The following is a 238,642-nucleotide window of genomic DNA, read 5'->3' on the forward strand; positions in this document are numbered from 1 at the left end:
ATGACCAATGGTTGTATGCCATGACCAATGGTTGTATGTCATGACCAATGGTTGTATGTCATGACCAATGGTTGTATGCCATGACCAATGGTTGTATGCCATGACCAATGGTTGTATGCCATGACCAATGGTTGTATGTCATGACCAATGGTTGTATGTCATGACCAATGGTTGTATGCCATGACCAATGGTTGTATGCCATGACCAATGGTTGTATGCCATGACCAATGGTTGTATGCCATGAACAAACCATAACTACGTGGATTTCGTCCCAAGTACAAGTAACTGATGAACCAGAAGCATTAATATGAAGGGAGAAAACCCCACATATAACAGTAACCAATATAGACTGTTTTATAACATACTTTCACTTATGATATATTGGTACAGTTTTGTTTACATTCGATGTCAGTGTAACATGTAACTATTATAAAGCATTTTTAATCCCTTAAATTCGTTTCTGTGATACATTGTGCCATAGACGTTAGCCTGCTTTTGATTTATCGAACCTTTCTTTTAACTGGAGATATGTTTCATTTAAAATATGTACATTGTATTTTTTTTTTTTTTTTTTTTTTAGTAGCACACATATTTTTTCATTTCAGTAATTATATTTTTACATGGTAATATTCCTTTTTCATCTTTTGAATACGTTTTCAAATTTTTAACTTATATTTGATAATTTGTAATAGCAATCTTATTTTAGACTTTTTTGGCTATTTATTTTACCAACTTTATTCAGTATAATTTTTTACTCGTTTTTTTATTTTGATTCATTGATATATATATTCCACTTTTTTGAAAAAAAATCCACATTATTAATCCTTTTATCTAGAAAAGTTTTAACACTTAAATATTTATTTTGTGGGTTCATGTTTTATATTTTTATCACTGTCTGTGTGTATATTTCGTTTAACATGTGATGTAAAGCGCTTTGAGTAATATTGTTTTTAGATTTAGCGCTATAGAAAAAATGTAATAATAATAATAAAAAATACAAATAAAAATGTATTTTGAATAGAAACAACATGAAAATAATAACTAAAGTATGATGCTCAGCAATATGCCGGTGTCCTATAGCCATTCTTCCCCCATGCCAATTTCCCCCCTAATAGCACGAGAAGCTAATGTTTCCCGCTTGAATTATAACGTCGCCGACGTCAGTTCCAAATTTTTATCCAAAAAGAAAATAGCAACATTTTTTTTAAATTATTTTAGCGGTACGAAACCTTCATTGTCAATGATTTATACTTTATACAATAAAGTATACAGTATCAATATACGTGTCTTATATATACATGTTTATATTTTATTGTTGTCTGTTTGGTATTAAATTAATAATTAACCAATATCAACCAACAACATAATTGTACTACATGATCTTGGCTTCGGAATGGCGCATAAAGAAGGTGGTAGCTTTAAACATCCCCCCCCCCGTAATAATCCAGCCTTGGACAGCACTCCATAAGAAAAACATGTAAAATATCAGTTGGCTTAACTAAAAATGTTGATATGGTGCACAATAATCACTTAGCACCGGAATAAGAGTACTCTCAGTTACTGAAAGCTATTTCAAAACCAATTACAACTAATAACAATCATGTTCTCCACGACTGGTTGTTGTTTAATAACGAAAATGACTACTTGTGCGACATTGCTACATTTCATATAAAAAAAAGCATGCAGAGACATACATTAACTGCGAAACCATGTATAAATAGTATGGTTGCGAAATGACAGTTTTTCAACCCGAGATAGATAATATAAAAAAGAAGATGTGGTATGATTGCCAATGAGACAACTATCCACAAAAGACCAAAATGACACAGACATTAACAACTATAGGTCACCGTACGGCCTTCAACAATGAGCAAAGCCCATACCGCATAGTCAGCTATAATAGGCCCCGATAAGACAATGTAAAACAATTCAAACGAGAAAACTAACGGCCTTAATTATGTAAAAAAATGAAGACTATTTTATTTTTAAACTTTACTTGTTATACTAGCCTGTTGTCAGAAAAACTAAACCTGCAAAGTCAATTGTTGTGGCAATAAAATTGAGAAAGGAAATGGTGAATATGTCAAAGCGACAACCACCCGACCATAGAGCAAACAACAGCCGAAGGCAACCAATGGGTCTTCAATGTAGCGAGAATTCCCGCACCCGTAGGTGTCCTTCAGCTGGCCCCTAAAATATGCATAATAGTACAGTGATAATGGACGTCATACTAAACTCCGAATTATACACAAGAAACTAAAATTTAAAATCATACAAGACTAACAAAGGCCAGAGGCTCCTGACTTGGGACAGGCGCAAAATTGCGGCGGGGTTAAACATGTTTATGAGATCTCAACCCTCCCCCTATACCTCTAGCCAATGTAGAAAAGTAAAACAATAACAATACGCACATTAAAATTCAGTTCAAGAGAAGTCCGAGTCTGATGTCAAAAGATGTAACAAAAGAAAATAAATAAAATGACAATAATACATAAATAACAACAGACTACTAGCAGTTAACTGACATGCCAGCTCCAGACCTCAATTAAACTGATTGAAAGATTATGTCTTCATCATATGAATATCAGGTACAATCCCTCCCGTTAGGGGTTTAGTATCATACTATCATAAAATATATGAGAAGAACATAACCCGTGTCATGCCAACAACTGTTTTTTTTAGAAATAAATGGGTTTAGTTCCGATGCAAAGACCCTATCAGTGAATCAATGTTAAAGCCAAAATATGCAATCTTTAATGACCTGACAACAGTATCGTAACTATATCCCCTTTTAATAAGTCTATTTAAAGGTTTTGTTAGTTTCTGAGGAGAATACTGACATTTTTGTGCTTTATAAAGAATATTTCCATAAAATTTTGGATGTGAAATACCTGAACGTATAAGATGTCTGCATGTTGAGTTATATTTACGAATTAATTCCTTATACCGGTGATAAAATTTAGTAAATGTTTTGACCAGTTTGTGATATCGAAAACCCTGGTGTAATAATTTTTCAGTAATACATAAATTTCTCTCGCTAAAATCTAATACATTGTTACATACACGAGCGAATCGTACAAGTTGAGATATATAAACACCATAAGATGGTGACAAGGGAACGTCACCATCTAAAAATGGATAATTAACAATAGGAAATGAAAAATCATCTCTTTTATCATAAATTTTTGTATTAAGCTTCCCGTTTATGATATAGATATCAAGATCGAGGAAAGGGCAGTGGTCATTGTTATCATTAGCTTTATTTAAAGTAAGTTCTACAGGATAAATTTCTTTAGTATACATACTGAAGTCGTCATTATTTAGAGCCAATATATCATCCAAATATCTAAAAGTATTGTTAAATTTTTGTATCAAATGTTGTTTTGATGGGTCTTTGCTAATTTTAGTCATAAATTGTAACTCATAACAATACAAAAACAGGTCCGCAATAAGTGGTGCACAGTTAGTCCCCATTGGAATTCCAATAACTTGACGATATACGGAATCTCCAAAGCGAACAAAAATGTTATCAAGTAAAAATTCAAGTGCATAAATAGTATCAAAGCATGTCCAATTGACATAGTTCTTTTGTTTATTGCTACTAAAAAATGATCTAAAAGAGTTTGAACATATGTACTCGCATTCCGACTTTTTAAATGCCCAGTTAATTAGGGATGTGAATTTTTTCTTAATAAGAATATGAGGCAAAGTGGTATATAGGGTAGAAAAATCAAAACTTTGAACAGATTCAAAATCACCAATATATGCATGCAATTTATCAAGTACTTGATATACATTTTAAAAATGTTTCTTGGCTTATGATAAATCCCAACGAAAACTTTTTGGCATTTTAAAGCATTAGGGTATTAGTATGGAGTAATTAAAACACCTATAGTAAGTTTTCAGGTCAAAAGAATGCATGTTAATGTCAGCATAATGAAGATGTTGAATATCAGACAAAATAACACAACAAAATGCATTTACAGACGGACTGATGAACATGTAGACAGACGATGGACAGACACGTTGACACATTATAATATGGTAGACATATAGACCGACTGGTACGTAAAGACCGACAGGTGGGCACATCCACAGACTGGTATAGTTGGCAGATTGGTGAATACATAAACTGACTGGTAAACATGTAGATAGACTATTGAACACTAAGACAGACTAGTAGACATGTAGACAGAATAGTAAGCACAAAGACGGACTGGTGAATATGAAGTCAGACTATTGAAAATGCATACAGACTAGTCTAGTGGACAAAGACAGACTTGTGGAAACATATCCAGACTGTTGAGAATGTAGACAGACTATTATAAAATACTGGTGGAAATTAAAACAAACTAGTTGTCACATAGACAGAATGATGAACATGTATAGACAGACTTGTGTTAATGTAAATTGACAAAATATTTGTCAGCGTAAAAATATAATTCTATCTCTGAAGAATGACTATATAACACCGGTACTTGTGCTATTTAGGAACCTTAAATGATTACAATCACCTAGGTCTATGCACTTATTCAACAAGGGACACACTAACATTGTGGATGGTAATATAATACATTTCTTTCTTTTTTCGTGTAAAGCTAACCATTTTGTCTGCTTACTTTCTCTCCGTCTTTTTTAGTTTTTGCTCAAATCTCAAAAGAGGGTAGAAAAATATTCATTTAAGGACAATTACTTCTGTAAAGAGTGCCAGTCTATATTGCGTTAAATTATATCTGCAAACTTTGACTTGTTTGTAGATGTTGCCTTGCTGGTCATTTTTGTTATTTAAAGTTTCTATTTATCTGTTTTAATTTTTATCATTATTTTTGTCCATCTGATGAGTTAAGCCTTTTTCAACTGATTTTTAGCTCACCTGGCCTAAAAGGCCAACTGAGCTTTTCTCATCACTTGGCGTCCGTCGTCGTCCGTCGTCCGTCGTCGTCCGTCGTCGTCGTTAACTTTTACAAAAATCTTCTCCTCTGAAACTACTGGGCCAAATTAAACCAAACTTGGCCACAATCATCATTGGGGTATCATTGGTGACCCGGCCAACCATCCAAGATGGCCGCCATGGCTAAAAATAGAACATAGGGGTAAAATGCAGTTTTTGGCTTATAACTCAAAAAACCAAAGCATTTAGAGCAAATCTGACATGGAGCAGAATTGTTCAACAGGTGAAGATCTATCTGCCCTGAAATTTTCAGATGAATCGGATAACCCGTTGTTGGGTTGCTGCCCCTGAATTAGTAATTTTAAGGAAATTTTGCTGTTTTTGGTTATTATCTTGAATATTATTATAGATAGAGATAAACAGTAAACAGCAATAATGTTCAGCAAAGTAAGATTTACAAATAAGTCAACATGATTGAAATGGTCAGTTGACCCCTTTAGGAGTTATTGCCCTTTATAGTCAATTTTTAACCATTTTTCGTAAATCTTAGTAATCTTTTACAAAAATCTTCTCCTCTGAAACTACTGGGCCAAATTAATCCAAACTTGGCCACAATCATCTTTTGGGTTAGTAGTTTGAAAAATGTGTCCGGTGACCCGGCCATCCAACCAAGATGGCCGCCATGGCTAAAAATAGAACATGGGGTAAAATGCAGTTTTTGGCTTATAACTCAAAACCCAAAGCAGTTAGAGCAAATCTGACAGGGGTAAAATTGTTTATCAGGTCAACATTTATCTGCCCTGAAAATTTTAGATGAATCAGACAACCCGTTGTTGGGTTGCTGACCCTGAATTGTTAGTTTTAAGGAAATTTTGCTGTTTTTGGTCATTATCTTGAATATTATTATTGATAGAGATAAACTGTAAACAACAATAATGTTCAGCAAAGTAAGATTTACAAATAAGTCAGCATGACCGAAATGGTCAATTGACCCCCTTAGGAGTTATTGTTCTTTATAGTCAATTTTTAACAATTTTCATAAAATTTGTAAATTTTTACTAACATTTTCCACTGAAACTAATGGGCCAAGTTCAATCATTATAGATAGAGCTAATTTTAAGCAGCAAGAATGTTCAGTAAAGTAAGATGTACAAACACATCACCATCACCAAAACACAATTTTGTCATGAATCCATCTGCTTCCTTTAATATTCACATAGACCAAGGTGAGCGACACAGGCTCTTTAGAGCCTCTAGTTGTAGTTCGTTCTTATGTTGTACTGTTATACCACTGTCCCAGGATAGAGGGGGGGGGGGGGGGGTTGGGATCCCGCTAACATGTTAAACCCCGCCACATTATTTATGTATGTGCCTGTCCCAAGTCAGGAGCCTGTTATTCAGTGGTTGTCGTTTGTTTATGTGTTACATATTTGTTTTTCATTCATTTTTTTTTACATGAATAAGGCCGTTAGTTTTCTCGTTTAAATTGTTTTACATTGTCTTATCGGGGCCTATTATAGCTGACTATGCGGTATGGGCTTTGCTCATTGTTGAAGGCCGTACGATAACCTATAGTTGTTAATGTCTGTGTCATTTTGGTCTTTTGTGGATAGTTGTCTCATTGGCAATCATACCACATCTTCTTTTTTATATATAAATCAGAACGCAAAAAATTTAGTACAAACCGTCATTAATGGGCCATTACTCCAATAAGGAGTCGTCGGACGATTTCCTCCATATGGTCTTAAATGTAGGTCTTGTCTTCCTGATCAGTTTCGTTTAATTAAGTTCCTCTCTAGCTATCATAATGATTAAAACTTATAAGGGAAAATTCTCCCCCAAAAATGTTAAAATCGAAGGGCAATAACTCTAAGTATGCCCGCGTCACACTGTCCCGATTTTTATATACGATGGACATGCACCCGAATGCGAAAATTGTAAGTTCGTACGAAGTTGGTCCCGATCTCGTTAAAATACCAAAAAGTGACCGAAGCAAGTACGATGAATAACGAAGTCTATACGATGGTGCCGAAATTATATACGATAGCAAAGGATGGACATACGAAGGTTAACGGAAGACGGGTATTTAAGCTTCATATCTCAGCCGAAGCCTACACGATGGGTCACGAAGGCTACACGATGGATTACGAAGGCTACACGATGGATGACGATGACGTCGTGTACAGCTTACGATGCATTTAAATTATATGCCGAAGGCATCACATCACGCGTTTTAAATTGTTTGATCAATATTGAATATATATTATATTGTACATTTAATTTCTGGTTTGCATTGCCTTGTTTGAACTGTAAAATGTGTGCACTAGTCTGAATAATCACCCATAATTATGCTCATGTTTACATATCTATCTTAAAGGTAAGGTAATGGGTTCGTTGATCCCTTTTATTCAAAAAGAGCTGTTTCCAGGAGAATATCATAATCATATAGACAAAAGGAAGGATGTGGGGAAAGCAACAAATGCAGCAAAATATGACATATAGAAAACAAAATGGTTATGGAGTAAACATTCGTGTGACAACAACTCAGACGATACTTAAAAAATCAGAATAATGAAGAAAAAGCTGGTTTCCCTATATAGTACTGCAACCAGAGTTCATTTTTTAAAACTTTAATGGTCCTAAAGAACACACACCTAAATTATATATCGATGGAAAGAGGAAAACGTGTATAATAAGAAAAGTTGGGTCGTAAAAATCCGGAGTGGTCACAATTTTGTGAAATTGAGGTCAAAGGTCAGACCTAAAAATATCAACATTTCAACCACAAGGACAAAAAGGAGAAATATTCTGATATTTATTCAATAGAATGCTACAAAAACGATTCAATCATAAGCATATGGTATAAACGATATTAAAACGACAAATTTGACTACTTATATGAAAAGCTGCGATTAAAAAATGGCGTTGATTTGGAACCTTCGGATTTTTTCCATTTAAGACATAGCAAAAGAAGAAGTGGCCTTGGCCTTTTCACATCCATAAACTTTCATATTGTGTATAGTATTTCACTATAGTATATTACAGAATTATTTTCTAAAGTATAAAACACCAGTTTATCAAGTTAAATTATTTCAATATTTTTTCTATCTTTGAAAAAAACAAAATTCAAGCGCTGAAACAGTGTATTTGCAAAGTCTAGACAGGGCAGTTATAACACAACATATACTATAGTCACACGAGGCGAATGCGAGGTTTAAAAAAAATGAGTGTAAAACAAAGTCAGTTTGGTGCATGAACATTTTTTTAGTGGGATAATCCTGGTAAAAAAGTTAACTATTTTTAAGGGAAGGATGAAAAATTATACAATGCAATGCCAATTTTCTAATGTTGTAATTCAAAATCAGTCAAGGTCCTTATATAACTTTTAAAAGTGACACACAATATCTCAAGTATTCATAAAATAGGGACATGAATCAATCTCTTAGTCATCATATGCGGATTCAGTACGCGTATTAGCATTAAAAGACACTTCCTTTTTTTATAAGAACAAGTTCGGCGTAGGACAGAGTTTGTTCAAAGCAAACACAGTTTATGAGTACAAATGCTATCTGGAGCGTAAATACCGTCATGATTCGGTCAAACTCGTCAGATATAGTCTTACCTTTGCATAGGAAACACAAAAGAAATGTGAGTACAAAGTTTCGATCAATGTTAGTGACCCATATTCCCATATGCATATGCATGATGTATCTGCTCTGCCAATCCAAAATGTAATGGGGCGAATGTTGCTACAGAAACGATTGATTTTGTAATAGCCATCCATTTACGAATTTTTGTTATCTTTAGGGACAATATACGGTTCAGAAGCGCCTTTGTGTTATTTTTATCAATTAACTAACAAATTAACTTTTGAGCCTAGGCTCCGTGTTGAAGACCGGACCGTGACCTATAATGGTTTACTTTTATAAATTGTGACTTGGATGGTGTGTTGTATCATTGGCACTCATACCACATCTTCCGATATCTATTAACAAGCTATGCATTTCCATAGAAATACCAAAACGAGGACATAGCTCAAAGAGCACTGGTGGCAGGGTGAAGTAATTGTTCTTCTTTTAATGTATCCTTAATATTTTCAGACACACCTTGGTGTAATTCTGAAAGTCTTAACATAGACTTCAATTTCCCTGCAGCAGATATGGCATCCCCTAAATTGAGTTCAGAGCTAAACTCATTATTTCATATCCCTTGGCCCCACTGTGTTTGAATTGTAAGGTGTCACAATATCTAGTTACATTGTAGTTCTGGAGTTTGGCAGTTTGGTAAGCATCAGAGACAATCTTGGGTAAAATTGATCGGTATATATAGAGGATGTGCTACATGAGAAAGGCTTTTTTTTTATGGAAGACCAAATCACATCACTAACAATCGTTATTAATGAACTGACAGCAAGTTCAATTTCTAATTTTTCAGTAACTTAATTGCACATGGGTTGTCTTCAATAAGTACTTGGTTATGCATGGATAAATGATTACTCACATTAATAAGCACAACTTAAAAGACTGTCAACACGTTTAGAGGACTCAGTTTTGCGTAGTTTTCTGGTTTTGTTTTAAAGGTTTGTCTTTTACACAAAAAACCCTGTTTCATATCCAAACTACAAGAAAGAAACTGAGCGCGAGATCGTATAAAAGTGTCAGGTTGTGAGATGTATGGATTTCTGTTGTTTCTAATTCAAAGTTCCCCAAGGGTGACTGGGGAAACGAAATGTGGTCACTTGGGGTTCTCCCGACCGGCAGTAAAACGAAGTGGGGCGTTCGTTTGGCTGTGCGGGATGTATCAAGTTCGCAGTCACGTCCGGTCAGAATTGGGACGTTAAGTCTGATGCCTCGTGTAAAGGGAGTGTCACGTTCTTTGCATGTTAAAACCCTTCCATCAACTCTTTGAGGAGTCCGAAAGTGGCCTGTTGCAATGGAAAATTTCTGTCCCAATCCAATATACCATCATTTTCCAGTGGCAGTCTAAATTTTCCCGATCATCATCTCGAATGGCCTCTATTATGACAAAACCTACCTATTGTTTTTATTGTTAACTTGTTCTCGTCCTGAACATGCATGAAATATTTGTCACTGGACCTTAAGCAACCATCAATCAATCAATCAATCTAATTTAAAGACGCACCAATTTTGCCTTCTGGTGCAAGTCTCATAACATCACTGATGATTCTCCCACGGAAAGCAGAATATTAAGAGAAGTTGGTTTTAGCATCACCTTGTCACACACCAAATCTCTGCGAATCTTCAATAGTACTTTTCCCCCGACCAGTTGCATGAATATAAATTGCTCTGAGGTTAAACATTGACATACAATGTATTTTCACACAATGTCAACTATAGTCATTATCCGGAAAAACCTCTTATCCGAAGGATTTGGTTAACTTTTATATAAAGTCAAAATTTTATTAACAAAAATATAACTTATTTACAGAAAATACACGAAAGAACTACTATATATATTCAAATCACTCAAAAATAAATTAACTTCTCCTACAAAATCTACATAATCACATCGAAACTATCAAATTGATGGTGAAGGAAAAAATAAATGGTGGAGCTGATAGACGGATAGGAAATTTCCGTAATTAAAAAAGGTACAAATGATGTTTTTATTTTTGAGTTTTTGACAAAATTGTTTGGAATTTGCCCAACAAAATTTGCATGCAGTATCGCAATAATATGTTTTGTCCTCTCAAATGTCAAATACTATTTTTGAATCATATGTTTTCTCGTTTTCAAAGAAAAACGCGTTAAATTTCTACCTAAAAAACAGCTAACTTTAAGTTTGAAACTTTTACTTGGAGATGGTATTATATTTATGTCTTCATAATTCCGATGATCCTTGATGATATGTGCATAGAAAATATTTACGAAAATAGCGGGAAATTTAACCAAAAAATATATTTTTGGATTTTAAGGTAACTACCCAAAACCGTAAATTGTGGGGTACCCCCATTAAAGGGATAAAATACAAAAATGTGACCATAGAAACTTTTTACGACCCGACGGAAATTAAAATATAGCTATTATTCTATCATTTAAAACAATTTGCAGCCGTGTGTTATTCCGGACCATTAAACTCGTTAACTAAGCGTCTTTTTCGATGTCAGTTGCAGTACTATTAGCAAGAGGAAGATACAGAAAAGAAGAAGAAGAAGTTAATGAAATATATTAAATGCATATACCAATTTGATAAATTTCATTATTCTGCAGTAGTCGATATACGCATGTGCAAACAAATTTTATTGGATATAGAGCATGGGTTTATTCACAAAGCAGAAGAAGCACGTCATATTAGAATAGTTTACATTTGATACGTCATGTATTTTATTAGTTTACATTTGATACGTCATATATTTTATTAGTTTCGAGTGAAGCAGACAATTATAAACTTTCAAGAATGTCTTATGAAAACAGTTTCTAAGATTCAGTCACAGTAAAATCAAATTAAGGGAACTGACCGTCAATAATATACGCTTGGTAGGGGTAACAAACTTAAGAGGACAGTGTAGAGTTTCAGGCATTGGCAACATAAGGGAAGTGACACTAACACGAAACTTGATTAAAACAATTTCTGAGAAAAAAATATCGCTTGAAAGATTTCTCATATGCAAACTCATTACTAAAAAGTTTAACCTGCAAAGCAGGCCATCTACGAACCCATCAAAGAGTTGATGCAAGGGGATCTTAAAATGCAGGAAACTCTCTTCATACTTTTGGACCAGACGTGACTGCGTGTTTTTATATCTTTTAACCAACTTGAATGTCACCTTTAATTGCTAGGGTACAAGTACTAGTACCAGGAAAGGACTGACTTTCAAGAAAATATCTCTACTATGTATTTTGTTTAAATGTCACGAATGTTGCTTCAAGGACAGATGCACTTTATTTCATTCAAGACTTGTTTACATATTTAGCTGTCAAAATGTAAATTCGAACAAATGTTAAGAACCGGAGGAAGACAAGTTATTTTGTAAAGAATATTTTCGGAACATAGTATTTTCATTCGGATACTTGATACTGACCAGGATTGTTTCAAATCTTATAATTAACAGGGCCACGTGAACTTTTCTAATCACTTGGCGTCCGTCGTCTGTCGTCGTCTCTTAGCTTTAAAAAAAGTCTTCTCTGCAACTTCTGGACTTAAGTTTACCTAACTTTGCCATAATCAGCATGGGTATCTAGTTAAAAATATGTGTCAAATGATCCAGCATGACAACCAAGATGATCGACGTGGATACAAATAGAACATAGGGGTAAAAAGCAAGTGTTGTTTATAAGGTATTTTGAAAATCGTTATGAATAGGAAAAGTGTTACCGTTAGGGAGGGGCAGAAATGATTAGAATTATAAGCTAAACCGATTGTTCATTTACGTCAAAACTGTCGGGATACTTCTTACAGGAGTGTTTAATTTCCGTCGGGTCGTAAAAAGTTTCTATGGTCACATTTTTGTATTTTATCCCTTTAATGGGGGTACCCCACAATTTACGGTTTTGGGTAGTTACCTTAAAATCCAAAAATATATTTTTTGGTTAAATTTCCCGCTATTTTCGTAAATATTTTCTATGCACATATCATCAAGGATCATCGGAATTATGAAGACATAAATATAATACCATCTCCAAGTAAAAGTTTCAAACTTAAAGTTAGCTGTTTTTTAGGTAGAAATTTAACGCGTTTTTCTTTGAAAACGAGAAAACATATGATTCAAAAATAGTATTTGACATTTGAGAGGACAAAACATATTATTGCGATACTGCATGCAAATTTTGTTGGGCAAATTCCAAACAATTTTGTCAAAAACTCAAAAATAAAAACATCATTTGTACCTTTTTTAATTACGGAAATTTCCTATCCGTCTATCAGCTCCACCATTTATTTTTTCCTTCACCATCAATTTGATAGTTTCGATGTGATTATGTAGATTTTGTAGGAGAAGTTAATTTATTTTTGAGTGATTTGAATATATATAGTAGTTCTTTCGTGTATTTTCTGTAAATAAGTTATATTTTTGTTAATAAAATTTTGACTTTATATAAAAGTTAACCAAATCCTTCGGATAAGAGGTTTTTCCGGATAATGACTATAGTTGACATTGTGTGAAAATACATTGTATGTCAATGTTTAACCTCAGAGCAATTTATATTCATGCAACTGGTCGGGGGAAAAGTACTATTGAAGATTCGCAGAGATTTGGTGTGTGACAAGGTGATGCTAAAACCAACTTCTCTTAATATTCTGCTTTCCGTGGGAGAATCATCAGTGATGTTATGAGACTTGCACCAGAAGGCAAAATTGGTGCGTCTTTAAATTAGATTGATTGATTGATTGATGGTTGCTTAAGGTCCAGTGACAAATATTTCATGCATGTTCAGGACGAGAACAAGTTAACAATAAAAACAATAGGTAGGTTTTGTCATAATAGAGGCCATTCGAGATGATGATCGGGAAAATTTAGACTGCCACTGGAAAATGATGGTATATTGGATTGGGACAGAAATTTTCCATTGCAACAGGCCACTTTCGGACTCCTCAAAGAGTTGATGGAAGGGTTTTAACATGCAAAGAACGTGACACTCCCTTTACACGAGGCATCAGACTTAACGTCCCAATTCTGACCGGACGTGACTGCGAACTTGATACATCCCGCACAGCCAAACGAACGCCCCACTTCGTTTTACTGCCGGTCGGGAGAACCCCAAGTGACCACATTTCGTTTCCCCAGTCACCCTTGGGGAACTTTGAATTAGAAACAACAGAAATCCATACATCTCACAACCTGACACTTTTATACGATCTCGCGCTCAGTTTCTTTCTTGTAGTTTGGATATGAAACAGGGTTTTTTGTGTAAAAGACAAACCTTTAAAACAAAACCAGAAAACTACGCAAAACTGAGTCCTCTAAACGTGTTGACAGTCTTTTAAGTTGTGCTTATTAATGTGAGTAATCATTTATCCATGCATAACCAAGTACTTATTGAAGACAACCCATGTGCAATTAAGTTACTGAAAAATTAGAAATTGAACTTGCTGTCAGTTCATTAATAACGATTGTTAGTGATGTGATTTGGTCTTCCATAAAAAAAAAGCCTTTCTCATGTAGCACATCCTCTATATATACCGATCAATTTTACCCAAGATTGTCTCTGATGCTTACCAAACTGCCAAACTCCAGAACTACAATGTAACTAGATATTGTGACACCTTACAATTCAAACACAGTGGGGCCAAGGGATATGAAATAATGAGTTTAGCTCTGAACTCAATTTAGGGGATGCCATATCTGCTGCAGGGAAATTGAAGTCTATGTTAAGACTTTCAGAATTACACCAAGGTGTGTCTGAAAATATTAAGGATACATTAAAAGAAGAACAATTACTTCACCCTGCCACCAGTGCTCTTTGAGCTATGTCCTCGTTTTGGTATTTCTATGGAAATGCATAGCTTGTTAATAGATATCGGAAGATGTGGTATGAGTGCCAATGATACAACACACCATCCAAGTCACAATTTATAAAAGTAAACCATTATAGGTCACGGTCCGGTCTTCAACACGGAGCCTAGGCTCAAAAGTTAATTTGTTAGTTAATTGATAAAAATAACACAAAGGCGCTTCTGAACCGTATATTGTCCCTAAAGATAACAAAAATTCGTAAATGGATGGCTATTACAAAATCAATCGTTTCTGTAGCAACATTCGCCCCATTACATTTTGGATTGGCAGAGCAGATACATCATGCATATGCATATGGGAATATGGGTCACTAACATTGATCGAAACTTTGTACTCACATTTCTTTTGTGTTTCCTATGCAAAGGTAAGACTATATCTGACGAGTTTGACCGAATCATGACGGTATTTACGCTCCAGATAGCATTTGTACTCATAAACTGTGTTTGCTTTGAACAAACTCTGTCCTACGCCGAACTTGTTCTTATAAAAAAAGGAAGTGTCTTTTAATGCTAATACGCGTACTGAATCCGCATATGATGACTAAGAGATTGATTCATGTCCCTATTTTATGAATACTTGAGATATTGTGTGTCACTTTTAAAAGTTATATAAGGACCTTGACTGATTTTGAATTACAACATTAGAAAATTGGCATTGCATTGTATAATTTTTCATCCTTCCCTTAAAAATAGTTAACTTTTTTACCAGGATTATCCCACTAAAAAAATGTTCATGCACCAAACTGACTTTGTTTTACACTCATTTTTTTTAAACCTCGCATTCGCCTCGTGTGACTATAGTATATGTTGTGTTATAACTGCCCTGTCTAGACTTTGCAAATACACTGTTTCAGCGCTTGAATTTTGTTTTTTTCAAAGATAGAAAAAATATTGAAATAATTTAACTTGATAAACTGGTGTTTTATACTTTAGAAAATAATTCTGTAATATACTATAGTGAAATACTATACACAATATGAAAGTTTATGGATGTGAAAAGGCCAAGGCCACTTCTTCTTTTGCTATGTCTTAAATGGAAAAAATCCGAAGGTTCCAAATCAACGCCATTTTTTAATCGCAGCTTTTCATATAAGTAGTCAAATTTGTCGTTTTAATATCGTTTATACCATATGCTTATGATTGAATCGTTTTTGTAGCATTCTATTGAATAAATATCAGAATATTTCTCCTTTTTGTCCTTGTGGTTGAAATGTTGATATTTTTAGGTCTGACCTTTGACCTCAATTTCACAAAATTGTGACCACTCCGGATTTTTACGACCCAACTTTTCTTATTATACACGTTTTCCTCTTTCCATCGATATATAATTTAGGTGTGTGTTCTTTAGGACCATTAAAGTTTTAAAAAATGAACTCTGGTTGCAGTACTATAATGAGGAGCACATCCAAACGGATTTTAAGAAATAGTTGGCTTATATTACACGGGCACAAATATCAATATAGAATTTGAGGCTTATGTTACACGGCATAATATAATCCATTTTAAAAGTATTCCACATAGAATGTTATTTAAAACTTTTATCATAAAACTATGGACTGTTTTAAATGTTAATATATACAGACTAAAAATTTCAGACTGAAATTTTGAAGAGCTAAAAAGTTTTCATATAAACGGTTTTGTAATCAGCACAACATAGCAAGACAAGGCCACTAATATTTGCTACTGTTATTCTAGTAGGTAAGCCAAGCCACACAGATTAATCATTAAGCCATTCAATAATGCTATAGTTAAGCATGCTAAAGTCCAAGCACACAGATGATATATAAACGATAGCTATTGATTAGTCACTATGGTTAATACTGAGTACATATATGTACATATTCATTTTTGTTTTAATCTATGTTCATTGCGTTCAGACGCTTAACATGCATATCATAGCACATTTTACGAGATGTTGACTCTATATTGTTCATAAGCTCTGCATCATAAGGCAGATATTCTCCAGTGAGTTTCCTACAGTCTGTTATCAATTGGCATATAATGTCTCTATCACGGAACTTGCTATTAATTCCACTGAATGCTTCCAATTTTGTTCACTATCTCTTGCTTGATGGTTCCATAGTGTTTTCTGCGGATACCTTCGAGGTCAGGACATCTTGTAATGATGTGAATAAGGTTTTCTTCTTCAATCCTGCAAATGGGACAGGTTGAGTCAGCATTTTCTATTTTGAATTTTGCCTTATTTGCTTGAAGCATGTAAGTTCCAGTAAGAATTCTTGCTTTAAGTATTGCCCTTTTTGTTTGTCCTGGTAGATTCAGAGCTGTGTTCCACACTGCATGAGTTTCTCCAATGTTTATTGAGTTAATATCCAGACGATGTAGAGTTGATTTTTGAGAAATTTCTGTTTTTATCCATTCTTGCCAAAATTTTATGATTGCAGATCTTGTTGTATGTTTCCAATTAATTTTAGTTGGTGTGTTTTCCCAAAGTTCCTCTATAGTAGGCAGATTATATTTATTTAAAATAGATTCAGTTCTTTCTAGAAAAGTTCCTTGATTGACTTGCAGACGATATTGTCGTATTAAAATTTCTTTTAGGTTTTGATTTTCTGATGTAAGAATGGAATGAAGAAGACTCAGTTGACGTTTGTGAAGCTCAGCTTCGAGTGGAAGGGCACCAAGTAAAGCATAAATTGCCACTGACGCTGTTCTGACAGGCAGAGATTGGATGTTTCTTAGGAATGTTAAATGGAAGTCGCTGAGTGCTTTTAGTTGCCTTGCATTTAGCGGAAAGACCTCTAAACTGTAAAGGAGACGAGGCAATATATATATTCTGTATATATTGTAGGACACACGTGGGTTCAGATCATTTGTTCCATGAACGCCTGTTTTCATCAGCGAGTAAGATGTTCTTCGCGCCAGACTTATTCTTTCATCAACATTTATCAAATTTTCATTTTTGGAAGATCTTGTAAATCCAAGATGAGTAGCTTGATCTGATGTTGTTATTTCCCTGTTCCCAAATTCCCATGCTGGCAATGTCACTTTTCCGCTATAAGAAGAGGTTTGATTTTGTTTTAACAAAACACTCTTTGTCGGATGGATTGTATATTGATGGTCCTTAGAGTAGGTGTTAACGGTGTTCAACATAACCTGCATGTCCTCATCCGAGTTTGATAGTAAAAGTATATCATCAGCACAAGTTGGACAGCCGGAATAATTAGTTCCAAAATGTAGCCCTACATTTGACTCCTCCAATTGTATTAATAAATCTTCAATATATGCCTTATAAAAATTAGTTGATAGGATACCTCCTTGACGGACACCTTGCCTTATGGGGAAACTGGTACTGTATTTTCCTTTCCAGTTTATTCTTGATGTTAAATCATGATACATCTCATAAATTGTTTCCCAGATGTCGAGTGGTATGTCCCTTTGAAATAATTTGTCTAGGAGAATATCGTGGTTTACTACATCAAATGCCTTTTTAGTATCAAGAGTTGCCAAATATAGAATTTCTTTCATCTGTTTAGAGTTCATTTGTGCTTCCGAAATTAGTAGAGCTGCCATAGACGGAGATAGTCCTTGTGAAAAGCCAAATTGTTGAGATGAACGATTATCAAGTTTGTTAATAATTTTATTCAGTAATGCATGTTCAAATGTTTTTCCTAAAATTGAGGAGACGGTTATTCCTCTATAGCTGTCCAATAGGCTGCTGTCTTTTCCTTTTTTGCATACTGGAGTGATAATTCCTGTTTTGAATTGTTCGGGTGTTCTCCTTTCTTTAATTATTTTGTTGAAGAAAAATTTTAATACCGGAGTAATTTCTGAGCCTGCTAATTTAAGGTGTTCTGAGAATAAGCCATATTCATCTCCTGCTTTACCGCTATTAAGATTTTTGATGGCAGCTAGGATTTCGTCTTCGCTAAGGTCAATACTACAGACCTTGTTGTTTTGGGCAAGTTCTTTGATGATGTTACAGCGAAGTTGACATGTTTTGAGATATTCTTTGTCATATTCATTAGAGATTTGAGGTGTAGCTAATTGTTCATAATATTTTGCCAAAACTTCTTTCTGTTCAACTGGACAGCTTATTTCCTTATTTTCATGCTGAATCACTGGAGTATTTAGATTTTCCCTGCCCATATTTCTATTTATAAGTTTAAAGAATGTTTTATTTGAAGGTTGTTGTTCTAGTTGATAATAATTCTCTTTTTCAATAGCTCTTTCTTTGCGGAGAATTTTCCTTGCATTATATTTTGCTTCCTTACGTTCAATGTATGATTTGTCAGTTCCTGTTGGACGACCCTTTACAACCCAGATTCTGTGTTTTTGTTTGCTTAAATTTAGCAGCCTTTTGGCTTCTGGCGACACCTTAATTTTTGGCCCGTTTAACTTTATGATCCTAGACGGAATTGATTGCTTCTCTCCTTTTTTCAAACAGTCAATAGTAATGGCAACTATATCTGTTGTTGTCTGGTTGTTATGAATAGATATCTGTTGTGCTAGTAATTTCTTTAACTTTGTTTTATACAGATTAGTGTTTCCACGGTCCCATTCTATTTTATATTTCACGGTAGATTGTATCTTGAATTGATTTTGTTTCTGTTTTTGTTCTGGCAGCAAGGGCACAGATAACTGGTACATGTGTTGATAGGTTTATGCCAGTCATGCCCATAATTGTGATTTTATCAATTATGTCTTCGTTATTGGTGAGAATATAATCAATTTGCGATGTTGATCTACCGTTGTGTTGGAAAAAAGTGTCATCTTGGGAGTGGCATTTATTCATCCAATTTTGGGTACTAGTATATCTTTGTAAGATTTTATCATGTTGGTTTGATCGAGAGGTTTTTAACGTCCCATTTAGATCGCCACACAAAATTGTTGTCAAGTTAGTATATTTTTCACTTATATGGGTGATGATATCCAGGAATTCTTTATATATGACCTCGGAATTTGCAGATGTTGTAGGCATATAGGTGTTTATAAGGCATATATTTTGATTTCTAAGTTCGATCTTGAAAGCTATTATACGATCGTTTCCATCTGGGAGTTTTTGTATACAGTTATCTAATGATTGTGGCCACATAATTGCTGTTCCTGCATGACCTCTGGGGGCCTTAAAATTGAGAATTGGATCATTTTCATCTTTTGAGCGAATGAAAAAGGAATCACGGTAATGGAAAATGTTTCTGTAAAAAGTCCTTTTCAAAACCCCACAGCAAATGTTCTTGAAGACAGATAATAAGTGTAGGATCTTTTGCGAAATCTTTTAAGTAGTTAATATTAGTTTTTGCCCCCTCAATATTAAAAGTCATGATTTTTAATCCCCGATGTAAGTCAAATGGTCTTGAGCAATGTTTGGTGCCTTTTCCCGAGGCGGGAGGTATAAAAAATGGTGTCCAAGGTTTGGTTTTCCATTCAGGTGATCTCTGTTTGTGTTATTGTTATCAGGATCAGTTGCCAGTTTAGCTTGGAACATCCATACTGACTGGTCTGATCCCTGGTTTGATCTTTCATTCCTTTGGTTTTGCTTATTTTGTTCTATATCGGCGGTTTCAACGGTACAGTTGTTGTTTCCAGACCTATTAGCCAGTTTAGCTTGGAACATCCATGCTGACTAGTCTAACAGATCTGGTTGTTGATCTTTTCTACTTTGCTGACTTGTATTTGTAGCATGTCTATTTTTCCTAATAGAACTTACTTTCTGATTGTTTTGATACATTTCCTTTGGGGATATGTCAGTTGTATCGTGAAGATGTTGACTCGGGATTTGAACATTTTGAACATTTGCATTACTCATAAATGGCTGAGCAGTTGAAGATTGTGGAGGCAAAGAAAATTCCCTGTTCGAATGAATTTGCTGATTTGTACTCATATTCGTTTGCGAGTGTGCTGCCATGTTATAGTTGGAGGATGATTTATGAACATATTTGGTGGAGTCATATGTCTAGGATGAGACATGGATATGGATGGTCCTGACAACGGCATTTGTGGTGGTTGTATATTTTGATGATAGTATGGCGGTGTTGTATAGCTATAGTGTTGTGGTTGAGTATATGATGGAGGCGCAATATAAGTTGGTAAGTTTGCAGGCTATTGTAAATTAGCTATTGTCTGTTGTTGGATTTGTAGAGCTAATTGAGTTGTCATAGCTGTTTGGATTGAAAGGTTTTGCATCGTTGTGTTTCTAAAGCTTTTAATCTCATTTCCATTGCTTGAATTAGATTTAACATTTTTATGCAAAGAAACAGTTTATTTTTAGAGGGATTGATAAGATATTGACTCCTGAATGGTCCAAAACAACCAAAATGGCATGTCCCTAGACCGCCTGTTCAACATTCATACTCTAAAATATCGTAAAAAAATGAAGAAATAATTGTTATTTTTACTTTACATAAGTTCTTTAATAATTCAAAAGTATGTTCAGAGCCAACATATTTTAATAAACAGCTATCATTATAGGATTTTTAATTTCAGAAGGTGTGTCCCTCACAAAATGTCCACTACGAAACGAAGTCATTAAAATTTGCCAATAAACAGTTTTATAAAATCAATGTAATTTTTGTTTGTAAGAGATATAAACATTAGGGTCTTACAAAAGAGGTGATGCTTTTATAGCGGCAATTAAATTGTTGGTACGAAAAATTGAGCACATCAAATGGACAAGAGTGATACCGTATTTTTGTTAATGTCCACTACGAAACGGGTCAAATCTCCTTCAGTATCTGGTTTTAAAATTATGAAAAAATCTTAATAAATGCTTTGATGAATACAATCAGTCTTGTTACTATTGCAATATAGGGATTGTGGGGAAAAAAATAAAACATGCGAATATGTCCCCTACGAAACGGTCCCCTACGAAACAAGTATGGGAGAAAAACGTTTCGTAGTGGACACTACCACTACCATGCAGTCTTTTTTTAATCTTTTTTTCAATTATATTCGTGCAAAACAAATAACAAGGGTTAGTTTCATGTGATTTTTATTATGTTTTTATTAACATATAATAGGGTTGATGTCAACTACGAAACTTTTTGTCCACTACGAAACGGTTTTGTCCACTACGTAACGCATCAAAATGTCCACTACGTAACATGAGTTGTACCTTCATATGTGAAGTACTGTCTAATCTTTAACGATAAAAATGGTTTTCCAATTCAGAAAAAAATGAGATTGTTCTAGTATTTAAATTAAACAAACTGGAATGTCTATAAGAAACATTTAAAATTGCAAAAAATATGTGTGTTTAGGAGAAGTTTCCTACGAAACAGTACACAAATTATGAAAATAATATCATTTTAAAGAATATTTAAGATTGCACTTTTTGTTTACAAATAGGTCTATAATAGAGGTATTCAAAATAACTCTTGAAATTAAATTTTAGACAAGTTGATTTTCCATTTTTTTTAGGTCTGAAAGTTACGCTTTTATTGAAAAACGCCCAGATACGACAGCCGTTCATGCTGACTGTTCAAACTCCTTCCTCTGAAAAATCACATTGCCAGTAGTTTGATTTTTTACAAACAAAAAAGGGAGGTTCATGGAAGAGCTTACACAAACGCTGTACACTTATATACATCGGACATAGATATTTCCTTAATTGTCCTAATCAGGATCGGCGAAATAATTGATGCAAACACTACTTTATTGAAGTTTTAACATGGATAGACATTATATTCGTGTTATTTTAGCCCTTACTATCGCTCGGGCAAAAATAATCACAAATATAATGCCTACCCATGTTAAAAACTACAATAAAGTATCGCTTGCATCAATTATTTCTTAAATAAAATATATGACGTATCAAATGTAAACAAATAAAAGATACGACGTATCAAATGAAAACTAATAGAATATATGAAAAAAAGATTGTTTCTATTTACTTGCTCAATATTTAAGTACGATTCTTCTCACATGTCAAAAAGGGTCTCGAGGAAAGAAAATATCAAGAAGGCAAAGGTTACATGGCAATTAGAAATAAAGGATGAGTGGATGGATACGAAATGATTCCTCTGACTTTTCAGAAAATATATCCACAAATTGCAGATATGCGATTTATTTATTGTAATTCCACACATGAATTACTGGGTGTCTTACTTATTTCACAAAACTAAGAACTATATTTATTTTCCAGTAAACGTCCATTTAAATTTACTCTAGTACGAAGTTGTGGATAGATAAACGTTTATGAGAGACCCAACAACTATTCAATAAAACTGAGACTTCTACAAAGTGTTATAGTAGTCTCAGAATAAAATAACAACTACAAAATACTTATACAAAGGTTTCTTCGTCAAAATTACAGGAAGATGACTATGCACATTAGGAAAAGGATAAAATACATATCTAACAAAGTATAAAAATAAAATTTCAAAATCATTTATTACTGTCATTGACTATAATATGGTACAGGAAAAAGATATTTATTTGGAAATATTTTGGAAAGAACCGTGATTAGGATGCATAGTTAATTCAAAATCAAATTACCGTCGCACAAGAACCCATATTTTAACAAAATGCATTTAACGTTGTGCACGATGTTCCTACAACACGACGTTACACTAAAGGCCTTCCAAGTAAGTCGTCTAGCTCACAGCCAAAAATGGCAATGTCAAAATGCGAGTTGGGAAACTAATATCAAGGATTGTATAAGATTGGACCCAATAACTTATTTTGACTCTTATGAATTTTTACCTACTGAAATATGCAATAACATGTAACTATATAGTTAAATTATAGAGCAAACGCGAGTTGTTTGACCTCTACAAATCTGAGTTTCATGCCAATATCATGGAAATTTTAACATATCATGTTGAAAGAAATTTTGCCTATGACTCAAAAGCCATGATGGAACTCGGGTAGGAAATGGTTACCTCACACAGTAACGAATGAAGGTAAAAAAAAATGATAAAATAACGTTTTTCTCCATTAGACGCAAACGGTAGCTACGAAATTGGATTTGACGATTGACGATAAAAAATAAAAGATCATTTGACGCAAACGGTAAAAAAAACTAACTGACCATGCAGTTTGACGCTTGGGTCAATCCTTCCTACCCTCATGCCATGAAGCGGAGATATTTGTGAATGAAATAACACGAAAAAGGTATAAAAAAAATCCATCGTCTTTTACATTCGCTTCTATCGGTTAGGTCTTCAAATGTAAAATAGATCAAGTAGAAGTATAGAATGAAATTCAAAACAGTGTGGCTGTGGCCATTGATTGACACATTAAATTCATCCATTGACTGGGACAGTTTAGGTGAACGTTTGTATGTAATGACCACTGCTCACTATGTACTTTTTAAAGACACTTAAACTATGGGGTCACCAAAGGTTCTCAACATCTTAATAAAGTAATTCGAAAAATATTCAGAAATAACACGATGTTTTGATTTATATCGATTATATAAATCAACACATAAAGGTTATTCCTGATTAATTTGTCGAATTATTTGATAATTAAAGGCGTTAAGAAACCTTTGGTGACCCCACAGTTTAAATGTCTATCGTATAGGTACGTTGTGAACAGTGGTATGTTCAAAGGGTATCCACACGTCTCAATCTTCAAAATCGGTTATCTAAAAATACTACCATCGCTAACATTTTTAACAATAAAAAACGTGGTTACCCTTCTATCGATAAGTGTCATGCCAAAAAATGACTTACATGTCCCCGTCTTTCAACCAACAATACGGTAAGGTCCACGTTTAATGGTCGCACATTTTCTTTAAATTTTGAAACTGATATAACTTGAAAAACAAACAGTATTATTTATTTACTCACATGAAACAAACCGGGGTGTGGTATTCAGTACGTAGGAGAAACTGGACGATATTTATCTAAACGCACTCAAGAACATCTGTATCGTTTTAAAAGACCCAATAAATTCAAAAGTATCATTTACCAACACCTTAAGAAGCACAACCATCCTTTTAAATATTTAGCAGTTCAACCTTTAGAAGTAGTAAATAAGCAGCCTGGTGAATCGCATTCAAAGTTTGTACGATCACGGAAAATAATTGAATTAAATTGGATTAAAAAATTACAGACAGTTTACCCTCTCGGTCTAAATGATAATATCACGGGAATTGGTAATATATCTAGAACCAATTCCGTTAACATTTTGGATATAGTTTCTAAAACTGTTCGTAAAAAACGTTCTCACGGTCGTAGAACAAATCGCAATCAAAGAAGATTTCGGGCCAATCATACCAATATTTCGGACCTAATTTCTATTTCAAAAAACAACGGCAGACATTATCTGTTAACAAAACTCTGTTCGTTACCGGTTAATAAGTTAAATAAAATTTTGGAGGATTGCAACACAATTTCATATAGCAGTCCTAAGTATGAAATTGTTCAAATTATTATGGCATATTGTTATTCTAAATTATTTCCCAAAATTGATCGCCCTGAAGATCATAAAAAACATTTTATTAAAATTAAGTATGTCAATAAAGGCTTTGATTTTGTAAATATTGCCGGTATATTTAACGACCATTCTGTTAAAGAACAAATTCCTGGATATTTTTGACAATTCTGAGCTACCTCTTATTTGTTATATTTACAAGAAATCTACCCGGAAATTTGTGTTTAATTATAGTCAATTGTGTAAAGATGTTAATATCAGTGAAAATACACCTACTTCATGTAATTGCAGTAATTCCGAATATATTTATGGCCCCATTTCCCATGTTATAACAGGAGATCTTAACATCGTTCAAGACCGAGAGTTAAAATCATTCCTCAGTAAAGGACCTAAATATCGTCCCCCGTCAATTATTAATTGGTATGAGTGTCGTAATATCACCCACGACTCACTCCATACTTACTGTATGAAATGGATAAAACGGGAAAAAGCTGACAAAAAATCTTTGGACTCTTTTTTTAATTCAGTAATGAAGATAGTTGATATACGTATTCAACATTTTAAAGAACATTTTACTATAAACCCTTACAACAATAAACCTATTTCTCGTATCAAACATAAACTAAAAGAACTAGCCAAGGAATTTGTTTTTGTCCCGGCAGATAAAGCTGCTAATAATATTATTATTGTTTGACGTAAATTTTACATTGAGGTTCTGAAAAAGGAAATCACCAATTCACCAACATTCCAACTGACTCCATTTTCAGAAAACGAAATCTGTAACAAACATAAACTTTTAGGCACCGCTTTACAAGCAGAGCCAAATACAATGAAAGTCCCAACTATGTATTGGCTTCCGAAGCTACACAAAACCCCTTACAAATATAGATTTATTTCGTCTTCAAGCCATTGTTCAACTACTAAATTGTCTATTCTTCTTACCAGCACACTTGGTACAATTAAAAACCTGATAATAAATTGTTCAAATAAGGCCTTCGAAAATAGTGGAATAAATTACTTTTGGAGTGTCAAGAACTCGTTGGAAGTACTTGATAAATTGCATGCTTATATTGGTGATTTTGAATCTGTTCAAAGTTTTGATTTTTCTACCCTGTATACCACATTGCCTCACATTCTCATTAAGAAAAAATTCACACACCTAATTAAATGGGCATTCAAAAAATCAGAATGTGAATATATATGTTCAAACTCTTTTAGGTCATTTTTTAGTAGCAATAAACAAAAAAACTATGTTAATTGGACATGCTTTGATACTATATATGCCCTTGAATTTTTACTAGATAACATTTTTGTTCGCTTTGGGGATTCCGTATATCGTCAGATTATCGGAATTCCAATGGGGACTAACTGTGCACCACTTATTGCGGACCTGTTTTTGTATTGTTATGAGTTACAATTTATGACAAAAATAAGCAAAGACCCATCGAAACAACATCTGATAAACAAATTTAATAATACTTTTAGATATTTGGATGATATTTTGGCTCTCAATAATGACGACTTCAGTATGTATATTAATGAAATTTATCCTGTTGAACTTACTTTAAATAAAGCTAATACTAACAATGACCACTGCCCTTTTCTCGATCTTGATATCTATATCACTAATGGAAAGCTGAATACAAAAATTTATGATAAAAGGGATGATTTTTCATTTCCTATCGTTAATTATCCGTTTTTAGATGGTGACGTTCCCTTGTCACCATCTTACGGTGTTTATATATCTCAACTTGTACGATTCGCTCGTGTATGTAACAATGTTTTAGATTTTAACGAGAGAAATTTATGTATTACTGAAAAATTATTACACCAGGGTTTTCGATATCACAAACTAGTCAAAACATTTACTAAATTTTATCATCGGTATAAAGACATTATTCGTAAATATAGCTCAACATGCAGACTTTTAATACGTTCAGGTATTTCACATCCAATTTTTTATGGTAATATTCTTTATAAAGCAGTCAGTATTCACCTCAGAAACTTACAAAACCTTTGAATAGACTTATTAAGAAGGGATATAATTACGATACTGTTGTCAAGTCATTAAAGATTGCATATTTTGGCGTTAATATTGAGTCATTGATAAGGTCTTTGCATCGGAACTAAACACATTTATTCTAAAAACAGTTGTTGGCATGACACGGGTTATGTTCTTCTCATATATGTTATGATGGTATGATACTAAACCCCTAACGGGAAGGATTGTGCCTGATGTTCATATGATGAAATCATAATCTTTCAGTCAGTTTAGTTGAAGTCTGGAGCTGGCATGTCAGTTAACTGCTAGTAGTCTGTTGTTATTTATGTATTATTGTCATTTTGTTTATTTTCTTTGGTTACATCTTCTGACATCAGACTCGGATTTCTCTTGAACTGAATTTTAATGTGCGTATTGTTATGCGTTTACTTTACTACATTGGTTAGAGGTATAGGGGGAGGGTTGAGATCTCACAAACATGTTTAACCCCGCCGCATTTTTGCGCCTGTCCCAAGTCAGGAGCCTCTGGCCTTTGTTAGTCTTGTATTATTTTAATTTTAGTTTCTTGTGTACAATTTGGAAATTAGTATGGCGTTCATTATCACTGGACTAGTATATATTTGTTTAGGGGCCAGTTGAAGGACGCCTCCGGGTGCGGGAATTTCTCGCTACATTGAACGGACCTGTTGGTGACCCTCTGCTGTTGTTTTTTATTTGGGCGGGTTGTTGTCTCTTTGACACATTCCCCATTTCCATTCTCAATTTTACAGACAAACGTTCACGTAAATTGTCGCAGTCAATGGATGAATTTAATGTGTCAATCAATGGCCACAGCCACACTGTTTTGAATTTTATTCTATTGTGAAAACATTCATGCGCTCAGCTCTATTTCCGGAAAATAATTTACGTAACCGATCTGTATATTAATCACGCCTTCGCCATTTTCTACGATTGTCAAAAGGAATCAAATATTTATTGATTGAATATGAGTCGTTTTGCATCGTTATATCCATCATCACAACGTTCAAAGTCACAATATAGACCACCGCTACCTGGACCACGTCCCTTTAGACCACCGTTTGTAGGACAGCACCAACCTCCCGGTGTATACCAACCAAGAACACCACTTCGTGGTCGTCCCCCGGCACCCCATTTACCACTATCATACGATACCAACTACCCACATCCAAGAGATTCCCTTGGGGAGAAAGGATCCACTTATTTACAAAATCAACAACAGGGGTATAACACTGATGTAGCGTATTCTGATCCATACACTCATGGAGAGTATTTTCAGGCAAACCCGGATCATCAAACTGATCCATTCAACCAAGAAAGTTGGGGAACAGAGCAGACAGTATACTCAGAATTTGAAGAGCAAGAGTCTGCAAACACTGAAACAGAACAAAGTGATCTCGCTTACAATAATAGTGCGGCAGTTTCCTCTGGTTTTGATGGCCATGTGACTCCCATTGCTTTCCGCAGGGGCAGAGGGTTCGCCCGTGGCCAGTTACAGGCAAACAGAGGGAGAGATTTCCAGAATAGACAAACAAGTGTCTATGAAAAACAAAAGCAAACAGAATACTTAGATGATGGGACAACAAACCCATATACTTGGAGCAGTCAAGGGCGGGGACAACACCAGAAAACAAGCAGAGGTTTACCAGAGAGGGGTAGGGGATATTACAATCCTGCTAATAGAGGAAGGATAGAGAAAGATTTACCTTCAAGTAGTAGCATTGATGAAAACAAACAGGACAAAGGTATTTATAATACAATCTTTGTGTTTTGTACACCATAACTTATAGTCGGGGTTCATGTTGCTTGTTCTTTAGTTTTGACTTTTCTATGTTGTGTCATGTGTAGTATTGTTTGTCTGATGGTCTTTTTTCATTTTTAGCCATGGCATTGTCAGTTTATTTTCGATTATGAGTTTGACTGTCCCTCTTGTATCTTTCGTCCCTCTTTTATAAAGTGATCATGATCAACTGTAAGTTTTGGTGTGATATATTTTTGTACATAACAACTGAGACTACTATAACACGTGTTATAGTAGTCTCAGATAACAATGACCATTGTGAGTGTTCTAAAAATGAATATTGTAGGTCCATGTACATTGTAACAAAAATATAACTCAACTTAGTCAGGTCTGCCATTTTAAAGTTTTGTGGAAGTCTGTCAAATTACCATAAAAAGACATTGGGGTACATATATATTTGTTCCTGCAATGCGAGGTACATTGTACATGTAGTTGTTCAAATTAAAGCAAACATGTTTCAAAGGACACTGCTCTCTGGTAATATTTTGTTTTATATAATTAGTTTTCCACACTATTTTTTGTCATGCTTGAAGATATTGACTTGATCAGTCAGGGGACTTACTTAAATGAGTGATTATTAAATCACTGAATCAAGTAACATTATGTTCATAAAGGTTGTACAAATTTATCACTAGACTAAGTGATTTAATTTTATTGTAGTTTTAAATATAGAATACTAATGATCCAGGGACTAATTATGTTTCTAAACTTATCAGAACCAACATCTGTGTTGTCTAGGATGACCAGGTCATGTCAGGTGATGACCTTGCACTGAATCTAGGATAATGACATAAAAATTACTTGTTTAAGTATCATACCTCAATTTCCTTAAAAAAAATCACTTCTTTAAGTATCATTATTCTAATAACCCCCACTAATTTCAACACCCCCGAACAGTGAAATTTTTATCGCGAACAGTAGAATTTTATTACATAATCTGAAAGATGAAACCCTGAACTCAGTTCATTAAGTTAGGCCATTATTATAGCACTTTATCAACTAAAATAGAATTTGCAGCTAAATTATTGCACCAAAGGCATAAACCTTTCTACTTAAAAGAAGCAAAAAGTTATTTTTTTTCAATTTTACTAAATGAAAAGATATTATCTAAACCTATGTGTTTAAAATTTTATTATAACTACAAAATCACAATTTATGACAAAATTTCTAATTTGCTACTTAAATAAGTGATTTAAAAATCACTCATTTAAGTAAGATATTTTCTTTTTGTTTACACCATGTCCACCATGACAAGTTATAGAACAAGTTACAAAATGTAGCATTTTGTTCCAGTATAACGAATTTTTACCCGGTAGACAACATGTATTGCTATGCAATATTAATACTCTGGGAATGTTTGTAATCAAGTTTTTCTTATACAATTTTCATTTAGGCATTTTCTTGCCATTTAATGCAAGACCTTCAGGAATAAAACTTCTTTAATATTCATAGCCCATTGCTTTCTATAAAAAAATGCACTTTTCTTTTTGATCTGGCAGAATAAGTGGTTATATACCAACATGACCAAAAATTAATCAATAGTACTTATGATGCCTAGTCCTTGATCTAAAGCTGATCAAATTTAAGGTGCAGGTAAAGAAATAGTTTAGATAAGACTCATTATTATATATACATTTATTTCCAATTAATTTTATTTCTTCCAGAGTGATGATTGTTAGCAAAAGTAATGGTTTATTGTCTGTTTTCTGTTTGATCTACAGAAAAACTGTGTGACTCGTTTATCATATTTATTATACGACCGCAAAAATTTTAATTTTTTGGTCGTATATTGCTATCACCTTGGCATCGTCGTCGTCGTCCGAATACTTTTAGTTTTCTCACTCTAACTTTAGTAAAAGTGAATAGAAATCAATGAAATTTTAACACAAGGTTTATGACCACAAAAGGAAGGTTGGGATTGATTTTGGGAGTTTTGGTCCCAACATTTTAGGAATTAGGGGCCAAAAAGGGCCCAAATAAGCATTTTCTTGGTTTTCACACTATAACTTTAGTTTAAGTGAATAGAAATCTATGAAATTTTGACACAAGGTTTATGACCACAAAAGGACGGTTGGGATTGTCTTTGGGAGTTTTGGTTCCAACAGTTTAGAAATTAAGGGCCAAAAAAGGGCCCAAATAAGCATTATTCTTGGTTTTCGCACAATAACTTTAGTATAAGTAAATAGAAATCAATGAAATTTAAACACAAGGTTTATGACCACAAAAGGAAGGTTGGGATTGATTTTTGGAGTTGAGGTCACAACAGTTAAGGAATTAGGGGCCCAAAGGGTCCAAAATTAAACTTTGTTTGATTTCATCAAAATTTGAATAATTGGGGTTCTTTGATATGCTGAATCTAAACATGTACATGTACTTATATTTTTGATTATGGGCCCAGTTTTCAAGTTGGTCCAAATCGGGGTCCAAAATTAAACTTTGTTTGATTTCATCAAAATTTGAATAATTGGGATTCTTTGATATGCTGAATCTAAACATGTACTTAGATTTTTGATTATAGGCGCCCAGTTGACCAAATCGTGGTCCAAATTAAACTTTGTTTGATTTCAACAAAAATTGAATCCTTGGGGTTCTTTGATATGCTGAATCTAAACATGTATTAAGATTTTTGCTTATGGGGCCAGTTTTCAAGTTGGTCCAAATCGTGGTCCAAAATTAAACTTTGTTTGATATCAACAAAAATTGAATCCTTGGGGTTCTTTGATATGCTGAATCTAAACATCTATTTAGATTTTTGATTATAGGCCCAGTTTTCAAGTTGGTCCAAATCGGGGTCCAAAATTAAAATTTGTTTCATTTCAACAAAAATTGAATATATGGGGTTCTTTGATATATGCTGAATCTAACCAAGATTTTTGATATTTGGGCCCGGTTATCAAATTGGTCCATATTGAGGTCTAAAGGGTCCAAATTGAACTTTATTTGATTTCATCAAAAATTGAATTCTTGGGGTTCTTTGATATACTGAATCTAACCATGTATTTAGATTTTGCATATTGGACCATAATAGATAAATGTCCAATTTAAAAATTTTATGTTTTTAAGTTTAAGTTCTTAGACCACATTCATTCTGTGTCAGAAACCTATGTTGTGTCAACTATTTAATCACAATCCAAATTTAGAGCTGTATCAAGCTTGAATGTTGTGTCCATATTTGCCCCAACTGTTCAGGGTTCGAACTCTGCGGTCATATAAAGCTGTGCCCTGAGGAGCATCTGGTTTACCTATATATACATGTACCAGAAGAAAAGTGAGAATGAAAGAATCTGTTGTGTACATGCAATGTAAATATTCATATTTATTTACAAACAAAATCTGTTCTTTATTTCAGAGCCAATGACTAAGCAGACTTCATTATTATCAAAAGATGGAACTGACAGTTCATCAGCCACACAAGAGTCGAATAAACAAGCAGTTAAAACAAAGACAACAGTGCAACATGCCACAGAACCTAAAAACAGTGTGCAAACTTCAGTCTCGGAGACATCAGGACTTCCAGGTCTTTGTACACAGACTAATGTGTCCAACATAACTAAACCAGCAACTTCAGAACAATCAACTCAAAAACTAGAAAATCTATCATTAAAAACAGATCAATCAAAGACACCAGTGTCTCAGCCAACTGTCTTGTCAAGTCCATCTTTTATGAAAAGCAGTCAATCATCAAGTATAACATCAGTTGTAAAGAGTCCTGCAGTTGTTAGTAGTACCAGTCAGCACAGCTCTGTAAAGAGTCCTGCAGTTGTTAGTAGTACCAGTCAAAACAGCTCTGTATCAAAACTATCTGTTTCATCAAGTCTTGGTTCTTCTCATGCTCCTCCGACCAGTAGTGTACACAGCACCAAGCCTGTCTCATCAAGTCTTGATTTTATTTCCTCTCAAACTCCTGTGACCAGTAGTGTACACAACACCAAGCAGTTATCAACCACAGCTACCACTGCTACAAGTACAGCCAACAAAGTCATAACTACAGAGGATTCAGCTATGGTGACAGGAAGTGATAAATTAATAGCATCATTTGCACAGAGTTTATTGTCTAGTGTCAAATCAGAAGAATCCATCATAAGGACACCAAAGTATACTTTACCACCATTTCACCCAAATTCTGCTCTCCTAAGTAGTAGTTTAAGTGCACTTTCATGTAATCAGCAAATTCCAACTAGTTCACCACAGTATAATAACCCAAATGGATCACAGAGTCCATTACTACAGAGGAGTCCTCGTCAAACACCACCGTCTGTATCACAAAATGTTCAGTCTTCACCTGGACCCCAAAATACACAGTCTCCAGTCATGCAATCATTTAAGTCATCGCCTGGACCAAAGAATGTGCAGTCTCCTATAAAACATGGTTTTCAGTCACCCTCTGTATCAGAAAACAATCAAAGTACTGTCAGTCGAGGAGAGTTGGATAACAGTGTTTCTCAGTATGAAATAAAGGAAGAAACCCATGAAGAGGCAGAGGAAGAAGATTCAGATGAGGAAGTTGACACTGGTTTCTGTCAGTACTGTAACATTAACTTTAATAACCCAGATGTAAGTTATACTTAACATAAAGAGGGCCAACTATAATGCCATTGTAAATAAAGAATCTGATGATATTGTAAATAAACATTTATTTGTTGGTAACAAGCCAAAACAGAGATTTGCTTTTTAAGATAAACCTGCATCGTAGAAAAAAATCTTTTAAATGCAGCCCTTTTGAGTCTAGAACAAAAAAATATGCGAAAAATTATGGCTTTTGTTCTGAGCATCTTAAAAGGTCAGAGTGCATGTTTGATTTGAATTATAATGTATGTTGGTGCTGATCAGTTGTAACAAAATGATCAAATATCAATGAATATAAGGATGATGAATTAAACTAAATTTGGGCTAGTAAAGATATATATATGTTAGATCTGCAAATTTGCAATTGGAATTTTTTCATGCAAAAATGTAAGCTACATGTAGATGTAAATACATGTACACCTATAGATAGGTGTATTATAAGAATATTTTATTTTGCAGTCATACTGGAAACACACAAGAGGTTTATTACACACACAGAAGCTGATGGATTTTGAGAGAAAAAAGAAAGATGAAGGAGAAGACTTCTTCAAGACAGAGACAGTAGATGCTGGTAATAGGTTTAAATTCTTATTCATCAAAATAATATTGGCTAGTGAAAAGTAAGATCACTAAACTCTGAGGAAAATTCAAAACGGAAAGTCTCTAAATTAATCAAATGTCAAAATCAAAAGTTCAAACACATCAAACAAATGGACAACTGTCATATTCCTGACTTGGTATATATAGGCAATGCCTTATGTAGAAAATGGTGGATCAAACCTGGTTTTACAGCTAGCTAAATCTGTCAGTTATGAGTGGAAAATTTAGTATTACAAAGATGTTATTGGTAATTTTATTATTCAGGGATGATTCTTGATCATGGTCACATTGAATAAACCAAAATTTGATTAGAAGCTTTTGATTGGTGATCATTCAATGAAATTCATTTTGTCAATCATCTGTTAAGGGGTCAATAATGTAATAATTGTCACATAGCCTATTAGGACTTAGTATAGTATGCATGCTTTGGTTCAATAAATTCCATAATACTGTAATCATCAGTAACTCCTTTTATATGACGTTAATGTATTTGCTAACATAGACAGAAATACTTTATAAATACAGGTCCAAAATATGAAAGGAGAGATCAGCAAGGAAAAAGAATTCTATCAACAGGAGAAAGACAACAACTCGCAGAAGAAAACAAAAAGTCTTTACATGAGAGACTGCAGATGGTTATGAATTCTACTGGTGAGGCTGGAGATGGGGCAGATTATGATTTTAATAATGCCAACTGGATGGATGCAGAAGTAGAACTAAAGCCAAAGATACCTGCTTGGGAAAAAGATCTTAATCCTAATGATGTTGGCAAGGAACAGTTCCCTGATGAATTCTATTGTGAGGTATAATACAGTATACAGGTTTCATTAACTGTAGTAAAAAGAGTATTTAAGAAAGTCAAATGCAGTTTATGATATATTATTTTCTCTCTAGAGGAAACTATTTATTATGGAGAGTTGAATTGCCCATATTGACTGCGTGAGATTTAAAATCCACCAGCTATTTTTTTTTTTTATAGTAATAAAAATGAGGAAATGTGTTGTGTTGAAGGCCGTACATTGACCTGTAATGGTTTACTTTTTTTAAAATTGTTAGTTGGATGGAGAGTTGTCTCATTGGCACTCACACCACATCTTCCTATATCTATAATTGCCTATTAGACAACTCTAGCTCTACACCAGAGATCAAATGACATAGAAGTTCACAATTATAGGTCACTGTACTGCCTTCAACAATGAGCAAACTCGAACCACACACATTACAACAATGAGCAAACCCAAACCACACACATGACAAATGTAAAACCATTCAAATGATAAAACTATCAGCCTGATTTATGTTCAAAACAAATCAACGAAAAACAGTCTAATAGTTGTTTGTGCTGATTGAAACTGCAAAATTCCAAGTATGATGTTAATGTATTTACAAATGTTTGTTTGCCATTTCAATTTCTTCTTTCACCAACTATTACAGGGATTTCAAACAAAATCTGTTGCAAAAACTATGAAATTATTGTCGTTAAGTATTATGACATTTTTGGTAAAGTAGTGTCCAAAGCCACAATGTATATATATATATATATATATATATTATAGGTTTGTGATGTTAGATGTACTGGATCTGTAACCTTCAAGATGCATGTTGAGGGGAACAAGCACAAAACGGTATGCATAAGTTTAAAAAATATTTATGGACTGTATGTGATAAAAGTTGTTTGTTCATAATAGTTCAAAGGTTTTTTTTTTTAAATGTACTTTTAAATGTACTATACATCTTCTTAAGTATTGATGACATTTTGTTATAATTCTAATATGATTTGCATATCTATAAATATTTTAATCTGATTGTTTACTATGTTAATACTTTGATAGACTATTTTTGCTGAAACTGCTTTCAAAACCTATGTTTGAATTTCACTGTGATACAGTTCAAAAGAATTTGTGGGTTACAAAAAAGTTTACATTAAAAGTAAAAATGAGAAATGTTTTCATGAAAAATAAAAAATAAAACATTTTAAAAATGTGATGTTTAAACTAGGTACTGTGGATTCATTTATTTTCGTGGGTATCCAATTTCGTGGATAGTGAAAAAAAGACGTTTCGTGATATACGTAAATTCATGGATCGCTGATAACAAAAAAAAAATTCAGATACATAATTCGTTGATTTGTTTGATCATATAACCTCCTTGGTTTAATCAATAATAAAACAAACAAAAAAGAAGGAATTCATTGAAAAAGTTTTGAATTGTCAAAATCCTCGCTTGGTCATTTTAGGTTAAAGTGTTCATTGAAAATTTCTATTACAATAATGGACAAAGACAACTTATTATTTGTTTGTTTTACAATTTATAAATGCTTGTCGGAATTCTATAAGGCAATCAAAACTTAATGATTGAAAGCTCATTTCCCTAATCACGATATAATAAACAGTCATATAAGTAAAAGGTGTGAAAATAAATGTTCCTGTCATAAACAATATTACCTACGGGCAATATCCCCGTACTTAATCCTATTGATTTTCAATCACTAGTAAACCAAACTATGACACGGTAATTAACAACTTGCAGTTATTTTCCATGAACAGTTTTAATCAATTTTAAAAAGTAAATTATCACTGATATCAAGGCTTCCAAAAAATATTTGAGCCAGCCGGACATTTCATATCTGATCCCGATTTTAATCCCTCAAGACTTAGTCACAAAAGGCAATTATGGTAATCAGATGGCCATTCCAATGATTGACATTACATTTTTCAAACTTTACTTTGATATGATATGAATTTGATGTTAGGATGTTACTGTTAAATTGGCAGTGCATCATTCAAAGTGTGCCCATCACCGTGCTCATATCTGCCAAAGACTTTTTATTTGTGCAAAATGACATTGTCAAAAACTTTACTTTCGTTTTCAACCGGATGTTGACTTGACAATGGTAAAACATGGACCATAAACGGATACGTAAAATCCGTGTATTTTTACAAAGCACGACTGAGAGAAGAAGCTCTTTCCACGTTATTTCTTCAACAAAATACTTGAATTGAACGTTAGATACAGGTATCATTGATAATTTTAGCATTTTTGAAGAAATGTAGGATGCATTATTAAATTTCCCACCTGTGCACATGCGCACACGTGTTCTAGTTCATACGACATAATTCTGACAATTTTTTATTTAAAACCTTAAAATTTTTCATCAAACCATGTTGATAAACTAATTTCTACTAATTTTAATCTTTTGAACGAAATCAATTAGATACAAACCGCTGAAATGTAAGAAAATAATTGTGATTAAACCGATCAATTTATACGATGTCGGTACTGAACATAGTTCACCTGTCACCTGCACAGGTAGATTTCAGCAGTTCAACTACTAATTAGCCTTGATTAAAATTAGAAAGTATTGAAGTAGGTGTTGTTTTGATAGTAATTAATCATCATGTCACATTTATGACCGGAAATGTGTTGATGTTAAAGGCAAAAGATTGGGTCAAAAAGATCGTGAATTATGTAAAAATGACCGAAAAAGCCTTGAAAAATAAAAAGTATATGACCGTTTCATGCTTTGCCCAGCCGGACTTTTACCGGACATTATACAAATGACCGGAATATATGACCGTTTTGGAAGCCCTGACTGATATTCGATATATTTATTATTGATTTAATTAAACTACTTGTATCTTCTTTCAATAAAAAACATGTGTTATGTTACAATGTTTATCGCTAGTCAACACTTTACTAGAACTGCATAACATAACCGGAAATATAAACATCGGACTCCATACACATTTATCAGGATTATTCCTTGTTGAATTCTTAAATTCGTGGTTCGCTGTGACCCACGAAACCCACGAAAATTGGTATACCACGAATAAAAATAAATCCACAGTAACTATTTCAGATAGTCAGTTTTTGTAAGATCTGATAGTCTCACCAATTACATGTACATGTGTCAACAATTAAGATTAAAAAGATGACTTCATAAATTCAAATTTCTAATTAGGGACCAAAAAAGGGGCTCAAAAAAATCTCTCTGAAACTAAACCACAAGTTTCCATACCATGAAGGGATGGTTAGTATTGACTTTGGGGGATTATGGCTCAAAATGTTTCGGAATTAGGGGCATAAAAGGGGAAAAACTGGGTATTTCTGGTCAATGGACAATTAAGACCATTTAAAAGCAGTGTAGGGGAGGTAATTCTAAAATATTTAATATACAATGTTGGGTATGTTCGGATCTACCTCCCTTGCACTACTTGTATATTATGCATAAAGAAATGTCAGGTTTTGGACATATTGCAAAAACAAGAGGGGGGTGAAAGTTGTTTTCAATTTACTTTTTTTCAAATTTCTCAAATTCTGTATTTTTGAAAAGTTAAAAGAAGAATTTTTTAATTGCACAATATGGGGAATAGATTTGTAAGATCTTGACATTTGTTTTGTGTCAGAAACTCATATTATGTCAAAAATTTGATCGCAATCCAAATTCAGAGCTGTATCAAGCTTGAATGTTGTGTCCATACTTGTCCCAACTTTTTAGGGTTCGACTTCTGCAGTTGTATGAAGCTGTGCCCTGCGGAGCACTTGGTTTTACTAGTCCTAAAAATATTTTATGTTACGAAAATCCCTGAATCATTGGTTCAATAAGGTTTAAAGTCCCATAATTAACAAGATAAGTATCAAGACTTGCCGATTGTTAAAGAATGTATAATTAGCAATCTCTTACTGATATTACTGTGGATTCATTAATTTTCGTTGGATACCAATTTTCGTGGGTTTCGTGGTTACAGGTAAACCACGAAATTAAATGTTCCACGAATGACAAATTTGCTATGGGCTTATAGGAAGACTGCATCAAAACCACGAAATTAAATATCCACGAACATCCAAGTTTTCCCTTATCCACGAAAATTGGTACCCACGAAAATAAATGAATCCACAGTAACCAATGCACCTTAGGACAGGAGGCCTTTAAGTTGATACTGGAAATGTTGCAAATGACAATGATGAAATTGGTTATTCTATAATAAAACTTATATAATAAACAATATTTATCAGTCTAATTACTACAGTTGTATTTCTTTCAACAAATTTGAGGTAGAAATTATTGTGATCACTTCAAACCTTCGGAATTTTATTCTGGTGAAAGTTCTTCCATGTTTGAATTTTCATCAATATATATCCATTCTGTTGTATATTATGGAGTTTGTCCATATCAACCAGATTAATTTTCTCACTTGATTCGGTACAGTGAAAGTGAGAAAAGCAGTTTGAGTTGAGATGACCTTTGATAAAATGTATCTGTTTATTGCTATTTTACCTATGACGACATTGTAGCATTTAATGACAACGGCACTTGCACCCTTAGTTTCTAGCAATAATTTTTTATATCACTCTACTGTGTTGAAAAGGAAATTATCAGTCAGTAAAAGCAAATGAATTTTTTTGTAAAATAGCGATAATATATGAAATACAAATTTTAAGGTATAGATTATCCTTTACAGTGCAATTAATACAATGTCAGATTATTGTAATTGCATTATATTTCGCAATTCTTTTGATTAATTTTATCGTATAAACAGTTTGAGTTTTCTGCTGCAAACTAATTGATGTTTGTTCAGTTTTATTTTTATGCCCCACCTACGATAGTAGAGGGGCATTATGTTTTCTGGTCTGTGCGTCCGTCCGTTCGTTCGTTCGTCCGTTCGTCCGTCTGTCCCGCTTCAGGTTAAAGTTTTTGGTCGAGGTAGTTTTTGATGAAGTTGAAGTCCAATCGACTTCAAACTTGGTACACATGTTCCCTATGATATGATCTTTCTAATTTTAATGCCAAATTAGAGATTTTACCCCAATTTCACGGTCCACTGAACATAGAAAATGATAGTGCGAGTGGGGCATTCGTGTACTGAGGACACATTCTTGTTAAAATTTATTATCAATTTTGAACAAGTACAAAAAATTAATATAAGAAATTCAATGAAAATTTTTATGTGAAAGTAATCAAAAAAGATGAGTATGAATTTGATAATGAAAAAAAAATAAAATTTTGTCATTGGAAGTCTGCTCTAAATATCGCACTGCATTGATTACTCTCACCAATGGTTGGTCGTAAACTAATGAGATCAACCATTTGTAACAGAGTACATCAGTTACTCTTTTTGGAGATTAGTGGTTTTAACTGAGATCTACCAATATGTAAGAGTACCGACGGTCCATACTCTTCAGATTTGAAGATTGATGTTTTTCTCTAAGATCTTCCAATCTGTTAGAGTATATAAGGTACTGGTGCTCTAACTGTAGGTTGGGTTTTCAAAGAAATCAGCCATTCTGTGATTGAGTAATTCAGTTACTCTAACTGATTGGCTGGTGGTTTTCACTCAGGTCCACCATTCTGCAAAAGAGTCAATCAGTTACTCTTATTAAAGACTGGTGTTTTTTCACTGAGGTCTGCCAGTCTATGTAAAAGTAAATCAGTTATTCTTACTAAAGATTGATGGACCTTGATGAGATCTGCCAGTTTGTCAAAGTGTAAACTATATACTCTTATTGAAGATAAGTAGCTTTCACTGAGACCTACTGGTCTGTGAAAGAGTAAATTAAATGCCAGTTCTCTTATTGAGGAATAGTGGTTCTACTCAGACCTGCCGGTCTGTGAAAGAGTAAATTATATACCAATGCTCTTATTGAAGATTTGTTATTTTCACTGAGATCTACCAGTCTATGGAAGATTTGATCGGTTATTCTTAATGATGATTTCCACTGAACTTAACAAGTCTGTGATATATAGTACTGTAATTTAGAAATAATGGCGTAATTTTTCATTGCAATTTAAAAAAAATGGACTATGAGATTAATTACTGCGATTATTAAAAACTATTAATTTTAGATTTTTGATGATGTTAACTAACTTACGTCATTTCAAAGACACTTCCTTTATACTTAAACAGAACAGAAATGTATTTGCTGACAATTGATAAAGGTTTAAAAAAAATATGAAAGAAAGAAACTTCATGGTTACATTAATGTAGCCAGAAATTAACATTTGTGACAATTAATAAATACTTTCCAATGTTGGTACAAATACTGACAGAAAACTGAAAATTACTGGTGATTATATTGTACATAGCTGTTGACTTTAATTGTATTAACTTTATTGCTAAGTTAGTAAATGTCGTAGGAGAAATAAACCTGAAATTTAGAAAAAGAGAATTATTTGAAAAAATAATGTCATTACAAGTTTTTATGAATAGATAGATTATGTCCACCATACCTAAAAATGGATAGATTATGGTTAAAGTGAGAAATTATCAGCCACTACAAGAATTGAATTAATTCATCTTGCATGATTTTCACATAGATTTGAAACAAAAAAATGCATACTTAAAGTATAAAGTTCTGAAAATTAAAATACACCGTATATAATTATATAAAATCTGAAAATCTGAAAAGTTGTGCTAATTTATACATTTTGTGACTATATATTCCAAAATGAGATTGGCACAATTTAAAATTGAACGGTTCGCGTCATTAAGCAGAGAAACAATGTGAAAGGTGAGAAATGTATGTTAATTGTGATTGGTCAGTTATGATAACCAGTTAAAATGGGACATTAATAGAAATTTTGTCTTTTGAAGTTAAATTTGTGTATTGACAAAAGTATCTGACAATAGCTATATAATTTCCCTCACCAATTTTTAATTTTGCTGCATTTCATTGACAATAGAAACTTTCTGTCAATATTCGTTGTGTGATATTTCTTAAGATAAATTTATTTTGTATGGCAGTAACTGTTATTTGAATTTTTTTCACTCATACAACTGTAAAAGAGGCCTTAACATTATAAGTTTGATCTTGTATAAATTAATAGTTTGTTTAGATTAAAATTAAGATGCATAGTAATTGGTACTCATAGAAGGACATGCAAATTGGAAATGGAAATTGAAAGTGCTTGCAACTTTAACTGACTGTTTCACTAAACTAGAATAGAAAGTGTAGAGTATTTTTTCTGATGATTAGAAATTTAATGAAGAAACATTTAAACAAAACAGGAAATTTACCTTTTGTTCAATTTTGTATCTTTTCAGAAAGTTGACAAAGGTAATATACAGACTATGGTAACAGATATTATAAACAGGACAGATATGGAACTGTGTTGAAATAAGAAATTATGAAGAAGTCTTCATTTCAATTGATATTTTCTAGCAGGAACTATTAAATGTTGTGTATTGTGTAACTGTTTGAAACTTGGAACAAAAAAGAAATCGCTTAGGAATGAATCTCTACATTTATAAAATGAGTTGGATATTAATTTTTCTTGTTGACAGACAATATTCCATGTCAAAGATCATTGACATACAAATTATTTTAAATCATATTAAAAAAGAAAAAAAAGAATATGCTGAATTTTACTTATGCTTTAGTTATTTTTGGTATGAATTACTTGTTTATAAATTTAAAGGAAGAAAATTTTCATTATTTGTCCTTCAGAAGAATACCAGTGTTTTTCTCTAGAAACTCTAATTGGTTTATCATATATAGAGACTCTAGAAAGAATACTGTTTCTGGAGAAAACAATGAAAATTTTCATATTCATTGATATCATGTGCCAATTGCAATACCAAAAGAAACAAGATGTGAACATAATATTGAACACATAATACCCTAATGTTAAACATTGAAGATTGTATGATATATCTTTCTGTTATATTTTTAGCTGTTAGCGGGAAGACAACTTCTCTTACTGCAGTCAACATTAAACTTGTACCATGTGACAGACCAGCTAAAATTACAAAAACCTTTGAGAATATGCCTGAGCCATTGATAGGTAAAGTTAATTAGTCTCTTATTACTCATCACAGTCATCAAATGAACATATAAGCTATTCAATATGCAATTGTACAATATCTGGCTGTGTATAGTACGCAGTAATGTATAGTCCACACTCCCTTTTCATCCCCCAACATATTGAAAAAAATAATGAACGAAATAAAATAAAATAAGGGTCTGGAATAAACATTATTGAAAAAAAAATATTTAGAGAAAAAAACACCAAAAACAGTCTATAGTTGTGTATAATCCACACCCCTTGTACCAACTACATATTTTGGGTGAAAAAGTACTGACTATACATGACCAAATAGGGTATTTATATACACAACTATATGCAGATTGTTTTCTGTTGAAAATTTCTGTATGTTTAGATTAGTCTGAAGACTCGTCACATCTGAGATAGGATATAAGTGTGTGGATCACAACATCCTAAGTATACACGTGATCAAACAAGAAACCTTCTAGTCTTTTTATTATAGTAAAAAAACATTTCTAAAAATTTTCTCAGTTTGCTTTTTTGTCAGAATTTTTCCTACCAGACGTTAGAATCTCTAGATCCAATACAAGGTCATTTGGTTACCATCAAAGATCCAATACCAGGTCATTTGGTTACCATCAAAGATCCAATACAAGGTCATTTGGTTACCATCAAAGATCCAATACAAGGTCATTTGGTTACCTTCCAAGATCCAATGCAAGGTCATTTGGTTTCCATCTAAGACTAATCCTAAGAAAATGATGTAAATTTGTGAGTCAAGACATATTTTTAAGAGATTTTAATTATATAAGCTAATAATGTCATTATTTTTTATTTTCCAGGTTTACAGTATGTAACAGAGTTTCAGAAACAAGATGAGAAACAGGCATCTAAATATGTGTGCAACATGTGTGAATCTAAGTGTGATGGTAACTCTATCTTATCACATATCTCAGGAATCAAACACAGAATACGTTATTTTGTAAGTGTACATGTACTACATATGTATATTTGAATTAAAACTTCACTATCTGCTATTACCTTTAAAAAAAAAAAATACATTCAGTTGTAGCCATTATGTTTAATTTCCTGTTATATTTTCTATCAATCAGATGGAAATCTCTCTAAGATTTTGAAGTATTATTTTTACATTTTTTTTTAACTATCTGTTCTTAAACTGCAGTGAAGAAAAACTGAGGAAATTAAATTTTTTAAATAAAAATTATCTTAAATTCTGTATTTTACTAAAAAAAATGGACTCACTTCATTGTAAATATATGTAGGACTCTAAAGTGCATTGGGACGCTAAAGTACAATGGTGACTTCATTGTAAATATATGTAGGACTCTAAAGTGCATGGGGACGCTAAAGTACAATAGATAATTTTTATTTAAAAAAATTAATTTCCTCAGTTTTTCTTCACTGCAGTTTAAGAACAGATAGTTAAAAAAAAATGTAAAATAATACTTCAAAATCTTAGAGAGAGATTTCCATCTGATTGATAGAAAATATAGCAGCAAAGCGATGGTATACGCTAAAGTGTGATTCCTCCATAAGCTAAAGTCTGATAGTCTGCGAAAGAATAAAAGTCAGAAACGTAGTTTGATTATCACATTAACAATCGTTTTTAAAAACTTTATACAAACTAAAATTAAAATGAACACGCAGTAAGACAAATTACAAATATTTGATTAAGAACTTTTTAACTAAATATTAATGATGTCTCGGCGTTGAAAGGGTTAAAAATAACTGTGCCAAAGCTAACGTGTTTTATTTTGGTAGCTGAAAGAAGATCTTGTATCCTGCAAATGACCGTTTTACTATAGGCCCTATAGATACAAGTAGTATATGCCTAGATATCCTTCATCCTGCTTTTATTGAAAGTAAACTGATACATTTGAATCATTGTTTATGTTGCCGTTTACTTTGAGGTCCCTGTTAAAATTTTGTCATTTTTATTCAAAAGTAACGTCAAAATAAAGGTACATATTTTCGTAGGTAAATTATAAACTATCTGCTAAAACATTAGTTTTTACATTGTAGGAAAATATAACATGGATGTGTAGTTGCTACTGAAATGGAGAAATTAATTTCGTCGAACATCCCTATCTCTCTCCTTTGAATTAAAGCATAAACAAATAAATGTTACATATTCCGACAATAATGGAATTTTGTCTTCGTAATACCAAATTTGTACAATTTAAAGATATAAATTTATATTCTACAACCTAGGCTGATTCTCAAAACTTGCAGATGTCAAGTAGTCATGTTATGTCCATTTCAACTCTTTTTTTTTGTGAGCACTCACTTATAACATGTAAAAATATATTCACAAATCAGAACAAATAATAAACCAAAATATTTGCATGCTTAGATAATATTCCTGCACATTAAGATTGTTTATAAAACTTTACATTGAGTGGTTCCATGTACATATTACAGAGAGAACATTATCCAGACACCTATCAGAAGATGATGGCTTATACATCACGTAAAAAATCAGAACAGAATGGATTTGCTGAAGAGTTTGCCAGAGACATTGAAGCACGTGAAGGTCGTCAGGATGTCAAGGTTAAGCTGGAAATTGATGTATCAACAGAGTTGGCTGCAGCAGATTTGATTAAAAGTGGAGTTTTGAACCATTTATTGGAAGGTATTTGTTATTGACATAAATAAGCCTTTTTATACAACCATAAACATTTGCAGCCTGTTGTCGTTTCGTAAAAGAAGACATTTGGTATCCAGACAATAACTTGAGTATAAGTGTAGTGATCTCAATGAATGACAATCCAATAAACTACAATAACCAATTGATGCCGAATTTCATGCCACAATTGTTTCCTATACTTTGATCCATTTTGCAACAACAATAAACCTCTAATGAGGTTGCTGATAGGCTCTCAATTTACTTTCCAATAATAATGCACTAGAACTCTTACAAAATATATTTTAACAGTTATCACATTTGTCTTTCTTGAGTAATTTCCCTTGACAAATGTCCTCTTTAGGCCACACCAATTTAATTCCTTGTTCGACGGACCCGCCCGCACCTATTTTTTTCAAAACAGATTTTTTTAATTTTTTTTATATTTCCGCTTCCCGCATCCGGAAATGTAATCGTGTCCATTTCCTGCACCATTTTTTTTTGTTTTGTTTGTAAATATTATAAAAAGATATCAACATTTGTTTTTTAAAATCTCATTCTAAACTGTTTATAACGATTTAAAACCTATAAGCACCCCAAAACACTGTGTAAATATCTGTGAGAATATTTGTTTCAGCATGAAACATGGGAGTGCTCCGATATAAAATAAAACAGCGGAAATACCTGTACAGAACAAAACATTGGTTTCTTTCCCCCTTACTTATATTCCCTATCAAAAAATGTTCGTTGTTAGAATAAAGTACAAAGAACTTCTGAAGGATTTGCCTTCAACTACAATTATATTGATGCTGGCGAAACAAAACTATACATAGCAGCTGCATGTTTATGTACCTGTCCTGATTGATTCAGGGGCCTGTTGTTCAGCAGTTATCGTTTGTAGATGTGGTTCATTAGTATTTTCCCGTTTGGATATATAAATTAGATAGTTGGTTTTCCTGTTCGAATTGTGTACACCAATAATTGTGGGGTCCCTTAAAGCTTGCTGTTTGGTCTGGATCAAAGCCCTGTGTAAAAGGCCGTACTTTGACCTGTGTTTGTTATTATCAGGTTGTGAACAACCCTACCTCAGACAAGGGGTATTAATGTTACTGTTGTACAAAAGAAAATAGAAATACCAAGGATTTGTATAGTGCTACTATACAAAACCTTTGAAAATTTAGATTTTTTTACTCAAAAAGAGGAGAAATACATAATATTTTAAACATTTTTTCTAAAAGAGGGGTTCACTTATTTTGAATAATATTAAATAAAGTATTAAATAATGATATTATAAAATAAATGTGTTAACATGGTTTAAGTCCAGGAATATTACAAAATTCTTGGACATGTTTTGACCATTTAATACAAGATAGATATATAGTTCTTTGGGAACATATGAGCCCTTTTGTACTAAAAGATGTTTTTTACAACGAAATATATTATGACTTTAATATATTGACCCCTCATAAAAGGGATATTTACATTATAACATTTAGGGGTTGTTCCCAACCTGATTATGACTTAATGTAGATGGAGAATTAGCCCATTGTCAGTCACACATACATAGACCAGATTTCATTATACAATTATTTCTTGGTGAACATGGTGAACAGGGAAAAAATACTTCATAAATTAAAGAAATGTCGAAGTATAAGTCATAAATTGAGTTTTAATATAGTCAAAACCTACTATTTTATGTTTACAAAAAAAAATTATAATCGCTCGCCTTTACTTTTCAAGCTTCGCCTCAAAATTTTTCAAATTTAATATTTTTTTATTAAAATTTTCAAATCGCTCGCTCGCCCCAAATTTTGGAGTCCAAAAATCCGTAGAACAAGAAATTAAATTAGTGTGGCCTTATGCCCACTTAACTTAAACATGTAGGTTTGTAACAGTCAATATGTGCAACAGCTTTGCTTTGTTTTTTCAGGAACTGGTCTTACAAAAGAAAATCTGAAAAATCTTAATTTGGATAGTTTAAAACCAGCCGCTCAAGAAACAATAGAAGCAGTTAAAATTGAGCCAGTAATTAAAAATGTGGACCAGAGATCAATGATAGAGAGAACATTACCTACATCTCAACACCAAACAGTAAATAGAGAATTTGAAAGTAAAACATTTTATCAGAAAAACTATGATCAGATGCCTTCATCGAGACAAGATGGTAGAATGTTACCTCAAAAATTTTCAGAAGAGAGGATGTTACCTAAATTTTCAGGTGACAGAATGTTACCTCAAAAATTAACCGAAGAGAGAATGTTACCTAAAAACTTAACTGATGAGAGAATGTTACCTAAAAACTTATCAGAAGAAAGAATGTTACCTAAGAAATTATCAGAAGAGAGAACATTACCTCAAAGGTTATCAGAAGAGAGAACATTACCTAGGCACCAAGGAGACAAAATGTTACCAGGAAAACCAGAAGAAAGACTGTTACCTAGGCATCCACAAGAAAGAATGTTAGCAAGGAGATCAGAAGATAGACCCTTTTCTAGTCATTCAGGAGAAAGAATATATCCAGGAAGGCCAGATGATAGATTAGCACCAGGGAGGTTGCCATTAGATCGATATGGAAGACCAGATGAGGATGAGTATTATAGACGAAGAATGTATGGTAAGATTTGGTTCCTATCTAAAATATTGAATGAGTATTTATGTGACCTAAATATGCTAATGCCATCACTCCGAGTTCGTAGACTTTCATCCTCTAGTAACTTTTCTTCTGCTGTAAATAGGCCAGTTGGAATTGAAATTTGACCACTATTCCTTAGAATATCAAGTTAAAAAATGGAGTCCAATTATTCCCCCTTCCAACCAATATAGCTGATAAAGGTAAAAAGTAGCACCAAAATGCATGTATCTTTTATCTTGAAAACCATTTTGATAGAAAAATGTCTTGGTAAACATGAAACATAGGACACATGTCCATTATAACAAAAACTTTGGAAATTGTATTTGATTAGGATAAGTCACTTTGTACATTGAACCTATCTGAAGGTTTGATTTAAGAAACTATTAATGTACTAAAACACCATTAATTCTCATTTGGCACCCTTATTTACATACTTTGAATTTTTAGTCCTATACTTGGGTAATGTAAACTAAAATTTTCGTCATTTTATATTTTTGTAGAAAGAAGATTACCAATGGATGATCCCTACTATGGAAGAAGAGGTTTGTCAGAAAATATGAAATTACTTTCTTAAGAGCATACCAGGGGTCACCACTTATAAGACCCCAACCTTCCAAAATATTTACAGGTCTTTATGATTGCAAAAAAGTGAGAGATAAAAAACACACATGTTGGTAAAAAAAAATTATTTGAAATATATCATTAATTGAATTTTATTCAATTCAAAGCTTAAAGGGGCACTAGCTGCCAAATTCATGTTCACTGATTTGACTTAAATTCTCATATTTCATTCATAGCAATGAAAACTATCAAAAAATTCAAATAAACAATTTACAGGACATGGTCTCAATAAGATGTTGCTTCGCTTCGTGTGAAATTTGGCCAAGATGCCATCTAATTAACTATTGAGTTGACCTATGACCATATAAGTGATGTAAACATAAACACAGATATAGATAGATTAAGCAACTCGTGCAATTGGATTTTGATAGGTCTTATAAAATTTGTATTATAGAATAAAAATTTATCGCCGTTTTTACCTATATAAGAATTATTTTATGTGGATCGAATCAGTTAATAAAATTATTTACCTTTGTTTCACTTTCAATGCTTTTCCTTTGAATACCTGTACACTGACAATGCAATCATTATCACTTTCTACGGGGTTAAAAGTGGAATTCACATGAAAATGGATTTAATGAGGTCGAATTATTCACTTGCAAGTGAATAATTCATTATCAATGTTTATTAGCTTAATTTGACAAAATTGAACCATTTTAGCTGATAAAAGCAAATTACTATTTCACTTTTCACTTTCATAAATGATTGAGCAAAACAAATCATACTTTTGATATTTTTATATATCTCGTAGCTAGTACCCCTTTAAAATGCAGGTGAATTTTTTTTTAGATATTTCAGCAATCAAATAATGGTAGATTGATTGTTTGATTGGTGTTTTAAGCAGTTTTCAGCGCTATGGCCTATTTTTAAGACCAATTTTTATTGGAGGCAACTGAATATGCTAAATTAGTTGAGGAATCTTAGAGAAAATAACTGTCCAAACATTGACAACTTATTTTGATACCAGAAAGCTGAGACAGCTTATGCAGTAAACCCATTTATTTTCACATTTTGTCTTTTTATGTCAATTTCACTTGTCTTGTTTTTGAATTTTGTAACAGTTTTGGTTTATTTATGTTCAGAACAGAATTTCATATTTACAATATTTTTCTATGCCTGAAAGTCAACAGGAATATAAATCTGACTAATGAAATTAGATGGTTTACATGAAATAAAATCTTGGGGGAAAATAACATACTGATGACAAAAATTTGACACATTACTTAAATCATAGACAAGATGAAAATTATTAGATTATATAAATTAATAATGGAATCAGGTCTTTTTCATGTCTCAATTTTGTTCTGGACTGTGTAAAGCAAGACTTTTAATTGGTATACTAGTAGTCTGAATGTTTCTTAACTTCTTTGAAGTTTTGACAAAAACATGAAGATCTTGATTGGAATTGTTTTAGGTTTAAGGCCACTTGAAGACCCATACTACCAACCTCCAAGATATACTCCAAGAGAAGTATCTATCAAACCAGTAGTTGTAGTGGACTATGGCCACAGTAGAACTAAAAGTCCAGTGGAAGAGGTCAGAACTGGTCTGACGGAGGAAGAGAGGTCTTTTATGAAGAGAAAAACAGATGGAGAATTGACTGATGAAGAACTGTTTCAGGAATTCTTAAAATGGAAGAAATCTAAATCTACTCCAAAACCTCCTTATCAAGGTAGGATAGCTTTGTAATCTATAAAAATCAGTTATTGGTAATAGTCACAGATCTATGGTAAACTCAGAAATTATTGCAGGCATTTATTATTGCGATTATTGAAGTATGGATTTTTTTACTGGGAATATCCGCTCTAAAATGATAGCGATTAAGTAAAATTCATGGATGGTGTTGTAAATGTGTATATTGGTTATTTCCAAGGAAAGGAATATTGTTATTATTGTATTTAGAGAGTTTATATAAGTTGTCAGAAGTTATTACTAGTATTTAGTATATTGAATGAGTAATTAACGTACGTTTTACCTTATTTTATTAGCTGTATCGATAACGTCATTTATGGCGCAACTTTGTCATGTTTTGTTCAGAACGTTACCGTTGGGTCAATATTTTAAGCATGAACCCAAAAGTGTTCATTTGGAGCTCTTAACTGGAAGAATTAATATGTCTATATTTGTTAATTCATAAGATTGTATTATTATAAGCATTTGAGTCGAGGACTCCTATATTTTATTTAAGCGTTTTACGTTATGTTTTTCTTCCTGCTTAGAATATTTACTTCCAGTAATTTGAAATAAATATGAGTGCAACGTCATGTTCGTCAGTCTTTGCTGTGTTTACATTTGGCTTGCAGCAAGGCTCCGCCTGGGGTTTCCTAGAGGTAAGAAGCAGCGCATTTAGCTGTATGCCTCACAGTTTGTATTATGAGTAAGGGTTGTAGTTTAGAGGTAAGAAGCAGAGCAGATAGCTGTATGCCTTGCATTTATTTGTATCCGTATTTGTCATTGTAAAATTTAAGATAATACCTTTGGTCAGTACAAAAGTACAAGAAAAAGAATATAATTTTAGTAGTTCCGCCCCGTATGTTAATATTGTATTGAGTATTGTACGTGTATTGAAATATATCGAAGTTTAATAAACGTATCATTTTTGTGGAGCCTGCGACTTTAGTTGCAGAAAGCTCGACATAGGGATAGTGATCCGGCGGTGGCGGCGTGTTAGCTAACTTCTTAAAAGCTTTATATTTTAGAAGGTAGAAGACCTGGATGCTTCATACTTTGTATATGGGTCAACATTTACAATTAATTCTCCATAGGCGGTAATGGTAACGTTTTCCTCCGTTACTCAGTCCATATTGTTTACTTGAACATGTATGATGGCTCATATCGAAGCTGGTACATTTATATATGTCTGGTTAAATTTTCGGGGTGGCAAGTGAGATTACTTTTTTCGCAAATTGCTGGACCCCGGAAGATGGTGAAAAATGTCATTCTCCTCATGAATAATCCCAAAATTCTGATCATAAAATTCAATAAAAAAATGTCCTTTCTAATAATTTATTTCAGGTCAAATCTACATATTTCTTTTCTCATCACATCAGCTCTATAAAACAGTTCTTATTGTTCATTTATGTCCATTTTTAAAATCACAGCATCCACAATTGTATGGCGGACTAATATTTTTTTTAATTACGTCATCTGAGTTCCTCATCTCAAGGTCTATTAGGGATCCTGACCCATTTGGAGGCCTCATGATACGAAGTTTCCGTCAGTCACATGTCCGATGTCCTTGACCTCATTTTCATGGGTGAGTGACTACTTGAAAAAAAAGTTGAAACTTTTTGTAATGTTAAGTTCTCTCTTATTATAAGTAGTAGGATAACTATATTTGGTATGTGCATACCTTGTTTTGTGAGATTATTCGTATTTGCTGGCTTTAAAACTATACGAAAACATAGCAAGAAGCAGAAATTACGACAGATGGCATGAATCAGGATGCCAGCGTTCAGAATTATGAAAAATCCACACAGTAGCGCACATTGTAAAAAGTCTTTTCTTGCGTTAGAAAAAAACGAAACTGAACAAAGATTCTGCGAACTTGGAACTGTGAATTGAATAAGATCTACATAGTACCTTGTTGAACTCATAAACTTTTGGAAACTTTGTATTGAAAATAACTTGATAATATATTTACAGTCATTCAATGGCAATTAAATTTATAGTCATAAGTATTGAAATCTAGTCCCTGCTGAGTTTATTATTTTGAGGTTTTGTATTTTTAATGTGTTGTACAAGATTAAATAAATAATGAAATTTCAAATGTACAAATCTTATTTCTTTATAAATACACAGTGAATACCAGATTTGCATTATATTGACTTACTCCAAACTTTAGCTCAAATTTTTGTCAAATCACGAAAATTTTAGGTGATAATCTTTGTTGCAAAAATATCTGAATAAGACTGCAGATACTGTCAGAATGCAGGAAATTGCATCTAATTTTCAAAATTTTCTGGGGGGGGGGCATTCCCCCAAACCCCCTAGACGGTTTGTGCCTCTTCAAGGCACTCATCGAGAGTATTACTGACAATATTGCAAAACTACTGACAATTCTACTGATAGACATCATGGTGGGTAAACAGGGGTGTAGATCATATATTTCAAGTTTCTGAATTGTCCCTTGTTGACTTGTCTTCATTGCCAGGCATCAGAGAGAATCTTTAAGACAGACTATGTTCCATCACTTTAACATATCCTAATTTATTTCAGCTACTGTTACACCAGAAAATTACCAGATTCAACCACCTACAGCTTCAACTCCTGAGGTGACAATGGACCAACAGTCAATGGATTTACCTAGTTATACCACTTCTGACCACTCCACTCCAAAAACATCATCTGAAACTTCCCATAGTAAAGGTGTCAAGGTGAGTCAGACACACTACTCCAAAACATCATCTGAAACTTCCCATAGTAAAGGTGTCAAGGTGAGTCAGACACTCTACTCCAAAACATCATCTGAAACTTCCCATAGTAAAGGTGTCAAGGTGAGTCAGACACTCTACTCCAAAACATCATCTGAAACTTCCCATAGTAAAGGTGTCAAGGTGAGTCAGACACACTACTCCAAAACATCCTCTGAAACTTCCCATAGTAAAGGTGTCAAGGTGAGTCAGACACTCTACTCCAAAACATCATCTGAAACTTCCCATAGTAAAGGTGTCAAGGTGAGTCAGACACTCTACTCCAAAACATCATCTGAAACTTCCATAGTAAAGGTGTCAAGGTGAGTCAGACACTCTACTCCAAAACATCATCTGAAACTTCCCATAGTAAAGGTGTCAAGGTGAGTCACTACTCCAAAACTTTATCTGAAATTTCCCATAGTAAAGGTGTCATGGTGAATCACTACTCCAAAACTTTATCTGAAATTTCCCATGGTAAAGGTGTCAAGGTGAGCCAGAGAGTTATTGATTGCATAACCTACAAAATTGACAATTCTTACATAATTTTAAATCTCAATGTAAAACAATGAAAAACAGATGCTTGGATTATCATGCCAAAATACAAGAAGTTTGGACTATCATTAAAGTCCATGTTTAAGAAATTTCTAGATATAAGAGCTGATAGACTTTTAATGTGTTTTTTTAGACTAATTGCTTTGTTTTAACCAGTTGAACCTTGACATTATGAGTTAAGGTACATCTTTTCTATGAAGGATTTTTACTGTAAAGAATTTTTAAAGTAGGGACAGTAGTTAAACATAGTGAAACCAATTTATCACATGTGTCAATTTCTTTACCCTTAAGGCACATTATCTTACTATGATAATTTGTATACTTTCTCGAGTAATATTTACCCTAACTTGAGTGATGTATAAAATTAAATATGACCTGCTACATTTGGTAATAAAATCTCAATTAGATAGTTATAATGCAGGTTTTTATATAAAAAAAAACCCAAAAAAAACAAACTGCCAAGCAATGTTAGATTTTCAAAACATTTTTCTTCACAAAATGGGATTTGACCCCATGCTTCTGAGATATATTGGCAACTGGGTCTTCACCATTGTTAAACATCTAGACCATGCTGTCACCTAGGCTTATAGAAATACAGCTAGTAGAGTTATGTTATTCCTTGTCAGTTTAACCTATGTTTTTAACACGATGCATGATGTATAAATGCATACAGACAGAATATCTTGTAGATCAGCTATTTTTTGTCAGTCATTAAAGATAATTAGGAAGTACACTTCTAATTCATGGCCTCATTGCTTTCTATGTTGAATTCCTCAATTTAAAACAGACACAGCACTTTCATTTTAAGTTCAAATAAAGTGACATTCATTGCATGTCAAAGCTACACTTTGTGGTGTCTTGTACTAAAAAAAATCAACATACCTTTAATGGCATACAAGAAAGAACTGGTTCCTGGAACTTCGGATATACCAAAACAGGTACTTCAGATCTGACAAACAGGCAAAATATATATATCCTCTTTTTAAAATTGGGTGCAGTTTTTTTAAATATCTAAAACTATAAGTCATAAAGTGTTCTACAATGATCACCAGTCATTCAGCTCTCATTTGATACCAAAAAAAACATAAATATTCTACATGTTTAGAAGTTAAACTCATGCGTAGGAACTATTTTGTGTTGAATATGTACTACTTTCTGGTATGTGCTTTCTGGCCAGGCCCTAATTAGTGGTGTAACACCATTAATAAATGTACCTCCATACCTTTTCCCTTGCGTTATAATGTTGTCGTGGAGAGCAATTCATAGATTTGTTAAGAAAAATGACAAGTTAAGAAACTCTCCTTATGGAATTAATGATGAACTTTGATTTCTTTCAGCCGAAAGGAACAGATGAGCTGAACCTGCCACCACAAGTACAAGAACTAATGTCTACTTTGGTAAGTACAAAAAGAGGGACGAAAGATACCAGAGGGACAGTCAAACTCATTAATCGAAAATAAACTGACAAAGCCATGGCTAAAAATGAAAAGGACAAACAGACAAACAATAGTACACGTGACACAACATAGAAAACTAAAGAATAAACAACACGAACAACTTATGATGTTAAAAAAAGTCTGTGAGTGAAAAATATCTGTTTATTATTTACAAATTCATAATGTAAAACACAAGTTGACTTATGTAATGAACTTTGGTTGATGTTTATGATTTCTTAGAATGGTTTGCATGTTGTAGTAGGGAAAAGTGGTTATAAATATAGAAAGTTTTCCCTACAGTTCTGTCTGTGATACAAATCAATACATAAAAGAGGGACAAAAGATACCAGAGGGACAGTCAAACTCATAAATCTAAAATAAACTGACAACGCCATGGTTAAAAATGAAAAAGACAAACAGACAAACAATAGTACACATGACACAACATAGAAAACTAAAGCAACAGGAACCCCACCAAAAACTAGAGGTGATCTCAGCTTGTAAGGGTAAACAGATCCTGCTCCACATGTGGCACCCGTCATGTTGCTTATGTGATGACAAATACGGTAAGTAGTCTAATTTCTTATTCATAATAGGTGTCATAGTCTTGCCTATCTGATTGAACAATGACTTTTTTTAATTGTCAGTTCCTTGTCAAAGTATTCTTCAACAACAAATAAAATAACCAATGCTTTGAAATTTTTTAAAGAAATGAATAATCAAATAACACTGTCAAGTATACAAACTTTAAATAATGATTTCTGTTGCAGTCCAAATCTATGATCAGTTCAGAGGATGAGGCTGCAATGGCATTACAGGTGTCTAATGCCCTGACTCAAGCCCTCCTGGAATATCAACTCAAAAACATATCTAAAGAGGTGAGTTGTAGTTCTAATGCCATGACTCAAGCCCTCCTGTAATATCAACTCAAAAACATGTCCTAAGAGGTGAGTTGTAGTTCTAATGCCCTGACCCAGGCCCTTCTGGAATATCAACTCAAAAACATGTCTTAAGAGGTGAGTTGTAGTTCTAATGCCTGACCCAGGCCCTACTGGAATGTCAATTTGAAAACACATTTTCAAAGAGGTTAGAAAGGATTTTGCCCTGAAATATCAATTGAAACATATTCATATACAGATTCAGCTTGTCCATAGATATGAGATTTTATAAATATCAAACAAAAGAAGTACTGGTTCAAACCTTTGATTCAGCTTGTCATAAAATGCAAGCTTTAAACATCAAAAGAACTGAGCACTGGTTCTAACCTCTATTCCACCTGTAATGTTATATCAACTGAAAAACATCCAAATAGTTGAGCACTGGTTCTCAACTTCTCACATTTGATTAAGCTTGTCCTGGAATCTCCGTATTTAAAATATACCCCAGGACCATCTAGATCTGCCAATGCAATTTCAGAAGAAAAATATTAAAAGAGGTAAGTATTGGTTGTATTATTTGAATCAGTTTTTCCTGTATTCTTTTACTCTAGTTGTACCTTAAGGTGGTACCTAACACTACAGGGAGATAACTCTGTAAAATCAACAGAACGTTTTAATGACGTGTTTTAAAGGGAATATTAAGCTTCTCAATGATCAAAATGAGTGTTTGTCAAACTGCTATATAACCAGTGTATTTTTTCTGATTAAACGGTTGGTTCAATTTTTTGGATTTTTTTTATATTTTTGTCAAAGGGTCAAAGTAAATACTTTGTCAAAATTTTAAGAAAATTAAACGAGCCAAATTAATTTTAGTTCAGGTGTTAGGTACCACCTTAAGGGGGGAAAATGAAAAAGCATTCATAGAGGTCAGTATTATTTCTTACAGTTGATTTGACCTGTCCCTGAATATCAATTTACAAATTTATTCACAGAAGTGACAATGTGCGTTTCATAGAAAAGAACAGGTTTTATGTATTATTTCCTGACACAAAGACCCTTCTTGCATTTGAAAATAAACTATTTAAGAAGAAAATTATAATGGCTGTTACCACTTTTGGGTGTTTAACAACCTTGGCTACCCATGAGGGTTTTTCACTGTTGGCCCTTTTGGGGAATTTAAATGGCTGTTCATCATCTCGAATTCACAATTAGATGGTCCCTAGCATCTTCTTCAGTATAAACCTATGCTAGATGTGCATGCTGATAATGCACCATAAATGTATTTAAGCATGTAGATTTCATATAATATCAACATATATCAGGCAGAAATCCACACTTGTGTTTACTTGCTATACAATTTTATAGTAAAATCAAGAAACAATACAAAATATTAAAGATTTTAAATGAGTTGAGTCAGTATTTATTCCAGAAACAGCTAGGGAATATAAGTTGTGTTTTTTCCCCCAATTTGAAACCTCCAAAAATAATTCAATTTTCACAAAAGTTGTTTTCTATTGACAGTTACAGGATACAGTAGAGCAGCAACAACAAAAACTACAGGAGCAGACAGGAAATAAATCCTCAGGTAAACATCAACCTAAAAAACAGAGTACCAAAAAACAGAGATATGATGCATACGGTATGATCAATGGAAAGACACAGGCAACAACATCTTCAGACTTGAGTGCAACGTCTGTTAAATCGTCAGGGTCAAATACCACTGCTAAGTCAAAAAGTCAGAAATGTGCTGTACAAAATGTAAAAACAACATCAGCACAGAGCACTGACAAGCAGGTGCTAACTCCACAAAATGATATTTATCAGACTACACAAGGAATGATGACATCACAGGTATCTGAATCTTATTATGCATCATCACAAGGAATGATGACATCACAGGTATCTGAACCTTATTATGCATCACAAGGAATGATGACATCACAGGTATCTGAACCTTTTTATACATCACAAGGAATGATGACATCACAGGTATCTGAACCTTATTATGCATCATCACAAGGAATGATGACATCACAGGTATCTGAACCTTATTATGCATCATCACAAGGAATGATGACATCAGAAATGTCACAAGCTTATGATGCACAGGGAATGACATCATTGCCAATGTCTTATTATCAACCTCAACCTGGTGGTGATTATACTTTTGCAGGAAATGCTGGATACACAATGGCATCGTACCAGCAATTCCAACAAACTCCACCAGGTCAGATGTACGATGGAAATGCATATCAATCACCCATGGATTGGAATCATATGTATATGGCTCAATCCATGGTGCCACCTCCACCAATGGTGCCTCCTCCTCCTCCAATGGTGCAGCCACCACTGCCAGATATAGCACCACCCCCTCTGCCACCAGGCCCTCCACCACCCACAGAATGAATCAATGTTATAATGTTTGATTTTAATCTATTCCTAAACATGTTAACTTTTTAAATTTTTTTGTCAAGTTTAAAAATTGTCTAACTGTTTTTTATTGCATAATAATTTGAATTGTATAGTTTTACAGATTAGGAATTGAAATAACACTTAAAAACGCAATCATAAAATAGATCTCAGCTATTATTTGTATTCATTATGAAAATGATTTATTTTATTTTTAACGGTTTAATCTGCAATCATGTACCGTAATGGACATTAATTTTTTTAACTAGAAATTGACTGAATCATTAAGGGTTAACCTCTTCTGGTCCTAATGTGAGATATTGCCCACACCTCTTCATCCATAAGGTAGCTAATTAATAATCATCTTGTTTGAAACTACTGGGAAATTAGAATTGTAGTTGTCATGAATCATCTAATGCTTAATTGTTATATTTAGAAAATTATGAACATAGGGTCCTTAAAGTCTATTTTTTAGTTCATTGTTTTTAAAAAAAAAAGTGTAAAGAAGTAAATTAAGGGTCTGTAGTTCAGGCCATAGCTTTTAAATCTATCAAATTGACAACAGATTATTTTACTTTAATGGTTAAATAAAAAGTAGTCATAGGGAAGTCAAAATTAAATTTTGCTACCAATTTATATGTGTCAATCATTTAATACATCTTTTTAACATAAACATGAGACTTTGTTGTAAATATACATTTTGTTGTAATCTGGTTTAAAGCATCTGATTGATTAATATTTTTTCATCATGTTTAATTCCCAAAGACAATAAGTCTGACCATCTTTTCTCCAACTACTGTGAGCATTCAAAGACAATGCTTTCAACTTCATGTTTGATCTTATATTTTCACTGTAAACAGTTTACTCTACTGTTTGTATATATAGAGCCTCCAGAAGCTCAAAAAGTATGAGTCAGAGACCAATGAAATATTGCACCGTTGTGCTTCATATATAGATAGGCATATTATTCAGCTCACTGATTTTTTAAAATATAACTCAGTTTTGTTGTTAAAAAAAAATCACAAATTTTGAGAAATCCCATCTTATGATAGGATCTTAACAAAACTGATATATAGGTGTATTAAGTAATTTTAACTGATTGACAAATTAAAAAAAACTCTCTCTGTTCAACAAAAGACTTGCTTCACAATATAAAATAGTGTCCTATATTAAGGGAAAACACATCCAGAATTGTTTGCTGTTGTGAAAATTTATGAAAATTGGTAACCAATGTACATTTGCTTTGTAAGCATTAGTCCCTTTGCCTCAGTCCATTACTGAAATGTCAGTTTGTTAGATTGAATATATTTTGAAAATTGAATCAATAGATAAGAATAAGAGGTTTTTTTAAGATTTGTTAAAATATAACAATATCAATGTTAGAATTAAAATGCAGCTACGTATCAATTTTACCAAAAAAAGTTAAAATCACGGGTGAAATTTTTGTTAACCTAATTCATATTAGTTGTCATTGCAACAAATACAATATTATTGAACTAATTGATATGGTGGAAAAAAGAGTACCTAAATAACCTAGTTACCAAAACTTACTTGGATCAGTTCATGAAAATATACTTGTAACTGTTTTTAAAAAGTTATTTGTAAAATATAATTGTGTACTATTATCAGCATTGTTGTACAAAAATAAATACTGAAAATATGTTATGTTTGTCATGTTTCTTGCAGGAGCACTACATTTTCGTAAGCAAACAACTGTGCTCCACAAAAATGTAATGCTTGTGTATTATGACTAGTATATTAGATCAGTTTGTTTAAAGTTTTGATATGTAGACGAATAATTTATATATATTTCATAAATGGTTATAAATGGTGAAAAGTATCAAATGAATCACTAACATTATCTATTTCATAATTTCATAATTCTATAGTATAAATTGAGGAAGATACACAGTGTTTTGCCTAAGGACATATATGATAAAATGTTTGATGGCCGATTCTAAAGTAGACAAAAGTTGTGAAAGTTCTCTACTGTTCAAAAGGGCCTGTTCATTTAATAATTTGAAGTAAGGACAACTTAACATTTTGTAAGCATTGATTGCAGAAATATTTCATTGATATCAATCAAGATGGTCACCAAGACTTAAATCTTCTTTAAACTTTTATTCATGGGAATAGATTCATTTTTGTCGAGCCTGCAACTTTTGTTGCAGAAAGCTCGACATAGGGATAGTGATCCGGCGGCGGCTACGGCGGCGGCGTTAGCTAACTTCTTAAAAGCTTTATATTTTAGAAGGTGGAAGACCTGGATGCTTCATACTTTGTATATAGATGCCTCATGTTACGAAGTTTCCGTCAGTCACATGTCCAATGTCCTTGACCTCATTTTCATGGTTCAGTGACCACTTGAAAAAAAAGTTCAAATTTTTTGTAATGTTGAATTCTCTCTTATTATAAGTAATAGGATAACTATATTTGATATGTGCGTACCTTGCAAGGTCCTCATGTCTGTCAGACAGTTTTCACTTGACCTCGACCTCATTTCATGGATCAGTGAACAAGGTTAAGTTTTGGTGGTCAAGTCCATATCTCAGATACTATAAGCAATAGGGCTAGTATATTCGGTGTATGGAAGGACTGTAAGGTGTACATGTCCAACTGGCAGGTGTCATCTGACCTTGACCTCATTTTCATGGTTCAGTGGTTATAGTTAAATTTTTGTGTTTTGGTCTGTTGTTCTCATACTATATGCAATAGGTCTACTATATTTGTTGTATGGAATGATTGTAAGGTGTACATGTCTAGCGGGCAGATGTCATGTGACCTTGACCTCATTTTCATGGTTCAGTGGTCAAAGTTAAGTTTTTGAGTTTTGGTCTTTTTATCTAATACTATATGCCATAGGTCATGTAGGTCAACTATATTTGGTGTATGGAAATATTTTATGATCTTTATGTCAGTCGCGCAGGTTTTATTTGACGGTAACCTCATTTTCACGGTTCATTGCACAGTGTTAAGTTTTTGTGTTTTGGTCTATTTTTCTTAAACTATAAGTAATAGGTCAACTATATATGTTGTATAGAAGCATTGTTAGCTGTACATGTCTGCCTGGCATGGTTCATCTGACCTTGACCTCATTTTCAAGGTTCATTGGTCTTTGTTTAGTTATCTTGGTTAATGTTAAGTTTATGGTACAGTTGTTATAAAGCTTAGCTTTTTACTTAGGACTATCAACATAATATCAATGATTAGTATAGAAGGCGAGACATTTCAGCGTGTGCACTCTTGTTCTTATACTGTGAAATAAAATGACATCTGGAAAGCTTTATGATATCTTAATGATAGTGTTTGAATAAAAGGAGATGTTTAAGAGGCATCAGTGAGACATCAACCAAACAGCTGAAATAATAGAAAAAATATGTAGAAGGCAATATACAGTCTTCAAAAATAGACAGGTGTCTACACAATATGCCAATCTTTAAACCATCTAATATTTATAAAAGCTGGGTAAAAATTAAATAGAAACAATCAAAGATCTGCCATTAAAATCATATTCTCAAATAACTAAACATTAAGATATGACATATGACATCAACTGATTAGGTTCTTGACTTGTGACAGGCACATGAAACTGTTGCAGAGTTCATACAGTCTCAACCCTCCTCCTATTAAACTTTTTGAAACATAAGTCACAATGGAAATTAAAACTTCATCAAGTTCATTTTTTTAGATTTTTTTATCACACAATAATGCAACTTTTACAATATTTGGTTATGAGCCTTCCTCATGAGGATAACCAACAATGTGCATGGACACTTTGAATCTCAATATGAGGAGAGTTTCAGATAAGTCAAAAAAGTAGACATTAACTGTCAAATATGCAGTGTAGCTTATGCATAGTTTGCTGCACCAAATGATAAGTAATAAAATATACATTCACAAGCATAGTGACAATACTTTCTTTACTTATAATTTAGTATTTAATTTCAATTTAATTAATGAGTGAGATTTATGTTTTTTTACAAAACAAATTTGAAATGTGCTGTTTCTAACTTTTTATAAGTTACCTTTTCACCTTTTTACACCTTTTCATATTGGACTGTGACTACTGACTATAAAATGCATTCAGTGACTGATTAAATAAGATAACCTGTAAAAGATTTTTTTGTAAAAATTATCTGACATTGCAAACCTGATGCAGTTATATTCTCACAACAGTACTTTTGGACGCAGTGTACAAATATAGACCTCTAAGTAAATGACCAACTTCAATTAAATTTTACTAGATAAAAAAAAAGTAAAAGTAGCAGCTGCTTGAACTTAATTTTAGATTGTTCAGTTCTTCAAGTTGTTTTTGTGTAAAAATAATATCAGGGAACAGAAAATGAATATTAATTATTTTCCATATGATAGTTTTTCAATTGATTGAAAAAGAGGAAAATAATTTAAAAGATTTTCTGTTTAGAAGGGATTATATTTTACACAAAAATTGACTTGAAGAAAGACGGGACACAATGCTTCAAGTGTACTGGAATCTAATAGATTTAAAAGTGATAACATTCTTATATTTGTTTGTTCCTCATTGAGTGAAAGAAACAAGAGTAATGATATTTTTTGTGTATAATTCTGTAGATAAATAATGCTGTAAAGCATTGAAAAATATTGAGCCTCTGCTTCAATGTCCTCATTTTTAACCCACTTTACAAAAAGAGTAGGATAATATTGTCTCTAAATTAACATGACTGGGCGATTAGTTAATATCTACTTCAAGATAATAAGTTTCAAGGAAATAAAACATTCAATACCCTTTCTAAAAATTGTTTTAGTAAAGCCTCAATTGAATTATTTTCATCATTCAGTTTCTGACTTCATGTTGGATTTAATTTCAATTCTCTGTCAGACAAAACAATATGTATTTGGCTTACTAAATTATAATCCTGGTACCTTTGATTCTAACTATTCTATGAAGCAGCTAAAGTAAAGGGATAAAAGAATGTCCCAATGGTCCACATTTGTGTTCCATATTGTTATCTAATTTGTTTTAAAAGAATATGCACTTCTTTGATGCTATTTCTTTAAAAGTACAATATTACATATAGCTTATAAGAAAAGATTTACACAATTTACCAATTAAATTTATTTAAAAAAAAAAAGAAGAATGTGTCTAGATATGAATACCCCTGATCAAGCTTTGCAATTTTCGAAGTCAAATAGAGTCATAACTCTGAAAAGGTAAATGACTCACAACTAAAGTTTAAACACTGTCTGTGTGTTGTTTTTGGCATTGTGTATAAGTTCCATAAAAGTTTAATGAGACAAATTTAAGTTCAGATTGCAGAGATGAAATTGGGATGGATGGATGGAAGAAAAAAGGTAGACAGAAGGGTGATCAAAAGTAACATGCTTGTTGTATATGTCGGGGGCATAAATAATTACCAATTTCTCTAGGATAAAGTAGATTGAAGCTTAAGAAGGGGGTTTATTATGGAAAAGTCAAGATGAAATAATGATTTTTGATTATCTAAGATTGTCATATGCTGATAACAAAATTACTGGCTAAATTTTTCACAGAAAAGATCTTGTTTAACCTATATACATTGTGGTGTATCTCTTTAAGAGAATTATGAACATTTTATTTACTAATACATATAAGTTTGTGCATTCATTACTTTTTGTTGTCAACTTTGACACAGTTTTGAAAAGCATTTACTTTGAATGTTTACAATATTGTAAGTTAAAAAATCAATAATGTGAATGTTATATTCATTAATTACACACAAATATGAATGAAATTTTAATGCAAGGGCATTGTTAAGAGTTTGTTATTTTTGTTTTTTGTTTGTTTCCTCTATTTGTAAAACAATATAAATCCAATCTGAAGGTTGTACTTTGTACAACTGTTTCTTAAACCATGCCTCTTTTCGGGAGATATTTAAATGTCATAGATATTTGTTTTGATGACGTACTAGCTCCAGACATGATCTCCATATTTCATCTCATAGAAACACACCTTGGGAATTACACCAGTATAAATGCACATTCATAGCGGTTGAATTGAATTGGGAGGAAGACTTAAAGTTAAAGGAGATGTAGTACAGAATTTTAGTATAAGTTTAAACTCTTACAAGTTTGAGGAATAGACATGTTTTAAATATGTGGCACAGCCCTATGTTTTGACCTTGAGAAAAAAATAATAGTAGTGCATATGTCATGATATGGACTATCCATATGAGGAGATTATTCATTACAAAATTTCATAGTAAAAGTGCCATGTTTAGGTTGTATAAGAAGATACTATAGGAAATTGCATTATCTATATTTACAGAATTGCAACCTATAATTGGTGACAAAAGAGGACATGTCATATTTTACCAAAATCTTTTTAATCTTCACAGATTATAATGAAATATTCTGAAATGTAAAGTTTTATAAATACTTGTCAATTGCACATGCTATCAAATGCATCAGAAATCAAGGTTAATAGCCCATTGAATTTTAGAAAAAAGTTTCTTTTAAATTGGGTGATATGATTAAGAAAACATTCAGGTTAATAGTGTCAAAATAAAACTGTGCTTTCAATAAAATGCTTTATGTTATGAATTTCTATAAGAATAGAAATAGAAATTGCAGCATACATTCAATAAACAATATTCAAGCTCTGTCATCTTAAATATATTTTAATGATTAGTTACTTTAGTAATGTGACTTATTCTGAAGGTACATTGACTAAATCAGGAAGGTGTTAGCAGTAGGAACACATAAGACCTGCATGATTTGGAAACTTGGCCAAGTTGCAGTGATGAATTAAATATTCTCCATTGTAACCAGGAAAGTTTACAAAATTTCTTTAAAAATAAAAAAAAAGTCATTTTATTAATTTTACCTATTAAAGATAACAGAAATCAATAAAAACGAATTGAGAATGGGAATGGGGAATGCATTAAAGGGGGGATGTGTTAAAGAGACAACCAGCCTTAAGGAGAGAAAACAGCAGAAGGCCACCAGCTGATCTTTAACAAAGCGAGGAAATCTTGCATCGGGGAGGGGCTAAACAAAATTGTGTACTATTTCATTAAAAATAGCCTTTTCAAACAGTTTACTTACAAAAATGTAGCTTAAAAGATATTGTATCAAAATAATAATTAAACTGCCAGCCTAATCAAAGTAATGCAGTGTGATATACTGATATTTGCTGAAACTAAATGTTATAATGTATCTTCCTTTGTTAGAATAATCATCTCTGTTTTGTAAGTAAGAATTTCAGGAAGGTATTTTTTGGTTTATATATTTTGGGAACCAGAAATTTAAATTGTAATGTATATACTAGTAGCTTCTATTTGTATTTTGGAAAGTGTGATATGTCAAATGTCAGTTCATAGCATATAAATCATTCACTCATTTAACCATTTTACAGCAAAGAAAATGAGGGTCTTTGCTAGTCAATTATTCGGATACTTGTTACTTTTGCTCAAGTTACCTGCATCTGGCACTCTATTCACAAACAGCTGTATAGATATTTTATTCATTAATCACATCTTCAAAGATCCGTAACAAGACTTCATTTCTCTGGAATGTATTATATCTTTAGAAACAAGGTGTATGTCACTTTCCAAGCTTTCTTAGTTTTCTTGTGAAAGTATTCACACCACTTATAAGCAGAATCAGAAATGAGCAGCTCACTAAGGAGTATCATTTGTAGAACAAAGAGTCCGAATATATGTTTGCTATCTTTAAATTGTCAACTTCTATAAAGGAAGACTTCACTGTTATATAATTTTTAACATTTATTACATGATTGATATTAGGGATTGCCTTCTGGTCCAAGAGACTATGTACTCCAAGAAGGGTAAACAAAGTCTGATAAGTCCCTCTTCTCATAAAATCGTATATAAACATTTGTTTTCACCCCTTTTTGACTTATAATCGTTTTACACAAATATTTCTAATTTTAAGACCTTGTTTCATAAAAAAAAAATACTGACTATGGAAGATACAAATGCCTTTCTACAGGAATGGATGAGTTATATTTTGTATAAAATTACTTTGATTCAAACAGAAAGATGCCTGATTGTTTTAATTGATAGCATACTTGTTACTTTTAATGAACAGTTCAACGTACAGTGGCATTCACATTGGAAAAGACTGTGCCTCACTTCATCTGCTGGATCGTTGTATGGAGAAGTCATAGAGGGACTTCTCCGAGAAGTATAATGAGACACTAGCAATATTCTCCGACATAATGTACTACAAAAGAGATAATGTCCTCTGATGAATAATTGATTTGATGATGTTGGCCGCGATTATCCTATTGCACTCGAAATGAAAGAATAATATCAAAGACGTAGGTTTACGGCACCATGAACGGGATGATTTTAATGGAATTTTTTATCATACGTGACCATGGGTATTATCCATAAATCTTAAGAACAATCTCATCCTCCGACATTATGTCAACAGATTTTTGCTTATCATGATTGAAAAATCAATGAATGCTTCTAGTTAAGCATGAACTACTTATACTTTGCAGAGCACTGAAGTTCACCGTTTTTCTTTGGGTTTGTATTGCTCGATATTTAGTTTTCTGTGTCCTGTTTGCTAGATCAGGATTTGTCTTTATTGGACATCTTTTTTCATTTTTTTTTTAAACTTCTTTTTATATCCAGATACAAACGAGTGGTATGACATTTAACCTCGTCTGTCCGTGGGTCACATGATATTTCAGTTCTCATTATCTACTAATTAGAGTTTACATGGAAATTGATATTTAATACAATTGACCATGCTAAACCTTCTGATGCCTTTTCACATTCATCACTAATATGTTTCCTGAATATTCAAATATTTGTACACAAAAAAGTTTACGTGAAATTTTCTTCACATGCCTCTTAGTACGAATCAGAGCAAGCGATATCATTGTACCCAGCCTCAAAATAGCTTCCTATATGATGCGTTTTCACCTCCATATATATAGCACATTCTGTGTACCGAATACCTATATTTAGATGGTTCGGACTGACATGTGCAACTTCTGTATGTCACTCCCCAAAATGGATTTCATGCATACCCAGGGCGATTTTTCATTTAAGACAACACTTACATATAATCCGAATAAAAAAAGATGGTTTTATTCCTTTTACTTTTTGAGTTTGGTTAACAATGTCCTTTAAAACGATTGTTGTAAAGGTTACCTCAATTCTATAATCTACCAAACGCTGTAGTTTGTAGTAATCCTTACTCTTAAACAATACGTTATAAGATCAAATATACGAGTACACATTAAGCTTCATACGAAATTCCGTAAAGATTTAAAGAGTTTTAAGAGAAAGGCTTGTATGTGAAATGAATTTAAGATTTACGTCTTTTTATGTCACAATATTGTAATTTTACGATAACTAAGGTTGCAACTTCTACAGGCAAATTTGACCTTGACGTTTTTTGAGGATTTATCTAATATAAAATACGAGAAACAGTTGTGGCAGACACCATCAAACGACAACCACCGGCTTTGTTTGGAAATACACAACAATAACTTTGGTGAAACATGTTTTTTGAAAAACCACAACATGAGTACATTTTAAAAGAGAGTGTTTACAGTTTTAAAGAATCAAAATCTTTCGTTGTTCTTGTTTTCAAATTTGAACATAAAAAAAACGAAATGTGGATAGTTACCTTTATCCAGACAAGGTCGAACTGTTTCTGATAAATGGAGATTCGAAATGTCAATCCTTGTACAACTTGAGTAAAGATTAATTCAAGTATTTCACATGTTTTGCTGCAATCTCACATTATTTTTAGTATTAGATTTGCATCGATCATACTAGCAAATCAAAACGTGTTTTAGGTATGAAGGAGCTTTTCAAAACTCATTCTACAACATATTGCATTAACAGAAATGTCCTGTTCACACTAGACCGAACCTGTATGGGAGCACTTTTCTGAATAAAAATCATTAAAAAAAACTCTAGAGGCGGGGGTGGGCAGGGATCGCCCTCTTTTTTGTGCATCCACTGAGGCAGTCAATTGCCTCACTTCTAATGGAATTTCTGTATCTGGCACCGAAACTTGTAAGCGACAACGAATAAATAAATCCAATTAATGTCATGTGTTAATTAATGGATACATATTGTTTACTTAATTCCGCATTGACCTACACGGCTGGTACTGTTCCTGGTTATTAAAGAAGTACGATACCTAGGTTTTTGTCTTATTTGTCGCAGAATACAAACCATAGTCTGGATTTTTAGATGACGGCGTTAGTTCCTTATATAAAAAACCCGTTATATTTCAGATGTTAGAGACCTGTATACTTCATATCTTATAAACAGATGCTTCATAATACGAAGTTCAAGTTTAGACTGGAATATGTCTATTGTCCATGGCCAAATTTTAAATGTTCAGCGACTGTTAAGAAAAAATATTTTTGTAAAAGTGATTGTTTTCTTCAGTTATGAGTATTAGGACAACTTTATTTTGTATAGAGAATCATTGCAATTAAGGTAAACATGTCCGTCAGACATGGTCACCTGGCCATTAGAACATTTCATGAATCTGTGAAAAAGATTTAAGTACCTTTTCTCAAATGTTTCAAGTCTGTTCTCAACTATATTTTATGTATCGTATGACTGGAACTTATATGTCATCTGGCAGGACCCATCTGACCTTCACCTCATCGTCATTATTTGTTGGTCAATCTCAAGATTGCGTTATCGGTTTGTTTCTTAGACACTAGTACAAACAGTAGGTCAACTTTATTTGGTTTATGTTAAATTTAAATGTAGAAGTCTGTCTGGCAGAGTTCAACTGACCTTAACCTTAATATCATGGTTCACGGTGTATGGAATGATTGCTATTTGTGCATGTCAGTATGAGATTAACCTTATATTCCTGGCTTATTGGTCAATGTTAAATTTTCGTGATTAGGTCTGTTTCTAAGATGCTTTGAATATATTGTAGGTCAACTGCATTTGAAGTACATTTGTATTAAAAGATTGTAAAGTGTGCATGTTTGACTGTCAGGGTTTATCTGACCTTTCCTCATCATAATAGTTAATCGATCGGCGATAACTTTATGTGATAAGGTCGATTTCTCAGATACTGTAAGCAGTAGATCAATATATTTTGATTACGGAATAATTTTATGTAAGTTATTTTGTCTGACAGGAATCATTTCATATTTACCTCAATTTCATGGTAATTTTTATGTTTCACAGGTAAATACATAGTTTTCATGTGTTTTTATCATACAATAAGCATCTAGCTTGGTTTATGGAATGCTGTGTTTTAATGACATTGACCTTATATTCATTAATTATGATGTTAAGTTTATAAGAAAATCCGTGATCTTTAAGACTTTCCACATCTAATTCAGCAATTATTACACGTCGAGACATCTTAGCGTATGTTGTCTTCCTTGCTGATAGATAAGTTCATGTTCCTGAAGGAAAGATGGTGTTCCAAAGATGAATTAGAAGAAAAATTCAAAACTAAACCAAATCGTAGAACATATATTAACTGGCGTTAACCATCGATAACCATTTCCCAACGCACTGTCAAAGAGTAGCCGCAAAATAATTGCTTATATTATATTCAAGTCGAGGGGACACTTTTTTTAGAGACGATATTAAGAATTGAACGATGGACAGTCAGTGCGTGAATGCTTCTTACTACCTGATTGGAAGATATTACGAGACTTGAATAATCAAAGTTCATTGATTGGTTAGGACAATCCAAACCTAGTAAATTTCCTTCAATCCCGTAGAGTATCGGATTTGTCCTCTCTATTTTAGCAATTAGATTTTCCCTGGTCATTAATCATGCATATTCATGATACTGGTACACAGGTAACTTTTATCTATAAATAGCCGAATCTTCTGGAGTTTCGTAAACAACAACGTTAAACGATATACTACTTCATAACGTGTAACCTCGTGTGTGGTAAAAATTGTTGATTGATGCACGTGGCTATTCTAGCAAATGGATTAATCTACAAAGCGAGAGCACTTTCCATTGTCATCCGCTAAGAGACGACTAGCCCTTTTTGAAAGACTAATACTTGTGTAAATGAGAAATTAAAAGATGGTGTCAAGTATGCAACATTATTCTTAGCATTTGCTATCACGAGTAGATATAGATATATGAAGATGTGGTATGAGTGCCAATGAGACAACTCTCCATCCAAGTCACAATTTATAAACTAAACTATTATAGGTCAAGGTACGGTCTTCAACAGTGTTAAACCATTCAAACGGGAAAACCAACGGTCTTGTCTATATAAAAACCGAGAAACGAGAAACACGTATGAACCACATAAACAGACGACAACCACTGAACATCAGATTCATGACTTGTCTACAAGTGCTGCAAAATACAATCTATTAATGTTAACCTTATTAAGGTGGCATATTAAAACTATTTTTTTTATTGAACTGCCTGGCAAATATCAAGTTAGGATAACATGATAACCTCTTGTATGTTCCCCTGAATCCGAATATTTGCAAACTAGTAAGTCCTATAGCAATGTCGAAAGAAATAATCTGGATTAGGAAGAGATTTGGTGACTGTTGCTAACAGCTGAAAGCTGGGAAGAATGACAGCTTACGGATACATCCATCATACTTAATATAATCTTTTGTAAGCTTACTGCAACGAGATAAAATGGAATATTTCCAAAGGTTGTGTCATTTTGGAAGATTTACTGTAATGGTCAAAAACCGTTTATTTATTTATTTTTTCAAGTACCTCACTGGACGCCATTATATTAACCATAATCATGACCCACGAAAATTGTTGATTGACATAAGTGATTCAGTTTTAGATATTAACTTCAACACATGCAGGTCGGCAACAATATAAAAGGACAGGACATTACGTACAACAGCTTTAAGCTTACTGTCGATTAAACTAGTGTTTGTCTCGCCTTTCGCGAAAGTTGTAGAATGCAAGACTTCGGTATCACAATCCAGCAACGACGGCGGTGTAAACTGTTTGTGCAAAGCTACCATAAATTACTTAAAACCTTTACTAAATGTTTCCATAGATATAAAGATTTGGTTTAAAAGTTTGGTTGTACTTGTAGAAAACTTATTTCAAACGGGATAGCACATCCTCTTTATAACGGACATGTTGTTAACCGTGCTCGGAAATTTCGAAATGATCCATGTCAACGTAACGCTTCTTTAAATAAACTTATTCTAAAAGGTTACCAATTCAACACTGTAATAAGATCATTGAATATTATTTTATTGGTATAAATATTGATTTTGTTATCAGTAAATTAAAAGCAAACTAAATGTTACTAGTATGTTATATACATAAACACATTCATGGATCTACAATCTGTCGATACCTGTAACTTGGCATTGCACAATGTCATGTTTATCTCTGGCTGTTTATGACGTCTTTACAATAAATCCATTGGATGTTGGATGTGTACGGATTGATAGTTTAGTCTTAGATGCATGATTTGTTCTATTAGTTGTTAGTGGCTTTGAACTAGCTGTCAGATAACTGCGAGTACTCTCAGATCTGTTCCTAGTGTCTTTTTATTTGTCGGGATGTACTGTAACAAGTACCCGGCCACGTCCACTTGTATTTTTGTCCATCTGATGAGTTAAGCCTTTTTCAACTGATTTTTATAGTTCGTTCTTATGTTGTACTGTATACCACTGTCCCAGGTTAGGGGGAGGGTTTGGATCCCGCTAACGTGTTTAACCCCGCCACATTATTTAAGTATGTGCCTGTCCCAAGTCAGGAGCCTGTAATTCAGTGGTTGTCGTTTGTTTATGTGTTACATATTTGTTTTTCGTTCATTTTTTTTATATAAATAAGGCCGTTTGTTTTCTCGTTTGAATTGTTTTACATTGTCTTATCGGGGCCTTTTATAGCTGACTATGCGGTATGGGCTTTGCTCTTTGTTGAAGGCCGTACGGTGACCGATAGTTGTTAATGTCTGTGTCATTTTGGTCTCTTGTGGACAGTTGTCTCATTGTCAATCATACCACATCTTCTTTTTTATATTTTAAATGTAAAGGACCTGGACACTTCCAGGCGTTGTCAGTTTATTTTCGATTTATGAGTTTGACTGTCCCTCTGGTATCTTTTGTCACTCTCTTTTCAAACCTTGTTCGCAGATACCTGGCCTTGCAGGCATAACACTTTGCTCAGTGCTCTGAGCACAAAAATTATGCTCGAAACATGAAATCCAGCAATTTGATTGGTTGATTTTCGAGTCTGAGTACAAAAATCATGCTTGAAAGTTTTATGACCGTGAAACCTTATGTTTTCGTCTGTCATATGTTCATTGTTTTTTACCTCATTTCCATGGTTTAGTGACTGCTTGATCAAAATTAGTTTTTTTTGGAAAAGTGAAATCCTCTTATTATGAATCATGCTACTACTAGTAAGTGAATTAGTTCTTTGTAAGGTTTGCATATATGTCCGGTAGGATTCATCTGACCTTGATCTCATTTCATGGATACGTGATTAAGGATAAATTTACGATGTCAATTCCATATATGAGATACTATAAGCAGTCGGTCAACTGTATTTGCTGTGTGGAATAATTGTAAGCTGTACATGTCCGACTGGCAGGTATCATCTGACCTTGACCTCAATTTCATGGTTCATTGGACATTGCTTAGTTTTTGTCTCGCTTGACTGAGTCAAAAAGCGAGACATATATGTTGTTTCCGGCGGCGGCGGCATAAACAATGTATTAGATTGTGATAAGGTCTAGTTTATGATGAACCACTTGTGGTAAGTCAATGATATTTGGTATGCAGTTGTATTAGTTTTGGCACATCTCATTACCATGGAGATTATTTGCCCCTGTCTCCTCAGTTATGGTCTATTGTCTTTGAAACTTTTGCTTAGTTTCAATGTATTAAGTTTGTGATGAGGTCTAGTTTCCATGTATGAGTTTGTGATAAGGTCTAGTTTATGGTGAACCAGGTAATTTAATGATCATAAATGGTATGCAGTTGTAAAAGCATTGGCACTTCATTTCCATGGAGACTATTTGGCCGCGCCCCTTCAGTCATGGTTTATTGACTGATTTTTTTTGGCTTAGTTTTCATGGATAATGGTTTTGGGGAACCCCTTGTGGTAGGTCAGTGATATTGTGAATGCAGTTGTATTGGCATTTGCACATCTTATTACCATGGAGATTATTTGACCCCTCCCCCTCAATAATTGAATTTGAATTTTTTATGCACTATTTATGGGCATTATGTTTTCAGGTCTGTGCGTCCGTCTGTCCCGCTTCAGGTTAAAGTTTTTGGTTGAGGTAGTTTTTGATGAAGTTGAAGTCCAATCAACTTGAAACTTAGTACACATGTGCCCTATGATATCATCTTTCTAATTTTAATGCCAAATTAGAGATTTTCTCCCATTTTCACGGTCCACTGAACATAGAAAATGATAGTGCGGATGGGTCATCCGTGTACTGTTGACACATTCTTGTTCTTAGTTTTCATGTATTAATTTGTGTTTATGTTTGTTTAAATGGAACTTCTTATGATAAGTCAATGGTATTTGGAATACAATTGTATTTGCATTGGCACATCTCATTTTCATGGAGATTGTTTAGTCATGTACCTTCAGTCATGGATCATCGATAATGTTACGTTTATGTGATATTTGTTGTAAAATATTCATTTTTACAGACCTTCAAAATGATTTCAATCATAAGTAAAAAGTAAAGTGAACGTGACATATTATTTTATTTATCTCAGATATGCATACAAAAAACATAGTCCTTATCATTTTAATCAGATCTATTATATTTGTGAAATATTATTAGGATCTTACAAACCATATAGAGCAATTGTAATAAGCAACGTATAAGATCAGTGTCGGCTATCACCATTAGTCCGTTGATTTCATCTCGCATGCTATACGATTGTCACTGAAGGCGACATGAAATAGGCTGATACCGTGCGTTAACCAGACGGGGAAACATGAAGATGTAGACCAATCAATGCTGTATACTGTCTCTGTTATATTACATATGCTTCTAACGTTTACTATTTAATAGATCCATGAAATCTTCTTGAAATGTTCTTACTTATTATATTATCTTATTAGAATGCCAATACCCTTAGATTTAGCTGTAGATGGTTCGCTATAAATCAGGTTTAATCTTAAACACGACACAAAGCATAGACGACATAGACATAGACATCATTTCACAAGGTTGATTGAATCCAAAATATTTAGGTGTAGTCTTTATAGTTCAATGACCGGAAAGTAAATATATTATACACACATCTACTTCTCACAGTAAGGGCAAAATCCAACAAACGTTTAGTGAGGTATTTAATAAAAGGTTTGATATATTTAATGCTAAAAATAAAAAGGCAAACCAACAGCAGCTGCATAATTTAAGTCATTAATAAAAAACGTGAAAAAAGCACAAATATTAGGCTACAGACTTGGTAGCTTGGTTCAAACACATACATTTTTAAAAGCTGAATTTTCACACCAATGGTACAACCATTTAAATATGTGCTGAAATGGTCATTATTTAGATAAATATAACAACTATTCATAAGTTAATTTGATACCAATACGAGCCCTGCTTTCAACAATTCCGATACGATGAGCTGGGTCTTTAGTGTGGTATTTCACATGGTAGGAGTACCCCCTGGCCAGAAGATCAGAGCCCATTGTTTAAGTCCGAGAAGACTAATTTGGCGTATTACTCCTAAATGTTTTGTATTGACCGGGCGGGGTTCGAAACTACTGACCCATGCACTCATCCGTCATTCCAGGCGAGACTATGAGACCTGACAGGCTTTCAATTAGAAAACATTATCCCTATCGACCTTAGTAGAAGCAGATATAAATCCAAGTTCAAATTTAAACAAGTTCGCATATTCTTAGACGTTGATATTAATCGGCATACTTAAAACGGATTTTGTGTATAAAAGCGCACCACAATAAACAAAGAAAAATAGAATATTTTCGGAAGACATTATTTAGGAATGAGTGCTTTTCCTGTACTTATGGGTGTATGCCCCCGCCTTAGCGGAGGGGGGAGTGTTAAGTTTTGTTCTTACAAATGCGTCCGTACGTCCAAAAATTGGTTTCTGTTCTCTAACTTTAGTTTACCTCAAGCAGATAATAGAAAACTTATACACAATGCATATTACAACTGAATACAGACCGACTTTTAATTTAAGTGGCGTCACTTTTACCTTTTAGAGTTATGCCCTTTCCAAATAGAAATATTGCTGAATTAGTCCTTATAAAAAAACACTCTGACGTAAAGCTCTTTTGACTTCGGTTTAGTTTTATATAGTTGTTCATTTCTAAGTTGCCTACAGTCATATCTTGGTGTTAAGATGCATCTTGTGTATTATAAGAGTACCGTTCTATATTGAACACTTCATTGACTTTGATTAGGTTTTATGTCCGAGTATTTATCTCAAGATGCAAAGTACATGACCTACAATTATATAACTTGATGTAAGAGTAAAGCAAGCCATCATAAAATGTAGGCCACTATGACGTGATACTTAATTAATGTGACTTCCATGCCAGTTCAAAAAGTAACTGTCGCACACAGTATTCTGATCTCGAGCCAACTTGTCTTTGATCTAAGATCGCTTGCTTAGCGGAGAAGCATTTAAATCTTGCAACTTTTAAGGCTTTTGCTTGCCGTCAATGTTCTATACACCGGGCAAGCACGCGAATACGAAACCACCAATATGGTAGACCTATTTGTAGATTATGTAGAGATGTACCGGCACATTTATTTTTGAAAAGAGTAGTATTGTGTGGGTCTTATTAAAAAAAACATGGACAATTCTACAAGTGGGAGTTTGTCGACGCAAATCAGGAATTGGTTAGCAACAGAATGAAACAAAACTAATATGTTTTATCACACGATGTATATCTTCACTTTTAGCTCACCTTGCCTAAAGGACCAAGTGAGCTTTTCTCATCACTTGGCGTCCGACGTCGTCTGTTTTAAACTATTACAAAAATGTTCTCCTCTGAAGCTATACTGGATCATACTGGCCCAAATTTAACCAAACTTGGCCACAATCATTATTGGGGTGTCTAGGCTAAAAATGTGTCCGATGACCAAGCCCGCCAATCAAGATGACCACAATGACTAAAAAAGTGAAAATAGATTTTAGTGGTAAAACGTAGATTTTGGCTTATTATCTCTTGAACTGAAGCATTTAGAGCAAATATGACTAGGGTAAAATTGTTCACCAGGTCAAGATCTATCTGCCATGAATTTTTCCGACGTACCCGTTGGTGTGTTGCTGACCCTGAATTTGTAATTTTAAAGACATTTTAAAGTTTTTAGTTATTATCTCGAATATTATTATAGATAGAGATTAACTGTAAACTGCAATAATTTACAGCAAAGTAAGATCTACAAATAAGTCAACATGATCAAAATGGTAAATAAAAGGGCCAGAAAGCTCGACATATAGATAGTGACCCTACGGCGGCGGCGGCGTTAGCTAACTCCTTAAAAGCATTATATTTTAGAAGGTGGAATACCTGGATGTTTCATACTTTGTATATAAATGCCTCATGTTACGAAGTTTCCGTCAGTCGCATGTCCAAAGTCCTTGACCTTATTTTCATGGTTTAGTGACTACTTAGAAAAAAGTTAAGATTTTTGGTAATGTTAAAGTCTATCTGATTATAAGTTATAGGATATCTATATTTGGTATGTGCGTACCTTGCAAAGTTCTCATGCCGGTCAGACAGTTTTCACTTGACCTTGACCTCATTTCATGGTTAAGTTTTGGTGGTCAAGTCCATATCTCAGATACTATAAGCAATAGGTCAAGTATATTCGGTGTATGGATGGACTGTAAGGTGTACATGTCCAACTGGCAGGTGTCACCTGACCTTGACCTCATCTTTATGGTTAAGTGGTGATTGTTTACGTTTTTGTGTTTTGGTCTGTTTTTCTTATACAGTATGCAATAGGTCAACTATATTTGGTGTTTGGAAATATTTTATGATCTATATGTGAGTCGCGCAGATTTTATTTGACCTTGACCTCATTTTCACGATGCATTGCTCAGTGTTAAAGTTTTGGTGTTTTGGTCTGTTATTCTTAAAACTACGCATTAGGTCAACAATTTTTGTTTTATGGGGAAAGTGTTAGCTGTACATGCATGGCTGGCATGTTTCATGTGACCTTGGCCTCATTTTCATGGTTCATTGATCAATGTGTAGTTTTCTTGGTTAATGTTAAGTTTATGTGACAGCTGTAATAGAGCCTTATATCTAGGACAATCAACATAATATCAATGGTTAGTAAAGACAATTCAGTGTGTGCACTCTTGTATAAATCTTAGATTTTAAATTTCCGAATTATGGGGATTTATTCATAGAAAAGGGGGATTTTCCCGTTTTCGGACAATAACTCAGAAATGATTTCAGCAGTTCTCATGAAACTTTGATGAATTGTTTATATCTATTGATGTAAGCTTCCTTTATAATTTTATAGATTCTTGATTTTACGTTTCCGAATTATGGGGTTTTATTTATTAAAAAGGTGTGATTTTCCAGTTTTCGGACATAAAATCAAAAATACTTTCAGCAATTCTCATGAAACTTTGGTGAATTATTTATATCTATTGATGAAAGCTCCCTTTTGATTTTCATAAATTTCTAATATGATATTGAGAGGTAATTGAACTTCATTCTTTGAAAATATGACGGGCGTATCATGCGCTCATGTCCCAGCTGTTTATTGTAGTTTCTAGACAATAACTTGTGTTAAGTATATGGATTTCTCTGAAGTTGTACTACAAGGTGTCTTACTACATAGGGAAGGCTGGAATGGAGTTTGGGGGTAAAACAACATTTTTTTAGGCGTTCATATTTTTTGTTTTCTTCCGAATTGTTTTCAAATTTCAAATTTTTGAGTGTCCGATGTCCCTGCTTGCAAACCAACATGGTCGACATGGCTTAATATAGAACATAGGGATAAATTGCATTTTTTTGTCTAACATGTTTCCCTCTTATGCCTTACATGCCTTTAAATTATAATAGATTAATAAACCCTTTAAATCTCAAAAATGGTCAGCAAGGCAAGCCCTATTACAAAGTTCAATGTTGCCGATATACTAGTAGTTATTCTAATATGACGTGCTTCTTTCGCTTTGTAAACAACACCGTGATAAAATTCTCGATATATCTATACTTAGCGCAGACTCCAAGATGTACACAAATGGCTGTTTAAATATGCCTCCCACGTAAATCCACATGTATCGTTACCTATGTGTAAACGGTTGTGGATTTCGTTGTATTAACAGTTACAATTGAATAAAACCCTACAGAACATTTATTCTGATTCTGACGCATAACAAAAAGAATTTACACATTAGAGAACGGAAAAATGGACAAAAACAAAATAAATTAAAATTCCGCGAAATTCCAGTAATGATTTTGGCGCATTAACGTCATTTCAAAACATGACGTCATGCGTATGAAAACGTCAAAGCTGTAGGTTTTTCTATTGCGTTTACCTTCTAAACTCGGATACAATTGCATTAAAATAAATTATTGAGGTAGGTGTTGCTTGTTTTCTGTTCTATTGCATTATTCGCACATTTACTGATTTCAGCAAGTCAACATGGCGGCTCATTGGTTACAACATGTCAACAGTGAATTTGACGGTAGCTTACGATAAAAAATGTAAATTTAAAATTGCAAATGTTGGGTTTACTGAGAAGTAACAAAAGGAATCGCATTTTTTTTCTAGCGGTTAGTTAAGAAATCATTCATGCAGGTTTATTAAATTTGTTTTACATTTATCGAACAGTGGGTAAAATAGAACAGCCACACACACGGTGTATACCCATCATCGCTTCAGTTTTTTAATGATCGTATTTGTCCTATTAGAATCGAAATAATTCATGGAAGCCATAGATTTGTTGTAAATTTACACATGGTCTGGGCCGTGATATTCGTTAATTTTATCCCTCGCTAACGCTCAGGATAAAATTCGAATATCACGGCCCAGGCCATGTGTAAATTTCCAACAAATCTATGGCTTCCATGAATTATTTCTTAAGTAAACGTTCACCCTTAATAGGAATGAATGCCCTTAAAGGAGGAGGGTTGTTTTACCCTCTTTTGTGTTTTGAGCAAACACTGAAGATAGAGAGAAACTAAACTGACTAAACTTTTAGTAATACAAGAACAACAAAATAGAGATTGTTGTCATAAAGTCTATTTTTGTCTAAAATGTTTGAGAGTGTTTTTTTTTTTGTTTTTTTTTATATATAGATATGCACATAGATCAAGGTGCGCGATACAAGGTCTTTAGTTATTTTGATTGTATTGATTTTTATATTGGCGCAAACTCATTTCTAAATATTACATGTGAAACTTTGTCAAAGTAGAACTTCTATATTGATACGTTCGAATGAATACGCTTTCATTCTCAATTTTCAAATTATTTGTAGTTCTTCACCTTTTTTTTTCATATTTTAGGGGATTTCCAAATGAAAAACCATGGTATGGGCTATTTTCGATTTTGGTGAAGTTTTCAATTCAAGTTAAACTAAACATCCCTTGCTGTATAATAAGATTTGGGCTGAATATCATGGACGCGTTCAAAACTTATTTATTCACAACCTATTCCGCAATATTTTAATGCCCAGTTTTCATTATAAAGTCCCGGCTTAGAAAATTTACAAGTTTCAAAAAGGTGTTTAATAGACATGCTGTATGTGTCAATATAAAATAACCTAAGAATTTCTAGACAGAATTATGATGTGTTTGCTAGTTTGGCACATTTTCTGTTGATCTTTTTTCTACACAGTAGCAATAGATGACATTAAAACTGGAATTCAGTGTTAATTTTTACACGAAGGTTACCGATTGAATATCACGTGTAAATTGGAAGAAAGTGAAATATCAAGAGTGCATCTGCTCCTCTGACGTTAATGAGACAGCAACGCGATGATAAGACCAAAAGACCTTTAGAGGTCAACAGACGGTTTTCAACATTTATCACTACAGTATGTCAACTTCTAAATCGCCACTCCTACAATTCAAAAGAAACTATCTAAGATTTGCCATGTATATATACAAATTCCTTTAAATAATAACTGAGACAACCTCAGAATCAGTTTAAGACTATTTGAAATTTCATTTTACCTTTTCTTTTACATTTTTGCCTATTATCTTGAAAACTATAAAGGATATGGGGAAACTTTAAACTGGAAAAAACGATCAGTAAGGCAAGATCTGCAATTTTGCTAAACCACATGGTCGAAATCGTCGGTTCTCTCTTTATAACTGTTATTAGCCTTGATGACGAATTTTAGCATTTTTTGCGTTTTGACTTTTATGTTTAAAAAAAATATAATAGATAAATAGACATTTTAAATCACAACAATGATCAGCAAGTTTTGCCGATAATAGTGCAAGTGTGTATACTGGTATGTATCCATTGGTGGCTAATAAAAGGATGATATACAGTCATGCATCCTTTTGATAGCTGGATGTCTTACAGTCATTCATCCTTTAGGTAGCCGATAAAGGGATGTACATATGTAACAGCCACTATGTTCCGTCAGATACTTTGTTCCTAGTTCAACTAGTTATTTCGTTCCGATGGAACTTTCCAACTAGTTGTTTTATTCCGATTTGCAGTCGAAAAGTTCCGGAAAAAAGTAGCTTGTTGAAAAGTCCCGGAACAATGTAGCTAGTTGAATAGTTCTGGCGGAACAGAACAACTAGTTAATTCGGTCAGAATGTTGCCTTAATAACGGAATAAATTCTAATTTATTGTTACACATTAATCTGAAATTGATATTTTTAAAAAGTACCCACATGAGAAGGAATTTTTGGGCTAGTTTAATTTGTTAGTTCCGGTTTTGACTAATTTGCCAAAGAGGAACTTTGTGACTAGTTGATAGTTCCTTTTGACTTTTGTAATCAGTATTTTAGTTCCCCTTCGAAAGGTTCAAATATAATGTTGCGCTTTTACTTTGCATCAATTCTCCAAATGGAACTTTGTGATTGGTTGATAAGTTCCGTTGGAACTTTTGTGCTAGTTTGTTAGTTCCGGTTTTGACTAATATGGCAAAAGGGAACTTTCTAACTAGTTGATATGTTCTGTTGGAACTTTTCAACTAGTCACTTTGTTCCGGTGGAACTTTTAAACCAGAGGAAGAACAAAGTAACTAGTTCATAAGTTCTTCTGGAACTTCCCAACGCCGGAACAAAAGAGCATTTTATTCTTTATGTAGCTGATTATAGGGTTTCATACAGTCATGTATCCTTTAAACAACCGATAATTTGCATGCAAACACTTTTTTCAAGACATTTTGAATACAATCGTGCGAGTCAAACTATTGGTATACAGCTGTATATTTAAGAAGATAGATGCTTCATACCTTATGTTGCGAAACTTCTGTATGTCATATGTCATATGTCCATTGTCCATGCCCTCATTTTCATGGTACTGGGACTGCTTGGGGAAATAAGTTTTATTGTCATGTTAAATGCTCACTTATATTGAATAATTAGATAACTATATTTGGTATATGGCTTCCTTGCAATGTCTGTCAGACAGGGTTCACTTGACCTCGATGCCATGTTATGGGTCTGGTGATAAAATTTTGCATATTTGACATTAGTTTGTGATTATGTCTGTTCAAGGGGAAGCATTAGTAGTAGGCGAATGTTAATTGGTATTCGGTTGTATTATAGCATTAGCACATCTCATTTGCATGGTGAATATTTGGCCCAGGCCCCTCAGTCATGGTCTATTGACTGAAACTTTTGCTAAGTTTACATGTAAAAGTTTGTGATTAAATCAGTTTAAGAAGAAATGCTAATATTAAGTCAATGATTTTTGGTGTGCAAATTTATTGGCATTTGAAAGTATCGTTTCCATGGAGATTATATAGCTCCACCCCCTCTTCATGGGTCATTGACCTTGAAACTTTTACATAGTTTACCAGTTAATGTTTGTGTTTAGGTTTGTTTAACGAAAACGACTTATAATAAGTCAATGACATTTGGTATGCAGTTGTTTTAGCATTGGTGCATCTCATTTACATGGAAATTGTTAAGCCATGTACCTCAGTCATGGTTCATTGACTTTGAATATTTGCCCAACTTATGTTATACGTTAAGTATTCCTATTTTAATTTCTACATAAATGCATGATAATCAAAATTACAAAAAGCGAGACACATCTCTGATAACAGTTTATGTTATAAAGTCAAGCAATAGGTAAAATATATTTAGTGTATGGATTGAGTGTATGGTGTCCGACTTGCATGTTCCATTTGACATTTACTTCATTTTAATGGTTTATTGGACAAGGTTTAGTGTTTGAGGTTTGCTATAATTTTTAGATAATATAACACTATTGGCCAATATATTTTGTGTATAATGTTGTACATATCTGTCTTGCCGGTTTCATAAGTCATTGACCTGTTTCATGGTTCATTGATCAATTTGGGGGGGGGGGGGGGGGTCGTACAATGCTATAAAGGCGTCATCTGCGTAGTTGTCTAAAGACACATTTTGCTCCGAACAATAACTTTAGTTTAAACAGTGGCGGATCCAGAACTTTTCCCGCTCCAGTCATGCTTCAATGATTCCCTATATAATCAACCAAATTTTTCCCACGAAAGGGGGGGCCCGGCCCCCCCCTGGATCCGCCTATGTTAAATGATGGTATCTTTATGAAATTTACTATAAGGTTCAATACCACTAAAGGAAGGTTGGTATATATTGATTTTGGGGGTTATGGTACAAACAGTTTAGGACTAAGGGACAAACAACAAGCATTTTTAGGTAAAGATTGCCCCCCCCCCCCCCCCCCCCCCCCCCCCCCCTATTTTCTCATTTTCCAAATTTTGTTTTAGAAAGCTACTTATCACGTTAAAATATGCCCTTAAGTTTGTAATTTGTTTGGATGAACTTCAAAACCATTAATTTCAGAAAATGGGTGAGGTTTGGGGGTAAAGTGCTTCAAAAACATCAAAAGAAGGAAAAATAACAATTTTTGGCCATTGTTTCTTAAAATTTAATAGCGTGCGCCTGCGTGACCTGGACCAAAAATGAAGAATCTACATACACAGTTAGATTCTGCATATCAAAGAACCCCAATTATTCAACTTTTGATGAAATCAAACAAAGTTTAATTTTGGACCCTTTGGGCCCCTAATTCCTAAACTGTTGGGACCAAAACTCCCAAAATCAATCCCAACCTTCCTTTTGTGGTCATAAACCTTGTGTTTAAATTTCATAGATTTCTATTTACTTATACTAAAGTTATTGTGCGAAAACCAAGAAAAATGCTTATTTGGCCCTTATTCCTAAACTGTTCGGACCATAACTCCCAAAATCAATCCAACCTTCCTTTTGTGGTCATAAACCTTGTGTTTAAATTTCATAGATTTCTATCTTCTTAAACTAAAGTTATAGTGCGAAAACCAATGTGTCTTCGGAAGACGACGCCGCCAACGTCATACATGTCATACCAATATACGATTTTGCGGCCGTATAAAAACAATATGACTGAAATTCAAAATCAGCACCTTATAAGAGTAAATACTCTTACATATAGATTTTAATGACTTTGCCTCATATAAATCTAACAGATAGGCAAAAACTGAAAACATCAAAGAGAATCAGCATTACAAGATCTAAAGGATTGCAAGAATGCATGACTGAGATCTTTATCAAAGCCTTTCAGTCAATTCTGGTAATATATAAACTCCTAATTAAAACTCACGATTTAAAACTGTAAGCCAGAAGCCTATTTGTCTACAAAATACTCATCATTATGAGTGACACTAGTACTTGAAAAAGATTAAAGGTTGCAATTCTGTAAATATAGACGATGCAATTTCCCATAGGAACTCCCTTTGTGGCTAAAACTGTGACACTTTACTATATAGTTTCATGAAAAATAACATCCCAGAACGGAAATTTTATATGCACTACTATTTTATTCAAAGGTCAAAATATAGGGCTGTGTGGCATATTTTCAAGATTTATATGCCCTGCACTTCTAAGAGTTTAAACTTATACTAAAATTCTATACTACCCTTACCTCCATTTTTGAACTTCTTAAGAATTAAAATTCCCAAGTGATATCTCTATGAGATGAAACACAGAGATCATATATGGGAACCAGCATGTTAACAAATTAATATATCTATGAATATTATAAATCTCCCCAAAAGAGGTGTGGTTTGAGAAAACAGCTGTATTTACAAAGTGCAACCTTTAAGGCCAAATAAAGTTTGAAAGAATTGAGGACCTAAAATTCCTGAAGGTTTTCCCAAATACATCTAAAGTTATCCATTCCTTGGACAGAAAGTCCTTATTTTTACGAAATTTCATAGTAAATTTATTGTAAAGCAAGCATGATTAGCTAGTATAATTGCAAATTCAATTAATCTGACAAAAAACTACGAACATTTATCCATCTTTGCTATATAAGTATATATACAATACAAGTATAATTGCATGATTGAATATTATCCCTTTACTGCTTTATACTATTTATTTTACTTGCTAGCCCATTGATATTATTCACAATTTAATTTCCATGCAACCATCCCACTATTATGTCATTAAAAAAAGAAGAAAATCGAAATTGTATCTCTGACACAAATTTTATTACCATCATTCAATTTAATTATTCTTAAGAAACATTAAACATATATTAATGCATCAACCAGTGACTTTCATACATAATCCTTTAATATAAAGAGTATGTTTTGACAATTTTTTGATTGAAGTAGTAGTCATCTCCAATACAGTTTCAGCTGAACAAAAAAATATCTTTTTTCAGTCGTATTTTTCTCCCAGCTCCTTAATTGATACTTTTTGGATGATCAAAATTTCATTTCAAACACACACTCTCAGCAGAATCTAGAAAACTATTTCTAAATTTCATTCACTGTAACACTAAACATGTAAAAAAAAAAGTGCATACAATAAAATACATTCATATATACCATACAATTGACACTAATTAAATATTCATACATTGTAATTTCATTGGATTTAATATCTTTTAAAGTCTTTCACATTTCAGTCTGAATTTCCAGGAAAAGGTGATGGGTCACGGGGTTCCTGTTTGATAGTCATTGGACGACACGTTCTCATTAAGTTCAAAGCATCAGCATCGGTAACTGTATTTTGTGGAACATTTGTTTGTGCTGATGTAAAAATACTCGGAGGAAATCCCAAGAAAGGTGAATAAGTTTGTCCTGTTGTCATTGCTAATGATAATGCCGACTGTTCAGATTTGACTGGCTGTTGTGCCATACTTAAAAGTTGAAGCGGAAACGGAAATGGTGGCATCTGGGCAGTGCTCATTTGAGAACTCGACGTAGTAGGCAAGTTCTGACCAATTGATGATCCTAAAACAGAACTTATACATGATTGTATATGTGCCTCATGTTCCTGGGATAGAGGAACTGATTGTTTGTTTGATTCCACTTGCTGAGGTGTTAACTGTGAATTTGAATTGCTACTTGACGGTCCATTAGATAAGGGTGTGTTTGACTTTCTCATTCCATGGTCTTTTTTGGGAGATAACCCTGAAAATGACTGAATATCAACAGGATCTTTACCCATATTAGACTCCTTTAGAAATTTTTTAGCTGGAAAACCTCTTGCACGTTGGTTTTGGAACCAGATTGTTATGCGCTCTAATGGAGCTTCTAGTTTATCTGCAAGGAGAGCTCGTGTTGATAGACTAGGATTATTATCTTCCTCAAACACTCTACATAGCACTAATAATTGAAACACAGAAAACTTCTCTCTCTTGGTCAATACAGTATCACCACTAATTCTAGTTCCTTTCTTGTAATCTGAAAAAGTAAAAATAAAATGCAATACCCGTATTTTTCTGTGAGTATGATCTTTCCATTTTGAAATCAAAACTTGTTTGCAAAATATAACCATGCAGTCAGGAGCCTGTAATTCGGTGTATGTCGTTTGTTGGTGTCTTACATATTTGTTTTTCCTTTCTTTTTTGTACATAAATTAGGCCGTTAGTTTTTCTTGTTTGAATTGTTTTACATTTGTCATTTCAGTGCCTTTTATACATGTAGCTGACTATGCGGTATAGGCTTTGCTTATTGTTTAAGGCCATACAGTGACCTTTAGTCGCTAATTTCTGTGTTGTTTGGTCGCATGTGGATAGTTGTCTGATTGGCAATCATACCACATCTTCTTTCTTATATTTACACACAATTATAAACTGTAGATTAAATGCTGTTTTTATGAAATATGGTATACTATTTGTATGGAATTTACTGATGTTTGGTCACTTCCACTATATACATTGTATATATTGCTATTCCTATAAAAGAATGAAGTTATATGCATATTTTCACTACTATGAAATTATGTTAGGAAAAGTATTTTGTAGTGTCACAGGTACCCATGCTCCAGGATTAAACAAATTTCAAAGTAACTTGATGGAAATACCTTTTGACTTGTGTAATAAATCCATTGTGGCTTTTTGTTCCTCTGGGCTATCCAACCAACGCCTCATTCTAATGTAAGGTATTCTTCCCCTTGGGCTGATCTCTGACCAAAGTTTATTCTTTCCTTTATCCAATAAGAAACTGAGATTGCCTTGACTTGTGTTTTCCATGATATGTGTACAGGCAAACCTTTGTGAAATACCAAACTTTTCCAAAGCTTCTTTAAAGTCTTTAACAGTCTGTTTGACATCAATGTGAGACTGAAAAAAAGAAATTGTTAATGACATTATTAAATTCATCATATGAACTGACCACTGAATATTATGACAGCTGGTCCAACGACATTGAATCCTGTAACACCACTGTCCGAGGTTAGGGGAGGGTTTAGCGCTCACAAACATAGACATTTGTTGCTAATCGGAATATCATATTCCATCTACGTTGATATTTTTTACATGTACAGCTACATTAGTACATTTGTAGTTTCAGAGGTTTTTAAAAAGACCTTTTCACTTTATATATGTCATGTGTGTATATATGCCAGAAATAAAAATAATAAAATTACAGTACTGATATCATGGATGTTATTAAACTGAATACAAGTAGCACTTCTTTTGAAGAACAAATAGGAAAGTTACATTGGAAAAAAAATCTTACGAAACAGGAAAAATTAAGCCCTTGAATAAGCTTACATAATTAATGGCTTTTCCATTCTTGCCCTTTGGTATATAAGGAGGAAAAGTTTGTGCCATCTTGAGAGCTTCATCATGATGGTCAGTCAAACTATTATCATCTTTTTCACATGGTTCCATTTTAACATCCTCCTCATCAACAATGTTCATTTCCTCCACTGTACTCTCCTGAAAGTACAATGTATTGAAAAGATTAGGTGTGAGTTTTCATACATACATGTATTTATATTTATGTCATAAAAAGTATATTTGACTGTATAGCTGTAGTAATATATTTATGTGTGTCTATAGTGACTGTGATTTCAGTTTACATGTAGTTGCAATCTGATAAAATTAGATCCTTTATATTAATTGATCCAGCTCTCACTTGGGCAATGTATCAACATATCATAACCAGAGCTTTTTAAGGATCTAATTTAAATTAGATTTATTAAGTTGGGATTTCATCAATCACATGTGTTACTGTATAAACGTAATGAATAGGGTACATACATGTATGTATTGTTTTTAATACTCATTTGCCTTATACATGTTAAAAATGTACATAATTGACTATGAGCAAAGATATGTGAAAAAATTTAAACAAAAGTTATACATATCTAAAGGCTTCAAGTTTAGGTAAACAATTAAAAATGTAATATGGAACTCAATAAACATTTTTAAATACATGTACTCTCTTCCTGTGTATCTGATAGGAATGGAATTAATTACACATGTACTGTACATTGTACATGTACATGCATTTGACATGTACATATGTCTTTTGAGGAATGTATATAACAAGTTAATTGTTTACTAAAGAGTTTAAGACATAAATTTTATGCTCTTTTCTTATATATATGATCTACAGGTGTACACACACATGTACAGAGGTATTATAAATATATTTAATTTACTTGATTAAATTAACATACATGTATGATGACTTTTTATTACATGTACATGTACTAAGATCTGTGGCTCTTGTTTCACAAAAAAAAAGGTTTGATCTTGATCACAAGTAACATATTGAAATGTTTAACAAATATAATTTGCATTTTGTGAAATATTTTTTTAACCTGTATCTTTAACCAAAATATTAGAAATTGCAGGGACAGAAAATTATAAACCATTCCAATTTATTAAAGTAAGGAATAGATATTATTGATTGAAGAACATTAGTGAAGTATTTGAAACTTTGAACCTCCTCTCAATGAGTGTGGTTTCTGGTCATTTACTGTCACATACTTTTTTATGGACATTTTTATGTTGTTCAATATTCTTATCTTGCCATGGCACAATTGTATTGCTAGGAGAATATAAAGTGTTTGTGTGTGTGTGTGAAGTTGTAAATAATCAATAATAGTTTTGTGCACAATCAATATCTGCAGCCATTCTACATCTATTGTTACTGTTACATGTACAAGCACTAATGATGTGGATATTTCTATGAAGTACTACATTATTCATCACTGAAGATTTTCTTCAGAATGAGGGACAATAATTGTTCTGTATCACATTAATACACATGTATACACAGAATAATATCAAGTAGAAATCTGTTGCATTTTTTTAAACACAACATTTCAATGTTCTATTTCTGAACAAAACAGTCAGCTTTGATACTTGTAAATATACATTTACATGTATTTTGGCAGTAATAATGACTCTGTGGATGGGATACCGATATAGTTTAAGCCAAAAACTAAATGCATATTGTAAAATATAAAATTTGGTCTGACATGAAGTTATGAATGAACCTTTGCCAATTTGTTGTATAAAAAAGTACTCAAGACAGTCTGCACGGTTAGCCACTAGTCTGATGCCCCAGACTAGTAAATTTTCATTCGGACTAGTAAGTTTTTGCAAACTTTTGTTTGGACCAATAAGAAAAATGTCAGGATATATATATATTGGTTTTCGGACTAGTAGTTGAAAAAGTTTTTGGTGCAGACTGTCAAGATTTGGATGCAATTTTAATTTGGTATCCTACATTTATAAGTATACATGTATGATACATGTAAATTATGACTTTATATTTTCTAGTAATTATAACTCAATAAGTTTTTTGTGAAAACTGAGTGTTCCCCCTCCGTCCTTGCATTTATCATTATTCGTGTTATTGATATGAAGTCCATAAATCTGAATGTAAGTCTTTACACCAATAATAGTACAAAACAATTATTATGTATTTCTGTAAGTTGTTAGGATTACTTTCTTGTTCCTTAGTACATGCATAAATAATGTGTGATATTGTAACTAGTTTGGTGGATGATTTATTGTTCATGTAATAAATAGCTGTTGGTATGAAAATGTCTACAATATAGATATATTATACTGGATGGAAATGTCTACAATATAGATATATTATACTGGATGGAAATTATATCAACATAAACCTCAATCTTTCTTGTTTTGATTATAAAGAACAGACTCACACATTTTGTACATTTATACATTGTATGTACAAAATGTATTAATGCATGTTTGAATTTTGCATCATGAATTAATAACAAGACAAGAAGTTGAATAATATCTTTTCGTCTTTTATTTAATCTATTCCTCATACATATATGTATGTATACATGTAACTTAAATAGGAATAAATAAAAAAAATATGAAAAGAAGGATATAATCCAACCTCTTGTGATGTCGTATTATTAATTCATCTCGGATGCAAAATTCAAACATGCACAGTAAAAACCAAATAAATGCTGACACCTGAATATTCTAACAACTGACAGCTAAATATTCTTACTACGTTGTATTGTCAAAGACCTTGGAGGTGTTATCTATCTATACTTGTCCAAATTATTATGCCTTATAAAGGCAATTTTTTCTGTTAAGGAAGGGGTCCAAATTTTTCTTAAAAGAAGTTTATTTGGACTTGTTGTATACATATCGTCACTTACAAATTTATTTATTCTTCAATAATTTTATTATGGATGTAATGCGTCTTCTGATTGGCTGACGTTATTTTGTTATGAGTCCATAGACATAATTTAGTCATGTGACTGTGACGTCATCAACGTTTTTTCATGGTTTTCTATGGTTTAAAATGGAATATAGAATTAAATTATAAGAAATGACTGTAATATTTGTACAAATAAATGTGGTGCACACTGTTAAATAACCTGCTACGCACGTTATTCAGTGTGCACCAAATTTTTAATGTTATTTCTTCATCTAGACAGAAAAAATATTACAGTCATTCCTTAATGAAAAGGATCCTGTGGTTGAATTATTTATAACTAAAATAATGTAGGCTGTAGGGGCCAAAATTAACCCACAGAATTGATGGGCCATAGGGGGCAAGTTTGGTTCTCTCTTAATCTGATCGTCTTCAAGTGTTAGTGACATGATAGATAATTTAAAACAGAGAGACCTCGCACACTGAAGAACAGATGCACGCCTGGTCATGTTCTATAAAATCACATATCATCTCATTGCAATAACAAAAAACAGACAGACTATTCAACCGCTCAGACAGTCCAGGAACATGCATACACTGTCATACCAAATTCCATCCTGCAGAACACAAATAAGACAACAATTATTTTTCCCACGCACAATTAAAATCTGGAACAGCCTTCCCCTGAGTATTGTGATGAGCGTCGAGCGACTCTATAGCCGTTTCAAACTACACCTACAGTCAGTAAATTCATCATGTGTAAATAGTTTTATCTTAATAATTAAAAATATTTTTGTTTTGTTTATTATCACAAATTTGTTATATTTCACTGTATATACTGTATGTCTTCACAAAGCAATGCGCAGTATAGTACAAGTGATGTAAACTTCAACGTGTTGAAGGCGGTCATTATATAGTAAAAGTCTTCATTGTATTTATACTGTCAATACTGCATTGTGTGTGCCTCATTTTAGAATTTAGGTTAGTTTCAAAAGTACTTGCTCGAAAACAATGGAATCCCCCCTTTTTTGTGCACTTCTACAGTATTTACACTGTAGATTGATTAGTTGGACTACCCCATGAATGCCTGGATCAATAAAGATTTTATTTTTTCAACTATTGAATAAAACTAAGGAACAGGACTGCTTCAATAATATGATTACATTGCGGAAATCGTGTAGACACATACGTCATTCACAAATACAAACAAAAACCTTACCAGGGCAGAGCTGCTCGGTGAATTTTTCATTTCCTCGACTCTACTCTGAACTTGCTGTACCCAAGCTGCTGTTCTTTCTAAAGCTTCTAATGTGGTCGATGTGTGAGCATCCATTATATTTCTTCTTTAAACTTTGCCAGGTGTACAACCCGTTCGACGACTTCATATTTTACATTTAAATTCCATTTCACAATGTATGGCCGTTATTCAGACAAGAAAATAATTATCTCGAAAAAGAAAATGTCTTTGTTGTGTAATTCCTCCAGGGTGATTCTCTTCAACCAATCAGAATTGTCTAATCAATCAAAATCAATCGCTAATCAACAGTGTTGTGCTGTGTATGTGTGAGCCGTGTCATGGCGTGTTGATTGATTTTAGTCACGTGACAACGTACAAAGAAAGGTTAACGTACCTTAGAGGGTGTGTACGGTGTTTTACTGATTCACGAGAAACGATTTACGTATGGACAGAGACTTATCACACTCAAATGTATACCAGAAAAATAATTGTTATTAAACAGATGTCCTTATAGTTAATAATATTAACGGAAAAGAGATGTCTCAGTGACCGATTCATTTAAAAAAAGCTACTAAATAATTAATTGAAAACACGCACCTTGCAAAGTGAACGAGTTGAAAACATTTTCAGCATAGGAGGATGAGATGTTTTAGTAATGTGGGATAAAAGTCATAAAAGGATGAACAAAGAGGGTGGTTGGGATAAATATGATTTAAAGAAGAAGAAAAAAGAAACGGGAAAACATTTAAAAAAAAAGACATTTGGCAACCACGGGGGGTAACTTCCTATTATTGGGTATACGGGGATGTGCCAAAAATATGGGTCATAATTTTGCGAGATTTTATATTAATGACATCCTATATTAAAATACATTTACGTTTGATAACTGTATATTGATTTGGGGTATGATCTACATATCATATATAGATATGCTATTGAGAATCTTACATTATATGTGCACCAAACGATGTCAATTCATATATAAAAACTTAAGGGTAGCTGGTATATTTATGAATTATGAATGATGATGAGTTAGTGCTTACATAAGCATGGGCCATATTTTAAATATTGTATATAAGTATAGGTCATTCTTTCTTAAATATTTATATAACTATAGGTACTGAATTTCAGTGAATGTTATATTAAAATGGGTACGTTTTTGAGGCAAAAATGGCACACCCCTACCAAAAAAATATCGAAGTTACCCCCCGTGTTGGCAACTATATGAATTGATGAGCACAAAATATAACGTTAGTATATATATATATATATAAATAGGTCTCAAATATTATATTTTTTACAAACTGAGTGAAGTATGATATAGAAGATGGATACATGAAAGGTTGTGTGTGATGGGGGTATAAATTATTTCATTCTATATTTTGTTCAACAAATGAATTTGTCATGAATTTGTTCATGATAGGAATTTGTTCATGATAGAACGGGAAATCGAAATATAGTTTGCTTCCATTGACAATAAGGATTAATCATCAACATTTTAGTTTCAAAAAATCAATCTTGTTTCTGCATGTAGTTTAAAGATAGTTCGTTTTTAATAAGTTACAAGCTGTTCTGAGAATAAAAACACTCTGTTTCGCAACGCGTACGGACGGGCGAACAGACGTACAAAGGTAAAACTTAAATGCCCCCTCCACTACGGGGGGGGGGGGGGGCATAACAATAAACGGAAAACAAATATGATATACAGCAACAAACGATAACCACTAAATGACAGGCATATACAGAATGTGGCGGCGGGGTTAAACATGTGACCGGGCGTCAAACCCCCCATAAACGCTTGGACAGTAGTGCAAAAACAAACTGGGAACATAGCACAAAACAACTTAAAAATACACGCAGTTACTAAAAACTAGTTCCACACTAATAACAACTAATAAAAATAATTCAGTACACATTCAACATCTGATAAATTTAGCGTGAATTAACAGTCGGAGAAAAACATGACCTTGTGCAAGCCGAAATATAGGTCTCGACAGAATATAGAATTATGAATGTGCATATATGTATAGGAATAATCGTTGGGTTTTAAATTATTGACAAAAAAAGTCAATATTTATACCGATAAAAACAATATTCATAGATCTAATTACAGTGTTTTGGTATGTATATGTATTGTATGGTCGTATGTGTTTTGCAGTTTAGTCGTGAGAGTTGTGTCCCTTTGTATGATAATGATGCATATTTGTCATGTGATGTTATCTGTCTCTTTAAAATAAACGTGCTATGGAAATAGACGTGTTTTTGTTGCTCTTAAGCAAATATAACTTTAGCGACATGGGGAGGCATGTATATGTCCCCCCATGTACGTAATATGGTGGAGGACTTCAAAACGACCCCTTTTTAAGTGTTTATTATGTGAGCTGTCCCCAAGATGAAGATAATAGTCATAAACAAAAACCTAGGTTGATATTGACATTTCTGGAGCTATTCATTTGTTTCATCTTTATTTTATTTTGTGAGTGTGATGTATGAGAGATTGCCGAACACGTTAGAGAGGGAGAATTAGTCGTATTTTCTTTTGACTGCATATGTAACTTATGAAGTGTTTCTTTGATGTAATATTTACCATTTTTAAGAGTTAAAGGTCTCTGATGATTATCTATCAATTTGATGTATATAGCTACATTTATGACAATATTCTAGTACTTTCCATTTAGTAGATTGAGTAAATGTATCAAATGCATATTTTTTTTGTGTTGTTGAATGAACGTAATGCGTGCATAAGGTCCTAAGGGGGAGAGATCGAGATGCCAGACGTTCGGATTTTTCTGCATTGTTGATACTGGTGTGTATGCCAATGGATGCTAGTTGTGAGAACTGGTCAGCCACGAGTATTTCAGTTATTATAAATGTATTTACATGATTATTTGGAAAAAGATTTTAGTCTTATACGGAAGTGATTACATAGTTTGAATGTAAAAGTGCATTTTTCTTCTTCTTGGATTTGTATATGGATAAAACACATAAACCATTTTGATAAAATTTGGGAAATTTTCTTTTTGGTTGCGGGATGTTATGTATATGTATTGTATGGTCGTATGTGTTTTGCAGTTTAGTCGTGAGAGTTGTGTCCCTTTGTATGACAATGAAGCATATTTGTCATGTGATGTTTTCTGTCTCTTTGAAATAAACGTGCTATGGAAATAGACGTGTTTTTGTTGCTCTTAAGAAAATATAACTTTAGCGGCATGGGGAGGCAAGTGTATGTCCCCCCATGTACGTAATAGTTTGACTTATAATAAATTAACCCGGATTGTCTCTAAATTTACGGATTAAAGATTAACTGCATAACCGCATACATAAGTATATGTATGTGTTTTCCTGCTTAAAATAATTTTTCTACAGATAGTTTAGTTTCATATGCAACAACTCCAACTAGACATCATCAAAGATGGGAGGCATCTTTGTGGGTCCCGCTATATATAACTTTTGGAAGGGCAGTGGGTTGGTAACGCGGATGTCCGATGGACTACATAATCTATACATTGCCGATGTAGATAACAATTTGTTTGTCAGCAGTAGATTTTTTTTAAAGGAAAGCACAAAGGGTATAACCCTGTTTAATTTAAAACAGTTATGGTAAATATTCCATAACATGCATTTCAAGTCGTAACTTTAACGCTGTAGTGTACTTATTATTAATAGCATACACACGTTTAGAAATCTACCACTATAGAAGCTACATACGAAGGTTATTTTCCTTTACAACCAGTATACTAATTCCAATAACTGAAAACCGAGTCATATATACAGCTGCTGTGAATGGGAACAAGAAATGAAATAGAACACCACGTAGATCATGTGTTTTTTACTGCAACATGAGCAAATATTGAATGTTCGGTATTTATGTATATATAAAAATAAAAAAATGTAAACTCTCTTGACAATTGCCATACATCTATATTTTTTAAACTAATAATCACGCGTCTATTAGACCATCACACATCTCAACGAAGGGATCATCGCACTGCATCGCCCCATCGCACATCCGAGTCCTACATATGTGTTTACTCAATCTGATGAAAAGACAGATCCCGTGTCGACTCGTCGCTTGTTCCATATTGGCAAATTGGTTGCACATAATCTGTATTTTAATCAGATTGAATAAATACTTGTAGTGATACTCGGAACAAACGAATTCTTCCATTTAATCATTTAAACAAGATATATCAGTTCGAAAGATTAACAGGAAGGAACCGGCTTTATATTTAGACTGAGACAGTAAAATGCTTTTCCATCGTACACCTATTATAACATTTTACCATGAATAGTACATTTTTGGTCAAGATTGCATGAATAGCAATAAACCCTATGGCACTAACTTGATATCAAAATCTTCCAAGCTTTACCACTATTTTTGATGGTTCAAACAAAATAGTGCAGTGAAGTAATAATACTTTGGGTCATATGCAATCGGTGTCTTGCAATTTATAAATGATATGTTATACTTAGATATTCATTTACAACATGATCACGGTGTATTTGAATTACCTTACATGTCAAGAAAACGTTTCTTTATTAAAAATCACATAAGTAATTCTTGGTGTATGAATCTGTTATAGAAATAGACTACAAATGTACAATCACAAACAAAGGAAGATAACCCTAAATCAAATTTTTTTTTGCCTATCTAACTACAATTCAATGAGTTATTTTGAATTCACAGAATTGCAAAATAAAAGCAGTCTTAACCCTTTAGGTGCTCACAAGCATTTTGATTTTATCTTGTCACACTGTTTTAAGATAAATAGAATCTAAAAGTGTGCAATCTCGCTTTCCCAAAATACATACCTAATAATTTTTGACGAGGAAAAGTTTTACGGATCAACGAAGTCTTAAAAAAATGATGTAAACTCAACATTTTCTTTTCTCTTTTCAGAGTTTGAACCAGTTGAATCTATTCCTGGTTTGGACATGTTAAAAGAAAGCTACGATGATAAAGCTGACCCCGACACAACTGCAAGTTTTTCTTATGGTGATCTCGAGCGGGTATACATGCAACACTTCACTGCAAATGCCGAGAAATATCAAACATTCAATTATCTATCCTCACAGAATTCAGAACAGCACGCGAAAGAAACTAATGACGACGAGTCTGAGATAAATCGCGATTATGAAACGGAAGAAAGATTATTATACGATGAAAATCCAAGCAAATTACCAGAACGGAATAGTGCAACCATCAATGACAGATCTGATTGTTCATTACAAACACACCTGCCGTTAGAATCATTTGACCTTATTCCAAATCGTGATTTAGATCGAAACCCGGCTGACTACTATACACACCCGTTTGATCAAAATCGGGAAGCATACCAAGCATACGAATATCCTCGAAGATACTCACCGACCGATTATCGTAATCGAGATGGACATTTATCAAGGCGAAACCAATATGATAGTTATTCAATTGAACACAGTAAACAAATACAAGAACGCGACCAACATCAGTCTCATTATGACCGTGATCGATACGATGTGCGTGATTGTCAAGATGACCGTGACCGATACGATGTTCGTGATCGTCAAGATGACCGTGACCGATACGATGTTCGTGGTCGTCAAGATGACCGTGACCGATACGATGTTCGTGATCGTCAAGATGACCGTGACCGATACGACGTTCGTGATCGTCAAGATGACCGGATTCAATTAAATGAGGAGAAGATATTTGTTGACGAGCACTTAGAAACAAAAGATAGGAAGCATGAAACACGACTCGATGACAGGAAAAATATAAAGCAGGATACCAGCAGTAGGGACACAAATATACAGACGCATTCGTTATCTCGGTCTCGTAAAAGGTCAAGAAGTAGCTCTGGTTCATTATCATCGTCGTCGTCATCGTCATCATCCTCGTCGTCATCATCTAGCTCCCGATCTAAAAAATCAATATTATCATCAAGCTCTTCTCCATCTGTAAAATCATCCAGATCAAAGTCAAAATCTATCGATGTTTCTTCGCAGAAAAGTGGTATAACAAGTTACAGAAAAGATGACAAAGCTCGTGATCGATCACCTGACCGACATCATTCTCGATCATCCTATAGCAGAGATGAACGGTCCCGATATCGAGATCGAAGTAGGGAACGGAGAAGAAGCAGAGATGATTTTGACCGATACGGACATACTGACAGTCGAAGGAAACGTAGTAGGAGTAGTGATCGAGATCGAGTGCGTGATAAATACCGAGACCGGAAGGAAAGCCGTGATGGAGATCGATTGCGTGATAAATACCGAGACCGGAAAGAAAGCCGAGATAGATATCGTAGTCATGAAAAATACATTAATTTAGAAAAGAAAGCAGATGACGAGAAAAGTTTATTGTCTTCACGGAAAAATGACGCTTTTGATTTAATCGCTTTAGTGAAAAAGGTGAAAAATGATAATGCATCCTCGACGGATAAAACAGTTGAATCCGCTCTTAAAACAGAGACATGCAATGAAACAACTGCACATGAAACAAAAATTAAACTAAATGTTAAGAAAATTTCGATGACACTAAAGAAACCTGACAATAAACCTATCAACCCAGGAGAAAAGGTCAGTGACATGTTTGCTGATGAAAATAGCGATGAAGAAGACAAAACACAGAGAATAGACTCTGTGCCACATGTAAAATATAACATGCCAATGCCGAAAGATCTAGACAAAGCCATTTTTAAATATTAAAGTAAAATTGATGACATGAATTTTTCGATGAAATTACTAAACATTTATTTTACATGACATCAAATTAAATCTGTTTTAATAAATATTTTGATGTAAAATTTTATCATACAAAGAAAATGCAATTATTACTTGTATCTTTAATCTTGGTGCTTCTGTTTAATCTACGCATACCTCACATCTCCTTTCATCTACTTATCCATGGCGTGAGACTCTTGGAGATGCATCTTGTTAAGAAGTTGTCTGTTGTAATTATCTTTTTATTGTCTCACAGGAAAGTCAAAAATTGAGAAACACCGTGAAACTAATACTACAACGACAATTTTAAAACAAACTTAATCTTTTTGAAAGTAATAGAACTGTGTGTTTCAAACCTTGCATGGAACTGCCTTATGTTAGGAAGTTTTTAATTTTGTTATCCTTCTTTTCATGGTTCATTGACTGCTTACAAATTGTATAATACTTTGTCATGTAAATTTCTCTCTTGGTCAAGGCCAAAAAATAATTTATTAGGTTCATTTCACAGAAACTAGAGCAGCAGTTCCTCCATATTTGTTGTATGGATTGATTGTAAGATGCATGGTTCGTTGGTCAATGTTAAGTTGTTGTCGAGCCTGCAACTTTTGTCGCAGAAAGCTCGACATAGGGATAGTGATCCGGCGGCGGCGACGGCGACACCTACGGCGGCGTTAGCTCACTTCTTAAAAGCTTTATATTTTAGAAGGTGGAATACCTGGATGCTTCATACTTTGTATATGGATGTCTCATGTAACGAAGTTTCAGTCTGTCACATGACCTGTGTGTCCTTCATGGTTCAGAGACTACTTGAAAAAAAATTAAGATTTTTTGAAATGTTAATTTCTTTTTTATTATGAGTAATATGATAACTATATTTGGTATGTGTGTACCGTGCAAGGTCTTAATGCCCGTCAGGCAGTTTTCGCTTGACCTCGACCTCATTTCATGGATCAGTGAACAATGTTAAGTTTTGGTGGTCAAGTCCATATCTCAGATACTATAAGCAATAGGTCTAGTATATTTGGTGTATGGAAGGATTGTAAGGTACATGTCCAACTGGCAAGTGTCATCTGACCTTGACCTCATTTTCATGGTTCAGTGGTTATTGTTAAGTTTTTGTGTTTTGGTCTGATTTTCTTATACTTTATGCAATATGTCGACTTCATTTGGTGTCTGGAATGATTGTTAGATATACATATCCAACTGACAGGTGTGATCTGACTGACCTTGACCTTATTTACATGGTCCAGTGGTCAAAGTTTAAGTTTTTGAGTTTTGGTCCTTTTTAGCTCACCTGGCCTAAAAGGCCAAGTGAGCTTTTCTCATCACTTGGCGTCCGTCGTCCGTCGTCGTCGTCCGTCGTCGTCGTTAACTTTTACAAAAATCTTCTCCTCTGAAACTACTGGGCCAAATTAAACCAAACTTGGCCACAATCATCATTGGGGTATCTGGTTTAAAAAATGTGTCCGGTGACCCGGCCAACCATCCAAGATGGCCGCCATGGCTAAAAATAGAACATAGGGGTAAAATGCAGTTTTTGGCTTATAACTCAAAAACCAAAGTCTTTAGAGCAAATCTGACATGGGGTAGAATTGTTAAACAGGTGAAGATCTATCTGCTCTGAAATTTTCAGATGAATCGGATAACCCGTTGTTGGGTTGCTGCCCCTTAATTAGTAATTTTAAGGAAAATTTGCTGTTTTTATACGACCGCAAAATTTGAAAAAATTTTCGTCGTATATTGCTATCACGTTGGCGTCGTCGTCTGCGTCGTCGTCGTCGTCGTCGTCGTCGTCGTCCGAATACTTTTAGTTTTCACACTCTAACTTTAGTAAAAGTGAATAGAAATCTATGAAATTTTAACACAAGGTTTATGACCACATAAGGAAGGTTGGTATTGATTTTGGGAGTTTTGGTCCCAACATTTTAGGAATTAGGGGCCAAAAAGGGCCCAAATAAGCATTTTCTTGGTTTTCGCACTATAACTTTAGTTTAAGTTAATAGAAATCTATAAAATTTTGACACAAGGTTTATGACCACAAAAGAAAGGTTGGGATTGATTTTGGGAGTTTTGGTTCCAACAGTTTAGGAATTAGGGGCCAAAAAGGGCCCAAATAAGCATTATTCTTGGTTTTCGCACCATAACTTAAGTTTAAGTAAATAGAAATCAATGAAATTTAAACACAATGTTTATGACCACAAAAGGAAGGTTGGTATTGATTTTGGGAGTTTAGATCCCAACAGTTTAGGAATAAAGGGCCCAAAGGGTCCAAAATTGAACTTTGTTTGATTTCATCAAAAATTGAATAATTGGGGTTCTTTGATATGCCGAATCTAACTGTGTATGTAGATTCTTAATTTTTGGTCCCGTTTTCAAATTGGTCTACATTAAGGTCCAAAGGGTCCAAAATTAAACTTAGTTTGATTTTAACAAAAATTGAATCCTTGGGGTTCTTTGATATGCTGAATCTAAAAATGTACTTAGATTTTTTATTATTGGCCCAGTTTTCAAGTTGGTCCAAATCGGGGTCCAAAATTGAAACTTTGTTTGATTTCATCAAAAATTGAATAATTGGGGTTCTTTGATATGCCAAATCTAACTGTGTATGTAGATTCTTAATTTTTGGTCCCGTTTTAAAATTGGTCTACATTAAAGTCCAAAGGGTCCAAAATTAAACTAAGTTTGATTTTAACAAAAATTGAATTCTTGGGCCTCTTTGATATGCTGAATCTAAACATGTACTTAGATTTTTGATTATGGGCCCAGTTTTCAAGTTGGTCCAAATCAGATCCAAAATTATTATATTAAGTATTGTGCAATAGCAAGAAATTTTCAATTGCACAGTATTCAGCAATAGCAAGAAATCTTCAATTGCACAGTATTGTGCAATAGCAAATATTTTCAATTGCACAGTATTGCACAATAGCAAGAAATATCTAATTGCACAATATTGTGTAATAGCAAGAAATTCCAATTGGATTTCAATTGGAGTTATCTTTCTTTGTCCAGAATAGTAGTTGAATCAACGTAAATCATTGTTTTATACAATATACAATGCATATTCACTTTTACTACCAACTGATAGATTAAAACAATCTTTACCATTCAGTGATAACAAGCACTTTTTTACATTTTAATATTTTATGATGTATTTAAATGAGTAGTTATTGTTGCAAACTTCATTAGAAATTTAAATTGAGATCAGTTTTGAAATAAGGGAAAGGGGGATGTGAAAAAAAAATTGGGGGGTCAATTTTTTTCATTTCAGATTTCATAAATAAAAAGAAAATTTCTTCAAACATTTTTTTGAGAGGATTAATATTCAACAGCATAGTGAATTGCTCAAAGTCAAAAAAAAATTTTTAAGTTCATTAGACCACATTCATTCTGTGTCAGAAACCTATGCTGTGTCAACTATTTAATCATAATCCAAATTTAGAGCTGAATCCAGCTTGAATGTTGTGTCCATACTTGCCCCAACCGTTCAGGGTTCAACCTCTGCGGTCGTATTAAGCTGCGCCCTGCGGAGCATCTGGTTGGTTATTATCTTGAATATTATTATAGATAGAGATAAACAGTAAACAGCAATAATGTTCAGCAAAGTAAGATTTACAAATAAGTCAACATGACCGAAATGGTCAGTTGACCCCTTTAGGAGTTATTGCCCTTTATAGTCAATTTTTAACCATTTTTAGCTCACCTGGCCCGAAGGGCCAAGTGAGCTTTTCTCATCACTTGGCGTCCGTCGTCCGTCGTCGTCCGTCGTCGTCCGTCGTCGTCGTCCGTCGTCGTTAACTTTTACAAAAATCTTCTCCTCTGAAACTACTGGGCCAAATCAAACCAAACTTGGCCACAATCATCATTGGGGTATCTAGTTTAAAAAATGTGTGGCGTGACCCGGTCAACCAACCAAGATGGCCGCCACGGCTAAAAATAGAACATAGGGGTAAAATGCAGTTTTTGGCTTATAACTCAAAAACCAAAGCATTTAGAGCAAATCTGACATGGGTATTATAGTAAGAGATAAACTGTAAACAGCAATAATGTTCAGCAAAGTAAGATCTACAAATAAGTCAACATGACCAAAATGGTCAGTTGACCCGTTTAGGAGTTATTGCCCTTTAAAGTCAATTTTTAACCATTTTTCGTTAATTAAAGTAATCTTTTACAAAAATCTTCTCCTCTGAAACTACTTGGCCAAATTAATCCAAACTTGGCCACAATCATCTTTGGGGTATCTAGTTTAAAAAATGTGTGGCGTGACCTGGTCAACCAACCAAGATGGCCGCCACGGCTAAAAATAGAACAAAGGGGTAAAATGCAGTTTTTGGCTTATAACTCAAAAACCAAAGCATTTTGAGGAAATCTGACATGGGATAAAAATGTTTATCAGGTCAAGATCTATCTGCCCTAAAATTTTCAGATGAATCGGTCAATCGGTTGTTGGGTTGCTGCCCCTGAATTTGTAATTTTGAGGAAATTTTTCTGTTTTTGGTTATTATCTTGAATATTATTATAGATAGAGATAAACTGTAAACAGCAATAATGTTCAGCAAAGTAAGATCTACAAATAAGTCCACATGACCAAAATGGTCAGTTGACCCGTTTAGGAGTTATTGCCCTTTATAGTCAATTTTTAACCATTTTTCGTAAATTAAAGTAATCTTTTACAAAAATCTTCTCCTCTGAAACTACTTGGCCAAATTAATCCAAACTTGGCCACAATCATCTTTGGGGTATCTAGTTTAAAAAATGTGTGGCGTGACCTGGTCAACCAACCAAGATGGCCGCCACCGCTAAAAATAGAACATAGGGGTAAAATGCAGTTTTTGGCTTATAACTCAAAAACCAAAGCATTTTGAGGAAATCTGACAGGGGATAAAAATGTTTATCAGGTCAAGAACTATCTGCCCTGAAATTTTCAGATGAATCGGTCAATCGGTTGTTGGGTTGCTGCCCCTGAATTGGTAATTTTGAAGAAATTTTGCTGTTTTTGGTTATTATCTTGAATATTATTATAGTTAGAGATAAACTGTAAACAGCAATAATGTTCAGCAAAGTAAGATCTACAAATAAGTCAACATGACCTAAATGGTCAATTGACCCCTTAAGGAGTTATTGCCCTTTATAGTCAATTTTTAACAATTTTCATTAATTTGGTAAATTTATGTAAATTTTTACCAAATATAGTTCTCTGTTACTAATGGGCAAAGTTCATGATAGATATAATTGTAAGAAGCAAAATCGTTCAGTAAAGTAAGAACTTCAAACACATCACCATCACCAAAATACAATTTTGTCATGAATCCATTTGTGTCCTTTGTTTAATATGCACATAGACCAAGGTGAGCGACACAGGCTCTTTAGAGCCTCTAGTTCGTAAATCTTAGTAATATTTTACAAAAATCTTCTCCTCTGAAACTACTGGGCCAAATTAATCCAAACTTGGACACAACCATCTTTTGGGTTAGTAGTTTAAAAAATATGTCCAGTGACCCGGCCATCAAACCAAGATGGCCGCCATGGCTAAAAATAGAACATGGGGTAAAATGCAGTTTTTGGCTTATAACTCAAAACCCAAAGCATTTAGAGCAAATCTGACGTGGGTAAAATTGTTTATCAGTTCAAGATCTATCTGCCCTGAAATTTTCAGATGAATCGGACAACACGTTGTTGGGTTGCTGGCCCTGAATTAGTAATTTTAAGGAAATTTTGCTCTTTTTGGTTATTATCTTGAATATTATTATAGATAGAGATAAACTATAAACAGCAATAATGTTCACCAAAGTAAGATTTACAAATAAGTCAAATGACTGAAATGGTCAGTTGACCCCTTTAGGAGTTATTGCCCTTAATAGTCAATTTTTAACCATTTTTCGTAAATCTTAGTAATCTTTTATAAAAATCATCTCCTCTGAAACTACTGGGCCAAATTAATCCAAACTTATCCACAATCATCTTTGGGGTATCTTGTTTGAAAAATGTGTCTGATGACCCGGCCATCCAACCAAGATGGCCGCCATGGCTAAAAATGGAACATGGGGGTAAAATGCAGTTTTTGGCTTATAACTCAAAAACCAAAGCGTTTAGAGCAAATCTGACATGGGGTTAAATTGTTTATCAGGTCAAGATCTATCTGCCCTGAAATTTTCAGATAAATCAGACAACCCGTTGTTGGGTTGCTGCTCCTGAATTGGTAATTTTAAGGAAATTTTACTGTTTTTGGTTATTATCTTGAAAATTATTATAGATAGAAATAAACTGTAAACAGCAATAATGTTCAGCCAAGTAAGATTTACAAATAAGTCAACATGACCGAAATGATCAGTTGACCCATAGAGGAGTTATTGCCCTTTATAGTCAATTTTTAACCATTTTTCTTAAATCTTAGTAATCTTTTACAAAAATCTTCTCCTCTGAAACTACTGAGCCAAATTAATCCAAACTTATCCACAATCATCTTTGGGGTATGTAGTTTAAAAAATGTGTCCGATGGCCGCCATGGCTAAAAATAGAACATAGGGGTAAAATGCAGTTTTTGGCTTATAACTCAAAAACCAAAGCGTTTAGAGCAAATCTGACAGGGTTTAAATTGTTTATCAGGTCAAGATCTATCTGCCCCGAAATTTTCAGATGAATCGGACAACCCGTTGTTGGGTTGCTGCCCCTGAATTGGTAATTTTAAGGAATTTTTGCTGTTTTTGGTTATTGTCTTGAATATTATTATAGATAGAGATAAACTGTAAACAGCAATAATGTTCAGCAAAGTAAGATTTACAAATAAGTCAACATGACCGAAATGGTCAATTGACCCCCTAAGGAGTTATTGTCCTTTATAGTCAATTTTCAACAATTTTTATAAAATTTGTAAATTTTTACTAACATTTTCCACTGAAACTACTGGGCCAAGTTCATAAGTAAGATGTACAAACACATCACCATCACCAAAATACAATTTTGTCATGAATCCATCTGCTTCCTTTGTTAAATAGTCACATAGACCAAGGTGAGCGACACAGGCTCTTTAGAGCCTCTAGTTAGCTTTTCTCATCACTTGGCGTCCGTCGTCCGTAAACTTTTACAAAAATCTTCTCCTCTGAAACTACTGTGCCAAATTTAACCAAACTTGGCCACAATCATCATTGGGGTATCTAGTTTAAAAAATGTGTGGCGTGACCCCTTTAGGAGTTATTGCCCTTTATAGTCAATTTTTAACCATTTTTCGTAAATCTTAGTAATCTTTTACAAAAATCTTCTCCTCTGAAACTACTGGGCCAAATACTTCCAAACTTTAACTGAATGTTCCTTAGGGTATCTAGTTTGTAAATTGTATCCGATGTTATGATCTATCAACAAACATGGTCGCCATTGCTAAAAATAGAACATAGGGGTAAAATGTAGATTTTGGCTTATAACTCTGAAACCAAAGCATTAAGAGCAAATCTGACGCTGGGTAAAATTGTCTATTAGGTCAAGATCTATCTGCCCTGAAATTTTCAGACAAATCGGACAACCAGTTGTTGGGTTGCTGCCCCCGAATTAGTAATTTCAAGGAAATTTGCAGATTTTGGTTAGTATCTTGAATGTTGTTATAGATAGAGTTAAACTGTAAACAGCAATGATGTTCAGCAAAATAAGATCTACAAATAAGTCTGCATGACCAAAATTGTCAACTGACCCCTATAGGAGTTATTGCCCTGTATAGTCAATTTTTAACAATTTTCATAAATTTTGGTAAAGGAGTAGGGGCAATAAATAAGGCCCTTATTTGGCCCAAAAATTACTGCAAATTTAAAAGTTATCATACATATTCTTAAATAACTGAAAACTTGACTAAGGTATAAGGTACTAAGAAAAACAAAACTAATTTGACATCGAACAAGTTACCATGGCAACAAATCATGACTTAATTTGCATATATGTTAAATTCCTTGATTTTCCTTGTTTTTTAATCAAATTGTAAGTATATTTTAGATTGAAAAAGTATGTGCGCACCCAAGAAACAACTTTATATTTGGTGAGATTATACCAATATTTATAATAAAGCTTCTGTTAAATTATTTTGTTGTTTCTTGGCTGCACAGGATGTTTCCACAACGGAAATAAAGATTGAAAAATGCATAAATTCTGTATTTTTTCATCGTTTTTGTGAAAACAGTACACACTATGACGTAATTGTGACGTCATCAGATAAAAATCTTTATGTTTTTCATTTATATTTCTTGATCCGATGCATTTCTAAACATTATGTGCCAATTTGAAATGGTTATCAAACATTTTATTTTCTTTGGCCAAAACTGGGCCTTAATGCCCCTACTCCTTTTGGTAAATTTTGGTAAAATTTTAGAAAATATTTTCAACTGTAATTACTGGGCCAAGTTCATTATAGATAGAGATAATTGTAGCAATGTTCAGTAAAGAAAGATCTTCAAACACATCACCATCACCAAAACACAATTTTGTCATGAATTTATCTTTGTCCATTGTTTAATATGCACGTATACCAAGGTGAGCGACACAGGCTCTTGAGAGCCTCTAGTTCTGATACTATTCGCAATAGGTCTACTATATTTGGTGTATTGAAATATTTTATGATGCAGATGTCTATGTGGCTAATTTTATTTGACATAGACCTCATTTTCACGGTTCATTTCCAAGTGTTAAGTTTTTGTGGTTTTTTTTCTTTCTTAAACTATAAGCAAAAGGTCAACTATATTTGTTGAATGGTAGGATTGTAAGCTGTACATGTCTGCCTGGCTTGGTTCATCTGACCGTGTTAACCTATTTTTCATGGTTCATTGGTCATTGTATAGTTTTTATACGACCGCAAAAAATTTTTTGAGATCGTATAATGGTATGATGTTGTCGTCGCCGTCTGTGTCGTCCGAAGACACATTTGGTGTCCGGACAATAACTTTAGTTTAAGTGAATGGATCTCTATGAAATTTCATAAGAAGGTTCAATAACACAAAAGGAAGGTTGGGATAGATTTGGGGATGATGGTCCCAACCGTTTTGGAATTTGGGGCCAAAAAGGGGCTAAATGCAATCATTTTTCTACTTTCAGGATATCAACTTCTGTATTTCAATTGCTCTGAAATTGTACCTCAATGTTTAATACCACAGGTAGAAGGTTTGGATTGATTTTTTGAATTTATATTTAGACATGTTAGAAGTTACTATTAATTAATATTAATCATAACCATGACTGTATGTCATTTTATATTTTAATATTTTATGATGTATTTAAATGAGTAGTTATTAGCTCACCTGTCCCGAAGGGACAAGTGAGCTTATGCCATCACTTGGCGTCCGTCGTCGTCCATCGTCTGTCGTCTGTCGTCGTCTGTCGTCGTAAACTATTTCAAGAATCTTCTCCTCTGAAACTACTGGGCCAAATACTTCCAAACTTTAATTGAATGTTCCTTAAATTTTCAGATGAATCAGACAACCTGTTGTTGGGTTGCTGCCCCTGAATTGGTAATTTTAAGGAAATTTTGCTGTTTTTGGTTATTATCTTGAATATTATTATAGATAGAGATAAACTGTATACAGGAATAATGTTCAGCAAAGTAAGATTTACAAATAAGTCCACATGACGGAAATGGTCAGTTGACCCCTTTAGGAGTTATTGCCCTTTATAGTCAATTTTTAACCATTTTTCGTAAATCTTAGTAATCTTTTACAAAAATCTTCTCCTCTGAAACTACTGGGCCAAATACTTCCAAACTTTAACTGAATGTTCCTTAGGGTATCTAGTTTGTAAATTGTATCCGAAGTTATGATATATCAACAAACATGGTCGCCATTGCTAAAAATAGAACATAGGGGTCAAATGCAGTTTTTGGCTTATAACTCAAAAACCAAAGCATTTAGAGCAAATCTGACGTGGGTAATATTGTTTATCAGGTCAAGATCTATCTGCCCTGAAATTTTCAGATGAATCAGACAACCTGTTGTTGGGTTGCTGCCCCTGAATTGATAATTTTAAGGAAATTTTGCTGTTTTTGTTTATTATCTTGAATATAATTATAGATAGAAAAAAACTGTAAACAGCAATAATGTTCAGCAAAGTAAGATCTTCAATTAAGTCAAATTGACCAAAATTGTCAATTGACCCCTTAAGGAGTTATTGCCCTTTAAAGACTTTTTTCACAATTTGTTCATCATGTTGACTTACTTTAAAAAATCTTCTCCTTTGAAACTGCTGTATCAATTTCAACCAAACTTAGGCTAAATGAGTTTCAGAGTATCTAGTATAAATTTTATATTTTATTTCCTTGTATGTCAAGAAACATAGCTCCTATGGCTAAAATAGAACATAGGAGAAAATGATTATTTTTTTTGGCTTTTGAAGAAAATAGGACGATCCAAAAAACATTTAAATAAATTGAAAAGCCAAAATAATCATTGATGAGAGATTTAACCAAAAGAATTAAGGTGAGCGATTCAGGCTCTTGAGAGCCTCTTGTTATTGCACTCTTTTTGAGAGGATTAATATTCAACATCAAAGTTTATTGCTCAAAAGCGAAAACAATGTTTTTGGGCTCATAAGACCACATTCATTCTGTGTCAGAAACTTATGCTGTGTCAACTATTTAATCACAATCCAAATTCAGAGCTGTATCAAGCTTAAATGTTGTGTCCATACTTGCCCTAACTGTTCAGGATTCGACCTCTGCGGTCGTATAAAGCTGCGCCCTGCGGAGCACCTGGTTCTTGGTTAAGTCTGTTTCTTAGAAACTATAAAGAATAGGTCAACTATATTTAGTGTATTGAATTATTGTAAGGTGTACATGTATTTCTCCTTTCGTTTTATATGACCTTGTCCTCATTTTCTTGAATCATGTTAAGTTTATGTGATTTTTGTCGAGCCTGCGACTTAAGTTGCAGAAAGCTCGACATAGGGATAGTGATCCGGCGGCGGCCGCGGTGTTAGCTTACTTCTTAAAAGCTTTATATTTTAGAAGGTGGAAGACCTGGATGCTTCATACTTTGTATATAGATGCCTCATGTTACGAAGTTTCCGTCAGTCACATGTTCAATGTCCTTGACCTCATTTTTATGGTTCAGTGACTACTTGAAAAAAAAGTTCAGATTTTAATGTTAAATTCTCTCTTATTATAAGTAATAGAATAACTATATTTGGTATGTGCGTGCCTTGCAAGGTCCTCATGCCCGTCAGACAGTTTTCACTTGACCTCGACCTGATTTCATGGATCAGTAACAAGGTTTTGGTGGTCAAGTCCATAAATCAGCTACTATAAGCAATAGGTCTTGTATATTTGGTGTATGGAAGGACTGTAAGGTGTACATGTCCAACTGGCAGGTGTCATCTGACCTTGACCTCATTTTCATGGTTCAGTGGTCAAAGTTTAGTTTTTGAGTTTTGGTCTTTTTTCTAATTCTATATGCAATAGGTCAACTAAATTTGGTGTATGGAAATATTTTATGATCTAATTGTCAGTTGCGCAAGTTTTATTTGACCATGACCTCCTTTTCACGGTTCATTGCCCAGTGTTAAGTTTTTGTGTTTTGGTCTGTTTTTCCTAATCTATGAGCAAAGGTCAACTATATTTGTTGTATGGAAGAACCGTTAGCTGTACATGTCTGCCTGGCATTGTCCATCTGACCTTGACCTCAGTTTCATATGGTTCATTGGTCAATGTTTAGTTTTCTTGGTTAATGTTAAGTTTATGTGACAGTTGTAATAAAGCTTTATATTTAGGACTATCTTCATAATATTAATGATTAGTAAAGAAGGCGAGACATTTCAGGTTGTGCACTCTTGTTATAGTAAAGCTTTATATTTAGGACTATCAACAAAATATCAATGGTTAGTAAAGAAGGCGAGACATTTAAGTTTGTGCCATCTTGTATCCTGGTATGTTATTCAGATACTATAAGTAATGGGTAAATTTTATCATAGAGCCTCCGACTTTTTTCGCAGTAATCTCGACATAGGAATAGTGATCCGGCGGCGGCTACCTTCTTAAAAGCTTTATATTTTATAAGGTTGAAGACCTGGATGCTTTCTACTTTGTATATAGATTGCCTTATGTTACGAAGTTTCCGTCTGTCATATGGCCATTGTCCTTGACCTTATTTTCATGGTTCAGTGACTACTTGAAATAAAAGTTAAGATTATTTTTATATGTTAATTTCTCTCTTATGATGAGTAATAGGATAACTATATTTGGAGTGTGCGTACCTTGCAAGCTCCTCGTGTCCGTCAGACAGTTTTCACTTAACCTCGACCTCATTTCATGGATAAGTGAATATTGTTAAGTTATGGTGGTCAAGTCCATATCTCAGATACTATTAGAAATAGGTCTAGTATATTCGGTATATGGAAGGACTGTAAGGTCTACATGTTCAACTTGTAGGTATCATCTGACCTTGACCTCATTTTCATGGTTCAGTGGTTATTGTTAAGTTTTTTGTGTTTTGGTCTGTTTTTCTTATACTATATGCAATAGGCCTACCATAGTTGGTGTATGGAATGATTGTAAGGTGTACATGTCTAACTGGCAGATGTCATCTGACCTTACCTTATTTTCGTGGTTCAGTTGTCAAATTTAAATTTTTGACTTTTAGTCTTTTTCTTAATACTATAATATGTAATAGGTCAAGTATATTTGGTGTATCAAAATTTGTTATGATGTAGATGTCAGTCTTGCAGGTTTTATTTGGCCTTGAACTAATTTTCATGGTCTATTGATCAATGTTTAATTTTCTTGGTTAAGTCTGTTTCTTAGAAACTATAAGCAATTATATTTAGTGTATTGAATGATTATAAGGTGTACATGTATTTCTTGTTTGGTTTGTATGACCTTTACCTCATTTTTTGGATCATGTTAAGTTTATGTGATAGTTGTAGTAAAGCTTTATATTTAGGACTATCAACATAATATCAATGATTAGTAAAGACGGCGAGACATTTCAGCTTGTGCACTCTTGTTTGACTTATGGTGTGATTTTTATGTGATCATGTCTGACTGGTAGGTATCATCTAAACTTTGCCTTATTGTCATGGTTTATTGATAAAAGAGAGGCGAAAGATACCAAAGGAACATCCAAACTCATAAGTCAAAAATAAACTAACAACGTCATGAGATAAAAAGAAAAAGACAAACAGACAAACAGCAGTTCACAAGACACAACTTACAGAGAAGTTAAGACTGAGCAACACAAACTTCGCCAAAAACTGGGAGTTAATTTCGGGTGTTCCAAAAGGGTTCGAAGATCCTGCTCTGCATATGACACCCGTCGGGTTGCTGATGTTAGTACAAACCCGATGATAAGTCTTATTTGGTAGGTCACATTCCGGGAAAAGGTGACCGGATTGTAGTTACGACAATTGAAACATAATATCAGTTGTCATCTGTGAATCGAATATTCCATAATGGGTAACCAACTTATGACGGCATCCGTAAAATTTGATGGAATGACTTCAACTTGATCACTTGGAACTTTTGGTTTACTAGCTTCCTAGTGAGCAGCAATCCTCTATCAACGAAATCATGATAGGAAGTGCAAGTCCTTGAATATCGCATCAACTGGGAGATAAATATTCCATTTCAGATTCTAGTTACATTTTTTGCCTTTACCTAACTAGATTTCTTGATATGACTAAATTTTTGTTTTGCTTGACTTTGGCAAATTTTGAGTGATTTTCGTAAAAATTAACAAGAATGACATTCTATACTAAATCCAAATTCTACTGGAAGTAAAAATATGGATTTTCTTTGAAATACTCAATGTACAAAAAGATAACAAAAAAAAAACAAAAAAAGAAGAAGCAGAACTGCTGACTTGGGACTTGCATTGGTTTAATGTCTTAAAGAATACAAAAATAATTTCTGCAAACTGGTACCAACATAGTCCTTTAATCCATTATTCAGCATGGTTAAACAGTTTTTTATGATAAAAAAAAAGCTGATGTTTGGGTGTCTAGCCTGAAAGAATTTACTAGTATGAAATATCTTTATTAAATTTATCCATAAGTTGATTCATTGCAATACAAAATCAAGGCTCCTCTTTAAGGTGCACAATTGATGTCAATAGGATTTTTTGCAACCTTCCTATAAACTTTACATAATAGGAATTTGTAAAAGATCATGACAAATAATAGAAAACTTTTAATTAATTGATAGATTGGAATTATTGAAATTAACAAAAATTTAGACGAAAAGACATATATTGCCATCCACATTATCGATTTAATTTTGTTTTTGTTTTTATAACGCCTCTTTTAAGTACATGTGTACCGCATTTAGGCTATTTCGTGGCGGCAAATTTTTATAGGTGGAGGAAGCTGAGTGCCCGGGGAAAACCAACAACCTTCGATAGGAAAACTGATAGTCCTAGTCAATTAAGATTGTAGTCGAATACACCCGCACGAGCTGGGTTTGAACTCGATCACAACCTCTGTGTTGACTGGCTAGTGATTACAGTAGTAACTACTTCGACCACTCGGCCACCGAGGCCCACACATTATCGAAAGGTTAAATAAAAAAGCACGTAATTTACCTAAGCATCAAAAAGATTTATTTACTCTCAATATAACAAATAAAATAAACTTTTTTACGGTCCCCTACCGTCGAAGTCGAAGGGGGCTTTAGGTGCTGCACTTTTTTTTTGTCATTCTTGAGGATATTGATTTGATCATTGGTTTTTAGTTTTATTACATTAAATAGTTAACCTTCTTAAATTTAGAATTCAGTCCACTCGCTGCATTATTCAACCGAAAACCAGCCAGAAAAAGAACCATGATCCCGTGATAACCCATCCCACCTGACACATGCGCATCCTACACCTTCATCATTTTCCAGGTTCCTCGTACATGCACGGTTTTATTGTGAATTCGAAGGAAAAAGTTTTTTTAAAACCAAGTTGTTTATATATATAACATCAACCCAACAATGTTAGATCTGTAAATTTGCTTTCTCAAATTTTTGGTTTTTCCCTCGCCGGGATTCGAACCCATGCTACTGTGATATCGTGACACCAAATCGCCTGCACTGCAGCCGTCCCGCTAGACCACACGACCACCTGGGCTCTCAAAAAAGAGCTTTCGCTGGCCGTGTGTTACCTTTCCTCGTCAGTTTTAATCTAGCGGCGTACTACAGTACATGATATATAAGGCATGAAGATGTTATTGTTACAGATCAGCTAAATTATCCGCTATAGTAAAGGATCCTACAAATTAATGTAATATACAGTCACAGAAAATAATTATATTTATAAGTACGTCTGAGTCAGTGACAACTCTACAACAGATGTAACTCGTCTAAACATCAACCCAACAATGTTAGATCTGTAAATTTGCTTTCGCAAATTTTTGGTTCTTCCCTCGCCGGGATTCGAACCCATGCTACTGTGATATCGTGACACCAAATCGCCTGCACTGCAGCCGTCCCGCTAGACCACACGACCACCTGGGCTCTCAAAAAAGAGCTTTCGCTGGCCGTGTGTTACCTTTCTTCGTCAGTTTTAATCTAGCGGCGTACTACAGTACATGATATATAAGGCATGAAGATGTTATTGTTACAGATCAGCTAAATTATCTATAGTAAAGGATCCTACAAATTAATGTATAAATATACAGTCACAGAAAATAATTATATTTATAAGTACGTCTGAGTCAGTGACAACTCTACAACAAATGTATCCATCGGATCGCCATCAATGATGGTGATACATGGCTGTGTACATAATGTATATAAAACTCGTCTAAACATCAACCCAACAATGTTAGATCTGTAAATTTGCTTTCGCAAATTTTTGGTTCTTCCCTCGCCGGGATTCGAACCCATGCTACTGTGATATCGTGACACCAAATCGCCTGCACTGCAGCCATCCCGCTAGACCACACGACCACCTGACCTGGGCTCTCAAAAAAAGAGCTTTCGCTGGCCGTATGTTACATTTCCTCGTCAGTTTTAATCTAGCGGCGTACTACAGTACATGATATATAAGGCATGAAGATGTTATTGTTACAGATCAGCTAAATTATCCGCTATAGTAAAGGATCCTACAAATTAATGTAATATACAGTCACAGAAAATAATTATATTTATAAGTACGTCTGAGTCAGTGACAACTCTACAGCAGATGTAACTCGTCTAAACATCAACCCAACAATGTTAGATCTGTAAATTTGCTTTCGCAAATTTTTGGTTCTTCCCTCGCCGGGATTCGAACCCATGCTACTGTGATATCGTGACACCAAATCGCCTGCACTGCAGCCATCCCGCTAGACCACACGACCACCTGACCTGGGCTCTAAAAAAAAGAGCTTTCGCTGGCCGTATGTTACATTTCCTCGTCAGTTTTAATCTAGCGGCGTACTACAGTACATGATATATAAGGCATGAAGATGTTATTGTTACAGATCAGCTAAATTATCTATAGTAAAGGATCCTACAAATTAATGTAATATACAGTCACAGAAAATAATTATATTTATAAGTACGTCTGAGTCAGTGACAACTCTACAACAGATGTATCCATCGGATCGCCATCAATGATGGTGATACATGGCTGTGTACATAATGTATATACAACTCGTCTAAACATCAACCCAACAATGTTAGATCTGTAAATTTGCTTTCGCAAATTTTATATATATATAAAAATTTAAACTTATATTTTTGTTAATAATAATTGCATTTATTAATTATAATTGGATTTTTTTTTTTCATTTGATCTGAATATGGATAAAATTCAAGCTTCGGCGCACAAGGGCAAGAGGTAAGTGACAATTGAACACACACACAACTTCCAATAGTAGTTTGTTGTCCCCTTGGCGTTCGGCCACTCATTCCGATGAGTTTTGGGATAGGAGTTTGAAGTTTATCCCAGGTGTTTCGGGTGTTACTCTGGGACAGGACCCAGAACCTGTTTCTGTTAGGACTTTGCCTTTCACTTCTGGTGCTAGTCAGTTGAGGTTGTCTAGGCCTAGCAGGGTAACACATACCGTAACTAGGCCTGCAGAGATACCAACAGTTTCCTGTTTCTTGCACGACAAGTATGCAGGAGACTCTACCTGCTGGCATCAGGAGTGACCCCTTTTCTTGGACTAGGTGGCCCGTGAATTTTGCATAACCCTCCCATGCATATGAGTATGCCCAACTTGCCTCCTTATCTCCAGCCATTTGATCCTTATTCGACTCAATCAGTTTGGTCTGGTCAGGGGTTTGGTGGTAGACCCTCTTCAGAGTCTGTTTGGGATTAGTGGTAGTACTTAAAGACGTGTATAAACTTTGTCTGTTTCCTCATGAACCTTTTCAAAAAATCTTTCTGTTCAAAGAAATCTTTCATTTCCGAATATTTAGCTACAAAACTACAAATTACCGTTTTATAAAGGTTATGTACGTTCCTGTTAGCGTCCCACAGAGGGAGATGTTTTATTCCTAAGGAGCCTTTTTCAGGCAATTCTTCTGGTTGCCTTAGGAGTCTTCTCTATTCGCAGGAATATGTCAGATATGCCCATGTCGTCTCCACCTAAGGTTTCATCTACTCCTTCGGATTTTATGGCTTGCTCAGGTTTAGTCAAGCCAGATTTTAAGGGTATCATTCTTTCCCAGAGTCGGGTCATTTTACAACCGCTTTGTCTTTTGTAAACTCTTCTCTTGCTGAGAATCTTGCTAATACTAGCACAACTGGTGGTAGTAAGTTCTCGGGTTTCGGACATACCTCTTACCCAGGGAAATGCAAATATAAGGACTTTGAGATACACGGATCTTCCTTGGGTATGTCGGCTCCTGTCTGTGATAAGGCTATTTCTAGTTTACTTGGTTCGAAACCTTTGAATGGCCTCAGAAATTTCTCAGGCTTCATATGTAAAGTCGGAAAATAATCTGAGGTGTCTGACTTTTGTTTTTGAGACATCTGAGCACTTTTTGTCAGCAGCTGGGTCTCTTTTAAAGGACAAATGGGCGGAATTTTCAGACTTGTGGTCTATGCTGCTTCAGGTAGACAAGAGTCTTGGAATGACTCAATTCCTTCTTTTTGGTACTGTGGCCAACTTTACTCTTGCTAAGAGACTGGAGATTCTTGATAAATCAACTGTCTCTGAAGCTCTTCAGCAGAGACTTGTCAGATCTCGTTTGTCTAAGGACAAGTTGTTCTCTGTTTCCTTAGATCAGTTACATGAGGAGGTGATTAAGACCCTCCTTTGGTCAAGGTGGACGTGAAGGTCACTGATGGAAAAAGATTTGTCAAGACTACTCAGGTTAACAATCCTTCTTCCTCTCATCAGCCCAAGGCTTCTTCCTCTTCTTCTTTTTCACAGCATACCAAGAGATCAGCTTTTTCTCGTCCCATATATTCAGGTTGGAAGAAAACTAAAGTTGTTAAGGGAAAGAAGCAGGGTAAGTGATGTGTTGTTCCCTCCGTTGAATCGTTCTCCACTGGAAAAGGAAAATTATACTTCAGACTGTCCCACTTTCTAGATCAAAGATCTCTTATAACTTCAGACAAGTGGGTACTTTCGATTTTATGGAGGGGATTGGAGATTCAGTTTCGGGAACAGCCTCCTCTTTCTCCTGTTCCAATCAATCTGTCAGTGCAGTGACATGATTCTCAAAAGAATCAGTTGTTACAAGACGAAGTGAACATTCTTATTCAGAAGGGTGTGTTGACGGAGGTAAATCCTCCTTTTCGTCTAGGGTTTTATTCCCGGCTGTTCTGAAGAACGGGATAATGAGATCAGTTCTAGATCTTTCTGTTCTCAATCAGTATCTGGTGGTCCCATATTTCAAAATGGAGACCAACAGCTAGGTCAATCAGGTCGACAATTCCTTTGATGGACGCCTATTTTCACATCCCAATTTCTCACAAGTTTCGTCATTTCCTGAGACTGGTTTGGGTAGACACGGTTTACAGTTTCAAGGCTATGCCTTTTGGCCTGGCTATTGCACCCCTAGTTTTTATCAGGATTTTTCTGAATTTGTTGTCTTATCTTCATACTCAGGCAGTGCTCATTCACTCCTACCTAGACGATTCTCTTATCAAGAATCATTTCCGATCTCTTCTGGGGGAACACACCGATTTGGCTAGCCGTTGACTCCTGAGACTGAGTTTTTTTATTTCATGGGAAAATAAGAGATAATTCCCAGTTTTCATTAGTCCCAGCTCGTCAATTTCTTCGGCTGGTGGGTTTCTTGATTTCGATCATGGACGTCATTCCACTTGGACGTCTACACATTCGTCCAATCCAGTGGTATCTGTCGGAGTTTTGGTACCCAATTCCTCAGTTGTGTGAGGCACCTGTTCCAATTCTTCCTTGGTTGTTACCTCCTCTTCAGTGGTGGCTTCAGGAAAAACATCTTCTGAAGGGAGTTTTGTTGGATCCTCAAGCGCCCAGACTGAATTTGTTCACAGATGCGAATCTGATGGGTTGGGGAGCTTATCTGGAGGGCAGGACAGTCGTTGGTCAGTCTTCTAGATATGAGAGCGGTGTTTCTTTCTCTCCTTCAGTTTCAGGCTGTAGTTCAGGGTCAGTCACTACTGGTTGCCACTCAACAGCAGTGGATTATCTTCAGAATCAAGGGGAAACCCATTCCTTTTCTCTGTATTATCTGAGCAAGAAAAGTCTTCTTCTGTGTCACAGTCTCGATATGATTCTGTCAGTGAGACATGTTCCAGGCAGTCAAAATCTTCTGGCGGATGCTCTTTCCCGTTCGCGTGTTCCAGTGAACACAGAATGGGAAATTCATCCATCAGTGTTTCAGACTTCCTCTAAGAGATGATCTACTGTCTCAATTCAAAGGAAGAAATCTTCATCAGGGTCTAGATAATCTCCATCTGCACGATTGGTTGCTGTCAGGAATTCCCTCAGAAAGGGAGGCTTTTCTGAAGTAGCAACCAAACGTATTTCAGGATCAGTCAGACAATCTACAGGAGCAGTTTATGACTCCAAATGGTCAATTGTCTGTACTTGGTGTCTGTCGAAACATATTGATCCTCTCACAGTTACTGTCCAACATTTATCTTTTTGAAGAAAAGGATTATAATCCTTCTATTATAAAGGGATATAGATTTGCAATAGCCAGAACAATATCTCTTTCAGGAGGCTCTGATTTTGGTGATAATGATTTTTTGTCGTTGTTGATAAAAAAAAATCTTTTGTCTTAATAGACCTCGCCAAAGGCGTTTGGTTCCTTCTTAGTCTCGAAGGTTCTTCCATAGATATTATCAATGATTTTTTTCTTTAAATATATATATATACAACTCGTCTAAACATCAGCCCAACAATGTTAGATCTGTAAATTTGCTTTCGCAATTTTTTTTTTGTTCTTCCCTCGCCGGGATTCCAATTCATGCTACTGAGATATTGTGACACCAAACCGCCTGCACTATATCCAGCGCGCCAGACCACTCGACCACCTTGGGGTCACAAAAATAAAGTTTTCGGTGGCCCGGTGTTACCTTTCTCGTCAGTTTTAATCTAGTGTCTTAATACAGTACATGATATATAAAGCATGAAGATGATTTTGTTACAGATCAGCTGAAGTATCTATCGTTAAGGATCCTACAAATTAATGCAAGATACAGTCACAGAAATAATTATATTTGTAAGTACGTCTGAAGCAGTTACAACTCTACAACAGATTGATCCATCGGATCACCAGCAATGATGGTGATACATGGCTGTGTACATTCTGTATATACAACTCGTCTTAACATAAGCCCAATAATGTTAGATTTGTAAATTTGCTTTCGCAAATTTTATGTTCTTCCCTCGCCGAGATGCGTACTCGTGCTACTGAGATATGGTGACAACAAACCGCATGCACTGTATCCGGCGTGCTAGACCACCTTGGCTTCACAAAAATAGAGCTTTCGGTGGCCGGGTGTTACCTTTCCTCGTCAGATTTAATCTAGCGTCGTAATACAGTACATTATATATAAGGCATGAATATGGTATTGTTACACATCAGCTGAATTATCTATAGTAAAGGATCCTACAAATTAATGCAAGATACAGTCTCAGAAATAATTATATAACTACGTCTGGAGCAGTGACAACTGTACAACAGATTGATCCATCGGATCACCAGCAGTGATGGTGATACATGGCTGTGTACATTAATATATAATTATATATATCTAACGACAAAACATTTTCTTATTGTTAGTTTATGTTCTAAACAAAAATATTTTTTCAAGTCAAAATGCCGAAATCGATGGGTCACTGTGAAAACTGTCTAATAATCAGAAAATAAAGGTTGGCAGGTAAGTGAAACTTACATAAGTGAAGAGATAAATGAAAAATGAACAGATTGATGCCCGATTTATATAATTCCAAGGCCGTCAGTCGACACTAGAAGCGACGAAGCAGCGCATCTATTTTGGGTGGGCAAATATCCACTTTTTGATATGGGACGAGCTCTGACGTCCCATGGCCCCAGCTTGTCTGGCAAAACAGCCGTTGGACGTCAGAGTAATCTCGGACTAGGGTGTTTGAATCTACAAATGAACAATGTATAATGGTCATCGGATGATAAGTTGTGTGCGAGACACGATACCTGCACAGCTCCTTACAGATCTTTGGTTTGAAGTTTGCCCCATGGCAAGAATGTATCCATTCTAGTATTCCATTATGCGCTAAATAATAATGAAAGCTGGCTTAAGTTGCTATCTGCTGTTTGAATCTTTGTGCGAGTTGCCTATGTACTTCTTTTAAATTGATCTGTTGTGACTAGGATTTATTTTTTACTGCCTTTGAATAGCTCAAATGTTAGGTAGTCCAAATTCTTTATCTGTAGTGGTAAAGTTGATTAAATCCTGAGGCTATCTCGCTAGGAAGTGTCTTTATTATAATTCACCTACCACATTGTTATTTCCATTCTATATCAGTAGATTCAGAATGCATGTTCTTGTTGTACTCCCTATTCTTTCTGATGTTTCTTCTTCTTTAGACCTATCTTATCTGTTGAAATTGGCATTAAGTTTGACAATAGTCTGCTTTTTTGGATGAAGTTCTTGATAAAGCGTTAGTGGTTCCAGCAGTTGCCTTTTTCACAAAAAAATCAAGTGTAAAATTAATCTTACGATAAAAATATTTAGTTGAATTGTTAACGAATATTTTAGACTTGCGATAAATTTTACACTTAAGATGTTTTGTGAAAAAGGCTACAGGTAGTCCAACATAACGTCAAAAATCTCTAATGAATGAAGGTATAGGCCATGCTATGACTTTCACTGTCTTTTCTGGTTCAGAAATAACTCCCTTCTTTGCATAAATGTGGCCAAGGAACTTCACTCTTTTAACAAAAGAGCACTCATAGGGTGCCAAATTCATGTTTACGTTACTATAGGATTCCTTTCCAGTTTCAGATTGTGAAGATGTAAGCCTTCCCACAAAATAATCCCATCGTTTGATAAGTACGGTGGTATTCAGCTAGGCAGTCTCCACTGAGTCAATTGTAGATGGCGAAACTGTTGGTGAGTCCAAATTGTGCTATGCTATACTTGTAGAAGACTTCTTCTGAAAAATAATGTGCCTACTGAACTTCACTATTAGAAAAAAGAACACTCCTAGGGTGCAAAATTCATTTTAGCCTTACCTTTGCAACTCCTTTCCAGTTTCAGATTGTGAAGATGTTCCTCTTTAGTTTTCTAAAAAAAATGATCACATCGTCGATAAACACAAAGCAGATTGTTAGGTGGTATTTAACAAGCAGTCTTCCATGAGTCTATTGTAGGTAACAAAACTGTGGATGAGCACAAATTGCGATATGATATACTAAAAGAGAGGTCCTACGTTGATTCAAGTCTTTTCCTTGTGTTGTTTGCAATTATTTTCAGAACATGGCATTGCATAAGGTCATGCTTCTTTCAGACTGTTAAAGATGTATTTACATTAAATCTATTGGGTGTGTACAGATTGATAATTTAGTCTTGGAAAACGAGATTTATTTGTTATTTGTCATTTGTTTTGAACTAGCTTTCGGCATCAGTGATAACTCTTATAATGGTTTTAGTGTCTTTTGTCCAATTTGATAGTTGTTTCAGTGTTAGGTGTTAATTTGATGATTCTACTGATATTTAATTTGTTCATAAGTTGTGTTGTTACACCACTATCTAAATTAACAGGAGGGTTGAAAGCTCAGACACGAGTTTAGCCACATTCTTTATGTACCAGTCTTAAGTCAAGTATGAAATATATGAAATGGGTTTTGCTCATTGTTGAAGGATGTATGATAGCTATATGACAGCCTATAGCTGTTTACATCTACTTTCCTTGGTATTGGGTGGTTAAAAATATCATTAAAAATAGCATTCGACTGTTTGATTTCTATTTCTGTTTCTCCTTTCTTTTCCAACAGTCATAGGCCTACACATTTTTTAAATAGGGGAAAGACACATATAGTACTGGTTGATAGATATAACAGAGGGAAAGACACATATAGTACATGGGCAATAATACCAAACCTCTCTATCTTTTTCCATTTTAATATGTACCCTCTTGCAATATAAATATGTATTATATATTTGTGTAAAAAATAAACAAATAAAATCAACTTTAACTCATAACGAAGTTTAATGAACAATAACATATATATTGCATTGCAATCAATTGGAATTATTCCAATCTATACTAATTTCCTACCATTAACAGATATGAACAGCTAAGTAAAGGACCACAATAAAAGTAGATGTGGGTCATTTATCAAATTCTTTATAGGAATGATTTGTTAGTCTTGATTTACTAGTTTATTTTTATATTTATAAATAAAATATTTATAAATAAAACCAGGTATATATTTACAGATAAAAATAACCTACAAACATGTGTTCAGAGGGTTTTGTTCAGACATTTGTTGTCAATAGTGATTTTTTCAAAAGGTGTTGAAATCAGAATATATTTTTTTTTAAATTTCATAATAGGAATCCAAAGATTTTTTTTGGACCTTGAGATTTGTTGATTACTCTTTTATGTTGAAAAAAATCTATCTTTTTGAGAAAAATTATGTATTATTTTTAAATAAAAGTCGGTATACTTAACTTAGCTGGCTTAATCTGTTTGGTAGGGAAAATGGTACAAAATGATTAGCTGTATACAATAACAAATGCATAATTTCAATATTTGGAAATAAATAAATTTGGTGTATTTACTGTCTTCTGTGTTAAAATAATAAGCTTTATTTTCAATGTTATCAATTTTTATGGCGACAAGCTCACTCTAACGTGGATTATTCAATGTGAAGAGTCAAAAATTTATTTTATGGTTCAATAAATTCAAAATAAATAACAGCCATTCATTAAATAACTCAAATAACAATAACAATATTTTGGCCAAAAAAATATACAAAATATTTGCTTGAACCTTAGTAGCAATCACAGAATACAACCATACATGATAAAGAATGACCAGCTTATCATGGCAATAAGCTTTTAATCAATAAACATAATATTAAAAGGATACAAATTTATTCAAAGGAAGCACTTCAACATAGTTAAAAATATCATTAAAAATAGCATTTGACTGTTTGATTTGTATTTCTGTTTCTCCTTTCTTTTCCAACAGTCATAGGACTACACATTTTTTAAATAGGGGAAAGACACATATAGTACTGGTTGATAGATATAACAGATGGAAAGACACATATAGTACTGGTCAATAGATTTAACAGAGGGAAAGACAAGATATTTAGAAATTTGTTCTGTAAATATATAGGTACCTTCTATAACTGCGGCAAGAATTTCCAAATCACAAAGAAAATACACAACGATCCACTGCACATGACATATAATCCAACCAAGTCAGTGACTCTGGAAGATTTTTGTACAACAGTCTCAGAGGACTTGCCTTCAAAAGGTATCATAGAAAGTAGAATTCATGACCAAAATCAGGTTTGTTGATCATTTTTACTATTTACAGTGTATCTTTATCAATATAGTTTTCATGAAAATAGGCTAAATTGAAAAAATAGGTAAAATTTATTTAAGGGCAATAACTCATATAAGTAGTAATCAGACATTTTTTTTTACATAAAAGGACAATTGGTAAAGCTCAACATTTTGAAATTTTTCTCCTGTCAGATTTTCTCTATTTGAAACGTTTTTCAAATTGATAGACAAAATTTGCATTTTACCCCTGTTTTAGCCATGTCAGCAATCTTGGTTGAAAGGAGGGTAATCTGACAGACACGCTTTTAAAAATCTAGATACCCAAAAGATGATTGTTGTAAGGTTTGATTAAATTTTGCACATAAGTTTCAGAGGATAAGATTTTGCAGTCCTAGATCCATGCACAAGAAAGTGAAAATTTCATATCTTCTCTCAATTATAAAATAATTAAGTAGTGCTATAAATCTGTCAGTCATACTGATAAGGCGACTGATAATATTACTTAACTAACAGATGTTTTAAACACAAAATTGTAAAATTTAAAAAGATTTAGGAAACTGCACAGGCACATTTGGGATTGACCCCCCTCCCTTTTTTTTTAAATTTAAAATTTAAAAAAAAATTGGAAATATTCGTTTATGTATCCTGACTTTCAAGATTTATTTAAAAACTACTTACTTTTTTATATATATATTTTTTTTTTAAATTATTGTATTCTTGCAATTTATTAAAGAAGAAAAAATTTGTAAAAAAATCAAAATCACATATATATTGAAAAAAAGATACTTTTCTTGATTGGTATTGTGTATTTCATTTTTATCCCTTCTTGCAACAATTGTCACCTAAAAATTGAGAGAGAATCCATGTGGTATCTATAATTGATGTGACAGTTTAATTTGAAAATATGGTGTTTTCTAAGTTCCCTTTTTACTCTTGGGCTTAGATCATAGACTGTTTGGTAAAATTTAATGATGATAGATGCCAAATTATATGAAAAGCTCACTTGACCCTTTGGCCCCAAGTTAGCTGAAAATTGTTCAAGTTCCATTTCTCTTGCAATAATGGTCAAATCAAAATGACTAGTGTGGTAAATAGAATATGATGATAAATGATCCTACCATTTATGAAATCTATCCGGCAAATGCTTTATTGAGCATTTTTTTCTTTTTCAAATATCAGTTAAATAGTAATCTGAATTTCAATAAACAAAGAAATAAAACTTATCTCAAAATTTAGTAATCTCATTACATTCAACAAGACACAATTCAATTTTAAATATCAAGATTGCTTATTGCAATAAATATATCACTCCTAAAATAACACATCTGTTCATATATAATGGCATGTAAAGTAAAAAGTAATAATAAAATAATAAACAATTGCCAAATCAAGGTTACATTTCAACTTTGAGTATTTATGAAAAAAAACAAAACAGAACTGCCCTCTATTGATAACACCAACAAACAAAAAAGAGTATGAAAAGATTTGTATGGGCAAAAAATATCACATATATTGTTTAAATAATATATTAATTAATATGTATTGTCAATTCCCTAAAACTGTATAAACAAATATCTGAAATAAAAAAATCAGTTTGCCTTAAAAAATAAACATCAACAAAAAATCCTACCTAGTAGTATGTACCGGTAACTATCTGGTGAATGGCTCCTGCGTCAAGTTTATTCAATATCAATTTAAGTTGTTTGAGTTGCAAGGCACATGGACAGACTGACAGGGTGATTCCTATATATCAAACAAAGTGCTTGTGTGCACACATGTACCAAGATTGCTTTCATTTTGCAATTTTGTGATTTTTAAATAAAACATTGAATTGTAATTTGTTAGGCAAAACATTTGAGTTCATGATGAAGTTATTTTTATAACAGATTCATACACCATGCATTGCAGTACTAATCATGTAATTTATAAAAAAAAAGTTAAGGTAATTCAAATACAAACCAAAATGTAACTAACTTAATATTAAAGTATAATATATCATCATTATATTGCACGACATTAATAATCATCACTTCCCTGCACTATTTTGTTTGAACCATCAAAGGTAGTGTTCTACCTTGGAAGATAAAGATATCAAGTCATTACCATAGGGTTTTGATCGCATTTCATGCAATCTTTACCCATTAAAAAACAAGAATGTGTCCACAGTACACGGATGCCCCACTCACACTATCATTTTTTATGTTTAGTGGACCGTGAAATTGGAATAAATTTTCTGATTTGGCATTAAAATTAGAATGATCTTATCAAAGGGAACATGAATACTAAGTTTCAAGTTGATTGGACTTTTACTTTATCAAAAACTACCTTGACCAAAAACTTTAACCTGAAATTTGCACTATCATTTTCTATGTTCAGTGAACCTTAAAATTGGGGTCAAAACTCTAATTTGGCATTAAAATTAGAAAGATCATATCATAGGGCACATGTATACTAAGTTTCAAGTTGATTGGACTTCAACTTCATCAAAAACTACCTTGACCAAAAACTTTAACCTGAAGCGGGACAGACGGACGGACGAACGGACGGACGAACGGACGCACAGACCAGAAAATATAATGCCCCTCTACTTTCGTAGGTGGGGCATAAAAAACAGTTTGTTAACAGGGACATAACAAAGTGTCCATTTTCTTATTCAGACTTAAGGCAAAAGAAAACAGCAGATAAAATTTAGGGTACCTGTCCTGTTAAAAGCACAGAAGGCTCATATTTTACAACAAATATGAATGAACTATTATTAAGCAGGGATAAACATGACTTAGTTCAAAGATGAAGATTTAAAGTAAACGTTTGATTTGTTTCCCATACCTCATAAAACTTCGAAAATATTATAAGAAAACATTCATAATAAAATGTTAAACTTCAGCAAAATACAGCAAAATATTGAGGACTCATTATTGAACAGTATACAAAATGAGGTTTAGTATACAACTTATTTTGGCAGGTATATTATGTACATCTATAAATGACTGTGGACTCATTATTTTTTGTTGGATACCAATTTTCAGGGATTTCGTTAGTATAGATAAACCATGAAATTAAATTTTCAAATATTGACAACTTTTCTGTGAGTGTGTATGAAGATTTGGCAAAACCCATAATTAAATATCCAGGAACATGTAAATTTTCCTTAATCCACAAAAATAAATAAATCTACAGAAGTTAATTTATCATCATGTTTCAGAGTGAGTGTCTGATATTGAGACACCAAAAAATAAGTTAAATTGGATATCAAACCAATTAAATACAATTCTGCAATTTTTAATAAACACCAGATAAAACTGTGATAAAAATAGATTATAAGCACCAAACTATATGAACAAATACACAACCTGTTGGTGACAGATATTGAACAAACAAACTAATTATAAATTGTGCTGAAAAGCTTTATTAAACATTATGTCATCCTAACTGGAACAGTGCCTTGAAAATCTTTTTGATGTCATGTGGAAAGGAATGATGAAAACAATATGGTGGCACTAAAGACCTGTTTTTGACAAACAGCCGACCACAACTGTCAACGCCAGTTGCTAAGTAACAACATTCTGTCCTACCCCATAATGCATACTGATATGAGGGCAGTGAATCTGCTATTATGTCACGGTTGTAGGAGAAATGATTGTGTGAGAATCCTTCAAAGTTTGCACCATTGATTGTTTGATGTACTGCCAATATGGAATCTGTAGCATCTACTACTGTGAAGTTCTTATAACGAGAGAATGCTACAATCCAGTTGTCATAACCAACACGTCCAATTACAAACTTGGGAAATTTCTTCCATGGAAACTTTCTATCAACGATGAAATAATCCTGTGCATCTGCATTAAACTTTGTTCCCATTGTTACAGATTTTTTAATCAGACTTTTCCATGATTCATTTTTGCCACTGTCAATGTCCAAGTTTGTTCGCTTCCCAACAATCAGTACAGGTTTACTTGCTAATCCTTCGTCCTGTACAAAACTGTTCACAAATCTGATTGTTTTCATCAAATTGATTTCATACATTATATCAGCATTAGAAAACATAACATATGTTGTTGGGTACAAAGCTAAAACCGTCAAGTACAATGTTTTTAAGACAGGCACTCCACCGATTGCTGCATCCATAACTGGTAGTACTACATAATTCAATGATTCACCCAGTTTACGTGCTCTACTACAGTTGGTAAAAAGAACAAAGTTTTTGACACCTTTTATAGCCTTCCAGTTCTTTAAAGCATTTTTATTTGCTATGAACTTTGATTCAATATAATCAAAAGAAGTGAAAATAGTAAGAGTGATAGTTCCAATGACTTCTTCTTCATGCACTATACAGTCCTCAGACAGTGTTCTCGTTGGTTTAGTTACCTGTGGTAAAGATGATAATAATGACAGTTTATTTACCTGTGGTACAGATGATAATAATGACAGTTGGTTTACATAACTGATGGAGAAAAGAAATAAAATTGTTAAAAACAAAACTTTGAAACACCTTTGATTAATTAGTGGTGTACATGAACCAAACATCATTTCAGGTTTAGTAACAGTTCCTACAATTTCTTTAGATACTGAAACCAGTCTAATTTAAGTATGATAAAGTCAAGACTATGTAACATGTCACTCTAACATGATATAAATCATATCTGTATTAAAGACTCACTTTACAAAACAAGTTACATTTCAAAAAGTAAACCACCTTAAGGCCTTTACATCAAAATGTTAACAAAGAAAGGTTACAATATCTCTAAACAGTAGTAAAAATACTCATACATTGAAAACTAAGTTAAAACACACACACAAAATCAAATCAATCAACTCATTATTATATATATATATATATATAAATTAGAACATTTAAAAGTTACCAACTGACTAGATCTTGTTACATATAATAAATAAATTGTCAAGAAATGACCCTAAAAGGTATACATGGTCCAATAGGTAGACTTAAGACTTCCCTAAAAGGTATACATGGTCCAATAGGCAGACTTAAGACTTAACTAGTTCTTGTTAAGATATATCATTTTTTAAGCTGTAAATCTTCTTCAATGCAATAAGTTTTAAAAATTAACACTTAATTGAAAACAATGAATAATGCTTTATTGTAATTGACTTTTTATCAATAATGCTTACTATGATAATGGCTTTTAAGAATGTAATAAATTTTTGTAAGTTTAATGCTGATAACGTTAATCTTTTGAGAAAAGAAAAAACACAACAAAACAATACAACACTCCTACAAACAAATTACAACAACAAAAATATGTACAATAAATCACAACTATTGAATATATATGTAATGATAATTAATATAGCCTTAATGCTCTCGAACGGAATAATATATAATGCTAATTAATATAGCCTTAATGCTCTCGAACGGAATAATATATAATGATAATTAATATAGCCTTAATGCTCTTGAATGGAATAAATAAATGACTGAAATTAATAAAAAAAAAAAAAGTTAATTGGCTAGATAAAGACCTCAATCAAAATACAATCAACAAGTAAAATATTCTACATACATTTTAAAATAACATACAGTTCACATTTATTGTAATTGAGTATTAACAATTAATTCATAATAAAATATAAACATATATATATGTCTTACTCTGTAACCTAATCACAACCTTTAACCACTGCTGAAGTCAGTAGCACCAGAAACAGCAGGTATCACTTCAATTAGTCAAACTATCAAAGGCAAAACAATAAAATAGCACTTGAATATGTAATTGTTGAGTATTTGGCAATAATAATTATGTGCAGCACCAAGACTAGAAGTCACTATAACTGTTGATATTAACAATGGAAGCACTTCATAAATATGAAATCTGAACAACATAAATAACAATTAATATATGACCAGTGACATAAATTACAATAAATATATGACCAGTGACATAAATTACATTGTATTATATAATATGACATTGTTATAAAATAAATATTACTTAAACATAAATAAACAACAGTATTAACTGCATAGACCAGAGTATTAACTGCATAGATCAGAGTATTAACTGCATAGATCAGAGTATTAACTGCATAGATCAGAGTATTAACTGCATAGATCAGAGTATTAACTGCATAGACCACATAAAATAACAGCCTATACGAGTGGTAATAGTGAGTGAACTTAAGTGTTCTGACAAAAAACTCTGCTATTATATATAGAGTATATGTATGTTGTTAATTAGTGTTGATAATTAACCAAATCACAAATATTAACAAGACATGTTTAGTCGAACAATAAACAACAAACACAGCACCTCAAATATCAAATATAAGTAATATGTTTAACCAAGAGAACACATAGGTATATTGGCTATCCCATTTTAGTAAGTGCAGGAAAACATATGCAGTACTTTCTTCTTACTGAAAGATTAAATTCTTTTGTTGTAAAATGACATCCTTTTTTTCAAATCCTGAAAAGAAAAAAAAATAGATATATATTCATGCTAGTCTATTATCTATAATGTGATGCAAGACAGTTGATTGTCAGATGGTTATAAAAATAAAGAATATGATACCCATGTTGGCAGTGGCATATTAAGGGGGAGTGGGAGGTGTTGTGGGTGTATGCCTATCTCACAGGCACTGGTCTCAGAAAAAAATTTCCCATATACCTTAATATAACACAAGGTACTTAACTTGCATTTTAGAAAAATGTCAGGTGGTGACGAAGTTCCGTTATATGCCACTTTATAGGCTGTCAACCCCACTAAAACTTGTTATATCGAAAATCTAAATTGATTTATCTTTACAATGGTGTATAACATGCCTACATTTGTTGTCGGAATCATCCGTAGCAATCCTACTAAAGTATGTCAATCGTAATAATTTTGCAAACCGCTGAAGAATTGGCAATAAACGCGTCACGTCTCCTTGTATATCTCAGTTTCCGATTGGTCAATTCTATGGGAAAGTCTAAATGATTCTCGGAGTTATCTGATCTTGTTTCATTTCATACGTAAAGTCAAGAGAGAGTCTGCATGACATTGACGTCATGGGAAAATTTGTAACTTATTAGACATACCACAGACAACTCTTGTTAGATTTTTTTCACGGTATATTATACAATTTCACTAACTGTATGATAAGTTCTATTCATACGAAAACTAACAGTTTTTTCTGAATCAATTTTTATAATTAATCATTTACTGCGAGACGTGTATTGCCAATTTTGTGTAGGTTGACGAAATAATTACGATTGACATACTTGGGTAGGATTGCTACGGATGATTCCGACAACAACAGTAGGCGTGTTATACACCATTGTGAAGATAAATCAATTTAGATTTACAGCATAACAAGTTTTAGTGGGGTTGACAGCCGAGACAGCATTTTAAATGGAATTTCGTCAACGTATGACATTTTACAAAATCGCGAGTTAAGTACCTTGTGTTATATAAAGGTATATAAGGGGGGAGGGGGGGGGGGGGAATCTGAGACGAGTGCTTGTGGCCTATCTTTGATTATAAAATAAATAAAAACAATTGTTATGTTTTCAATCATATATGTATGTTTTTAGTATGTCATAAAATCTGTTGACCTGCCTTCACTTGGCAATATATCTTCAATTATTGGAAATTATGTCCCTTCCCTTTAAAAAAATCTGGACTCACCTTTGGTTGAGAATCTCAGAGATAGTGTTATATACTACAGTAAAATCTGTTAAAGTTATGGGAAACTTCAAATTTAAAATTTGAATATGTTTTATATCCTTCAATGGCTAAGTTTTATTATAAAACAAGTGTATGTAAATTTTCTTGTGAAAGAAAATTCTTTATATATTATAAACAATGTAATAAATATACTGCTATTTAATTATTGTCTTCCTATACTCTAATTCACAGATATTTTTCTTGTATGTAATACCCTTAACTACCAGACCTCTTGTTAGAACTTCAACTATTGCAAAGCACAAGTGCAAGGGGAATCATAATTTCGATAACAATTTAAAACAAGAGTGCACACGCTGAAATGTCTCGCCTTCTATACTAATCATTGATATTATGTTGATAGTCCTAAGTATAAAGCTTAGTTTTATTACAACTGTCTCATAAACTTAACATTAATCAAGATAACTAAACAAAGACCAATGAACCTTGAAAATGAGGTCAAGGTCAGATGAACCATGCCAGGCAGACATGTACAGCTAACAATGCTTCTATACAACATATATAGTTGACCCATTACTTATAGTTTAAGAAAAATAGACCAAAACACAAAAACTTAACACTGTGCAATGAACCGTGAAAATGAGGTCACCGTCAAATAAAACCTGCGCGACTGACATAAAGATCATTTAATATTTCCATACACCAAATATAGTTGACCTATGGCATACAGTATTAGATAAAAAGACCAAAACTCAAAAACTTAACTTTGACCACTGAACCATGAAAATGAGGTCAAGGTCACATGACATCTGCCCGCTAGACATGTACACCTTACCATCATTCCATACAACAAATATAGTAGACCTATTGCATATAGTATGAGAAAAACAGACCAAAACACAAAAATTTAACTATAACCACTGAACCATGAAAATGAGGTCAAGGTCAGATGACACCTGCCAGTTGGACATGTACACCTTACAGTCCTTCCATACACCGAATATACTAGCCCTATTGCTTATAGTATCTGAGATATGGACTTGACCACCAAAACTTAACCTTGATCACTGATCCATGAAATGAGGTCGAGGTCAAGTGAAAACTGTCTGATAGACATGACGACCTTGCAAGGTACGCACATACCAAATATAGTTATCCTATTACTTATAATAAGAGAGAAATGAACATTACAAAAAATTTGAACTTTTTTTTCAAGTGGTCACTGAACCATGAAAATGAGGTCAAGGACATTGGACATGTGACTGACGGAAACTTCGTAACATGAAGCATCTATATACAAAGTATGAAGCATCCAGGTCTTCCACCTTCTGAAATATAAAGCTTTTAAGAAGTGAGCTAACACCGCCGCTGCCGCCGCCGTAGCCGCCGCCGGATCACTTTCCCTATGTTGAGCTTTCTGCAACAAAAGTTGCAGGCTCGACAAAAATTACAAGAAACTCATTTCATATGACTTAAAAAGTGTATGGTAATTAAGAATCAGTGAAGATTTCAAATAAAATTTATTTTAAATGTAAATAATATTATACGTAACTCATTATTAAGCTTTAAGACTACATATTACACAAACATGACAAACGAAATATTAAACATAATTACACCTCATATAATAATGCCGGATTTTGATTGGTTGGTAGCCAGTATATTTTAAACCCATTCTAACATTTTTTCCTCATTTCAAACGAATTTGCCTGTTTTTCAACACTGCCAGTGAAAATGCCTCAAATACCATGGTATTTGCCATTTTGGATATTCCTTTTTTACCCTCGCGAGCATCTTCCCGCCAAAAGATTTCAGATATGACGTTACATAAACTGAAAGCCAGCCTACATGTATTAGTTCATGCATAATTCCCGCGGTTCTATGATCATAGATATAGGAAGATGTGGTATTATTGCCAATGAGACAACTCTCCATCCAAATAACAAATTATAAAAGTTAACCATTATAGGTCAATGTACGGCCTTCAACACGGAGCCTTGGCTCACACCGAACAAAAAGCTATAAAGGGCCCCGAAATTACTAGTGTAAAACCATTCAAACAGGAAAACCAACGGTCTAATATCCACTTATTCTTAAAATTATGCATTAACATGTTTATGAATTAAAGCTTACAACTATTTATCTGCACATGTACAGCGAGTTTTAATCCAAATCTATTTGGTGTAATTAAACAGATATATCATGTTATGGAGGGGTATTTGCTAAAAAATACCAGTCTTGGGACAGAATTTCACAGTACCTTGACAGGTATTTTTCGCAAATACCCCTCCATAATATGATATATCTATTAAAAAACTATTAACATATGCATTTAATTGATGTTCATGCAATCGTTCAGGTCAATTTTCATTTCACATATATACACAGCTATTAAAACAAATTGCTTCTGATAATTTTTCAAACAATTTTCATGAAATAAACCCAGCTTACCTTGTGCAAGAATATTTTTGAACACCAACATGATTTTTTATGATAGTCTATCTCTAAGTGATGACATGTAACAGCACTCTATTTATTCAGCACACTGTCAAGCTATATAACTGGAAGTAAAATACAAATGAACTGAATTAAAACAGAATAATGTTAGAAATTGTAATCTTGTAAAAATATCAAGCATGCCTTGCTCACCTGAATTTCAACAGAGTTTTTAAAAAATGTAAAGATATTAAAGTTGACTTTCATGGATGATTTAGTTCAACTTTAGCCTTTATCTATATTGACCAAGTGGAAATGAGAATGAAATGACCTTATGTCCAAAAATAAACCATCCATGTATTATCAGTTGTTCAGATTATATAATTTTTATCTAACTAAACAATCAATTCATAAATATATATGTAAACAAAATGTGACAAGATGACTTTGTATAAACTTTTAATATTCAATGATCCATGTACGATCTTGGATGTGTATTGCAATTAAAAAAACTAAACATTGCAAAATTGTTAGCTTATGAAACCATCCTTTCTAAAATGTCTAAATTAAAAAGAGATATGAACCTGATGTTCAGTGGTTGTCGTTTGTTCATGTGGTTCATAAGTGTTTCTGTGTCTCAGGTTTTTATATAGATTAAACCCTTGTTTTCCTGTTTGAGTGGTTTACACTAGTCATTTTGATGGCCCTTAGCTTGCTGTTTGGCATGAGCCAAGTCTCCATGTTAAGGTCATACTTTGATGGTTAACCTATAATGGTTTACTTTTACAAATTATGACTTGGATGGAGAGTGTTTCATTGGCACTCATACCACATCTTCTAATATCTATTTGCAATAATACATAATTAATCAATCATTATACAAAGGTTAATTGTTTTGGGTTTCAAGAGGTTGACCTCAAACTTGGGCATCCAAAAAATATTTGAGCCAGCCAAACAATTTCTTTGTCTTATTATGTGGTATGTACCATATAGCACTTAAAGGGGCACTAGCTATGATATATATATAAAAAATCTAATATATTTATTTTTTTGGCTCAATTTCATTATTGAAATGGAAATCGTGAAATAATAATTTGCTTTTAGCAGCCAGTATGATTTAATTTCTTCAAAATAAGCTAAAAAATATTGATTATGAATTATTCACTTGCAAGTGGATAATTCGACCTCATTGAATCCGTATTCATGTGAACTTAAATTTAACCCCTTAGCTTGAGATGGTTAACACATGAATTAAATGTGTAAAGTTATTTAAAGGAAAAGAATGTCAACATTGAAATTGAAACAAAGATAGATCATTTGATTGACTGATACGATCAACCAAAAAACTTTCTTATACAGGTAAAAACGATGATACACATTTATTTTTCATCTATTATATGAAATTAAATAGACCCAGAAAAAACCAACAGCATGAGTTTATTTAATCTATCTATATCTATATTTATGTTTACATCGCTTATATGGTCATCCAATGGCTTTAGAGGTCAACTCTAAGGTTAACTAAATGGCCTCTAGACTAAAATACATATGAAATGAAGCTACATATTTGCATGCTTGTGCCCTGTTAATTGTTATTTTAGACTTTTAAGTTTGGCTAAATGTTTTACATTGTTATAAATCAAATATGAAAATTTGATTAAAATCGGTGTCAGAACATGAGTTTGACAGCTGGTGCCCTTTTAATACCTGTATTTTTTTAAATTATTTTGTTAAATACTGTACATACATTGTACATGATGAAAAAGTGTTTTGTAAGATTTCCTCCAATTTGTACATCTGATTACTGAACAGATTTATGATAAATAAAACAAACCTGTACCAATAATCTTAGGGAGTCCATCAGGTTGCATTTGACTGATATTAAATCAAATTTTGCTAGCCAAGGTTACACTCTAGTTCCTGTTCACCCTCGGTAGATCAAGTACTAGTCAGTATTTCAGATCCATGTGGTAATTATCTTCATTGGTTGTACTTGTGACTGGCTGATTCCAATCAAAACTGCATTTAAGATCAAATGTAACTGCAGAAAAAGTAAATAGAAAACAGTTAACTTTTTTGACAACAGTTTTATTTAAATGCCCATTCCTATGTTGACAGAAACTGCCATGTTGTTAAAAAATCCATATTCCTGCAAATTTTATAGTCTGATTACTTGAAACAGAATGATTATGAAAATATTGATGACTTTGTCCTCTTTCACAGTTAATATCTGACTCATATTAATCTATATTTTAAAAGAATCCATGACAACTTGCCTCAACTTTCTACCAAATCTCCCCAATAATAAAACAGGGTTCAATCTGCAAACTTGCCCCACTTAAGTTTCATGTGGACCCTATGGTTAAAATGGCCGTATTTTCACCTCAAAATTAGGTATCTAATGTCCATCTAATGTCCATGTCAATTAAAAATGCTCACTTTAATTTTTACCTGTCGGGAAGTTCTCAAACCTGTTTCCCAACTTAGTTTATTTTGGCACCAAGTTCTGGAGGAATGAAAAAAAGTGCATGGCAAAATCCTGGTAAGTTTTTATTTTTTTAAAACATTAAACATACTTAAAATTCATTTATCTAGGGCATGCTATGCCTTAATTGTTTTACAGATGCGCAGGTTTGTCTGTACTCAGAGTAACTTTTGAGGTGAAAATACGGCCATTTTAGCCATAGGGTCCACATGAACCTTAATAAAAGGAGTTTAATCTCACTGTATGTAAAAATGTATAGACCCTACCGATGAAAAAGAGTTTAATCCCTCTGCATAATTTAGCACGATATGTATTCGTTTAAAAATATGTAAGGAAAGAAGACAGGTCTTTATCTGATGGATATGACTCCTTCCTACCAGAGGGCAAGTTGGTAGGCCTAAAATCAGAGGCATTTGACTCCTTCCCACCAGAGGACAAGTTGGTAGGAAATTAAGGCCTAAAGTCAGAGGAATATAACTCCTTCCCACCAGAGGGCAAGTTGGTAGGCTTAAAGTCAGAGGGATATAACTCCTTCCCACCAGAAGGCAAGTTGGTAGGCCTAAAGTCAAAGGGATATAACTCCTTCCCACCAGAGGGCAAGTTGGTAGGCCTAAAGTCAGAGGCATTCGGCTCCTTCCTACCAGAGGGCAAGTTGGTAGGCCTAAAATCAGAGGCATTTGACTCCTTCCCACTGGAGGACAAGTTGGTAGGAAATTAAGGCCTTAAGTCAGAGGGATATAACTCCTTCCCACTAGAGGGCAAGTTGGTAGGCCTAACGTCAGAGGCCTTTGACTCCTTCCCACCAGAGGGCAAGTTGTTGGTAGGCCTAAAGTCAGAGGGATTTAACTCCTTCCCACCAGAGGGCAAGTTTGTAGGCCTAAAGTCAGAGGGATATAAGTCCTTCCCACTAGAGGGCAAGTTGGTAGGCCTAAAGTCAGAGGCATTCGACTCCTTCCTACCAGAGGGCAAGTTGGTAGGCCTAAAGTCAGAGGAATTTAACTCCTTCCCACCAGACAGCAAGTTAGTAGGCCTAAAGTCAGAGGCATTTGACTCCTTCCTACAAGAGGGCAAGTTGGTAGGCCTTAAGTCAGAGGGATATGACTCCTTCCCACCAGAGGGCAAGTTGGTAGGCCGTAAGTCAGAGGGATATGACTCCTTCCCAAAAGAAGGCAAGTTGGTAGGCCAAAGTCAGAGGGATTTGACTCTCTTTCATTAGAATGGGGCAAGTTGGCAGGTTTTATAAAATCCTTCCCACCAGAGGGCAAGTTTGTAGGCCTAAGTCAGAGGGATATAACTCCTTCCCACTAGAGGGCAAGTTGGTAGGCCTAAAGTCAGAGGCATTCGACTCCTTCCTACCAGAGGGCAAGTTGGTAGGCCTAAAGTCAGAGGGATTTAACTCCTTCCCACCAGACAGCAAGTTAGTAGGCCTTAAGTCAGAGGGGTATGACTCCTTCCCACAAGAGGGCAAGTTGGTAGGCCGTAAGTCAGAGGGATATGACTCCTTCCCAAAAGAAGGCAAGTTGGTAGGCCTAAAGTCAGACAGTATGACTCCTTCTCACCAGACGGCAAGTTGGTAGGCCAAAGTCAGAGGGATTTGACTCTCTTTCATTAGAATGGGGCAAGTTGGCAGGTTTTATAAAATCATTGATTATTAACAGGATATATACAACTCATTTTCATTAGTGATGGACAGGTCTATGATTCCTTTAAAATTCAAAAGTGGGCAAGTTGGCAAGCAGAAATTCAGTTACATTCAACTCCTTTTCATTAGTATGATTAGTACGGTGATTTAAAAGAAAGTAAGGAGATGGTCTAGATTTGTTGGCAAGGTTGGTGAGTTGATAGAAAGTAGGCAAGTTTGTGTGTAGCTTTTTTACAGTGGATCAAATTGTTTTGCTTTAACATCAAATAACGCAGCAGATATTTGGATTATTTAAAAAAAAAAAGGTGAATGTGTCCATGGGACACAGATGATGTCCCCACTTGCATATAAAGTTATAAAGGGACGTCATGATTCTGGAACAGTAAGAGTGATGATACCCAAATTTGTACTTGATCTGAGTTTTTTGGTAAAAAGCATTGTGATACGTTTCATAACATTTAGTTGAGGCAAACTTAAGTATTAATGAGAAAGGAAACCAAAAATCGAGCATTTTTTCCATTTATAAATGGACATAACTCTAGAACAGTATAGGTGATACCCCCAAAATTCACACTTGATCTGTGTTTTGTGGTAATAAGCATTGTGTATATTAGATCGATTGGTTTTCAATTTACAATGGTGTACAGAAAAAATACCTCTCAAAAATGGTTTAAAAATTACCTGCAGCTTTGTTTGAGATAGCAATTCAACATGTACAGCTTTCCTTTTTTTTCCCTCCTTATTAAAAGAAAAAATTCAGACAGATGTTATTATCTTCATGCTATAAAAATCATATATACATTTAATTCCAGGCAGGATCAGAACCATAAAATCATTACAATTATCATTGTTATTACATACATTAATTAAAATTTCGTCTAACATCTAGACATGTAATAATATAGCTCCCTAAATATTTAAGTACAGACAAATTTTCACAAGTAAATAACCAAACAAATTTTGCCTCATTTGAAAGATGTATAAAATTAGGAAAAATACAGTTTATCTCCTTGAAAAATATCTCCCTATCATTTTTGTATGCTGGACAACTAGTTATGACAGTACCAAGAATGAAAGTATGTACATGATGTAGAAATTTTGTTCTTAAAAAACACATTTATCATTATTTGCTGCAATTGCAATGAAAAATAAGCTTTAAATTTTATCCAGATCTTTTTAAATAGCTGAAAATTGAAACAGGACAGACAAAACGATGTGGGACTATCAATAAATGCTCTTGTAAGACATGAGTAAGATTGCAACACTAAAAACAAGTTTGAACTATAGAGTATGGTGGGGTAACTCTTACTGCTCTAGAGTTATGTCCAGTTACAACTGGAAAAATTGCTGAATTTTTTGTTTTTGTCCTTTAACTTAAGTTTGCCTCAACCAAATATTTTGAAACTTTATATAAAATGTTGTTCATCTTCAACCAGATTTAGAGTACATTTCTTACAAAGCCTTTTGTTAATTTATTATATTAATATTTGTTAACAGTTATATATAATTTTCACCTGTATTTACTGTTGTTTTTGAAATCATGTAAAATAAGGTTAATATCATAATTAATAGTATTAGATATACTATAATCATATTTAAGATAATAATATCAATAACGAAAAACTGCAAAATTTCCTAAAAATTACTAATTCAGGGGCAGCAACCTACCAACAGATTATCTGAAATGTTCAGGACAGATAATTCTAAACCAGACGAACCTTTTCAACCCCATGTCAAATTTGCTTTAAATGCTTTTGTTTCAGAGATATAAACCAATCAAAGTGCTGGATAGCACCTCTGGAAAGTTTGCAACTATATATGTGTATTATTTCAAATAGGTCATGTACAAAATGTAGGTTATAAACGTGTATTATTTCAAATATGTGTTTAATCACAGTTTTGATTTTTCAAACTAAACTATTGTCTTGCCAGCAATTTCCAAAATTCACTTTTTAGGCCCCATTTATGGGCATTATGTTTTCTGGTCTGTGCGTCCGTTCGTCCGTCCGTCCATTCATCTGTCTGTTCCATTCAGGTTAAAGTTTTTGGTCGAGGTAGTTTTTGATGAAGTTGAAGTCCAATCAATTTGTAACTTAGTACACACCAGAACACACCCGTGATATCTTGGGTCTGTGACTGAATTAAAGTATATAACTATGCGTAAGCCTTATTTTAGTATTGGGATTGTCATCTGATAAAGTCATGCAGTATATAAGATGCACAGTTTTCTCTGCTTTCAAAATCTTTCTGTTTGAATCCGTCAACCTGGATCTTATCAATTATTGGTAATATTAATTACTGCTGACAAATTGGACCTCGTTATTTTAGTATTACAGATGTTCCCTTTGATTTAATCTTTCTAAATTAAATGCCAAATTACAGTTTTTACTCCATTTTCACGGTCAGAAAAAATGATAGTGCAGATGGGGCATGCATGTACTATGGACACATTCTTGTTTATACTTCTAAATCTTAAGACCGTTTTAATTTCACATGATAAATGTATAACCGAAGAAAGCTACAAGTCAAACATATATAAGGGTATATATACTTGATAGGGTATACTGAAAATTTCACCCCTTTACACCTAGAATGGTAAAAGTGACGCCAACAAAATTCAAGCTTGACTTGTGTTTTGTGGTTATAAGCATTGCGTATAAGTTTCATAAAATTTGGTTCAGGCAAACTAAAAAAAGAAAACAGAAATCAAGTTTGGGATGTATGGATGTACGTACAAGTAAGGGACGTACATACTTATAGAAAAAAACAAGGATACAACTCATTATGGTGGGGGCATAACAATAGTAGTATGACCTCAGGAATAAAAAGTTTATATACACTAGATTCATACAATGTTGATCTGAGGTGCTTATAACCCTACAACACGTTTTAGTTTCTGCTGTGTAATCACCATTGAGGCAATGTTATTTGTTTTTTGTTTTGAGCCATTTATTTGATATACTAGTAATCATTGCATCAGTCTTAGGACCACACATTGTTAATTATACATGTAGGTCAATCTTAAAGAATTTTACTGCCCCAGGAATAAAGTGTGAGGATAAAAAGTTCTGGATCCGATACTGCATTGTTAAGCACTAAGAAAGTCAGTTTGCTTGTACAATGTAGATGACGACTCGGTTGCTTTTAAATTATACTGATGCTATGATACTTATTGTCATTAAAACGTTTTTTTCTGATGTCTGTTGTCAGTTTGATGCACTTGAGCATGCTGAACAAGTGAAGGTCCTCATATCCACATTGGAATGTGAAACAGTTAGTATTCAAATAACAGAAGTTTTCAAATGATGTTTGCTGGGAACAGTATATCTAACATAATAATATATATGTTCCTGATGTTTGGCATCAAAACTTTCAGATCGATGTCAGTTTTGACAAAAACAATGCATTTTTCTTTAAAGCCGGTATTTACCTTATTTACATGTTCTTGGCGTGAGACATAAGCCATATAATTATCGATTATTTTATATTCTATCACCTGTGTATTGTTAAATAAATCAAACCATTATCACTTGTCAATTATCCTACAACTTGGTCAAATATCAACTTGTTCTCGCATACCGGACTCTTTCGATATTCTCGGGCTTTTACTTATTCAATAAAAACAGTTGTAAATATCGTACATAGTAAAAAATAGTGCGGGAAAATGTTCATTCATGAAATATTCATGAATGAAACGCTGTCTCACGTAGATTTCTTTTGATTTTCTTCAGCCAATGGCCGATCCGCAAAGTAGTTTTGTGATACTTATTTACAAAATGAAGTTAAATTCATCTGAATTGTCGGTAAACATTTATTCCTTTTTTATTTAAGCTGTAATCTTTTCAAAAGAGTAGCAACTCAAAATATCCAAGAACCAGAATTCGAACACTAGTACTACATTATCTTGGAGCAGAACATTGCGATAGTCTGTCTCACTGGAAGTTGAGGCCGACGCCTATGGAAAGTAGCTATAGCAAGCTATAGCAAACTTTCCAAAAACTGTGTTTTACCTCTATGTTCTATTTTATATACCCATGTCCGCCCATGTTGGTTGGCAGGCAGGGTGAACGGACACATTTTCAAAACTTAATACCCTAAAGATGATTGAGTTTGGTTAAATGTGTCTCAGTAGATTTAGGGGGGAACGTTTTTGTAAAAGATTACAAAAATTGATGAAAATTGGAAAAAATTGACTATAAAGGGCTATAACTCCTTAAAGGGTCAATTTAACTCCTGACAAATTTGCTCTAAATGCTTTAGTTTTAGAAATGTAAGCAAAAACTGCATTTAAACTCTACGTTCTATTTATAGCCAGGTTGGTTTGCAGGCAGGGTCTTCAGGCATATTTTTAAAACTAGATACACTAATTTATGGTGATGGTGGCCAAGTTTGGCCCATTAGTTTCAAAGGAGAAGATTTTTGTAAAAGTTAATAGACAACGACCGACAACAGATGCCAAGTGATGAGAAAACCTCACTGTTAAAAATAATGGATAGGATTAAGAGTTTTGAGTTAACCAATAGGCAGGATCATGAGCAACTTTGCAAATAAAAATGGCAGGACCAAAAAGAGTGAAAAATAAAAAGACAAGACAGAGATATAACTAAAACAAGAATGTGTCCGTAGTACACAGATGCCCCACTCATACTATCATTTTCTGTTAAGTGGTCTGTGAAATTGGGATAAAATCTCTAATTTGGCATTTAATTTAGAAAGGTCATATCATAGGGAACATGCATACTAAGTTTCAAGTTGATTGGACTTCAACTTCATCAAAAACTACCATGACCAAAAAAATTAACCGGAAATTTGAACTATCATTTTCCATGTTCAGTGAACCGTGAGACTGGGGTCAAAACTCTAATTTGTCATTAAAATTAGAAAGGTAGCATTAGAAAGATCATATCATAGGGAACATGTGTACTAAGTTTCAAGTTGATTGGACTTCAAAAAAACTACCTTGACCAAAAACTTTAACCTTAAGTGGGACAGACGGACGAACTAACGGACGGACGAATGGACCCACAGACTAGAAAACATAATGCTCCTTTACTATCGTAGGTGGGGCATAAAAAATTATGCAGGATGTGCCGAATTGTCTTTGGATCAGGTGCCGAATTGACAAGTTGCCTATCTGGTCAAACCAAGAATTGTAACTGCTAACTCTAAATTAGCACGACGTTAGTGGAAAAAAATAACATTGATGTTCCCCACATGACGCATGTAAATTTCTTTACCATATTATAAAAAAAACTCTCTCCCGTCGAGTAAAAGCCAGTATTGGTACCTTCGACGTAACGATACAGATACAGAAATACAAGTTGACGACTGACGTGAGGGAAAATATGCCGGATGCACCAAGTATTAAAAAAAACCTGACCAAACACGGTCAAGATTGACATGAATCCGAATTGTTACACAGAACGGCTATTTTTAGACATGACTTTTGTTATGGTTTGTGTAGACTTAAAATAGATCACAAATTATTCAGGAACGGTTTAGATACAATATTTCACCACGGTTCGGGTTGAAAATTTATGTTACCAGCCGTTTAAACAAGATCAAGAATAAAATATTATCAGACTGTACAGACTCAGAGTGAGACAGTATAAAACCAAGGAATCCTGGAAACTCAGTGAATAGCTTTTTGTTGTATTTTTTTACCAGGAATTTTTAAACTGTTGCATATTTGTGCACATAAAGTTTTACTGTCGAAGGATGGCAAACTCATTACTTGATTCACTCAAGTCATTTGACAAAACAAAATTGAAACAAACAGACACTAAAATTACAACCACTGAAGGACTACAGATAGTCGAGAAAAGGGATTCTCACGGACGGATAATACACGAGCTGGTTGGAGGGAGAACATACGGCTTTGTTGCATCAATAGTAGATGATTTACAAGTTGGAGAAGTTTTATCCGATCATTTAATTATTGGTAAGTTTTAATACTTGTATCCATTTGTTTGTGTGTTTGTTGTTTATAGATATAAAGTTATTTTCTTCATCATTCATTTTCTTCATCATTTATTTTCTTCATCATTTCCACTGATCATTTCACTCTGTTCGTTCGTACTATGAAAAAAGATATTTTCTGATCTTACTAAAATAAACAACAAACAAGAAAATGGGTTTTGTGTTCGTTACAAAGATTCAATAATTTTATAAAATTAACAAATGACTAACAAAACAATAAAGATCATCATACATATGTATCAATGTCAACATGTTTTATAATTACACAAGTATCAAGCGTACTAAGCTACTACTAAAAGGAGGGGGGAGGGAGGAAAAGCTAACGCATTAATCAAACAGACCCATACAAATTCCTTATATACCCTCACCCGGAAACGCTCCTTCAAAAACATAACCCGGGAAAAAATACCAAGTAAGGAAAACCCCCTTTATGACATAACGGAACGCAAAGAAATAGATTGACGCGTGGTATGAGTGCCAATGAGACAACTCTCCATCCTAGTCACACTTTGTAAAAGTAACCATTATAGGTCAAATTACGGCCTTCAACACGGAGCATTGGCTCACAACGAACAGCCAGCTATTAAAGGACCCCAAAAATGAAACATGTTCTTATATAACTTATTATAGAACTATAGTAAACATTTTTTTTGTAGGATCACAGGATGTAGCCCATGACTTATCATTGTTGGAAAAGTTCAAAGTTACCCATATACTGAACCTAGCTTCTTATGTGCAAAATAAATACCCAGACAAAATCAAATATAAAACCATTAAAATTAATGATCTTCCAGAAGTGCAAATTCTTCCCTATTTTGATCAAGCATTCGAGTTTATTGATGAAGGTGTGAGAGACGGATGTGTATTGGTTCATTGTAACGCTGGTGTTTCTAGGTGTTCCACGGTAATTATTGGCTATCTGATGAAAACCCATCACATGAGTTTAACTGAGGCTTACAATTTAGTAAAAGAAAAGAGACCTGCTATCCGTCCTAATGATGGATTCAGGGTTCAGTTGAAGACTTATGAGGAGAAACTGAAGATGGATCGAAAGTCGTAATCAGTATCTTTATCCATTGAATAAATGGAATACCAATAGGTCGGACGTTTCCATCCAATAAATGGAGTTCCAACAGCAGTGATATAGATAATAACAATTTATGATGAAAAAACTGATTTTGAAAATACATTTATAATAAAATGAATTAATCACTATTTACAATTCTAAATTTTCTTTAATAATTCGTCCAAATCTTCCAAATATGAAAAATTAGGAGATGACCAACCGATGTGAAATAATTTCTAGAGACCGAAGGACAATGATGAAACTGATACAGCTATTGGTCGTCGTACGGCTTCAACAGTGAGTAACCACATACCTTAAAGTCAGGTATAAAACATTCCGACATGACAAAATGGGTAATATTTTTAATGATAACACCAAATATGGCAGACAGCAACCAACGAACCACTGAATTAAGGGGGCTCCTGGGTATAAATGAATTTTTATACGACCGCAAAATTTGAAAAAAATTTCGTCGTATATTGCTATCACGTTGGCGTCGTCGTCGTCGTCGTCGTCGTCGTCCGAATACTTTTAGTTTTCGCACTCTAACTTTAGTAAAAGTGAATGGAAATCTATGAAATTTTAACACAAGGTTTATGACCACAAAAGGAAGGTTGGTATTGATTTTGGGAGTTTTGGTCCCAACATTTTAGGAATTAGGGGCCAAAAAGGGCCCAAATAAGCATTTTCTTGGTTTTCGCACTATAACTTTAGTTTAAGTTAATAGAAATCTATGAAATTTTGACACAAGGTTTATGACTACAAAAGAATGGTTGGGATTGATTTTGGGAGTTTTGGTTCCAACAGTTTAGGAATTAGGGGCCAAAAAAGGGCCCAAATAAGCATTATTCTTGGTTTTCGCACAATAACTTTAGTTTAAGTATATAGAAATCAATGAAATTTAAACACAATGTTAATGACTACAAAAGGAAGGTTGGTATTGATTTTGGGAGTTTAGGTCCCAACAGTTTAGGAATTAGGGGCCAAAAAGGGACCCAAATAAGCATTTTTCTTGGTTTTCGCACCATAACGTTAGTATAAGTAAATAGAAATCTATGATATTTAAACACAAGGTTTATGACCATAAAAGGAAGGTTGGTATTGATTTTGGGAGTTTTGGTCCCAACAGAATAAGGGGCCCAAAGGGTCCAAAATTAAACTTTGTTTGATTTCATCAAAAATTGAATAAATGTGGTTCTTTGATATACCAAATCTAACTGTGTATGTAGATTCTTCATTTTTGGTCCTGTTTTCAAATTGGTCTACACTAAAGTCCAAAGGGTCCAAAATTAAACTTAGTCTGATTTTAACAAAATTGAAATCTTGGAGTTCTTTGATATGCTGAATCCAAAAATGTACTTAGATTTTTTATTATGGGCCCCAGTTTTCAAGTTGGTCCAAATCAGGATCTAAAATTATTATATTAAGGTGGTACCCAACACTTTCACTAAAATTAATTTGGCTCGTTTAATTTTCATAAAATTTTGTAAAAGTATTTACTTTGACCCTTTAACAAAAATATCAAAATATCAAAAATTTTGAACTAACCGTTTTGTCAGAAAAATTACACTGGTTATATAGCAGTTTGACAAACACCAATTTCGATCATTGAGAAGCTTAATATTCCTTTTACAACACAACGTAATTAAAACGTTTAGCTGATTTTACAGAGTTACCTCCCTGTAGTGTTAGGTACCACCTTAAGTATTGTGCAATAGCAAGTCTTTTCAATTGCACAGTATTGCGCAATGGCAAGAAATATCTAATTGCACAATATTGTGAAATAGCAAATTTTTTTTTAATTAGAGTTATCTTTCTTTGTCCAGAATAGTAAGCAAGAAATATCTAATTGCAAAATATTGTGCAATAGCAAGATTTTTTTTTAATTGGAGTTATCTTTCTTTTTCCAGAATCAACTTAAATCTTTGTTATATACAATATACAATGTATATTCACTTTTTACTACCAACTGATAAATTAAAATAATCTTTACCATTCAGTGATAACAAGCAGTTTTTTTACATCTTAATATTCTATGATGTATTTAAATGAGTAGTTATTGTTGCAAACTCCATTAGAAATTTTAATTGAGATTAGTTTTGGAATAAGGGAAAGGGGGATGTGATTAAAAAAATTGGGTTCAATTTTTCTCATTTGAAATTTCATAAATAAAAAAGAAAATTTCTTCAAACATTTTTTTGAGAGGATTAATATTCAACAGCATAGTGAATTGCTCTAAGAGAAAACAAAAATTTTAAGTTCATTAGAACACATTCATTCTGTGTCAGAAACCTATGCTGTGTCAACTATTTAATCACAATCCAAATTTAGAGCTGAATCCAGCTTGAATGTTGTGTCCATACTTGCCCCAACCGTTCAGGGTTCAACCTCTGCGGTCGTATAAAGCTACGCCCTGCGGAGCATCTGTTTTTTTCTAATATAGGATTTCGCTATATTTTTTCATAAATGAACTTTATCATATACTTAAAAGAAAAATGAAATAAAAAAATGGGGTCACCGTTCATTTAAGCTAAAATCTGCCTCTAGAAGAAGCATACATTTTTGTTAAATGTCCTTTTTTTCTGTTGAACTAATAGGAGAAAAAGAGGAAATATCGAAATAAAAAAATAACCTAATATAAGAAATCGCTTAAATTTTACAATTATTTAGTTTATGTACAGCTTATTTGAAAACAATAATAAAAAATATAGGTCACCGATGAGTTAAAAAGATATTTCAAATTTAAGGCCAAAAAATGGCATTTTTGCACCAAAGGGAGATAATTTGGAGCTTTTTCAATTTTTAAAGTCATCTGGGGCCAAACCAAATAATTTTTTTGGGTTGTTTTTTGTACCATATCATAAAGTAACAACTAACAGTGTAATAAATAAAATTTGTAATGAAAAAATAAAGGTTTAATTTTTTGCTAAAATTTTTGTACCCATGAGCCACCTTAAGGAACATAAATGCACATAAAGATGTTGCGTTTTTATTAACCACACACGAACCCCTAACCTGGGACAGTGATGTTACAGCACAACATAAGAACTGCAAAATATACTGAATGATCAGAGTGAAAGGGTATTTGCCTCATGAAATCGACAATAAGCACACAAAAAAATAAAAATAAGAACATTTCAAAAAACACAAAGTGCAGATCTAAGAGCATTCACAGTTACTGAAACAATCCAACTTGAACCAATAAATAAACCCCGTTTTCCGAGAATAAATTACCAATCAATACATATCCAACGGAAAAGTGCAAAGACTTCATAAGCAACTAGTCTTATAATATAAGACTTTGTAGGTTCATATCGTTTGCATTCAACTTTTTTTTTAAACGGAATATTTTTTTCAACTACTAGTATCATGAATGCTGAACCACCAACATTGATAGTCAAACAATATCCGAGAGAAAAAACCCGTTGAATGCAAATGGTATGAACCTACGAATAGATATATGAAGATGTGGTATGAGTGCCAATGAGACAACTCTCCATCCAAGTCACAATTTATAAAAGTAAACCATTATAGGTCAAGGTACGGTCTTCAACATGGAACCTAGGCTCACACCAAACAGCAAGTTATAAAGGCCCCAAAATTACTAGTATAAAACCCTTCAAACGGGAAAACCAACGGTCTAATCTATATAAAAATCGTGAAACACGTATGAACCACATAATCAGACGACAACCGCTGAACATCAAATTCCTGACTTGGGACAGGTGCAAACAATTGCAGTTACGAAGTCTATATAGGACTACATAAGCAAACTAGTCTACTAGTTTAGTATGAGAACAGCATGGCCTGGTGTTATGTTTTCAATTATTATAACCAAAATTATTGTTAGCCATGTATAAAACAATAAAATTGAGATCTTGGACCAATTTTTTTATTGATTTTCTTTTGAGTATACAGTGTAAGTACCCGGTATATAAAAGAATTGATAAGTCTGTTGGATTTTACATAAATTCACTTAGCACCATGACCAACAAATTAGGTGATAACATCGTGTTTGCATGGAAGTATTATAGTCAATATAATACTTCCATGGTGTTTGTAATAAGATTTCTACATTCTGACTGCATCCAAACTTTCAAGTTTGTGGTGACTAAACCCTGATCTTACAGTTTACCAGTTAATCATAGATAATGTTATTCAAATCTTAAACGTCACTTCAGACACGTTCATAGCGAACGAGTTGGAAAATATTTATGAATGGACCTAAAGGAACAACAATGCCAAAAAAAAAAGAAAATTATTAAAAAGAAAATCATCTATTTAGTCGTAAACTTTGATATAGTTTCCAATTAGAAACAGAACTTGAAAATGACAATTAAGCTGTCAATTGTTAGTGAATAATTGAGGTCTTATCTTATATTGTAAAATGTTTAAAAAAATTAAAGGCCTTATTAATCACAGGCACTTGCCTTAGAATCCCCCCCCCCCCTAAACACCTTCATATAATACAATATTAAGGTATATATATGGAAGTGCCTGTGTTATTAATGTGACTGTTTTAAAGATAATAAACATTCTTACGTATGATTCAATTTTATCAATGTTGCCCTAGAAGGGGAGATAACTCAAAAACCTTACGTTCAAAAGGAATGTGTAGGGGAACATTACATATTTTGTTTTGTTTCAGGCAAACAAGTTCAGTGACCTCCATTATTTTCTGAATACACATTTTAAAAATTAACTGCTATATTCAGTTTTATCAGACAAAGAGTTTGCAGCCGTATAATGGCAAGGGACGGTGCTATATGGCATGGTGGGTGCATATTCAGTACAATGTGTATCGGGACATTAATGATATGGAAAGATATTGTAAGAAGTTGCACATAACTGGTATGTCATCCTCGTGCCTGGTGCAGAGGAGTCAGTACTATTTAAAGTGACACAACTGCAAGAGACACCAAGCTAATTGACATATTACGAAAAAAAATATATTACCAGTTTAATAAAAAAAATATCACAAACAGAAAGGTAATAGAACTTATACGATGTGTCCTGTACCCTACCATGCCTACCTCTTGTCTTGTGCAGAAAGCCTGATTTAAATATTTATCTTTCAAGTTATATTTTGTCTTCATTAACTAACTCACAGACAAAGAAATGTTTTTCATCATCAACTTCATTTGAGGTGCACCTGAGACATATTCTGTCTCTTCGGAGAGTACCCTGATAGCGACCTTGCTCAATTCTCAGTCTGTGAGAAGAAATACGCAATCGAGTGAAATTCCTCCTCTGCTCAGAGGATTGTAATAAGGTAAGATATCTTTTCTATAAAGAGTTATGAAAGGCTATAAAACATTTTTTCTTGAATTATATTACAAAATTAATACAAGTCAACTTTCATGAGTATAAAATACATTTTCGCTTTATTAAAATTTCATACCAGATCTAGGTAGTATAAAATATCATATTTTCATTGTGAAAAGAAATACAAATTTTTCATTATCAGATATTAGTTAAAAAAAACAAACATCAACAATACTAACATGATTAAAAGTAAAATTACGAATTCTAGTATCTGAGTATGCAGGACAGTTTAAAAAATCTTCAACGTCATCAGTACAGTATAACATAAATCTATTTTCAATATCGATATTTTCAAAACGAACAGTTTCAATTCTAATGGGTGCAACACCACATCTAAACTTGGCTAAAACACTCCAGTATCTATCTGGTATATTAGAAATCAAATAATTTTCTACATCATATACATTTATGAACATTCTATATGTGCGTAGTTTATTTGTATACGACCGCAAAAAAAATGTTTTGCATCGTATAATGGTATGATGTCGTCGTCGTCGTCCGAAGACGCATTTATTTCCGGACAATAACTAGTTTTAGTGAATGGATCTCTATAAATTTTTAACAGAAGGTTCAATACCACTAAAGGAAGGTTGGGATTGATTTTGGGGGTTTTGGTCCGAACAGTTAAGAAATTGGGGGCCCTTTTTGGGTCAAAATAAGCATTTTTCTTGGTTTTCGCACAATATCTTTAGTAAAAGTTAATTGAAATTTTAACACAAGGTTTATCACCACAAAAGGGAGGTTTGGATTGATTTCGGGAGTTTTATTTTGTTTAGGACAGTTTAGGAATAAGGGGCTAAAAAGGGCACAAATAAGTATTTTCTTAGTTTTCGCACAATAACTTTATTATAAGTGAATAGAAATCTATGATATTTAAACACAAGGTTAATAACCACAAAAGGAAGGTTGGAATTGATTTTGGGAGTTTTAGACCCAACAGTTTAGGAATTAGGGGCCAAAAGGGTCCGTAATTAAACTTTGTTTGATTTCATCAAAAATTGAATTATTGGAGTTCCTTGATATGCCGAATCTAACCGTGTATTTAGAATCTTAATATTTGGTCCCTTTTAAAAATTGGTCTACATTAAGGTCCAAAGGGTCCAAAATTAAATTTAGTTTGATTTTAACAAAAACTGAATTCTTGGGGTTCTTTGATATGCTAAATCTTGACATTTTTCATGATTTTTTATTATGAGCACAGTTTTCAAGTTAGTCCAACTCGAGGTAAAAAATTAAACTTTGATTGATTTCAACAAAAATTGAATATAACCATATGTATTTAGATTTTTTTTTATATTTGGGCCCAGTTATCAAACTGATCAGCATTGAGGTCTAAAGGGTTCAAAATTGAACTTTATTAGATTTCTTAAAAAATTGAATTCTTGGGGTTCTTTGATATGCTGAATCTAACCATGTATTTTGATTTTGGATATTGGATCATAATAGGTAAATATCCAATTTAAAAGTTTTTAAGTTTGAGTTCTTAGACCACATTCATTCTGTGTCAGAAACCTATGTTTTGTCAACTGTTTAATAAAAATCCAAATTCAGAGCTGTATCAAGCTTGAATGTTGTGTCCATACTTGCCCCAACTGTTCAGGGTTCAACTTCTGCGGTCGTGTAAAACTGCGCCCTGCGGAGCACCTGGTTATCATTTGACATACTTTTGTCATTTATACTTTCTACCTTAAACTATTTATCCAATCCTAAGCTTTTTTGCAGCCAATGAATGCCACATATGTTGATTGTTTACGATTTTTTCTAGTTTCTTTAATAGTAGACACTGTACTAAACGACCTTTTCTTAATACGTTTTGTACGTCACATAGGAAGTCAATATCATCAAGCTTATATGTTAGTCGTGAGTTCAATACTCAGGCAACAGTACAGTTTGTAGGAAACTGGTGCCAAAGTTATACCATGAAACGACAAGGAATCATTAGGATCTGATGTTGATGGGGATGTTGAGCTTTTCGGAATAGGTTTTATAATCCCCTTTGAACACATTAATGGAACTTTACCAGAGACAAAACAAATATTGTAAACTCTAGTTCGCGCACTTAACATAGTTTGGTTCTTGTACAATTCAACTGGTATTTTGTCAAATCCAGGTGATTTACCAATTTTGGAACATTTCAAAACAAAAAGAAACTTTTTTAAAAACAGAGAAATTAAGAAGGGATATAGTTACGATAGTGTTGTCAAGTCATTAAAGTTTGCATATTTTGGCTTTAATATTGATTCACTCACCAGCCCAGTAGTCAGCACTTCGGTGTTGACATGAATATCAATTGTATGGTCATTTTTATAAATTTCCTGTTAAAAAACTTTGAATTTTTCGAAATACTTAAGGATTTCTTTTTATCCCAAGAATAGATTACCGTAGCCGTATTTGGCACAACTTTTTTGGAATTTTGGGTCCTCAATGCTCTTCAACTTTTTACTTGTTTGGCTTTATAACTTTTTCGATCTGAGCGTCACTGATGAGTCCTATGTAGACGAAACGCGCGTCTGGCGTACTGAATTAGAATCCTTGTACCTTTGATAACTATAGGGTTCTTTGCATCGGAGTTAAACACATTTATTTTAAAACCAGTTGTTAGCATGACACCCGTCGGGTTATGTTCTTCTCATATATTCTATAATGGTATAATACTAAACACCTAACGGGAGGGATTGTGCCTGATATTCCTATGATGAATACATAATCTTTCAATCAGTTTAATTGAGGTCTGGAGCTGGCATGTCAGTTACTGCTAGTAGTCTCTTGTTATCTATGTATTATTGTCATTTTTTTTTTATTTTCTTTTCTTTCATATTCTGACATCGGACTCGGACTTTTCTTGAACTGAATTTTACCGTGCGTATTGTTGTGAGTTTTTTCTATATTGGCTAGAGTTATAGAGGGAGGGTTGAGATCTCAAACAACATGTTGAACCGGGGCCCGCCGCATTTTTGCGCCTGTACCAAGTCAGGAGCCTCTGGTCTTTGTTAGTCTTTTATGATTTTCAATTTAGTTTCTTGTGGCCTAAACAGTTAAGGAATTGGGGCCAAAATGAGGGGAAACAAGGAATTTCTGGTTTCCCGACAATAACTAATATAGAATAAGTCTGTGTATCTCTATGAAATTATAACACAAGGTTCCATGTGTTTTTATTTTTTATTTTGGTCCCCTTATCAAATTGGTGCACACTGGGAACAGTGTTCCTGGTCCACACGAAGGTTCAAAGTGTTCAAAATTTAACTTTTGTTTTATTTCAGCAAAAACGAATTCTTTGATTTGCCAAATGCACCACGGTCGTGGAAGTGGAAAGATTCTGTGCTGTTTTAAGTGAGACTCTGCATGTGACAATCTTGTATGCTATCGCTTTGTTTATTTACGTTCTTGTCATGTTGTCTATCCATGCCAGTGCTAAAATATTATCCACAGACACTCATGGATACGGTAGCCACATCTTGAGATGGAACCTTCTGCTTACCTTTCCGGAGCACATCTGTTCACCCTTGGAATTTTTTTAGGAGTCTCTTTTATCAACAGTATGCAAGCTATGAAAACGGAATATTAAATGCCTTAACCAAATGTTATTTTAAATACGTTGAATCAAATGACCGAAACCTGGTTGCGTGAGCAAAACGTCTCGAACGTGATCTGTGGATAATTTATTTGTCTGTTCGTAATTTTTTTCGTTTATATCTATGACGTTGTCAAATTTTTAGCATTTTTTTTTTACTTTTAAGATCTTTGAGTTATCTCTCTTTACACAGCTTACTACTTACTCTTCACTTAAAATATATTTGTAAGTAATTGTCCCCCGCGGATTGGACTAAATAGTGATAAGGTGTATAGTTCAACCAGGACAAAAACAGTTACTTTATGTTAGACAACTTACTAGCTAACTTTTTGTAAGGGTGTGTTTTTAAAATTAAAGATAATCAACAATGAATGAGCTGAGAGAGGAAATCTTTTAAGAAAGCGAACATTTGACTCTTGAGACATTTGAAAATGATTCTGAAAGCATATTAACCAATTTATAGAAAATAAATCAAATTCATTGAAATCGTTTGTTCAAAGTGTTTTAAATAAACGATGATTTAAAAATGTCTCTTTATAAAGTTTTATGCACAATTCATTGTTCAAACAGGGCCCCAGTTTATAGCTTCAACTGATTTGTGACGTCATGAAAAAAAATGTGGAGCATGAAAGTGAAAGTTTATCTGTTGCTAGTTTGACTATCCATATTGTCTCTAGATGAGGGCCATGTCCGCCCCAGTAAATGCTGTACATCTAGGGGAAGAGTTGAAAACTATGAATTTTAGATTTTACCCCAAAGAACGGGTAACATGTCATGATACTGATGAAATTATAGGGGGGGGGGGCACTGACTGCTTGGCCTGTCCTCTCCAGTCATGCTTCAGTGATTCCCTAAATAAACAACCAAATATTTCCAAGAAAAGAGTAGCCCGGGCCTCCAAAACAATTCCTCTTAAATCCGCCTCTGGGTGATCAGTGACGGATCAGTGGCGGCTCCAGAACTTTTCCTAAAGGGGGGCCCGCTGACTGACCGAAGGGACTGCTCCAGTCATGCTTCAGTGATTCCCTATATAATCAACCAAATTTTTCCAACGAAAGGGGAGGGGCTGCCCCCCCCCCCCAGTGCCCCACCCTCTGGATCTGTCTATGGTGATAAAAGTGGCTTTAAAACTTTGTGAGAATTGAATAGGGGGGAATCATGTCTTTTCATGATTTTTTTTATATAGATATATTAAGAGCAAATATGTATTTCAGAGTGCAAATATAATACTAAAAGGCCGTATATGATATCTAGTCTAGGATTTGACTTAGTATTGTTCTAAGTATTTCATATAAAAATCCTGGAAAAAAAAATTTCAAAAATTCAAAGCAACCATTTTTTGGTGGGGAAGGGTAGGAGGGGGTGAAAAACATCCTCCATAGCCTGGATCATTTAGCTTGTAACAAAATTGCAAGTGTTGGGATATTTACTTACAAAACTTTGTAGAATAAAATTCTAATCTGTGTAGTGTAATGAAAATTAAAATTTGTAATGAATGTAACAATATTTCAAAGAAACTCCAAGTATTTTTATGCCCCACCTACGATAGTAGAGGGGCATTATGTTTTCTGGTCTGTGCGTCCGTTCGTCCGTCCGTCTGTTCGTTCGTTCGTTCGTCCGTCTGTCCCGCTTCAGGTTAAAGTTTTTGGTCAAGGTAGTTTTTGATGAAGTTGAAGTCCAATCAACTTCAAACTTAGTATACATGTTCCCTATGATATGATCTTTCTAATTTTAATGCCAAATTAGAGGGTTTACCCCAATTTCACGGTCCACTGAACATAGAAAATGATAGTGCGAGTGGGGCATTCGTGTACTGGGGACACATTCTTGTTAAAATCTAAGATAAATTGTGAGGTGATATTTTCATTAGAACTTGCTTTCCTGAAATTCTATTCCCCTCCCTTTCACACAAGACACAAGAAAACCTATTCCAAACTTTAACCATTATGTGTATAATACTGTTAATTTTAATCTTTCATATTAGGGACAATTTGTTGGCAATGGTCTCAAGTTGAGAACTGTGTGAAATAGACTTGCTTTCTATTATTTCTTTCTTACTAATTTATATGTTTACTGATAAGTGCCAGCCTACTGATTGACCTTGGAGAAAGGTTCTCCGGCAGATATCAGTATAATTGTAATCTCCTAGTTATAGCAGTAAAATTATTAAAGGGGCAAATTTGAAGAAAAGAGGAAAAAACATAATTAGGAAGGGACATGTAGCAAGTTTATGTGTGAAATTACTGTGGTCAATTTGGCTTAAGTTTTCTGTTGTGAAGCAGTGAGTCAAACATTGAGCCATGTCCAGTGACTCATAAATCCCATATCACTGACCATTAATGATCAATATCTGGTAATCTGATGTTAATGGACACTATTTATTCTATTGATATAGTCAAGGTGTTAGTTTATTATGTATGTTTATATCTTTAATCATACAGTCCTTAATATAAAATACACTATTTTTATCTGCTGATTTCACCAACACTAACACTTTCTTTATAAATAAAATTCTTATCTTGAAATTCTTATAAATAAATATTATATGACTGTTTGTGATTTCCTTGAAAGCTCAATTTATTTTATTGTCAGAATATAATTTTTTAGACAATGTTTTCTCAAGACAATTCAAGATATTAACCTATTTGCCCAACATGCAGATATATATTTAATTTTCAACCTTTTTTCACTGACTATAAATTTTATACCATAATTAATTATGTTGTAATTTGTTGAAAGGAACATGTTGTATTTCAATCAATTTTTCTATTGGTTAAGGCACACTTAACCAGTTAAACATGTTATTTTCTGCTACTTTACATTGAGCAGGAAATGATTATAGGTTAAGTGGGTGATTATTGCTCTTGACCAGCTGTTTTTGTTTGGTCAGTTTAATAATCTTCTGGCTTACAAAGGCGGGACAAGGAGGGGAAGCACACATTATATTGAGTTACTTCTCTTTGAATTTGTTTATATTATTTCTTACCACAAAAATTGGCATGGTACAACTCCACTCTGATATAAATCTAAACTTAACCAGAATTAGCTTACAAAAAGTCAACATTTGAAGGTAAAAAAAGAGGTGTCTTCTCATTTATCCAACTTTTTTAAAATAAGGTATTCTCATTTAGCCAACTTTTTATTTTTGTTAATTATTGGGTTGTTTGTTTAGTAATAATAAGGTGTCTTTCTTAAATTTGACAGTAAATTTGTTCCTGTATGTTTTTATATTATTTAAAAACAAGAATGTGTCCAAAGTACACGGATGCCCCACTCGCACTATCATTTTCCATGTCCAATGGACCGTGAAAATGGGTAAAAAATATAATAAGCCATTAAAATTAGAAAGATCACATCATAGGGAACATTTGTACTAAGTTTCAAGTTGATTGGACTTCAACTTCATCAAAAACTACCATGACCAAAAACTTTAACCTGAAACTCGCACTTTCATTTTCTATGTTCAGTGGACCGTGAAATTCGGGTCAAAAGTTTAATTTGTCTTTAAAATTAGAAAGATCATATCATAAGCAACATATGTACTAAGTTTCAAGTTGATTGGACTTCAGCTTCATCAAAAACTACATTGACCAAAAACTTTAACCTGAAGCGGGACAGACGGACGAACGAACAAACGGACGGATGGACGGACGGACGGACGGACGGACGGACGGACGGACAAACGAACGCACAGACCAGAAAACATAATGCCCCTCTACTATCGTAGGTGGGGCATAAAAAATATATATAAAATAGGCGATAGTAAACTTGTAACATTTTATTTTTAAATAAAATTAAGTATATTTTAAATAATAAATAAATGTTTCATCATTTATACAGAAGAAACCCACAAAACAGTAATATTTGTTCATTTGAGGTTTTGCGTTAATTTGCATTTATACTAGTAACATGTATATATTTGGTATAGCATTTTTACTTCCCAATCTGGATAGCCTTTGGTAGTATCATATTGTTTCAATGTCCATTAGTTAGTAACTAAAGTCACATCATCGGACCTACATTATGCCATCAAGTCCAAGCACCATAGTTATTCATGTACCATATACCACCTATATATATCGAAACTAGACAGTGACATGATTGCTTTAATTGAGCACTGTTGTACAATAAAGTCAATTTCCCATATTCAATCATGTATTCCACATTAAAGCTTACAATATTTAAAACGAACAAACTTTATACTTCAGTGTTTGTTTGTCTTGTATCATGTGTTGTTCAAAGAAACCAGAATCTAATCTAAAATACAGAGATACTTATTAGTCTGGCTGTTTCATAATTTGATGCTAAATTGTTGAAACCCAGGAGCTTCTGAGCTTCCCCATGGACCCTCTACCAGGGAAACTGTAATTACGCCTTTCGTCTATTGAAATGTTTAGTTATGCCGTATACCGTATGATTTGGAATTTCTCGTTATTGGTCTTCTGCTGTTAAGATCCATCCAATCATTTTAACATACCAAAGACAATTAATGGAGAGAGTTTGGCATAAAACTTGTTAAACCCTGACACTTTAACTATGAAATGTACATGCTCCTTGGAACCGTTACATTAGTGCATTACATATTTATGTTATGTTTTTGGCAAACATAAGGTCCAAAAATTGTTTATTCTCCGCCCCTTCTTTCAAATATCCTGGAAACGCCCCTAGACCTACATTGACAACAGACTGACCCAACTTAAGGATAGACTACAACAAGGACAGATCAATGTATATCACTACACTGATGCAGTATCCCACCTACTTAAACTAGGATGAAGATCTACTGAACATTCCGTTAGTGTGTGCTATGGATATTTCTGTGCTACGTTTTTTAACCATTGTGCTTGCATTGCGTTTGCTTTTGTTTATATATATAAAAAAAATTATATGTTGTGTGAATTTTGTTCTGTTCAGTCTTTGTGTAGTAAAACGTATTCATCTTATATATTTTGTCTTATTTGGATCATTTGGTCAGAAGAACAGAAAAAAAAACCAAAGAAATCTCCATCTCATTGACAAATCTCTTCATGAATAAAAGTGCAACTGATATTTTTCTATCCAATTCACATTTTAATTAAGGGTTAAAAAACTTAAAATACTTTCAAATGATTTATATTACATTAATATAAATGTCAGTTGGACATTTTAACATGCTATGCTAAATAATACTACTGTAACAGAAAATTTAATCCGGGTATAATTTTCAGTCTTATTTTTCACCTGTCATTCAACCCAAAATCTAATTGAAAAACAATTTGTTCTGATTACCTTTGATCTCATCTATCCAACTTTTTATTTTACCTGTACTACCTATAATTTTAAAAAGTTGGATAAATGAGAATGAACCAAAAAAGAAGCCTATGAAATAATGGGGTAGGGTGTTTCATATTCATGACCACAAATGAGGGTGAGGATGGTTACATTGGTAAAACATTTGATAAAGAAATGCATATATTATACATGTATATAAAACTCACATAAAAATCATTTTTCAGTTTCTTAACTATTAAATCCACAAAATAATATTGAAAGTAATATGCGAATTCACTAGAAATTATAAAAAAGTAAAAAACAATTCCTAAGAATTATGTTGTATTATTATATATATTACATGTAAAACTTTTAAATGTTGCTTTGTATATTATCAAATGATTTGTAATGTGAAAACTAATGAATTATTAGTTGGAAAACTAATGAATTATTAGTCATCTTTAATCATTGTGTTAATATTTATATTGAATCTGAAATTGAGAATCACAAAAAGAAATACAGGGTCAATTTTCTTTATAGTAGTATGTATGATGTTTAAATTGAAGTTGTCAGAAATCTTTACCAAACATACATGGTTCACTCATCTTAGACCTGAATTCCATTAGAGTTGTAGACTTTATCATGTGTTTATATCACTGTTATCTATTGTTAGCCTTTAGGGAGAGAGTGTTAATCTTATGTTTACTTTTATATTGTCAGTCTGGTAAGTCAAGTGTACCAAGTTTGACTGATATGATTAAAAAAAACCCAGGTTTTTCAATATTAAAGTAATAAAATACCATTTTTATACATAAGGAATTTGTGAAGGGTTTGTCCTTTCTAACTGTCATTTTGGTTGTTAATCTTTGATTTCTGAAGAATGGCATAATGTTAGATCATTTGAGAGAAGATTATCACAAAAATCAGGAGAGAAACAATTTTCTAGGGAGAGACTTGTTGTGTATAACTATTTGTGTTACTTGGACTTATCTTTAATTTCTGAATTGACGCTACTCAGATTTAATTGAAGGGTACCCATTGGTATCAATACCATGTATCTGAACATGCATGAAATATTTGCCACTGTACATTAGGCAACCAACAAACAATCAATCATCAAAACCATCATCCATGTATAATGAATAAAAACAAAGATAACAGTTTCAGTTTCAAAAAAATCTGGGGAACTAACTTTATTTGGTTTTTTTTTTACGTTGGTCCAACCCAATATCCTGCATCAGTATCATCTCAGTAGACTTGCACATCAATTTAAAGTTAATTATTCATGTGATGGATATTTGACCATGCATGAAATCTAATCAATGCAATCAACTAGCCTTTGTTTATAATGGTCATTGTGTATATAAACATGTAAAGTTATGCACATAAGATTGTGTGAAATAATATTTACCCTGGAGCTATTGAGATAAGATGTTTAGATAATTACTTCACCTGTTAGGGTCAGTGATAATATCTGACTCAGGTCACTGATGAAGCCATAAATCAAACAATATTAAAGCCATATGTGTGAATCTCTTACCATAAAACAAATCTGGTCTGCTATTAGGAATATTTATTAATTTTGTTAACTGGAATTTAATACAGGAGTATTTAGTAAGTATGTTTTTTAATATCAGTATTATCATGATTATTACATTCATAACTGAGAAATAAAAAATGATGAAACACATTCATCAATAATGTATATATCAGAAATTGTTCAATAGCCAATTTATCTATCAATAACAAAACATCAATACCATCAAGACCAACCCCCTTGCAACAAATGACTAAAAAAAATTAGAATGCATACATTTTAGTTTGAAATTGTTTAAAAAATATTTTAACTTTGCAAAACTTTTGAAAATATATTAATTAAGACTATTTAATAAAACACTTGACTTAACCTGGGAGCAGTTTAATACATGATCCTGATTTAACCAGGGACTTTTCTATACTTCCGAAAATCCTTGTTTTAAACAATGGTATGAATGAATAAACAAATAAAAAATCTTCAGAATTGTCTTAAAATTTGAAAGACTATATAAATTTCTTGTCACATTTTTAATACAATATACCTTTGCACTATATTCTATATACAGTACGAAAAAGTGGATGTTTCTCTTTCTTTTTAGGAAAAGGAAATGTATAGCAAAGTGATATGATTGCCAATATTTTGGTGTTATTTGTTTGGAAACTTTCCATATTTGTTTATGATCAATTAAAATTTGTCAAGTATTAATGAAGTTAAAGATTGATTATACCTTATTTATTATGATAAACATTTGAGTGGGGAAAATCTTTAACAAAGACGTTATAAGTAAATATTTAAATATATGTTGAAAAGATTAGTAAAAGAAAAGTGTTAGCATTTACAAATTGACAAATTACATTTAAAAGTACAGCTTATATGTACACATAAAGAAAAAGGAACCGCAAAAATTGATTTTATTCAGATAAATGATCACAATTTTACCAAGTATAAATTTATCAGTGTCTGATCTTTTGATCAGGAAAATTTAACTCTTTGGCTTAAATTTTCAATGTTTTTACTTTGATGTTCAACGTTAATTAACCAATTTGGACTGATAAAAACCAGGATCCTCTCCTCATAAACTGGATCCACCACATACACCAAACCACTGCCATCCAAAGCAATAACTCACCATACACCAAATCACTACCACCAAAAGCAATTACTACACCATACTTCAAACCACTACCGCCAAAAGCAATACCCACAACATACACAAAACCAGTACCATCAAAAGCAATACCTACCACATCCAGCAAAACTCTGTCACCACATGCACCAAAAATCAGCCATCCAAAGCAAAAGCAACGATATGCATCAAAATTCTGCCATCAAAAGCAATACCTACCACATCCAGCAAAACTCTGTCACCACATGCACCAAAAATCAGCCATCCAAAGCAATAGCAACGATATGCATCAAAACTCTGCCATCAAAAGCAATACCTACCACATTATGACATACAGCAAAACTCTGCCACCATATACACCAAAAACATGAAAAATCAGCCATAATAGGCAATACCCTCCACATACACAAAAACTCTGCCATCCAAAGCAATATTCATTACATACATGTATGTACACCAAACTGCAACCATCATAAGCAATACCAACCACTTACAACAAACCACTGACATCCAAAGCAATATCCACCAAATACACCAAACCACAACCATCATAAGCAATACCAACCACTTACAACAAACCACTGACATCCAAAGCAATATCCACCACATACACCAAACCACTACCATTAAAAAGCAATAGTAACCACATAGACCCATCCACTGTCATCTAAAGCAATACCATCACATACACCAAACCACAACCATCATAAGCAATACCAATCAAATACACCAAACCACTACCATTAAAAAGCAATAGTAACCACATAGACCCATCCAATGTCTTCTAAAGCAATACCATCACATACACCAAACCACAACCATCATAAGCAATACCAATCAAATACACCAAACCACTACCATTAAAAAGCAATAGTAACCACATAGACCCATCCACTGTCATCTAAAGCAATACCATCACATACACCAAACCACAACCATCATAAGCAATACCAACCAAATACACAAAACCACTACCATTAAAAAGCAATAGTAACCACATAGACCCATCCACTGTCATCTAAAGCAATACCATCACATACACCAAACCACAACCATCATAAGCAATACCAACCAAATACACCAAACCACTACCATTAAAAAGCAATAGTAACCACATAGACCCATCCACTGTCATCTAAAGCAATACCATCACATACACCAAACCACAACCATCATAAGCAATACCAACCAAATACACCAAACCACTACCATTAAAAAGCAATAGTAACCACATAGACCCATCCACTGTCATCTAAAGCAATACCATCACATACACCAAACCCCAACCATCATAAGCAATACCAACCAAATACACCAAACCACTACCATTAAAAAGCAATAGTAACCACATAGACCCATCCACTGTCATCTAAAGCAATACCATCACATACACCAAACCACAACCATAATAAGCAATACCAATCAAATACACCAAACCACTACCATTAAAAAGCAATAGTAACCACATAGACCCATCCACTGTCATCTAAAGCAATACCATCACATACACCAAACCACAACCATCATAAGCAATACCAATCAAATACACCAAACCCCTACCATTAAAAAGCAATAGTAACCACATAGACCCATCCACTGTCATCTAAAGCAATACCATCACATACACCAAACCACAACCATCATAAGCAATACCAATCAAATACACCAAACCACTACCATTAAAAAGCAATAGTAACCACATAGACCCATCCACTGTCATCTAAAGCAATACCATCACATACACCAAACCACTACCATTCAAAGCAATATCCACTGCATACAACAAACCATAACCATCTTAAGCAATACCCACCATAAACACCAAACCCCTATTCCATGCAAAACACCTTCCACCACATAATAGAATCATAATGTCCATAATGAAAATTTGAAATCTACGCTGAGCACATACAATAAACCACTTTTATCTTAATCAAAACAAAAACATATACAAATTAGTCCATTACCATCTTGAACCAAACAAATATACACATTAAACCTTTACTACATGTATCTAAAAAAAACCAAAGATATACACATTCAACCATTAGCATCTAAAGCTCACCATCTACACCAATTTATAACTTTTTGAAGCAAAACACCACTTTTGCAAATTAGTGACCATCTTAAGCAGGGTTCACCAATTCGGTCAATTAGTGACCATCTGAAGTAAAGCACACAACATATGCCAACCAACCAAAGGAAAATGATCATATAAGCGAAGGTGATATAGCAACGTTTTTTCTACCATTTCTGAGAAGCTATGAGACGGGGGTACTGCCTTGGTTCACTATAGCTAACTCCCATATTTATAAAGGTACTCCATAATATAATTATAACTGTTTATTAAACATATGAATTATTTCATATAAGACAGATTCACAATAATATTAAATTCCAGCAATAGATAGTAAAACCAAGGCAGTACCCCGTCTCATAGCTTTTTAGTAATGGTAGAAAAACCGTTGCTACACTGACAACAAACACCAAAAGTTAATAATGTCTCTGCTACATCTGACCCCTATGATATAATGCCATACCTATAGAACATCTTTTGCTTATCTTCTTCACCAGGCCTCCAGGATGAAAGACTCGTAATCAATCTGCTGAACCATTTATCTGTCACCTGATACTTAATGATTGTTATATGTCATGTCCCTATAGGTAAGGCTTCCCAAACTCCCCAAATGCCAGGACAACTTGAAGTGCTATTTTAATAAGTTCCTGCTAGCCATTTATTGTAACCTTGTGTTGCCAACTTTCTCCAGTTGTTATCAGTCATTCCTTACACTCAACAACTTTATATTACTGCAACAGATGGAAGTAAAAAAATATTTGTTATGTGACACATACATGGCTACTCTGTTTGTTCATTTTATTCTTAAGTGAGATTAATTGCCACATTCTCTCCTTTTTTCTCTGTGTTTGTTTATTATCATAACCATTCTTGAATCTGTATTTGCATCAAATAATTTTTTTATACGACCGCAAATTTTGAAAAAATTTTCGTCGTATATTGCTATCACGTTGGCGTCTGCGTCGTCGTCGTCGTCGTCGTCGTCCGGCATCCGAATACTTTTAGTTTTCGCACTCTAACTTTAGTAAAAGTGAATGGAAATCTATGAAATTTTAACACAAGGTTTATGACCACAAAAGGAAGGTTGGTATTGATTTTGGGAGTTTTGGTCCCAACATTTTAGGAATTAGGGGCCAAAAAGGGCCCAAATAAGCATTTTCTTGGTTTTCGCACTATAACTTTAGTTTAAGTTAATAGAAATCTATGAAATTTTGACACAAGGTTTATGACCACAAAAGAACGGTTGGGATTGATTTTGGGAGCTTTGGTCTCAACAGTTTAGGAATTAGGGGCCAAAAAAGGGCCCAAATAAGCATTATTCTTGGTTTTCGCACAATAACATTAGTTTAAGTAAATAGAAATCAATGAAATTTAAACACAATGTTAATGACTACAAAAGGAAGGTTGGTATTGATTTTGGGAGTTTAGGTCCCAACAGTTTAGGAATTAGGGGCCAAAAAGGGACCCAAATAAGCATTTTTCTTGGTTTTCGCACCATAACGTTAGTATAAGTAAATAGAAATCTATGAAATTTAAACACAAGGTTTATGACCATAAAAGAAAGGTTGGGTTTGATTTTGGGAGTTTTGGTCCCAACATAATAAGGGGCCCAAAGGGTCCAAAATTAAACTTTTGTTTGATTTCATCAAAATTGAATAATTGGGGTTCTTTGATATGCTGAATCTAACTGTCATGACTGTGTATGTAGATTCTTAACTTTTGGTCCCGTTTTCAAATTGGTCTACATTAAGGTCCAAAGGGTCCAAAATTAAACTTAGTTTGATTTTGACAAAAAATGAATCAGTTAGGTTCTTTGATATGCTGAATCTAAAAATGTACTTAGATTCTTGATTATTGGCCCAGTTTTCAAGTTGGTCCAAATCGGGGTCCAAAATTAAACTTTGTTTGATTTCATCAAAAATTGAATAAATGGGGTTCTTTGATATACCAAATCTAACTGTGTATGTAGATTCTTCATTTTTGGTCCTGTTTTCAAATTGGTCTACACTAAAGTCCAAAGGGTCCAAAATTAAACTTAGTCTGATTTTAACAAAAATTGAAATCTTGAAGTTCTTTGATATGCTGAATTCAAAAATGTACTTAGATTTTTTATTATGGGCCCAGTTTTCAAGTTGGTCCAAATCAGGATCTAAAATTATTATATTAAGTATTGTGCAATAGCAAGTCTTTTCAATTGCACAGTATTGCGCAATGGCAAGAAATATCTAATTGCACAATATTGTGAAATATCAAAAAAAAAATTAATTAGAGTTATCTTTCTTTGTCCAGAATAGTAAGCAAGAAATATCTAATTGCAAAATATTGTGCAATAGCAAGATTTTTTTTTAATTGGAGTTATCTTTCTTTGTCCAGAATCAACTTAAATCTTTGTTATATACAATATACAATGTATATTCACTTTTTACTACCAACTGATAAATTAAAATAATCTTTACCATTCAGTGATAACAAGCAGTTTTTTTACATCTTAATATTTTATGATGTATTTAAATGAGTAGTTATTGTTGCAAACTCCATTAGAAATTTTAATTGAGATTAGTTTTGGAATAAGGGAAAGGGGGATGTGATTAAAAAAATTGGGTTCAATTTTTATACGACCGCAAAATTTGAAAATTTTTTCGTCGTATATTGCTATCACTTTGGCGTCGGCGTCGTCGTCGGCGTCGTCGTCGTCGTCCGGCGTCCGAATACTTTTAGTTTTTGCACTCTAACTTTAGTAAAAGTGAATGGAAATCTATGAAATTTTAACACAAGGTTTATGACCACAAAAGGAAGGTTGGTATTGATTTTGGGAGTTTTGGTCCCAACATTTTAGGAATTAGGGGCCAAAAAGGGCCCAAATAAGCATTTTCTTGGTTTTCGCACTATAACTTTAGTTTAAGTTAATAGAAATCTATGAAATTTTGACACAAGGTTTATGACCACAAAAGAACGGTTGGGATTGATTTTGGGAGTTTAGGTTTCAACAGTTTAGGAATTAGGGGCCAAAAAAGGGCCCAAATAAGCATTATTCTTGGTTTTCGCACAATAACTTTAGTTTAAGTAAATAGAAATCAATGAAATTTAAACACAATGTTAATGACTACAAAAGGAAGGTTGGTATTGATTTTGGGAGTTAAGGTCCCAACAGTTTAGGAATTAGGGGCCAAAAAGGGACCCAAATAAGCATTTTTCTTGGTTTTCGCACCATAACGTTAGTATAAGTAAATAGAAATCTATGAAATTTAAACACAAGGTTTATGACCATAAAAGGAAGGTTGGTATTGATTTTGGGAGTTTTGGTCCCAACAGAATAAGGGGCCCAAAGGGTCCAAAATTAAACTTTGTTTGATTTCATCAAAATTGAATAATTGGGGTTCTTTGATATGCCGAATCTAACTGTCATGACTGTGTATGTAGATTCTTAACTTTTGGTCCCGTTTTTAAATTGGTCTACATTAAGGTCCAAAGGGTCCAAAATTAAACTTAGTTTGATTTTGACAAAAAATGAATCAGTTAGGTTCTTTGATATGCTGAATCTAAAAATGTACTTAGATTCTTGATTATTGGCCCAGTTTTCAAGTTGGTCCAAATCGGGGTCCAAAATTAAACTTTGTTTGATTTCATCAAAAATTGAATAAATGGGGTTCTTTGATATACCAAATCTAACTGTGTATGTAGATTCTTCATTTTTGGTCCTGTTTTCAAATTGGTCTACACTAAAGTCCAAAGGGTCCAAAATTAAACTTAGTCTGATTTCAACAAAAATTGAAATCTTGGGGTTCTTTGATATGCTGAATCCAAAAATGTACTTAGATTTTTTATTATGGGCCCAGTTTTCAAGTTGGTCCAAATCAGGATCTAAAATTATTATATTAAGTATTGTGCAATAGCAAGTCTTTTCAATTGCACAGTATTGCGCAATGGCAAGAAATATCTAATTGCACAATATTGTGAAATAGCAATTTTTTTTTTAATTAGAGTTATCTTTCTTTGTCCAGAATAGTAAGCAAGAAATATCTAATTGCAAAATATTGTGCAATAGCAAGATTTTTTTTTAATTGGAGTTATCTTTCTTTGTCCAGAATCAACTTAAATCTTTGTTATATACAATATACAATGTATATTCACTTTTTACTACCAACTGATAAATTAAAATAATCTTTACCATTCAGTGATAACAAGCAGTTTTTTTACATCTTAATATTTTATGATGTATTTAAATGAGTAGTTATTGTTGCAAACTCCATTAGAAATTTTAATTGAGATTAGTTTTGGAATAAGGGAAAGGGGGATGTGATTAAAAAAATTGGGTTCAATTTTTATACGACCGCAAAATTTGAAAATTTTTTCGTCGTATATTGCTATCACTTTGGCGTCGGCGTCGTCGTCGGCGTCGTCGTCGTCGTCCGGCGTCCGAATACTTTTAGTTTTTGCACTCTAACTTTAGTAAAAGTGAATGGAAATCTATGAAATTTTAACACAAGGTTTATGACCACAAAAGGAAGGTTGGTATTGATTTTGGGAGTTTTGGTCCCAACATTTTAGGAATTAGGGGCCAAAAAGGGCCCAAATAAGCATTTTCTTGGTTTTCGCACTATAACTTTAGTTTAAGTTAATAGAAATCTATGAAATTTTGACACAAGGTTTATGACCACAAAAGAACGGTTGGGATTGATTTTGGGAGTTTAGGTTTCAACAGTTTAGGAATTAGGGGCCAAAAAAGGGCCCAAATAAGCATTATTCTTGGTTTTCGCACAATAACTTTAGTTTAAGTAAATAGAAATCAATGAAATTTAAACACAATGTTAATGACTACAAAAGGAAGGTTGGTATTGATTTTGGGAGTTAAGGTCCCAACAGTTTAGGAATTAGGGGCCAAAAAGGGACCCAAATAAGCATTTTTCTTGGTTTTCGCACCATAACGTTAGTATAAGTAAATAGAAATCTATGAAATTTAAACACAAGGTTTATGACCATAAAAGGAAGGTTGGTATTGATTTTGGGAGTTTTGGTCCCAACAGAATAAGGGGCCCAAAGGGTCCAAAATTAAACTTTGTTTGATTTCATCAAAATTGAATAATTGGGGTTCTTTGATATGCCGAATCTAACTGTCATGACTGTGTATGTAGATTCTTAACTTTTGGTCCCGTTTTTAAATTGGTCTACATTAAGGTCCAAAGGGTCCAAAATTAAACTTAGTTTGATTTTGACAAAAAATGAATCAGTTAGGTTCTTTGATATGCTGAATCTAAAAATGTACTTAGATTCTTGATTATTGGCCCAGTTTTCAAGTTGGTCCAAATCGGGGTCCAAAATTAAACTTTGTTTGATTTCATCAAAAATTGAATAAATGGGGTTCTTTGATATACCAAATCTAACTGTGTATGTAGATTCTTCATTTTTGGTCCTGTTTTCAAATTGGTCTACACTAAAGTCCAAAGGGTCCAAAATTAAACTTAGTCTGATTTCAACAAAAATTGAAATCTTGGGGTTCTTTGATATGCTGAATCCAAAAATGTACTTAGATTTTTTATTATGGGCCCAGTTTTCAAGTTGGTCCAAATCAGGATCTAAAATTATTATATTAAGTATTGTGCAATAGCAAGTCTTTTCAATTGCACAGTATTGCGCAATGGCAAGAAATATCTAATTGCACAATATTGTGAAATAGCAATTTTTTTTTTAATTAGAGTTATCTTTCTTTGTCCAGAATAGTAAGCAAGAAATATCTAATTGCAAAATATTGTGCAATAGCAAGATTTTTTTTTAATTGGAGTTATCTTTCTTTGTCCAGAATCAACTTAAATCTTTGTTATATACAATATACAATGTATATTCACTTTTTACTACCAACTGATAAATTAAAATAATCTTTACCATTCAGTGATAACAAGCAGTTTTTTTACATCTTAATATTTTATGATGTATTTAAATGAGTAGTTATTGTTGCAAACTCCATTAGAAATTTTAATTGAGATTAGTTTTGGAATAAGGGAAAGGGGGATGTGATTAAAAAAATTGGGATCAATTTTTCTCATTTGAAATTTCATAAATAAAAAAGAAAATTTCTTCAAACATTTTTTTGAGAGGATTAATATTCAACAGCATAGTGAATTGCTCTAAGAGAAAACAAAAATTTTAAGTTCATTAGAACACATTCATTCTGTGTCAGAAACCTATGCTGTGTCAACTATTTAATCACAATCCAAATTTAGAGCTGAATCCAGCTTGATTGTTGTGTCCATACTTGCCCCAACCGTTCAGGGTTCAACCTCTGCGGTCGTATAAAGCTACGCCCTGCGGAGCATCTGGTTCTCATTTGAAATTTCATAAATAAAAAAGAAAATTTCTTCAAACATTTTTTTGAGAGGATTAATATTCAACAGCAAAGTGAATTGCTCTAAGAGAAACAAAAATTTTAAGTTCATTAGAACACATTCATTCTGTGTCAGAAACCTATGCTGTGTCAACTATTTAATCACAATCCAAATTTAGAGCTGAATCCAGCTTGAATGTTGTGTCCATACTTGCCCTAACCGTTCAGGGTTCAACCTCTGCGGTCGTATAAAGCTACGCCCTGCGGAGCATCTGGTTTCTTCTGTTAGGGAAAATAGGTTTTTATCTGTAAACATCCAATTAAAATGACCAAGCCAAATTAAAACTTAAAATATGTATGAGAATTTGTTCTATTTGAATTTCACATAAATGTTATTTAATTAAAGATCAATGCTAAATATTTGAAGTGTTATCTGTATTATAAAGGGTATTTTAAACTGTCTCTTTATAGGGAATAATGTTGACATAACAGTTAAGGCGACAAGATAAAAGTCACAGGTAATTCCAGGTAAATATATTTTTGATTCTTACTACTTTAGTTTATGTTTTCTTGATTATAAGCATTTGTTGGAATATCTCTTTCTTTTTTTTTAACAGAAACTGATTGTATAGATATATGGAATGAATGACTGAATCAATATTCTGTTATTATTCATCTCTCTTCGTCCTTAGAAACAGAGACATATAGTGTATTATATGTCTCTGTTAGAAACAAGTCCTTAGAATATAAAAAACCTACTTATACATGTATGCACCTGCAATTCTTATTTCACTTAGTATATTTAATGATTTATGTAAATGAATATTCTGAGTAAAGCCATATATCATAAAAACAGCAAAGCTATCATTGCAGGACTTCATTTGTTTTTCAGAAATTCATTGTTTGAGTGTACTGGCTGAACAGCACATAAACAATACAAAAAAAGGATAACCACAGTAAAATATCTGTACTTTACCTCTTTCCCAAACATTTGCCAAAGAGATACATTTATGAGGGTCTTTAAATTTTAGAGAAAATTTGAATATTTCAAAAGATATTTAGTCGGTGTAAGCTTTTAGTCTTACTGTTAGGCATTTCAGTTTAAATGCATATTCATCAAGATAAATGTTAATGTTTTTTAAAAAAAAAATGGCAAAAATTGTTTGGTTTTGTCAAATCTCTTGAGTAGGAAACATGCAATTATGAAAAAGTATTCATATAGTAAGAAAGGTCTTGTTATTGCGTGCAAACGCTGGCTTACTTATTGAGTGGGTTCTTGCATGTTCTTAAATCTAGTGTATATATAAAAACATCTATTTATTCCAGAATTTCAAGGCCAGTTAATGCCCTTTTACTAAAGAAAACCAGTGTTATACTTTCTTCATAAATAAACATTCATTAAATATGCCTGTATAGTTATTAATCTGTGCATAGAACAGCTGTCTTGATATTAATCGATTGTAATAATTCTTATAGATATAATATCATTAATCAAGATAAATGAAAAGTCACTCAATATTATTGAGGTTTATGAACACTTTAATATAGGTAGACAGTTGAGGACCTATATTTAACATTATTATGATAAACTAAGGTTCCGTAACAGTACAACACAGTAATATCAGTACCCTGATCTCCAAGTAATTAGCTAAACTACTTTGTGATAAAATCTGGTGATGGTATTGTCTGATCAATTCATCACAAATGGATTTGACTAGCATTTACATAATTTGTATTGAACATTTTGATGAACAATGACTGTTCAAAGTGGTATGAAAATGATATGCTTGAATGGCTGAATCAGTTATAATGTTTAAATAGAAAGATGGGTTAAAAAAGGAAAAGAAAGAAACAAGGTAAATAAATGTTTGAGTAAAATATCTTGTAAACATTTGTAACGTGAATTTTTTACGCACATGTTCAGTTTCTACAAAAAAGGTCGGATGAATTTGATATTATTGGGTTTATATTTCCAGTAAAATCATTGGAGGATTTTTTCATTTTAAGCTCAAGTACATAAAAACCATTTTTCTACCTTATTTGGTTTCAAGTGGAGAGTTGTCTCATTGGCAGTGGTGCCACATCTTAATATTATATATGCTCTTTTTAATGCTAAAATCGTATTAAATTAAGCAGAAAAGTTGGTACAGATTATATTTTATCCTAACAAAGAAATCACACTTGTATGAGCACGTTGAAATTTTTAATTGATGCTTTTTAGAATTTGTACAAAGTTATAGATCTGAACACCTCGAGAGATTCTCACTGAATAAATATTTAACTTCTCTATACTTCCCCACACCCGTTGTTATTCTGATGACTTTTTTTACATTAGTTGAATTATTGAGCACTATACTTTAGTTTATTTAGATTTAACACTGTTAGTTTATTTAAATGCTGGATTGGTTGTTGAATCAATTTTTACAGGTTAAATGATAATAGATTTAACTATTTTAGGTACAGCACCTAATTTACTGCCTTTTCTTATCTGGACAAATAACAAGTAACACAGTGGTTAATTACCTGTGTAGGTGAATCAAGGTAACTTCGTTTTGATGATATCATTTCCTAGGATTATACTTTGTGTCATAAGAACAGATGTGACATTTCTTCGTTTATTTCACATTGTTGGCAGAATTGTTATTTGATTAATGTATTATGGACTACACTTTGGATTATACCCAGTTATGTTACAACAGACATATTTGCTTCATTGGATAGTTTCTGCTGATGTAATTGGAAATAAATTTGCATATTTGTGATCCAAGTTCTATAAGTATGCGAGAAGGAAGGTAGGTCAATATATGTTTATGTTTATAATTATTGATGGCAAATATAGAGTTTCAAATTCAAATGTGATATAAATTGAAACTGCACATGTTTTTGAAAACTCTTACAGGAGTCACCAGGTGACTTCATAATGATGCTTGATGTGTCATACAGGCTTATTGATCTTTTAAATATTGGAAGTCACATATAAACTGTTTGAATCGTATCTGCTTAATTTTGCAGGAATGCTAGCTAGGTACCTCAATGCTTAGTTTTTTTCAAATTCAAAAAATTGTCATTAAGGATGGGAAAAATAACTGTGTTTTTCTAATTTGCAGGATTATCTTCTCCTGAAATAAGAAATGTAGCACTCATTCCCTCTTTCGTGGTATTTTATGCACCAACTTCTCTGTCTAATATTATTTTTGTTGTGTCTAGAAACATGGATCTGCTGTGATGAAAGTCACAGAAGCAAAACATGTGATCCTACATTCTGTTGTCCTCTGCCTTGTCAACTGTGTTCAGACATTCATAAATCAAACCTTCATGGAATGTTATGTTATGAAATTGTAGCTTTTTGTGATCAAAAGACTGTATCCAGAGCAGAACTTTTACTGATAATTTTTTTTTTCTTTTCTTGATACTGTGAGTCAATAGTAAATTTTTTCAGACATGAATATTTTATTAAACTTTCATGGAATTTTTTAAAGATACTTATCACTGATGCTAGAAATGGAGCAAAATTTGTGAATAATAGGGTTATTATCATACAGCGACAGAAAGATCCCTATTTCGTCAACAGTAATTTTATGGCTGATATTCTTCCAAGTGACATAAAAGTTTCACAATAAACCTCTTTAGGGGAGGTTCTCAATATACCACTATTAAAGCTGTTAAGGAGAAATTACTTTATGGCATTGGATACTATGTTCTTTATCTCACTATACTCAGTGTTTTCCACTAGAGGGGTCATGTGTGGTGGTGCCCAATGCTGTAAATTTAGACGCCTGTCCTGAAAAATTTGAAATTCCCATTGAGTCTATAGAAGCCCCAATCCTTTTAAATTCATGACCCCTTTCTGTCAAATCTCTTTTCCTTCAAACAATTTCTAGGGAACACACTTTTTTGCCTTATGAGATCTTACTGAGTTTATTAGAATTCTTTTGATATTTTGGTTAAAATTAGATTCATATGTTCATAAGGTGCCTGTTATGGTTTTATCATTCTTACAACAAAAAATTGTCCAAAACTATCATAGTCATAACCAGAGACATAAACACATATTTATAGTACTGCATGGTATGTCTGTCATAACACTGTCAAAAAATCAATTACACAAAGAATGTTAAAGGATTGCAATATGCACTTGGTATATACTTGTGTTTTAAATAGTGTTTTGTTGCAGGTAATCTCATTGAACTAAGTATACAGATAACAGTTCAGATTTAAACTTACAAAAATGAATGGGTGTCTCTACCCAGTTATAAACTGAATCATAACATGGTTGATGAGTAGGAGAAAAAGACATTATTTGACATGCCATATCCATTGTTATTAAATGATAGAAAATAAATCTGTGTAGGACATTTTTTGAACAGTTGACATTCCTGTGGTTTTATCAGTCTGGAGATATGAATATGATACAGTTATTTCAATAGTAGGACACTGTTAAGTACAATGTAGTCCACCATTATAAAGGTCTACTCAACCTTAAATGTAAAATGGAAATTGATACTTTGATTATTTAGCTGCTGTATACAAACAAATTATTACTATCTTTAATACCTTAAAGGTGAACACATGTTGACCCTAGTTTGGGAAGTATATCCCTTTATTATACCTAGTGCCACCAAGCTGAGAAGGACATAATGTTGTTGATCAGCCATCTGTTGTCCATCTGTACAAATTCAAGTTGTAAGTCCATGCATGCATTCATCATCACTTTGTTGCCTGCATAGTGTAATTTTTATGCCCCTGTCTAGCGGAGGGGACATAAGTTTAACCCATGTCCGTCTTTCCGTAAGTACATCCATACATTCCAAAATTGGTTTCCGTTCTCTAAATTTAGTTTGCCTCAACCAAATGTTTTGAAACTTATATACGATGCTAAGTACCACAAAAAAAAATCAAGTTTGAATTTTGATGGCGTCACTTTTACCGTTCTAGAATCTAGAGTTATGCATCTTTTACAAATGAAAAAATTGTTCTGAAACTTTAGTTTCTCAACCAAATGATGCTTATACATGTATTGCCACAAAACACAGATTAAGTTTTAAATTGGGTGGCTTCTTTAACATTCTTAAGTTATAAAATTGAGAATGGAAATGGGGAATGTGTCAAAGAGACAAGAACTCGACCAAATAAAAAACAACAGCAGAGGGTCACCAACAGGTCTTCAATGTAGCAAGAAATTCCCGCACCCGGAGGCATCCTTCAGCTGGCCCCTAAACAAATATATACTAGTCCAGTGATAATGAACGCCATACTAATTTCCAAATTGTACACAAGAAACTAAAATTAAAATAATACAAGACTAACAAAGGCCAGAGGCTCCTGACTTGGGACAGGCGCAAAAATGCGGGGGGTTAAACATGTTTGTGAGATCTCAACCCTCCCCCTATACCTCTAACCAATGTAGAAAAGTAAACGCATAACAATACGCACATTAAAATTCAGTTCAAGAGAAGTTATGCCTTTTTATAAATAGAAAAAATGCTTAATCTGTAGTTTCCAAACTCAAACTTTAGTTTGCCTGAACCAAATTAAATGTTATGAAACTTATATTCAATAAATATTTTAATGCTCCGCTGTAAGGGAGGGGGTATTAAGTTTTACACTTGTCAGTCTGTCTGTCTCTCTGTCTGTATGTACACATGCCCAAAGTTTGATCCAATCTCTAACAAAAAGTTTGCCTCAATTTAAATGTTTAGAATCATATGCAAAATGCTTGTTACTACATAACACAGATCAAGTTTTAATTTTGTAGGTGTTACTTAATCCGTTCTAAAGTTATGCCCCTTTACAAATAGAAAAATTGCTGAATTTTTTGTTTCCGTTCTCTAACTTAAGTGAATTGCATTACATTGTGTTTAAGCTGGTCTGGTTTATGTACATCTTTTTTGTTGCTGCTATTATAAAATCAAGCTGGTGTCTAAATCAAATAGATTGTGAACTTAGCATCAGTTTTAAAGTCTAGATTTTTAATTGATACTTGGATTTTATACCATATGAGATATACAAATAAAGTATTGTATTGATTCAGTGTAAATTAAATTTACTTAAAATGATGTCATAGTAGGACAACAGATATATGTGAGGATAGATCAAATATGTTTTATTCATCAATATAGCATTCTATAAAAGATATGCACTATTATGTTTGAGATCTTTTACAGGTCAAAATGTCATGAGAATGTATGTCTGGGTTAGATGTATGTACAATGGCTCCAAGGAACTTGCATACTTTACAAAGTACATATATCATGTATATATTGTCATAAAACTTGTTTATTAAAGGTGCTCCCTGTTTGTTGATATTTTCTGCTAGTAGCTAGTTTCCCAGAACTTTTTTATTCCCCACTCCCAAGCTACGATAGTAGAGGGGCGTTATGTTTCTGGTCTGCGAGTCTGACCCTTTATTTGTCCATTTGTCCCTCTGTGCCACTTCAGGTTAAAGTTTTTGGTAAAGGTAGTTTTTGATGAAGTTGAACTCCAATCAATTTGAAACTTCTAGTACAAATGTTCCCTATGATATGATCTTTCTAATTTGAATGCCAAATTCCAATTTCACTGTCTAATGAGCATAAAAAATAATAGTGCTGAGTGGGGCATCTGTGTACTATGGACACATTCTTGTTATGTATTAAATAAGTTACTGTTGTTTTATTAACTACTGGTACTATATTTATCATAGCGTTATACCATCTTTAGCACAACATGTGTACATGATTGGTTACCATTGTTTCAATAGGTGTCATGTCAAAGTGTTATAGCATATGAAATTTTTTTACCATGACAAGTGGTGGATCCAGAATTTTTCTTAAGTGGGGGTCCACTGGCAGCCTGCTCCAGTGATTCCTATATAATCAACCAAATTTTTCTCATGAAGGGGGCCAGGGCCCTCTGCCCCCCAAAATCTGCATTTGATGACAGGTTACCATGTATTGTTTCATCTCTTAATTAGTAATTAGTGCTTGCTGTGCTGCAGTTATTCTGAAGCTGTATGTTGTCCTTTTTACACCCGTTCTCATTACAGACTGGTATTGAACTCCATCAAGTAAATATACATTAAATCACTTCCACAGCTCTTGTTGAAATAGAAAAGTCAAGGAGAAATAGTTTATTTTAGAGCACTACTTTGAAAATACTGCCTGTTTAATGGTTGTATGTTTACTAAGATGTAATTTACATCTGTACCAACTTAAGAAAGAAATAATTCTATAAAATAAGAAGCTTTAGATTGGTACAGGGTAACACATTGTGCTACAACAGATCAAAATTGATTAAAATCCACACCAGATGGTGTTACTACAGTTCTACTATAAAACACTAAAGTTTGGCATGGTTTATTGCTCATAAAAAGGATAACAATCAGCAGTAGAACTTAATAACTAGAATATATGTCATAGTAGCAAGGATGAAATGAATTTCAGTGTAACAATCACTTTCTAATGTCAACAAAATGTAAGAAAGAAATTCAATTGAGGAATACATGGGTAAAAGGGTTTGATTATCTTGATTTCATAATGTCATACTGTTTTCCTCCAACGCTTATCCACATGAAAATTAAAGTAAATTATTAATTTGTTGAGCTTCCCTAAAAGTCTAGTTAGAGTAAGTTTTAAAGATATATTGACTTGGCTAATAAATGGCAAGGTGGAATGTGGGTTTAAAATAATATAGAATGGCATAAGCTCATGTCTTTGAAAATTAGATTTTAAAGAAAGCAGTGCTAATAGACAATTCTTATTAAAGATAAGGTTCTGGTTGACAAAATTTTAAGACATGTACCATATATGGTCAGATCAGATGTCTGTCATCTTGGAATGTAAACTAATGATTGGTCTTGATCTTTACCTAGAAAATAGAGGAACTATTTTCTTCATGATTTGATAGGATTAATTTTGGTTGACATGTTCATGACATGAGCATTCAGATGAATGGTAATTACAGATGACGAGAGGTTTCAGAAAAATGGCGACATATTTCACTTTCAACTTCGAGTTTTTAGTATAAAAGTTGTTAAAAGAGTAGAAGAGAGATTACTGTGTTGAGAACATAACTTTCTTTATAAATAATGTCAGATTATATTTGTTTTACTGAAAACAGAAATTAAAAGACATTAAAGAGTATATATAAGATGGGTGTCATCCTATCTTAAATACCCCCAAAATAGAGCACTCTATAACATGTATAATGGATCCTGAAAAATTAATCATTTGGATAAGGATGTTAGTCCCCAATACCCACAAAATAAAGGCATACTCCCTACTTCATGAAAAAGGTCCTTCCACCCCACATTAAATGTTTGGATGCTTAAAATCTGATTAAAAAAAAATGTTTCTGATGAAAATTTTATGTTGACATATTTTATTTGAGTCAATCTGATTCATTTTTACAGAATACAGAATACCCCCTTAAAGTTCAATGGATGGTCCCATTGAACTGGGTATCAGGACATGACTTTCCAGGGGATAAATGTTTCACTACAGAAAGTCTAAAGCAGAAACAGATTCCTTTATCAATATATCTAAATCTGTTACACCAGTAAGCTGTAACAAGTTTTGTCCTGCTAAGGTGACTAAAATGCACAGATGATATCAGTTACTGTATACAGTTATGTGACTAATACAGACATATGGACAATCCTCCACCAATTATAATTAAACAATTCTAATACAAATAGGGTCATGAATGAGTAGAAAACTTTGGCTTTGGAAGTGGTGTGGGGAAGTGGTGATATAAAAATGACAAAAAAAATATCTGGATACCTTTGATGTGGTTGGTAATGCAAGAACTTATTTTATATCTGATCAATTTCACATTTTAATGATTTTTAAAATACTAAAGCAGGACAATCTTTTTTTAAACAGTGAAATATACTAATTGTCAATTCAACAATATGAGGGTGTGGCTTTACCAGAGAGGTTATTTGTAATTTTAGGCCATGGAAGGGCTTGTTCACATTATGTTAATACTAGAGGGTCAAGGATATATTACACTTCCACATGGAGAGACTGGCTGTGCAATATTTATATACCGGTAGATTTTGATCACCTTCTTAAAAGTATGCATCATAAAATATTGATAATAAAAGAAAAATTGATTATGAATATCACAAGAAAAAAATCCATTTATCTTGTATCAATATGTGTTAATAATCCCAACAAAAACCTGTAAGATGATGATTAGAGACTTATTATTTGTGTGTGTAATACTTCTGTAATCCTCTAAGGATGGCTATGATAGATTGTTATGGTACCATCATAAACTTCTGAGTATATCAAGAATTCTCTGATATATGAATTATGGATTTGCAATAATACAGAAGAATAACCAAAGGTAATTGTTACAGTTTGTGTGTATGTCTTTGGTTTAGTGATATTAAAGTAAAAAAGGGCAATGAGTTAAGATTTGCTTTTAAGAATGAAAGGTCCCAGACCTAGGCGGCTATGAATTTTAAAGTGATAAAGGACCAACTGCTGGAATTCATCGGTCCTGTAAGTATCAATGTAAAGAATAAAAGTCTGCAGGTCTTTTGTTACTTAAACATCAATAGTTCTCCCCAATTTCTGAACTCTGACCCACATTCATGTATACATCTGAAAGCAATAAGAAATGCACATGAACATCAGATCCTCAATAAGTCATTTTTACTGATAGGTCATATGTATTAGAATAGGCCAAAAGGACTAAAAATGGTGTGGAGAAGTTGACAGACTTGTACCTATGTTACCTTAAGAGTTAACCTCTGGTCTTATTGTTCATTTTATGCCTAATGTAGTCGGCCTTATATCCAGTGTTCCAAGTCAGAAATCTTGTCATTGAGTGTTCCGTGTTGTATTTTAGTGACTTTTTGAAATTGATGCTGATGCAGCATAAACTTTTATAATCTTTGTTAAATTAAATCTTTTTATACGTGTAGGAAACTTCCAGATTGATAAATTGCACATTCATTTGTACTTTTTTTGTTGAAAAAATGCAAGTTAATTTTATAACCATATTGGTATTTTGCTTTTATTTTAATATAACTTCCCACTACTTCCTTTCTTTTCTTAAAAAATCAATTATTTAGGTATAAGTAATTTGGAAGCACAGTAGAATGTCAAATCTGGCAATAAAACTCAGCAGCAAAATTTTGTGGAAACAAAATTAGGCTTCCATTTAGCAGTAGGCGTAGGCATTCCTTTTATTTTTTTGCTAAATGTAAAGAATTTGCAAATAAGTTAAGACAATTATTTTTTATATGGAAAGTTGTAAGCAGGGAAAATAGACCTTTTTTTTAAAATATAATAACAGTAAATATATATATGGTTAATGTAAGAAAAGATACTTGAATGTTCAATTTGATCTGGACTAAGTCTTTTTTTTAAGGGGAGGGGAACAATTTTGAGAAAATAAAAACTTTCATTCTTGTGTTGGTAAATTGCCTAATACATTGACCTTTTGGAATTCTAATGGTAAATGTATTATGACAGGTCTGATATATATTTTAGGAAATTGATTTAGACACAACATGTCTGTTTTGTTGATTAAGTAAATAGCAGTAGATTATAAAATAAGAGTTTGAAAATGTGTAGACAAAAAAGAAGGAAAGTATCTTTACTGATAAATATCTTTCAGCTTTTGATCAATTTAATGTTTTAAAAACCTGGAAATCCATCAGTCAAATCTTATTTAATATGTAGAATCTGATCACAATTTTCTATGTTAGAATTTGAACAAACATGTAACCTTAAGGCAATTTCTACAGAATCTGGCTAATGTCAAGGGGAGAAATGTGTCTTCCTATAATCATATTTTTGTTAATGTTTCATATTATCTTTTTGAGAACCACTGAATAGAATGAAACCAAATTTGGCTGAAATGTTTAACTGAAAAAAAGTAGAAAAAAATTCAGTCATGAGCTGAAATGTTTAACTGAAAAAAAGTAGAAAAAAATTCAGTCATGAACTTAAATGGGAACATAAACGAAGTGATGTTTCTTTGGTTCTTATGCAAAAATGAATATGCTCAGTCTTTATGATAAACTTTTTAATCTGCTGGCTCAGTGCTCAACTCTTGAAAAATTTCAGTTAATTGTTTTGGTCTGTAGAAATGATTTTAACAAGCCCAAAAGTAATTTTACAAGCCTTGACTGCTGGGCTTGAGGTTAAGCGATAAGACTTAAAGTTAATTCGCTCTTCAGCTATGGAAGAATATCTTTGTCATGTGATGATTTTAGAATCCTTGTAGCTTCTTGTTTAAAGTAACATCAATTGATTTGAAAAAATACAGTTGATTTATGAATACACAAATGATTATTTGGCAGCAGTTATCAGAGAAGACTTAGACAGAAGCTACAATAAGAGAACATATTTTTTTATCTGTAATATTCAGCTAAATATATATATACTTACATTCTAGAGGAATGTTTCTACTACTATTGTATATTAATAAAAGTAGTAGTAATTTACATGATAGTTGACAAACAATAGAAAACAAGAATGTAATATGCTGGTACATATAACAAGTATAAGACAGGTGACAAGGTTGTTGTCAGGATTTCTAGTCTCACCAAGTTGTTGTCAGAAGGAATACAGTGTGAAATAAAATGATTTAATTTACCATTTTTATTCATTTTTGCCTTATTATCTTAAAAACTAAAATAGAAAGAGAGATCAAAACTTCAAAATGCAAAAATGATCAGCAAGACAAGTTCTAATAGTCAAAATTGTCAGTTAACTACTTAATAGAGTTATTGCCCTTTGGTGCCAATTTTTACCAATATTTTGCGATGGCCTGACATCTTAAAAATTATGATAGATAGATAGAAACTTAAATGAATGAAAATGATCAACAAAACAAGATCTTGATCATGTTGATTAAGACAAAATACAGGAAATCATCTGAAGACTTCGTTTTGAAACTATTGCCCTTTGATGACAAATTTTACCATTATGGAGCCTTTAGTTTATTCATAAGACCTATGTTGATACTTGTTGACGTATATTAAACTTTATGTCAAAGTTCAGATTTCAGATGCTGTAGTTGTCTTATGGTCATAGAAATTGGTGAAAAAAATGTTTCTAGATGGTATAAAAGTCATTTAAGTGTTTAAACAAAATCCAAAATTTGGTCTGTATTTTATTCGGCATTGAAATACATACTAAGTTTTGTATTCAAAGACATCTTTAGATGTGACCTAAAAGCAAAATAAGGATGCATAATATATAGTTTAATAACCTCCCAGTTTCATATTATAAAAAAAACTATCTGGGTTTTGGGTGAAGTTACAATCAAATTTGCTTGAATAGAAGTGTTATATATATCCTTCCTGAATCTATACTTCAATTGAACGCTCAAGATTCAATGCTTAAAGTCCATCGTTCTATAATTATTTCATTTAATAATTACAAGTTATTTGATGAAAATTTCAGGCTGTCTGAGTGCCAGAGGATTGGAATTTATATTAAAATATTCTTTTAATAACACCTGTTAACTTCTGACGTATTTTAGTGTATTGCAATTTATCTGTAAGGTGCAGGAAAGATATTTCTTTTCTCTCGAGGTTATATGAACATGTATATTTCAGTTATTAATGATAAAGTTCAGGAGATAGGGTCACCACATACGGTAGATTTTTACCTCTTTTGGTTGCCATCTTTTGGCTTAAGAGGGCTTTGTACTTGTAGTAGGGATTTGAATGTTTATTATGAGATCTTTTGATTTTTCCACTCAAAAATCTATTGTTTTTGTTTTATCCTGAAGTTGTGGGTACAAGTTTCTGTAGACACCTGAAGAAGGTGTTAATGGCCTTCCAGGAGGTCTAACATACACCCCCTATAGACACAAAAGTGGTCATAATAGTTTTCTTTGTAAAAGAATAGAAGCATATAAAGCAGTGTTTTCTTAACCCCAGAGATAAACCTATCTTTGAGCAGCTGATTGGTGTCTATGGTAAAGTTGTAATTTGGTATAATTTGGAATCCTAGATGTCAAACATGATGGATAGTTACAGTTGTTGATAAATAGCTTGTCAAATGTATAGCATACATATGTAAAGATAAAAACATACAGAATTCAGTTGGTTTCATTTGGTTTCCATCAGCAATCTTTTTATTTATTTAGAAAATTGCTAGATTTTTCTTGCATGTAAATGTAGATGATATAGAGTCAAATTATTCTTTTAAAATTGGAACCAGATATGAACAGTATTGCATATGCTATTTCAACAGTAACTTCAACTTAGACAAATTGGAATGAAAGAATGTTGTTGCCTTTCTTTGATGAAGTAAATAAATTTAATTAGAATGAACTGTCCTGTTGAAGTACACAAATGTTTAGTGGTGACAGAGTTACCTCCCATAGAAGACAGATGTTGTAAAACAAGAACCAAGTAGGATTTAATTAGAAGCAGATGACAAAGTATGCAATGACAGACACAGCAGTCAGTCAGCTTGACCTCAAGTTACCTTGAACTTGTGTATTCCTACATGTGTACATGTGTGGATTAGTCAATGGGAGTCTGAATCCTTTATTGTAAATTTAATTGATCACTGTAGGTTGCTGTAGGAGAAAATCCATAATGTTCTAATCAGGGAAATATATATATATTGCACATAATAAGGTAAGAAATTAACATAGAAATTGATTCTTAATCAATTGCAAAATATTAAAATTGTCCTCCTACACCTGTTTAAATTAGGAAACATTGTGACATGGTAGGAGAATAATTTCCATAAATAAATCTCATTTGTGGAGGTAAAAAGTATGAAATTGGAGGTAATTGATGTAAATGGTATTTTTGCATACAGATGGTGTCAATAAACATTTAAATGGACTGCTATTGATGACTGAAATAGTCAATTGTAAATAGTTCTTCTGTAAAGGATTATAAATTATACCACAGGTTTGTGAATTTACAGGACATTTTAGACTGAAAGAAATGGAATTTAATGTGATGAGATTAATTATTTCCCATCCTGATCAGGACATAATTTCCTTTTAAGCTGACTCTTTCAGTTAAAGGGGAATATTATATTTTATTCACTTAATTTTAATATATTTCAAACAGTTTGAAATGAAAAAGTGACTGCTGTGATATATATGTCTGATAGACACCAATCTGGTGAACACATGTTTTATATTTATACATCATATTACTACGTTTTTAAATCTGTTAAAATTATACAGGAGTTTAATTCAAGTTTTTGTTTTGGCTGCATGCATTAAGTCAATACAGACAGACACTAGCATGATTTTATTGGACTTCTTGCATAATGTATTTACAAGAAAATCTATAATTCTCTGCATATAAGTTGGATAGTACTAAACTTATAAAAGGTAGGAATGTTCATATTTACTTAAATTGGTTGTGAATTTTAATGAAATGGTTGTGGAAAATGACAAAAAAAATCAGTATTAGAAGAGACTGTTGGGCTAAACATATCTACATCTACTATAAACAGTGGAAATTTCTGCAGTAATTTAGTCAAAGTGATGAGACTTTATGGTTCCTAGTCTAAAAGCTATTCATTAAGAATTAGAGAGGTCTTAAGAATAATCCAGTGGCAGATTCAGGGGGGGGGGGGTCCAGGGGTTGCTATTCATTAAGAATTTAGAGAGGTCAGAGTTTGTCTGATATTTATGATATTTTTCTCTATTTGCATTAAGAATAAGAGAAATCCAGTGGCAGATTCAGGGGGGGGGGGTCCAGGGGTTGCTATTCATTAAGAATTTAGAGAGGTCAGAGTTTGTCTGATATTTATGATATTTTTCTCTATTTGCATTAAGAATAAGAGAAATCCAGTGGCAGATTCAGGGGGGGGGGGGGTCCAGGGGTTGCTATTCATTAAGAATTTAGAGAGGTCAGAGTTTGTCTGATATTTATGATATTTTTCTCTATTCATTAAGAATAAGAGAAATCCAGTGGCAGATTCAGCGGGGGGGGGGGGGGGGGGGGGGGGGGAGTCCAGGGGTTGCTATTCATTAAGAATTAGAGAGGTCAGAGTTTGTCTGATATTTATGATATTTTTATGACACGCTACCTGTTTGTGTAGATACATGTAGAATGAACTCAGGAAGTCATGTTTTGCCCTTTCTTATAAAATTGATGAAAAACAGGAAATAAATAGGAACTTAATGGATGATTGCAAGTGTATCACTATATTATATAGATGAATCTATATTTGCATACTATATAAATGGATCTGTTTACAATGTAAGTTTGAAAAAGTACTTTTTATAGACAATAATACAGAAACAATGCCTTTAAAATAAGCAAAGAAGTCAATTTATAGACACCAAAATTTAATGGCTTGAACATTTAAGTGGTTGTAGAATCTATGTCTTTTTGTCAACAGTGTTTGGAAATATCATCTTTAAAAGATATAAAACTCAGATTTGTCATGAGTGGATTTGTTCTTTTTAGAAAAGAATAAGTTAACTTAAAAGAACATCATATTTGATTTGACATGACATAACATATCAAAGCACTAAAGCGCAGAAGCATATATTGGTTATGTCTACACAGAAATGCTTGTGTAATGTGTGTAACAGTTGTATAATTCACTAACCATATGTTTATCATATAACCTAACTGTATGATTAATTTATTTTACTCAAGGGAATTCTTAAACTAGAGTTCTGGAATAATCTTGCTTTACCTTCTTTTCCTAGTCAATATAACAAAATATTTATTAAATAGAGTCTTTATTGTAAAGTAGGTATAGCAATCAAATTGATTATATAAGAGTATTAAAATCCATTATGTATATAAGAACTTTCCAGTAGTAGGATATCAATACAAGGATGTAGTTTGGAACACAAGCACTTCAAACCTGATGTTGTTTATCATTATACATGGTGTGTCCTGTCAGATTGTTTACAAAATACATGTACTTGTCTGTCAGTCAATGAAAGGTTCCCACCAAATCTAATATATATATAGACATGATTTAAATAAGTAGCACCTGTCTGCAAATTATTTTAAAGATAGCACAGGAAATTGTGAAATATTACTTTTATTGAGCTCCTAGTATGATACAACACAGAAAGAGGTACTTAAAGGGAAACTGTGGATGTTGAGGTTAAAGCCGTTAATGATGTATAAAACCCACAACTTATATTCATAATTTAAGTAGAACGAAATGTTATTCAAGTATAAATAATCTGAAATAAGCTCTGAAGTCATACAAATTTATATCTGGAAGTCATTGAAGTACAAAACACTCAAAATTGGTATAATCGTGTATAAAGGTGCTAACTTGACTTATAGAGAAGGACTTAACATAAAACTTGTACCCAAAAATTTGTTAACCAATATCCTAAGACTGGGTAGGAATGTTAAGACTGAACAGTGCACAATGACTTCTAGGTTCATGTTATCCTGTTGTAGGTCAAAGAGAGATAATTCCAGCATAAGCCATTATTTTTCACTCTAGGTTATGTTGATAAACCCCAATTAACACCATGTGTTGTAATAGATTTTGTAATGAAGACAAATTAAAGTTGTGCCACTTTATGACGTTTTTCTTATGATAACATAGGTGTAATTATTTTTTTAGATAAATTCTTTAGTGGGAAATTGTGTTACTAATTAAATACTGAATATAAACCTGAGCATCGTGACCATTGATCCTAGTAGTTAATATCACAAGCATGCACACATTGTTGAATCAAAACATTTCTGTAGACTGCAATGTTTTGCCATCTGACTTTGAACTTATTCTTCTGAATATACATGTGCTCAGACACGAATAATTGGATTTTTTTCAAATAGTTGAAAAAAAATTCTTTCTTTTATTCCATTTTAGCAAAAAACAAAAGTCTCCACATTCACTAGAGACATGTGCAACTTTTCTGATTGTTTAAAACAAAACAGCTGACATTCAATATGATAAATAGATTCCGGGTTCATAACTTAGATATCAATTATTGTTCATTTGAAAATTTGTAGAAAATATTCTCTTTTTTAAAGCAAAAATTACAGAAAGTTTCATTTAAGTGCCAGTCTTTTTAAGAATCAGGCAATTTAGGTAAAAATTAAAACATGATTAGAAAAAACCCACCGAGCTAATCATGCTATTTAATACTAACAATCGTCCTGGGTGAAAAAGTATTGGTCTTTCATTTGTGTGTGTCTGGTAATATCAAATAACTTGGTTAGAAAATTGGTTAAAATGATAGCAAATTACAGAGTTATCTCCCCTTATTTGTTAATTTCTAGTGCATTTCAACCAAATTGTATCTTCTATTACCAGAACAGAAAATGGAAATGAATGTTATTGTTGTGCATAACTACATATTATGAACTGAAATCAATGTCAAATTGGGTGGGTTTTTTTATGCACCACCTACGATAGTAGAGGGGCATTATGTTTTCTGGTCTGTGCGTCCGTTCGTCCGTCTGTCCGTCTGTTCGTCCGTTCGTTTGTCCGTCTGTCCCGCTTCAGGTTAAAGATTTTGGTCAAGGTAGTTTTTGATGAAGCTGAAGTCCAATCAATTGAAACTTAGTACATATGTTCCTTATGATATGATCTTTCTAATTTTAAAGACAAATTAAACTTTTGACCCCTATTTCACGGTCCACTGAACATAGAAAATGAAAGTGCGAGTTTCAGGTTAAAGTTTTTGGTCAAGGTAGTTTTTGATGAAGTTGAAGTCCAATCAACTTGAAACTTAGTACAAATGTTCCCTATGATATGATCTTTTTAATTTTAATGCGTAATTATATTTTTTACCCATTTTCACGGTCCATTGAACATGGAAAATGATAGTGCGAGTGGGGCATCCGTGTACTTTGGACACATTCTTGTTAGTCATGTTTTCACCATTGCCTGATTCTTAGGCAGACTGGCACTTAATTAAAAGAGTGATGTTAACTTTTTGGCAATTTTTAAGTACTGAGCTGTTGGTGAACTTTATTTGACATACATTTAAATGAAATTTACAGAAAAATATCTGGGTTGAACAATTGATTGATTGATGATTGATTAACATTTTGTCAGCTCAAAAAAAAAGTAATCAATTGATATCTGAAAAATTTCTTATGAGGTACTTTTAAAGTGGTGATACATTGTACCAGTATTTTTCTATTGAACCCAGATAAGCAAGGAACGATCCAGATTTTTTGGAGAATACCATTTCTTGGAAAATATTGGTACTGTAACAAGCATAGTGATACATTTGTACAAATATTGGTACCGGTACTATTACAAGCATAGTGATACATTTGTACCAATAATGGTACTAGTACTATTACAAGCATAGTGATACATTGGTCCCAATCTAGATAGAGCTTTTTCTGCATAAAAGACACTAATAGTTACTTCCAACACTTACTAAAATAGATGCCACTCTATTAATAAAAACTATTGTGAGCCCAATGTTTATAATCCTCTAAAATAATTTCTTTGACAGTTTTTGTTTTCAGTATTTTTATTATTCTTTGAAGTAGCTGGCTGAATATTGAGCTGTTATCAAAACAATTAGAAATCAGGAAATTTTTTGACATTTTTACACTGAGATCTCAGTAGAATGCAGTACTGGGAAATTTGCATAACTTTAACCCATAAAATCCATAAAAATTAGTACCATACAATTAAGTATCAATTTTCAGTTATCAAAATATGTTTCTACAAGCACTTATGATCTAATACAGAGCATGTATTTGTTGTAGAATGGAAGATGAGGATTATTGCTACCGACCAGAATGTGAAATAGAGGCTGATAGTGACCATGAAGATCAAGATGCTGAGAGTGAACTGGGACAGTGGTTAGGACAATTAGAAACTCTTAAAATGGTAAGTGGCACAAACATGTTTGCACCTCCAAAGAACACTCTAAAATATACAATGATAGTTTTCTTAAACCAATAACTTTCAAATGAATTTTTGAAAAAGAAATTTTAAGTAGATGGCAAACTAAAGATATAATCTCTATGGCATATTTTTTCATTTTTTCGGGTTGTTTTTGTGATTTAACAGTTATTTTCTTTCCCTTTATTACCTGATGATTGTTTAAATCAATTATGGTTCAACTGTTGAGAAAAAAGATTGTTAGATTTTATTACCTCCTAAGTATTTACAATTGCAAAATAGAGTTGATTATCGACAGTCTGTAAAATATGGATTGTAAACACAAGTAGTTAAATGAGACTATGGTAAAACCCAACACAGTACTCAGTGATTTACAGGGCTTTGCATTGCTTTAATGTACTCCAAATGTTTTAAGCCTTAAAGTTTTGGAATTTTTAACTTATTTTAGAAAGTCTTTTTTAACTATCTCTCAATTTTATCATAATTATGTTTATACATATCAGGTGTGCCTCTTTGTAAGTTGTCTTTTTGTAATGTTTTTGTAACACATAAAATAGATTGTGTGTTTACTATAAATCTTGATGAATCAGCACTCTTCAGTAGCTTTGGGATTGAATTAACATATAGCTGATATATCAAGCTTGTAGAATATATAATGTTCTTTGTCTAATGGTAGTTACTGTTGCTTACATTTAATCTTTTGGGAACTGGAATTTTAAATCTAAAGATTCTAAAGAATAAATGAATCAGGTTGTCAGAAGTTATATAATAAATTGGATAAATTGAATTATACCCAGATATAAAGATCAGCAACAGGAATGGGTTCCTTGATGACTCATGCATCAATAAGTTCTATCCAAACAGGAGAAAAATTACAGTTTGTATTGGTAGAATAATTTGCTGGGCAACTCATTTTGCAAATCATTATGCTACATTGATCTATTTATATTGTATGTTTGAAGTATTGGTAATATCAGTTATATTAATATGAACTATGACAACAAATGCTTAGTATTGATAGCAATGTAAAAACAAGTGTTGTATGCTATAGAACAGTTTGGAAATTGGAGGCAATGTGATAATTATCAACATATTAGTGTCCAAAAGAAACAAAAAGAGAAATCAGTACTTGTCATGAAGTAATAGCACTGAACTGGTTCACAAACAAATTAGTTTGAACTTTTTCTACAGCCTTTCTGCATGTTCTGCTTAAACTTCAATAGTCTACTGTTGCAAAATATATAAGAATAAATGTTTTGCCAAGTGGCAACAAAAGACTTCAGAATTGTTTTTGATCCTGACTGACAATGCTCCGTTTTCTTTTATACTCCATTCCAGAGCACTTTTTTCTTTTTTTTAATTAGATGTATCTCAAAATATTTTTAAGATCCTCACAGATCCAAATGACCTTTATTGACCTATACATTTTTCCATTCAATTGGAAATACAATTTTTTTAAATTATTTTTCCTTGTATAAAACTACTCATAGTGGCAATAATTTTGAGTAGTGCTTTTTAATAAGAAAGCCTGGCAGTACTGTTTATTTTTTTTCATGATTTCTCTTTGCATTCACAACTCAAATCACAAAATTGATACTCTGTTTTCTCTTTCTACTATGTGTGTTATAATGCAGGAGATTGCAGTCTGATCGTTCATTATATATCCTGGCTGATGAAGGTATTTTCTCTTCACGTTCAGAAAATATATGATGATAATGTCATTAGAATGAAAAAATACATTTCTGTTTGAAAGCTCCAGGAAGTTTGATGCCAGATTTGGTTAAAATTCATTCAAGAACAAAAAATGAAAAATCAATAGAACCCAGGGAAGGCTAGAGAATGATGAAAATTGGATAATTTGACATGTTATTGGCACTTCTAAAGCAGAGTAAAAGATTTGTTTGGTTACTGTTTATAACTAATACAGATCAAACAAATTGAAAATTGTCTTCATTTGGGAAGAAAGATATTAGTGTAACAATTTCAGTAAATTCATTGGAAATGAAACAATGAACATAAACACTCTTTCTCTCCACTATCATGACGTATCACTACATTATAAGTTGTCATAACAAACCCTGTGGGTGAACAAGTGAAGTAGGAACTACTAACCCTATCTCTATGGGAATGCTAAGGTAATCTCTGGTTATAAGTGAGGTTCGTCTTCCTCAAGTTTCTTAGTAGTATTTATGGAACTATTGTTTTGTGTTATACTTCAAAAATACCATATGTTAATCTTTTAATTACTAGTATTTTACTTGATCTCCATCATCTAAAAGAACAAGACAGTTTATATATTTTGTTGAAAAAGATGCTTGGTAGTCTTATCTAGTTTTGACCTAACAGTAAGAAATATACTTTTTACAGAATTTTCAGTGTCTTTTGCAAAGGACAAGCCCCATAATGAATGACAAGTGTCCCCACTGTAGGCAAAATGCTATAATGACTGAAGATTTTACATTAACTTTTAAATTTCTAAATAAAAATAACAAGGAGATAAGAACTATCTCTGAGGAGGGTTCTCACCAGGATAGGAACATGTTGTGAGGTTCAATATCTCAACCTCCTTCAGTGGAAGAACAAATGATACAGTGAAACCTTAAAATTGAATAAGAAATTAATTTTGATTTTCTCCAGTCATTTGACTGTTTATGTCAGTCTAATGGAAAACTAGCACATTCTTTTAAATAAAAAGGTCTTTTATTATGGAAGTACATAAAGCATAAACTGTAGGAACTGAAATTGTTAAAAATTATGAAGTAGAGAACTTGAGTCATGTCAGTGTGAACTTTTTCTTTTTAAGTTCCATGAAAAAAAGATTAAAATGCTAGATTGACCTGTACATGTTGAAATCTTTGCCTCAACATTTCCTATAGTGAGTTACAAAATTCAAAGTGTATTCAAACATTCAAACTTCAGTTAACCTTCAGTGATAATTCATGTTACGTTACAAGCAAACTATTTTGTCAGGAGGAAATTTATTGAACAAAAATATTCCATTAAGATGCATGTACCTTATAAAATCACAGTTTGAAGTATGTATTGCTTTCTTGTTTTTCTCCAGTTTTTAGTTAAATTAAAAGTGACTTGCATCTGGAATTTATCAACATAGCTGGATAATCATAGCTTGGCATCCTGATATCAATCAAATCTACTCATAATTTTGGGGATATAAAATGAAGGACAATTTTGAACCTGAGTTTATGTGAAGGTCAAACTTCCATCAGAAAGTGCTGAATACAATAACTTTACTTACAGACATTCATTTGACATTGAACATTTCTTTACCAGCACAATTTATTTTCTTGTGTAAATACAGAATTGACAACATTTCATTTCCATGTAACTATTTAGATTGGATATTGATTGGTTCAGTTGCTTCCTTGCCAAAATTTATGGATCGAATTGAAGTTTCATGTAACCTTGTGCCTGGGAATGTAGAGTTGGACTTGTCTGTTCAGAAGATTTGTTCTTTTTATCCATAAAGGATCAATTATTATAATTATTATAATTAATAATTGGCACTCAGCCACTGATATATTAGTATATATAATCCTGTAAGGAGAGTCATGTAATGAGCAATTTCAGTAAATACTTTTCAGCTTTAACACCAAGGCCATATCTTATGCTATGCCTTAATCTTCAGCATCAGTTTCATTTCCAAAGATAATGTCTTTATTTTCCACTATGCCATTTTAATCACCATCAGTAGCAGTCATGATAAGGAAATTTGATTCCTTGAGAATTTAGCCTGTCACATTTTATAATTTTCATGTGATATTTTTATGAATGGAGGGAAATTATCCAGATATTAGCAATGTCCTCAATAAAGGTAAGCTTAACTGTTGAATATAATCAATACTATCCTTTCATGCTGCTTTCTAGCTAACAAAGAAACTGTTACATTTCTCTCCATTGTGCATTCTATGTGCTCCATATTGAATCGATTTAATAGAACTCAAAAAATCGGAAATTTGCATGTCAAAATAAATGTACAGATTTTGTGTCTTTGATAAAGGAATGGGTATACCTACAAGTCATGTTCAGCAAAAAAAATACCATTTTCTTTGTTTCATGTTAGAGTTATCTCCCTTCTATACACAAAAAACCTCTTCTCTAAGACCAAAACAAAATCATGTTCTGTGCTAAATTGATTAAAAACTAAGAGTGTTATACCTGTCAAAGAATTGAATTTGAATTCTCAGACCTAAAGTACTTGAGGTTACTTAAAATTGAAATGTTATAGACATTGTTTGTGATTAGATAATTGTCAGATAAATATTGTCTAAAAATGCTGCAACTGAAAATATAGTGTGTATAGTGTGAGAAGTAAATGTATGGCTACAAAGAGGCAAAATCTTTTTACAGTTCACACTGACATGGCTCAAGTGGTGAAGTTCTTTACAGATAAAGAACACATTTTTCACAGTTTTAGTTAGGGTCAGCAGGTGAAAAATTTATCAAATTAGCCAGGAAGGTGTGAAGGAAGTGATAATAGTAAAAAAAGTTCTCATACATAGAATTCATTGTAACTATAAATCATAAAAATACTGTCATTAATTGTTCATTTGATGTCATTATGTTAATCAAGGTATGTCAGTGGTTATTTTTTTCAATTAAGAATGGGGGTACACAATATTTGTTTTTTAATATTGTCTTTTAAAGTAATAAGTTGAATTAAATTAGGAGGGGGTCCAAATCAGGCAAAAATTTAATAAATTGTTAATCAGTATTATATATCATTTAAGGGATTTGCATATTGTAAATAAATGGGTTACTTTAAGGTTAATGTGCAAAAGTTCTAGTTTTATCCATTTAAAATAAAAACAGTATAGTTGTTTCTGAAAAATAACTTGTAATGATTTTTCTTTTGAAATTTTTCAAATGAATTAATTTTGAATATACCATTTTTTTTTAAAGTTTATTTTGAATTGTTCTCAAAAATCTGTTGTTTAAATGAAAACACATTGAAGTTACTTACTTCATCACAATAAAGTGATTTGCAATGTTGCATGTACTTTTTATCAGAGTTTTCTTAATCCTTAATTAATATGATTATAAGACATGTAAGAAGTTCTGAAAATTTCACAAATGTAGTTCTCTTTGTAGATATTACAGGTTTAATATTTCTTAAAAATTGTACTTTTGAAACAAGAATTGGCTTAAGAAATGTTGTACATATTAGTTGTAAACATAAAGGCTTGGGGTGATTTTAAAACATTGATATCTTTGACAATAAGTTGATGTATTAGATAAACTTGATCTTCCTGTTGTACTGTCCGTTGTAGCATTTTTGTAAAATTAATCTGGAATTAAACATAATTTGTATTTGAGGTAAGGAATTATATTGCACCACAAAATTCAATATTTAAAAAAAAATACTCTTAAAACTAATTGCTCACTTTTTTATTGGACAAACATTTTTTCTATTTTGATATTCTGATGACAAATAATGTATCTTCTTAAAATGATAAAAACAAATGAAAGTTTAACATACTTATTGCTTTTATTATTCTGTATTAGAAAAATGAACCCTACAGATAATACAAGAAAGCTTTGACATCACTATAACCCTCTTCAGAAATGTTACTTAGTTCAAACAAGCTGTAAGAAACAATACAGGAAATTTATTGAGAACAGCTTCCTGTTTGTGACCCGACTATAACAGTTTGTCTGTTGAATCGGATGGATATATTGTAAATTATCCATTAAAGAAAGAGAATCACAGTGGTCAGATGTACTTCAGACTATGTAGTATCCTTAGATGTCTGAGCTGTTGATATACAATACAAACGGAGTACTTAACTTTATATTCTGTATTTGTTGGGCAATTTTTCTGAGGTGCTTTTATCACGTTTTTTCCAGTAGTACAATGATAGAAAGTGACAGCTGAGAAATCAATTCTACTTTGAAACAAATTCTACCATACTCCTAGATAAAGACTATTTCCTTGCAATGGTTTATCATAAGAAGGTGCACTTGATTAGACAATGTCTTAGTTACACTTGCATTTTATTTATAGCAATCTGAATTTTATCGTGATCATACTGATCTTTATGCTAGGAATGTCTTTTTCTCTCTCCGAAAGCCAGATAGTTATTGTTTGTTTTCTTTATAACTTATAAAAAAGACGAGCCTATATGTGATCTGTGCAGTGATTCCTAGTTTAACCATTATAATATCTGATATACCTTTATTGCAATCATTTAATTGCTTCAGACTGGATAACTTGCAGATATCTTTACTGGTATACCTTTTTAGTAATTTCTAAATTGCTTGGTTCACTTTTAAGATACAATATTTTTTGTGCAAAACTGTTCAGGATTTCTTCTCAATGAATAGACAAGTTTTCTGTACTTGTCTTTGTATCCAGCTTATTAATCTGTCATGTGTGGCATTGTGTCCACCTGAATCCAACTTCCAACTTTTCTTGAAAACAAGATCTTAGAATAATATTCCCATATCAGACCGTCCAGTGTTTTTTTTCTAGAATATGACTGGAAGAGTATTTGTCATTTTTCTTATGTATATAATTAAACTGGAATATACCAGACTGTATCCAAGAGGATTAAGCTGTCATTTACAGTATAGACTGCCATTGGATTACAGCAGAGACAGTATTGGCTGCTGGGAATTTATAGGGGTTTGACACGAACTCTGCTAACCAAAGATGCTAGGCTTATTAGATTGATTTGTTAAGGTATTTTCAGGGGGAATTGGTCAGATGAAGTAAAAGCAAATTGTGTTATGTCAGATTCCTTTTATGGAAGACTTATTGGTGTAAGGTTTTTTATTTATGTATGGAGGGAAATGTATTAGTTTCAATATAAGAAGAGACCAGTTGAAATCTTCAAGGTCATACATATGGCTTTTTTTGAATGATATATAAAAGCATTGGATAAATATTAAGCAAATTTGAGAAAAGTGGAGCTTAAAATGAATACAGCATCAGTGTTGTGATAAGAAGTTTGTTCCTTTTTGTAATTTTGTTAGCAAGACAGAGAGAATATGAAATAATTCTGGTTGACTAAAAATTAATGACATTATGTTGGTAAACAAAGTTGACAAATATCTCAGAAAACCATGAAACTGCACTAAATTCAGTTCATTGGGAAAATATTTACCAGATGTTATATAGACACTTGTGATGTTTAATGATATAATGGTGTGATAGTTTACATCAATAATTTATAATGTATGCTACCTAAATGATATATTAAAAAGAGATTTTTACCCAGAAGGCCTTGTACACTTTAGCTTATCAGTGCACTTTGCAGCGTACATGGTAGAAATTACTCCAGGAAAACGTACAATGTCAAGGTTAGTAGACAGTTTGTTTTCTTCATAAATGACTTTTCTTGAATAAGATTTAAGCTAAACTAGACCATTAAGTAGACGTAGACCTGTTATGGATGAAGTATTTCAGCATGTAATCTGCGGTCCAAAAATGAACAAAGGTCATTGCTGACTTATAAGAAGCAAGCAGGAGACTAATATTCAAGGATTTATATAGAGTATTTCATGCAAGACTGAGGCCTTACAAAATAAGTTTTTCACTTATATTCACAAGTTAACAAATGATCTAGACCTATACCATCAAGTACATAATCTTATAATTCCAATAAAGTGTGACCATAAGGACCAAGCACTTGACCATCCCTCTGATGTATCACAAGAACTTCCTTATCAAATATCTTTATCTCTGCTTTTGATGACTCATATATTTCTTAGTACATGTAGTGTACATCACTTATAGCTATTAATGTACTTTGGAAGTCAAACTGTCAATACTTTTTCTCATTCTGTAAAGCTCCAAATCTGTGGATACCTTCTATCTTTCTAGGGGCCTTGGTGGTCCAGTGGCCTGAGTAGCGAAACTACTGTATCAGTAGCCAGTCAACACTAAGGTTGTGAGTTCAAACCCCGCACGAAACAGGTGCAATCATCTCCAATCTTAATTGGCTAGGATTGTCAGTTTTTCTTCAAAGGTTGTGGTTCTCTCCGGACACTCCAGCTTCCTCAGCCCATAAAAACTGCCTGCCACGAATTAGTGCAATAGTATTGAAAGTGGCATTATACACCAATCAATCAATCTATCTTTATTCAAAGCTTCAAAAGTCACAGTCAATGTATTGATATATTTTGAGAATTGGATACACACATTTATATTTTAGAATATATCTGCTTGTGACTCTCATAGTTGGTTTTCTTTTTTATAACGATGAGGACAATCCTTGGACATGATGAACAAAGTCCTAGCCAAACTGAAACCAAGGTATCTGATGTGGTTTTGCAAGTCATTGATTTTAGCATTGCACTGAGAAGTGAACTTTTGTACTTAGTACCCATTTAATGTGTTTTCATGATGTTGGCTATTGTTGTTGATACCATTGGAATGTACTTAGCCTGTTATTAGATAGTATCATCACTGACAGAAAATTGGACATGTCAGATACATGTAGTATGATCGTCAGATACATGTTGTCAGATCACTTCTATTCCTAAGGTATTTTTATATTGCAAGGTGAAGTCAGTTTTACAAGTGTTCTAAATGAAGAGATCAGTGCTTGAAATGGAAGTTGACTTATGAAAGTACTGCCAAACACCACTGGTAGGTTGCAGTATTAATATCTAGTTCTTTGTAAATTATATTGTGTTTTTGATGGGTATAGGTATAAAATTTGAATGGTAAGCTGGAGCAAATTTTGTTTCTTTGTTTGGTTCAGCTTAAAAAGATGTTAATTGAAAAATAATCACTAACTAGTTATAAGGCCAATTACATTTAACAAAGCAGGAACGAAAGACTCTAAAGTGAAGCAGTACCAATTATAGATTGAAGGTTGAAAGGAAGAACTGGTTTATATTTAAGGTTCAACAGGTTTTAGAGAAAGTATCATTAGGGTAATACCAGTACAATAATATCAATTTGTTAGTTTGTTGGTTGATAATTTACTGGACAGTTTGTCCTGGCAAAAAACCAGTGTCTTTGTTTATGCTATTAATCAGTATTAATTACCAGTCTAACAAAGACATCATTTGATTGCCGTAAGTAGGGGAGTGGAGTGTTGGAAATGCCAACTGTAGGACGATAGGTGTGAGTTTCTGGCATAGCTTAAAGTATCCAAATCAATTTGGTCTGCAGATATTTTCTTGGCTCATTTATATAAGTAATCACTAATAGCTTAAGGGTACTGTTAATGTGGACATGTCAATTTGAGATACGAAGGATTAATAATTTTGATGTTTTTGGTTCAACAATGGAAAATCTAGTTTAATGCAGATCTGAAGAATCTTGGAATAGGATAAGGAATTTTACTGCTTATTTAGAATGGAATCTTTACAGTTTAGCTCTAGTTTGATTTTCCATAGAAGATTGAATGATTTATTAAGAACCAGAGAGACAAACTTACAAGGCATGAGAGATAAGAAAGCAAATTTAAAACAGATATTCACAATTCTGGTAATTTATGATAATATTTTAGAGAGAAATAGAAGAATCATCTATCTGGTAAGACAGTCATTCTTATACTCCTGACATCATTTTAAATTTTGCAAAAAAATAATCATTTCTGTGTCATAATATTTTAATTAATAACATGTTTTATTTGAAACTTGTCATCATACTGAACAAACATATTTTGCCAAGGACAATAAATGATTAACCACTAACTAATTTTGTCAGGCTTTGGACAGGAGATAATGTTCTCATGCATATTAAAGAGGGTTCAATTCATATTATGTGTGATAGAGCAGATTGGTACCCCTTGAAAAAGCATTGTGAACCTTGGCTTCCCTCGGTTGACAATGTTTTCTCGGTGAAACAATCTTGAATTTAGATTTTGAATTTCAATGAAATTAAGTTTTCCCAAGTTGTACATAGTATTTTAATTAATGACATGTTTTTATTTTGAACTATTCATCGTAACAAACAAATGTATTATATCCAATACATCTTACAAATATTACACCACAAATATCGTCAGTCTTGTAATATGGGATTAGATAGTTATAAGATTAATGAGGATACACTTCCTTATAGGAGGGGTTTAGTGTTTTGTCTTTTGAAGGAGACTTTAGACACACTTACAATAATTCAAGTGATATACAGTGAAAGGTATGTTACAGCGCTAAAATACGTAAATTATCCGTTATCCCAAAGTAAGGGTATAACTACTTTGACGACATGCAAATGTATGTCTAAGTTCAAACTCCTGGAAATTGGAAGAAAGTTCTTTATGTCTACGGTAGGTCAAACCACTAGTGCATGTAGTGTATATTTATACTTGAGGAGGGCAGTGATTTATGTGTTAAATGAGAACTGTAATTGGAATTAAGAAGGACTATAACTTACAGGTACCTTGATTATAACAATGAGGTTGAACTGATTCTTTCATTGGGGATTACTACAATGTATGTGTTTGTTAATGACTGTCAACTCTTTGTTTATGTTCTTTCCTTGAATTTGTCTGAGATTTTGAATCTTTCTCTAATGGAAGTTGTCTAAAAACATGGCAGACTTATATTAATCACAGAAGGTTGGTGCAAATTTTAATTGAATAATCAGATCTCTCATATATAAATGCTCAGACATACAGGAACTTGGAGTATGCTGGTTTTTGATGATTATGTGGTAGAAGATGCTGTAGCCATTTGGTAACTTACATTGTGAATCTCATAATGAATCACTTATAAGATGTTAGAAGGTTATCCATACTTAAACAAGAAAGTAGGTGTGGACATTTTTCCCACAGTAATAGTGGAAACACACTGCTTATTCATAAGTTTTCAGTTGTTTCATTTTTTTTTTTAAAGGGGATATCTTTTATCAGTGTTTTTTGAAGATTCACAAATCAGAAACATTGTTTTGAACACACTTGAGATTCTTGTTTCCATCCATCTTAGTGTTTTGCTTCATATACACAGATTATATCACCTGACAAAACCTGAAAACCATGGTTACAGAATTTCTAGAAATAAAAAAATATTGAATTATCAAATATTATATATGAAAAAACTCTTTCTGTGAAACTGGTTCTTTATCGAAATTGATCTAAGAATTTCAGTAGATATCCAAACAAATTACTTCATTTTCAATAAGTAAAACAGAACACATATTGTTTCTAAACTACTGATACCCTAAATCTCCAGTCAAGAATTATTATAGATACAATATGAAATATGAGGTTGGATTCAAATTATTATTTATAACTATGCAGGATAAAAGTGGGGTGGAATAACTGTGTTCCTTTGCCATATTTAAACATACAGCAAAGTGAGGCTGATTGACAGTTAATTGAAGTGAAGGCAATTCCAGCTGCATGTATTTCATATAATAATCAGTGAGACCTACAAAGAACTCACATTATTTCTAAAAATAATAAAACAGTAGTTTTGTTTATATTACAAAGGTATTGATGTTATTTATAGCTGATAGGAGATCTGGAAGTCAGAATTCTATAATCATGATAATCTCACATGAAAACTTGTCTGCTTGGTGTCTTGTTGATTTTTAGATAAATTTACAAAGAAATGTCAAGAACATTTGTTGTTTCTGGTAAAGGTTATTCAAACAATTTACAATACTTAAGCTCACATATATTTTTACATTGCCTCATATTAAAAAGTCTTCAGAATATCAAAAATATCATTTTGTTTTACCATTGGAAGTATTATATTACTTCCATGGTTCTTCTGAGGCCATTTAAGACCTTTAAATCAATCAGCTTATTTTGGACTGTTTGGAAGTGTCTTTTTGATAAAGAATTGTTTGCCCATCAAAACATATGTGATCTGCTGTTTGATTATGTGCATAAAAGCCTGTCTGTACTGGGAGTACATATATCAGCCTCAGCTGTTACATAAGTCTGAGAATTATATGGTAAAAATAACTTGCATCAGTCCTCCGAGTACATGGCCATCCTATATAATACTATTGGTTCCTTGTCACCTCAGCATCAGCTGTTGGATGGTTATGATTAAGCTATCTAATATAAGTACATTTGTTCTCAACAACCCTGTGTAGCTAGACAAAGGATCAAAAGTAAAACATCAGTGATTATGGTCCATTTATTACATGTTCTCTTGAGATATATAATGTTTTAGACGATCTATTACGTAATTCTGCACATTATGTTTTGGCGGAGAGGAATGCTATTACCTATGTTGATGATTACATATTGATTACACTAAAATCGGTGTAATTATAGGTATTTGAGTGTATCAGATAAAATTTCACTTCTGGATTTTTTTTCTGGTATGAATCAATGCCAAATCCTAGGGTAATTTATCATATTAAAATTTAATTTTGAAACCATTCAAGATCTGTTTATTTGGATGATCTATTTTCGGCTGCAAAAAATTCAAGGATGTCTTTGAGTAAGATGTATTATGATTTTAGAAAAATGGATATTAACCCTGGCCAGCCCCTCAAATTTTGACTGAAGTAATTGAAATTGGTAATTTTACATTTTTCCAGACAAAAGAAAACAAGTTTGTTGACTGTCTGAGTTGAATAACCATTTACAATTTGCAGTTTTCAAGGATTTCAAATTGTTTTCTTCTGTTCACTAGATTGAGGATAAGTCTGAAACAGATATTACAAAAACAATTTCTGACCATAATTGCTCCAAACTTAAAAAAGAATAAGCTCTTGTACAGAATAACCTGGTTCTCTGAGTGAGTGAGAGACTTCAACATCCTTTCTACCATGTTCTTTTATTCAAAGGAAATAAATGTCCAGGAACTAGTTTAGCAAAACCCTGGTGAATATAATCTGAAAAGGGATATATATAAAATGTTGTTTGTGCTGTTTTTAGACCATTCTACAAGGAATTTTGTTTTACATGCACACGTATAAAAATTGCGTTTTTTATCCAACGCAATCATAGGTTTGAACGTAGTTTTCAATTTAGACTCGTTTATACTTTTTCGTTTGGGCTTGTATCATATTTTCCCTCCGGTTTATATGATCTGTTCATTCTATATTGACTCTTAAAATTCAAGAGTTTATCTAAAAATGAGGGTACTTTTTATAAGGACTTCCAAATACCGTTTTGATCCCTAACATCACTGAAGAGACATTTATTGTCGAAATCCGGATCTGGTGTACTAAAAAAAATATTGACACCGTATGTTTGTGGCATAACATCGTGGCCACAAGATAATTTTTTTTCTTCTGTTTAGTATTAAATTTATATTAAGATCCATTTTGTTACATCTTGTGATCAATTTTATTTGGCAATCTCCAATGGCAGTCAGCAGGGTTAAAGAACATCAGTTGTTCGACCTGTTAGTCAAATGCGTTTTGTTTAAATATACTTTTTCACTTTTTTGGTCTTTTGGAAAATGTTGTTTGTGCTGTTTTTATACCATTCTACAACGAAATTTGTTTTACATGCACACGTATAAAAATTGCGGTTTTTATCCAACGCAATCATAGGTTTGAACATAGTTTTCAATTTAGACTCTTATATATATATATAAACATATATATAAGTACATGGGTTCGAATCCCTGCGAGGGAAGAACAAAACAATTTGTGAAAGCAAATTTACAGATCTAACATTGTTGGGTTGATGTTTAGACGAGTTGTATATAAACATATATATATATATATATAAAAAAAACATCACTACATGTATTTGATAAGTTTTAAAAAAAGGAACATACTTTCATGGTTTAAAAAAGATAAAACACAATACCCTAGTGTATATTTAAGTGTCAGACATCCTTGAAATGTTTAAATCTTTTTTACAACTTTTACTCAGCCAGATAACATAGACAAAAAATGTAGTGGGGTAGGAGTAATGTTTTAATTGTATGTATTAAAAAAAAAATCCCTAGATTTTGAAATGACTCTGAAAAGTAATTATCGTATAAAAGTCTGCAAGCCTGAAGCATTTGTCTTTAAATGAAGTTCAAATTTTGTTACTGTCGAAGAAAGAATCTGTGCATATATATATTAGACAACAGATAACTTTGAAGTATAAATATACATTTATTTGTTTTACGTCTTACATTTCTTACTTAAAAGTATTTGTCTGGCCATAAATTCATATAGAGAACTGTCTGCAGCAAATGGCAAGTCAATTCAGAATATGAACAAAGTGGATATTACTTTATCATACACTGCCGTAAGTCATATTTTTGTCTCTTGTATACAATTATATAGAAATAAGGAGATGTGGTATGATTGCAAATATGACAACTTTTCACCAGAGACTAAAAGATGAGAATATAAACAACTATAAGCTGGTCACTTGAGTAACCTTCAACCATGAGCAAAACCAGTGAATACCATATGATTAGCTATATAAAGACCTCAGCATGACAAAATGAGAAACAATTAAAAGGTAAACAAACTACCTGATGTAGGCAAAAAAAATAAACAAAAAATAGATATGATAGAAACCAACAAACAACAACCATTGCTTGCTCCTAACTTAGGACAGGCAATTAAAGAATGTGAGTGGATTAACCATGCTTGTGATATATCAACCCTCCCCTCATCTAGGACAGTGGAGTAACAACACACCATAAGATATAATTGGTGTTCTAGTGGGTGTTGCACCTTGGACAGTGTACACATAAGATTCCTGCATCAATTGAGATTGTCCCTCATCAAATGTTACAAAGGTAAAGCTTCTGAATTCTCTAGCAGTTGTGATAAATACGGGCGGTAGATACAAAATTTAACTTAGTTGTATTGTCAGATGAAATGTTTGTCCAATTTAAATCGTTTTTTTGGCAAAGTGATACATGTACTGAGAAATGACACACCAGTATATTGATTTCTAGACAATAGTATGTTGGTAGTTCTGACTGAGGAGGTTAATAATGACAATTACTGCATTATTATATACCTATGACATATTCTATCAAAGGACAGCATGACTTTAGTGGGAGTTTGATGATAATGAAATATTCTCCCTTGTGGGTTCAAAGTCAATGATATATGTGCTTCAGCTGATGGCTACAGCTATCAAGAGGAGTCAAGTTCATCATATTGTGCTTTACTTTTAACATTAAGCTGTTTCTTGGCCATGCTAGCATATACCATTGAAATATTTAGTCAGCATGATTAAAAAACACAACTGTTAATGCTTCACATGAATACAAATACTTCATTGTCCTTTGGACAATAAAAAGGTCACTCTAACTAAGTTAGTTAATACCTGGGGTCTTTCAAGATAAAACTTAACTTAAAAAAATATTACCAGGTAAATAAAGTAATTTTATGAATTTCAATGGCTTAAGCTATAAATAAGTTAGTAAAAATGCCCTGAGTGATGGTAAAGTAAACTGATGGTATATAAAAATGTAACATTTTTTCTAGTTTTGTCATTCTTTATATTTGACCATCAATGTGAAGTTAAACATGTTTACTAGTTTCATCATTATGATTTGGACTGAATCATTGTGGCATCTCTGCTTGAACTTGATATTCTACTGGGATCAACCCAAAGGGTAGCTTCAGTAAAGAACTATGATTATTTGGACTACTTCCTTTCCAGATCATTAGACTTATGCTGGAGATGTCTCTGGCTTTATTGGAAGTATAGATGTGCATCAATAACTAATGTTACTAGGAAAATAAACCAAAATCTTATATATGGAGGATGCTATGCTCTTTACATGTTAAATCAGCAATTGTTCCTTGAACAGGCCATAGGCAGCTCTTTTCTTACCCTTCTGAACCATCATTACACAATAATTGGCGGGCAGTATTAGTATTATATGTCTTCTCCCCATCTGCATTGGTTTAGGGTCCAAAAATGTATGTTCTAAATCCTTGAGATAATAAGAAATAACATTGGACTTTATGAGACAAACAAGTACAGAAAAAAGCTTACAAAACTGAAACTGCAACTCAAAAGTTACATGCACTTTTTTTTTTAATGTTTCATGTGATACAGAAAAGTCGTGAAAAAGATTGCTCATAATGATGGAATGTGGATAATGACACTTCACAACAAAATTTAGAAAGAAGTATACAATGCAGTAATTGCATATTGGTGTATTCAATCAAATTTTTACATATCCATGTATCTGTAAATCCATGATGTGATTTATGTAACATTTGTATGACAGTTAGGGTACACCTATGTTTTGGTTAGTTTCAAATTTAACATTGCAAATACATACTACAAGGTACTTGGAAAATTATCACTCTTCAAAATGTTTTGTAGACTCAAGTATCTAAATTATTTGTGAAGTTGGCATAAGACACTGTTTAAAACAAGGCAAAAAAATATGCACTTAGAAATATCTTGTCTAGGCAAATACACAACCTTTCAAAGGTGATACATGTATGCGTGCATAACATGATTTGAAGAAGATTTGCTAATGAACTACTACTTGTACAAGGCAATTTGATTTAAAAACACCATAAATTGAATTTATTGATTTAATGAATCTTAAGCAAATTTCTGGATCTATTGTCACCAAAAACGGACAAACCCCAAAATGTTCCAAGATTTTAAAGTTTTGTGCTAAATGATGAATTTAAAAGATTATCTGTGAAATTTGAAAGTTTGAAAATACTGTATATAGCTTAAAAATCATTTGTTTTGGCCTAAGAATATTTTCTTATGTAAATTGATAAGGAAATGATCAGCAAGTATAAACATTATGAAGTGGTAATTGTCCATATTATGGCCTGGAGTTACATGGATGTTTTCTAACAAGATTAAAATGTGTTTTGACACCCTGTCCTATGTAGTAGGTGTGCTATACTTGTGATGTGATTACTGGTACCCTCAGGCTCAGGAAGCTGGTTTTAATACAGGAGAAAATAAGAGTTCAGATATAATAAAAAACATGACATTTCATAGGTGAAGGTAAGAAAGTTATTTTTGTGGACTTTTTATCAAAACAGATTCAAAATTGTAAAAGAATGCAATTTTTAATGCCTAAAATAAAATAGTTTGTCTAGAGATAAACTTAACTCATTGCAGCATATATTTTAATCTTACAAAAGAGATTTTCAACGATGTTGTAATTTAAAAACTTTCATGATTGTTTTTTTTATTCTTTGTTTGTTATTTTGTTATCTGGAAAATATAAATTCAAAAATGTTTAATTGTATGGTCAGTGTTTCTCTTGTGTTGGCAGTTCAATTTATTGGTGCTGACTTGAGTAAGATAAGACAGATCTCCAAGGGTTCTTGGGGAAGAATGGTTTATTTCATCAGTCAGAGGGCAGATATCAGGGTTTATTAACCAGCCTGATCAGGTCAATACACCTCTGGGTGTTACCACTTTTATTTGATTGATTGTATGCTATTTATGACCAATAAAACAAGTAATATAATGTAACAGTTATCAATTAAGTGAGTTAAGACTTTGTCCTTAAAAATAAGAAAAAAACCCATCATACTTCCAGTGGAACAGACTAGCATCGTTTCCAGGAGGTGATAAAATATTACATCAAAAAGAATTAATTGTCTTCACTAAATCAAAATGTAAGCAAGATTTTTTTGTTAAGCTCTTATAGAAAACAGATCAAGATTTAAAAAGTTCTGAACAGATTGTAGATGATTACTGGGGAATTTGTAATTACAGCTGATCCTAATCTACTGGACCCCAAAACCAATCAAACCAATGGAAAGGGAATGCTTACTGTTTATAATCGTTCATAGTCGTATTTAAACTACTGAAAGAGTAGACTAATCAAAAGGAATAAATTAACAAAGACAACTTCTTCCTTTCAATCTAGGACATTTGAGAAATTAGTTTAAACTGAATAACAACCCATGTAAAATCAGGACTTCTTGGTGGTTGATGTGATTTGTTGTAATGTCTGAATTTTTTTATAATTCCTGTTATCTTCTTTGTGTACTTTTCTTTACACCAAGCTTTTTACAAACCTTGTATAGACATGACTATAAGACAGAGAGAGACATTATTAAGGAGAAAACAAACCTTGGAAAGTCAGGACTTCTTGACACTTATACATTAATTAGGAGATAACAAACCTTGCAAAGTCAGGACTTGGTGACAACCATTGACATTAATGAGGAGATAACAAATCTTGCGAAGTCAGGACTTGGTGACAACCATTGACATTAAACAGGAGATAACAAACCTTGCAAATTCAGGACTTGGTGACAACCATTGTCATTAATGAGGAGATGACAAATCTTGCAAAGTCAGGACTTTGTGACACTCAGAGACATTAATGAGGTGATAACAAACCTTGCAAAATCAGGACTTGGTGACACTCAGAGATATTAATGAGGAGATAACAAACCTTGCAAAGTCAGGACTTGGTGACACCTATTGACATTAAAGAGGATATAACAAACCGGGCAAGGTCAGGATTTGGTGACAACCATTGACATTAAAGAGGAGATAACAAACCGGGCAAAGTCAGGATTTGGTGACAATCATAGACATTAAAGAGGATATAACAAACCTTGCAAACTCAGGACTTGGTGACACCTATTGACATTAAACAGGAGATAACAAACCTTGCAAACTCAGGACTTAGTGACAATCATTGACATTAAAGAGGAGATAACAAATCTTGCAAAATCAGGACTTGGTGACACTCAGAGATATTAATGAGGAGATAACAAACCTTTCAAAGTCAGGATATGGTGACAATCGTTAACATTAAAGAGGAGATAACAAACCTTCCGAAATCAGGACTTGGTGACAAGCAGATTGACAGAGACATTAATAAGGAGATAACAAACCTTGGAAAGTCCGGACTTCTTTAAAATTAGGGATTTAAGTGAAAAACAAGTTGTAAAAGTTAAAAAAAAATGTTAAAACATTAAGACATCCTTATTGAAAAGTTTGAATCCTAGGCAATGTCATTGAAGTTTTAAAGAAAAGTTAAAACAATCATCATCAGCAGTTATTGAAACTTTATGACTTGGGCAGACAATTAATGTGTCTAAAAGTATTTAACAGTCAGCATATCAGATATTCTCTGTCTCTGGAGAGAGATTATAACCTATCTTTACAAGGCTGCATATTTACTTATATACTCCTCCTTACTTTAATACCATTTCATGTATGACAGATTGCCTCTACTTTTAATAAGTTAAGACTGAATACTAGCCATTTACATTAGTCTCTATGTTATAATACAATTACATGTAACACGGATTGTCTCTGAAAAACTTTATGGTGCCATTAAGACTAAGAATTGGATCTATGTTTTTATCTGTGAATAGCGTAACAATAAGCAAACCCTACATTAGTATATGTCTCTGTAAGAAATAATTGTATTGTCTTTATGGATGAGATTGTAGACATTATATAATGAGAGGTCCTGATCTCTTCCATTGAAAACTAATGATTTCATGTCTCAGTAGATAATACTTCCTTGCCTTATAGGTCTCTATCAAGTTAGACAATATTGAACGGAAATCTAGGGCAGACTATATAGGATTAACATCATTAGGTCTTATAAGAAATGCAATGTGAAAAAGAAATGGATGCTAAATTTGATAGAAACTGAATTACAAAATGTATATCCTTTTATTACATAGCAGTTTGAAACAAATTGTACTGATATTTCTGAGGGGACTGTATGACAGAATGAATATGGTTATTTGATAGTTCTCTTATGTCATAAATGCTTATAAGCATAGATTTAATAACTCTAAATTGACTTGGTTCATGACACAAATTCTCTTTTAATGATTATAGTAAGTCAGCATGTCAAAAGAGTGAGCTTATATATTATGGCAAAGATAAGATTTATGGGATTATTTCTTGACTACAGTCATGACAATGCAATATACCAAAATATTCTGTTAAAGAGGCTGAAATTTGAGTCAGATTGTGCATAAAGAAGCACAGTTATAATTTATTTTTAGTCTGATTGGTAGACTGAAAGTTCATGTGACCTTACTGGAAACAGTTTCTGAAATTCCATCAGATAAGAAATTCTTTTGAAGGTTAAGAAGCACTTAATCTTTGATAAACTTTGGTATGTCCATTGTTGAATCTGATAGTGTTGTTTTAGACTAAACAGCAGAAATGTTGTCTTTTAGTGTATTTGTAAGAATTATTTATGTATATTATGTATGTATGTATATAGATTTGTTCAAAATATGAACTATTTCTGTCATCATTGGCTATTTTTGCTTAAATTACCATAAATGTTATTATACTGGTATTTCAGTTTCCTGTTTTGTTTAGCCACAACATGATAAAGCCACAAAGCTCCTGAAATAACAGATAACTAATCCTCCAAATATAAATTTACATATTAGAATATTTCTTGCTGTAGTTTATAATCTGTGTACTGGAAATAATTGTGGTACACAACTTAAAAAATCCTTTCCTGTTGAACTCCTTTGACTGCTAATGGATAATCGTTTTTTTTTGTGGGTGACAATCATAATCTCTCTGAATAATTAATATTTAGTGTCAGTCATGGCTATTTGAAAAATGTATTGAAGCATGTAATTAAAAGATATAAAAGTAAGATTCTTATCAAAGCACTCAGCCTTAAAATAGTAACCAAGTTTCAATTGTTATATTCAGATGCAATCCAATTACCCACTCTAGTGGTCATCTTAAAACTTGCATAAAACTTAACAATGTTAAATAGCTTGAAATGAGCAGCAGCTTTAAGATGTTGCTTCAGAATCAGCACAGCCTTGGCCTAGAGTTCACTTGATCATCCTTCATCATATAGCTCCTGGTTTCTCCATTACATCTATATACAAAGTTTTGTTAGCTAGTATGATTAATCTGTAAGTGGATGGCTGTTTAGATTGAATCAAATAGTTATATGACTGCTTGATTGATTACAGATTATGTATTTTGCATACTTGCAATAGAAGAATTAGGGTAGGAAAGTATAATTAATAGCTATGAAACAAATGGTTGGAGGTTTGCTGTTACATTGAGAATGGCAGTAGCATGCATGAGATTATGGATATGTCTCTATAACTCTGGTACCTCACATAAAATAACAACCTTGCCCTCAAATTAGAATTATAGACAAATACAAGTTGATATCTTGATTTATATCTTAATTGTAATATTTATCTCAATTTTTCTGATTTCAGGATTTAGATTCCGATGGGACGGATACAGTACGACGTAGAAACAAAACAATTGTGACACCTAAAATGGCCATGGAGAGTTTTCGCTTCTCTTTTCTTAATTCTGATGGTTTGTAATTAGTATTTACTTGCTCTTGAACAATAGTTTTGTACATACAGTCTCATAGGTTTTTATGCTTTTAAGAGTTTGTTGTGAAGTCACAATTTCCATTAATGAAAAAACATACATAGTTCAAACTCATATGACAAACAAAACAAAAAGAAAGCCAACAACTTCAAGCTATATTTAGTAAGTGTAGACTATAGAAAATGGTATTGAAATAAACATATTTAGGAAATGGAAATTGATCTACTTGACACACTAAACTTAACCAGTGTATATAATTCATGACCTAGACACACAATAATGACACAAATTGGGGATAATTATTTTTGTATGCTTCAACTCTTTGTTCATATATCAAACAAAGGAATGTTAATTTCAACTGGCAAAAAAAGTGCAACATAAATGTTCCAAGATTCTAACTTTTTTGTAGAGATCTGTATATTACTGTTATGTGTAGACATATAATTTAAAGCATAGATTTGACAAACACAAAAAAAGAGTGTCAAATAAGTCGTGTTACCATGTGAATTTTACAAATTTGGCATAAACAGTATAAAGAGTTGGAACTGCTAGTTGGTCTATCATTCTAGTATACTGATACCCATATGTACATAAACCATGACAATCTGGATATGGATTTTTGTACTCCTGATTATAATATGTCTTCATTTACAGAAACTGTTTATTTAGACTAAATGTTAACTATTAAAGGGGGAAACATATAATCAGTTCTAAACAAAGCTGACCACAATACTATATCACTTCCGTTTCAGTGGTGAAAAAACAAGAAAAAAATGTCACTCAATGATTAAATCATCAATATAAACATCTCTGTGACTAGATCGCCACGATGACGCCAGACTTGCATTGATCTCAGTCACTTTACCTAAAAATCAATCAAAAATACAAGCATTTGTGGAAATTTGTCATAGCAACAGTTTTCTGGGATGCACCATTAATTTTCTACTACATTTGTGGTTTCTCTGCAAACTTGATCAATTTCATAACACTTTTTACTCAAGACATTAGATTGAATGACTCATCCTGACTGCTGAGTGCAGCTGTACAATGTTTATGTTTAAAATCACTGAAGCATAAAGCATTGTTCCTAACTAAAATTATCCATGGAACTCAAGGAGACTTGCTAACGATTTTATAACTATTGCTTCTTGCAATTGCACATTATTTCATTTGAAAAAGACTTCCCGGATATATCCACTTTAGCTCTCTATCACCTGCTCTACTTTAAGTAAATGTAATTGAATTTTAATTATAACACAAATTTTATGTAACCAGTTTTATTTTTCATTAGCTACTGTTTACTCTCAAATCCACAACAGACTTTCTAATTTAGAAATCAGAAAAATATTTGTTTTAAAATCCAAAGCTTTGGGTAAAAAATTATCTACCCAAATAGAAACAAATCTCTACAGCAATAGAGGGGGTGTCATATACTCCCTAAGATGCAAGGTACAACAGCAAAAGCATTGAATATTATAAGACAAAATGAAAGTTTGATGTTTTCTGAGTATTCTAAGAAGATAGATGAACACCTGGCTGATACTAAGCTATTAACTCAGACAAAAGTCATTTGTCAGAAGATGAGAGATCTTACTTGGGTAGTGTCCAAGTCTAAATATAGCAATCACTGTGATGGAATTCAAGTAGATATCAATACTATTTAAACAGATAACAGGAATCACCAAAAATATGGCACAGTACAACAAACCATACCAAACACTTAACCTGATCCCTTCCATCAAACATACAAAGACAAAAAACACATGGTCAAATTAGCCTGACTTGGTTAGGTCACAAAAAGGTGTTGGGGTTAAACCTGTTTAATGTAAGCACAAACCTCCCCCTTAACCTTAATAGACCATATATCGTAAAAACATACAATAAAAAAACCTGCACAGTGCATCTATTGGTCCTTTATGGATGGATATCTGTTTTACAACATTTGTACAAAGGTTTCGGTTTTTCAAATATTTTTGCCTCGAGCATCATTCATTGAAGATATAAAATTTTGTAATGTCCATCTGTTGCAGTTAAACTGGTACCAATGTTATGTTATAACATGATGATCACTACCTTAAAAAGTACAGCTATTGGTTTGATTCTGCTGCTTTTGGAGGCAAAAAAACTATAGAGCTCTGCAAATGCAACTGCATCAACTTCTCTAAAGTCAAAAGTCTGATCTGTTTTCCTCTCAACAACACAGAACTTAATTAACTTGATTTTTTTTCAAACAGGAGAGTTTTTTGAGCTGGTAAAATTGCCAAGAAAATTTGGAAAAAGGGAGAAAACAAAATTTCAGTTGACCATCAAGTTTTAATAAACTAAGATGATTATAACTTTGATGTATTTTACACCTGGTTAACATATCCCTGACAGAATCATTTGATCTTTCAAACAGACATATTAGACGCCAGTTTTTGGCAGAGAATCATTTAACTTTTCCTCCTCATTAAAACCAATGTTTCTCAGTTTGCCAATAGGCTAATTAAGTTTACTAATTTTCCATAAGGTTCTCATTAGAGACAAAGCCTTTGATCAGAATAGAAGGTTTGACTTCTAGTGGAAATGTGTTGTTTAGAACAGTGACAAGAAAATTGTATGTGTTGTGAATATGGGCATAATTCTCTTCCAATATTATCAGTTGTTGGATCTTATTATGGAGTTTCTATTCCCATATTTATTCATGTTTGTGGCTTTGACAAAAGCTGTTATCATGGTTATAGGGTCTATTTTTTTTCTTTTGTATAATCTTACAGAATTTCTTTATTTGCAGTCTAATTTTAAAAACTTCTGGAGCCAAAACATGTACTGTATTTACTTCTAATTGATACAGCATAAATAATTTAAAAAATAAACCTTGGAATAGTTCTTGTGTGAGATAAAATTTAATTACGATATAAAAAATAGAGTATTACCTTTTAATGTATAGATGATATGGCTGAATATCTTTTTATATGAGCTGCTTTAATGTATTAGAAATTTTGTATATTTTTTCAGAAAATCAGGATGTCAATTTCGATGCAATACTTGGAGAATTATGTGATCTGGAAATGCAACTTAACACAACAGAGTATGAATTAGATCGGAACAACATGGGCCTCGTTAAAGATGAACATCGGGATAGTGGCAATGATTTAGCTCAATCAGAATTAGATGCTTTAGCTTCAGAAATTACACAAAGTTTATCATTTAGACATAGTTTACCATATGGTGATTTGGAATTATTACCAGACCAATTTCTTACTCGACGAGGATCATGTTCTGATGCTCACGATATTTGTGAAACAGATTCGGCTTTTTCAGAAAATGCCTCTCTTCCATCTTCTGAATCCTTCACTTCCATGGTTACAGTATCGTCGTCTGCTGAAGCTTCCAGCTCTGGTTCTGGTGATTCAGGAAGTACAGTTAGTACCAGTACAGTGACACCATTCTCAGCTCAAGTCTCAGAGGTGGGTACTTTTCACAGATATAGTTAAAAATAAAACCCTTTAAAGGCATTTGTATGTGACGGTTTAAAGAAACTTGCCTGGTCAAGTAAAGAAAACCAACACAACTTGAACTTTATATTGTGATAGATTCATAAAACACAAAATAAACAGCATGTAAAAAAAAAAAAAACAATCAAATTTTGATATTGTTCTGACAGTGGACTTTACCTACAAATAATACCTGGTAGTATAAACATTTTTATATAATTTTAAATGCAAGAAAGCCTTAGTAATGTCTGGAACAGTTTTCTGTAACCCTTCATTCTCAATTTTGCTTATCGAAGTATTTTTAAAATGTCTATTTTATCTATAATCAATTTGAAATTTTCTGATTTTTCTTTAATTAAGAACCTTTATAACTTTCCCAAAGTATGTTTTTTTCCTAATTTGGATGACGATAAATTTAATGAAAACACACCTAATTGTTTGATTAAATTTGATGTTGATTAAAATCATCCATAATTGATTAGTACATAATGGGAAATTTGGACATGAAATTTTTCACACCTGTCCTTGACAAATGTTAATGTAGTCCACAGTAATTCGGGATCCATTTATGGTTAGATTTTAATTAAATTTCTATGAGGATGGAGTGATGATAAACATTGCACTTGAGAATGATAATGGAGACTTGTGACAAATAAAATATAAAAAGTGACACCATTGAAATTTCTTCCCTCTTACGATCAGGCTAACACTGATTGGAGTGGGAGGTAGATTGGATGGGGTTTTTGTAGGAATGTGATATATTTCATTGAGCAGTTGGCGAACATGTGTGAAAATCAATGGAACAAAACAGTGAACAAAAACAAATTAAGTTTATTGATATCGCATTTTTACAAAACATTTCAACTTAAAAATTTATGTCTCCAAAATCATGCCAAAATGACTTGGTCATAATTATACATGTTTTACAAACATTTTGTTGTTTATTGTTAAGTTAAATTACTTTTTTTTTTATTTGTACATACCCTTTCTCCTTCATATATGTTTTAATGCACGTTGTTTAACCAAACATAAAGTATTTATGTGCTAAAATGCTCCATCTATTTTGAACCTATGTGTAAATAACTGAGCACATTCAATTATTTACACTTCAACATAAGCCTTTACTTTCTAAATACAATAAAACAAACACAAGTTTGAATACTGAATGGCGCAGTGACCACCTCTTAAATTTTATTTCTTATACAAAATGTATCTGATGTAAATGATCTGCATGTTTAGTCCATCCAACTAAAATAATAAAAGTCCCATCAAAAACACAAGATGTCAGAATCTTGAACAATATGTTCTGCAACAAAATAATCTACAAAATAAATACAACACATTTAAATACTGTTCTATATAAAACTTGAATACAAATATTTTGTATACAAAAAAAAAAAAAAAAAAAAATGAAAATAAACTTCTACCTATATATATATGCGCGTATGTGGTCACTACCCAGTCCTCGATAACTAAAAAACCCATGCAATTTACTTTTATACTGACCGCCAAACCGGTTCACGGCAATAGTATATAACTTTACAAAATCTCCTTTATAAAATTAATGCGCAATCTTTCAAATACTTTCCGCATACCGCATATAAATTCATTTAAGTAAAATCTAATATTTTGTATAAATCTTACTAAAAAATACGTATATATATCATTTTATTAACTATAATTTCAACAGCTTGAAATTCTACAAAAGTGGTTTTTTTTTGGAAAATATAGTTATGATGATAGAAGTTAAATATTAGTTGGCCGATATAAATACAAACATGGAATCATGTGGAGTAAATTGATCTTAATAAGTCAGTAGATTTGTACTGAAATGGACACCCCACTAAACTCCAAAACATACATATGAACCCAAATTTAAAAACACTGCACATGAATAACAAAGGTTAGAATTTCCTGACCATACATGTCAAGTGACATGATATTTACGTGTAATACCTGAAATCAGACAGACACAAATACAGGGGTGATATTGGCAGGAATAATTTGGTTTAATGGGGCTTTAAGGGTTAGGTAGTTTGGGAAGTTGTCTCTAGTGCTATACAAAATTATGTATTCCTGTACTGTTAATAACCTTGTATGAAATTCATTAAGGTACATGTTGCCAGTTTGTTATGTAAGAGTGATTTTAATCATGTATTTAATAATTGATGACACATAGAAAGTGGTGGTAAACTCCAAAATATCAATAAATGTTCTATCAAAAATAACTGTAATCGATTATATGTATAAAAGTTCCTGATAACTTATGACTCTCAGTAAGCTTTTGTGGCTCAATTCAATTCAATAAGTATCTTGATGTATTAGTTTACGCTGTATTAGAGCCTATAAAAAGTTATCTGTCAGAATTTTGTACAAAGAAAAAGTGTCATGGATGGGAAATCGTCACATGCATAAAGTATTGTTATGGTCCCGTTTATTGTAAAACGACTCTGTCATGCATCAGTAATCAAGTAATAATAATCTGTTACATAATGACTAACTGTATCTCACAGGAATAATTAACATTGAGAATAAGCTTGATCAAAGTCCACTACATGCTTCTAATGGGGGGATGTCTTAAATCAATTGTTTTAATAAATGTTGACGCATAATGTTTGACAGTAATGCATTCAAAAATTTGCATTATTAAGTGAATATTTTGTATGCACTTAATTTTTCCCATTAATAATAAAGAATCTCTTTTCTTGAATATATACCTGACAGATTTTTGATAATTTACTGCCTGGATATGAAGTCTAAGACTCTAAGGTTTGCGGGACTGTTACAAAAAACTGTATGATATGTTTAATATTTATTTTTCATAGAAGAAGATGAGAGATAAATACTTTCTTAACCAATCTTTTGCTTTCTTTATAATTCACATTGTCCTGAAGATTCATGAAATATTTGCCACTGGACATTAAGCATGAAATAAACGACCCTAATTTTCATATTTAGAAAAAATAATCTAAGAGCTGTTGAAATGAAAATTGCTTGAAATATAGATAAAAAAGATTCAATTAAGATATGAAAGAAAAAAATTAGACCCTGGTTTAAAATTAGGGAACAGAATAAAAAATTCTACCAGTTACAGTATTATAACTTCTGTACAGTAGAAACTCCTGCTTTAACTTCTCATTTGTGTATAGACCTGATTTCCTGTCTGTCTTATTACAGGCAGGATGGGTGTCAAGTTTTGTTAAAAATTCTTTGTTCATAATTCCAGTTTGTTTTTATTACCTTTAAATTTTGTGATCAAAGTTTAGTGTATGTGTACCCAATTTATTCCAAGAATACTCGGAAATAGATATTAAGAAAATGGCTTATTTTCAGTTTAGGTAAGAAACAATTTTTTTTTATTCTCAGACTTTTTTAATTGGATTTATTCTAAACTTTATTTTTCAGATCGCTTAAGATTTACCAAAATTACAAATATTCTTTTACTGAATTTGAATAATAGTAGAAAGAGAACTCAAACAAATACATATTTGTATGAGATTTCTTTGTTACCATAAATCTTCAGAACATGGAAGTAATTTGTCGGCTTTAAAAGTGCAATGACAGGAACGCTGTATCCTTAATGACTTGGGGAATCCGATTATATAATCTGCAACTATTGGTAATGGAAATTTCTCTGCTTCAGCTTGGTTGCACATTTTAGAAATACATCCTTTTATACATTATTGATGTGTTGAAATTGATGGAGTTTTCAGTTATTTTGTTAAGAATGTATTTTGTTACCATTATTGTTTGATATTAGTACCTTCCCAATCTCCCTAGGAGCCCAAAATAACAGTCTGTATAAGGCCAAATAAAGTGTAAATGAAAAGGTCACTACATTTATGAATTGTAGGCTACCTGAAATATTGAACAAAAACTCAAACCTTACAGACATAATGTGTAGCATAAAAAAAATGCATTTTTTTGTATTTTTGCCAGAAACAAAGGCAATAAATAGGCTTCACTAATTTGACAGCTACAGGCATCAGTCACACATCAAAGTATACTCAGTCATGACAGAGGGTCTTCTATAAATTCCAAGATAATGTACATTCACCCATTAATGAATGTCATTTATATTATTTAGATATATGTAATGATTTTTATACGACCGCAAATTTTGAAAAAATTTTCGTCGTATATTGCTATCACGTTGGCGTCGGCGTCGTCGTCGTCGTCGTCGTCGTCGTCCGGCGTCCGAATACTTTTAGTTTTCGCACTCTAACTTTAGTAAAAGTGAATGGAAATCTATGAAATTTTAACACAAGGTTTATGACCACAAAAGGAAGGTTGGTATTGATTTTGGGAGTTTTGGTCCCAACATTTAAGGAATTAGGGGCCAAAAAGGGCCCAAATAAGCATTTTCTTGGTTTTCGCACTATAACTTTAGTTTAAGTGAATAGAAATCTATGAAATTTTGACACAAGGTTTATGACCACAAAAGAACGGTTGGGATTGATTTTGGGAGTTTTGGTCTCAACAGTTTAGGAATTAGGGGCCAAAAAAGGGCCCAAATAAGCATTATTCTTGGTTTTCGCACAATAACATTAGTTTAAGTAAATAGAAATCAATGAAATTTAAACACAATGTTAATGACTACAAAAGGAAGGTTGGTATTGATTTTGGGAGTTAAGGTCCCAACAGTTTAGGAATTAGGGGCCAAAAAGGGACCCAAATAAGCATTTTTCTTTGTTTTCGCACCATAACGTTAGTATAAGTAAATAGAAATCTATGAAATTTAAACACAAGGTTTATGACCATAAAAGAAAGGTTGGGTTTGATTTTGGGAGTTTTGGTCCCAACATAATAAGGGGCCCAAAGGGTCCAAAATTAAACTTTTGTTTGATTTCATCAAAATTGAATAATTGGGGTTCTTTGATATGCTGAATCTAACTGTCATGACTGTGTATGTAGATTCTTAACTTTTGGTCCCGTTTTCAAATTGGTCTACATTAAGGTCCAAAGGGTCCAAAATTAAACTTAGTTTGATTTTGACAAAAAATGAATCAGTTAGGTTCTTTGATATGCTGAATCTAAAAATGTACTTAGATTCTTGATTATTGGCCCAGTTTTCAAGTTGGTCCAAATCGGGGTCCAAAATTAAACTTTGTTTGATTTCATCAAAAATTGAATAAATGGGGTTCTTTGATATACCAAATCTAACTGTGTATGTAGATTCTTCATTTTTGGTCCTGTTTTCAAATTGGTCTACACTAAAGTCCAAAGGGTCCAAAATTAAACTTAGTCTGATTTTAACAAAAATTGAAATCTTGAAGTTCTTTGATATGCTGAATCCAAAAATGTACTTAGATTTTTTATTATGGGCCCAGTTTTCAAGTTGGTCCAAATCAGGATCTAAAATTATTATATTAAGTATTGTGCAATAGCAAGTCTTTTCAATTGCACAGTATTGCGCAATGGCAAGAAATATCTAATTGCACAATATTGTGAAATATCAAAAAAAAAATTAATTAGAGTTATCTTTCTTTGTCCAGAATAGTAAGCAAGAAATATCTAATTGCAAAATATTGTGCAATAGCAAGATTTTTTTTTAATTGGAGTTATCTTTCTTTGTCCAGAATCAACTTAAATCTTTGTTATATACAATATACAATGTATATTCACTTTTTACTACCAACTGATAAATTAAAATAATCTTTACCATTCAGTGATAACAAGCAGTTTTTTTACATCTTAATATTTTATGATGTATTTAAATGAGTAGTTATTGTTGCAAACTCCATTAGAAATTTTAATTGAGATTAGTTTTGGAATAAGGGAAAGGGGGATGTGATTAAAAAAATTGGGTTCAATTTTTCTCATTTGAAATTTCATAAATAAAAAAGAAAATTTCTTCAAACATTTTTTTGAGAGGATTAATATTCAACAGCATAGTGAATTGCTCTAAGAGAAAACAAAAATTTTAAGTTCATTAGAACACATTCATTCTGTGTCAGAAACCTATGCTGTGTCAACTATTTAATCACAATCCAAATTTAGAGCTGAATCCAGCTTGAATGTTGTGTCCATACTTGCCCTAACCGTTCAGGGTTCAACCTCTGCGGTCGTATAAAGCTACGCCCTGCGGAGCATCTGGTTGGAATTTGTATGGCACAGTACCATTTTGGTCTGGCTTATGAATTTAGTTTTTAAGGCATATTGAAAATATGATATGAACATCTTGACTGGAATAATGTGCTTCAAGACATAATGTAACCCATCAAGAGGATCATTTCATATTTAATAATTTGCCTTTACAATTTCATTAAGGTATTAAGATGCACATGACTTTATTACAACTAGAAATGTGGATGTGTCACCTATTTACATTTCAGAGTTTGATAACTTGTTTTTAAGAGGACTTAGATATGTTCATGAATGTTTTAACTATTGTATATTGTCAGACCAAAAGTCCGACATTCAGGAAGAAAGATTAAAAGAAATTAAAGTAGCACATAGTTTTTAACATTAATATGAACGATAAACATAAAGATTTTCCTCTTAAGACAGGTTTTAATATGTTACAGTTATTGTTTTAATGTTTGACATTTTTGGATATTTTTAGATGCATGAACTTTTAATGTCTCAGTTGAGTTTGTTTGAAGAAGAACTCCATAAAGAGAATTGTCCTCCTGTAAGTCTAGATGCCTGTGTCACTGTTCACTTGTGTTGTGCTTACTCTACCTATTCCTTGCTTCCTACTAACACTACATCCCTTACTTTGTACTAATGCTTTTCTATAAATGGCTTTCTATCTTTCCTTTTCTTACTTCTTTTAATGACATAAATTCTTTCCTGAATCTTTCTGCTGCTAAACTGTTGATTGTCTTGTGTGTATCTGTAACAGTAATGGCTGCTGCTTTTATGACACTTGACCTGTTGCAACTTTATCTTTGTTGACCTCTACTGTATCTTCTGTTGACCTCTACTATATCTTCTGATGACCTCTTCTTCATCTTCTATTGACCTTTACTATATCTTCTGTTGACCTCTACTTTATCTTCTATTGATCTCTACTATGTCTTCGGTTGACCTGTACTATATCTTCTGATGACCTCTACTATATCTTCTGATCTTCTGATGACCTCTTCTTCATCTTCTGATGACCTCTACTATATCTTCTGATCTTCTGATGACCTCTATTATATATTCTGATGACCTCTAGTGTATGTTCTGTCATTTCTTATTGATAAACCTTTTTGTGTTGTGGCATATAAGTTCGCACTACTGCTAGTGGCACTTTTGTTAGTGATGTAGTTAACTTCTAACAATTAGACACTACAGCATTATTACCTCTTTTTAAATGTGTTACATGTTTATTTCCTAGAATTCTCCATTTATCTAGATGTGCTAAGAGATTTTATAGCATCAGTTTGCACCATTAGCATTGCATGTAATATATATACACTTATCTCACTGTAAACTATTTCTTTGTTCAACAATAATCAGATGAAGAGAGTACTTTTCATTCAGTTTCACACGTTTTCATAAAAAATGTTGCATGATGCATGAATATTGATAGGTGTTTAGGAAGCAGCTGTAGACCTTAAAAGATTGGATTGATAAACCAGCATAAAAAAACAAACAAAAACATACATTAAGATGTTACAGCAAAGATAATCGGGAACCGTTACATAATAATGGGGATATTTAAACTATAGCTATATACATGATATATGGTGTAATTGCCATTGAGACAATATTTTCCCCCAAAGACCAAAGGATGTAATTGTGAATTTCCACATATCTCAGAATAGATTTGAGCTATTAATATTTCTGTAAAAGATAGGATGCATATTGAAGGTCAAGGAAACAAAATTGTATAATTCACTATATTGATGCAATGCCATGTACTTAAAATTTAAAAATAAACCATCTGCCAAAAGCCTTGATGATAATTAAAGAAGCATAGTTCTTTCAATTTAAGTTTATGCAGACATTTGTGTAGTTTCATGTTTTATGTCACGTAAGAAAAACAACTTATTTTTGTTCGCAGACTACTATAACCCAATGTTTTTCTGCACAATGCAATAAATATAATCTTCAAAATGCTTGCATAATCACATTTCTTTTACACCCATTTCTACTTTTTACACCATTAGGTTTATGTGTCTGTTAAGTGCTGCTTTAACGTCATCATGATATATTTTGATTATACAACATGTATATAATTGGAAACTACTAAAATATGGATGTATTTTTTAAGGTTACTTTGCGTAGAGGGCTAGTATGGGCATTTTCCATGGATAGGTGTCTGTCACCTATCATCCTGCATCTAATGTAAAAATTAAAAACAAATCATTTTCTCGTGAGACCACTTGGCCAAATGGTTTAGAACATAAGGACTAGCCATGAATCTTCCTTTATGGGGTGTACTTTAAAAAAAATTTATAGGACAAGCTGACAACATTTGTTTGGTGCTAGTTTTTTTTTTAACAATTATATATTTTATGAAAATCATGAATGATCTCAGGTTTTGCATTTTATTTAAATCTGAATTTTTTCCTTTTTTTGAGACCAGACAATAAGGTACCGGTATCAGTAATAACTTCTCACCAGCTTTTACATTAGTTTTGAAAAATGATTTGATAAATTGTATCAAAAAGTCTTTGTTACACAAATACATAAAGGCTCTTACTATGAAACATAATTACATTTACTAGTGTTTTCACTGTGCATTATTTTTATTTTGTAGGATGAACAGAAAGCAAGATTAAAAGCAGAGAAAATAAGAATAGCTTTAGAAAAGATCAAGGAAGCCAAAATTAGAAAGGTAGTACAAAACATTCATCCTAGGAGAATTAGAAAATTCTATGTTTTGAAAGATTTTAGCTAACATGCTGAATAATAACTAGATTTGTCAATAAATATTTATTCCAAAACAAAAAGGAAGTCTCATCATCGATCACATCACAAAGGTGTGAAATTAACAGATGAAATAGTCCAATTGAGAGTTATTTTGGGTTTCCATATTACAACAAACTGACATTGATCATTGAAGTATACTGCCATATATCATAGACTTAGGAAATTACATCTGTCAATCTGGACTTTCTCAATATATGTAAAGAACTGTATATAAAGATCTTTTCAAATGTTTTTTCATGTTTTATTGGTATTCCAAACAAATGAATAAATAGTGGTCTTGTTGGCGTTCATACCAAATCTTCTTATTTTATATAATCACACACCCCCAGTAAAGGACAACAAGAATCAAACTTTTCAATTAAAAAATAAAACAAATATTTAGTAAGGCCAACTAAAATTAATTAGTAGATTTTCATCCAAATTTTCGAAAAACATGGGGCGGGTGGGAGGATTTTATTTTTTAAATTTTATTTCATATGAAACCCTCGTCACAAGTTCTTCATACCGCGGGGTATATGCTAGTGGAAAACAAGCTTGTATAATGTATATACATGTTGTATAAGGAATCTGACACTATTTTTTAAACTCTTAAAAAAAATCCATGATTGGCAACCACTGTTATACATGTAATTGCCGCTTTAGAAACCTATTTATAGTATACATCAAAGGGAAGAGAAATGCTCTCTTCAGTTGGACTAGACCTACACCAAATTTATTTTGCTTTTTAAGCAATGGTTTGTAGTCCACATAAAATCAATAAAATGTATTGGTACAATTGTATGCAACACAAGTATTTATGCAACACAAGTATTATGAGTACAAAATAAAATGTAAACTCAGTGTGGAAAGTAATTATGTGATGTAAAACATGAACTTAACCAAAAAGTAGTTTTTTAATGACCAAATTGAGGGTATTTGGACAGTTACAGAGGGTGTTTGCTGTTTGTCAACAAAAACAACAGACATGGGTAAATATAAGGGAATTGAAATGCGTGTTTGTCGACTTTTTTTTCTCAATATACGGTCATAAATCAAACAAATTCGTGCTTGTGTCAATTTCTTTAATCCAGTCATGTTTTTTGTACCAATTTGTTCTACGATTCTTGCGCTTTGGATATCAATTACAGTCCAAATTTCCTGACACAAAGTCATCGTATAAATAAAGAAAAAACACGGTTTTCGATTCACTTGTGACTACCGCAATTTGCGTTAAATGACAAGGCGTTTTACTTGTTACTCGAATATTTCATGCCCTTCTCGTTATCAATCTCTATTCTCGGTAGATGTCGTCATAATAGAGCAGCAGAATATGTCGTCTCAATCATATCGTTATTAGATTACGCGGAGAAATACAAAAACGAAACAGGAAGTGTTGAAAGAAACGAAATTATCGATGGTTCCCGGTAACGGACATGATAAAATCCGGAAATCGTATTTTTGTTAAATAAAAAAAATCGGGGCGGGACAATTTCTGAGGGGCGGGCGGGGATGAAAATCTAGCAATTAATTTTAATTGGCCTAACACCTAAAATGCATCATAAAGATGTAATAGATACATTTGAAAATTTCAGTTACGCTCATAACTTTATAACCTGGGTGTAAGAAATGTTTTAGTTTGAAATGTTGCCAACATTGATTTGTACATAAAACATTTATGAATGAAACCTCAATTTATATTAATTCTACAGTGAAACCCAAAAAGTTAAAACATACAAAAATGAAAAGCTAATTTTTCTTTGCACTTTTCGATATGATGCTGATCATTTTACTGCTGATTATAGGATCCTTCTGCTATGACTAATAGATCTCTGTGTATATTAGTATCTAAATGGTTTTGTTTTGGCTTTCCTATCATCCTAAAGCCCTTTTGTACATTTATTCTTTTTTGGTTATTCACAAAATGTTAAAACATTAAACATTGATTTATATTGATGATTAATATAGAAAAGTATTTTATTTCCAACTGGGTGCATTTCATGGCTATTAAAAGTTGGGGAAGATTGATTTCTGACAGTTTCTAAATCATGAAATTTGTTTGTTAAAAATAAAAAATTACTAAAGTGTAAATTCCAGCAATCTGGAAATGTTTTAGTGTGTTATCCTGGTATTGCAGTTGTATAGTACAGGCAATATTTTTATTGGGTTGAAAACAAATGATATGTTTAGCATGTGAGATAGATCTGAGAGATACTTAACAAGCTTATATTTAAAAGAAAATAAGACCAGAGTTAACTGTTACTGTATTAAGATGTTAGAAGATGTGGTATGAGTGTCAATGAGACAACTCTCCATCCAAGTCACACAATTTGTAAAAGTAAACCATTATAGGTCAAAGTACAGTCTTCAACAGGAAGCATTGGGTAACACCAAACAGCAAGCTATAAAGGGCCCCAAAATATGACTTGTGTAAAACCATCCAAATGGGAAAACCTAATCTATACGTATAAAAAACGAGTAATGAGAAACATGAAGGAACCACATCAACAAACAACAACCACTGAACATCATGTTCCAGATTTAGGGTAGGTGCAAACATAGACAGCGGGTTGAAAGGTTTTAATAGGTACCAACCTTCACCCTTACCTGAAACAATAACATCACAACATAGAAAGACACTATAAACCATCAATATGTATGCTTTGTTATGTAATATATGTATTGTATTCCAAATTCCAAGGATTTGTCACAAATGCCAAAATACAGGTGATAGATACACAGGTCAACAATAATAGCTGTAGCTATCAAAATACAATATGACATCAAACTTGTATAGTAAAGAAATTTACAACACATAAATGAGTTACAATTAACATTGCATCATATGTTTTGATATTGTATGTATTTTATTTCAGTTGTTTGTTAGAGCCTTTGCTAAAGATGGAAGCAGTAAAAGTATTTTAGTGGATGAGAAAATGTCGATTGGTCAAGTATGTAGTATCCTGGCTGACAAGAACCATGTACGACTGAATGCTAAACTAGCTGTGATAGAACATATGCCTGATCTTTATATGGGTAAGAACTATAAGCTTGAACTTTATATTGGTTTATTGCAAAGACCTACAATTTTTGCTGACGAATGATATCATAAATTGCAGTTTTTACAATTAAACCATTAAACAGATTTTATTAGCTAGTTGTGATGACAATAATATAAAAACAGTAAAGGTATTTTTTCTCTAAATAGTGAATCATAACACATTGAAAGTAGGTGAACTTGTTTCTCTTTTAAACATTTTATGACAGGAGACAACAATGAAATGGTTAATTATAAAATCTATAGTCAAGTCAGGTTTGTCTGTTAGCTGACTAATAGGACAGAAAGGGAACTTTTACCTGAAATGCTGAATTTGGAAGACAACATTTTTATTTTTTTACCATGTTAATTAATTGTAACAATTGCTTTATTGAAAATATTATCTTCATATTTCTACACTATCCATTACATCATTACCCATTTCCGTTAGGTATCCACCCACTACTATCAAATCAAAACAGATGTTACATGTATAAAAATTCATTGTTTTATATCTGGATTCTTGCTTAATTTAGCTGCTTTTTATACAATAACAAAACTGTTGGTTCAACTTGTTAGATGAGTAAATACAGTGTCAGTGTGTAGTCTATTTATCAAAACAAAACCTTTTTTCTGTAATATAAAAAAAGAAGATGTGGTATGATTGCCAATGAGAAAACTCTTTACAAGAGACCAAATGTAGCAAGTTATATATGCAAGTCAAAAAGTAAAAAGAACATCTTAAAAGGCATATTTATGTAGAAATAAATTATCTTCTTGGGGCATGAGATGTATTTTCATTATGAAATAAATTCTAGAGATTTCAGAATAATAAAAAACTGCCAATGAACATTAATGTATTATATTTCCAGACAAATTTTAAGGCCATGCTAAATTTGACACCAGGTTTTATAGGTTCTTACATTAGTTGGTTTCATGATATTCCAGTAGAACTTTAAAGACATTTATTATCAAACTCAGCCAGTCATGAAATAAGATTTCTAAATCTGTATTGTAAATTACTTTCCAACACTTTGTTGAAGTTGTCACGTTTTTTGTCAGAAAATAAACATTGATTTTTGCAGTGACATTGATGATATTGTTTTATAATTTGTTTCCTGGTTTGGAGGAAAATTCTTCTGACATGAAGTCTAATAAGTTCAATGATCAGAATTTAAGATTGTCTTCTGCAAAGATGAACTTGCAATTACATGTAATAGTCTACTCTTTTACCAGTACATGTATTTTACTTTCTTACAATCATTTAATTGAAGTAGTTTGCCATTTACCCAGTTGAAAATATGCCAAGACAGACAGTTGAAATGTACATTTATGCTATCATCTGTATTACAGAGTATTCGTCAGAAAGAGATATTATATGAGTCACACATAATACAAAGAATTCTATCGTTTAATGTTTGTATCAGAATACACATGAGTATATTAAGACCATTGTATCACTTACAATTTTAAAATTCAGTCATAGTATTGATTAATTGAGTAAATGATAATAAAATTGTGAGAATTATTAATTATCATTTAATTCAATACTAGTTCTCATCTTTCTCTTTTAAATGTGATAAAATTCTCAATGGGCTGTATTGTTGTTCTTTGTGGTAATAAGTTAGTAAATATTAAGGTATTGATTGGACGTGTTGTGTTTTATTGAAATGATCATTGCTGTATCATTTGATCCTTAAGATCATTATTATTTAAATCGGATAACTCATTAAAATTGAAATAAACTTGATATTTTATAGCCTTGATAAAATTTTAAGCAATTTTGGCATTTAAATTTCTTTTGTGATATAGGACTTAAAATTGATTGCAAATTTATATAGTAATTTTTGCATCAGCAAGTTTATATCATTTACAATCTGAACGGTATTGAGCGTTAAGATGTTTCAACACAAATGTAGCTGTTCTGCATTATTCATTTTTTTAACAAATGTATAATCAATACAAAATATAAATGACATTGTAAATATTTTATTACAAAAAGTTCTTTTGATATCATAAAGAAGTTCATTATCCAATCAATAGTCAACTCAGACGTTACAATTTTTAGCCAAATTAACTGCCACAAACATTGGTAGGAATTATTATATTGGATTAAACTTAACGTCATTATTATTTGAATCATTTGAACTGGTTTATTTATGCATCTTCTATCACAGTTAAAAAAATCAAGATTTTGACTGGTTTTATGATCCCAAATCGGGATTCAGGTTGAGGGATGAAAATCGGGATGATACCATGAAAATTGGGATAGTTGGCAGGTCTGGCCGGTACCAAATATTAGTCAGACTTTTTTTTATACAAGTCTGAAAGTTGAAAGAAGCAGTAAGAACTGTTAAGTTAATGTTTTCAATCTTTGCCTTACTTTTCAGATAGGGTGAAACCAATGCAAATCTCTTAAATTTAAAACCCACTCTGCTTTATTATACAGAACATTACAACAATGACGTTTTGTGTTACTTTTTCTCCCTATATTCTCTGTGTACTTTGAATGATTACATTCTTTACTTTTCTACAGAATGAATAAACTTAAAGGCATTATTCTATTTGACTGTAATATCATGTCCTATTTATCATTACAGAGAGAATTTTAGAGGACCATGACTGTCTAGTAGAGAATATGGTAATGTGGACCAGGGATTCTAGAAATAGAATCTTGTTTGAAGAGAGACAAGAGAAATTTGATTTATTTAGGCAACCAGAGGTACATTAAATACTATAGTATTGGAAAACACTAGGTTGGAAGTACAAATGATGTCTATTTTATCTTCAAATGTTAGAATATGATTGGAATTTCATTTTCAACCATCAAAACACAGACTGAAGGCCACAACTATTTAACTATAGTACTGTTATTCCTTAATTGATAATTATGCCAAAAAAGTTAGTTAAAATAAGACATTCCTGTACATATATATGTTCAAGGAACAACCCTAATTGTATTAATCACGGTTTCTGTGTATGATTTTCTGAGGGTGCCACTGTAATGGCTTCCATCACTATCCTCTAGATGTAGTTGAAGATCAGTTATGTATATTTACAAATACTGATTTCTGTTTCAGAAATATTTATTGGTCAGTTCCTCCTCGGAGAAAGGTGCCTCATTAGCGCCTAACCAGAGACACAAACTTGTACAGGTAAGACTTTAAGAAGACAGAAGGACTTATTAAATGTTAATAAAACAAAAAGAAATTTGAATTAATATTCTGATAATTGTATAGTTTTGTATATGTATTTCCTTTTTTGTACAAATGATTTAATCATCATTGAAAATATAAAATTCTTTTCCACATCAACAGTAAAGTGGTTTGTTTTAATTATGTCAAAGGCATAAAATGAATGAAAGATAAACTTTTATTTTACCTGATAGAAGGAAAACTTTTATGAGGAAAAAATGCATAAATTTTGATTTGTAAATTTGTTTCAGACATGTCCAAATATTCAGAGGAAAAGATGTCTTATTTCTTTTTTCTTGTCTTACAGGAATTCTTCAATGGTAGTGCTCAAGTCCCAGAGGTTGAAGGTGTGATGTATTTGAAGTCAGAAGGAAAGAAAGCATGGAAAAAGTTTTACTTTGTTTTACGAGCTTCTGGACTGTACTATAATCCTAAAGGGAAAGTTAGTAAGGTGAGTTTGCTATCCATTGGTATACTTATACCTTCATGTACAAATGATATAAAAAAAAACATAGCTTCAGACATTGACTTAACTGTACTGCAATATAAAAAAAAGCAGAAGTGGTATAATGACCAATGAGACACCAGAGTTAAAGGAAGAAGTGGTATTAGCAATCAGAGGTTACCATACAGCCTTCAACGCAAAAAGAATAGCGAATAGTGAGCGCTCAAGCCACCCTTAACCTGGGACAATGGTTCAATGGCACAACATAAGAATGCAAGATAAGTAAGTCATGAATAGAAATTAACTTTGGTTAACAATAAACAAAAGATAAAGACACTAAAATAAATATGTATTTGGTCAATTTCAGAAAATAAGGGTTTTGGGTTTGCTAGGCATTATTTTAGCTCACTCACAAGAATGAAGATTTAATAAGGAATTGTTAACTTTTAAGAAAATTCAATTGAACCCTAAACAACTTCACATTATAAAACTGTTATGTGTTTAAACATCTGATATATTAATGAACAGTTGTAATAGTAAAACTTGATGAAGTAAACAGTGTGTAATATATTATGTTCTCAAGTTTAGGTTTAGTAAGCATCAAAGGAGTAAGTTCGGTAAGGGCCATATTTGGCCCCAATTATAAAGTTCATAGTTACAAGACAATAACTGATTTAAGTTGCCTTTAAGACATGTTAGGAAGTTAAAATTAACTTTTTTTGTCAAAGTTTAATTCTAACACTTTGAATTTTACATCCAAAAAAGGTCAAAATAAGGAATTTTGGTGAAATTTGACAAAATCAGCTAGATTTCAACCAAATGAAGGACCAGGAAACATAGAGCGCAGGCGTCGACAAGCTTAAGATTCAAATAAGACATGTTAAATGTCTATACAAACATTATTTTCAAAGATCTTTGTTGTCGACGTATGCGCTCTATGTTTCCTGTCCAATAATCTATAGAAATTTACCCATTTTCATTGATTTTTTCGTGAAAAATCAATATGAGTACAACTTGTGACGTCATAATGAAACGCAGAAACGTAAAATTTTCAACAAAATGGTTTATATCCTAGCTAGTCAATGTATTAGCTGTAATTTATCGTGATATTGGTCGATAAATCTGAATTTGAAAATTACGCTAAAAAAGGGGGCCATTTTAGGACCTTATCGAACATACTCCTTTGTTTAGTATATCTTTGTTTGAGATCCTGTATCTCAATAAAAGTAAAAAATTACCTTTTGAGACTTCTTAGTTTAATACAAAACAATTTGACCTTCACAGAAGAATTAATTTTAAATTTTTCTTTTTAGGCTCCCAAAGATTTAACCTGTATGGTACAGTTTGCTTATGTGGATGTGTACTATGGCCTCGGATGGAAGAAAAAATATCATGCTCCAACTGATCATGGATTTGCTCTGAAAGTAAGATATATATATTCTACTGAAAAATTAATTGCATGTAAGAATTATACGTTTTTGCTCTCATGCAAAGGCTATAGAATTTGTTTTAAAGAAAAAAGATGAATATGTATTTTCGAGACAGAATAGTTATGTTATGTAATTCAAAAGTTAATAGAATATGATTTATTAACTAACTTCCGTTTCCATACTAGTTTTATTGCTTTCACATTGCTATCATATTTGAATGGTGTTGACAAAGTAAAATAAAAAATGATCACAGATGATAATAGCATTCTTATTCAAATATAAATGCATGACTTTAAAAGATATGATACATGTACAAACAAAAATCACAGAGCATTATTTTAATTGCATCTGAAACCCGATTCCTGTTAGAAGTTCATAGCAATTTGCAGTCTAAGAGAGACAATCAGGATTATCAATAACATCTATTATGTGGATTATTAAAAAATGAAAAAATAGAGAATTTGTTGAAAGTTTAAATACAGAGTTTGTGTGAATTGTATTGTTTGATGACAGATTTGATCAAGACATTGTAATGGCAATTAGTAAAACAAGAAGTGATTTGACTGTTTTAATAAATGTAACTAATTCTACAAGTTATTAGAATAGATAATGCTTTGCATACTATACATGCTATAAGCAATGATTTAACAAAATATTGACTTTATATTTTGTAGCATCCTCAGATTCAGAAGAAAACATCAAAATACATACGCTACTTCTGTACAGAAAACAAAGCTGCTTTGGACCAGTGGATCATGGGTATTAGAATGGCAAAGGTAAACATAGGATCACTGATTGTATTGTATAATCTTGTATTCAGAGTTAAAAACCATTATGGCTTGTGTAAACTGTAAAATTTAGAAGTTTGTTTGACACTTTCAAAATTTTGAGAAATAAAATGAGACTTAATACTACATTAATTACAGCTCTTAATTTATAATTCATTGCATTTTGTAATGTTTTGTTTTCTTCAATCACATTTTAGTCTCAGATTTTGTAAAAAAAAAATACCATGATGAATAAACAAAATTTCAGAAATTAAAGTAATAGACTATGCAAGGATTAAATGAACCAACTTTACTATATCTTGAACATTTGATGGCAGTATGGAATAGAAGGTAGAACAGTATTGTTTTGAAATATTAAAACAAGAGATAAGGTACAATTGAAATACAAGTGAAAATGGACAAACAATAAAATAAACTACAAAACAAATTACAGCCTCCTTTTGAATGGAAAAGAAAGAATTTGATGTATTAATTGATGAAACAAAATCACAAAACACATGTAAAAATCTGGAGCAAAGAAACAGCCTTTTTGCCATTCTTCATCTCAAAGTCAAAGTCAAACTTAAGCGAAAACTGCAGAATATGTTTAAAGTTTACGGTAGGTGAACATTTTGTTGTTTAAGTAAGTTTTGGTAGAATAAATTTCATCATTAATTTTAATTGGTGAAGATGACTTAATTTATATTTTGTCTTGTTTCAGTATGGCAAACAATTACAGACTAATTATGAGAAACTGAGAACTGAAGTATCAACATGGGACTCAAGGGAACTCAGGTCAAGTGTTTCTGATCCAGACACGTTTGATGAAACTTTGGAATTTGTTCCGGGAAGTAGCTTACAAGATAGTCGTTTGTCGATGCCAGAACCTGGATCTCGTCATTCAATTGTTCACGTTCAGAATTCTACATTAGTAAGAAATAGCGCGGGGAGTGATACAACTATATGTGAATCTTCAGATGAAATCATGTGCTTAGAGTTGAATTCACATCATGAACGTAAATCCTCTCTTACAGGACAGAGTATGTATGAATTGCAAAGACCTGTTGTTAAACGTGTGTCGTTTAGTAATACACATTCTGTTATAAATTCTGAGGGAGAGGAAATAGTCCCCTTACGACACAGAGATTCAATAACAAGTTCTTCAACAGAATCAAGTGAGGATTCTATTTCAAGTGGAGAAATGCGCTTCAATAGTGTTTCTCGTGCAAGCAAAATGCGTGCTAGAATACCAGTTACAACTGAAACCACGCGACACATGTCTGAAATGTATCAACAAACAATGGATGGAAGTAGTATATCATCTTGTGAATCTTATGGAACACACGAAAGGAAATCTTCACTTACAAGTCCAATTCATTCTCATAGTTTTACTGAAAAAGACAGAAGGAAATCTGCTCCTGTGATTCATGGAGAAGGGAAAGAAACTCGACATGAAAGGAAAAGTTCAGATTCATCTCGTGAATTTAAAGTACGTTCAATTTCTGGAGACAAAGAGCCACTTTATGAAAATATGCATGAAAGAAAGAGTTCCGATGACTCAAGAGAATTTAAGATTCATTCTCGTAAAGCTTCTAATGAAGGAGTAAAAGAATCACGACATGAGAGAAAAGGTTCTGATGGATCTCGTGAACTAAAGGTTCGCTCTCAAATTATTCCCTCAGAAAGAGGAATTCATGAATCACGGCATGATAGAAAAGGTTCGGATGGTTCAAGAGAATTAAAAGTTCGCTCACAAGCTATTCCAAATGACAGATACATACAAGAATCTCATCACGAAAGGAAGGGATCTAACTCGTCTCAAGATTCATTAAATCGTCAAAATCACTGTGACAAAATATCAGGTATTCATGCGCAACAATTACTGACTGATGTAAAACGAACAGGTTCTCCGCCCCCTCCAAACAAACAAGTGCAATCAACTCAGAATTATAAACGACCACTAACTCCACCACCAGCTAGACCTATTCAACCAATCGAGGAAGTTATGCCGCCTTATTCAAGTTTACCACTGTCACCACCTCCAAACAGAGTAATGTCACCAACACCAAGTAGGGAAAGGCTTTGTACACCGCCACCACCCCCGACACATTCAAATATCTGTAATATGAGAGAACGTTTGACGTCACCACCACCGCCACCTATCCAGAGAGTTATGTCACCACCTACAGTCAATCGAGAGATGACATCACATTCTAGGTCAAGTTCTAGTTCTAGTCATTACAGCAATCTTAGTACTGAGGACCATTTTCCAGTCCCTCCTGGAGAGTGTCACAAGATGTCATCGTACCCACAACCTCCATCTACACTCATGTCTACTATGTCAAACAAGTCAATGGCTGCTCCACATCACATGACTTCACCTGCTGCACATCACATGACTTCACCTGCAATGTCAAACAAAGCCATGCCACAAACACTACCACAGGCATTAAAGTCACCTCCGATGCTCAGCCATCATCAACCTCCACAATTAGTAATGTCACCTCCTGCGTCTAAACATTTCTCCCAGAATGCACTGCCATTGTCTCATCCGATTGCTTCACAGATGTCTCCTCCCGTCTCCTCAGACTTTGCTACACCACCTTCCCCAGCTCCACCTTCAATGGTTCATACAGCAGCTTCTATACAATCCAGTTATTCAATGCAAAATGATTCATCACCACCAACCCCTCGGAGTTGTGTACCTATGCCTCCTGCAATGCCTTTGTTGCAGAATCGTTATGTAAGCATGGAAATAGGAGGAATTAGTCCATTACGAAAAAGTGGACCTGAAACTGTTGTTCATACACATGCTCCACAGATGTCACCTCCTATAGTGAATCATCAGCCAGGTGCTTATAACATGCCAACACAAAAACAGAGACCGTCTCCATTATCATGTAGTACACAAGCATACAACTCACAAAATTCTCAAAATGTGATATCACCGACAATGTATTCTCCTGAAGGACAGCATTTTAATGCCATGACAACAAGTGGACCACAATTTAATGGACCTTATGACCAAATGTATCAATGTGGTCAACAGCGTGTTATGTCATCTTCTATGCCAACATCAAACAGTTCTATGATTCCACAGTCTGGGAAATCAAGTGCAATATATGACAGTTATGGAAATTCTCATCAGCCACAAAATCACATGTCTGTGCAATCATCTGTCTCATCAAGTGACGATCATCTACCACAACAATTACCATTTCTATCAGAATTATCTCAGAGACCACAAAAAGGAGGTGGCAAAGTTCCTCCGGCTACATTGCCAAAGCCTGATAGTGGACCGAAAAATATTCAAAAATACAATGGTGCTAATTCTTATGAACTAGGAGTAACTTCTCCAAATGGACCTTCGCCTTTAAGGCCTAATTCAAATATAGGCAATAAGTCAAGACCCCCACCTCCTCAACGGAGTGAAAATACAAGACTTTCAAGTGAAATCAAAACTACTAGTGCTGATATACATTCTGTGCCAAATTATGACCCCCTTTATGAAAACTTGGGTGAATGTGAGGGACTGATTGATATTAATGATCTTCCCCTGCCACCACCAGAACTGTTGGAGGGAATCGGTGGAGGTGTTCCAAAGAAAGGAAAAGTTCCTCCTCCCCCACCAAAGAGGAGTTTAGAAACACATTTGACTAGTCAGTAACTGCTGTTGTATGTATATACCAGTGAAATATTTTTTTGTTTAGTTTCAGATGACATAATAATGTTAATGTTTTGTGCAACTTATATAGTGCAGAGAAAAAAGGTAACTTAGGTTACATAAACTAGTCAATGTATTAATTATAAACAATATGTAAACAAGAAACTTGTCTTAATTTGGGTCATTGGAGCATATTAGACTTACGTTTTTTTACGATTTTTATTCAGATCTTTGTAATTTGTGTATAACTTTTCTATAATTGTTCAGTTGAAAGCCTGTTTGTAAACTCAGGACCCTGAAAATTCAGTTTTTATATCAAGTTCTGTAATCATTTTGATCTTGCTTATATCAGCCCGTAACAACAAACATTTATACTAAATCAACATTTTAGTTCATGTAAAAATGAAAAGATCATTTATATTTTTTGTCCAATTAAATGCTACATTTTTTTTTTTTTTTATATATATTCCATTTTAATAGAACTCAAATTCACAGGATCATAGAGGAAAAAGATTTGTTTATTATCATAAAAGATTTCTGTATTGTCTTATATATTAGCCCAAGACATAGCTGAGGGACAGCTAACAAAGGGGAGTCAAGTCATCTAAAACCATAATATTTGATCTTTATATGAAACAAGGATAGTAACGTTAGTACATAACTCATCGTTTTGAATTTCAGTACTTAGACTGAAATACATGTTAAAATTAGGATGAATTTTATGAACATAAAACCATATTTTGTTTACTTTCTACAATCCATAGATAATAGTGCTGTATAAACTGTCTCAGTATGTTCCACATATAAGTCGTGTATACATTTGTAATATATATGTCATGTATGTGATCAGGTGCTGTCATCCTTTGTTTTTTTAAATAAATATATATGTGTAAAATTTATGTTACCATGACATACATGAAAGGTGACAAGTATGGAAGAAAGTTGTTATTGATAAGTTTTTTGGGTTGTTTTTAACTTTACTTTAAATTTAAAAGTGTATTCTGAACTTAATATCACGATCAAAATCAGCTTGTAATTGTTGGTATCATATCCTTTAAGGCTTAAAAAATACAAGATTATGTATTTCTCTGATCCATTGAACATTGGGTACAAGTTTGAGGTCAAAGTTTGTTACTTTTATTGTATGTTATTTTAATAAAGGGATTTTATAATTTTGAATGTTTTCTTCAAAACCATTTTAAATAACTATGCCAAATGAACCAATGAAAGCATTCTTCCTGTTTCTTAAAAATAGCCATATTAGAACAAACTTTTATAAATTTTAGATGCATATTTATATGTTGTGTACATTTTTGACAATGAAAATGTTTTGAGATGAAGATTTATTTTAAAATTCTAGTCATTTTTTATCAGTTATAAACTGTCAACTTTTAAAATCTTTTAAAATGTTTTGATTACTGTTTACATGTGTTTTTTTTGTTTTGAATATTTTCAGCATTTATAAGCAAACACCTTTTACATTTTCTATATAACATTTTAGTAGAACAAACTGGTTTATTTTATCATTATCTATTTGGATATGAACTATGTTAGTGTATTCCATACATTTTTTTCTCAGTTGAGTGACATTTCGAACACTTAGAAAAAATACCTTAATATGGAAACACTTCAAGTCTACCATTAGAATTAAAGAATGATTTGAATGGTCATATGCAATGTTTTATTCTAGAACTGACACCAATGGACTTATTTTTAAATCTGGTGGTCTTGTTATGAAAATCAATTAGAAAAGAAAAATAAAAACAAAATTTGACTGGATGTTTTGTCCTCACATAAAAAAATTTTCACATGGACAAATTAGAAATACTACAGAGAATACTAGTGAACTCAAAATTATACACACACATATTTAGAACCCAATTTTATTTTAAAAATGTGTGCAGTTTTATGATCAAAACTTGAAAGTTACATTTGTTTAAAAACATGCATATGATTACACAAAATAATATTTTTGTTTTTGGTTCAGCTGTTTTGTTATGTGATTAATACTTTTTAGCTGTAAGTGGGTATTTTGTTTTGTTATGATTTAATATTTAATGTGAACAATTAGAAATGTGACAGATTTTTGTCAGTCTACACATTTTTATTGGAATTTGTTGAACTATGGAAATCCAAATCTAGCTCACCTGGCTTAGAGGCCCATATGAGCCTGTGTGTCATCCTTATTTGTTAGTAAATAAAATTTACTCTGAAAACACTGATAATTGAACCTAATTTTGATGTTACTCATCCTTAGGGTGTCTTTTTCCATACATATGTTTTACCTTGCATCTATCTAACATACTTATCATTACTGTAAATAGATCACAACTAACACCCAAGAATAGGAAAAACTTGCAATAAAAAAAAACATTTTTGACTGGAATACTGCAGAATAATTTCCCATGAAGATAAGCATTTGAATGGTCCATGTGTATAGTGAGGTCAACTGTAAATGCATGCTCCATCAAACTACGCATCAAAAAGGATGAAAAATCATCAAAATTATGGTTTCTAGTGGTCTTCTTTAGACAAAACTTTTTCACCTTAATAAAAAAGTTTCTTTTCTATTGTTTTAAAGTAAAAAAAAATTCAACATGATATTTGAGAACCTGAAATCATTTTTTCACTTTGGGGTTTCTAGAGAGGTTCTACTCTTTATTTTTCAAATTTAGTTGAACATTTTCCTATCTAAATAAGTGATTATTGGGGTGTAAGTTTATCATTGAATCATGGATTGTGTGCATATGTATACAAATTGTGTATTGTGATTGCTTATTATTATAGATAAGACTAGGCATTTATTGTCAGGTTTGTAAAACCTGTATGTCCACAGATAGAGTGCAACTCATTTAATAAATTATGTCTCAGATTTAGTCTGTGTTATGTCATATTTTACAAATCATTACCAATTAATAACAGTGTTTCTAATTCAGTGATCAAAACAAAGACTAGACAAGACTCAAAACAGTGATCAAAACAAAGACTAGACAAGACTCAAAAAATGTACCAAAAAGGAAAACACTACACATTGAACTTCATACCAATGTTCATAGTGGAAAGTCATGTCTCTATGTATTGACAAAAGATAAACACTAAACAATACACTTTACAACAATCTTCATAAATCATCAGATAATAAAATTGAGAATGGAAATGAGGAATGTATGAAAGAGACAACAATCAACCAAAGAATAGAAAACAGATGAAGGCCACCAATAGGTCTTCAACACAACGATAAAATCCCACATCCAGCTGAACCCTAAATAGACAATAACTGAAAGCTCGCATTACACCTGTTTCTTAGCCTCGTACAAATACAGCTGATATTTAAAGACACTAAAAAGTTATTGTCTTTATCCTGCAATTAATTCTGTATATTGTTTGTGTTTTGAAAGACACAAAAACTTACATTTTTTGCACTTATTTCCAATTTAAAATCCCTTGAGGCCCGCGTAGTAATATTATAATCACACATTCAGCTGAAGACGAGTTTGCAAAAAAAGAATCTCGAAAGGTCAACAATAATACATCGCTCAAGGTGAAAATTATCTATTTTAACATAACTAATTTCAATAGTAAAAACAAATAACAAAACATTGTCAAATTTGAAACAGAAGTGTGTAAGTTGTCCTACGCTTCAGACTTGACATTCAATAAACATGCATGCTAAAATTGGCATGGTTGATTTTGGTTGATTTTGTTACACAATCATACACATTCAAGTTTTGAAATTGATAATTGTCACCGTAGAAAAGACTGCTGTTCATGTGTGTATCGTGTATGTTATCATAAAATTGGTGTTATTCTTATTGCTCAAAAGAAACAGAACGTATAAAAATAATCGTTAATTCGCATAAGGTCAAACAGTATGTCATTGGAATGCAACTGCAGTACACATTCTGAGTTCACGCAGGATCATACAATACCTAGTGCGACAGTGGGTGGAGCTTTAAAGCGATATCTGTATAGTATACAGATACAGCATAGTGATTTCTGTAGGGCTGTATCTGTATTGTAGGACACCCAATTGCAGGATAAACAAGTATATGTACTAGTTCAGTGACAATGGATGTCATACTAAACCCAGAAATATTTAAATGAACTAAAACCAGACCAGCCTCCATGTGTGGTAAAACCATATATTGGACTAGAGATAAAAGTAACTGAAATATATATGATGTAAAGGTGGAAAAATGAAGTTTTCAAGATACATAAATGTATTTAACAATTACCTGAATGATATGATACAATCCCATAGTGAACAAGAAAGATCTTAACAAGGCAATTAAAAATGCACAAGGGGTTAGGGTTAGGTAACTGCACATACCTTCGGTAATAAACAATTTATTAATAAAAAGGGGTGCTGCATGACCCAAAGGGCAGATTCCTTTGGTGCATTTAAAAGGGTATTGCAGGCAATTTATGGTTTTTAGGAGAACATATAAAAATATAATACTGAAATATCAATAGGTTATCTCACAATTTGTCCATTCTTTAAATAAGAGTGCACATGCTAAAATGTCTCACCTTGTTTACTAACCATTGATATTAT

The 238,642-nt window shown here is 32.8% G+C and overlaps 5 protein-coding genes and 1 long non-coding RNA gene across 24 annotated transcripts; 3 read left to right on the top strand and 3 right to left on the bottom strand.

Moving 5' to 3' along the window:
• Positions 1–27,611: 27,611 nt before the first annotated feature.
• On the top strand, positions 27,612–98,099 carry LOC139513276 (uncharacterized). Of its 3 annotated transcripts, none has more exons than XM_071301620.1 (16): positions 27,612–28,465; positions 31,871–33,075; positions 33,547–33,658; positions 34,213–34,490; positions 35,244–35,322; positions 42,359–42,469; positions 43,294–43,433; positions 44,894–45,104; positions 47,026–47,709; positions 48,228–48,269; positions 49,763–50,020; positions 52,567–52,724; positions 54,653–54,712; positions 55,522–55,629; positions 57,151–57,214; positions 96,179–98,099. In XM_071301620.1, exons 1-16 carry the CDS (start codon positions 27,688–27,690, stop codon positions 97,969–97,971), a joined length of 6,081 nt encoding a protein of 2,026 aa, XP_071157721.1. In that variant the 5' UTR covers positions 27,612–27,687; the 3' UTR covers positions 97,972–98,099. The 3 variants fall into 3 exon arrangements, with proteins under 3 accessions (XP_071157721.1, XP_071157723.1, XP_071157722.1); XM_071301622.1 differs by lacking the exon at positions 96,179–98,099 and adding an exon at positions 57,667–59,701 and having other exon boundaries at positions 57,151–57,618; XM_071301621.1 differs by lacking the exon at positions 96,179–98,099 and adding an exon at positions 57,619–59,701 and having other exon boundaries at positions 57,151–57,573.
• On the bottom strand, positions 84,614–91,654 carry LOC139513277 (homeobox protein OTX1 B-like). Its single transcript, XM_071301623.1, has 4 exons — positions 91,261–91,654; positions 87,152–87,319; positions 86,461–86,719; positions 84,614–85,838 (listed from the first exon to the last, which is right to left on the bottom strand). Exons 1-4 carry the CDS (start codon positions 91,372–91,374, stop codon positions 85,054–85,056), a joined length of 1,326 nt encoding a protein of 441 aa, XP_071157724.1. The 5' UTR covers positions 91,375–91,654; the 3' UTR covers positions 84,614–85,053.
• A 28,133-nt stretch (positions 98,100–126,232) lies between the features above and the next one.
• LOC139513278 (uncharacterized) lies at positions 126,233–128,998 on the bottom strand. Its single transcript, XM_071301624.1, has one exon. It carries the CDS (start codon positions 127,374–127,376, stop codon positions 126,270–126,272), a length of 1,107 nt encoding a protein of 368 aa, XP_071157725.1. The 5' UTR covers positions 127,377–128,998; the 3' UTR covers positions 126,233–126,269.
• A 27-nt stretch (positions 128,999–129,025) lies between these two features.
• Positions 129,026–142,287, bottom strand: LOC139513280 (uncharacterized). The gene is made up of 4 exons (XR_011662418.1): positions 142,272–142,287; positions 134,742–134,948; positions 132,923–133,032; positions 129,026–129,274 (listed from the first exon to the last, which is right to left on the bottom strand). It is a non-coding gene; the product is annotated as an uncharacterized lncRNA (long non-coding RNA).
• Positions 142,288–142,454: 167 nt separating this feature from the next.
• LOC139513281 (dual specificity protein phosphatase 19-like) lies at positions 142,455–144,228 on the top strand. The gene is made up of 2 exons (XM_071301625.1): positions 142,455–142,975; positions 143,670–144,228. The coding sequence occupies exons 1-2, from the start codon at positions 142,753–142,755 to the stop codon at positions 144,071–144,073; spliced, it is 627 nt and encodes a 208-aa protein (XP_071157726.1). The 5' UTR covers positions 142,455–142,752; the 3' UTR covers positions 144,074–144,228.
• Positions 144,229–153,557: 9,329 nt separating this feature from the next.
• LOC139513282 (ras-associated and pleckstrin homology domains-containing protein 1-like) lies at positions 153,558–236,963 on the top strand. Of its 17 annotated transcripts, none has more exons than XM_071301627.1 (15): positions 153,558–153,739; positions 169,756–169,812; positions 171,742–172,076; positions 187,934–188,057; positions 209,107–209,212; positions 212,228–212,679; positions 219,272–219,340; positions 221,402–221,479; positions 224,427–224,586; positions 227,188–227,309; positions 227,668–227,742; positions 228,089–228,232; positions 229,540–229,650; positions 230,331–230,432; positions 231,145–236,963. In XM_071301627.1, the coding sequence occupies exons 3-15, from the start codon at positions 172,063–172,065 to the stop codon at positions 234,088–234,090; spliced, it is 4,503 nt and encodes a 1,500-aa protein (XP_071157728.1). In that variant the 5' UTR covers positions 153,558–153,739; positions 169,756–169,812; positions 171,742–172,062; the 3' UTR covers positions 234,091–236,963. The 17 variants fall into 17 exon arrangements, with proteins under 17 accessions (XP_071157728.1, XP_071157731.1, XP_071157736.1 ...); XM_071301630.1 differs by having other exon boundaries at positions 171,742–171,825; XM_071301635.1 differs by lacking the exon at positions 219,272–219,340.
• Positions 236,964–238,642: the final 1,679 nt, after the last annotated feature.

Source organism: Mytilus edulis, chromosome 2 (assembly GCF_963676685.1).
Source record: "Mytilus edulis chromosome 2, xbMytEdul2.2, whole genome shotgun sequence".
NCBI classification, from domain to species: Eukaryota; Metazoa; Mollusca; class Bivalvia; order Mytilida; family Mytilidae; genus Mytilus; species Mytilus edulis.

Excerpts from the sequence above, each read along its gene's own strand:
- LOC139513277 (XM_071301623.1), bottom strand. The coding sequence starts at position 91,374 with ATGGATGCTCACACATCGACCACATTAGAAGCTTTAGAAAGAACAGCA. Across the intron at positions 86,720-87,151 it reads ATGGAAAAGCCATTAATTAT|TCTCACATTGATGTCAAACA; the intron begins GTAAGCTTATTC and ends TCTTTTTTTCAG. Across the intron at positions 85,839-86,460 it reads TTTATTACACAAGTCAAAAG|ATTACAAGAAAGGAACTAGA; the intron begins GTATTTCCATCA and ends TTACTTTTTCAG.
- LOC139513278 (XM_071301624.1), bottom strand. The coding sequence starts at position 127,376 with ATGATGTTTGGTTCATGTACACCACTAATTAATCAAAGGTGTTTCAAA.
- LOC139513282 (XM_071301626.1), top strand. Across the intron at positions 188,058-209,106 it reads AATTAGAAACTCTTAAAATG|GATTTAGATTCCGATGGGAC; the intron begins GTAAGTGGCACA and ends TTCTGATTTCAG. Across the intron at positions 228,233-229,539 it reads CTAAAGGGAAAGTTAGTAAG|GCTCCCAAAGATTTAACCTG; the intron begins GTGAGTTTGCTA and ends TTTTCTTTTTAG.
- LOC139513276 (XM_071301620.1), top strand. The coding sequence starts at position 27,688 with ATGAGTCGTTTTGCATCGTTATATCCATCATCACAACGTTCAAAGTCA. Across the intron at positions 35,323-42,358 it reads GCACAAAACGGTATGCATAA|CTGTTAGCGGGAAGACAACT; the intron begins GTTTAAAAAATA and ends TTATATTTTTAG. Across the intron at positions 43,434-44,893 it reads AACACAGAATACGTTATTTT|AGAGAACATTATCCAGACAC; the intron begins GTAAGTGTACAT and ends TACATATTACAG.
- LOC139513281 (XM_071301625.1), top strand. The coding sequence starts at position 142,753 with ATGGCAAACTCATTACTTGATTCACTCAAGTCATTTGACAAAACAAAA. Across the intron at positions 142,976-143,669 it reads ATCCGATCATTTAATTATTG|GATCACAGGATGTAGCCCAT; the intron begins GTAAGTTTTAAT and ends TTTTTTTTGTAG.